The 288,358-nt window shown below is 40.7% G+C and overlaps 4 protein-coding genes, 1 long non-coding RNA gene, 2 other non-coding genes and 1 pseudogene across 9 annotated transcripts; 3 read left to right on the plus strand and 5 right to left on the minus strand.

The window, feature by feature from the left end:
- The first annotated feature begins 3,075 nt into the window (after nt 1-3,075).
- On the plus strand, nt 3,076-145,138 carry SGPP2 (sphingosine-1-phosphate phosphatase 2). 2 transcript variants are annotated; one of them, XM_054477323.2, is made up of 5 exons: nt 3,076-3,648; nt 54,928-55,086; nt 101,806-101,985; nt 104,976-105,065; nt 142,757-145,138. In XM_054477323.2, the coding sequence occupies exons 1-5, from the start codon at nt 3,430-3,432 to the stop codon at nt 143,306-143,308; spliced, it is 1,200 nt and encodes a 399-aa protein (XP_054333298.1). In that variant the 5' UTR covers nt 3,076-3,429; the 3' UTR covers nt 143,309-145,138. The 2 variants fall into 2 exon arrangements, with proteins under 2 accessions (XP_054333298.1, XP_054333300.1); XM_054477325.2 differs by lacking the exons at nt 3,076-3,648; nt 54,928-55,086 and adding an exon at nt 60,383-60,437.
- Nucleotides 31,236-32,136, minus strand: LOC129031256 (homeobox protein NANOGP8-like; annotated as a pseudogene).
- On the minus strand, nt 39,039-40,881 carry LOC134737763 (uncharacterized). The gene is made up of 2 exons (XR_010122979.1): nt 40,412-40,881; nt 39,039-39,353 (listed from the first exon to the last, which is right to left on the minus strand). It is a non-coding gene; the product is annotated as an uncharacterized LOC134737763 (long non-coding RNA).
- Nucleotides 78,411-78,518, plus strand: LOC129032196 (U6 spliceosomal RNA). The gene has a single exon (XR_008501222.1). It is a non-coding gene; the product is annotated as a U6 spliceosomal RNA (small nuclear RNA).
- A 10,904-nt stretch (nt 145,139-156,042) lies between the features above and the next one.
- FARSB (phenylalanyl-tRNA synthetase subunit beta) lies at nt 156,043-239,580 on the minus strand. Of its 2 annotated transcripts, none has more exons than XM_054477328.2 (17): nt 239,224-239,580; nt 231,952-232,007; nt 226,046-226,200; nt 224,069-224,138; nt 222,926-223,041; nt 217,734-217,884; nt 216,547-216,655; nt 214,975-215,045; nt 213,483-213,544; nt 212,202-212,253; nt 208,082-208,143; nt 207,642-207,849; nt 207,019-207,099; nt 202,952-203,044; nt 197,581-197,698; nt 184,512-184,667; nt 156,043-156,380 (listed from the first exon to the last, which is right to left on the minus strand). In XM_054477328.2, exons 1-17 carry the CDS (start codon nt 239,279-239,281, stop codon nt 156,229-156,231), a joined length of 1,770 nt encoding a protein of 589 aa, XP_054333303.1. In that variant the 5' UTR covers nt 239,282-239,580; the 3' UTR covers nt 156,043-156,228. The 2 variants fall into 2 exon arrangements, with proteins under 2 accessions (XP_054333303.1, XP_063504070.1); XM_063648000.1 differs by having other exon boundaries at nt 226,046-226,102; nt 239,224-239,293.
- Nucleotides 226,250-230,672, minus strand: LOC129031202 (putative tripartite motif-containing protein 61). Its single transcript, XM_054477191.2, is given in 3 exon segments — nt 226,250-230,116; nt 230,118-230,535; nt 230,666-230,672. Coding segments are annotated over 3 exon segments (1,041 nt in total). The 3' UTR covers nt 226,250-229,500.
- A 17,825-nt stretch (nt 239,581-257,405) lies between the features above and the next one.
- Nucleotides 257,406-284,749, plus strand: MOGAT1 (monoacylglycerol O-acyltransferase 1; the record flags this gene model as incomplete). The annotated part of the gene is given in 6 exon segments (XM_054478788.1): nt 257,406-257,591; nt 258,331-258,535; nt 263,424-263,598; nt 264,147-264,160; nt 264,163-264,345; nt 284,595-284,749. Coding segments are annotated over 6 exon segments (918 nt in total), but the record flags the coding sequence as incomplete, so codon positions are not given.
- On the minus strand, nt 272,977-273,081 carry LOC129032290 (small nucleolar RNA U13). Its single transcript, XR_008501301.1, has one exon. It is a non-coding gene; the product is annotated as a small nucleolar RNA U13 (small nucleolar RNA).
- Nucleotides 284,750-288,358: the final 3,609 nt, after the last annotated feature.

Raw genomic sequence — 288,358 nt, forward strand, 5'->3', positions numbered from 1 at the left:
ATATATTATATATACATATATATTATATATGTATATATAATATATATACATATATTATATATGTATATATAATATATATTATATATTATATATGTATATATAATATATATTTATATATTATATATGTATATATAATATATATTATATATTATATATGTATATATAATATATATTTATATATTATATATGTATATATAATATATATTTATATATTATATATGTATATATAATATATATATATATTATATATTTATATATAATATATATTTATATATTATATATTTATATATTATATATTTATATATTATATATTATATTATATATTTATATATTATATATTTATATATTATATATTATATTATATATTTATATATTATATATTATATTATATATTTATATATTATATATTATATTATTTATATATAATATATATTATATTATTTATATATAATATATATTATATTATTTATATATAATATATATTATATTATTTATATATAATATATATTATATTATTTATATATAATATATATTATATTATTTATATATAATATATATTATATTATTTATATATTATATATTATATTATTTATAATATAATATATATTATATTATTTATATAATATATATTATATTATATATATTTATATTATATATTAATATATATAATATAATATATTATATTATATTATATATAATATATTATATTATATTATATATAATATATTATAATATATTATATTATATATTATATTATATTATATATAATATATTATATTATAATATAATATATTATATTATATATTTATATATATATTATATTATATATAATATAATATATTTAATATATAATATATAATATATATAATATATAATATATAATATATAATATATATAATATATAATAAATATATCATATATATAATATATACAATATGTATAATATATATATTATATATACAATATGTATAATATATATTATATATAATATTATATATATAATATAATATTATATATATAATATATGTATAATATATATATTATATATATAATATATGTATACAACTGAGCAAAGTACAAATAACTGGATTTCTGCCCTAGCAAAAAAAAAAAAAGGGCAGGGGGGGCGGGATGTGAAATGTATTTCCCATGTATATTTCCCATACCACTAGGTATGACTAGTGTTCAGTGATCAAAGAACTACAGGGTATTTCTCTGGCATCAGGAAAAGAAAATTTTTTGCATGACTGCAAGCTACTATTTACTATCTCTGCACCATTACAGCAGTCTTTCAGCCCTACCACTTCTCAAAGATGTTGATTTTTGTTAGGTTGGTTGGGAAATTCATGTTCAGAATAATCAGACTGGGGCTTAGAAAAAAAAAAGGCTCCGGGGAAATGTACTTTACCACTGCCCAGGAGGCTGAAGATGTCCCACTCAAGATGTTCAGAGCCAAATTCCCTGAGGATTCCTTCCTAGATTGAATGACTCCAGCACAACACACCTTCTTATCATGATCTCACTAGGCCTTATAGAGCTTCTCTCAAGATTATTTTTACAAGAGCCTTATAAGAAAGACAAGAAGTGAGGATTATCATTTCATTACAGGGATAAACTGAGACATACGGTGACTTACATCAGGCGACTTGATGAGCCACTAGAAGCTGGAATCAGTAACTGATCCTCCATGGAGATAAAATGCTCTGTCTACAAATACAATTCTTTGGCAATTAACTTAATGCTACGTGTGCCATGTTTTCCTTTGCCTCTTTTTCCTAACTGGTAGAAAGAAAAACCGAAGCACTAAATTTGGGAGACACATGATGCAAATGCCTTCACAGGAAAACATATTTCTTTAACACATAAGTAGAACAGGTCCCCAACGATCACAGCTCCCGCTTCTAAAACCAAACCACAGGGTTTTGCCTCACACCTGTAAATGACAGCCAGCAGCATTGTGGAGAGATGCTTCCACCTCCTAGGCCGGACATTTCTGTGTGTGATCCCGCCAGACATGACAATAACTCTGCGTGTCTTCTGTAAGAGGAAAATGGTTTCCCTTAAGAGCTTCAGCATTCTCTCAGTCCCCTTGACTTTGTTCTCCAGACAGGACTGAGAAGCAAGAAAAGTAGAAACTAGGGCATGAAGGGGACTACATCATCCTGGAAAGTCACATCCCAAAGACATTCAGACCTAAAAGGACAACTGAATAAATAAGGCATTAACAGGTGTTCATTAATCATTTGTGCAACCAAATTCTTAGTAGGCTTTGCATGGACAATCAGGAAACATGCAGGTTTCTGCGGCAAACGAAAGACGGGATTGAACTGCACTTTTGTTGCAGACCGATCACCTGGGCCTAATTTGATTGTTGCCTCCCAAGGGATCTCTGAGCCCAGGAGGGAACTGTAGGAGGGAGGAGGGAAAACCAAGGCCGGCCTGCAGGATGTTTCCTTTGCTGTCTTCTGCTGAGCGCTCTAAAGCAGGTGCAGGTGCAATGAGATACCTAATCCTGTCCCCAGTCCTCCAGCACTTTGTTCTCTTCTTGTGTAAACTCCCTGAATGGTCTGGTGCGGTCCTCCCAGTGTCATTGCTTAAAGAGAGGCAGAGCGGAAAGAAAAGAAGTAGGAGAGAGCGGTAAGCATCTTTGTTCTCAATGCGGAAAACCCGGAAGGGAGTTTCCTCCCCACTCACCTGAAAGTGTTCCTCAGTTGCCAAATCAGAAGGGCAAGGGCAGCGACGCGGAAGATGACTCAGGGCCCCCTTTGAAACTCCTGGGTACTTGAGCAAGCTCAAGGGTGTTCGGACCTCTAGGGAGACGTTGCATCACGCAGTTTGGAAAGAACTTGGGAATTTTCCCTGGGGGGCTCGCTGTTATTTACTGGGAACTAGTCTTCCAGGAAGGTGGGAGTACGTGGCTGGCTGTGGGGAGCTGGCGTGCGAGGAAATCCGACTTCACCTTGGGCTCAGAGTTGCAAGGACGGTCACCGTGGGATCAGCCTGAGCCCGAAAGGATGGACTAATGGGAGCGGCCGCAGGTGCACGCGCGCTCGGCCGCTCCCATTAGTGTCACGTCTGCCGGGGGGAAAAGGTAGGGTGGGGGGGTTAGGGGCACCGGGAGAAGAGAGGCGCAGTTCGGACATCGGCACTCCTCCGCCCGGTTACAGGCGGTCCTGCCCCCGTGGCCGCCCGGAGCCGCCCAAGCCCTCCCAGACGGAGAGAAAGGAGGACGCGTTGCGCAAGGTGGAGGCAGACACCTGGGCGGGCGCTAGGACCCGGGCGGCGCACCTGTTGGCTGGACCCGGGGCCCCGCCCGCCCGGCCTCCGCCCCGAGTGCGGGACCGGCGGGGGCGAGGCGGGAGTGGCGGTGCCAGCGGAGGGCACCGGCCCGGCGTGGCAGCGGCGGCGGAGCGCGGCCCCGGGCACACCATGGCAGAGCTGCTGCGGAGCCTGCAGGATTCCCAGCTTGTCGCCCGCTTCCAGCGCCGCTGCGGGCTCTTCCCCGCTCCGGATGAAGGCCCCCGGGAGAACGGCGCGGACCCCAGGGAGCGCGCGGCGCGAGTCCCCGGGGTCGAGCATCTCCCCGCAGCCAACGGCAAGGGCGGCGAGGCCCCGGCCAACGGGCTGCGCAGAGCCGCGGCGCCGGAGGTAACCATGGGCAGGTGTTCGCCGGGGACGGGGAGGGGGCGGCTGCGGACGTGCGGGTCCCGGCGACTCCGCCACGCGGGGCCGGCCAGGCCGAGAGGGCGCCGTCCCCGTCAGTGACCCAGCTCCCGCCGCTGCGAGCGGACGGGGAGGCCTGGCCTTCCAGTAACCAGGATGCCACCCTCCAACGCTGCCAGGGGCAACCGGGTCTATTGAGATATCCCCAGACGCTTTCAATGCAGTCCATTTAGAGACTTCCCACTTTCAAAAGTAGTTAAATTCACGTAGATGCCAGCAAATATGTAAGAGTTACGTAATGGAACGGAGGAGCGGGGATGTCCTTGGCACTTCCCTGGGGAGACGTTCTTAGACTCCCCCCACCCCCGTATTCTTGCATTTCCGCCCATCCCCCTTCCCTGATCCGCACAAATGCGGGTGCAGCCGGACTCAGCGCGCTCCTCACCGCGCTGCACCGCCAGCTCTGGGTCCAGAACTTGGGGCTCACACAGCTCCTAGAGAGATTTACAACCTCCCTGCACTACCCCCGGCGATGATGTCTTAACAGTACCTCCCGCTTGCCCTCCCCCAGAGTCTGGGGGTCCCTCCTGCCTGGTGGGTCTTTTATGGACCGACACCAGTGACTTCTAACAGATGCTTCTGGGAGGGAAGCTCGCTACGCTCCCGCTAGGTGTTCAGAGCGTGGTTATACAACCCACTGCGGCTTGGGGGGAACCAGCGTGCGTCGTCGTCGCAGTGCACAGGGACTTCAGGCAGGAGGGACCAGACGGGCTGCACTCGGCTTCTGGGGACGCATGTCTACCGGGAGCACTGGCAGCACCTGCCCTTTCCCTCGGCAAAGTCAAAAGTGTGGCGCAGGAGAACAGAAGTAAACGTATGAATAATTCGAATTCCTTGTACACAGCCACATTTTGTTCTTCCTAGAAGGTTTTGGTGAAAGAAAGGTGGCCTTTATTTAGCGTATACATTTCTAGATGTAGTAACTGAGGAATTACGAAGAACCTGGCTTCTGTGTGGAATGGAATGTTATAGGCATTGGATTACAGAATTTGTTTGGGAGGGTGAGGGTGGTTGTGTGTTCCACTCCAGAGAAATCCCCCTCTGTATTTTTTCCTCTTTATTGTTCCTTCTTTATCCATGTGACATTCTGGTAACCTATAGATGAGTATGAGAACCCCTCTTTTTTCTCTTGCCTTGTCTTAAAAACGGGGCAGAGCAGGGGAGATAATAAATCAGCTGGGCGTGGTGGTGCGGCCTGCAGTTCCAGCTACTCGGGAGGCTAAGGCAGGAGAATAGCTTGAGGCAGAGGTTGCAGTGAGCCAAGATCATGCCACTGCACTCCAGCCAGGGCGACAGAGCAAGACTCTGTCTCAAAAAAAAAAAAAAAAAAAAAAAAAAAAAAAAAAAAAAAGACCAAAACAAACAAACAAAAAAAAGCAGTCCCATGGCTGAAACGTGCGGTGACATATTCAGTGTACACACTGTTTACACCCACAGGTAGACACGTGAGTTGCTTTCTGTTGCTCTCTTCACAGGCTTCTACCCTGTTTCTCTAATTCAGGAAGCTGAAAAAGAGTGAATTGTTCCACCAGTACTTCTCAAACTGTTTTAAACATCACCGCTGGTAACTTAACTTTAAACTCCAGAGTTGGATCCTCTTGACCTTTAAAAGCAAGATAAGCAGATTTCTTACACAGTGTTATCTTCTTACTGCTTGACAATCCTAGGTCTTCAGTGAGTGAAATTGTGGGGCTTTCCCCACACCCACCCAGCCAACACAGGACTTCTGCTCACAGATCATGTAAAAGCAAGAAAGCTGAATGCCCAAGATAAGAAATCATTGTGTTGGTATATAATGGGGGAAATCATAAACTTGAGAGTGCTTGATAAATGAAAGGTTAATTAATGTTTTTACAGGTGGGTTGGTTTCAAATGACTTGGGAAGATTAATCCTTTACATACACACATTGAGTCCCCCTCTCAAAAATGATCTCATATCTGCACTCGGGTAATTTACAGGACTTTAAAGGGGCAGTTGTGAAAAGTGTGCTGCCCTCTCTGCAGGCCTTTGTACAGGCCTTGGCCTGCCTGAGCTGCCTGTCTTTTCTCTAAATATCCTCCCCACTCATCCTTCTATTTCCAAAGGTCAGTTCCTCCATGGGTGCCTTCTCTGACCTTCCAGCCTAGCTCCCCCTGCTATAGTTTTTCTTTGCTTTCTGCGTTTCTTCATTACAGCATTTATCACATTGTTTAAATGTGCCTTTGTGTGGATATCTGATTATTCCCAGCCCCTCCAGAGGATGATAAACTCTAAGAATGCAGGCAACTTGTCTGTTATGGTCCTTATTTTTTTCTCATAGCCTGGCACATAGGAGGAGCTAGTGACTTTTGTGAATACATGCGTGTAGATTGCAGTATAAAATTATAGTTTTAAACTTTTTTTTTTAAGAGACAGGGTCTTGCTGTGTCACCCAAGGTGGAGCGCAGTGGCACATTCATAAGTCACTGCATCTTCCACATCCTGGGCTCCTGCAGTTCTCCTGCCTCAGCCTCCAGTGTAGCTAAGACTATGGATGCATGCCATCATCTGGTTTGTTGTTGTTGTTGTTGTTGTTGTTGTTGTTGTAGAGACAGGGTCTCACTATGTTGCCAAGACTAGTCTTAAACTCTTGACCTCAAGTGATCCTTCTGCCTCACCCTTGCAGAGTGCTGAAATTATAGATGTCAGTCACCGTGACTGGCGATGTTTTGTTTTTCTTTAAAAAAAAAAATGAATCAATGTTGAAAATCAAGTGATTTTTCCGCATAGCCTAGAAGGTAGCACCAGGACATTGATTTAAGACCCTTCAAACAATAGAGAAGTTTTCTTCTTCATTTGAGTGACTTTAGATCTTAATGAATCTAATTTACCTTCCCACCTTTCACATTGTCTAAATTTGTTTTAATTTTGAAACAGGACAAGTGTTTCCTGTTTTCAAGTGACTAAAAGTTTCCTCTACAAGTTCTCATTACACCACAGGCTGCTAGCTTAAAAATTAACTGCATCTTTTACAAACCAGGAGTGGGCTTGGCTTGTACAAGCCTGTCATTGAATAAATTGGACTGGGCCTTAGAAATTGCCCAGTAGTCATGAATTTCACAGAAAGTATGAGTCCTGAAGGGTTAGGAGATTTATTGAGGACTTCCAGGATATCCACACAGTCAGGGGAAGTCAGATCTTTTGACTCCCGAGTCTAAACTTCTTTCCTCTGTGCAGAGTCCAGGGAAAATGCCAGGGCCTCACTGTATCTGATTCACTGAGGTGTGTCCTGTTGGTACCGGCTGGGGCAGGGTGGAGATCATGCGGAAAGAGGTGGTATTGCTTTCAGTTTGCGAGGGTATCTGACTTGCAACAGTAACTGTAGGAAGCCATTTTTGGTTATTGCTTTGGGAGGCACTGCCCTGAGCAAAACGCAGGATCCTAGGACTGGGCCAGGAAGGTAAAGCTGTGATGAGAATTTCATTTATTTGTCCTGGGGTAAAGCCAGCCTCGTATATAATGGTATTTTGATTTCTAACATTTTTGCTTACTCAATACAGTTGTATTTAGTTAGACTCTGCAGTGCCTTCCTCAGCATTACATTAGACTAAGGATCATCTTTTCTAATATCCCTGTGTCCAGTACTTTTTGATAACTGCTCAGACATAGTTCTCACATTGACTTAGGGAGAGGTTCAAAGATAAGTTGTTTCTAGAAATCTTAGACTCCTAGTTTCCCTCTTGAAACATCTGAGGCTCTAAATCGGTTAATCTACGAAACCTTGATTTCACTGGTGTGCTAAAGTACAAACACTACATCCTGGAAACCAGGAGACCGGGATCTAGTTTTACCTTCATGTCATTTTGGACTTCTCTGAACCTCGGTTGTCCCATCTGCAAAATCAGCAGAGTGGGAAAAACAAACAAACAAACAAACAAACATGGTTTTCTTTTCTTTTTTTTTTTTTTTGAGACAGAGTCTCACCCTGTCACCCAGGCTGGAGTACAGTGGCTCTATCTCAGCTCACTGCAACCTCTGCCTCCTGGATTCAAACGATTCTCCTGCCTCAGCCTCCCAAGTAGCTGGGATTACAGGCATGCACTACCATGTCCAGCTGATTTTTGTATTTTTAGTAGAGATCGGGTTTTGCCATGTTGGCCAGGCTGGTCATGAACTCCTGACCTTAGGTGATGTGCCCGCCTTGGCCTCCCAAAGTGCTGGGATTAGAGGCCACCTCCCAAAGTGCTGGGATTACGGGCTGGGATTACCGCACCTGGCCAAGAACCATGGTTTTCTAACCATGGCTGTACAGTATGGTCACTTAGAGAAGCTTTCAAAACAAAACAAACATAAACCAATGTCCAAGATCCAGGTTAGAAGAGGGGTCCAGAGAAGCTGGCCAACAAAGTTGGGAAGCTCTGAGTTCTCTTCTCCTGGGACCCACCACCCTTAGTATATTCAGTAGGAGGGTGGTGATGGCTGCAGGCAGTGGTCATGGCAGCTGTGACATTTTGGCTTCACCATAACTAAACTGGCCAACAGCTCAGACTGCAAGTTTTTATTATCCTTTATTGGATGCTTACGTCTGAAATGACAAAATGAGATAGTTCGAAAGAATACATTCGGTCTTTTTTTCTAGTTACAGATATCATCATTGTTCACAGGAGAAAACTTGGAAACACACGAAGAGAAAGTTAAATTCGTGCCTGTTATATCACCGCCCATTGCTAATCACTTAGTAAATGTTCAGCCCAATTTTTAGTGGCCGCATGTTCCTCCACAGGATGGATATACTGTAATTTAGTCAGCTAGATGCTGTGCCTTTGGGTTGTTTCCAGTTTTTGCATTAAAAATGATAACATCTTTGTACAAGTATCTCTCCACCTGTCTTTGATTATCTTCTAAATAAAATGTCCAGACTTGAAATTGCTGAGTGAAAAAAAATGCATATATTATTGCTCTTAATAGCTACTACCAAATTGCCCCACAGGAAGGGTCTACTAGGGCAAACCACTACAAGGGCAGGTTTTCTCACACACTCACCAATGTTAGGTATTAATACTCTCTTTAATCTTGGAGAAAATAAACCACTTTGGCTTCTATCTCACCTTTGCTTTCTTCATTTCCAATCAACATCTATTGATCACTACCATGTTTCTGGGACAGTCCTCAGACTTAGAGACATAAAGATCAATATAATTTAGTTTCTTCCCTGTGAAAGCCCAAATGAAAGGGTGCAGTGCAAAAAAAAAAAAAAATGCTAGAATAGAATGATGAATGCGATGACAGGGAGACAGTAGCAGGAGTAACTCACCTTCCCAGGGGAGCACATGAAGTCTTGAGTTGGGGCTTAAAGAGTGGGTAGGAATCAAACAGGCAAAAATGGGAGAAGCTCTTTCTTTACCTGGATTCTCATGTGCTGGAACATAAAGACACATGTCATTTTTGGTGAATGATGACAAGTTCAGCTTGGATATCATCAGAGTGTCAGCAGGAAATAGTTGGTCTACTTAAAAAGGGTGATTGAAACCCTTAAAAATAGTTAAAATGGTACATTTTTTGTATATTTTACCTTAATTTTCTTAAAGAACATAGGCTGTATTCCACCTTTAGGGAAGGAAGCATAGCTCTCTATTTCTTTTCTTTTTGTCTTTTTTTTAAAAAATAGAGACAGGGTCTCATTATGTTGTCCAGGCTAGTCTCGAACTTCTGGGCTCAAGCGATCCTCCTGCCTTGGCCTCCCAAAGTGCTGGGATTGCAGGCATCAGCCACCACACCCAGCCTCCCTATTTCTTAAACATGGGCTGCACATAGTGACTTCCTTCCAAAGAGTGCAATATGGAAAGAGAAGGGGGAAAAAAGTAATTTTACAATGTAGAAACTTGACAGACACTCCCTTGGCCAGATGATCAAGGTCAACATCACCAGTGGTAAGTCATGTCGACATCATGTTCTCTTGATGCATATTAAAATTATGTATTCTTGTTACATGTTGAGGGACATTCTGCAAAATACCTGACCAGTACTCTTCAAAACTGTCAAGGTCATCAGAAACAAGGAAATTCTGAGAAGCTGTCACAACTCAAGAGGAGTCTAAGGAGGCATGACTAAATGTAATATAGTATCCTGGATGAGGTCATGGAACAGAAAAAAAAAATTAGGTAAAAAATAAGGAAGCCTGTGTAAAGTATGGACTTCAGTTAATAATAATGTATCAATATTGTAACAAATGTATCATACCAACATAAGATGTTAATCATAGGGGTAACTGGCTACAGAGCATAAGAAAGGCTGGGAGTATATGGGAATTGTGTATTATCTTTTCAATCTTTTTATAAATTTAAAACTTTTCTTTAAAAAAAAAATCTATTTAGGCCAGGCATGGTGGCTCTCTTGAGGCCAGGAGTTGTAATCACAGCATTTCGGGAGGCCAAGGAAGTCGGATCACTTGAGGTCAGGAGTTCAAGACCAGCCTAGCCAACATGGTGAAACCCTGTCTCTACCAAAACATATGAAAATTAGCCAGGTGTGGTGGCACACGTCTGATGTACCAGCTACTTGGGAAGCTGAGGCATGAGAATTGCTTGAACCCGGGAGTTAGAGGTTGCAGTGAGCCAAGATCATGCCACTGCACTCCAGTCTAGGTGGCAGAGGAGACCTTGCCCCCCTGCCGCTCGAAGTCTAATTAAAAATTTTACAAGGTGGGGGTAATTGAAGGACTATTTACAAAGATGTGGGCAGGGTTGGAAGAAAACCAACATAGGAGGATGAAGCATCTTGGAGCAAGCAACTTCAGCCTAAAAAAGCAAGAACAGGGAATAGGGTTCGGGTAACCCCAGACCCACTGAGAGCTTAGATGGCAGAGGGAATCCCCTGACCAGAGCTGAGGCCCTTAGTAAAGAAAGTCAGCCACAGCCAGGCAGGAAGAGGTTGAGGGGTGGGGATCAGATCTCAAGCTCATTCTCCATATGCCCTCTTTCTCATATCCTACCAGTGCCCCCCCTTTAACCAAATTTAGCTCATAGTCAGGGAGCTTGGGAGCTGGCTGAAGCAGTCCATCAAGGTCAGCCTCCCTGGAGAAAGGCAGAGAGTGGACCAGAGAGGAGAAATGGAATCCACCCAGTGCAGGTTGCATGAAGAAATTGGTGTGATAATACAGTTGCAGTTTTGGGCTGCAGCCAGAGTTTTAGGCTGAAGCCTTAATGTGGCTTACTGCAGAATTTGGACTTTATCCTATAGACAAGAAGATAGCAGTCAATTTCATCCCGTGTGCCAAATCAGAATTGGCAACTGAGAGCACTGTGTTAAGAAGGGATCTCAGGGTCTCTCTGTGCAGGATTGATGGGGGTTCCTGTGTGAGTATGGAGGGAGCCCAGTGGTGAAGTCTTTTAAGAAACAGTGATGTTAGATTCAAGCAGCAACAAATGCAGGACTCACATGAAATCAAACCTTAATGTCTGTTTTGGGTTCTTCCTGATACTTCTATTGTCACTCTCACCCACAGGTGCTTTAGGAGGAAAAAGCACAAATGGTTTCTTAAGACAGAGGTTGCCATGTTTTGAATCATAGGATCCCATCATTATGACTACAAGCTGATTGAGCCAGGGCTCAGCCCTGGAGTGAAAGGCAGCCTTCTATAGGCTGGTCAGCATTTTATGACATGGGTTGGCATGGGGACATCATCCAATTAAGATCATGCATGTTGTGTAGTGACTCACAGACTCAATCGAATTGCTCCCTCAGCAAGTCTGAATGCAAGACCCAGACATAAATGTTAGAGTTCTGACAAACCTCAGAGAAAAGAGGGAGGTTGTAAAGAAACAGAAGCCTCAAGACACAGGAAACAATAGGAACTCAGAAGCCAGAAGTGGAGGGGGGAATGAAAAGTCTGTAGAAAAGATAGGCCAGACACGGTGGCTCATGCCTGTAATCCCAGCACTTTGGGAGGCCAAGGCCGGTGGATCACCTGAGGTCGGGAGTTCGAGGCCAGACTGACCAACATGGAGAAACCCTATCTCTACTAAAAATACAAACTTAGCTGGGCAAGGTGGCACATGCCTGTAATCCCAGCTACTCGGGAGGCTGAGGCAGGAGAATCGCTTGAACCCAGGAAGCAGAGGTTGCGGTGAGCCAAAATCATGCCTTTGCACTCCAGCCTGGGCAACAAAAGCGAAACTCTGAAAAAGAAAGAAAGAGAGAAAGAGAGACAGAGAGAGAGAGAAAGAAAGAAAGAGAAAGAAAGGAAGGAAGGAAGGAAGGAAGGAAGGAAGAAAGAGAGAGAGAGAAAGAGAGAGGGAGAGAGGGAAGGGAGAGGAGGGGAAGGAAGGGGAGGAGAGGGGACGGGCAAAGCCAAACAAAGCAGAGAAAAAATTCTGAATGGAAAAAGAAGCTAAGACTTGAGTATGGCAGATTCCACTGAGCATGAGAAGCTAGAAGAACTGTTGTGTTTCAGGATAGAGTGGCTCAGAGAGGACCTTAGGAAAGAAGCTGGCTGTGTGGCTGCTGCAGTTTTCTTAGTTCTTAAGGAATTATATTATAAACCCCTCTCAGTGGAGGGAGCCTGTGGGGATCTCCCAGTGCAACCAGAATGTGCTGATCCCTACTACTTTGAAGGATTTGCACATAATTGCAAGTAGGTGATTATTTCTCTCACTGTAGTTGGGAATGGTGGTTGGTGAGGAAGAACAATGGGGAGAGGAAGTTAGATCCCTCTGCTCACCTGTGTACCCTCAGGGCCTGTAGCAGCCAGGTACTTAATCCTACCTGGTGAATGGAAGCTTGAAGGGTATGCTAAACTCACCTTTGTCTGACTTGGCAGAAATTTGATCACCTGCCCTTTCCTCTCACAACAGAGGTAACTTATCCCTGGACACTTGGTCTGGCTGTGTCTTCTTGTAGCTTGATGATTTTTTTTTTCCCCGTGTTGGCTCCTTCCTTTTATCCAGGAAACTGATAGAGGGTTTTGATTAATGAATAACTTTTTAATTGCTTTGCTTTCTTCTGATGGATGCCATGAAGGGAGGTATTGCTAAAAAGTTAGTTGACGGTGAAACGTCTGACAAGTTTAAAAATGTATTTCAATTACTATGTTTTAGGAAGGCTGTGGACAGTGGGCCTGGTGTGATTTTAACTTTTTTGACTTCTAATTAAGATGTCAAGACATTTGCATTTTTCAAAAAGCACTTTCACTTCCTCTTGTTACAGTTTTCGTTAATGATTAAGTTCTCTGTGGTCCCGATAAGAATTATATCCTGAACAAAGGCATTCTTGCATTTTATCTAGCAGGAGATTTTCTTGTGAGAAAATACTGTCACAGTTTCCAGGCAACGCATCAAGAGTGTTCCTGTCTATATTAGGAATCTATGAAAATACTAAAATTTGGGGCATCCGCAGGTCTTTATTATTCTCCTTGCCTGGTGAGATACATTCCATATACTGAGAAACTGAAGCATTGAAAAATCAAGGCCAGACTGTGACTTGTATTTTTTGATTAATTAATTTTTAATTTTATAATTGACACATAATAATTGTATATGTTTATGGGGCACAGCGCAATATCTCAGTGCGTATGTGTGTGACTCATGTTTTTTGTCCCCTCAATCTTGCTTCAAGCACAACAAAACGTTCCTGAGGCTTGGGCCAGAGCGGATGAAAAGGGAAGGCACCAACCACCTAAGATCTTGAAGGCAAGGCTTGGGAGTCTTGGGAAAGGGGGCAGTGGTTTCCCTCAACCATTTTAAATACTATTCTCTCCTCCCTCAAATGCTTATTGGCAGTGCTATACCTCTATTGTTTAATGAAAAAACAAAACACATGATTCATTGTTACTTTGTTTATTTGGTAAATGCCTTCATAAGAAATGGCCTTTCTGTCATCTCAGGGTATGTTTTGATTTGTCCAAATGGCAAAAATGTTGTTTCCATAAAATTTTATGAAAAACTGCCCATCAAAGCAAAGATTCCTGTGGGTAGGAGAAAGAGGTGTGGTGGTGAATGCACAGGCTCCTGGGCTAATGTGTCGGCAGCTATAAAAGACCAGGCCTTAATTGGTAGAGAAAGTGCTTAGGTGAAAGATAATTAAAGGGTGGTTGTGAAATAGAACATCAAATATTTTGTTTAAAGCTTGACAAATGGAAGGAGCCTCTGTTAGAAGTTGGTTTGTATATTAGGGTTCTCTAGAGGGACAGACCTAACAGAATGGAGATATATATATATATATATATATATATGGAGTTTATTTAGTATTAACTCACACAATCACGAGATCCCACAATAGGCCTTCTGCAGGCTGAGGAGCAAGAAGAGCCAGTCTGAGTTCCAAAACTGAAGAACTTGGAGTCTAATGTTTGAGGGCAGGAAGCATCTGGCACGGGAGAAGATGTAGGCTGTGAGGTTAAGCCAGTCTCTCTTTTTACATTTTTCTGCCTGCTTATATTCTAGCTGAGGTGGCAGCTGATTAGATTGTGCCCACTCAGATTAAGAGTGAGTCTGCCTTTCCCAGCCCACTGACTCAAATGTTAATCTCCTTTGGCAACACCCTCATAGACACACCCAGGATCAATACTTTGTATCCTTCAATCCAATCAAGTTGACACTCAGTATTAACCATCACAAGTCCACCCTTTGTCAACTTGAACCCATGTACATCTCCTGAGATCATATGTAATCTTCATATACAGACAACAATAAGGTTATAATTATGTCTAACGTAATACAACTATCCTTCATACAACAGGAAACTCACCACGCCCCAACGCAAGTACTATTACGTAAAGTTAACATACTTAAATGCTGATGTGAGTCAATAAATCTTATGTCACATGATAAAGGAGAAAGGAAATAAAATGAAGGTATTTTCTTAGTACAAGTGTATACATGCACATACATGTTTTAACAAAAGAATAAGGAAATACTCATGACAATTACAGTCCTGGTTTCTGTAGCTGGTCACGTGGTCGTAGCTGGTATTGATGACTACCTTCTACTACCCATTCCCTTTGCCTTCAGCAAGCACTTCAGCAGGTCGTGGTTTTTTTCCTCGTAGAGTGATCCAAACCTTCATTCCTGAAGGGTCTGGGTCATTTGTAGTCTTGCCTGGATTGGGCTGTTGTAGTTTCCCATTGACCTTAATCACAGGGCATGGTAATACTAAGAGATGCCCTAATGGATCTTCTGTATTCCATGCATCCTCTTCTTAACTCTGTTGTGAAGTATCATCTTGATAGTCTGGGTCAGTCACCCCAGGCAACACTGTAACTCCTTTCTTAGCCTGTTGACTTCAAGGTAGGAGGAGCCCAAAGTGTCCAGATGGCAACCTTAACTTCCAGTTTAATGGGATTGTCGTTGTGCCTCCTGGTGGCAGCGTTCCCCACTCTGGAACTAAGACCTCTAGGCCAGCAGAACATAATGTCCCAGGAAGAGGAAGCAAAAATTTTGCTAGTGAATCCCTAGGGGTGATGGTGAGTTGTGCTACTTCTACTTCTACCCCTTGATTCCTGGACCCTTGAATCTTGACTATGGGAGAAATAGTACCATATATTGGATGCTGATTTAGAGCATACACGGCCTTCTGGAGAACTTTGCCCCAGCCCTGCAAAGTATTGTCACCTAGTTGACATTGTAATTGTGACTTCAAAAGGCCATACCACCATTCTGTCAATCCAGGTGCTTCAAGATGGGGAACATGGTACGACCAATGAATTCCATGAGCATGAGCCCACTGCCATACTTCTTTACCTGTAAAGTGAGTGCCTTGGTCAGAGGCAATGCTGTGTGGGATACTATGATGGTAGATAAGGCATTCCATGAGTCCATGGATGGTAGTCTTGGCAGAACACTGCATGCAGGATAGGCAAACTGATATCCGGAGTAAGTGTCTATTCCAGTGAGGACAAACCTCTGCCCTTTCCGTGACAGAAGAGGTCCAATATAATCAACCTGCCACCAGGTAGCTGGCTGATCACCCCACGGAATGGTGCCATATCGAGGGCTCAGTGTTGGTCTCTGCTGCTGGCAAATTGGGCATTCAGCAGTGGCCGTAGACAGGTCAGCCTTGGTGAGTGGAAGTCCATGTTCCTGGGCCCATGCGTAACCTCCATCCCTGCTACCATGGCCACTTTGTTCATGGGCCCATTGGGTGATGACAGGGGTGGCTGGGGAAAGAGGCTGGGTGGTGTCCACAAAATGGGTCATCCTAGCCACTTGATTATTAAAATCCTCCTTTGCTGAGGCCACCCATTGGTGAGCACTCACATGGGATACAAATGTCTTCACAATTTTTGGCCACTCAGAGAGGTCCATCCACATACCTCTTCCCCAAATGTCTTTGTCACCAATTTTCCAATCCTGCTTCTTTCAGGTCTGTGACCATCCAGCCAAACCATTGGCTACAGCCCATGAGTCAGTATATAATTGCACATCTGGCCACTTCTTCCTTGCAAAGTGCACAACCGGTGCACTTCTTGAAGTTCTCCCCACTGGGAAGATTTCCCTTCACCACTGTCCTTCAGGGATGTCCTAGAAAGGGGCTGTAGTGCTGCAGCTGTCCACTTTCAGGGGGTGCCTGCCTATCATGCAGAACCATCTGTGAACCAGGCCCTAGTCTTCTCTTCCTCTGTCAACTGATCATAGGGAACTCCCCATGTGGCCGTCGGTGCAGGCTGGGGGAGAGAAGGTAAAGTGGCGGGAGTGGAGACTATGGGCATTTGAGCCATTTCCTCATGTAACTTACTTGTGCCTTCAGGACCTGCTCTAGCCCGATCACATATATACCACTTCCATTTGATGATGGAATGCTGCTGTGCACAACCCACTTTATGGCTAGATGGGTCAGAAAGCACCCAGTTCATGACAGGCAGTTCAGGTCTCATGGTGACTTGATAACCCATAGTCAAATCTTCAGTTTCCACCGAAGCCTAGTAACAGGCCAAGAGCTGTCTCTAAAAAGGAGAGTAGTTATCTGCAGAAGATGGTAGGGTCTTGCTCCAAAATCCTGGAGACTCCCACTGTGATTCACCTATGGGGGTCCTACCAAAGTCTCCAAATAGCATCCCTATCTGCCACTGACACCTCAAGCACCATTGGATCTGCTGGGTCATATGGCCCAAGTGGCAGAGCAGCTTTCACAGCAGCCTGGACCTATTGCAGAGCCTTCTTCTGTTCTGGACCCCACTCAAAACTGGCAGCTTTTTAGGTCAGTCGATAAATGGGCTGGAGTAACACACCCAAATGAGGGATATGTTGCCTCCAAAATCCAAATAGGCCCACTAGGCATTGTGCCTCTTTCTTGATTGTAGGAGGGGCCAAATGCAGCAACTTATTCTTCACCTTAGAAGAAACATCTTGACAGGCCCCACACCACTGGACCCCTAGACATTTTACTGAGGTAAAAGTTCCCTGAGTTTTAGTTGGGTTTGTTTCCCATCCTCTGGCATGCAACTGTCTCACCAATAAGTCCAGTGTGTTTGCTAGTTCTTGCTCACTGGATCCAATCAGCATAATGTCATCCATGTAATGGACCAGTGTGATATCTTGCAAAAGTGAAAAGCGATCAAAGTCTCCCCAAATAAGATTATGACACAAAGCTGGAGACTTGATATACCCCTGAGGTAGGAGAGTAAAGGTATGTTGCTGGCTTTGCCAGCTGAAGGCAAGTTGCTTCTGGTGGGCCTTATGGACAGGAATGGAGAAAAAGTCATTTGCCAAGTCAATGGTTGCATACCAGGTACCAGGAGATGTGTTAATTTGCTCAAGCAATGAAACCACGTCTGGTACAGCAACTGCAATTGCAGTCACCACTTGATTAATCTTACGATAACCCACTGTCATTCTCCAAGATCCATCTGTCTTCTGCACAGGCCAAAGGGGAGAGTTAAACGGGAATGTGGTGGGAATCTCCAACCCTGTGTCTTTCGAGTCCTTGATGGTGGCGCTAATCTCCGCAGTTCCTCCGGGGATGCAATATTGGTTTTGATTTACTATTTTTCTAGGTAGATGTAGCTTTAATGGTTTCCATTTGGCCTTTCCCACCATAATAGCCCTTACCCTACCAGTCAGGGAGCCAATGGGAGGGATTCTGCCAGCTGCTACATATGTCTATGCCAATTATGCATTCTGGCACTGGGGAAATAAACACAGGATGAGTACCCATGGTAAGTTGGACCTGAGCTAAAACTCTATTAATTACCTGACCTCCATAAGCCCCTACTTTAACTGGAGGACCACAGTGACATTTTGGGCCCCCTGAAATCAACATCAGCTCAGAGCCAGCATCCAGTAGTCCCTGAAATGTCTGATCATTTCCTTTTCCCCAGTGCACAGTTACCCTGGTGAAAGGCCAGAGGTCTCCTTGGGGAAGGATGGGAGAAAGATTCACTGCATAAATTGTCAGTAATGTAATGGGGCCCTTCCTCAAGGGGACCTGGCCTCCCCTTTATTCAAGGGGTTCTGGGTCTGTAAACTGGCTCAAGTCTGGAAATTGATTAACAGGCCATGATTTTCTACTAAAAATACAAAAATTAGACAAGTGTGGTGGCATGCACCTGTAACCCCAGCTACTTGGGAGGCTGAGGCACGAGAATCACTTGAACCCGGGAGGCAGACGTTGCAGTGAACTGAGATCACACCATTGCACTCCAGCCTGGGCAACAGAGCAAAACTCTATCTCCAAAAAAAAAGGAAACAACCAAAACGTTCCTCAGGAGATAAATTGTTAAATCAACTGCCATGACACATCCATGTCATAGAATACTGCTCAGCAGTAAAAAGGAATGAACAATTGATACACATGACAACTTAGATGTATCTCACGGGCAGTAACAAGCCAATTTCAAAAGATCAAGTTCTGTAGAATTCCATGTATGTAACGTTCTTGAAATGGGAAAATTATAAAGATGATAAACAAATTAGTAGTCGCTAAGTGTAAGAAAGGAAGGATTGCTATAAAGGGGTAGTCTGAGGGAGATCTTTGTGGTGATGGAATGTTTTGTCTTGATTGCACAAGTCTGCACTTGATAAAATGGCTCTACACATGTGCCAAGGTCATATTCCTGGTCTTGCTGTTGGGTATAATTATGTAAGAAGGAAGCATTGGAAGGAAATGGTGAAGGGTATATGGGACAACTCTCTACTACCTTTGCAACTGCCTGTGAATCTATGATTATTTCAAAATAAAGTTAAAAAATCAATACTGCCTTATAAAAACTGGTTCTGCCATTTTTCTCACAACTTTTACTACAGGCATTATTTGTACTTTCTGCACAAGGAAATGTAGAATAGCATTTGGGAGAAGGTGGCTTCTGAGCCTGCCGTGCTGCTGTTTCCAGAGCTTCAGGGCTTGGCTGTCAACCTTCTGCTCACTGACTGCTGCTATGTGCCAAGGAGAGCACAGAGAAGTGTTTGAGTGTCAGAAAAGCACATTTGTCCTTAATTTTATTTTGACAGACTTGTTTTATAGCCTTGTGTTTTGTGTGTTTTTGTTTTTGTTTTTTCTGAGACAGAATCTCACTCTGTTGCCCAGGCTGGAGTGCAGGGTGCAACCTCAGCTCACTACAACCTCCGCCTCCTGGGTTCAAGTGATTCTCCTGCCTTAGCCTCCCGAGTAGCTGGGACTCCAGGCGCCCGCCACCACACCCAGCTAATTTTTGTATTTTTAGGAGAGATAGGGTTTCACCATATTGGTCAGGCTGGTCTCAAACTCCTGACCTTGTGATCTGCCCGCCTCAGCCTCCCAAAGTGCTGGGATTACAGGCATGAGCCACCACACCCGGCTGTTTTTTGTGTTCTAAAATACTGTTTTTTAACATTTTGTTAAGCTACTTTAAACTGGTGTCGCAAGTAGATCAACTTTGCACATTAGGACGACTTCAGTCTCTCTTCCAGTTGTCTTTTTTTCCTCCTCAGTCTACAAACATACTTCAAGTCATTAATCTTTCTTCACCCACCGCAGAACATCAGCTTTCAGCCTAGCAGCGCTGGAATCTGATACTCTCTGCTTCCTTTAACCATGGAACATCTTAAAAGAGCCATCTGAGATCTACACTCCCTTCTACTTTTTCATGCCTGCTGCATGGCTTTAGCTGGTATAGTGTGAACTAAAAGAAAATAAAACCAGGGAAGTGTATTCAGCATAAGAGATCATTTTTGAGGGTTACTTTGTCCATGTGTAATTTCATTGAGAGTAGCTGTCTAATTTTAAATGAAAAGTTTTAAAATAGTTAATTCTCTTCTGATGTACATAACAAGTAGATTCCTCTGTATTTAAGATTCCTCTGTATATAAGAGAATTCCTCTGTATTCTCAATGGTGAGGCCTGGGGCTTTGGCAGGGAGGCTGACTCATGGTTCAGTGGCTTCTTTCCCTGGACTCAAGGTCAACAATAGCCGTTCCTCATGTGGTAGAGTCATTACATTCATTTAATAGTTAGATTTATGTTCTTCTCCCACAAGTAGTTTTCATCATCAGAAAGTATTTGTCAAATATCCAATTGCAAAAGGTTTGTTCAACTGTGTTCTGCAAAGGGAAAAATTTAATCACAATATCCAAAGGATATTATAAAAGTGATTAAAATTCCATATACTTCTAGACATGGAAACACATTCATGATCTATTGTTCAACCAGATAAAGTAGATTAAAAAGTAGAGTTTATAATATGAACTTTAAATGTACCCGTTTTAAAACTGTAAAGCATATATTTTAATATATTTTTTCGAAAGGATCTGGAGTGATGAACCAAATGTTTCCAGAGATTGTTCTTGGGCACAGAGGGTTTAAATGTCATTTTTATTTTCTTACTTGTAATTTTCTGTATACTCTGCATTGTTTACAATATGAAGGTAGGAATTTTATGTTTAGAAAAAATTAAATTATTTTCATTTTATAAAAAGATTCTGAGGACATTTTATACTTTTGAGGAATATTAGTTACTAAGATTATTACCATTGATCCATATTAGAACCTTAAATAAATTATCATTGACATCTTTTGTGATAAAGTGCCAAATATCAACTGTGTTGATTATGATACTTACCTTGAAGAAATATTTATTAAACTATGTGAAGTACTCCAATTGCTTTCTTAAACAAAACAAAATGATACCCCCATGTCTCTACAGGAAGACGCCACATGGAATTACAGTATATCTTTTCCTATTCTGTCCAAGCAACCACATGAAATGCTAAGAACTTAAAATACATAATGTTCTTTTGCACTAATGGGAATTTCTTAAAGCACTGAAAGATTTCAGCCTGAAAAATATATTTTCTTGGGCAAAAATATATTCTTAAAGAACTCAGGAACATCTTCAGAGAAGCAGATGTTGAATGCTATATCTCTTCTTCCCTTTGGTATATTTTTGGCATTTATCTTCTGTTGTTTCTTTAAAAGTTGCTTTTGAATATCTCTTTTATTATTGTAGGTCCTTGTTTTAGCTATTGACTCACTTGCAGGTAACATCTTGGGCATGCTTCGTGTTGGATCTTGGTTTCTCTTCATCTGGTGACAGTGGTTGAAGTAAAGGGATTTTTAAACTAGGATCAAATAACAATACTTAGTACTTATAGCAGACATAAAAATATTATCTGATAGACTTTTTATACTGGTGTGTTTTAAAAGTATCTTTTTATCTTCTCCCTTTTTTGGCTTTGTTGGGTGATGTTTTTCGTAAGTACAGAAAAACATTGAACAATTTAATTGTGTAATTCATCTTCAAGTCTGTGAATATTAGATACCAGTATCATAAAATTTGATTAATTATGCAAATATCCTTGAACATATAAAATACCTAGTCCCCCTAGGTGATTACTAAATGAGTTTCTTTTGGCTAAGAATCTAAAATGCTTTTTAAGAAACCAAAATGTAGTTTCTTTTTGCAACGGGTTTCTGTACTAGTATTTGAACTCTGAAGTATCTAATGGTTTTTGAATCACTCTAATATAATGGTGTAACATTGGAAAGATCTGTCTCAGGGGACCCTTAAATTTACCCTTCCTCAGAGCAGACAGTTTTATAGCCCTTAGTATTAAGATTCAGACCGCAAGCTCAGCAGGAGTCAATAGATCAGTCAGAGTGGAGCCTCGCTGAACAAACCTGAAGTCAGAACGATCGAATATTGAATCATGATATTATAGTAAGGAATGCCTCCGAAGTAATTGTCACATTTGCTTGTAGTGACCTTTATAAAATACCCATGCTTGAAAATGACATTTTTAATGTTTCCTCCTCTAAAAAACTGTCACAATCTTAAAATTGGAAACATTACCAGAATGGCCATTGTCTGGTGAACCAGAAGTGCTGCATCATGGATTGAAACCATTCTCGGCTTTGCCCTGTGAATCATATTTTTTTTAATTTCAGCTTTATTTTACTTACTTTCTAAAATTTAATTTAGATTCATGGAGTACATATGCAGAGTTGTTACATGGGTGTATTGCATGATGCTGAGGTCTGGGTGTCTAACGATCCCATCACCCAAGGTAGTGACCACAGTACCTGATGAGTCATTTTTCAACCCTTGTCCCTCTCCTTCCCTCCCCACTTATGAAATCCCCAGTGTCTATCGTTCCCATCCTTGGGTCTGTGTGTACCCAATGTTTAGCTCCCACATATAAGTGAGAACATGCAGTATTTGGGTTTCTTTAGCTTATTTTACTTCCGAAGAAAAGGATTTATGAGGGGCTACCATAGAGAAGAGGAATAATGACAATTTTCTTTCCTGTTGCTCTTCCCTCTGACATTTCTTCTCTCTGGTATTTTCTTTGCAGGTCTGTGTTGTGCCAAGAGTAGATATTGTTTGTTTTCCACTTGTTTGTTTTTTTTAACCATTGGTTTTGTGCTGTTGACTTAGGTTGTGTGCTACAGGGATCTTGGCTATAGTGAGCCCTTAAGGGCCTCACATGGCCCCTCACAAAGGTCTGTGTGTTCCGTGTCTGTGCTGTATTTTGCAGGGGAGGGAGTGTAATAGGCTAAGATGGTGCTTGGCTTCTTACACATCTAAAACATGTCATGTAACCTCTGCTGTAACCTCTACCACCTTGGTTTCCTTATCTGTGAAATGGGGAGAAAGAATCACATATACCTCCTAGATTTCTGAGATGTAAATAAGATCATCTGTGGAAGTGCTGAAGACATGGTATTTGGTGTCAAGTCAGCCTTCAAAGGTTATTTTTACTATTGTTTCTACCATCCCACCATCACCAGCGCTGCTGTTGCTGCTACTACTACTAATGGCACTTCTATTATTTTAATCCAACAAGGTCTTTTCCAAGAAGAAATTCCTCTCTTGTTGTAGAGCATGGGTGATGGGAGACAAGGGACCTTGGGACCATACAGATGGTGCAGATGTACTTTCTTATGCCACTTCATAAGGGTAGACTCTAGTTTGAGCTAATCGTGTGCTTTAAATTGTTGCATTGCGGCATAGGGAAGCATTCAGCCGTATTGTTTTCCAGGATTTGCATGGTAGTGGTTTGGCAGTCCTTCCTTCTGTTGGTCTGTGGCACCCAATCATTTGCCATAAAAATGCTTATCCAGGTTCTGCTTCTTTTCATCTACACTTACTCAGTTGTGGAAATTTTTAAAGAGTTTCTTATTCTGAAATAACACTATTAATATTCAGCCAGTATCTATCAAGTGGATACAATGTGCCAGACTGTGAACCCTCTGGGGTGAATACGCCTGCTGGTCCCTGCTCTTGAAGAGCTCTCAGTGCATTGGTGGAGACAGGTAAACAGGTGAGCAGGACATATGAGGGAAAAGGACAAATTCTTTCTCAAAGTTCATCTGAATGAGATCTCTTTTTCTCAGAGTCCTTGATTCCCCATAAGAAAACACCAAACCAAGAATTTTGAGTGCCGTTGCCTCCAAGACTCCTGATAGAAATGTTAAGAAGATTTGAAACTTATCAAGGATAGAACTAGGTGCAGCAGAAGGTCTCAGGCTTTAGAAAACAATACATTGCAGCTTTGGGGGAAAAAAAGTCCTTGGAGTTTTTTTATTAGAGTATATGAAGTATGGATTCATGCATAAGACTAAAATATTATGTTAAGAGAATTTTAAGATGGGAAAATAAGTTGTGAGCATGGGTAATAAGATAAAGCTTTGAGTATGCAAGCATCCAGACTCCAATTAGTCCCTGGCCAGATCCCGACCCAGGAGACAATTAACTGTCCAGGGACCAGGAAGAGAGGATCCTTTAGAGGTCCTTGACTCTGAGCAAAGTTATGAGAATAAGGCCACTTCTGTGGAGCCCCCATGGGTAACGATCATCCTGTGTAAGGTGAAGATAGTAACTAATTGCTGCTGCTGCTGGAACCTGGCCTTGCTGAACTTGGTGGACCTCCTTGAACCTCAGAGCAGGGGGTCACAAACCAGGACTTGTTGGACCAAACATTGACCACTGACATACTTTGTTCACACATGGCGTTACTAGTGGAGCCTTTCTAAACTTTCTGCCTTCTGTTCTTTGAGACAATGGGAGCTGTAGCAGCATTGGCTTGCATTGCTCCATAACCATAACAGGTTGCTTTCCAGTTCCAGTTGCTTCCTTGCACCATAGCAACTCCCTCAGTCCCCAGGGCTCCCTTTTGTCCCACACCTGCAGTTGCTTTGCTGACTCACACCACTTGCTTGACCCACGTAGGCATTTGAATTCACTACTCCTGGCCTAGGAAATTCCAGGGAGAAGGAGAATAGCCATGGTTCCTGAGGGAGAAGGACTGTGCTACCCTTGGGACTAGGATGCCCCTGTCTAATGCTCCCTGATGTAGTGGGCAGTCCCCAGAGGAGAGGCTCAGAATCACTTTGGAACGATTAGACCACACAGAGCTGTGGCTCTCGATGGGAGGATGTGTGGAAAAGGCTGATGACCAGCAATTAGGTGTGAAGTCTTTTTATTCTGTGCCTGCTCTGTAGACCCCGAAGCCTTAGATGTCCTCTCCTCTGAAACCTCCCAATGCCAGGCTTAGATGGATCTACTATCTGCCTCATCATCTGGGTACCATCCCAGGAGCTTCCTGCTTAGCCTAGGCTGATGAGAAAGGCTACAGTGGGCTTTGCAGAATGTAAAGAGTTCAGATTGTCAGAAGAATTGGAGAGAACATGCCAGAAGGGCGGAACTACAGAGCAAAGAACCAGAAGTGGGATTAAATGTGCCATGTGGAAGGAACATTTGGGGACTGACAAGAGCAGAGGAATGAGTGGAAATAAAGTCACAGGTCTACTCAATCTGCCCTTGAATGCTAGGTGAACACTCCGGGGGCTTATACCTAGAGAAACCAGTCATTGTTAATTTTAAATCAGGGGGTAGCCTGAAGAGTGTTGATGATGAGGGAGCTGAGTATGGTATAGGTTGAAATAGTGAGAGATAAGAGGTGGAGGAGCCATTGGGAGGTGGAGGAGCCATTGGAAGGTGGTGACATCAGTCACCTTGGATTTCTTGGATGCTGGTAATGGCAGGAGAGTGGAGAGACAGGGATGAGTCAGAGACACCAAACACAAAACAAACAAACAGCCCAAGAAAACCTTTTTTCTTATTGCACAAGCAGTATGTTTTTAATGTAGGAACTATAAATAGTCAAAAGTTTTAAATGGAACAGTCAATCCGAGTACCCAGAACCCTGAGGGTTACTTGTTGTTGCTATCTGGGGGAATAGCTTTCTAGATAATGTTTTCTATGCATGGGTTATATCCATCTTTAATAAAAATATGGTTTTCCAGCTTAATTTTCTAATGTATAAGTCCATCTTTAGCTTTGTTCCACATCAATAAACATTCATGTACAAAACTTTAGTCACTATTTCATTGGCTGTTCATTATTCATCATGATTTATCTCTGCCAGCCAATCAAGATCCTTTCCATTTTTGGCTAATGTAAACAGTGGAATAAATATTTAATGTGGCTATCCTTATTGATTTGATTGAGCTATTTTGAACAGATTGACAGGACTCAAAGATGGTTGCCTTCTTTGTCCTTCATATCCAATGATAACTCAACATTTAGAGCCTGAAGGATTTGGGGCATGATGGTAATGTTACTGAAATAAATGAGAAAACATGGAAAAAAGAAGGATTAAGTTGTAAAGGAAGTCTGTAAACTCAGTAGTAAAGAAATTTTTGCTGCTATAGGTGACAGTAATCCCTGTTAATAGTTGCTTGAAATTTTTATTTTTTTCTCATAGAGCAAGAGGTTAGAGGCTGGTGAATACTGACATTTGTTCAGCTGCTCCACAATATCATCAGACTCAAGCTGCCTCTTTCTTTATGCTCCTCCATGTTTTGCCTGTTGGCTTGTTGCCTCATATGCTAAGATAGCTGCTGTTGCTTCTGACATCAGAACCATGTTCCAGCTAGGAACAAGGTGGAGTAGTGATGGCTGCCTGTATCCTTTTTATAAAGAAAACAAAAGCATATCCAGAAGATCTTGCCCCTGACCCACCCACCTCCCTACTTCTCACTGACAGGACTGACTGTCATGGCCACCCCTAATTGCAAAGGAGGTTGGGAAAGAAGGAAGTTGAATTGCCAGACTGACTTGCACTATTGCCTGAGGTTTGGCCTGAGTTTGAGTTCTGCTAACAAGCCACAAGAAAGTGGGTAGTGTCCGGTAAGCAATTAATAGTGTCTGTGTGTTATGCTTTGAGAAATTGAGTTCCTGGGCATTCATGAGGTTTTGTTGTGGGCAGTAAAGAACCCCTGATATCTGGGCTGAGGATCCATAATAAAAGAGAAAATTAGAGTGATTGTTGCAGAACCATAGAGGGAACAGAGGTTGACTAATCAGACACATAAAAGTTAAATAACAGATTGTTCCATTTGAAGGAGAAAACCCTATGAGAAGTGAGAAGAACTATGCTTTACTACATTTTATATAGATGGTTTCATTTAATTCATGTAATTTTCCTACTGAGAACCTAGTCATTCTACAAATATTTATTGAGTGTTTACTATATGCCAGCCACTGAGCTAGGCACTGGGAATACAGTGGTGAGTAAAACAGGCAAAGCCTCTTCAATGCTGAGCTCACAGGTTAGTGAAGGAGGTAAAAAAAAATAACCAGAGAGGCACATAACAAATAATGTCAGGTAGAAATAAGCACAGCAAGAAAACTTTTAGCTAAACAAGGGGATAGAGAGAGCAAGAGAGGTGTATCTCCAACACCACAAAGCAATTTCTCTTGTCACCATTTTATTGCCAAGGATGCCGAGGCAGGCCAGCCAGAATCCCAAGTGACCAGGTGGTATTTGGCAGAACCTCGCTTATGATCTAGGTTGGACTCTGATGCACATGCTTGGGAATATGTCGTGCAGCTGGGAATTGGGGAAACATTTAGTGTCTGCATCTAAGTGGAAAGCTGGAGTCTCTCATGGGACTCGGTGAAAAGAATTCAAGCTCTGTACCATAAAGCTCTTTGGAGTTTTATCTTTGCTCTATATCAGGAACACTCAATGCATGATTTTTACCATGACTTCTTGGTCTCTGCTAGCCAAGTGTGATTGTTCAAACAAAAGGACTGTACCCCACCATGCCATGAACCATGTGGGACATACCAGCACCTGCTTTGTGTGCAAGCTGGAGGGATGGTTGAAAAGAGCACAGGCTCTGGAGTCCGACTGATTGGGTTTGCACACTTACTCTCCCACTTGTTGGTGCATAAACATGGGCAAGTTAGCCTCTATGGGACTGAGTTTCCCCACCCGAAGAGCTTCTACTGTGTTGTAGAAGAGAGCATGTGAGATAAGGCAGATAATGGGAGCACAGGAAATGCTTAATAAACGCTGTGTTGTTTTTGTTGGTAGCGTTTAGAAACTCTTTGCATTATTTTTTGTTATGCTCACATTGCAGAGCTAGCCTCAGAAAGACATGCTTTTCCATGCAGAAATCTCAAATTCACAAGTTTATAAATTGTGAACAGCCTGGTGACATGATAAGGCACTGTGTTCCCCTGATGGCATATTTCTGAAGCACAGCATGCTCAAAATTTTATCTTCCCATGTTACATGCTTTTGCAGACAGCACAATATGGAACCAGTCAGGCTCCTAATTATGACAGCAGCCCAGAGCCAGAATCCAGTCATCCAGTTGACAAAGGACTTGGTACAGAGAATGGTGACCAGCTGTTCCCCATCTCCAGTGAGCAGCGAGTAAGAGGAAATGGGTTTAAGCTGCATGAAGGATTTGGGTTATTTATGGCAGAATTTCCTCACCGTGAAGGTTGCTCAACGTTAGGACTAGATTACAGAGAGAGGTGTAGAATTCCCTTCTGTGGAGATTCTGAAAACATGTTCTTGTTTGCGAGATGACTACAGATGCTGCCTTCCCACTGCGTTCTGTCTTGTCTCTCTCCCTTTCTACCCATCTGGTCCTTGAAACCAAATGAACCTTCTCTAAGACATTGAGGGTGGGGCTGCTATGTGGAGAAGGAAAAAGGGCTCACAGTTAACTGGTCAGAACATCATCCACTTTTTGACATTTTGATTGCAGGCTTTGGCATTTTGGGTGAGGACGCACAAACACAAATTCACTTAGTTAACCTAGGACTGAAAAGCCCACCTGGGCCAGGTGAAAAACAAAAATGGTCAGATTTACAACTTTGATGAACTTGGAGAACATGTGCCCCATCCTAAGGATGCAGACTTTACTCAGGTCAGCCATTTTTTTTTTTTTTTTTTCTGAGACGGAGTCTCGCTCTGTCACCCAGGCTGGAGTGCAGTGGTGCGATCTCAACTCACTGCAACTTCTGCCTCCCAAGTTCAAGCGATTCTCCTGCCTCAGCCTCCCAAGTAGCTGGGACTATAGGCACCCGCTACCACGCCCGGCTAATTTTTTGTATTTCTAGTAGAGATGGGGTTTCACCATGTTAGCCAATTCTTATCATAAGGACTGTGGGAATGCACACTGCTGCCAAGCTGATTTTCAAGAGCAGTATGAAATCTGGGGAGTTTTAAAATTCTGGCAACTAATTTTCTAAAAGCCAGTTATGTGTGTACCAAGGGGAATGTAGATCTGTGGGTCATAATTCCATGTGCAGGGTGCTTGTTTGTGACTTCTGATCTGTGAGGTCACCTTGGTCCATTGGCCCTGCTAGCAAGTATGGGAATGAGCATCTCTCCAAGTTCAGACACGTGTTTGAGGTGGCAGAATTTGTCTTTTAAAATGGAAAACCTCTATATTTATATTTATGAGCTGAACCTTAAGAAATTGACATTTTTGTGTATCAACAATAATCAAATATTGTCAATTCCATGTGCTTCAATCTCTTAAGTGGAACTTAAGAGAAACTAGAATATGAAATATAGACTGTGTTCTGTCCTGCAGCATCAAACATTTCTGCCTCCTCTGAGACGAAGAAAGCGCTCACTCACTGTTCCAGCACCCCACGTTATTTACTAGCAGACCATGCCTGGCAGATGGAGGTGACATCAGCCATTGCCTGAGTAACATCCATCTTCTCATTTGCACCAAGCAGCTTAAAGAGTCTGCCCTTCCTGGGACTAATGGCTTTAACATTGTTGAAGCTCCTTTTAGCAGCAGCATAGCCATTTGTGGAAATTTTCCAAATAATCATCTTTCTCTTCTTTTATCTTTCCTTCTATCCATTAGTTATAGGCTATCATTTTCTACAGATATCGTTAGTTTCTATAGATATCATTGCAGAACTCAACTGGACATAGCTGAGGATGAAACAATTGTTATCCTCAGGTAGGTGGACAGACTCCACCTCCAAAAGCCGTAAGATGGGTTTCATCCAGGATCCGCAACTTCAGTGATTCAGGTGTGAATTGGATTGCTTACTGATGGTGCATTCTCTTAAACAAAAAAGTGCATTGAGAGAGACACAGCTGGCAGACGACCTAATGGGAACCTGGAGGGGAGGTTCTACCTCGGATGCCACATCTTCCCTGCCACTCCCAGACCAAATCCTGGGGTTTGAAAAGGGGGTTGGTACCAAACCTTTGCCATGTTTGAGAGAAAGACAGGAGTAGAGCCTCACTTTTCTCACTGGCTTTCCCATGCATCCTAGGACTCAAACTCTGATGAAAGCATTTCTTTAGTTCCAAGAGCTCTCTGGATGAAATAGGGTAACGGGTTTCTTTTTATTTTCTTCATCTTTTTTAACTATTTAATGTTTACTTCATATTGATTTATAAACAACAACCTCTTTGTGAATTTCCTTCATAATGTAGAAAATTTATTTTGACCAAATGCATAATGCATTTTTATTGTCTTAACTGGAATTCCAACATTCCCTTCCCCCATTTCTTTGCTTTTAATGAAAAGTAGCAAATGAATAAAAACCATACAAAAAGAGAAAAAAAAACTGCAATCAGAGACTTAACCAAACAAAACTCCCCACTAAAACCAAACTTTCCAGAAACAATTTTCAAAGTTCCTATGAAATCAATCATCTGGAGGGATATTTTGAAGGGAAAAAAGTGCTCTGTAAAATGATTAGCTTAGTTTCTTCATGTGACCTAAAAAAGGGCAGGTAGATGTAATCTACTTCTCACCCCATTGATGGTGAATACTTTGAAAGTCATATTAATCATTTAGAAAGTATGTGACCACACATGAGACACTCCAGCTGCCTCTTTGTCTGGTCTCATAAGTGTGCACAGAATTATTTTGATGTGCCCAAGGCACCTAAACCCTACACGCTCTGTGTGGCTGACTGAGAAACTGCAGAGCAGATGTCTGAAGGGCTGATGTGCTCAGCCCTGGGCTGTGTCGTGAGGCACAGCCATCTCCAGCTAGCCTTGCTTTTATCCGACACTTACTAGACTTTCCCACTGACCACAGGTTCCCCGCAGCTTTGTGCCTCGGTTTGTAGATTGATGGCAATGCAAGGGGACTAAAAGTAAAGGAAGATAAATATCAAACTCTTAATCAAAGGAAGGAAGAAAAGGGAAAAGATTTATAAATTCAAAAATATTTTTTCATGTTTGCTGAGCATGGTAGCAGAGATACATGGAAACTCATGGCCTAGCAGTTGTGTAATGCTGATGGGTGGAGTAATCATCAGTATTATTATCAACAAGAACTTTTATTTACTCAGCACTTTCTGTATGTCAGGCACTGTCTAAATGCTTCTCATGCATCGATGCATTTAATTTTCACAGCTCTGTAAAGTAAGTACAGTTGACTCTTGAGCAACATGGATTTGAACTGTTTGGGATCACTAATAACAGATTTTCTTTTTTTTCACATCAATTTGTACTTTTATTTCTTATTCTTGAGGTTAGATTCTAAACCCTAAAGATATCCAAACTGTATTAGATTTACTTATCTATAGCCAGAGACAGCTTCTATCATGTTGTCCTTAGCAGCCAAGGTTATTAAAATGTCTTTTCTCCAGGAAGATCCAATAGGAAAAAAGAAAGAAACCTCTCTGATTAGGCTTCAACCATACCCCACCCTCCATCAAATTGACTGGATAGGCATAATGGAAACCAGAACATGTGGTTTCCAAAAAAGAAAAATCCTATGAGGGAGGGGAGGAGGGGAGAGGAAGGATTCAGCCAGTGCCTAGAGTCAAATTGAGTAATATCAATTTCACTCTCCTTCACACATCTTCAGGTTGTATGTTCATGGAGTAGTTTAGGAATAAATCCATGGTTTGTGGAGTACTAAAATACCTAGTTGTCTGCTTTATTACATTATGGCTTTCCCCAGCAGTTTCCAAGGCAAACTGGCAGGAGAATTTGGCTGGAACTACATGCAGGACTGCAGAGATTCCTCTCCACAGTTATAGAAGGAACTGTTCCAGGCCTGACTGTTCCAGAACTGGGTGCACCAGGTCTGAGTGTTCCAGGAGTGGTTGCTCCAGGACTGGATGTTCAGGCTGTGGTTGCTCCGGCTTGAATTGCTCCAGGTCTGGTTGCTCCAAATTGGAAGGTTTCCATTCGTGTTCACCAGGCATTCCTGGTGGTAGGAGGAGCAGAGGGGTAGGTAGGTGCTGAGGCCTGAGTCACACCATTGCTATTCTGTGGCCAGTTGTTTTTCTGCCACCTCTTAGATTTCATTCTCTGGTTCCGCAACCAGGTCTTCACCTGTTTGTAGCTAAGGTTCAGGATATTGGAAAGTTCTTGCATCTGTTGAAGGCTGAGGTATTTCTGTCTCTGAAATCTATCATTGAGTACACACAGCTGGGTGGAAGAGAACACAGTTCTGGTCTTCTGTTTCTTGACTGGGACCTTGTCTTCCTTCTTTTGTGGCGCTATTCTCTGCAGCAGTGGGTTGTTTGCCTTTGGGACTGGTGGGAGAATCAGGACTGTCCTGAATACGCAGATCCATGGAGGAAGGAAGAGGAGAGACAGTCTCAGTGTGAGGCATCTCAGCGGGAGACATTTGCAAGGATGGATAGTTTTCTTCAGGCCCACAAATGACAGGTATAGGTGAAGATTCTTTACAACTGGATGCTTTGAAGCAAGGCAGGTTTGGGGACAAGCTGGATCCACACTCATGTTATTACTGGGGAAGAGAAGAAAAAAATTTAAGAGCTGGACTGGAAAAAAGGCTAAGGCAGCATTAAGACTTTTCTGGAAGATCTTAGAGAAATATGACCTGCAGAAGTGAAAGTATCAAGAAGTTGGGATGAAGCGAGTCACCTCCACAACAACAGGAGGCAACCAGCTCAGTCCAGCAAAATGTCAATGACAGATTTTCTTCCACCTCTGCCACCCCTAAGACAGCAAAACCAACCCCTCCTCTTCCTCCTTCTCAGCCTACTCAACATGAAGACAAGGAAAAAAAAAATGTGATGATTTACTTTCACTTAATCAGTATTAAATATATTTTCCTTATGATTTACTTAATAACATTTTCTTTTCTCTAGATTACTTTATTATAAGAATACAGTATATAATGCATAGAACATATAAAATATGTGTTGATTGACTGTTTATGTTATAAGTAAGGCTTCCAGTTAACAGTAGGCTATTAGTAGTAAAGCTTTTAGGGAACCAAAAGTTATATGCAGATTTTTGACTACACAGGGGTCAGCACCCTTAACCCGTGCATTGTTCAAAGGTCAACTGTATTTTATGTTCTATAGTTGAGGAAACTGAGGCACAGCAAGATTAACTCACTTGTCCAGGGCCGCACAGCTAGTGAATAGTAAAGCAAGGATTGAAACCCAGGTTTTTAACAATGGTACTGACCTGCCTCTTTTGATAAGCATGCTAGAGAACATTTGGTTTATTTCCAAAAGTGTAGATGCATTTTGTAATCTTTTTCTTTTGTTAACAAATACCATTTAATTTTCCTCTCTAGCAAGGAGGTCCTTTTGAATCCTTCAAAAATTGAAATATTTTTATTTCATGATTTTTTTTTGCCAATACAAATGAGAAAATTTTCTCTCGAACCTGCCAGCATCTGAAGATAAAGAGAGGAGAACCTGGTGGTTTTTATCTTTCTCAAAAAGATAACGGAAAATATGACTCAGGTGGCTCTTGAGAGATGCTGTTCCCATTGCTGATGTTCAGTGTTTTATATCTGCTGCCTGGATATGACTTTGGAGAAAAGCATGCAAGGTGAAGTGTGCTTACAACTCTCTGCCAAGGTGAAAACCTCAATACTATAATAGGAGAGCTTGGATGAGGAAGGAGTGAGTTCAGAGATAACTTGACTCTATCTTGTGATAAATTCTGAAGTGGTCTGTTATGAAAGTCCCTTTCAGACCAGGGGTCAAAGTAGATTTTCCTTAATGTGAACCACAGTGATTTCACAGATACAGTGTAATGGAGAACCAGAAACACACATAGACTTGTTCCTGGATAGCTGAGCTTCTTAGACTTGACAAGCAGGCTTCTGCTTGACTAGCTGAAAACTCAGGCAAGTGTGAGCCTCATTCCCTTCTCTGAAAATGAGGCAATTGGACCAAACAGTGGAGCTGTTAAAAAAAAAAAAAAAAAAAAAAGCCAATTTGAACCTCACTCCAGGTCTAGTAAATCAGGCTCCTGGAGTAGAGTCCAGGTGTGTGTATTTTTCAAAGCTCCTTGGGTGTCATTAAGAACCCGTAGATGGCTACTTTCTAACCAGAATGTGTGCTAATGGTGTGCTCCACTTTTATTTCTCTGTCTCTTCAGACAACAAGCATTTGTTGAATGCTTACTGCGTGGTGGGCAGAACAACAGCCATTGTGTTGATGCCAGGAATTCTGCAGGAACAAGGTGCTCAGGGTCCTTGCCTTCAAGGAGCTTGAAGTTTAGTTTAGATGAAAAAAACAGGTACAAAAGTAAGAGAATTAGGCTGGGCATGGTGGCATACATCTGTAATCCCAGCTACTTGGGAGGCCGAGGCGGGAGGATTGCTTGACCCCAAGAGTTCAAGACCAGCCTGGACAACATAGTGAGACCCCCACTACTCCAATCTCTTTTTTTAAAAAAAAAGTTTAAGAGAATTTCAGATAAGCTACAAGCTATGAAGAAGATAGAACTGGGTTATGATGTGGAGCCGGGGAGGTGAGGGCTAGAGAAGGCATCTCTGAACGGAGACGTATGGGGGAGATGGAATCTCAGAGATGCGAAGGAGCCAACCAGGAGGAGAGTGTGCTTAGGACAAAGCTCAGGAGGCTGAAATGTGCAAGACATGCTTGAGTAAGAGGCAGTAAGCAAAGGCCAGAGTGGCTGGAACATAAAAAAGGAGCGGCAGGGAGGTAGGAGAGAGGAGCAGAGGTCAGATCTCAGTCCTTGACCATGGCTGTGCATTGGGACTTTATTCTGAGTGTGATTAGGAGCCATTGGAGGATGGAGATTGTTTGTTTTCAGAAATGAAAACCCTTTCGTTTGATTTTCTTGATTTTCATTTGAGTAAGACCATTTGGGCTGCTCTATACGATACCTGACAAGGTGGTTATAAAATTATTACTTGATATTTGACTAATTAGGCTTTATTTTCTTAACTTGGGATATAACTCACATACCATGAGGTTTACTCTTCTAAAATGTAAAACTCGGCTAGGTGCAGTGGTTCATGCCTGTAATTCCAACACTTTGGGAGCCCAGGAGTTTGATGCTTCAGTGAGCTAATGATTGAACCACTGTGCTCCAGCCTGGGCAACAGAGTGAGACCCTGTTTCTACAAAAATTTTTTAAAATTAAAAAATATTCCCCGGGTGTGGTGACATGTGTCTGTAGTCCCAGCAACTTGGGAGGCTAAGGTGGGAGGATCGCTTGAGCCCAGGAGTTTGAGGCTATGGTGAGCCATGACTGTGCCACTACACTCCAGTCTGGGCGATAGAGCAAGACCCTGTCTCTAAAATAAATAAATAAATGTACAACTCAGAGGTTTTTAGTATATTCACAAAGCTATGCAACCATCACTATTATCTGCTTTTAGAATTTAAGAATAAATTGCTTTAATTTGCAAAAAATTTGATGGTATAGGAAATCGTAGTACTGATCCTGGAGTAAATAAAAGAAAGCTTGACTGGGATGATGCAGAAAACACTCAGACTCTCACATTCCACACATCTAATGGAAATTTTGTGTGATGATGGACATGTTCTGTATTGCACTGTCCATACTGGGAGCCACCAGCCTCACGTGGCTGTTGAGCACTTGAAATGCAACTGGTACTATTGAGGAACTGGATCTTTTATTTTGTTAAATTTAAGTAGCCACATATGGATACCGTATTGAATAGCACAGCTCTGTGGCAGCTTACAAATTCACAGTCTTATCTGAGATCATTTTCCCCATCTCTCCTACCTCCCCAGTGTCTAAAATGATTGAAATGTTGAAGCATATTTATTGTATTTATACCTAATCCTCAGTACAAAGAAAAAGCTGGAGAGTTCCCACAAGGAATCTAGATGACAAGAGGCATAAAGGATGGATGGCAGATTCTAAGCATCTTCTGGGGTAGAATAGGATCTGAGTGGGAGCTAACCCGGTTGTCAACACATGGGTGACATCTGTATGCTCATGGAAGGCAAAGGCAAGTGATGACCTCAGCCCCAGCTTCACGACTTACGACGAATAAAAATAATTCCCAAAGCAGAATATTTTAAGAGGGCAATAAAGTAAGGTTATCTCTTCTGCTCCACTTGTGGGTTGCATGTGACAACAGTAACAAAATCACCCTTTCTAGGATTATGTCCCTGAACTATTTGTTAAGAAGTTTCAAAGCGCCATGAAAGACTGTAAACTCTCGTGGTTAAACTCATTAAGCCCTACCCTCCCCAAGTTCCATTTAAGCTGTTTCTGTTATTTAAAAAAAAAGAAAAAAAACTCCAGAGCCTTGCATTTTTGTCTAAAGGATTTGCTTTTCCATCCTTCATAAGCAGAAAAGTAGCCCAGGAGGAGCCTTAAACTTTATTAATATTGTAAAATATTCAGTGGTTTTTTTATTGTTCATTTCCTGTTTTATTATTTTTTTAACTACCATGTTTTGCAAATATGAGGCATACATGAAGGTAAACAAGTTTAAGATGTTTCTTGTCTTAAAACTTCCTATATTATTTTGGAGCCAAAATAAATTCTTGGTATTTATTATGTATGATGTTATAAAAAGATGAGATGGCCTTTAATGTGTAAGGCCTATGCATTAATATTTGCCTATAAAATATGGCATGTTCCAGAGAAGACCAGAAATACTCTCTTTTTACCTGACAGATGTAGAAGGAAAAAAGCAATCAGCGACCTCTAAAATTACAAGCTTTTAAGGTAAACACACAAATGTAGACTGAGATTCCATAGGTCAAAATATTTAAACGTTATTTGTTAAACTAACAAACCGTTAAATATAATGTTTTGGCCTCCTGTCTTCACGTCTGTGTCTTCATGTGACCTGGAAAGTTAGGTTCAAATTTAGAATTCTCGGCCTAGAGATTTACACTAAAAAGTAGCAAAGTAAGGGAGGCAGCCTGTCTACTGTCTAGGACTACAGAAGGGCTCTGTCTGGGTCTATGTTCCCGCATGAACAGCCATCCTCAGCCAGGCCTCCAGTCTAGGGTAGTGCACGTCTATGCCGTCCTCCACCCCAGGGAGGGTAGACCTGGGGCAGAGACATGTGCAGGCCTGGGATGCAGGCTCAGGCATTTGGGTAGGAAATGCTGGGATTGCCAATGAATGATCTAGAGAATTGAGCATCTTCTCTTGCTTCATAGGGAAGGACATGGCTGGAGCAGGGTCAGAGCAGGGGGCCTAAATCAGAAAGTCCAGGATATGAACCCCAGTTACCTGGTTCTAGGAGCCAGTGACCATTGAGTGCCTCTTTGTGTTTTTTGTTTTGTTTTTGTTTTTGTTTGCGACGGGGTCTTGCTGTGTGACTCAGCCCAGAGTGCAATGGAGAGATCATGGCCCACTACAGCCTCGACCTCCCACTTAAGTGATCCTCCTACCTCAGCCTCCCAATTAGCTGGAACTACAGGCAAGTGCCTCCATGACTAGCTATTTATTTTTTTATTTTTTTATTTTTTGTAGAGATGGAGAGTCACTGTGTTGGCCAGGCTGGTCTCAAACTTCTGGGTTCAAGTGATCCTCCTGCCACATCCTCCCAAAGTGTTGGGATTACAGGTGTGAGCCACTGTGCCTGGCCCAGTGCCTCTACTGAAAGAAACTCTGCTCCTTAACATTCCCCTGATAACATTTCACCAAGCCAGGACAGCAGAGCAGTCACTTATTAGAGAGCTAAAATGTCCTATATTGTTTTAGAGCAAAAATAAGTTACTGATATTTATTATGTATGAAGTTATGAAAAGATGAGATGGCCTTTAATGCATCCTTAAGATCTGGCTCTACAGGTGGTCTCTTTTACAGTCAGAAGTTTTCAGTTTGCTATTTCCAAGGTTTCTGAGTGCTTTTAAATTTTTTCAAGTTTTAATGAAATACAGTTCACATGCCATGCAATTTACCTATGTTGTTCTTAGTATATTCGCAATTTAGTATATTCTGACCATCACCACAATCAATTTTAGAATATTTTCATCACCCCAAAAAGAAACCCATGCTCATCAGCAAGCATTCCCGTTTTCCTCACCTCACCCCCAGCCCAGCACAAGCACTAATTGACTTTGTCTCTCTAGTTTGCCTCTTCCTCACTGAGGGCTTTCGTACTTTTAAAGTGGTTTCCCTATACATGTGTACATATTAAGTAGGCCCAGATAGAATAGCAAAATCTCAAAACATCCAGATATTTTGTTTTCTCAATAGATGTAGGTTAGTGCTTCTCAAACTTTAATGTGCAAGAGAATCACTCTGGGAACCTGGTTAAAATTCCCACTGATTCTGGGGGTCTTGGGTAGGGCCTGAAATTCTGAATTTCTCTCAAGGAGTGCTGCTGCTTGTCTAAAAGACACACTTTTTTTTCTTTCTTTCTTTTTTTTTTTTTTTTCAAGACAGGGTCTCACTGTGACTCCTAGGCTGGAGTGCAGTGGCACAATCTTGGCTCACTGCAGCCTCCGCATCCCAGGCTTAAGTGATCCTCCCACCCCAGCCTCCCAAGTAGCTAAGACTACAGGCACATGCCACCACGCCCGGCTACTTTTTATATTTTTTGTAGGGACAACAGGGTTTTACCATGTTGGCCAGGCTGGTCTCAAACTCCTGATCAAACTCAATGATCAAATGATCAAATGATCAAACTCAAATGATCTGCCTGCCTCGGCCTCCCAAAGTGCTGAGATTATAGGCATGAGCCACCACACCCAGCATGGAAGCCACATTTTAAAGAACAAGGAAGGACACAGGATGCTGAAGTCATTATTTTATCTAAAGCAGCCTCCATTTCAGACAATGAACTGGTTTAGTATGGCAGGGCCCCATTATAGCATAGAAAGCATGAGGGGAGTGGTGTGCATGCATGCGTGTGTGTGTGCGTGCATGGGCATGTGTGTGTGTGTCTGAGAGAGAGAGAGAGAGAGACAGAGACGGACAGTGGGCGGAGGCTCCGTGAACATGGACCTTTGTCTACCATTCTGAAATGAGGGCTGTGAGGACTTTGTACATTTCTTTTCTCCCTTCTGGCCTTCAACTCCATGCTCTTCCTGATTCACCATCCTCCTTGTAAAGCTGAGATACTGCAGGTTGTTCAACTTTGGTTCCCTTCTTTATCAAGGCTGCAAAACCATGTTCCCCTGACCATCGCTGATGCACCAGGGTCATTGGTTCTGGTCACACAGCACTTTCTGGAAACTGCATTCTTGTGAAAAGAAATGAGAACCACATTTCCCACACTTTAATATTTTTGACAAGCTCTGTTTCCTTGGGCATAGGAACCACAGTCCCTGTTTACAGAGCAGGAACCTGAAGCGCGTGGCCCTTGGTGACGGGGCTCAGTCAAAACCCAGGGCCTCCGGGTTTGCTCAGGGTGGGCATTGCACAGCCTGTGGCATTCAGTTGCCATCCACAGAAGAAGGACTCACTTTCTCTGGGTTTTATCACATTGTTTTTATTCCTGTGGTTTCTTGCTAAATAACTGTATCATCAGATCCCACATGGCAGCGCCAAGGCCAAACATGGAAACCAAGCTTTATTCATCTTCCAGGATGGGCCACGAGACTCCCTGAGTGCCCAGCTGTTATTTCAGATGTGAGGTGGGAGCACGGGGAGGCTCCGGTGGGGCTGCTGGGCTGCAGATGGCAGAGGCTGGGTTGTGTATAAAACCCCTGAGAACACGACATAAGCAGTTGAGCTTCATGGCAACATGTCTGTGACTTCTTCTTAAGATACATTTGAATCTGAAAAACAGTGCAAAATTACTTAGAAAAGACAAGAATGTGAATCCACTGGTGACCGTTTACAGCAGCACATCTCTGATTATGGCACCTCTTGGCTCCAGCACTTTCAAAGGCTCCCTATTACCCAAGTGCTAAACCCAGCGTCCTCCAGGGCTCTCCTCTCTGGCTTTAGCCTCCACTTCTAGCTCTGCTGCCTACAACTCCCTTTATAAATCCCTCACACCCCGGCTACTCTGTTGTGGACCATGTACTGTTTCAGGAACACGGTGCCTCGCAGCTTCCATGCCTCTCCTCTTGCTGTTCCTTTCTGCCGGAATGTCCCTCTTTCCCTTCTCTGTTAAAATTTGAGTCTTCCTTCCAGGGTGAATTCCTTTCCTCTCCCTTCATGATGCCTTTTTAAAAAATCTCTTTAAATTAATTAAGAGATGGGATCTCACTCTGTTGCCCAGGCTGGAGTGCAGTGGCATGATAATAGCTCACTGCAGCCCTGAACCCCTGGGCTCAAGAACTCCTTCCGCCTTCCAAAGACCTGGGATTATAGTCATGAGCCACCACATTCGGCTGTTTTTTGAATCTTTTTACCGTCTTTCTCTCCTCTGTGTTCTACTCCAACTGGACTTTCTTTTGACATTGTCTTGTGATTTACATTGCTAATAGAAATGCAAATACAATGACCATTTATTGACGCGTGCTGTGTGCCTGATGGGGTAGCATGTGATTTACATAAGTGACTCCATTTCCCCTTCCAAATGCCTTAGTAAAGAAGCTGGTGTTGTACCCACTGCAAGGTGAAGTTATAAGTTCAGACTTCCCCAGAGTTACCTAGCAGGTCTGGCATTGGTCCCAAGGCTGGTGATGACACCCAGACCCTCTTAGGCAGCAGTCCCCAGCCCTTTTGGCATCAGAGACCAGTTTCATGGAAGACAATTTTCCCATGGACTGGGCAGGTGGGGGGATGGTTTTAGGATGATTCAAGCACGTTGCCTTTATTGTGCACTTTATTTCTATTATTATTACATTGTAATATATTAATATAATGAAATAATTATACAACTCACCATAATGTAGAATCAGTGGGAGCCCTGAGCTTGTTTTCCTGCAACTAGATGATCCGATCTAAGGGTGATGGGAGACAGTGACAGATCATCAGGCATTAGATTCTCATAAGAAGTGCACAGCCTAGATCCCTCGCATGTGCAGTTCACAATAGGGTTCGTGCTCCTATGAGAATCTAACGGGGCCACTGATCTGACAGGGGTTGGAGTGCAAGTGGTAATGCTCGCTCACCCTCCACGCATCTCCTGCTGGTTCCTAATGGAACCAGTCCATGGCCCAGGGGTTGGGGACCTGCTCTTAGATTCTGTTCATATTCATTTATGTCAATCACAGCTGGCTGGAGCCAACAAAGGAAGTCTCCAGCTTGTGTACAAACGCCTGTGACTTCCAAATTATAGAGGACTTGGCTTTACCGGTGTGAGATGGGTTAGAGGACTGTCCCTCTGCCTCAGCACAGTGACCGTCATGAGTCATGCCTGTCCCCAGGTCATTCTTTATTTCTTCAGCAGTGTATCTCTGAGCTGTGGTCCTTGAGAGGCCTTAAAGGGTAAGCTTGAAGCTTTTGCAAAACATAGCAGAGAGATCTTGGGTCTTCAGGAAAATAACACAAGCAAACATCGTAAGCCCAAGAAATTCAAGCAGGTGGTGGCGGGGAACATGGTCAACACAGATGCTTATTTGGTCAGGTTAAGGAATGAGCAGGGTAGAGAGAGGTCCATGGGAATGGGGTCTCCATGCACCCCAGCAGAAGTGAGTAGGGAGCTAGAAAGGCTCTTGGGTGACAAGACTCATGTTAGAGCAAAAGTGAGCAGGGAGTAAGCAGGGAGTTAGAAGACCCTTGGGTGACAAGACTCATGCTCATGTCAACACTGGTCAGCTGGTGGGCTTGTTTGCTGTAGGATTCAGCTGTTGGATCTGCTGTGAGAATGGGTGGATGAGGAAGTGAAACGCAGCAAAACTGGATCTAGACAGGTAAAAAGCTAAGCTCAGCCAAAAGAATGGTCCGAAATAATATTTAGGGACCTAGAGAAATGCTCACAATGTAATAATGCTTTAAAATTTAAGATTTTCGATCTTAATCGCAATCACAATTTCGTTAAGATGCATACCACCACCTGCACTCACGATTACGCACAGTAAAGAGACCAGGAGGAATGTTCCAGAGGATTGTCTGAGGGGTGGGACAATGGCAGTTTTCATTTTATTTTTATATAGTTTTTTATATAGTTTTTTATATTTTTATATAGTTTTATATTTGAACTTCCATGATGTTCTCAAGTAAAATGTGTTAATCAGAAAAAAAAAATTGATAATCAGATAATCAGAAAAACAAACAAACAAAAATACTCAGAGCACAAAGCAAGCAGGGTCGGAGGCAGTCTGGGTGGGAAGGACCATTGTTCCCACCCAGCATGGTTTTCTTCTTAATGTTCTTTCATGTGTGTGCACCCAACTTCAAAGCTTTTCCTGAGTTTATTTTTGTGATGAATGGCTTTAAACTTCCTCAGCGACAGCCTCCCATTGGGGAACTACAGTTTGAAAATGTGACAGAAATTGATGGAGCTTCTCAAGAATTTCTGCTCTAGGCAAGACTTTAAGAGGAGCGTGGAGACAACAAGACTCTCTTGGCAAAATGTCCTCCCTCTTCCATTCTGTCCCCACTTAGTCTATTCCATCCCTGACTGATCACAGATATCCACTACCACATATCCACAGTCACCCCAGGAACTGGGAAGGATCAAGAAAGGAAAATCCTTCCCAAGCACTGTCTTTACCATCTTGGATTCCTTTAGAGCTCTGAAAAGCAAAGGGCTGGATTTAAGAAATGGGGAAGAGGCTGAGCACAGTAGCCTATAATCCCAGCATTTTGGGAGGCAGGAGGATTGCTTGAGGCCAGGAGTTCAAGAACATAGTAAGGCCCTGTCTCTACAAAATATTAAAGAAATATAGTTGATCATGGTGCCACAGAAGGGTGTCTTGAGAATTGAGCCCAGTCTGGGCTACAGAGTGAGACCCTGTCTCTATTTAGAAAAAAATGGAAGAAATGGGAGGGGTAGCATGAAGATACCGTTTTGCTTCAGCCTCCTTCTCCACGTACACATGCACCCGCTAACATAACTGTCCTGAAGGAAAATTCCAAGCTAAAAATTTTGTGGCCATTTAGCCCAAATAAACAAAGAGGGAAGTGGGAAAGCCCTTGTATGAAACCACCTTGACTTTGGTGACAAATTTGTCAGACTTCAGTTTTGTTTTTGTATGATTTACCTGTTTGCTTTTAAAATCTTGGTACATAAAAGATTATCACAGAAAAAACTTTATATGTGCCTGAATAACTTTCTTACATTTTTGGCAGTGCCTTTTAATGCTTCAGAAAATGTTTTTTGAAGGGAGGTAGGGATGGGTGAGGACATGCTGCCAAGTTAGAAGAGACTGAATCAACCCTCCCAAGTTCTGAATCCTGTACGTGTGTGTTGGGGTGAGGGGAAATTTCTGGATGAAAATGAGTAAACTGAAGTTTATAACACTCCTTCTCGAACATCATACAGCTCTTCCAAGTATCATTTCGATAAGTTAATATAAATGAATGAGAAACATCTGCCTGCCAAATCCCCCCACACATACAAGGGCTTAACAATTAAATGGAAAAATGTTCGGTTCAATGTGTTTCAGGTTTTAGCGGATCCAAGATGTTTTGAAAAACTGTTAAGTTCTTAAGACGTTTTGATTATTTAAAGGGCAGCTGGCTCTCCCACCCTCTTTAAAAATGGCAGTGGTTATTTCTGTTCTTTGTATCGATGCCAATGTCTCTTATTGTCTGTGGAAGAAATTCTCTAGCAGAAGTTCACATTCCTGGTCTCTGAAATGATGACTGCAAATTTCTGTCCTATCCAGATACAGGCTCGCTTCTAACCCTCTCCTTATGCTATGCCCAGATTTGGTTCCTAAGCAAATGCTGTGTCCTTCAAGTACAGAGGTTTTTTGTTTTTCTGCGTTTTTGAGATAGGGTCTCACTCTGTTGCCCATGCTGGAGTGCAGTGATACGATCATGGCTCACTGGAGCCTCCACCACCCAGGTTCAAATAATTCTCTCACCTCAACCTCCCAAATAGCTGGGACCACAGGTGTGTGCCACCATACCTGGCTAATATTTTTAATTTTTTGTAGAGACAGGTCTCACTATGTTTCCCAGGCTCTTCTCAGACTCCTGGCCTCAAGCGATCCCCCTACCTCAGCCTCCCAAAGAGCTGGGATTACAGGTGTGAGCTACTGCACCCAGCCCAGGCACAGGGTTTTAAGTGATGATGAGACAGTGTTTTTTTTAGTTACAAGACTCTTTTCTAGAGTCAAGAAGAACATTGTTGCCACCATGGGTCACTGTCTCACAATTTCAAGAATTTCTTCATTTGTAGTCCTGGTCCACCTTGAGGAAAAGGAAGAAAAGATATTAGATGTTTTCTAATTATTAGAGGATGAGCTGAAATATGATAGATTATCAAGAGGAAAACAGTTCAAATTGTGTAAAAGACTACAACTGAAATTCCACTGTAAAATGAAAGCCACATTGGGCTCAGTCCCCTTAACCCTCCCTCTTATCCTTGGATGCAGCAGAGGGATCCCGACAAATGCCCACTAAGCGGGTGACAGTGATGAGTGTGCAGTTCCCTCTCAAGCTCTCTGACTCCAAGAAGTCGTCCTTACATTTTATTGACTTTCAGTCTCACCATCCTGAAATTTTAATCACCTGAGTGCTGCTTAGACATCGGCTACATCACCCAACTTGTAATTCTATCTGGACTTGAGGATGAAAGAAGAAGCCCTCGTGCATTTTTGTTCCTTCTGTTTTCTCCTTCAAGGGACACTGTCAATCTTTCTTAGGCTTCCTGAGTAATCATCATTTAATTTTCTTTATAGGTTGGAAAGTCTTGATTCTCTTAAAAAAAAAAATGAGAGTAATTAAAAGTGATGGGCCAGGTTAGTAAATAGATTTGTGAATTCAGGACACCACCAGTCTCCCTCATGGTAGAAATGATGCAATTTCACCCCAGTGGCTTTTCAGTTCAGAACTGGGAATTAATGATATTTTCTCACCAAGTTTAAGAAATCAAAAGACAAAAGAATTAAAGCAGGGCTTCATCCCACTGTTTCAGAGCCAAAATTTGTTCTAGTCTCGCCAGAGTAAATCCAGTTGTGCTCCCATTTAAAACCCTCCCGTGGCTTTCTGCTCCTTCCAGCCTCAGTCTCAAGTCTGGGCTGGGTTTCACGTCTGCTCTTGAGGTCATCTCCTCTCTGTCTCTTTCACACATCTCCCAGCAGGCAGAGCTGCCTCCTGCTCGGGGCCTTTCACTAAGTGTTCTCTCTCTGACCCGCAGACCCTCAAAGAAGCAACGCCTCTCCTTATCCAGGGTTCAGCTCAAATGGCTCCTCTGTGGCAAGCATCCCCAGACACACATTGATCACTTTGTAACCCATTTCCTGCTTTAATTTCATCATAGCACTTATTGCTAAATGAAGTAGTCTTGCTAGCTGGGTGTGGTGGCTCATGCCTGAAATCCCAGCACCTTGGGAGGCCAAAGGAGGAGGACTGCTTGAAGTCAGGAGTTCAAGACCAGCCTGAGCAACATAGTGAGACTGTGTCTCTACTTAAAAATAGTATTTTAAAAATAGTCTTGTTTATTGTCAACCTTACATCACTGAAGCATACACAGTGAATGAATGTTCTATGTAGACATGGCCCCTGTTTGGAAAAACTTTGCTGTTTTCAACTTTTTTTTTTTTTTTAGACAGAGTCTCTCTCTGTCACCCAGGCTGGAGTGCAGTGGCACAATCTCGGCTCACTGTAACCTCCACCTCCCGGATTCAAGCGATTCTCTTGCCTCAATTTATAAAGTTCGGAGGCAAGTGATTTTTTCTAACATCTTTGTATTAGTTATCCATTGCTGCTGTAACAAATTACCACAAACTTAGTGGCTTAAAATGCAAATTTGTAATCTTTGAATGGGTTCTTCCTGCTGCACAAATAAAACCAATTCACTGAGGCAGTCCCAAGTAACAGGGACTACAGGCGCGTGCCACCACACCTGACTAATGTTTTGTGTTTTTAGTAGAGACAGGTTTCACCGTGTTGGCCAGGATGGTCTTGATCTTCTGACCTCATGATCTGCCTGCCTCGGCCTCCCGAAGTGCTGGGATTACAGGTGTGAGCCACAGTGCCCAGCCTTCAATTTTTTTGAAATGTTGGGCATTGCTTAGTTTGTACCTGGTGTGCTAACATGCTAGTTGGCGTCTTCTACTAGCTTGGAGGGAGTGTTTATTTTTCAGTGATTCCATCTCTGTGGTATGTGACGGCATGCTGCCAAAGCCCAGTCTTTCAGAAAGGGGTAGTGGAATCAAAACCTTAAGGGATAGGTTCTATTAGAAGAAGCACCAAATTTCTTAAGATTTGCCTTTCCTTGTCTCTAGGCTACAGATTTGAAATTCTGGCTGAATGTACACTGAGTATAAGAATCAGCTAACAAAGGCTGGGTGCGGTGTATCACCCCTGTAATCCCATCACTTTGGGAGGCCGAGGTGGGAGGATCACTTGAGGTCAGGAGTTTGAGACCAGCCTGGCCAATATGGTGAAACCCTATCTCTACTAAAAATACAAAAACTTATCGAGGCGTGGTGGTGCATGCTTGTAGTTCCGGCTACTGGGGAGGCTAAGGCAGGAGAATCGCTTGAACCTGGGAAGCAGAAGTTGCAGTGAGCTAAGATCACACCATTGCACTCCAGCCTGGGCATCACGGCAAGAATCCGTCTCAAAAAAAAAAAAAAAAAAAAAAAATTCAGCAAACAAGACAATGTAGAGTTCTAGTCCTTAATCTCCCTTCGGGGACACCACTCCAACCTTGGAAGGAATTTTTTGGAGAAGGCCCTGGTCTTCATAAGTGGCTATCAATCCACAGACCATAGACTGATTCCTGTCACCTTCCACAATCCCAAGCACCCAAAGATGTTCAGGCCTACCTTGAGAATGATCTCGGACAAGCATGTGACATGTGACAACTCTCAGAAGCTGATGAGAACGAGTATGCAGGCCTATCTAGGTCAAATGTAGATTATTCCAGATGTAGCTAAAAATGACAATTTCCTAGACAGGTTAGGTTAAAAAAAAAAAAAGTTTAGAATTTCCAGAAACCATTGATCTTAATGAGCTTCTCCCCTTTTAGTTTTTTTTTTTTTTTTTTTTTGAGACGGACTTTCGCTGTCTCCCCCAGGCTGGAGTGCAGTGGTGCGATCTCAGCTCACTGCAAGCTCCGCCTCCCGGGTTCATGCCATTCTCCTGCCTCAGCCTCCGGAGTAGCTGGGACTACAGGTGCCCACCACCACGCCTGGCTAATTTTTTGTATTTTTAGTGGAGACAGGGTTTCACCATGTTAGCCAGGATGGTCTCGATCTCCTGACCTCATGATCCACCCACCTTGGCCTCCCAAAGTGCTGGGATTACAGGCGTGAGCCACCACGCCCAGCCTTAATTTTTATTTTCAGAAAACATAACGACAGTTGTTCCCTGCAAAGGCCTGAGAAACCTGTTTCTAAGCCAGGATTCTGAGAGTAGTGCAAAAGCCCTTCTTAGGGAAACATGGTTTGGGTTTTTTTTGGTATTGTGATGCTCTGAGAAGTTAGGAAAGGCTTTCAAACTTCATTACTCCTTCTTAACTAATTTCGAATTTGTCATTCCAGTATTTATGTAAACCTCTCTCAAATCAAGGCAAGCAGTGCGGTAGCGTATTTCTTTCTGCATCATCAGTCAGTCAGTCATTTGATCAGGCTGCTGTCTCAGGGAGGCATGTCTTACCTGTGCCTTCCCTTTGGTACTTTCTAGGGTTGAGGTGCTTGTCTGGGCTCAGTTCCTGTGTTGCAGGATCCTCCATGGAATCTGCTCACTGTTCCCCTCTGGTTTGTCACCGGCATTTTAATCTATCGCCTGGATCACGTTACTTACTCTCTTAATGCCAGTTGAGATAACCTCTAATACTGAGGATTAAATCTGTGAGCCTTACTTTTGTGTTGAAAGACGCTTCACTGGGGTGTTCTTGATCCTAAAGCTACTCACAGTGAGGTCCATGGGCCGGCAACATGGCAACATCAACATCACCTGTGCTCCTGAGAAGTCTTTCCCCTGCCCCAGGTCAACTACATCAAAATCTGTTCATTAACAAGATGCCCAGGTCATTCGGATGCATATTACAATTGAGAAGTGCTTTCTAGAATCCTCACTGCTACCACTCCCACCATCATCATTGTCGTCAACAGCCATGTCCTACTGAGACATTTCTTTGCCTGCTCTGATCTGAGTACCTTGCACACACCATCAACACGATCTTGTTTCATCCTCCCAGGGTCTCTGTGTGCTATGTATTCTTATTATTCCCATTTGCAGGTGAGGAAGCTGAAGCTCAAGGAGATCAAGTCATTTATGTGAAATTATCCAGGTAGGGAGCATAGGTAGCCTGAGTTCAATCTGAGACACTTTGCCTCCAGCATCCGTTTCCCTCTCCCCTAGGCCTTCCCTCTTCCCTGCTGGCCAGGTCAGCTCACTCCATATTCATTTCATTTGCTTCCTTCTGGTCAGTCTGCAAAACTCCAAAAGCAAAGCCACTGTGGAGGGAAGGCTGCTTCTTGGTGTGTTTTGTAAAAGAGCTTTGAATCTTAACATTATCTTAAAATAAGACTGAGTTGTACCCTGTGTAGATTTTCTCTCTCTCAGCCCCAGAGAACAAGCTTTCTGCTGCTTCCAATTAAACTGGATGGCTTAGAGTTGCAGATTACCATCCCCCCCAGATGTGAACTCCTGGCTCTGTTGAAGTGGTGGAGTATCTTGGACTTGACCTCTGGAAGAAAATGTATATTTAAAGCTCTAATCTGGAAGAAAAAAAAAAACAAAAAAACATAGAGGAAGTAATACGACCTTGCAATGATACTGGTCTACAGTTTATCAAATTCTTTGAAGACCTCAAGGTCAGAATAGCTATAGCCTGTGTACTTGAGACCAAAAGTTAATTACAGGAAGGTGATATCTGGTGTCTGGAAGAGGTTGAGGTCCATGATTTTCAAATTGATTACTGAACTGCTCTGCTCTGAGAGGATGCTCCCTCCAGAGAAGGACTGGGGTGTGGGGCGGTTGTGGCAGGGCAGGGAGCAGCTGGCCTGAGATAGAGGTTTGGTGGACCCTTCTTCATTTTCAGCCAATTAGTACAGTACTTTCAATGAGTACTTTCAATCTTATATCATCTTATATAGTAGGCCCTAGGGTAACATTTTATTTAATGAGCCTTTCCTTCCTTGTAAAAAAAAAAAAAAATGTACATTAAAAAACAACAGAGCTAATCCTTCTCCATCCATTGCATTCTTTGCAGCTGAGGCTGTCGAGGCTCAGAAAGGCAAATTGACTTCCCCAAGGTCACACTTTGTTTTGACTGAAAGCTATTTCTTGTATTCCTCCTTTGAAAGCTCAAAAGCTGGGCTGGCTGCCAAGTCTGTTGGCCATTCGCTCCTCTGCTGTGTGGATCAGCCCTTATTATATCCAGTGGCATTGACGTGGGTATATTTCCTTTGCATTTAGGACTCCTTTGTATGTGTTTGGAAGGCAAAGCGCTGTTCAGGTGTTCATTGGCAGAGTTTAGTCAGTAAGTCATACATTCTCAATGTTCTTTTTCTTCCACCATGCAGTCAATCTGCATGCCTCCTCTTCTTCCCTGGTTTATTTAAACATTGAAGGCAGCCTTGCAAACAACACTTAATACTCCAATATCAGCAAGGTAGAGTAGCTCTTCTGCAACCACAAGGTTAAATGGCTGAAAAATCCCATTTTAGGAAAATGTGCATTTAAAGAACTTACAACCTAAAAGGGAATATGGAGTTGGGAGCCTGAGATAATAAGGAGCCCTAGGAAAACCCTTTTTTTAAAAAAACTTTCAGAAAAATAAACCAATAAATAAGAGCCTCTCATGAGGAATATCAGTTACATTTTGCAGCTACTAATGATGGGTATGTGGGTAATTTTCATTTTATCATTTCTTGTTTGTCAGACACTTCTTCATTTGCTGTGTAACAGATGAGATGCATGCTAAGAAACATTTTATTTCTCATTTTTTTTGATTCGGAGTCTTGCTCTGTTGCCCAGGCTGGAGTGCAGTGGCGTGATCTCTGCTCACTGCAACCTCCGCCCCTCCAGGTTTAAGCAATTCTCTGCCTCAGCCTCCAGAGTAGCTGGGATTACAGACGCGTGCCACCATGCCCGGCTAATTTGTTGTATTTTTAGTACAGACGGGGTTTCACCATCTTGGCCAGGCTAGTCTTGAACTCCTGACCTCGTGGTCCACCTGCCTCGGCCTCCCAAAGTGCTGGGATTACAGGCATGAGCCACCGCGCCTGGCTGAAGCATTTTATTTCTAAGAGTGGCTCTCCTCAAAGCCTGCCATCAAAGCCTGGGCCATCAGCTCTTTTGCTGGCTAGTCAGAAATGTAGAAGTAGAATTCTGGAACTTGGTTTCATTGGCCTCAGCTTTTGCTCCTCTCTTCTCTGCCGTTCTATTTTACCTACCATTTCTAACCACTATTTCTTCCTTTTCTAATTGTTCCCAGTAGGAACAACACACAACTGGAACTGAAATTCCTACTTTCCAAAGATGTATTGAAGTCACACACACTGAGATTTACTACAAAGGAAACTCATCCTTCTTCTAAAAAGACAAATAAGTGTTGTTTTATGTTTTAGTGCAGCATTATTTACAATAGCAAAGACTTGGAACAAACCCAAATGCCCATTAATGATAGACTGGATAAAGAAAATGTGATACATATACACCATGGAATACCATGTAGCCATAAAAAAGAATGAATTCGTGTCCTTTGCAGGGACATGGATGAAGCTGGAAGCCATCATTCTCAGCAAACTAACACAGGAACAGAAAACCAAACACCACATGTTCTCACTCATAAGTGGGAGTTGAACAATGAGAACACATGGACACAGGGAGAGGAACATCACACACCGGGGCCTGTCAGCGGGGTGGGGATAAGGAGAGGGAGAGTATCAGGGCAAATACCTAATGCATGCGGGGCTTAAAACCTAGATGATGGGTTGATGGGTGCAGCAAACCACCATGGCACATGTATACCTATGTAACAAACCTGCACAATCTGCACACATATCCTAGAATTTAAAGTAAAATTAAAAAATAAAATAAAAAAGACAAGTACATGTTGTTTTATTTAGGTACGTCTAAGCCCCCAAGAATTTAAAGGGAAGTATTGGCTCTCAAGCTATTTAATCATGTATACAGAGAAGTTATCTAAGAAATCCTTGGTGTGTCATCTATATATGCTGATATTTTAAACTTCACCTTTGGTTATTCTGTTCCTGAGAAGAGTTGGAGAATAGTTAGCTTTTCCCTCAAAAAGCAAATTCCTGAGAGATTGTAATAACACCTGTCTAAAGATATTAGTTAGTGATATGTAGCACTAAAGCAGTTTGCTGTCACTTTTGGCGGTCTTTTCAATTGTTTACTAGGATTAAGATATTGAACATGGTCTCAGGCCGATCTCTAGAGTAGGGAAATGATGGTTGCTGAATACTTATAATGTCATATAACACTTGGGTATCATGAAATGATACCAGCGAGGGTTTTGTTAGAGTTCGGCAAAATTTATCCCTGTAAAGCTTCGAGGCTGGAAAGATTACCAGGTGTATCTGGTAGCTGGTGGGCAAAAATAACTAACCTTTATGTAAAAAGGAGCTCTTTATAGGGTGTGCCTCAAGGTCAGGCCTATTGGATTGTATATTTGTAAACAGAACCTGCAGAGATTAGTCCTTACCTCAGGCAGTTCATGATTCCACTCTAGAGAGAGGCATTTGTCAGTTACTTGTCTCAGACCCTTGTCCTTGTTTTGCAAATGCAACCATGGTATCTTAGCAGAGAGGTGAAACTATACACTTCCTTATCTAATTCATTTGTGCATTATTGTCATTCCTGTTTAGGATGAATGTATTGCCATTCTCTTTCAATGGAATTCACTTGGAAGTAAAGTTTATCCCTGATGGGAGACCCCTTTTTAGATTACATGTACTTACCCCTGACCAGTAACTGTCTCCTGGTAGTCCTGTGCACTGCTCGGCTTGAGACTGAATTCTTATGCTTATCATGACTCCTTTGGATGAATCTAGATCCATTCCCAGAGAGCAGTGTCAACTTTCCCTCAGGGCTATGTGGGGGAGGTAGAGCTGCTGGAACAAAACTGGGAACCTCTTAGGGAGGTAAAAGAGAGGAATGCATACTTGATAGCCAATAGTGTCGAGTACAGTTATGTTCTTGCAGTTTCCAAGGTCATTTTTTTTATTTCTCAAGTATAAAAGTACTCTCAGCCTTTTTTAAGGCCTTAAATACAACAATGATCCTTTAAAAACTTATTCTCCCAAATTGTGCTCTTCTCCCCTCTCCCATAAGAGTTTCTTGAAGCAGACATCACACCTGGCTCTTCCAAATATGCTTAGCACTTAGCACAGAATGGGCATCATAGGTACAGAATGAATATTTACAGGATAAATACATAAACAAATATAACTTGTTCTCTGAAATCCCCCGGGATTCCAGAACCTCAGACTGTGTAGAGCAGAGCGAAACAAAAATCCAGATCTCCAAGAGTCTTGAGAAAAATCTCCCTGTAACAGTGTTGCATCTTTTTCTCTCCTGTTTTAGTGTTGGCATTTTACGCTGATTTTATTTTTATAAAGTTTGTGACTACCTTAAGTAGCATTAAAATTATCCTTTTTAGTTTCATGTAACAGGGTGACCATGTTTTTGTTTTTTAAGTTGTTAACATCCCGTAATATAAAGGTGTTTACCATATTTTTTACTAGATTGCTGATTTTCTGTTTTAATTCCCTAAGTCTTTCTTTTCTGCCCACTACCAGGATAAGTAGGAAGAAAAGGATGATAAAAAATGAGAATGCATTTTAACAGGTCTTGTGTGTACTTTCTGCTAAGCGTTTCTCACACCATCATTGTGATGGGTTAACTTCATTAGTCCCATTTAAAAGGTGAATTTGTAAGGTTTGGAGGCAAGTGATTTTTCTAACATCTTTGTATTAGTTATCCATTGCTGCTGTAACAAATTACCACAAACTTAGTGGCTTAAAATGCAAATTTGTAATCTCCCAATGGGTTCTTCCTGCTGCACAAATAAAGCCAATTCACCGAGGCAGTTGTATTGCAGTTGAGAAAGAGTATAATTAGTGCAGGGCCTGCTAGCCAAGTGGAAGACGAGAGTTTATTACTCTAATCAGCCTCTGGGTGGGGGTCACAGAGCCAGTGGAATCATGAGTCATGGGTCCAGATGGAGTCAGTTGGTCACCAGAATACAAAAGTCTGGAAAACATCTCAAAAGACAAATCTTAGGTTCTGCAATACTGATATTATACGACAATGATGATGATATAGATGTAGGAGCAATTGGGGAAGTCACACACCTGGTCAGTAAGTGAATTGTAGAAACGTAAGCTGGGGGACAGTAGCTGGTTGTCCTTTATGCCTACATCTTAGCAGAATTCAGGCCTCTCCCAAAATTCTAATCTTGTGGCCTTTCATCAGTCTTACAAAGGTGGTTTTCATCCCCCAACAGGGAGCAGACCAGTTTTCGGGAGGGACTATTACCATCCTTGCTTCAAAGTTAAACTAAACTAAAAGCCAAGGCAGGCAGATTACCTGAAGTCAGGAGTTGGACATAAACCTGGCCAACTTGGCAAAACCCCATCTCTCTAAAAATACAAAAATAAGCCAGGCGTGGTGGTGCACTTCTGTAGTCTCAGTTACTTGGGAGGCTGAGGCAGGAGAATCGCTTGAACCTGGGAGGCAGAGGTTGCAGTGAGCCAAGATAGTGCCATTGCACTCCAGCCTGGGTGACAGAGCGAGACTCTGTCTCAAAAAAACAAACAAACAAAAAATAAAAAATAAACAAAGTTAAACTAAACTAAATTCCTCCCATGGGTAGCCTGGCCTATGCCCAGGAGTGAGTGAATACAGCCAGCCTGTGAGGCTAGAAGCAAGATAGAGTCAGCCAGGCTAGACTTCTTCTCTTTCATAATCTTTGCAAATGCAGTTTCAGATTTATTCTCTTATAGGTCAGAAGTCCAAAGTGGATCTTATTTAGCCAAAATGAAGGTGTCAGCTAGGTGGTATTTCTTCTGGAGGCTGGAGGGAAGAATCTGACTCCTTGCTTTCTTCCAGCTCCTAGAGGCTGCTATCCAGATTCCTTGACTCAGGGCCACTCTCTGCATCATCAAAGCCAGCAGCTTAGCATCTTCAAATCATTCTCTAACTCTGACCATTCTGCCTCCTCCTTCCATTTCTAAAAAAAAATACTTGTGATTAGGTTGAGCCCACCCAGAAAATCCAGAATAATCTCCCCATCTCAAGATTATTAATTTGAGGCTGGGAAGGAGAGGGGATGAAGAGAGGTTGTTTAATGCATACAAATATACAGTTAGAAGAAATAAGTTAGTGTTGGATAGCACAACAGTGTGACTACAGTTAAGAATATGTTATTGTCAGGCTGGGCGCGGTGGCTCACGCCTGTAATCCCAGCACTTTGGGAGGCCGAGGTGGGCAGATCACCTGAGGTCGGGAGTTCGAGACCAGCCTGACCAACATGGAGAAACCCCATCTCTACTGAAAATACAAAATTAGCTGGGTGTGGTGGTGCATGCCTGTAATCCCAGCTACTCGGGAGGCTGAGGCAGAAGAATCACTTGAACCCAGGAGGTGGAGGTTGCAGTGAGCCAAGATCGTGCCATTGCAGTCCAGCCTGGGCAACAAGAGCAAAACTCTGTCTCAAAAAAAAAAAAAAAAAAAAGAATATCAAAATAGGTATAAAATATCTGAAATGTTCCCAGCACTAAGAAATGATAAATGTTTGAGGTGACAGACATCTGAAGTACCCTGACTGATCATTATGTGTTATATGTATGTATAAAAATATTACATGTACCTCATAAATGTGTACAATTATTATGTATCAATACAAATTTTAAAATAGAAAGATCATTAATTGCATATTTCAAACCTCTTTTGCCCTTTAAGGTAATATATTCAATTCTAGGATTTAGGAAATAGAAATCTTTGAGGGAAGCATTACTCTGCCTATTGCAGAGACCCATATAATGTCCTAACAGAATTGACTTTCTCCAGGTTTCTAGCTCTCTGCATATACAAGAAAAAAGTTTTTTGGCTTTTTTTTGTGTGCCTTCTCCTGGTACTTCTGTCTTGGATATTATTTAATTTTACAAAAAATTCACAGCCTCTGTGTTTGTTTGAATAAATTGAGGTTGAAAAGTGTTCAACCACAGTAATGATACCTTAATAACATAATGCGAGAGGAGACAGCATCTTGGCAATTGAGACCTGTGAGTTTTAGACAGAGATGTTTAAAACTTGACATATTGCATGAACTCACAGAGTCTTCTAACTTTTGTCTTTTAGGCTTATGTACAGAAGTACGTCGTGAAGAATTATTTCTACTATTACCTATTCCAATTTTCAGCTGCTTTGGGCCAAGAAGTGTTCTACATCACTTTTCTTCCATTCACTCACTGGAATATTGACCCTTATTTATCCAGAAGGTTGATCATCATATGGGTTGTAAGTATTATTACTACTCATGAACTGATGCTACTTCTAAAACAACTACTTCCTTTGATACTCAAGTACTTTGCAAATATGTTCTTTTTTTTTTTTTTTAACCACTTAGAGTTGAATTTGTTGCCTAATTTACTTTGGAAAAATTAGAAAGCAGTGGACACAACTTGTGTTCCCTGAACAGTAAGGGAATTGTAGAAAGGTAAGCTGGGGGACAGTGACTGGTTGTCCTTTAACGATGCCTACATCTTCGCAGAATTCAGGACTCTCCCAAAATTCTAATCTTGTGGCCTTTCATTAGTCTTACAAAGGTGGTTTTCATCCCCCAACAGGGAGAGGACCAGTTTTAGGGAGGGACTATTATCATCCTTAATTCAAAGTTAAACTAAACTAAAAGCCAAGGTGGGAGGATCACCTGAGGTCAGGTGCCTCCCTGGTTCAAGCAATTCTCCTGCCTCAGCCTCCTGAGTAGCTGGGACTACAGATGTGCACTACCACGCCCGGTTATTTTTGTGTTTTTAGTAGAGATGGGGTTTCGCCATGTTGGCCAGGCTTATCTCTTACTGCTGTGAACACAACTTGTTTTATTTGCAAAAACCAAACCTGTGATTTTGTGTACTTTGAGATATACTTTCCCAAGGGTAGATCAAACTAGGAGAGGGCATAAGTGATGACCAGAGAAGAAAGGACCTTTCTAAGGACCCATAGAGTGGTATGAAATATATCCTCCCAAGAGGCCTATTTTAGTAAAATTTGATCAGAACCTAAAATCAGAAGCTGTTGAGCAATACCTCCAAGCAGTATTAAGTGATTATACACATGGGAGAGGCCAAAACACATAAGGCAAAGCAGCTTCCTTGAGGGAACGTCTAGTGTAGCAGGAGCAGCTGCAAATACACAGAAACCATATGACAATCCCAGGTAGACAGGCAGAGCCTTTTTCTGCTGTTTCACTGGTAACCCTGGCATTTAATTTTGTTCAGGGCCAGATGAGTTCTGATTTTGTGTCTCATTGAAAGAGATGGTAGGCATTTGCAAGGCAGCAAGGCATACTCCAGATATGTAGGTTTGGTATCAAAGAGGCCTGAGCTCAAGTACAGTCCAGGCCCCATCTGTGTGCCCTTGTGCTGAGCCTTACCTTCCTCATTTGTAAAATTGTGTGAATAATGTGCCTCCCCAGAATCATCGTGGGAATATCTAGAGTGTGCACAGAGTTCTAGGCCTGGCATGTGGAGGACTCTGCAGGTTGCTATTTGAGCATGATAACGCATAGTGACTAGTGCATGAAGGCGAAGGAGTCTTGAAGATCAACCAATTCTAAGGTCAAAGGTTATTTAGCTGGTGGAGGGAACTTCCAGACAAGACTGTTTCCCTGACTCAAGTTTCTGCACTAGAAATAGAGGTTCAGAAGCACTTGGTTGGGTACAAAAGAGAATTTCAGCAAGTGACTTTCCTATGGTGAGCTTTATGTTTTCTCATTTGTAGAACAAGTAGAATGGACTTGATCAGGGGTCATAAATTCGAACATTCTCAGGGGCAGGGGACAGAAATAAAGCAGCAATGTCCTGGGTCAGGGTGAGGGGTGGCAAGGGCGGGGTATCCACACAAATCCTTCACCAGGTGGTGACAGAGGGACTAGGGAGCAACTGCCCCTGGCTCCACCTGGGACTCCCCATCCCTGTCTCCCAATAGCCCTCTTTTGAAATCTAGCTTCTGTCTTAAAGTATAATCTAAGAGTCTGCAAAAGCATGGGCATCTTGCAAACCATAAAGAGAACGTTAGTCCAGTTGTCCCTCCCCGTTTCTGAGGCCACTTCTGTGTCCACGGAGCAGGCAGGATGGGGGCAGGAGAGAGAGGATGGGAGTGGTCCTTCTGTTCTTAAGATCTGAAAACCCATGGAAAACCTATGGGCTTGAGTTTCTTTCCCACTGTCATTTATTTTCTAAGATGTGTGTGTGTGCGCGCGTGTGTGCATGTGTAAGGTATAAGTGTGTGTATATATATGTATGTGTGGGTATATAGGTGTGTGTGTATATATGTATATAGGTGTGTATATATGTGTATGTGTGTATATAGATGTGTGTATATCTGTGTGTGTATATGTGTATGTATGTATATATGTGTGTGTGCATAGGTGCATATATATGTTTATGTATATAGGTGTGTATATACATGTATGTGAGTGTATAGGTGTGTATGGGTGTGTATATGTGTGTATATAGGTGTGTGTATATATATGTGCATTTATATAGGTGTGTATATATGTGTATGTGTGTGTATAGGTGTGTATATATGTGTATAGGTGTATATATATGTGTGAATGTATGTATATAGGTGTGTATATATGCGTATGTGTGTGTATATAGGTGTGTATGTATGTTTATATGTGTATATAGGTGTATATATATATGTGTGTATAGTTGTGTGTGTGTTTATAGGTGTGTATATATGTGTGAGTGTATGTATACAGGTGTGTGTATATATGTGTGTGTGTGTTCTAAATCCCAAAACCTTAATAATTGTTGAGTGGGGCAGATGATGAGAAGTACATTACACGGGAATATCTTATAATGTGTTTGATCCACTCATGGCCAATTATCTCCCCCACTGAGGGTGGAAAACTTTCCCTGAGAGCTGGGAAGACCTTTAGACTCTACAGAAGGCTGTGGCTAGGGGACATTCTCATTGCCATTATTGGTGGTTATTTTATGCTTTGGATTCCTCACTTCAAAGCGTCAGAGTGCCTGTTTGAGGCAAAATGACAAGCTTTTGTCATAGAGTGAGGTAAATAAAATCTTGCCCAAGAAAGGAAGAAATAACCTCTGAATCTGCAGTTTGTCCCAAGGTTTGGCCACCTGTTACTTGACTTTTTAAAATCGGTGCATGGCCTGGTTCACCATTCCCCCTGTGCTGAGAGTTCTGTAGTTATTCTGTGTGGTCATTGTAAGGAAGTATGAGAAGCGTAAGGTAGTGTGAGAAGCATAAGGTAGTGTGTGCGTTCCTGCCAGTGCCTAGGGAGAGAGTGGCCTTGGAGGCCATTCCAAGGGGCGAGAGGGAGGGAGGGAAGGGGAGAGGGAGGTGCGGGTGTGCTTGCGTGTGTTTGTGCATCTGCGTGTGTATGCATGCATTTGTGTGTGTGTGTGTGTGTATACGTACGCATGTTGGGATTGGTGTGCTCTCTGATGGGCTACAGAGACAATAATGAGAGATATTTGGTTTGGCTCCAGAGTTGAAGGTAGATGAAAGGAAGGGCAAGTCCCGGAGGTTGGGGCGGAGTTGGGAGCCTGGGGTGGATAAGGGTTAGGTTCTGATACTTGGGCCAGCCAGAGCAATCAGCTTCCTGCTGAGGCAGCCTTTCTTCAGAAAAGGATATCCCTAAATTAGTGGCTGCTTCTTCAAAGGGGTAGGGATTATGTTAATTACATAAGGGACAGAGCTTGAAGTCTTGTAACTGAACATCTTATCTCACCCAAAACTCACTGGAAGGCAGCTTTGTTCAGGACTGCCAAAGCTTGGCACATTTTATATTAATTTGGGAATTGTCACTGGATGAAGCCCCTATATAGGTTTTATTGCTTTTAAAAATCTTTTGTTACATTAAGGGGGACTCACACTGTCTGAAGTAGCTTAGCAGAATTTATGGTTGTATCAAGTGCTCTGTCCTCACAATCATAATTACTCCTCACCTGTATTGTACATCTTTTGTTGCTTTTATAGGCATCTATGTTCATTATCTTATTTGAGCTTCATAACAATGGGCAGTATCATTTTTTAGATTGGAATATTAATATTTCAAATATTGATAAGCCATACCCTGTATTGAGCATTTAGTATATATGCCATTCACTGTCAGAGTGCCTTACGTATTTTACTTCACTTAATCCTACCAGCAATCCTGAGAAACAGTTATTACCAGCCCACTTTACAGATCCTGAAACTGAAATGTAGAAAGGTTAAATAACTTGCCCAAGATCACACTGGATTAAATGGCAAGGTGGATTTGATCCTGCGCCCAGGCCTTGTCTACCAGGGCAAGCTGCCATGGTTGTTTCTTAGAAGAACACAGCTAAGTAGCATAAGGAGAACAATATTTTTTAAAGATGCTAAAACTGGGGCTTCAAGCATTACAATGATTTGCCCAAAGTTTTCTTCTATTGCATATTTGCTTTGGTTTGTGTTCCAGCTGTGCCCTTATGGCATTTATTAACCCTGTGCTCTACTTAACTGTTTCTCATCTACCGTTCTTTTTTTTTTTTTTTTTTTGAGACGGAGTCTCGCTCTGTCACCCAGGCTGGAGTGCAGTGGCGCGATCTCGGCTCACTGCAAGCCCCACCTCCCAGGGTCACACCATTCTCCTGCCTCAGCCTCCCAAGTAGCTGGGACAACAGGCGCCCGCCACCACACCCAGCTAATTTTTTGTATTTTTTAGTAGAGCTGGGGTTTCACCATGTTAGCCAGGATGGTCTCGATCTCCTGACCTCGTGATCCGCCCACCTCAGCCTCCCAAAGTGCTGGGATTACAGGTGTGAGCCACCGCGCCCGGCCTCTTATCTACCCTTCTTAACCCATTTATGCCTAGTGTTCCATTATTGGAACATGAAGCTTGTGGGAGTTATTTATATCCTACTGCTCAAGGTCATCGCCAAGGTCTGATTTTTCACACACAAAAATTTGCAACCTCCAGCACAAATGGGTTAACAAACCTTAACAAACCCCACAGTATGGAATGAGCTTTTGTTAAATTAGCTGAAACACATCAATCAATTCACTACTTCTCTCCTCTGTCCTGTATCAAGGTGTTTAACCTATCTTTGGGCTCAAAAGAATTTTAGACATTGGGCCAAAAAAGGCAGCAAATGGATCTTCTGATTAGAATGCTTATAAAGAGATATTGAGGATGATGTTTCAGAAGGTGAGTCACTACCCCATGGCGTGATTATCTAATCTCTTCACTTTCATTTTGGCATGGTGACAGACCTAACAAAAAAATAAAAGCTTTAAAGTTATATTTCTGTATCTTTAAAAGGTTAGAGGCAACTTCACTGAACTTGGGAGGTATTGAGTTTTGTAACATGAAGCAAAATCTCACTCACTTTTTTGCTAAATTCCTCATTTTGTGAAATAGCAATGCAAACATTGATACTGTAACTGATCCTGGGAGTTTGGAAGCCTCATTTTCTCTGTTTTATTATGATATTTTACACAGATATTTCTTTCCACGGATACTTCATGGCATTCATAATGAGATGTAGAAAAAATGAGATAAACAGATAAAAAGTGAAAGTAAGGAGAGCACAGATACAATAGAAGATGAAAGCCCCGGCTTAAGTGAAATGTGGCATGCTGGTTCAAAGGTGAGCCACAGATTCATATTTGAGCTTTGTCTTGACCAACCAAAATGAAGTTATGCTATCCACTAGGAAATCATAAGCCTGTTTCTAAGAGAGCAAACCTTTTCCTGACTCATGAAATTGATAGTATTGTCAAGGCTAGTGATACATGTTGCTCAATTATTTTCTCAGAAATATCTGGTGTCAGTACCCGCTTATCATCTGTGTGAGAGTACTCATTCTGACTCCTTTTCCTGAACTGTGTTCTCATTTTTAAATCATTGCTAATTTAACCAAAGAAAAATGGTATTTCCATGTGCATATTCATTGCAGCACTATTCACAATAGCAAAGTCATGGAATTAACCTAAATGCCCATCAATAACAGACTGGATAAAGAAAAGTGGTACATATGCAGCCATAAAAGGGAATGAGATCATGTCCTTTGCCAGGACATGGATGGTTTTGGAAACCATTATCCTCAGCAAACTATCATAGGAACAGAAAACCGAACACTGCATGTTCTCACTTATACGTGGGAACTGACTAATGAGAACACACAGACACATGAGGGGGAACAACACACACTGGGAACCTGTTAGGGGTTGGTGGGAGGGAGAGCATCAGGAAGAATAGCTAATGGATACTGGGCTTAATACCTAGGTGATGGGGATCTGTGCAGCAAACCACAATGGCACATGTCTACCTATGCAACAAACCTGCACATCCTGCGCATGTACCCCGACCTTAAAATAAAAATTGAAAAAAAAAAAAGAAATCTCAGTTAACTTCCAGTTCATACATAATTAGTGAAGATGAAAACATTTTTCATACTTTTATTAATCATTTGTATTAACTTGTATGAATTGTCAGTCTGCCTTGTATTTTTCTAAAAGGGGCTTTCATTTTTTATTGATTTCCACCAGTTGTTAACATAGAATGATAGTGAATTTTCTGTGTCTCAGAGGCAGTGTATCTTTATATGTAACATGTTTAGAAGTTCAAGACTTTGAGAAGCGGTATTTAATTCTATGGTATCATCAATAGTGACCTAGGAAAATCCTTTAAAATGGAATTTGAATGCTTTTATACTGAGTGCTCACTTTAGGCACAGACCTCACCATTCCCATTATATCTTACCCTTTATGACCTCCCTGGTCCTTTACAGGCCATTTACTGTGGGACTCCTGTCCTCGGGCACTTAATGTTTCTGGTGTGTAGTTTCCCTGCATAAAAGAGCTTACTGGGGGGTGACCAGCCCTTAGAAAACCTGGTACATGCTGCCTGAACTCCAATAAAGTTAAAATTTGTTTCTGAGTTTCTTCTTGATTTTTTTCCCCATTTGTAAGATTTGTTTTTTCACCTAACATCAAAAGATATATTTCCCACCATTCTAACATAGCATGGTTATTTTTAGGTAAGTGTTATCGTAACTGAACTGTTATTATGGCTTTTCTGATTATGTTGAAGCTCTGGTTGTCCCTGAGAGTTTCCAGACAGGGTTAATCTGTCTTCTAATAATTATTGGCTTTTGATCATCTCCCAGATTGGAAGCAAGGAGTGTCTGTGTGAGAAGAGGGTGGGGCTGCTTCTACTTCACCAGCAGCTTTGAGGTTTGGTTAGAAGTTTCTGGTCCTATAATACCATGAAAGGAGCACCAGGCTGATGTAATATAGGTAGTGTTTCTTAGCTTTCAGAAACAGAGACCCACTCAAGCTAGCTCAGGAAAGTAGGAATTTGCTGTAAAGTGCTGGAAAATCTAAGAACCAGAAGCTCACAGGAACAAATGCTAGTGAACAGTTTGGCTGTCTGCTATAATTCAACTGTGATTTTCCTGATATCTTCTTCTTTATCTCCTTCTGTTGGCTGGTAACTTTCTCAACTGTCTTTTATTTGATTAATTGATTGATTGATTGATTGGAGACGGTCTTGCTCTGCTACCCAGGCTTGAGTATAGTGGCACAATCATAGCTCACTGCAGTTTTGAATTCCTTGGCTAAAGTGATCCTACCACCTCAGCCTCCCAAGTAGCTGGAACTACAGCCATGTAGCACCACACCTGGCTTAGTTGGGGTCTCACTATGTTGGCCAGACTGGTCTCGAACTCTGACCTCAAGCAATCCTTCCACCTTGGCCTCCCAAAGTGCTGAGATTATAGGCATGGGCCACCCCTCAACTGTCTTTCAGTTTAGACAGCCAGGCATAGCCCCTGCTGTAGCCTGGTAGCAAAAATCCATTCATCTCTGGCCAATGCATAGATTGGCTGTACTTGGTCCAAACAGCTGTATTGGGTAAGGATGGACAACTAACCAGGGCCACAGAGCCATGGGCCAGGTTCTGGAACATCAGGAGATCTGGACTGCAATCCTAGCAGTAAAACCTTCTTCAAGGAACTTGGAGATTCTGCCCTGCAGATTTCCTAGCTTCAGAGCGAAAGGACCCAGCTAGAGGGTCCTCGGAGGCTTGTGATGTCATGACTCTTCATTATATGTTTGTTATGTGACACTTAAAAGAGGTTTATGCATGGTATAGAGGAAAGGGAAAAGAAGGAAAGTTGGGTGGGACAACATTAAAAAAAAATAGAATAGAAGATATTTCATCTCTTGTGCAGACTGAATGCTAATATGGCTTTACTTATTTTGTCTTGTGTTTTGAATCGCCTCAGTATGAGACAGTACACTTGAAATGCATATCAAATCCATTGCTAAATAATTGTTAGCTTGTCTGCTGTTTTGTATTCAACATGACTGAAGGAATGCTTTAAAGGAAAGTGCATAATTGCTTGGCAAATATAAATTTCATTTTTTTTGTAGAGCCAAAGTCCTGGTGATAAGGAAGCCTTAAAAGTGGAAGATTCCTCTTAGCAGGTTCTTCTGTTCCTATCCTTCTAAGACAAATTATGTTAAAGAGCTCAAGTTTAAAATGGTAGTTTTTCCATATCTTTCACATTCTGATTATCAGCAGCTAGCTAGCTGATACTTACAGTAAAAACTACACTGAAAATTTACATTTAAATTGGACATACTATTTAGATAGTGTTGAACTGCTATAGAGTTTAGGGTATTATTTTATGCAACAGTCATAAATTGGTTAAGAGGTAAACGTTTTGTGATAATGTGTCAAAACGGACTAGTGTGTTTTGGGATGTGGGCAGGCTGCCATCTGGCTGTCTCATAAGGGAGTCTGTCACCTGGTTAAAGACAAGAGGAAAAAAGGTTGTCCCATCCCTATAATTCACAATCCTTAGACTGGGGTCAGTCTTAGTGCCAAAAGATGACTTTAAATGTGATTATCTCTTAATCCTCTGTTTAAACCAGTACCCCTACACTTCAAAAGATTGCCCTGCTTGTTAAGTTGGTTCTTGCTTGAGATTAATGAGTCTTTAAAAGTATTCAACAATGGCCAGACTGTCACCCTCACTAACTTGAATTGAACGGAATAGAATTAGGCGTCAGAGATTCTGCCTAGTCCCTCTGAAGTGGAATCTGTAATTTAGCCTTAGTTAAATATTAAGTAAATGTCTCTAGGGGGTTTATTATAAAAACTGCATTGGTTTGGTTTTGAAACACAATAAGGAAAAGGTTTGGTTTTAGTGTAGGTTTAAAAAAAAAAAAAAAAAACCTCTTAAAACTGGACTTGTGGTGAACAAATAAGTTTAGATCTCTCTAATTATCAACCATCATTACCAGAAAAATGATTCTCTTTTTTTATGATGATGACTGGAAAACATGCCCACATTCTTCTGTCCCTCTCTCCTTCCTTCCTGCTGCCCTTTCCCCACACCCGCTAAGACTACAATGCTGTTGGTGGAGTAGAATTGTACCTGTCCCAGATAGAGCCCATTGTTCCCCTCGCCCCCGGGACCATTTCTGATGCTTCATTTACTGTATCGATGGGTGATGGCTTTAAGGTTTTGTCAGGTAGAAAATTGTTTGGATCATCAGGATCCTGGAGGCAGGAAAATTTTAAAGATGAAATTGGGTTGGATCTGCTAAAATGATGCAAAAAACTAAATACTTCATACAGAGTTTTATTGTGGAGTTAATCCTTCTTCCCTTCTTTTGGTCTTATGCTAGCTGTTAATGTCTTACCGAGAAAAAACAAATAGTCATTGCCAAGTTACATTTAGGCCCCAAACCAAGGAGCATCCTGATAGGGCAGAGGGTAAGGAACTCAGTTTCTCTCTTGCTGTGGCTAAACCTGATTCCTCCTTTACTGCCTGCAGGCGAATTGGTCCCCATAGAGGCTTCTTTACAAAGGGACTGTTCCAGACTAGATTTTGTTCCAGGTTCTCTCCTACTCATTTGTAAAACAAGAGGAAAGATAATGAACCAATTTGTAGGCCATGGAGGACTTTCAGATAAAATTTTCAAACAAAATCTTAATTTTCTCTCTCTCTTTTTTAAACCAGTCAATCCCATTTGCAAAGCTGCCGTCTTGAATTGTTATGGTTCTCATGGAAGCTGTTCGCTGCCCCTCCGCTACGTGTACAAGTACTTTACATGCAAGAACCCATTTTACAGATAAGTACAGCTGAAGTCCAAACAGATGAAGTGGCTTGCTCAAAGGGACACAACCAGTAAATAGAATAGGTAGTGTTCATCCCTGGCGCTCTCTCTAAACCCCATCCATTCTTTTCCACTGCGCCATGTTGCCTCAGATGGCGAAACTTTACTCTTCTCCCCAGTCCAATTATTCCGAAATGTGCTTTGCCTGTTTGGTTGGAAAGGCTCTGTTTAGCATAACAATCTCATTTGCAAGTGCCTATATCTACAGCAGCCATATGTCACAGATTTTCTGGATATTTTCCTTCCAGTTCTCCGTGCCTTGGTACTGGTGCATCCCCTTCCCACCCCCGCATTTGTCAGACTGAGTGTCCCAGATTTTTCACACGTACTCGAAAGGCCAGAGCATCATAGGGACCTAGCAGGGCGGAGAAAGGCTTTGGTACTTTTGTTTCCTAGCTGGAGGCCTGCAGAGGGCTGCCTGCAGATCCTGTGGGCTTGTCATTCCTGGGCCCATGTTCTACTTCCTTATCCTATTCTGCAAAGCAGCCAAGTGGAAAAGAAGGAGTGAGGGAAAGAGCAGGCCCTTTGTCCCTGTTAGGAGCTAGGGATTTGACCTAAGGGGACTGGGTATTTTTCTTGTCAATTCCTCCCCCTACACGAATTTCCCAGGCTTCTTGCCTCTGCCTGCCTTCATCTTCCCCACACCCCAGGCCTGTCCAGCTCCCGTGTGAGTGACAAGGAGCCTCCAACTCCTCACCAGCTCTCTCGTCGCATTTGAGGATTAGCAAGTGTTCCCCATGCTGGGAAGGGGAAGGAGAGGCTTTCCTTGCTTAAGTGCTCTGTCTGTTCACAGCTAAAGAGGCCACAGTTTATTTTGGCCTCTGGGATTTTCTGAAAGCTTGAGAACTGCAAAACAAATGCAGTCTTTAACTTAACTGCTGTTATTGCTTCTCTTCCCATTCCTATCACCAGCACAGGGAGTGGGGGGGCTTCCCAGGGAGCCCTCTCTAGTTAGAGGGCCCGGCCTCAGGGAACTGGCCTTGACCTCCATTCCTCTCTTGTGGGTTTGGCTTCCACAAGATGCCTCTCAGGCTGTTTTGGTGTAGTGGCCTCGATGGGCTGCACGGTGGCAGGGAGGTGCTGCGTTTGCTATGCGGAAGCTGGGCCTTAGCCAGGCGAGGCTACCTCTGGGAAACTGAGGCTTTCTGAATTTGACTCCGTGGGTGCCAGCCCCTCTCTCTGGACATCTGCCCTCCCCCAGCATTCCTGACCATCTCCTGGTGCCTGAGGCCCTGGCCCCAGTGGTCTCCTTGCTTGTGTACCCTTGTTTTTATTATTATTATCATCATCGTTATTATTATTATTATTATTCCATCCTCCGTGAGGTGAAATGAAGGGTCTTGAATAAATAATTTGCAAAGAGCCACAGTATGGCAGCTTATGAATAAATAACATTATAGAATTTGTAAACATGAGCCACATGTGGCTGTGTGGCCATAGTTTGGCTATTCATTCAATGAGTATGGACTCTTTGCCAGCTTTCAAGATATTCACTCTCTGTGTGGCAAGAGCCATCATTTACAAGTCCTGACTACATGCTAGATGCGGGGCTGTGGCCTTTATAAACATCCTTGAGCGAAGTGTAGGCACTACTATTATGACTCTCATTTTAAGGGGAGGAAACCATGTGAGAAGGCCAGCCAAGCTGACATGGCCAGAGGTGTAGAGCCTGGATTCGCACCAGTAACTATCTGATTCCAGAATCCTGGCTATGAACTTCTGTACTCTGCTCTAACCTTTTTCCTTAATTATGGTATATATTAAGGCTTTTTTTTGTCTGTATTAAACATGTTCCAATAAGTTTCATTTTTCATTTTGCAGATAGTAAACCACATTAATTAAAAATTTTAAATTTTTAAAAATTATTTTTTTTTCTTAAATCCTACTGTTTGATTTAAGAGTAATTCACCTTTTCCTTCCATCTGTCTCTCTGTCCTTTGTTGTGTTTGATCTCAGCATACAGTTTATATCGTGCTTAGGATAAGTGGTTTGACGTAAGATTAGAAATGACTTAAAACTCATGATGAATGTGTGAGAAACGGGATGGACATTGGAGAAGACTCATGAGTCTTTTAACCTAAAAGGAATAATTGAATCAAAGGATGGTTTGTTCCTCTTAAGAATTAGGAGACCTGGTTTATAATCCAAGTGAAAATTGCTCAGCCTCTATTTATTTTACCTAGCCCATGTTTTTCTAGTAAGGTAGAATGAGAAATCCAAAGGGAGGACATAGCCAGGTTGGGATGCGCTTATAACCCGCTGGATGTTACAAGTGTGCAATGAATTGTAGTTCAGCCTTTACTAATAACTAACAAACTGACGTTTCTCTGGGCCTCAGTTCAACCATCTGTGAAATGTGAAGTTGAACAAAATGACCACAGGGCCCCTCTCATTTGGAAAGTTTTATGATGATAAAAATACTGGTGGTGATGCATCTTATAGGATAGTCTTTTTCATCATACGCCATGGCTTCAACCATGCATCTGCTGTATGTTGTGCCAAACCCCTGTTAACCTCAGTAGAGAAGACACCAGGTTCAAGAGGCCAAAGAAGAGACCCGGAGTGAGCAAACGAGACATGGGGTTTTATTAGGGGCTTGCATAGGAGAGACAGTCCAGCGGCAGTGCGCTGGCAACATATCCGTCCTCCTCCTGTCCGGTGGTGGCAGGCTGGACAACATAACCGCGCGGCCCAGTGGCGGTGGGCTGGACAGAAAATCTGCAACCACTTGCAAATAGCATGCAGTTTATATAGCATTTCACTTAACACCCACCTCCCTTCCACCAATAAAGAAGAGCTCCGCTTGGCAACCTTCATTTAACTCAACTCAGGGCCTCAATCCCCTATACAACCCATACTCCACAGGACAGGAGTGGGGCTCAGGTGTTTATCATAGAGAATAAATGAATCTGCACATTGGCCACTCCTGGATTCCCTGGCTCAGAAGATACATTCAGGTGCATCAGCCTTACAGGGTCATTCTAAATGTGTGCCTAAATTATTGCTATCAGGTGCGTTTACCTTGCACCCTGTAAAATCTCTCCTGGGTGACCCCCACACAACTGACTGGGTTGGTTTCTACCAATTTTCCTGTGGTCCCCCATGATAGGGAGAGGACGCAATCATTAATGGTCCTCTGTGAGAGGGGTCCTTAGGGACAGGGGTCCCCTAACCCTGGGCCATGGACTGGTACTGTAGCCTGTTAGGAACCAGGTCACACAGCAGGAGGTGAGTAGCGGGTGAGCGAGCGTTGCTGCCTGAGCTCCATTTCCTGTCAAATCAGCAGTGGCATTAGATTCTCTTAGGAGCACGGACCCTATTGTGAACTGTGCATGCAACGGATCGAGGTTGTGCACTCCTTATGAGACTCTAACTGATTGATGTCTGATGATCTGAGGTGTAACGGTTTTATCCTAAAAGCATCTTTCCCCAGCCCCTATCTGCAGAAAAATTGTCTTCCATAAAACTGATCCCAGTGCTAAATAGGCTGGGAACTGCTGCTTGAGATACTGGTTGAACCTATCCTAAGTTTGAGTCACTAGGAATCATGTGGCCTTACAAATACAAGCCCAAAGGGTATGGAATTCCATGTGAGTTCAGGGCTCCCCTAGTCCAGGCACAAAGGCATGAAGAACATCAAACATGCAAGCCTTACTCTCAGCCTAGGTGTGTGTGTGTGTGTGTGTGTGTGTGTGTGTACAAACATAGACACACATATAAATACATTATATGTATAATATATATTGTGTATATATATTATATACATTATAATATACATATTATATATAATAATACATATATAATATACATATATAATATTATATATAATAATACATATATAATATACATATATAATATAATATAATAATATAATGTATAATATACATAATAATATAATGTATAATATACATTATAATATAATGTATATTAGCATATAGTCAGATTTAATAGAAACAGATGTTAGGTTTTTGTTCCTTTTAAAATTAAATTTCCTCTGGCATTCACAGACACTGAAATCAGAGGGGGAAAAATGTTTTGTTCAATTTGAAAATGCTTTTCAAATACATAGCAATTTGATTCTGGGGGTTGGGGAACGACATTCTGAAGGTTTTCCAAAAAAACTGTAACTTGGAAATTAGCAAGTTGTGAGCAGCAGTAAGCTTGCTTCCTTTTAAATTAATACTGGTGAGACAAACAAAGGCTAAATGAGTAAAATAAGAGAGTTGATTTATTTTATTAGGCCATAATTGAGGATCTAGACAAAGGAGAACATTAAACCTTGTATTTACTACAAATTCTACAAGTAATTTCACACCTGTAACACTACTACCAGCAGGATGAGCCCATCCAAGCCCACCCTCAAGGGTTTCTTAAAAAAATTCTGCAAAGTAAAGAGGTTGAACAATTTTCAATGTTTGTCTACATAACTGGAAAAAATATTTAGCATGAAGGAATAGACACAAGGTGATGGACTAAAAGTCTCCATTTTTTTCTGTAGCCAGCAAGGACTGTATGTTGGCTGTTAATTAGAATGTATTAAGAAAAAAAAAAAGATCAGGGCTCATTGACTTGGGTAAGCATTTTAAACAAGCTAAAGGTTGTTACAGGACTTTGTCTTTTTGGAGGCTGAAATTAGAAATTTAAACCTAAATTTATACCATAGAAAGCTTTTAGAATGTATGTTAGAGACTGAGCTTTTTTAAAAAAAAAAAGTCTTCTAATCTACAAAGAATGGTTGACTATTTGTCCTACAGGGCAATCAAACGGGCGTGTCTTTAACACTGAAAGGATTAAATTATTAAAACTCTGTAGGCCGGGTGTGGTGGCTAACACCTGTAATCTCAGCACTTTGGGAGGCCGAGGCAGGTGGATCACCTGAGGTCAGGAGTTCAAGACCAGCCTGACCAACATGGAGAAACCCCATCTCTACTAAAAATACAAAATTAGCTGGGCATGGCGGCGCATGCCTGTAATCCCAGCTACTCAGGAGGCTGAGGCAGGAGAATCACTTGAACCCGGGAGATGGAGGTTGCAGTGAGCCGAGATCATGCCATTGCACTCCAGCCTGGGCAACAAAAGCAAAACTCTGTCTCAAAAATAATTAATAAAATAAAAAATAAAACTCTGTGAAAGCCTGAGTTGCAGAAAACCAGCTGCCTGTCTTTGTTTAAAACATTTTAGCTACCTAAAAGGATGTGTTTAAGGATGTGCTCATCTATATCTAGCCCTTGTGGATGTTAATTTTGAGTAAGTTTCTATATTCATGAGAAACATATTTTTATAAATTTTTGTGTAGAAGATACAAAACCACCTAGAACCTTTTTAGTATGTCACCTTTAAGATTAAAATATAAAGAGTCATGCATGAGATGGACACTGGTTCAGGAAGTATACCTGGTAAGTGGAACAGGGGTTTTCCGAGTGAGATCATTCTAAAAGCTAAGGGGAACAGGCACTCAAATCAAAACCCAGGCAATGACAAATACTCTTATGGGGTCACTTGGACATTTATCAGCCTTTGCAATCTAAAATTCCAAGATTATGTACATTTATTATTTTGTTTGAGTTCTTTTTGAGACAGGTCTTGCTCTGTTGCCTAGGCTAGAGTGCAGTGGTGCAATCACAGGTCACTGCAAGCTAGACTTCCTAGACTTAAGTGATCCTCCAACCTCAGTCTACCAAGTATCTGGGACCATAGGTACAAGCCAACACACCTGGCTAATTTTTGTTTGTTTGTTTGTTTTGTTTTGTTTTGTTTTGTTTTGTAAAGGCAAGGTCTCACTATGTTACCCAGGCTGGTCTCTAACTCCTGGGCTCAAGAGATACTTTCATCTTGGCCTCTCACAGTCCTGAGATTACAGGGATGAGCCACTGCACCCAGCAGTTATGTGCATTTGAACACTAAAGGTTGATATGAGTGAGAAGGCAGGAATGAGCCTTAGTAATCCTTTTAAAAACATCTCATAAAACAGCTTCTGAATCTTGTATTCTTATAGATTCATCAAGCCTAGGTTTCCACTTGCAGTTTTTTGGTTTGTCTTGTAACCCTGAACATAATTCATTAGTTATCTATAGCAACACTTTCTTCCTAAACTGTATCTGGGTGTGCCACTAAGTCTGTAAAACATGTAAAAGAAGATTTTAATGTGCTTGCCCAGTAAAATGATGTGATTGTACTCCAGTAATAATTGTCTCATGCCAGCTTTTCACCCCTAGGAACCATGAGTCAGTTATTATTTCTAAAAATAATCTTTAAGATGGCATAGCACTTCCAAATGTATCTTTTTTTTTGAGACTGAGTCTTGATCTGTCACCCAGGCTGGAGTGCAGTGCTGTGATCATAGCTCACTGCAGCCTCAAACTCCTGAACTCAAGAAATCCCCCTGCCTCAGCTTCCTGAGCAGCTGGGACTGCAGATAGCTACCACCATTCCTGGCTAAGTTTTTAATTTTTTTGTAGAGACAGGGTCTGTTTTCATACTGCTGTAAAGATAATACCTGAGGCTGGGTATATAAACAATGGAGGTTCAATTGACTCACAGCTCTGCATGGCTGGGGAGGCAAAACTCACAATCATGGAGGAAGGGGAAGCAGGCACATCTTACATGGCAGCAGGCAAGAGAGAGTGAGCAAGAGCAGAGGAAACTGCGTTATAAAACCATCAGATCTCATGAGAACTCACTATCACGAGAACAGCATGCAGGGAAACCTCCCCCATGATCCAATCACCTCCCACCTGGTCCTTCCCTCAACAGGTGCAGATTATGGGGTTACCATTTGAGATGAGAGTTGAGTGGGGACACAGAGCCAAACCATATTATTCTACCCCTGGCCCTTCCCAAATCTCACATCCTCATAGTTCAACACACAATCATGCCTTCCCAACGGTCCCCCAAAGTCTTAACTCATTTCAGTATTCATCAAAAAATCCACAGTCCAAAGTCTCATCTGAGACAAGGCAAGTCTCTTCCACCTACCAACCAGTAAAATCAAAAACAAGTCAGTTCCTTCCAAGATACAATGGGGGTACAGGCATTGGGTAAATACATTCATTCCAAATGGGAGAAATTGGCCTAAACAAAGGGGCTACAGACCCCATGCATGTCTAAAATCCAGCAGGGCAATCATTAAATCTTAAAAGCTTCAAAATGATCTCCTTTGACTCCATGTCTCACATCCGTAAGAGTGCGCTCCCACAGCCTTGGGCAGCTCCTTCATATGCTGGCATTGAGTGCCTGCAGCTTTTTCAGACACATGGTACAAGCTGTCAATGGATCTACCATTCTGGGGCCTGGAGGACAGTAGCCCTCTTCTCCTAGACTCACTAGGCAGTGCCCCAGTGGGGACTCTGTGTGAAGGCTCCAACCCCACATTTCCTTTCCCCACTGCCCTAACAGAGGTTCTCCATGAGGCCTCCACCCCCCAGCAAATTTCTGCCTGGACATCCAGGCAGTCCCATACATCCTCTAAAATCTAGATGGGTGTTCCCAAACCTCAGTTCTTGACTTCTGTGTGCCCACAGGCCCAACACCATGTGGAAGCCACCAAGGCTTGGGGCTTGCACCCTGTGAAGCAATGGCCTGAACTATACCTTGGCCCCTTTTAGCCACAGCTGGAGCTGAATCAGCTGGGACACAGGGCACCAAATCCCAAGGCTGCATAGAGCAGGGAGGCCCTGGGTCCTGCCCACTAAACCGTTTTCTCCTCCTAGGCCTCTGGGCCTGTGATGGGTGGCCCAGATCTCTGACATGCTCTGGAAACATTTTCCCTGTTGTCTTGGCAATTAGAATTTGGCTCCTTGTTACTTATGCAAATTTCTGCAGCCAGCTTGAATTTTTCCCCAGAAAATGGGTTTTCCTTTCCTATGGCATTGTCAGGCTGCAAATTTTCCAAACTTTTATGCTCTTCTTCCCTTTTAAACATAAGTTCCAATTTCAGATAATCTCTCTCATGTTCAAAGTTCCACAGATCTCCTGGGTAGGGGCAAAATGCCAGCAGTCTCTTTGTTTAAAGCATAGCTACAGTGGCCTTTGCTCCAGTTACCAGGATGTTCCTCATCTCCATAGGAACCACCTCAGCCTGAACTTTATTGTCCATATTACTGTCAGCATTCTGGTCAAAACCGTTTAACAACTCTCTAGGAAGTTCCAAATTTTCCTTCATCTGCCTGTTGTCTTCTGAGCCCTCCAAACAGTTCCAACGTTTGCCCATTATCCAGTTCCAAAGTCACTTCCACATTTCCAAGTATCTTTATAGCAGTGCCCCACTACTTTGGTGCCAATTTACTGTATTAGTCGATTTTCACACTGCTACGAAGATACTATCCAAGACTGGGTAATTTATAAACAAAGGAGGTTCAATTGACCCACAGTTCTGCATGGCTGGGAAGGCCCCAGGAAACTCACAATCATGGCGGGAAAGGAAGAGGCACATCTTACAAGGTGGCAGGTGAGAGAAAGGAAGCAAGATCAGGGAAAACTGCCTTGTAAAACTATTGGATCTCATGAGAACTCACTCACTATCACGAGAACAGCATGGGGGAAACTGCCCCCATGATCAAATTACTTCCCACCTGAGCCCTCCTTCCACATATGTGGATTACAGGAATTACCATCCAAGATGAGATTTGAGTGAGGACAAAGGAGCCAAACCATATCACAAGTCTCACTTTGTTGCCAAGTCTGATCTCTCACTCCTAGACTACAGCAGTCCTCCCGCCTTGGCCTCCCAAAGCACTGAGGTTATAGCCATGGAGCCACTGCACTCAGCCTGAATGTATTCTTAACTAAGTCTAACATTAATTTTGTAAAGCATTAATATCTACATTTACATATGATGAAACTGAAGGTGAGACATTGATAACATCAGAGCGCATTCTCAAGCCAGCCCTCTTTTTACTTCATCGTACTGTTAGGCCTAAAATTAATGATCTCTTTGGAGTGTTACATAACATTTATAGGAGGCTATTGGTTTGGCCCAACAGACCAAACCAAAATGGAGTCACTCATGCTAAAGTTCCACATCACCAAATCAAGACTAATCTGTTCATTGAACTTCTGAGAGAGAGAATAGCCATAAAGGCCAGTTTCATTGGGCAAGATAATTAATTTCCCTCTGTTTTAATCCTTATAAAAAAGCAACCTGATGTCAACTAATCAGTCATTTTTCTATTATTCTATTTCCCTATTCCCACCTTTCAAGGAAAGTAACTTCAAAACCACCAAACTGCTTTTTGTTCTCTGTTTTGGCTTTCCTCAGCCCTTCCCTGTCTGTAAAACCAGCCTCCTCTGCTGAACCCATTGGAACACTCCTTCTATTTTATGGAATGAAGTGTTGCCCAATTCTAGAATCGCAAATGAAGCCAATTAAGATTTTCAAAGGATCCCAGCTGCACTGAGCACTGGGAAGAAAAAAGATTTTTTAAAAAAATCCTTAAGCTAAATTTGTTGTAATTTTGTCTTTTGACAGGAGGAAATGAAGAGTTTTGGAAAGGGCCCAAAAGGCTGGACTGTAGGCGGTAGAGATAGAGAGAATGTTCAGGAATGAGCAAATATACTCCTTATGAAATTTCAGAGAAATGGGTAATGAGACTGACTACTCAGAGAAATGCTGGGAGGAGGCAGCAGTGGTCTCCCAGGTCACCTCGCCAGCCCATGGCTGCCCAACTTGCACTTGTGTCTTCACTGAATAGCTGAATAGCTATGTGTTCACTGAATAGCTTCACTGAATAGCTATGTGTTCACATGAGACATGCCGAGGGTGCCAGTTCGGCCCTGCATGTGCAGTTCCATGACTGTCACCAAGTGATTCACAGTCACATATGTATCCAAAATCTTGGCGTGAGACTTTCTCTAAGGGGAGCTAACCAAGAGCATAAATTCACCTCCAAAACAATTGTATAACTAGTCACTGTAAGATATATGGGGCCAATGAGAGCAGGATTTAAACATTTGCCAAAGACTGTATCTCTCTTTTTTCCCCCTTTTCATTTTAAAAGGAAGTTTGTGTTTTTCTCTGTACCAGAAGTCCTGGCCTTGCCTAGCATCAGTCTCTCAGAAAGTTCCTGGAGGCTTTCCTTTAACTTTCCCTTAAAATATAAGAGTTGCTGAGGCAGGAGAATTGACTGAACCCAGGAGGCAGAGGTAGCAGTGAGCCGAGATCGCCCCACTGCATTCCAGCCTGGGTGACAGAGTGAGACTCTGTCTCAAACAAAAAAAACAAAAACAAAAACAAAAAGTTGCTGGTGGTTTGAAAACCTGAAGGAGTTTGCTAATGTCACAGCTTACTTTAAATTATTTGCACGTAGCCAGGCATGGTGGCTCATGCCTGTAATCCCAGCACCTTGGGAGGCTGAGGTGGGAGGATTGCTTGAGGCCAGGAGTTTGAGACCAGCCTGGGCAATAAAGTGAGTCCATATCTCAACAAAACATTAAAAAATTAGTCAGGTGTGGTGGCATGTGCCTGTGGGCCCCGCTACTTGGGAGACTGAGGTGGGAGGATCACCTGAGCTCAGGAGATTGAGGCTGCAGTGAGCCATATTCATGCCACTGTACTCCAGCCTGGAAAACAGAGCAAGGCCATGTCTCAAAAAAAATAAAAATTAAAAAAAAATCTATCTGCCCCGAAGTCCTTTTATATTCAAGTTTTCTCCTGCAAATGAAAAACTGTTAGAGAATATCCTCAAGATTTCTTGGCTTAAAAATGAGAGGAAGAAAAATGGCCTTGTTGAATTTTACTTGAGCTCTCTATGCTGCTAGAAAACAGAAACCATGAAGATAAACCTCCCACTCTTTTTTGTGTTCCAAGAAAGGATTTACTACAAGGAACCCCCCTTCTCCCTGTGGCTTAGATAAGACCCACAGATGCCTCCTTTGTTTATTAGTGACAAGGCCAGACACAGACTCTCCAAATTCCCATTCTTTGGCTCATAAATGATTAGCTGAACTCTGTCCCCCCCAGTCGGTCCTTACAAAATACCTGCCACCTTGACTTGATCGAACTTTAATTAAGTTTCTCTCCATCTGTAGACCCCTGAACTTTGACCCACTCTTACCACACAGAATAGGCTGACGTCAGGGTACACATGGTTTTAGTATCCTGACCCACCTTCACCTTCCATTTCACTTCCCCACATCCAGTTCTCCTGAGCCTTGTTCGTTCTTCCCTAAGTAATAGAAATGCCCGTTCCTCCTTTACATTCGAGACACTTGCAGACCTCTTGGTCTCCGTGTCACATAGTGCCCCCACTCCCTTCATGAAAGAATCCTTTCGAATGACATCTCTCCTTACCTAAATCCAGATTTGCTTTTTATTTGACAAGGATAATAAATAAATAAAGCACAGAGTTCCACCCTACAGTACTTGTGCCTGCCTGTGGAGATGTCTCTTAACACAGGGCAACATGAAACACAGATGTAAAATAGTTCCCGTCCATGAAGTCTTCACTTCTCAGATTGAGACGCTTTCCAAAGTAGTAAGCAGAGTCTTATTCTCCAGGGAGCCAGGGTTGTTGCATTTATTCATTTAATAAAGATTTACCTCGTACGGACCCTGGTAATTTTGTATTCTGAACATTTCTGGAAACATTCCCTCCGTTCAGGCCTGCATCATCTTTATTTTGCACTATCGCAGTAGATGTTCTCATCAGTCTCCCTTGAGCTATTCTTGTACCTTCAAATCCATCCTCCCCACAGCATTTAGTGATCTATCTCAAATGCAGATGTGAACTTTTAAAAACATGTAATGTCTAAGCACCTTAAAATTACCTACAAGGCCTCTCACAGTCAGACTTCTGCCTCAATCTCCACCTCTAGCCCTTTCCCCTGTCTGTTCTTATCTCTGGTGAGACCCCCCACCATCCCCTACATATCCAGTAGGTACATATTCTACTTTGTGCTCCTTTTCTGGTGTTCCTCTGCCTTTCATGCTCTCACCATTCCTGCCTGCTACCCGCTTTACTCCTGCTAAGTCTCAGTGCAGTCATCATCTCTAGAAAAGCCACTCTGCCTCCTGTATCTGCATTCCCTCCCAGTTGGTTTCTTATTGCTTCTTGAACCTGGCATCTGGCAGCAATTCAATAAATAAGTATTGGGTAACATAAATAAAGGCTATTTCTACAAAGGTGATTTAAGAGATGTCCCCTACAGAAGCACCCATGTAAGGAGGTCATTGCAGTTCAGGATGATAAAGATATATGGAGAACATCTATAAAGTACTACAGTAGCATCCTAGAGGTCTTTTTAAAATGGAATTGTTTCCATCTTAATGGAATGGCTCCCCATTAGCCCTGATGGAAAGTCGGGAAACAAATTTGGCCAAGGTTATCTCAAGGTGTTTGCAGGATGAAAATAGAAATTCTACACATTCCTGAACTGCTCAGGAGTCTTTAAACCAGAAACCAACTTTTATTTGCTTTTTGAAAAGAGTGTCAGATCTCTTTCTTCTTTTTTTTTTTTTTTTTTAGACGGAGTCTTGCTCTGTCTCCCAGGCTGGAGTGCAATGGTGCAATCTCGGCTCACTGCAACCTCCGCCTCCCGGGTTCAGGTGATTCTCCTGCCTCAGCCTCCGGAGTAGCTGGGACCACACCCAGCTAATTTTTGTATTTTTAGTAGAGATAGGGTTTCACCATGTTGGCCAGGCTGGTCCCAAACTCCTGACTTCAAGTGATCCACCTGCCTTGGCCTCCCAAAGCACTGGGATTACAGGCACGAGCCACCGCACCTAGCAGATCTCTTTCTTAACCTTGTAATTGGTGAGCAACAACCTTTAAATGTATTTAGTCATTTATTCATTCATTTAACAAACACTTGGCAAGGGCCTACTATGTGCTAAGTGGTACAGATTAAGCAGTGTACAAGACAGACTCCATCCTGCTCTGGGGTTCACATGTAGGCAAAACAGACAATAACAAGTAATCAATACAGGAATTAAATATTGTACAACTACTGTTTAGGATGTGATCAGGAAAGAGCAGAAACCTACTTTAGAGAAGGTGGTTGGAGAGGGGCACTTTGTACCAGTTTCCCTTAACTTAAGTCTTGACAGATGAGGAGCCAGCCTCATGAGGCCCCTGGGGGAGAGAGTCCCAGGCCAAGAAAATCTCAAAGCAGGAGAAAACTTATCCTGTGGAGGAGTAAGAGAAGCCAATATGACTCAGCAGTGGTAGAAATGACTTTCTTCTAGAAGCTTCCAGGAGACCACAGGCTCCTGGGTTACTTCACACAGGACCCCTTCTCGGTCTCCTTTTGCGATTGCAGAGAGTGTAGCCCCTTTGGGAGACCTGAGTTCAGTGTTGCCTCAACCATCAACTCACCCTGAGATCATGGATTGTTACTTCACTGATTGAGACTTGGGTTCTCTCATATGTAATAAGCAGAGGTTGGATGAGGTGCCCTCAACTCTGTATACTATGATGCTATTAACATTAATTACTATGATCACTTCAGCAGCACATATACTAAAAGTTGGAATGATACAGAGAAGATTAGCAGGGCCCCTCAGCAAGGATGACATGTCAATTCATGGAGCATTCCATTTTTTTAATGGCAGCCAATATATCTGGGACATTTGAAGAAGCCAACATGGTCTCCCGGCCCAAAGAAAACATTAATTACTAAAGGATCACTGAATCTCAACAGGCGTCACTCATTCATTCATTCATTCATTTTTAAAAATGTTGTATTCTGAACATTTAAAGAAATGAATGAATGAATTTTTTTTTCAAAAAAATAATTTTGAGCACTTAAACTGCCAGATACTGTTCCAGACTCTGGGCCACACAAAGGCAGAGCATCCACTCAGGGTGAAGATGAGGCTGATAAAATAAAAATATATAATCTAAATGCAGGCAGGGTATAAAGTTGTGTGAAGAAAAACAGAAATAGGATATGAGGAGAGAGTGACGAGAGGCGTGCCGTGTTGAGTGAGGTGGTCAGAGAAGGCCTTTCAGAGGCAGTGTTTGTGTACAGGACCAACTTTACTTATAATTTACTTATAACTCCTATTTAAATTGTTTATGGAGAGTTTAGAATGTTTGAAATGTACCATCATCCTTTCTGGTTGATTTCTGTGTTCATATGGAAAACAGTATTTCTCAGAAGTCTAAATTCTCCAGCAAGCAAGCCTTCTGAGAAGATAGCTAAATTTTAAAAAGTACAAAGCCATCTTTGAATTGGTCTTTTCATCTTTAAAACAAAACGTGTGCTCTAATTCAAATCTGGTAAGACATTTCATCAAATACGGATTCTGTAAAGACTTCCATTGTCAGCATTGCTGAACCTCAGCCTTACAGTGGAAAGTGGACATTGCACAGAGTAGGGATGTGCCTGTTTGCCCCGAAGGCAGATTCTGACAGGCTCCAGCCAAGACTTTCTTCATTAAAAAGGGTCATGGGGAGGTTATGTGAAGGTTTGAGAGGTGTTGATGGTGTGAGCAACCGCCCCTCCTAATGGAGCAGAGTTAATCACTCACTGGCCAACTGGAAAATCAATGGCTCCCTGCTTTCTCTCCTACACTTTGCCTGTGCTCGGCCAGCCTGCTCCCCTGCTCCCTGCAGTGAACTGGCGTCAGGCAGAGGACTCCAGGATTCTTCTCCCCTCCTACTCAAAGACTGGCTCTTCAGAAGGAGAGTCATCTAACCCCAGGGCACGAGAGCGTGTTCTTTCTTACCTGGGAGAAACCTTATAATGAAGCCTTATTGCCAAAGAGGAGGAGGAAGCAGAAAAAAGGATGTGTTGGGGGAAACACAAGTTGGGGCATTGGGGGAAACTCAAGTTGGGGCATTGGGGGAAAGACAGTCTTTCTGAGGAAAGACATCATTGCAACCAAAATGAAAAGGAAACAATGTCCATAGATGATGGGCTGGGAGCTTTTCCAATTCAGTGTCATGTGAGTTTTTAGAACCTTTTCACTAAGGAGATGGTGAGTTGCCTGTTTGTGGTTGAGCTCTAAATGTAAATGTCTTCATGTTTACCCTAAATGAGGCCTTCCGTGGAACTGACTAGACCAGAGGTCCCCAGGCAGAAGGGCCCAAAGAGTCAGGTTGCCAGTGTTCTGGACTGCAACTTACAACGTTAAGTTCTCACCTTGGGCCTGATTAGAAGTACAGCTGAACCCTTTGGTTGGCAGAAAGGTGTTACCAGCAGGAAGAATTATGTATTAAGGTCAAAAAAATTGTTCTTTCAGTGAGTCTGGCTGAGTGATGTTCATCCAAGAGGTATGACAGCCACCACCTGTGCTTCCAGGCTCGGATACTCTGTCACATAAGGAAGAAGGTTGAGAAATTTCCTAGGAGAGAGGTTAAATCTTAAAGTTGGAGCCAGTATTATGATATAGTGAGATGTGAGACTGTGGTTCTCAGTGGTAGTGACGGTGCACCACTGGGATGGAGGGGTGAGTGGGGGCTGGAAGCATGGAGGGAAGCAGTTCAGTCATGATGGTCTTGATTCTGACTTCCAGCTGGATGTCTCATTTTCAGTTTTGAAGCAGAAGAAGCAATAACCAGAAAAAAGGGAGGGAACAATGAGGAGTAAGTGGGGGTGTTGTTACAAACACAGCCAGTTTGAGGGTGTTTAAGAAGATAGTGCACTCGTTCTCTAGACTTTAGACTTAGTTTGCCACATATTGTTGGAAGCCACCCTGCTGATGGTCACCGTGTTGGCATTTGTTTGGAAAGAGTATGAAATTGGCTTTTCCAGTGTGGATAGCAATAGCCTGTGATATCAAACTGAGAATGAAAACATATGTTGTGTGAAAAAATGGAAGAGTCCATTTAGCTGTTCCCCCAGATTAGCAGATACACATCCAGGGCGCCCTCACTGAAAACTGGCATCGTCTGCTTTAAGTGAATTTTCTTCCCTGCATCCTGTGATTATGGCTCCCTTAACTTTGTTAGCCTTCATATTGAGTTTTTATGCTCATGCATTTCCTCAGCTCTCCATTTCCTTCCAAGCATCTTAACTGGTAATTCAGTTTGCTCATGGACTGCTTCGTAGCAAAGCATCTCACCATGAAATGGTGCTTCCCCCTACGTGTGTGCAGTTGTTCTAGCGTGAGGAAATAGAACCAGCAATATCAGCCTTTGGAGACAAAGAACTCAGACCTGAGGGTTTGGAGACAATCATCTGGTGTTCTTACCACCATTTGGTTCAACATTAATTTACCTGCCACTGTAAGAAAAGTGGGGAGATTTGGTCTTTTTTAAAGAGAACCAAATTCAGACAAACAGAAAGTCTGTGACCCGTGGGCTTTCTCAACCAAGGACCCTTAGAACAAGTGCACAAGTGCGTTAGGGCTTGAGCAGGAGTCACTTGAGCCTGCCTCATAAATCCAAGTTTCCTTCCTGCAGTCCAGCTAACTTCACGGGAGAGGAGGTCAGTGACTGTCATTCTGAACTTGGACAGATGAGGTTGCTGCTGCCTGGCTTCTTGGAGTCTTTAATCTCTCCAGAAATAAATCTTTCTTACTTTTTTTGAGTGATCACCACTTAGATCTTTTCTGAATTCTATTAAGAACAAAAACCTGTGACAGACCCACTGAGGTGACTTCTAGCTCTAACAGCTCACTGCATAGGGAGGTTCTCAAACCTCAAAAGCCATCTTTTTACAGGAGCTTAACATGAAATGACCCAACTCTGACCAAATGTGTAAGGAGAGTGGGCAGTTGCCTGAAAAATTAGGTGTTCGATGTTCATGATGTTGAGCCTAAAATCAGACTCTTGGTCAGCAAAATGGCAGACCTGACCTCACCTCATCAGGAGACTTCCTCATAAACAGACACTGCCATAGAAGGACAGGTGAGTGAGGTGCATTCACATTTTCTCTTGTCTCAGGGTAAGTCAAGAATAGATACTCTCTGAGGCTAGATCTCTACCCCAAGATATACTGAGCCTGAATCTCCCTTTAATATCTATGCTTTTTTCAACTAAACTTTTTCCCCACAAATTGTGAGACATATTAGAAAAATCCGAATAGTCTACAGAGTTGTTTTTGTTTTGTTAAGGGTTTGGGTTTTTTATGATGGTGGCGGTTGGAGGAGGCAGGTAAAAACATTTGTTTTTATGATTATCATTTTTAAGACAAATGCTTTCTCAATCTTTATGGTGAAACACAAGTTTACCTGGGTACCACTAGAATGACCAGAGCTTTAAGAAAAGTCTGGACAGATGTTCCTTGTGCCACCCTCACAAATTTTCCCATTTGTCAGGCACACTCATAGAATACAAGTGATTGAACTGGTTTTGTAAAATATGTGTGAAATAAGGAAATTGGCCTAGGTGAATTGGGAAATTTGCCCAATTAAACTTTTTTAAACCACCAGGAATCAGGATATATATATTACAATGTCTTGAGAAATTTACAGAAGTTTATAATTTAGATTTAACCTAACCATATCCCCTTCTTGTTACATCTGTGGAGAGAAAAATAAGAGTGACTTTCTGGAGTAATTTGAAGATAGCCACGATCCTTTGAAGGTAAAAACTATTGCTGTCCTTGAATTATTGCCAGGCATACTCCATACAAATTGAGTATCCCTTATTCAAAATGTTTGGGACCAGAAGTGTTTTGGTTTTCAAATTTTTTTGGATTTCAGATTTTTTCAGATTTCAGGATATTTGCATTTAGCATTCCTAATCTGAAAATCTAAAATGTGAAGAACTCCCATGAGTATTTCCTTTAAGTGTCATGTCAGCACTCAAAAGATGTTGGAGTTTGGATTACAGATTAGGGATGCTCAACCTATATTTCTTTATAATATGCACTGTAGATAGGCTGCTGTTCACAATGTTGATTTCTAACATCTAAATGGCTCCTGAGCAGGTACACATATAAGTGATGGTTTAGATAAAGGCAGCAGCTGCTTATTATCAATACACCATGCTGAAAAGCTCTAGCTTGCTGTTGCTAAAGCCAACAGTGCTGGGGGAAATGGCAGCTCATCCTGGAGGCTAACATCAGGAATGGTCTGTATTGGAAATGGCACCATTCCTGAGGGAACATTTACACTGTGTACGAAGTTCTACCCTTTAACACTGCTTCAATTAGAGAGTTGCAATGCCTTTTAAAAATATGAATAGGAAGAAACAAGAACTTGAAGTATTCTAGGTCTTCGTTTTAAGCTGGTTGTTAAGTAATATATAACTGGTTTATTTCTAATTGAAGAAAAGTTACCCATTCTAAGGACATCACCTAGACTATCCTTTTACTCTAATCACCTGCTGTGGAACATTCAGCTTTGGGAGGCCTAAGGAAATACTGAAACTGTATGTTCCTGATAAAAAGATCTCTGTTTAGATTATGTAGCCCATTCAGGGAAAACAACCAAATAATAGAACCAAAAAGGGTAAAAACCAAGAGCATTGTTGCTAAGGACGAGGGATGATCAGAAAGTCCTTCGGTTGTAGCTAAAACTATATATTAAAATGATGATGAATTTAAATTTTATTAAATATGTTATGAAATATTTCAAACATATTAAGGCTAAAATAAAGGGAAGAGAGCATGGTGAATTCTTGTTTTAAACTGTTAAGAGCATAGATTTATTTGTATAGGTTCACTTTCTTTCAGTATTCAAATCCACCTTCAAGGGACATGTGAGACCCACTTGTAGGGCTGTTCCCATGGCGAAATGACAAAGGTCTCAAGTACCTGGTAATAATTGCTTTGAATCAATGTATAAATTACAGGCCATCATGCTTTTTTTTCCGTATAGTGTGTGGGATTATATGCCAGTGATTATAATGTCTATTTCATGTGTCTCCATGTGTTTTCTTACCTGCACCCATATTGTACACAGTGGAAATTTTATTGATGGCACACACCAATGGTACTCAACAAGGGAAGACTCTCAGGTCCTTCCTTCTTCATGGGTCTTGGATGGGACTTGTATAGAGAGAAAGGAATGTTCTCAATGTGTTGGGGTAGAATTGGGGCAAGGATTCCTCAGTGACTGAGGGCCTCACTCTCCCTCTCATATTTTGGCTGGGATGAGTGCTCCAGGACTCTTACACCTTAGAGGTCACACAGACCATAAGCTAGATCCCCCCAGTCAGTTGCTATGGCCAGATTTCTGGTCATACCAAAAAAACAGCTTGATTAAGTGATCATTGAGAGCAATACCCTCCCCAGATCAAAAGTGGGATAGTGGTTGTCACAAAGGCAACCAACTGGTCCTGAATGTAGCCCGGGCTGCTCTTCCAGGGGCCCTCGATGCTTGCTTCATTGCCTCCTTGATGTCATTATATTTGGCACCTTTCTCCAGATGGCAAATCTCATTCTCAACACGCTTTCCACACCAGGGGTGGGGACTTGGAAAGCCAAATCAGTGAACTCTCCATTCAACTCAGGGATTGTCTTACACACAGTTTTGGCAGGGCCAGGGATTGAGAGATAGTGACCACTGACATAACACTACAGCTTGCTGGAGGAGTAATCATGATCTGTGGGGAGCAGTGATGGCGTGGACTGTGGTCTGAGATTCCTCCACGTTACCACAGTCATCATTGATGACTTCTGCCAGGAGAGTCAAACACTTGGTATGCAGGTGACATTGCTGACAATTTCGAAGGAGTTGTCATCTTCACAGTTCTCTCCCATTCTGAGCACAGCAGCATTGATGCAGGTGGTAGGAATAATAACCCTTTGCTTCCACCTTTCAAGTGATTGCTAGCCTTGTCTAAGATGGTAAAGAGTGCGGTGGGCTCTATGATGTATTCAACATCATGTCACCCCATTTGATGTTGGGGGGATCTTGAACTTGGAAAATGAAGGTAGGATTTCAATTGACTGCACTTACTGTTCTCAGCCTTGATGATGCCATTGAACTTGCCATGGGTAGAATCATTTCTGGACACATAGTCCCTATTATTGAGGTCAAGGAAGGAGTCACTGATGGCCACAGTATCCACTTTGGAAGCAGCCTGGTAACTAGGCACCCAATATAGACAAGCCCATTTAATCCAGCTGTTACAGTCATGACAAGGTGAGGAGGCTGGCACTGCAAAAAAGGTGAGGCTTCTATTTAGTGGAGAGGAACTGAGAGAGCTGCATGGGTTTTAAATACGAAAATGAAAGTAATACATTTTAGGTCAAGTCCAGGAAGCAAGCAAGGTTGGATAGCAAGGCTTACAAGTTGTTCAAAGCCATTTGGTTCCTGAATTTCAGATAGCAAGTAACATGAGTTTTGATAGCAAAGAATTTATACAAAAGTTTATCTAAATATATTCAGCTTCAGATTCCAGAAAGCAAAAATTTGGATAGTGAGAGATATTCATATTTACTGCTTGCTTACAGGCACCCACACATGCATGCATTCTCCCAGTCATTCATTTAGGACCTCGGCTTATTGCAAGAGCTGGGAGATTAAACAACCATCATCTAAACTAGAGATAATTGTATGAAGGTGAGTGGATATATGTAACTGCATAATTATAAAAGAACAACTATGATTCCCAAAGTGCCCAGTATGTGAGATGAGCTTGTTTTGGTTTAATTTAAATATGTACATCTTGGATGGAATATACAGTTGATCTTTAAACAACATGGGTTAAATCAAGTGGGTCCACTTATACATGAATTTTATAAAAATAAATATATTGAAAACTTTTCTGTAAATTTGCAACAATGTGGAAAAACAGATGAAAGGTGTACCCTAGGAATATTGGAAAAGTTAAGAAAAAGGTATGTCATGAATGCATAAAACATATGTCAATACTACGTATGTTATCATTTACTACCATAAAATATACATGAATCTATTATGAAAAGTTAAAATAAAAATTAGTCTGGGCCTGGTGGCTCACACCTGTAAATCCCAGCACTTTGGGAGGCTGAGGAGGGTAGATTGCTTGAGCTCAGAAGTTCAAGACCAGCCTAGGAAACGTGGCAAAACCCCATCTCTACAAAAAAATACAAAAATTATCTGGGTTTGACAGCAGGTACCTGTAGTCCCAGCTACTTGGGGGGCTGAGGAAGGAGAATCATCTGAGCCCTGGAGGTCGAGGCTACAGTGAACTGTGATTGCACCACTGCACTCTAGCCTGGGCTGCTGAGTGAAACTCTGTCTCAAAAAAAAAAAAAAAAAAAAGTAGTTAAAATTTACCAAAACTTATGCACATGAACACATCAAACTATATATGACACCAGTCACAGTTTAGGGAAATTAAACACATGTAAAGATGCGGTATTAAATTATAATGGCATAAATTAATTGTACTGCATACTGCACCTACTGTAATAATTTCATAGCTACCTCTTGTTGTTATTGTGGTGAGCACAAGTGTTCTGATTATCCACTTAAAACACTGCATAACGCTAATCATCTCCATGTGAACAGTTGTCTCTCCAGGAAATTATATCACAGTAAAAAGTGATCTCTTAAAGTTCTGATGTATTTTTCATCATGTTTAGTGCAACACTGTAAACTTTGAATAACACCATGGGACCCATTCAAAGTGCCACTAGTGATGCTGGAAGTGCTGCCAAGAAGCAGAAAAAAGCTATGCAATTACAAGAAAAGCTATGAAATTACTTGATATGTACCGTAGGTTGAAGTCTGCCACTGTGATTGCCGCCATTTCATACAGATGATTCATCTTGTAAACAGATGATGTGTTGATAAATACAACACAGTATTGGAAATGGTATTTTCTCTTTTTTATGATTTCTTAATAACTTTTTTGGTTTAGCTTACTTTATTGCAAGAATACAGTATATAATACATATAACAAACAAAATATGTGTTCATCAGTTGTTTATGTTATTGGTAAGGCTTCCGGTCAACAGAATGCTATTAGTAGTTAAGTTTTGGAGAAGTCAAAAGTTATGCATGGATTTCAACTGCACAGGGCACTGGTACTCGCAACCATCAAGTTGCACAAAGGTCAATTGTATATTACAAAACATAACTAACGATCAGATCATTATCTCACAAGTGTTTCACTAAAAGGAAGTAAGCCAATTTAAAGACCAGTGTTAAGGAAATAATAACATGGCTTAGAACTTAAAGTACAATAAAATATATATATATATATATATATATATATATGAAAAAAAGAAATAATAACATGGGTGGACCATGAGTGTGGCAGAATCTGGAAGGTGGTTTGTGACTGTGTTTGAAAAACACTTGGGCAGATTGATCTGGGAGCACAGAGAAAACCTCCAACCCCAGCTTGGTAGGAGACCCACAGAAAGTGTCCCAGTGTAGGTCCACTCCTATTCCACTTAAACTATTCTGACTCCATCTTGAAAATTTTAAAGAACGAGTCATTAATAAAGAGGAATGATAAGGCTTGGTGATTTAGTGAAGGTGATTGGTATAGAATTCAGCTGTTAGCGCAAATGGCTTGGTTTGATTTTCCTGAGTTTGTTAGGGTTCATAACCTATGAAAAAGTCCTGGTGCAGGTTTTACTGTTTTGGATGCAAGTAAAAGAAGAAAGAGTCTTTGGTTAGTAACCAATCGGCCAAAACTGAAGAGGGACTTCTCTCCAGATTGCATATTCTGAGACTATCTTTAAGATTTGTGGTATCACATTTAGAGACAGGAATCATTCATGGTTTTAATCAGATGAGAAAGTTGGACCTGGCATATGACTAACATGTATTGCATTGTTGCCATCAGGGGTTTGTAAAGATAAAGGTTTTGATCTTTTAATATTATTGCTTAGTCTTTTCATGGTCAGTAGGACTGACAATTAAAATTTATAGCAATGTGAGGGAGGAATCTAGTAGAAAAGAATTTTCTTAGCAATGCTTCTGTTGCTATCAGAAGTAAATTTTTGTTATTTGTTTTTGCATGAAAAATTGAAACATCACACAAGGTCTGTTTGCAAAGCATGACTCCTGCCCACTCCAGATCTCAGTTCTAATCCCCTTGTGAATCTACCATGCAGTTTCCCATGTACCTACATGCATTGGTATGTAAATACCTTTTCAAAATACAAATGGAAGGAAAATATACTCTTCAGCCTCTTGCTTTCTCATTTAACAGTATATCTCAAAAAATTTTTTAACAGTTACATAATTTATTTAACCAGTGTCCTGTCATGAACATTTAGAGTTGCTCTCAGATTTTGGCTGTTGGTTGATTGACTGTTCATTTGTTTGAAGGAGGGTGAGCTTATGCATGATTTTCATGTTTGAGTGTGCTCTACATTTCCTAGGACTGAAGACACCCGCTCCCTCAGTGGGAGTCATTTGGATGTGATGTCCATCTAATGGCAAGTAAAGGACACTGATCCTAGCTTTCTGGACTATTCATTGGTGGGATGGTAGGGATAAGCAATTTTCTCATCAGATGTGATATCTTAATCTCTCAGCCTCAAGGACACTCAGCGTCCTCTATTGAGCTCCAGACGGATCTAAAGAATTAAGATAATAGAATTTGGGTTTTTAAAGCATAGATATCTATTCTCATATATTATACATATGCCCTCAATTAACTTAGATTCGGTAGTGAGTTTATGAGATGCTAGACGGCAAGGTGTGGTGAAACAATGATAAAATTTGGAATCAGAAAACCAAATTCAAGCCCGGCTTCTCTACACTGGCATTATTGTTGACAAGATACTCACCTTGCCTATGCATCAGTTTCCTCATCTGCAAAATAAGGATGATGTGGACATTGAAATAGATAATGTCTGTGAAAGTATACACTAAAAACAATCATTGCACAAACGTCAGTTATTATTTAACCCAACTCCTTTCTTATAATGAAAGGGAGGCTCAAGAGGTGGAAAGTGGCTTTCCTAGGCATATACATACATCTGTGATTTAACAATCTTTGTACCTTTAGTGTTTGTCTTCAAAAATTTCAAAAGCAGAGCTGAGCTTTAAAAAGAGGGAACACTGGAAAGAATGAGAAAATGTTGTAACTTAATTTTTCTCATCTACTATTTGTGCTTTAGTTATTTCATCTCTATTTTTACAAAACTTGAAATATATAAATGTCAGTTTTCTGATTATCTTCTATGATTTATGGTGCTTGCTTTGTTTTGGTGGTTTAGACGTGAGTAGCACTGTACTAGTTTGAAATTAGAATTGCTTCTCCCAGCGTTACACACACACACATCACACCCAGCAAAAAAAGCAAAAAAGCTCTGAATTTAAAAAATAAAAATAATGCCACAAGTATGAGTGGCTATTCACCAGTTGGAAATAGCTTTTCACACTGGATGGTAAACAGTAGCCTTTAGAGCGTTTCCAAATAACCATCACCAAGAATTGCTTTTAATTCACTCCCAGATGCTAAATAGGAGACCACAGAGCACTTTGTATTCCAAGGAGAAAAAAAAAAAGACTGAACATTGAATAAACAAAAACACAATCTAGTGCAGTCAATCTCTTTTTTGTAAGACTGTTGATTTGAGAAGCTTCCATGATGACCCAACATAAAGAAGGGGTGAATGTTTGGGGTGATGGGTGTCCCAGTTGTCCTGGTTTGATCATTACACATTGTATGCATGTGTCAGAATATCACATGTCCCCCCAAAATATGTATAACTATTATGTATTAACAAAAAAAATCAGTATAATTATGACATATAATATAATGATATACTAATTTTGATAAGAGCAATATTTTAGACATTAATAAATATAATGTAGCTTTTAAAGGAAGCCTCCAAAGCTAAAAATTGTTCTGAAAATGAATCCTGTATACTTATGGTTTTGAGTAGTGGATTTTCAGCAGCTCTCTGGTATGTACTCACTTCATTGCCCTGTGGATGGGCAGAATTGAACAGGATTTTTGAAGAAAAGACTATTAATAGTTCTAACAGTTTGCTTCTTCTATTCTGAAATCAATATGTGAAGGCATTGCAATAACATTTTGGAACAAGAGACTTCAAGAACACATAGAAAAGGTATACCAGGACTTATCTTGATGTCTCATTTCTCTTTCTTTTTAAAATTGAGATATAATCCACATATTATAACAGTCAACCTTTTAAAGTATACAATTCAGCATATTCACAGAGTTGTGTAACCATCACCACTATCTAACTTCAGAACATTTTTACCCCCTGAAAAAGAACCCCAATATCCATTAGCACACACTACCATAGGCAATGGGGCTAATTTACTTTCTATCTCTATGGATTTGCCTCTTCTGAACATTTCATGTAAATGGAATCATACAACGTGTGTCCTTCATGTTTGACTTCTTTCACTCAGCATTACTATGTTCACCAGTACTTTCTTTCTTTTTATGGCCAAATAATATTCCATTGTAAATATATAGCACAGTTTGTTTATCTGCCTATCAGTCAATGGACATTTGGGTTGTTTAAACTTTTTGGAAACTGAGAAGAATGAGGCTAACAAATGCTAACAACATTTACATACAAGTTCCAGTGAGGATACGTGCTTTCCATTCTCTTAGGGATACACCTAGGAGTGGAATGGATGAGTGTCTGGTGTCTGTTTATCCAAGTCATCTTACTGGAAAGCTGAGAAAAAAAGGGAATAAGATGCATTTGGATAAATTAAGAAACAGGATAGGTATGTACTGGTAGAGAGGGGTGTGCTCTTTGGGTTACAGCTCATTGTTCTCTTGCCTCCAACCGTCAATGACATAACCAGTTCCTGACTTTTTGGAAACAAACCCTTAGATAGACTGTAAACCCCATCGGTTTGCAGTGTTTCTACCCCATGAGACATGAGGAATAATCATACACTCCTGTTAGTTAACAGTGCACCACTTGGGCTATTTCTCCATGGTGGAGGGGGCTATGAGTGTAGCCAAGGGAAGGAAAAAAGATATTGGGATTTTTCAATTTTTTTTATATGGTGGGTGTAATTTGAAAGAGCCTCTTGGTGCTCTGTTCATCCTGCAGAGGACTTAGGTTTTATTATGATCGCATGGAGCCTCCACTCTTTTGAGATGAGGGTATTTTGCGGGGATGAAGACAAACGGGCAGCTCTGTAGTGTACACAAAAATGTAAACGTAGTGTAAAACAGTTCATCGTGTCCTGTTTTCCTTCAGGGAATGGAAGATGTTAACAGAGAGAAAAGTTTGAAGGCAGACATTTAGAAGAAGCTAGGAGGAGAAGCATCTTATATTAATGTGGGCCAAAAATGAAAATGTGGCTTGGTTTTTTAAAATCCTATGGCTGGTTTACTAGCAATAATGTTATTTCAAAATATTTTGTTTTCAAAACTATTTAGGTGTTATTTATGCTAGTGTAAAGAATAAAGTCTGGCTAATTGGAAATGTGTTAGACATGGTACACACTGTCATTTTTTATTGTAATTACCAGAAAGGGCCACTACACTAAGAGAAAAAGTGCCGTTTTCTCTGCCATCCCCATATCAGCCCAGCCATCCAGAACAGAGCCCATGCTGGAAGCTTTCCAACACTGTAAGGACAAGTTTCATATTGACCACATCGGTTCCCTGGAAAACATTTTGTCTACCTGGGATGAATGGTAGACTATCCAGAGAACCAGATTTTCTTTCTACCTATATATTACATTTATCCTGCATTCGGAGCAGAAGAAGAAAATAGGCTAATTCCCCTTCGTGAAAACCTACGGGACTTCCATGCCATCCCTCAATACCATGTGGGGGCCCCCAGCCAGTTTGCTAAGGTGTTAATGGTCTGTAATTACTTCCCGTGTTGCCTCCTTATGGGTTTTTGCTTTCATGCACAGGCCTTTGGGGCCTCAGCCCAAAGAAGTATGATGGATGATGGAACTTAATTGGGTCCTTTTAGGAAAGTGGCCCCTTCAACAATACAGAGAAAAGCCTCCACTTAAGGCAAGCCACACATTGAGTTAATCATTATACTCTTTAACTAATAATTAAAGGAAGAAATAGTTCTCAGCTGCCACAGTAATTTTTATTCTTTTGAGACAAGGTCTTGCTCTGTCGCCCAGGCTGGAGTGCATCATGGCTCACTGCAGTCTTGACCTCCCCGGCTCAGGTGATCCTCCCACCACAGCCTCCTGAGTAGCTGGGACTACAGGTGTTCTCCACCACACCCGGAAAATTTTTGTATTTTTTTGTAGAGACAGGGTTTCACCATGTTGCCCAGGCTGGTCTCAAACTCCTGGGTCAAGTGATTCACCTTCCTTGGCCTCCCAAAGTGCTGGGATTACAGGTGTGAGCCACCATGCCTGGCCCGCCACAGTGACTTTTTAAAATAAACTTTTATTTTATTTGTTTATTTATTTATTTATTTATTTTGAGACGGAGTCCTGCTCTGTCGCCCAGGCTGGAGTGCAGTGGCGTGATCTTGGCTCACTGCAAGCTCCACCTCCCGGGTTCATGCCATTCTGCCTCAGCATCCCGAGTAGCTGGGGACTACAGGCGCCCGCCACCATGCCCAGCTAATTTTTTGTATTTTTAGTAGAGATGGGGTTTCACCTTGTTAGCCAGGATGGTCTCGATCTCCTGACCTCGTGATCCACCCGCCTCGGCCTCCCAAAATGCTGGGATTACAGGCGTGAGCCACCATGCCTGGCCTAAACTTTTATTTTTTTTAGAGAAGTTTTAGGTTCACAGCAAAGTTGAGTGGAAAGTATAGAGTTCTCATATACCTTTTCCCCACGCCACATACACACAACCTCCCCCACTACCAAAATTCCCCGCCACAGTGATACATTTGTTACAATCCATGGCCCTACATTGACATATCATTATTTCTCAAAGTCTATAGTGTACATTAGGGTTCATTCTTGGTGCCGTATGTTTATGGGTTTTGACAAATGTAGAATGACATGTGTCTACCCTTATAGTATCATACAGAATAGTTTCACTGTCTAAAATTTCTCTGTGCTCTGCCTGTTCACCCCTCCCTGTCCTCAGTCCCTGGAAGCCACTGATCTTTTTTACTGTCTTTGTGGTTTTGCCTTTTCTAGAATGTCATATAGTTGGAATCATACAGTATGTGCCCTTTGCAGACAGGCTTCTTTCACTTAGTGATATGCATTTAGGCCCCTCCATATCTTGTCATGGCTTGATGGCTCATGTTTTAGTGCTGAGTAATATTCCATTGTCTGGATGAACCACAGTTTATTTATTCATTTACCTACTGAAGGACATCTTGGTTGCTTCCAAGTTTTGACAATTAAAAATAAAGCTGCTATAAGCCTCCCTCCACAGGTTTTTTGTGGAGGTAAGTTTTCAGTTCACTTGGATGAACACCAAAGAGTGTGACATCTGAGTCATATGGTAAGAGTATGTTTAGGGTTATAAGAAACTGCCAAACCATCTTCCAAAGTGGCTGTACCATTTTGCATTCCTATAAGCAATCAATGAGAGTTCCTGTTGTTCCACATCCTTGTCAGCATTTGGTATTATCAGTGTTTTGGACTTAGCCATTCTAATAGGTGTGTAGTTGTATTTCATTGTTGTTTTAAGTTGGAATTCCCTAATGTCATGTGATGTTGAACATTTATAGTAATGTTTTTAAATCTTAGACAAAACTATTCAATTCTGCCAGACCCAGTACCTCTTTTTTCTTAAAGCATGATGATCCCATTTTATTGGACAAATAACATGCAAAGGAGCTAAGCAGACTTTTTGCTAATGTTTCATTTTTCATGCTGTGCGGGAACAATGATCTTGTCTATCTTATTCTCAGTGGTATTCCCCCAAACCAGCACAGTACCTGGTCCATATGATTCACTCACTAAATATTTACTGTAGTTGGTTAAGTAGTGGCCTGCAAAAAGATATCCCCACATTCGAATGCCTAGAATCTGTGAACATTGCTGTTCTGGGAAAAATGGTCCTTGTAGATGTAATTAAGTTTAGGATGTTGAGATGGAAAGATCATCCTGGATTATCTGGATAGACCAATCCAATGACAAGTACCATTATAAGAAAAAAGCAGAGGGAGAGATGAGACAGGCAGAAGAAGAGATAGAAGAGAAGGAAGCAATGTGACCGCAGAGGTGGAGATTAGAGTGATGTGGCCGCAGGTCAAAGAGTACCTACAGCTACCAGAAACTGGAAGAGGAAAAGAAAGGACCCTCCCCTAAAACTTCCAGAATGAGTGTGGCCCAGTGGACCCCTTGATTTCAGACTTCTGGCCTCTAAGCCCTACGTATCCACTAGTCAATTTTCCATCTCTATGTAGTTGCTTATTCTGGACATTTTATATAAATGGAATCATACAATGTGTGATCTTTTGTGTCTGGCTCACTAAATTTAGCATAGTAGCACCTCCTGTTATATTCTAAATATATTGTAATATTCCTTTTACTTTCTTAAAATTCATAGATAATATGACCTACTTATACATACAATTTTTTAAATAATGTGCTTTATAATAAAAATAACTTTTAAAATAAGTATATGTTGTAACATGTCTACACTAGGCTATTTATTTCATAGGATAGTATGATCCTTGAACCTGCTTTACTATTTATGAAGCAGTATCACCATGAATGTGCCAATGATGGTAGCTGGGACACAGATATGCAGTGTTGAAGTCTCAAATACAATAATCAGCATTCCCCTTGATGATAACCTGATTTCTCCAAATTATGAACAATTCTTTTTTATAATGTTTAATTTTAAAATAAAATAGAGATGGAGTCTCACTATGTAGCCCAGGCTGGTCTCAAATTCCTGTCCTCAAGTGATCCTCCTGCCTCGGCCTCCCACAGTGCTGGGATTACAGGCATGAGCCACTCACTGTACCTGGCTAGTTCTTGATAAAGTTCCAAATAAACCAAAGTTCCATTTTCTCTCAGTCTACACAGTAGTTATGGCCTTGGAAACTTCAGTGTATGTTCACAACCTGCAAGAAAATATTTGGTGTTTACTTGTAAAAGAGAGGTAGGCTCTCAACTCAGAGGATTACAGATGGGTTTTTCACCTACATGGATGTCTGGCAGAACACTCAAGAGTCATGTTAGACACAAAAACCAGTTTTCATAGAGTGGCACTGTCCTGTGCATTGAAAGGCATGTTGCATGCCTGGCCTCCTCCCTCTAAATGCCAACAGTGACTGCAATCACTGCACTGACCAGAATGTCCCCCAGGAGAGCATCCATCCCTGCTGAGGACCAGGGGCTGAGCCCTTCCCAACTTCAAAACCACTTCCACGTGCCTGATCACCTCTGAGTCCATATTCCATCAATTTCTTTTTTCTCTCTTCCATATGTAATTTCTCCCTATTTGTTATTCTCCATACATTCATCAACCCATTCAGCATTCTTTCATCAAAAAAAAAACAAAAAACACATTCTTCAAATCTCTCTTCTGCCCTACTGCTGACTTACATCATACTGCATCTCTCACCTGGATTTTGCAATATTATCTTAACTGATGTCCTTCCTTCAAGTCCTGATATCCTCATCCCCACTCTACCCTTGGTATCAAAGGGTGCCGTCAGACATGCAGATCAGGTCAGGCCGGGCCTCTGCCCAGGATCTCGCAGTAGGCTAAAGATCCATTCTACAACATGGTGCCTCATCACCAGGTTCTCCCCAAACATCTGCTTCTCACATTTCAGAAAAATGTTGAACCACTTTTTTTTTCTTTTTTTGGGATGGAGTCTCAGCTCTGTTGCCCAGGCTGGAGTGCAGTGGCATGATCTTGGCTCATTGCAACCTCCACCTCCTGGGTTCAAGCAATCCTGCTGCCTCAGCCTCCTGAGTAGCTGGGACTACAGGTGCCTGCCACAACACCCAGCTAATTTTTGTATTTTTAGTAGAGACGGGGTTTCACCATATTGGTCAGGCTGGTCTCGAACTACTGACCTCAGATGATCCACCTGCCTTGGCCTCCCAAAGTGCTGGGATTACAGGCATGAGCCACCACACCCAGCCTGAACCACTTTTTAAGACATGATTGGCATACAGTAAACTGCACATATTTAACAGCTTTATCAAGGTATAATTCATGTACTACACAATTCACCCATTTAAAGCACATAATTCAATAATTTTTAGTGTAGCCACAGGGTTCACACATGTTTAAAATATTATAAGTTGAGGGTTGAGCGTGATGACTCATGCCTATAATCCCAGCACTTTGGGAGGCCAAGGCAAGCGGATCACCTGAGGTTGGGAGTTCAAGGCCAGCCTGGCCAGCCTGGCCAACATGGTGAAACTCCATCTCTATTAAAAATACAGAAAGTATCCGGGTGTGGTGACACACGACTGTAGTCCTAGCTATTTGGGAGGCTAAGGCACAAGAATCACTTGAACCTGGGAGGTGGAGGTTGCAGTGAGCCAAGATTGTGCCACTGCACTCTAGCCCAGGCAACAGAGCAAGACTGTCTCCAAAAAATAAAAACATATACAAGTTGACACACTTCAAGAAAGGTACCTATCCCTGAAATCATCACCACAATCAAGATGATATTTATCACCCCCTAAAGTTTTCTTATGCCTATTTGTAATTTCTTTTCCCCTCCCTAGCAACCACTTACTTGCTTTCTGTCATTATAAAGTAGTTTACATTTCCAAGAATTTTACGTAAACAAATCATGTAGTATGTACTGTTTACTTTGTCATTTGTCTTGGTCTGGCTTCTTCATTCAGCATAATTATTTTGAGATTCATCCATGTTGTAAGCACATGTCAATAGTTTATTCATTTTTGTTGCTGAGTAGTATTCAGTTGTATGATTATACCAGAATTTGTGTACTTACCTGTTAATGGTAATTGGGTTGTTTCCAGTTTGGGGCTATTATAAAAAAAGCTGTTATGAACATTCATATATGAGTATTTGGTCATATTGCTTTTGTTTCTCCTGGGCAAATACTTAAGAGTGGGATGGCTGGATCATATGATAAGTATATATTAAGAAACTTATCATATAAGTATACAGGTAGACTTTTTAAGAAACTACCAAACTATTTTCCAAAGTGGTGGTACCATTTTTGTTTCCTCCAGAGGCATGTGAGAGGTTCACGTGCTCCATGTCCTCACCAACACTTGATGTGTCAGTCCTGTGAATTTTGGGGAACACATTTAGACCATAGCAGTAGGTCCCCAATAAATATTTGTTTAATAAAAATATAAATGCTGACTATTATAGTAATTTATATCGGTCACTTTCTACGTGCCAGGTACTATACTAAGTGTTTTGCATACATTTTCTCATTTAATTCTCCTAACAAATCTAGGAGATAAGCACTATTTTATTTTCATTTAGGAAAGGAGAAACTTAGCCCTTCTAGTGGATGTGTAGTGGTGTGCCTCACAGTTTAAACTCTAGTGGTCCTAACCTCCTAGGAGCTCCCACTACCTATTATCCAGCATCACTTCCCCAAGCCTTTGCTCTGGCTGTTCTTGCAACCTGGATGCTTCTTTACCCATCCCTTAGTTAAACCGTCTTTTGATACAGACAGGAGACAGGGAAATACTGGGTAGAAGAGGGTGGTCCCCTGGCAAAGGCCCCACCCTCCAGCCTGGAAACCCACTGCCCTAAATAGGAACAGGCATTCCTGTTTTCTCACCCCCCTATCCTGTACCCATATAAACCCCAAATCCCAGACTCCACAGGCAGACAAACAGAAGAGCAGAAGAGCAGCAGAATGGCACAGCAGAGAAGGAGAGAAGAGGAAGAACGTCTGAACATCTAGAGGAGTTCCGCTGAGGACAGTCGGAGAGGAGATCGGCTGCTGGATAACCAAACTCCAGGGGAAGATCATTTTCCCACTGCATCCGCCTTCCAACTCCCCATCCATTCCACTGAGAGCCACCTCCACCACTCAATAAAACCCCTGTATTCACCATCCTTCAAGGCCATGTGACCTGATCCTTCCTGGACGCTGGACAAGAACCCGGGTACCAAGATGGCACTGAGCTGGTTAACACTTAAGCTGTCTGTGATGGCAGAGCTGAAAGAGCACTGTAGCATGCCCACTGGGGCTTTGAGAGTTGCAGACACACATCCCTAGACTCCTAACATGGGGCCAGAGCCCCAAAAGCACTTGACCGGGCTCCCTGCACCCTGCCTGTCTGTGTGCTTCCCCTCCTGTAAGGGGTTTGAGCAGCAGCTGCAGCAAAACAGACGAGCCACACCCCTGTCGCACATCCTGTGAGGGGGGTCAGGGAACTCTCCTATTTCACTTTAACCAGCCCCAGGTTCTCTGGCCATCCAGGTTGAACCAGAGTTTTCTGTATATATACACATACTCATAGAATTCTGTGGATTGTTTTTCAAAGCCTTTTCACATTATCCTCTGAAATCTTCTTATTGTGTTACTGTTTTCCCTACTCAAGGATGGGGACCTAATACAAGGCTTGGCTCATCATAGCATCATTGTCACATTTGGCAATGCCAGAAACAGGATACAACCTTCTGAGAGTGATACTTTTCCTCTGCCACTTGAAAAATGTAGCTCTAACTATTTTCTCCTGTTTAAAGAGAGCTGTGATCACAGTCATTGTTATTTGAAAATTATTAATGAGACATAATATGCAGCTGTAGTATTTTTAAATAAAATGAATAATTTTCCTAATTCCACAAAACATTCTTCAAACATAGAAGGTGAAATATAAATGAAGACAAAGGAACTCATGAACCTCAAAGAAATTTAACTTTATCTGAAGGAGAGTCACCCAATCATTATTTTTATGATTTTAAGGTTTCCTGTTTCTGAGGATTTTAAGTATTTTTTTACCCTTATCCTCTATGTTAGAGTGTGAGGATTTTAAGTATTTTTGAGGGAACTGGGATTAGTAGTTATGCCTATGATATTTTGTTTATGTTGGTGGGTGAGGAAGAAGTAGGACTGAGAAGTACATTTCAAGCAGCTTCTGAGAAATTCCCGGTAGTCGGTAATACCTGCCAGTTTTTCAACTCCCCAGATAATGGTGAGTTAGATGTGGTTTTTACAGGTTCACAGGAGGGAGGCAGAAACATAAAAAGAATGAGCTGATTTCCAGGAGAGTAGTTCCTGGTGGTTAAGTGGATGGTAAAGAAGTTAAGTTTCAAAGTCCGATTCGAAATTGCAGCTATGGAATTCAGAGTAATTGTCGCTGAGGCTTTATAGCCTGTGGATTTGGCCTGTTGTGCACAGGGAGTGGTTCTTGGTTTTTAGCCCAGAGCAAAGTGGCAGTGAAGCACAAACACATACGCAACACCTTCTCAGGGGGTTACTGGGTTTGCTGGAATTATGCACAGAATTAACCGGCAACTCGAGTTAAAAGAAAGCACAAGAATGTGGGAACTCCTACAGCAATCCAGCTGACTAACCAAAATTATTTTGAAATAGTTCTTCATAGCAGGTTTTGTTTCAAGCAAGGTAATGCCATCCATCACGAGCTAAATAAAACCCTGGTAAGGTCAACACAGTCCTGGTAAGATACGTTTTATGATTAAAGCCCACGACAAAGTGATTTGTACAAGAGGACTATATAGCGCGGTGCTTCTTAAATTTCCCTGTGCACATGAATCACTTGGCAATCTTGTGAAAATAGAGATTCTAATTTAGTAGGTCTAAGGAGAATCCTGAGATGACTACATGTTAAAGCAGCTCCTGGGTGAGGCTGGTACAGCCAGTTCTCAGACAATGCTTTAAGTTGCAAAGGCAGGTACTTAAGTAAATACGTTTTTCTTGCATATTAGATTATGAAGTTGTCCTGTAAATTTCTTTGGCAAAGTAAATTAGTCTATTGTTAATAATCCTATTCACTCCTTCACAAAGTAAACAAATCTGTTGTTAATAATCCTATTCACTTTCAGAGGGTATGGACATCCAATTCTTTTTTTAAAAAATCAACTTTCGTTTTAGATATGGGGGATATATGCGCAGGTTTGTCACAGGGGTGTAGTGCACCCAGGTAGTGAGCACAATAAACAATAGTTTTGCAACCTACTCCCTCCCCCTCTAGTGGTCCACAGTGTCTGTTGTTCCCATGTTTATGTCCTTGTGCGCTCAGTGTTTAGCTCATAGTTATAAGTGAGAACATGTGGTATTTGGTTTTCTGTTCCTGAATTAATTTGCTTAGTATTTTGACCTCCAGCTCCATCCATGTTGTTGCAAGGACATGATTTTGTTCTTTTTGATGGCTGTGTAGTATTCCATAGTGTACATGTACCACATTTTCTTTATCCAGTCCACTACTGATGGGTACCTAGGTGGATTCCATGTCTTTGCTATTGCGAATACTGCTGCAATGAAGAGATGAGCATATGTGTCTTTTTGGTATAATGATCTATTTTCCTTTGGGTATATACTCAGTAATGGGATTACTGGGTCTAACAGTAGCTCTGATTTTAAGTTCTTTGAGAAATCTCCAAACTTCTTTCCACAGTGACTGAACTAATTTACATTCCCACCAGCAGTGTATAAGCATTTCCTTTTCCCCACAGCCTCACCAGCATCTTTTGTTTTTTGGCTTTTTAATAATAGCAATTCTGACTGGTGTGAGGTGATATCTCATCGTGGTTTTTGACTTGTATTTCTCTGATGATTTGTGATGCTGAGCATTTTTTAATATCTTTTTTCAGTAGATATGAACACTGGTATGTCTTCTTTTGAGAACATGTTCATGTACATCAAATTCTGATTTCTATCTTCTGCTTTGAAAAAAAGGAGGGAGAATATTTCTTCGTTAATGACCTCATGGAAAAATCATTTTAAAAAACTCCATGTTAGGCCAGGCGTGGCAGCTCATGTCTGTAATCCCAGCACTTTGGGAGGCCGAGGCTGGCAGATCTCCTGAGGTCAGGAGTTCAAGACCAGCTTGACCAACGTGGTGAAACCCTGTCTCTACAAAAATCAGCCAGGCGTGGTGGCAGATGTCTGTAATCCCAGCTAGTCAGGAGTCTGACGCAAGAGAGTTGCTTGAACCCGGGAGGCGGAGGTTGCAGTGTGCCTGCCGGGTGCAATGTGTATTCCATATCGAGCCCTTTTTTTGAGACAGGGTCTTGCTCTGTTGCCCAGGCTGCAGTGCAGTGGCTCTAATCTGGACTTTGCTCACTGCAGCCTTGACTTCCTGGGCTCAAGCAATCCTCCCACCTCAGCCTCTCAAGTAGCTGGTACCACAGGCGTACACCATCACACCTGACAAATTTTTAAATTTTTTGTAGAGACAGTGTCTCACCATCTTGCCCAGGCTTGCCTTGAATTCCTGAGCTCAAGCCGTCCTCCCTCCTTGGCCTCCCAAAGTGTTGGGATTATAGGCATTAGCCATTGCACCCAACCTGAGTCTTTATTTAAAGACTGAAAATACCCATGCCATTTATTTGACTGATGCTCCTGATTACTAAAGAAGTTACAGTAAATCCCGTATGTTGCCTTCATACAACAGTGGCATTCAAAAAGTGTCTTACTAGCTGTTCGAGTAAGAACAGTCACTTTTGTGGTTAAAATTTGAAAACAAGTGCTGCCTGGTGTGAGTATTAGGTTATCTTTAGTGCAGGACCATCGTCGTTTGGAGGTAGCATCATGTGGTAGTTTCAGCACAGACTTTGAAGTCAGACTTTCTAGATTCTAATCCCAGTTCTGCCGCTTGCTGACTGTGTGCCTGTGGATGAGTGTGCAGTGGTTTTCTCATCTGTAAAACTGGTCTGCATTCTCCAGGTGTTACTAGATTGAGTAAAAATCTGCAAAGCTCCTAGAACAGTGCCCAGCACATATATAAGCTACGTAAGTGTTTGTTAAATATAAGATTAAAATAAATAATATATGCATTAATGTCATATCTTAGTTGCTCAGTGGTCCTATGGAATCCAGAAAGCCTGTTGTCTTTTTACCAACTAAAATATCCTACAAGACTTTGCCAACAAGTAGCTGGTCAGAGAGAAAGGAACCTTCAATCAACAACCTGAGAACCCCAAAATATATCCATGACACTTGGAAATGCATTCATTTTCCTTATTTGATTAGACTTACCTCGGTCCTTTGGTTTTGCAGTTGGTGATGTATATTGGCCAAGTGGCCAAGGATATCTTGAAGTGGCCCCGTCCCTCTTCCCCTCCAGTTGTGAAACTGGAAAAGAGACTGATTGCTGAATATGGAATGCCGTCCACCCACGCCATGGCGGCCACCGCCATTGCCTTCACCCTCCTTATCTCTACTATGGACAGATACCAGGTAAGGTGGCCTGGTTCTTCTTCCTACCCACCTACTGAGGCAGCAAATAGAGGCTGCACTTCTGAATTTTCTCTTAAAGCTGCTTTGAGGGACCTTAAGGTTTATGAAATAAAGATTAAGAGAAACTGAAACCTATTAAGCAGATGACAATTGCATCATAAATAAAGTGACTATGTAATTTAGCATTTAAATCAGGTTATGCCTGAGTGTGAACATCAGCACCATATTAATAATGACACCAGGACAACTAGCATAATATGGGCCGTCCCAGGAGACCAGCATGTATTATCACCCTGGGCTGCCTGACGAGACAGTGCTTGAATTAGTGCTCTCATCCTCTGTTTGCAAGTGAAGTTTATGTCCTAGTAAATGATTCTCCAGGGCTGAGATGATTCCACCAAATCCCTCTGCCAGACTCTCCAGGGCTTGGGGCAGCAAAGAGTCTGTGCCTCAAATTAGCCTCTAAGGATGTCTCTGCCCTGGTTAAGGCTCAGCCACTAGAAATGATGGCTCAAAGTTTTCTAGAACAGTTTAAATGGCAGGGGATTCATAAATGTTGAAAATAGAAGAATTTTACTTAATATCTGCTTACATGCCAATTATAGTAAGACTTAAACAGTTATATTATTATAGCAATGGAAGTTATTTTTCTCCTATTTGAGACCTATGGATCTAATCTTATGTTTAATTTTATAAGTGTTATCTAAAACCATTGGAAGTTTTATTGTTTGTTTGATTTTAAGACAGGGTCTCTGTTGCTGGGGCTGGAGTGCGGTGGCGCCATCACCGCCCACTGCAGTCTTGACCTTCTGGGCTCAAGCGATCCTCCCATCTCGTCTTCCCAAGTAGCTGAGACCACAGCTATGCACCACTACACCCAGCTAATTTTAAAAAATTTTTTTCTAGTGAAGGGGTCTCGCTATGTTGCCCAGGCTGGTCTTGAACTCCTGGCCTCAAGCAATCTGCCTGCCTGGGCCTCCCAAAGCACTGGGATTACAGGCATGAGCCACTGCCCCCAGCCCCACTGGAAGTTTTAGATTCCATTAAATCTAGCAGTCTTGTAGATAAATGGCAGTATTGTTTTGCCCTGTCCCTTTACCCCAGAAGCCCAGGGATGTTCCATATTCCAGGTTATGCAGAAGCAGGAAGTCAAGCCTCATGTAGCTGGAAAGATCAGGACTAGTGTGGGGTCCCAGCTCTACCACTGTAGCCTTCTACCTGGTCAGCTGGGTTTAGACCTCTCTTACATAAGAAAGGGACAGTTAGAAGGAATATATTTGACTAGATATCATCTTTTGTCATAAGTTACTTAAATGTCATGCCAGGGCCAAACAATGTCTGAGCTCCCGGCACTGTCTGAATTAACTTAGTGCAGACTGCTGAGCCATGTTGTACCCAATGTCACCTACCCTAGAAGGGTGTAGTGGGCCAAGCCCCAGCTCCCGTTGGGTTGATCTTGGTGCCCAGAGAAGTCTGTGAACTTGCTAATGTTACTTATGAGAAAAGCAGCAAGTGGAGGCTCGCAGCAGGAAAACCACCACCATCACCACGGACACATCCATTGCAGAGCCACCCAGTCCTCTTTAAAAAATTCTCATCAACTTACATGATGTAGCAGTTTTCATAAGGTTGGAGTCATGTTGTGAATTTCTTTCCTATTTGATTTTTAATGGTGAATGTATTTAGCTAGCTGAGTTGTTTGCTCATAAACAGCTCTAAATATTGGTTTATTTATATATTTTATATTTATTGGTTTATTTATATACATATTTATTTATATATATTATATATTGGTTTATGTGTGTTGAGTACCCAAAAACTATTGAAATAAAATTTTAAAAATGTGTGTTGAGGCTACTGCCCACACTCTAATTTCCAAATGTATTAACTCATTAATTCTTAACACTTTTAAATTAAAATCTGAGACTTAGTTAATGATAAACCTTAAGAACAGACGTGACAACCAGGTGTTATGGTACTCATGTGTTACATGGGGAAGAACACACTGGGCTTGGACTCAGAAGGCATGGCCTCCAGTTCTGACTCTCACTTACCAGCTGTGTGACCTCAGGCAGATCATTTCACCTCTCTGAACCCCAGGCTCCTGTTGTGAGGGTCAAATGGGAGCATTGAGGGGAAAATGCCTTTGTGATAAAGTTCATTAATAATGTCATTTATTATCATGGTTAAGGGCTTCCTCATTTGTAAAATGGGGCTAATAACAGAGCCTACTTCATAGGGCTATGTGAAGACTAAAGGAGATAGTATAAAGTGCTTTGCCTAATACAGACAGTGCCCTGTTGTCTTTGATCTTCTTACTACAGTATACCACAGACACAAGTGCTTGAAGCAGGTGGATTATATGCCTATGTCTAGCTTATAAGCAGAGTATCTGTGTGTTCCTTATATGATTCAGCATTAGCCAGATTCCTCTAGCCGCTAGTATTACTCAGCAGCAAATGTTGAGAGTCAGTAGAATCTGCACAAGTGCTTTTGACATCTGGACGCAAATATGCCGATTCTGACTTTAGGCCCATTGTCCCTCCTTCTACAGAGGAGGAGAAGTTGCTTGTTGGGATTTTCAGATTATAGCCCTGGCTATCTATCTACCTTGCTTCTTGGTCAAATTGTTTGTTTCTTATCATTCTAATTTAAGAATAGGTAGAAATCAAAGTTATTCATTTTACTAAAACTGCCAGCACTGTAGTTGTGGTCATGAGTCTTAAAGCCAAGTCCTACTACGTCTCACGTGCATGCTTATATGCTGTGAAACTTCCTCCCAGAGCTGTATACGTAGGTGTCTTCCCCTTCTCTTTCTTCTGTCTCCCTGCTTAAAAAAATGTTTTAAGATAATCAGATTGCTGGTCTGGGGAATGCAAGATTTGGACTAGCAATTCTTGCATTAATGAATCCTATTCCCACCTATGACATCAAATCATATATGTCTGAGTGTGATCTAATTCCCTTGTTTTTTCTCCTCCCCCCAACAGTATCCATTTGTATTGGGACTGGTGATGGCCGTGGTGTTTTCCACCTTGGTGTGTCTCAGCAGGCTCTACACTGGGATGCATACGGTCCTGGTAAGGCTTTGCGGTCAGGTCTTGTGGCGATTGTTTGAATGGTATTGTGGTCACTGTGTCAATATGTTTCTCATACTACTTATTTATAAAATTATTCGCATATGTAATTATATTTCTCATCATGCCAGTGCATTAAGTAATTATTATGTTCGGGTGCATGTATGATAATAGTAATGAAACATTAAGGTAATATCAATGAGGCTGAGCTATGCTGAACCCTCAAGATTTTGAAAATGGGCTAGAACAGCATTGGAGACTCCGGTCATTTATATTCACATCAGTTTACTGACGATGCAGCAAGCAGTTCAGGAAAAGCCCCCAGGCTCACAGGCACAAGTGAGTAGATGCAGTTCCCCACTTAGGTCCTCACAGAGAGGGGCCTGAAATCAGGGGTCTCCAGTGCCCTTGCAAGGTAAGCATCCCACCAGGTCAGAGGAGCCCAGAATCATGGCTTTGCTTCCTTCCATACTGTTTTAGGCTGGAGGCAGTGGTGGGAACACAGAGTCCCATCTGCATCTAAAGGTCCATCCACCCTGTTACCATATTAGAAATATTTTCCAGGGCTGCCATGATTGGCACAGTTAAAATTCCTCGAGAATTCAATTTCCCAGTGTGTCCACGGCTGCCTTGAAGTTCCAGAGCATAAGGCTGGCCATGGTCGACCACAGGGGCGCTATTTATCATCGTAATAGGTACAAGAAAGATTTCTTTAAAAAGAAATGGGCCCTTGCTCATTGTGTGTTTATCTCAATTCTGAAGCTCAAAAGTTAAGTTAGCAAAAAACCTGGGAGGGAAAGGCCTACACCCCACATGGGACTTCTTGCTTCTCTCTCTGGTCCCTTGTGTGAGTTTTTTATGGGAAACGTGGGAGACGGGGGGCAGAAGGGCAGAAGCCGCAGAGTGAACAGACTGGGGAGACCATTTGTCAAAATGAACAGAGGCTGAAGTAACTCAGAGAAGGGGGATTACAGCTTCCCAAGGGTCTATCAGAGAGCAACATTACACTTTCCTCTTAAGATGCAAAGGAAGATGCTGATAGCAACTGACTCAAGGACAGCCTCAGAAGAGGCAGGCAAGTCTCCAAGTTTAAGGAGTGCTAAAAATCTCAGGAATCAAGATAAATAATTTGAATGGAGTTTTTTAAAAAATCAAAATTCATGCCCCCAAACCCCATGATGAGCTAAATAGTCAAATTTTAAGTGAAGACAAGATCTGACCCTGTATTTGCATGTGTGCCTCAGCTGCTTCACCTCAGCCTGGCCCTGACCTGGGTGCTGCCTGGGTGAGGGTGGGCCTCAGATCTTGGAAATAAGAAAGGAGCAATGAAGGGCCAGTCCTGTAATTTTACCTCCCAAGGCACATCCTTGCTGTCCCCATCCCACATCACACCACACTGGTGGCTTCTGAGATGGAGGGAAGGAAGGGAGGAGGGCGTTCTCAATTTGCTACACTGCTGCTTCATGTTACAAAGAGGTTCTCTCCAAATATGTTCATAGACTTCAATATGGAATGAAGAACTCTTGGGTTCTCTGGCATCTCTTTTTATCTGGGGCTACTGTTTAATTTCTGTAGGCTTTAATAAAAAATGATCTTGGTAATGATAGACTGGATAAAGAAAATGTGGTACATATACATCATGGAATACTATGCAATCATGAAAAGGAATGAGATCATGTCCTTTGACATGGATGAAGCTGGAAGCCATCATCCTCAGCAAACTAACACGGGAACAGAAAACTTAACACTGCATGTTCTCACTCATAAATGAGAGTTGAACAATGAAAACATATGGACACAGGGAGGGGAACAACACACGCCAGGGCCTGTTGGGAGGTGGGGGGTGAGGAGAGGGAACTTAGAGGATGGTCAATAGGTGCAGCAAACCACCATGCCACACGTATACCTGTGTAACAAACCTGCACGTTCTGCACATGGATCTCGGAACTTCAAGTAAAATTTAAAAAAGAATGATCTTGAGAACTCGGGTTAAAGTTAAAATGAAAGTAAGCACGAGCATGTGGAGCTACAGAGATGAGTAAAGAGTACACAAAACCCACCTCAATAGAAACACAGCTACAGCTTTTTCTTTTTAAAGTGAGTTGTGGGGACAGTAAGCAGATATTTAGGGGAAGATAGATTAGGCCTCTCATCCAGATGCAAGGAATGGGTACCGCCCCCCTTTTGGGAGCATTGGTCCCAGAAGAAGCTGGAGCAAGAGGCCACAGCAACCATTGTCCCCAACCCCATCTGTTTTTTCAGGACCCAGGGCTTCTTTCATGCTCATAATTTTATTTCATAAAGATCTTAGACCCTGACTCAGGCTCAGGCCCAGGTACCAGTCAGGCTACAGGACCAGAGAATGGCCTAGGGTGCAATGATGAGTAATTTCTAGTAGAAGGGAACAGTTGGTTTTAATAGTAGGATAAGGTAGAATTATAGATTAGTTGTCTTTATTCAGCAGCAACTTAATCAGCTCCTACAGGCCCCTGGCTTGGAACGAGATCTGGGAGCTCTTGTGGTAAAGAAACCTACCCCACCCCTCAGGTGTCCAAGTCTACTGAAGGAGACAGATGTCTACACTGCTGATTACCTGACGTGATGATATAGTTAGGATGGAATAGCTGGATTGAGCCAACTATGATAGCGTGCCCCTTACCTGGGCCCCTCACAATCTCTAGGGAATGTCTTTTATAATGGCTCTCAACCATAGCTGCATATTCAAACCCCATGGGAAGCTTCTAAAAACATCTCTCTGAAGATATTTGAAACCCCATGTTCAGAGAAGCCTTATTCACAATAGCCTAAAGGTGAGCCCAAGTGCTCACTGACAGATGAATGGATAAACATAGTGTGACATCCAGGCCTAACTCAGAGTCATAGCAGGTTCAGTTCCAAACCATCACCATCAAGTGAATATCACAATCAAGCAAGTCACACAATTTTTTTTTTGTTTGTTTCTCAGTGCATATAAAAATGGTTACACTATTCTGTTGTCTACTAAGTGTGCAATTGCATTATGTCTAAAAAAAAGCATATAATATTTTAATTTAGAAATAATTTATTGCTAAAAAATGCTAACAATTATCTGGGCCTTCTGTCAGTCATAATGTTTTTGCTGGTGGAGGGTCTGGCTTAGTGTTGATGGCTGCTGACTGATTAGGGTGGTGATTGCTGAAGGGTGGAGTGGCTGTGGCAAGTTTTGTTTTTGTTTTTGTTTTTGTTTTTGTTTCTGTTTTTGAGACATCTCAGTCTGTCACCCGGGCTGGAGTGCAGTGGTGAGATTTTGGCTCACTGCAATGTCTGCCTTCCAGATTCAAGCAATTCTTATACCTCGGCCTCCCGAGTAGCTGGGACTACAGGCATGCACCACCACATCTGGCTAATTTTTGTATTTTTAGTAGAGACAGTGTCTCACTATGTTTCCCCAGGCTTGTCTCAAATTCTTGGGCTCAAGCAATCATACCACCTCAGCCTCCCAAAGTGCTGGGATTACAGGCATCAGCCACCGTGCCCTGTTTCTTAAAATAGACAACAATGAAGTTTGCCACATCAATTGACTCTTCCTTTTAAGAAAGATTTCTTTGTAGAATGCCAATGCTGTTTTTTTCCTTATTTTTCTCCCCTTTACATATGCCAAACCATGTGATGATATTTGATAGCCTTTTACCTGGAGTAGGACTTTCAAAATTAGAGTCAATCCTCTCAAACCCTGCAATTGCTTTATCCACTATGTTTATGTAATATTCTGTCCTTTCTTGTCATTTTAACAATGTTCACAGCATCTTCACCTGGAGTAGATTCCATCTGAAAAGATTACTTTCTTTGTTTATCCATAAAAAGCAACTCTTCATCCATTCAAGTTTTATCCTGAGATTGCAGCAATTCAGTCACATCTTCAGGCTCCACATCTAATTCTAGTTCTCTTGCTATTTTATTTATTCTTTTAATTTTTTGAGCCAGGCTGGAGTGCAATGGCGTGATCTCTACTCACTGCAACCTCCGCCTCCTGGGTTCAAGCCATTGTCCTGCCTCAGCCTCCCAAGTAGCTGGGACTACAGGCATGTGCTGCCACACCCAGCTAATTTTTGTATTTTTAGTAGAGGCGGGGTTTCACCATGTTGGCCAGGCTAGTCTTGAACTCCTGACATGAAGTGATCCGTCTACCTTGGTCTCCCAAAGTGCTTGGATTACAGGCACGAGCCACTGCGCCCGGCCTCTTGCTATTTTAATCATATCTGCAGTTACTTCCTCCACTGAAGTCGTAACCCCCTCAAAGTTATCCATAAGGGCTGGAATCAGTATCTCCCAAACTCCTGTTAATGTTGATAGCTTGACCTCCTCCCATGAACATGAATCACAAATGTTCTTAATGGCATCTAGAATGGTGAATCCTTTCCAGAAGGTTTTCAATTTACTTTGTCCAGATCTATCAGAGGAATCACTATCTATGGTAGCTATAGCCTTATAAAATGTGTTTCTTAAAAAGTAAGACTTGAAAGTAGCAATGACTTCTTGATCCCTGGGCTGTGGAATGGATGTTGTGTTTAGCAGGTATGAAAACAACATAAATCTTTTACATCTTGTACATCTCCATCTTAGGTGACCAGGTGTATTGTCCATTAGCAATAATATTTTGAAAGGAATATTTTGCTCTGAGCAGTAGGTCAAAACAATGGGCTTAAAATATTCAGTAAATTATGCTGCAAACAGATGTGCTGTCACCCAGACTTTGTTATTTCATTTCTAGAGCACAGGCAGAGTAGATTTAGCATAATTCTTAAGGGCCCTAGAATTTTCAGAATGGTAAATGGCCATTGGTTTCACCTTAAAGTCACCAGCTGCATTAGCCCCTAACGAGAGCATTAGCCTGTCCTTTGAAGTGTTGAAGCCAGCATTGACTTCTCTCTAGCTGTGAAAGTCCTAGATGGCATCTTCTTCCAATATAAGGCTGTTTTATCTACATTGAAAAGTTGTTGTGTAACGTAGCCACCTTCATCAATGACCTTAGCAAGATTTTCTGGATAACTAGCTAGAGCTTCTCTATCAGAACTTGCTGCTTCACCTTGCATATTTATATTTTGAACATGGCTTCTTTCCTTAAACCTCATGAACCAAATTCTGCTAGTGTCAGACTTTTTTTCTGCAGCTTCCTCACCTCTCAATCATCATAGAGCTAAAGAGAGTTAGGGTTTTGCTCTGGATTAGACTTTGGCTTAAGGGAATGTTGTGACTGGTTTGATCTTCTAACCAGGCCACTCAAACTTTCTCTATAATAAGGCTGTTTAATTTTCTTATCATTCATGTATTCATTGGAGTAGCACTTTTAATTGCCTTCAAGAACTTTTCCATTCCATTCTCAATATGGCTGTTTGGCACAAAAGGCTTAGCTTTTGGCCTATCTCAGTTTTTGAAATGCCTTCCTCACTAAGCTTAATCATTTCTAGCTTTTGATTTAAAGAGATGACAGCCAGGTGCAGTGGCTCACCTGGAATCCCAGTGCTTTGAGAGTCTGAGGAGAGAGGTTTGCTTGAGCCCAGGAGTTGGAGGCTGTAGTGAGCTATGCTTGTACAACTGCACTCCAGCCTGGGTGACAGAATTAGAGCCAGCCTCCAAAACAAATAAATAATAAATAAAATGAGAGACATGTGACTCTTCTTTCACTTGAACACTGAGAGGCTATTAGGGTTATTAATGGGCCTAATTTCATATTGTTTTGTCTCAGAGCATAGGGAGGCGAGAAGAAGGCAAGAGAACACAGAGACATAAAATGAGCTCAGACTGTTGGGAAAGTGGCACTGATAGACTTGCTGGATACAGTATTGCCACAAAACTTCAATTTGTAAAAAACACAGTATCTGCAAAGTGCAATCAAGGGAAGCAGAGTAAAATGAGGTGTGCCTGTCCATATACGATGGAGTATTAGCCTTAAAAGGGTGGGGAATTCTGACACCTGCTACAACATGGATGAGCCTTGAAGACATTATGTTAAGTGAGATAAGCCAGTCAGAAAAGGAAATCTTATATGATTCCACTTACATCAGGTACCTAGAGTAATCAAATTCATAGAGACCAAAATTAGAATGGTGGTTGCCAGCGGCTGTTGGGGAGACAGGGAGGAATGAGGAGTTCTTATTTATTGTGTATAGAGTTTCAGTTTTGTAAGATGAAAGACATTTTGGAATTGGATAATGATGGTGGTTACACAACAACATAAATCCTGTTAATACCACTGGATAGTTTAAAATGGTTAAGGTGGTGAATTTTATGTTATGTGTGTGTGTATACATATTAATAGATATATGGAGGTGGGTCCTGAGCTTTGGTATTTTTTTAAGCTCCCCGGTTGATTTTAATGTGCAACCGGGGTTGAAAGTCATTGATTGGACTAATGATCTGTCTTTCATGCTAGATATGGGCATGCCCCTGAACAAAACTGGGTTGGAAGGTGGAGACAGATACTCTGTAGGCACCCAGCATCCACATGAACCACTCTGATCGCACACAGCTTTGATGCTCAGGGTGTGTGAGTACGTCATTCAGGTGGCTGCCTACTTGATAGAAATGGCTCTCTCTAGGCTGGGCGTGGTGGCTCATGCCTGTAATCTCAGCACTTTGGGAGGCTGAGGCAGGTGGATCACCTGAGGTCAGGAGTTCGAGACCAGCCTGACCAACATGGAGAAACCCCCATCTCTACTAAAAATACAAAAAATTAGCCAGGCGTGGTGGCACACGCCTGTAATCCCAGCTACTTTGGAGGTTGAGGCAGGAGAATCACTTGAACCCGGGAGGCAGAGTTTGCAGTGAGCCGAGATCGCGCCATTGCACTCCAGCCTGGGCAACAAGAGTGAAACTCCATCTCAAAAAAAAAAAAAAAAGAAAGAAAGAAAAAAGATGGCTCTCTCTGCATAAGCAGGAGAGCAATTCAGGGAGAGAAATAATTTGCTTATCCCACCTCTTAGGAAGTCACTCCTTGTCAGATGTGGTTTGGTGCCCTTGTCAAGGCTTTGCTGACAGGCTCCAGCTAGTCTCCTGGGCAGGCCCAACTGAAGCATGGGGAGGCATTAAACCCTGCACGGCTGTGTCATCATCCTCACCAAACCAGATCTGGCCCCACCCCAGGAAGGGCGTCCCTGTCTACCAAGACACACAAGCAAGAAACATGGGCAACACCCCAGCTCCTCCCTTCCCACACCTCCATCAGTCAGGTAGTCACCAAGCTGAATCCGTTCTGGCTCTTAAATGTGTCTCACAGCTGCTCTTACACCACTGCTTGGAAATTATTTCCAAATCTGATTATGCTATTCCATGCATGGAGGAGAAGTTTCTCTATCTCTTGCTGGACGTGAATGATGACACAGCCCCATTTGTGAGCAGCAGCCATTTGGGAATGTTTGGGGAATTGGCCTTTGAGAGAAATCAGTACTGTCCATGCCAAAGTATGGAAATAAAACACGGGGGCCCCGATGACATCACTGAGTGATTGTACCACCCCGGGGCCACCCTACCTCTGGGCTCACCATTCAAGGTAAAACAGAGTTCCTTATTGCTGAAGCCAGTTTTTACTGAGGTGTTACATTTTCCTATGGTGAAAGGCTTTCTATGTGAAGTGATAGTTTATGAAAACAGTTTTTTGGTGTATAATTCACGTTCTCTTAGTTTGAAGAATAAACCAATTGCATCCAGCTGAAGGAAAAGAGAGAAAAAGGGAAAGGAGGGAAGATAGAATGTCTTGGAAGGACTGGAGTAGCTCATGGAGCTCAGGAAGCTGTCAAAAAAAAACAAGCCTCAGGAGGGATCAGAAGAGGGGTGGCTCTGAGGAGTGTCATCACCTTCCCTTTGGAGTGCCACCATTCATATATCCCAGCTCCCGACAACCCTTTCCTCAGATCAAAACATATGGAGGTGAGACTTCGGTTGGACCCAGCACTACCCATGGACCAGTAAGCCTTGGCAGGGGGACAGGTTGCAGAGCAGAAATGCAACCTGGGAGCCACCCCTGTAGGATGTGAAGGCAGTGTCCTGAGAACAGGGACTGGAGAGAGCCCAGTAAGTTCACCACAATTGAGTATGCCCAAAATCAAGTGGTTACCAGATACATTAGTCAGGACTCCTTGAATGAAAATAACAGACACCAACTCAAACTAGTTTAAGCTTACAGGGAAGTGTATTGATGTTTATAACCATAGTATAAGGAGGTCAGAGGTGCAGCTGGCATTGGGAGAGTGGGACCCCAGGCCTTGACCTTCATCAGAAGCTTCCCTCACCAATCTTCCCCAGGCTTATCTCTGCATGGTGGATTCATACTCTCAGGCTGCCATCCTCCCTGAGATTGGAGTTCTGGGCTTCATTTTTTTTTTTCTGTTTCACTCCTTAAAAGACTTCAGGGAGGAGAGTTTCAGGGAAGATCTCACATTGGCTGCACCTGGATAACAAGTCCGTGGCTGCATCAAATGCTATCCCAGGGGTGCTGAGAACTGTGATGGAACCAGCTAGGTCTGGAGCCAACCTGTGCGAGCAGTGACTCTGGCAGCAAAGGTTAGGGTTGGGATTGGCATACAGGAGGCTCAGTTCTCTAAAATAAAGCGCCTCCTGGCATCAGAAGCAGGACAGACAAAGCCCATGATATGCTCTCTGCATCTATAGCATGGCATTTTTTCTACTCTTGCGAAGGCTCAAAATGTGGAGCTAATATTGTGTTTGTGGAGGAAGGAGGGCTAGAGCAAACCAAGAAGGCTGATCATACTATATTTATGATGCCCTGACTATTCAACTTACACAAAACGGATTTTAAGCCCTTTGACTAATAAAACAACCATTCCAAATATATTAACAGTAAAACTAGCCAAAATGTTTGTTGTTAGTGAATGTGTGAAATATGAACACACAGTGAATATTTGTTCCATTATTTTGCACCTGACCTAACTGAAATGCTGCTTTATTTTATTGTCCCTAAATTGTTTGATCTCTGGATAATTACACAGATACTGTTTTATTTGCTTATTCATTTATTTTTTTTTCCTGCCAAGTTTTGCTTTAGTTTTGGTTGGAGTCAGAGAATGTTGCAAAGGTTTCTCAAATACTAAATTATCTGCAGACCATACGAAACTGTGTTCTGGCTTTGGACTACAGCATTTTTGTTGTATTTTTTCATGTTGTTTAAAAAAAAGTTACTTCAAACTGCCTTACTTAACATGGGAAAAAAAAGTCGATGGCAATATAAATTACACCCTACCAAGCCTTACTTTCTGTTACACCCTGTTGGATGAGTTACTGAGATAAAATGGGAATTTAGTTATGTTTCTGAGCATCAGTCACTATGTCATTATGTCCATTGTTTTCTCTTTACCCTAGAGAGACATATTTTACCCTTTTGTAAAAATAGGGAATTATTTCTAGTTTCAAAAGTAAGAAATACTCATGGTAAAACATTCACTCCCTCTTGGTTTTAATTTTTTTAAAAGACAAAATAAATCATTATTATTTAACCACCAAAGGAGAAGTTCAGATACCCATTGTTGGGATTAGGCCTTAGCATACTTTCCAGCAAGAACTTTCATATGTATTACTAACAACAAACACAGGCAAATTAATTTTTGTATCTTCTTTCCCAACACTGTTCAAAAAGCCACAGTGGGGGCGCAGTGGCTCAAGCCTTTGGGCACAGTGGCCCAGCACTTTGGGAGGCAAAGGCGGGCAGATCACCTGAGGTCAGGAGTTCAAGACCAGCCTGGCCAACATGGTGAAACCCCATCTCTACTAAAAATACAAAAATTAACCAGGCATGATGGCAGGTGCCTATAATCCCAGCTACTCGAAGTTGAGGCAGGAGAATTGCTTGAACCTGGGAGGCGGAGGTTACAGTGAGCCAAGATCATGCCATTGTACTCCAGCCTGGGTGACAGAGCGAGACTCCGTCTCAAAAAAAAAAGCCACAGTGGGGGCACCATTTTCATCTCTTTTTACAAGTGTGGGATGAATCCGCTGCTGGAAGGGCTGGAAGTCTAGGATGGGAGCTGGATGAGCCTTGAGTGCAGACCACAGGAGACAGACAAAGATAGAAGTTGGTCAGGCACCAGAGTGATGCAGAGGTCAGAGGCTCCTGCATGGCAGAGAGCCACAGTCGAAAGGGCTGGAGCAGGCACTGGGTCTGTCTGCCTCAGACCAGAAGCCCCTCGCATCCTTTCTGCCGCAGTAGAGAAACCAGTTGGCCCCTGACATTCTGCAGCCTGGCACCTCGGAGGCTGCTTCAGCATGGTGTGTGGTCAGACCTGGAGGAGCCTACAATTAACTGCCTGACTGGGAGGGGAAGTGGGGACCTCCCTGAGGCTAATGGGCAGGCAGTTGAATGGGCTAGGACTCTGGCTTCGGAGGTGGTCCATTGGGAAGTGGCTGGTTTCTCAAAAGACTCAGAAGTGCCAATTAAATTCCAGCATGCTGAGCAGGGAGCTCGATAAAGGCTTAAAGTCTGGGTGGTACTGAGAATGCATCCACTTTTCCCAAATAAATAAAAAGCAGCCACATTTAGGGGCAGCACGGATTTGAGATCTAACACTACTGCGTGTTGTATTTGTGTTTCTAGATGAGTTCCAGTTTCTATTTAAGACTAAGGGGTTGATGAAATCTTCCATAGGAGCCAGGCTCCGTTTGCTTCTTTATTAGGTGCTTGCCTTTTGGATTATATAGTGCGTTACAGGTAGTTTCATTGAAGGGTGAAGTTTTTCTATAGCTTATAATTGTATGCCTCTCTTAATGCAAAAAGCACTGTCTTCAAAATTTGTGAAGTCAACTTTTGTAAAACGAATCTGACCTTCCCATTTATTTGCATCACTTTTTAATTAAAATGATATGAATAGGTAATATACTCTATTTTAGCCAAAAGGCCAAGTAAGGATGTTTACATCATTGTTTTAAAAAATTGTTTCAGCTGGGCACAGTGGCGCATGCCTGTAATCCCAGCACTTTGGGAGGCCAAGACAGGTGGATCACCTGAGGTTAGGAGTTCGAGACCAGCCTGACCAACGTGGTAAAACCCTGTCTCTACTAAAAATACAAAAATTAGCCAGACTGGGTAGCAGGCGCCTGTAGTCCTAGCTACTCGGGAGGATGAGGCATGAGAATCGCTTGAACCCAGGAGGCAGAGGTTGCAGTGAGCTGAGATCGTGCCACTGCACTCCTGCCTGGGGGATAGAGCAAGACTCTGTCTCCAAAAAAAATAAAAAAATAAAATAAAATAGAATAAAAAATTGTTTCTTTGGCCCCTTGGGAAAATAGAAATGCAAATTTCTGCCAGCAAGATCATTGTTATGATGTTTAGGAAAATATTGACATGTGCTTGCACTTTATTTTTATTTGTAAGCCTCTAAGTTATTGTTAGTCTGTCCCAATAGTGGAATAAAAAGAAAGAGAAATGAAATGATTTATTATAATTACTTAGCTAACCACTGAAACCTGAGAATAAAGCCTTATTTCTAAATCAAATCATAAGAAAAAATGTCAACCTAGTTCAATAAAGAATTCACCTTCTTCAAAAGGCAAATGAACTCCTTAGAAAAGAAGAATCCTAAGTATTTAATGACAGCACAGCAGTTCAAAGCCATGAAGAGGCGGAAACAAATCCAATGTGTCAGCGGCAAACTGTGTGCCTTGGCCAGGAAGCCTCCTGTGTTCTTCATGCTGTTTCCAAAACCATTTGGAAAAAATTAGGAGATATGAGTGAATAGTTATATCAATGTAAAATAGAAAAAGCCCTTTCTAGGCATAATATTAAATGAATAATCCACAAAAGAAAAAGAAAAGATTAGAAGAGTTGACTACATACATTTTTAAAGAAATCGCTGCCTATAAAAAAATTGAAAGTCATCTTGAGAACCATAAATGTAATAGGTGATAGACAAAGGGTTAATACAATGAATCAATGAGCAAGAGCCCAGCATTCCAGTGGACAAGAACAGATAATTCCTAAAAGAAGAAATAAAAATGTCCAATAAATATAAGGAAACAATTCCACATGTATGTACAGAGATATGAAGGAATAAAATAAATACAAATAAAAATGAGATACCATTTTTACATTATTGCCTGTGAGATTGGTTTTAAAAAAAAAATAACAGTCAAGGTTGATGAGGGGCTGTGAGTAAAGGAACATTCTCATTAAGGGACATTTAAATGCAATATGTATCAAAAGTAGTAAAATGTGTGATGCATACCTCTTGACCCAGGAATGTTTTCTGAGAACTTGTCCTAAAGAATAATGGAACAAATACATACAGACACTTAAATGAAGTTGCAGTGTTATTTAAAATAGTACAACATTGGAAATGATCTAATGTACAACAGTAAGGATTTATCCAATTAAATGAATGATATTATCAAGTTATGGGATGATATTCAGCTATCTACTATTATGTAATTTTTATTGATGTAGCAGCTTTATTCCTAATCTCTAATACCTGGAAACAACCTGATGTCCTTCAACTGGTAAAAGGATAAACAAACTATGGTACATCCATTCAATGGTTACTACTCAGCAGTAATAAAGACTGAACTGTTGCATGCAACATGTTGATGGTTCCCCTATGAATTATTCTAAATGGAAGAAGCCAACTCAAACGGCTAAATACTGTTTAATTTCTGTGACCTCTGGGAAAGGCAAAGCCATAGTGATGGAGAGACCAGTGGTTGCCAGGAATTGGGGTGGTAGGAGGGCTTGGTCCTTCTTCCTACATTAAGGAGTTTTGGGGGGAATTATGCAACTGATTGCTGTGGTTTTGACCTGACTCTGAGCATTTGTTGAAACTCATTGAATTGTAAACAAAAAAGAGTAACTTTTAGTGTATATAAATTTAAAAATTAAATTGTACTCTTGCGTATGAGAGAAAGGGAGAGGAAGAGAGAGAGAGAGAGATCTCTTGTACAGAAATAAAAAATAAACTCTAAGGAGACTCTAATTTAAAAATTTTGTTACATAGAAATCTGTTATATCATTGAGTGAAAAAAAGCAAGGTGATCCTCTCTGTTGCATTTCATACAGTGTTCTATAAAACAGCAGTCCCGGGAGATTCTCTGATGAGGAAAAAAGGGATTCCTGAAGCAGTTTGTGCCAAGTCCTCTGCCCTTCCTCAATGCAATTGTGTATAAAGCTTCCTGGTTTTAATTTATAAAGAAAAGAGGCTTAATTGCCTCACAGTTCTGCAGGAAGCATAGTGGCTTCTGCTTCTGGGGAGGCCTCAGGAAACTTACAGTCATAGTGGAAGGGGAAGGGAAAGCAGACACATCTTACATGGCCAGAGCAGGAGCAAGAAAGAGAGTGGGGAGGTGCCACACACTTTTAAATGACCAGATCTCATGAGAACTCTTATCACTAGAACAGCACAAAGGGGATGGTGCTAAACCATTCATGAAGGATCCACCCCCATGATCCAGTCACCTCCCACCAGGTCCCACCCTCCAGTATTGGGGATTACAATTCAACATGAGATTTGGACAGAAACACAGATCCAAATCATATCATTCTGCCCTTGGCCCCTCCCAAATCTCATGTCCTTCTCACATTTCAAAATATAATCATGACTGTCCAACAGTCCCCCAAAGTCTTAACTTATTCCAGCATTAACTCACAAGTTCAGAGTCCCAAGTCCCATCTAAGACAAGGCAAGTCCCTTCCATCTAGGAGCCTGTAAAATCAAAAACAAGTTAGTTACTTCCAAGAAACAATGGGATTGGGTAAATACTTCCATTCAAAAAGGGAGAAATTGACCAGAAGAAAGGGGCCGCAGGCTGGCCCCATGTGAGTCCAAAACCCATCAGGGCAGCCATTAAATCTTGAAGCTCCAAAATAATTATAAAGGTTCTTAAATATTTTCAAATCAAAGAAACTGGTTTAGCATTGTTAAATGCTGTATATTAGAGGAGAAAATAGAATCTATTCTAGGTATTTAAGCAAAATGGAATTTTATACAGGGAATGTGGTGCTTACAAAGTGTTGGAGGAGTTTGGGGAGCACAGAGATCATTGCTATGCTCAGTGTCTGGCACCACTACCAGATCTCTGTCTTCCACCCCCCACTTCTCAGTGCTCACCAATCAGATGGCCAGACACTAGGCTGAACTCAGCCACTGTAGCTGCCTTGGTTGCCTCTAGAAAACTGAGAGCAGTGACTAGACACTAGAATCCTTAGTTCTGCTGTTGGAGCTCACGTTTCTGAGGCTTTGCCAGATCACAGAAATAGCATGAGGAAGATGGCTTCTACCTCCGTGCCACCTTCTAGATTCTGCAAGAAGGCATCAAACTTGTAGAACCTAATTTCCAAGGGAGCCATTTTTATCTTTCCAACATCTTCAGTTCAGCTGGGAGGTAGGAATGGATACCTAACAGAGTGCCAGTTGATCACATCCATTATACTTTAGGACCCCTTTTTCCGGTGTCATCTAGTTTCTTCTCAGCTTACTATGGGAAACCATGCTTAGGATAATTTCCTAGGAGTGGGCTTCCTAGGAAAAATGACAATTTACCAACAGAAAAGACAAGAATGTGAATTTCCTGATGTTTGTTTATTTTAATGTTAAACACAAATATTTCTAGTTCAGTAGATAAAATGACATTTAAGAGATTTTCATTCCAAAGTCTCTTCAGTCATATAGGTTGAGTACACCTTATCTGAAATGCTTGAAACTAAGAGTGTTTTGGATTTGGGGTTTTTTCAGATTTTTGAATATTTGAAAGTACCAACTGACATATCTTGGGGATGGAACCCAAGCCTAAACATGAAATTCATTTATGTTTCATATACACCTTATACACATAACCTAAAGGTAATTTTATGCAGTATTTTTAATCACATATGCCACTCATCACATGAGGTCAGGTGTAGAATTTTTTCATGTGATGTCATGTCAGTATTCAAAAAGTGTTGGATTTTGGGCATTTCAAATTTTGAATTTTCAGATTTGGGATGCTGAACCTGTACTGCATAAATGTCAGTTTATTAACAATCAGAGCAAACTATTGCATAAGCATATGGTTGGTTGTATTCATGTCTGTTCATCACAGTAGGTTGTGAGTCCTTTGAAGGTAAGAATCTTACTCTATTCACCTTTGTATACATTCTCCCCCAGCACACAGTTCCCAGCAGAACAGTGTGCTGGGAGCAGTGCACAGTAAATGTCAAGTGGATTGCAATGGATATTATCTGTCATCTGTCGATAAATCTATTTTTTCTCCCTTATTTATCTGCACTTTATTGAGTCAGATTTGACAAGATTCATCCATTAGTCTGAACATTGCATTTAACATGGGAGCCCAGGCCAGATCATACATTTATTATTTTTTCAACATAATTTTGTTTAGCTTATAAACTTTTTTTTTTTTTGAGACAGAGTCTTGCTCTGTCGCCCAGGCTGGAGTGCAGTGGCATGATCTCGGCTCACTGCAGCCTCCACCTCCCAGGTTCAAGCAATTCTCTGCCTCAGCCTCCCAAGTAGCTGGGACTACAGGCATCCACCACCATGCCCGGCTAATTTTTTGTATTTTTAGTAGAGATGATGTTTCACTATGTTGACCAGGCTGGTCTTGAACTCCTGACCTTGTGATCCACCCACCTCAGCCTCCCAAAGTGCTGGGATTACAGGCGTGAGCCACCACATCCGGCCAGCTTATAAACTTTGACTTGTAAAAGCTGTAATAGAGTGTCTTGGAACAGCAAATACCATCCGAGCATGGATGCCCACTTTCATGTTTCTAAAACTCTAAGAGTTAACTGTGGCAAGTGCTGAGTTGTGTAAGAAACGACCATGGAGCAGTGTGTCAGCAGCATGAGGCTTTGGGGCTGTTTGAGGCACCAGTTCTTAGGACAGAGGGAAGACTGCTGGCAAGAGTATCTCAAGACATGCTGTTTTATGCTTTGCACACTTCATTTAATAAATGGAAGGACAGTATAGACAGGGAAGGAGAAGAAAGTTCTACAGTTCCTAATGGAATTGAGAATTTCATAGAGGCCTGGTACCTAGTTCTTTATCTGGATATAGGTGTGTAAGTAGTGCCTAGAGATTAAGAAGAGACTTTTAGAGGCTTACTTGTATAGGACAAGAAATGTGCGTCCCCACTTTTTTGGTTCAAAATAAGAAAAATATTTTATTTATTTATTTATTTTTGAGATGGAGTCTCACTCTGTCACCCAGGCTGGAGTGCAGTGGCGCTATCTCAGCTCACTGCAACATCTGCCTCCTGGGTGCAAGTGATTCTCGTGCCTCAGCCTCCCGAGTAGCTAGGATTACAGGCATGCGCCACCACGCCCAGCTAATTTTTGTATTTTTAGTAGAGACAGTTGACCAGGCTGGTCTTGAACTCCTGACCTCAAGTGATCCACCCACCTCAGCTTCCCAAAGTGCTGGGATTACAGGCGTGAGCCACTGTGCCTGGGCAAGAAAAACAATTTAAAACTTTATAAATTTTTATTAACCTGTGGTGTGCATAGAGAAAAGTAAACAAATTGTAAATGTGCAGCTCGGTTAATTTCCAATAAAGTAAACACGCACCTAAGTAACCACCACCCATGCTAGGAAATACAGCATTATCAGTACCTCAGAAGTTCTCTTATACCCTCTACTGTGCATCTCCCCAAAGGTACCCGCTCCCCAAATCTCTGACACCATAGATTAGTTGGACTTCATATAAATGTAATCATACAGATGCTTTGTTCTGTATCGGGTTTCTTTTACTCCCTGTTCTATTTGTGAAATTCACCATGTTGCTGTATGTAGCTGTCATTCATTAATTTTTGTTGTTGTGTAGCATCTAACTCATGACCATATACCACACTTTATCCCTTCTGCTATTGATGCATATTTGGACTGGTTCCATTTTGAGGCTACTGTATTGATGCTACCCCAAACTTTCTTTTATGTGTCTTTTAGAGCAAATATGTACATTTTCCTCTCGAGTATGAATGTAGAAGTAAAATTACTGGGTCCTGAGGCATGCATATGTTCAGCTTTAGTATGTTCCATTGTGTTTTCCAAAGAATTATAACAATTTCATTCTCACCAGTAGTGTCTAAGATTTCCAGTTCTCCACATCCTTATTTGCACTTGTGAATATCACTCTTATTTTCGCCATTCTTGTATCTCATGTGGTTTCAGTTTCTCCTAATAATGACATTTAGCTTCATTTTGTATGTTCATTGGCCATTTAGATACCCTCCTTTGTGGGGTGACGATTTGTCTTTTACCTGTTTTTTTATTGGATTGCTTATCTTTCACTTACTGATTTATTGGTGAGTTGTTGGTCAGATACATATATTCCAAACTTCTTGTTCTTTTTCTTTCTTTTTTTCTTGAGATAAGGTCTCACTCTGTCATGCAGGCTCACTGCAGCCTTGACCTCCCAGCTTGAAGCAATCTTCCCACCTCAGGGTCCTGAGTAGCTGGGACCGCAGTCGTGTGCCACCGTGCCCGGCTAATTTGTATTATTACTCATAGAGGTGAGGTATCGCTATGTCACCTAAGCTGGAGCTTTTCCTACTCCATAGCTTGCTTTTTCAGCCTATTGGCATCTTGTGGTGAACAGAAGTTCTTCATTTTAATGTAGTCCAGTTCATCAATATTTACCTTATGGTTACAACTTTTGTGTCCTGTGTAAGATATTTTTTGACTACTAAAAGGTCATAAAGATATTCTGTTGTTATATTTGTGAGGTTTTATTATTTTTCTTATTTAGATCTATAATCTACATTGAATTGATCTGTGATTCCTTTTTGTTCTACATGAATACCCAATTTACTCAGCACCATTTATTGAAACGGTTACCAGTTATCCCTTAACAGAAACATCGACTTTGTCATAAGTCAAGTGACTTTATACATACAGTTGTTCCCTGCTATCCTCAGGGTATGCATTCCAAGACCCTCAAAGGATGTCTGAAACTGCAGGTAGTACCAAACCCTATATATACTATGTTTATTCCTATACATATGCACCTATGATAAAGCTTAATTTATAAGTTAGGGACAGTAAGAGATTAACAACAACAATCAATAATAACATAGAACAATCATAACCATATGCTGTAATAAAAGTTACGTGAATGTGGTCTCTCTCTCAAAATAGCTTATTGTACTGTATTCACCTGTTTTTGGACTACAGTTGATCATGGGTAACTGAAACCACAGAAGACAAAATCATGGACTGTACTCAGTACTCTTCCCATTAGTCTATTTGTCTATCCTCATGCCAGTGCCACTGTCATTATTTACTGCAGTTTTGTTATAAGTATTGATATCAGGTAGTGACAGTCCCCCAACTTTGTTCTTCAAAATTATCTTCACTGTTCTTGTATTCTCATATAAATTTTTGAATCAGCTTTTCATTTTCTCCAATGCTGGACTTTTTCTTGGGATTAAATTGAATCTATAGATTAATTTGAGAGATCTGGTATCTTTTGTAATATTGACTATTCCAATACATGGGCATGGCACATTCCTCTATTTGGGTCTTAGTTTATCTTATTAATGTTGTTGTTTTCTGTATAGAGGTCTTGCCTATCATATATTAGATGTATCTCTAAGCATTTGATCTGCTAAGTGCCATTCTAAGTGCTTTACATATATTAACTACCTCATAGGGTAGTTAGCAGAAAACTAAGGAGGCACTATTATCCCATTTTTACAGATGAGACATAGAGAAGTTAAGTAACCTGACCAAGGTCATGTAGCTGTTAAAAGGCTGAACTGAGATTTTAAGTTAAGCAGGCCGACTTCAGAATGCATGCTTTGAACTACTATTCTGTACTATGCCTCCAACATGTTCATGAATGCATTTAATTGCAAACAATGAAAATATATTTAATATCCATCAATCAGATCTTGTTAAATAAAGTCATAGAGTGGAATATTATACAGGCCTTAAAATATAGTTTTCCCTTGGTATAGGTGGGAGACTGGTTCCACAACTCTCCATGGTTATGAAAATCCACAGATGTTCAATTCCCTTATATAAAATGTCATAGTATTTGCATCTAATCAATGCCTATCCTCCTATACATTTTAAATCATCTCTAGATTATTTACAGGTTCTAATATGTAGATTCTGTGTAAATAGTTATTATGCTTTATCATTTAGGGAATCATGACAAGAAAAAAAGTCTGTACGTGTTCAGTGCAGATACAACCATCCATTTTTTCTTTCAAATATTTTTGATCCAAGATTGGTTGAATCCAGATGCAGAACCCATGGATATAGAGGGCCGACTAATAGAGCTCTGTTATTTTGGAAAGGTGCCTGTTAGGTATTATTAATCTTTTTTAAAAAGCAAGTTACAGAACAGCTTGTACAGTGTGGTGCCAGTGTTATAAAACTGTGAGCGTGTATGGGGCGTTAGTTATGGACAAGGGGCTCTGAAATGCATTTTTAATAGTGGGCCTGACTTGTTATTATAAAATAATAAAACTATTTTTATTTAATGGACAGAGAGTATTCTTATTCTCCTCCTATCTAAGTATGTTTCTCGGTAAGTAATAGCTAATGAAAAATAAAAGCACATAATAGCTATTGAATGACTGAACAAGTAATTTTTTGAGCTCTATCATTATTTACATGAGGATTTCCTGGAAGAGAGGAAAGACTTTAGACTTTTTGTGATGAAAAATAGCTCTACTTTTTCCACTGGTACTTGCATTTATTATGATCTCTTTCTTTGCTCTGTGTCTTTTTTTGTTTTTAAAAAATAGAACAACACTTAATGTAAACTTTGGCAATCAAAAAAGTACACGGGTTTCAAAGAGCTTATGTCTTTTTTTTTTTTTTTTTGAGACAGGGTTTCACTCTGTTGCCAAGGCTGGAGTGCAGTGGCACAATCTTGGCTCACTGCAACCTCTTCCTCCCAGGTTCAAGTGATTCTCCTGCCTCAGCCTCCCGAGTAGCTGGGATTACAGACATGTGCCACCACGCCCAGCTAATTTTTGTATTTTTAGTAGAGACAGGGTTTCACCATGTTGGCCAGGATGGTCTCGAGCTCCTGACCTCAAGTGACCGGCCCACCTCGGCCTCCCAAAGTGCTGGGATTACAGGCGTGAGCCACCACATCTGGCCTTCAAAGAGCTTGTCTTTTGTCTGTTTTTGTTTAGGAATCAATTTTAAAACTCTCAAACTATTGATTTGCAAGATTTCTCTTAACCATTGCAACTCTACCTCCCAAATACAATTGAAAAAGGGAACCGTGTTCTCAAAAGAATTAATACCTATCCTTCCCTTCTCTGTGGTGGCTGTTTCAAAATGAGAAATTCCACCTTAAAGAGTTTAGAATTGAGCCGGGCCAAGTAGCCTGTCTAGAGAAATAGCAGATTCCAGCCCATCACAAAAGGGCAAATGGATTGTTTATCCATCACAGCCATAAAACTGCCTGAGAACTGGTCTGTTACCAAAATATATCCTGTTGGTGAATTGATGCACGCTGTTTGGATACAGCGGAGATGTAGAAGAGCAAAGAAGCTGGCTTGCAGCTATGCTCTGAAAATTAGCTGAAGGTCTGGAACTTCATTTTAATCTCAAAACACTGCTGAGGTCTGTGTTTACATATGCCTGTGGGAATGGTCCTTAAAACATGCTCACTTGGGAAAGGAAATAAACATGTCATGTATCATATGTTTAAATTCACACAGGGTTTCCAGTAAATGCTATGATCTATTTGATTTTTTTAAAGCCCTGACACCTGCGTAAAATTGATTCATGTGCATAGGCCTATGGCATAGTTGGATTTCCACACCATAATCCTGAGCGTTCACCACATTTCTGAAAGTAAAAGGTCACCCAAGCACCACAGTCTTGTACCTCATTACATCTTGGATGTCACTTCCCCATTGTAATAACATTAAATGGCTTAACCTTCTGCTCACTTGAAACATACTTAATAACAAGGACGTCACAATCTCTGTAAGTGAGATTGTCCAGCCTCATCAAAAAGAGAACATGGCCATATTTGACTTCACTGGAACAATCTGCAAAAAACAACTAACATTTTAAAAATCTCCAGTAATCTCTAGTTCCTAGTATGTAGAAGGGATGTAAAGTATTTCCCCAGGGAGTTTTGCTTTTGCACAGGAGCCAGGACTCAACAGCTCAAGCAACATTTCCCAAGGTCAGTGACAAAGATGACTCCAGGTCTACAAAGAATTTCCAGATTTTTCTCTTGTGCCTATTTGCACTTATGTATTACTATATTGGAATATCACTCTAGGACTTTCAAAGACTACAATAGCACTAATATAATTCAGATGTTTTTATTCTTTTACACATGTTGCAAAAAAAAAAAAAAAAAAAGAACATGCCAGAAGCTCTGATGTGCCCCCTTTAGCATGAAGAGCTCACATTGGCCTCTGTGATTTAGTGAGGTGAATCCTCTGACCAGGAACCTCAGTGTCACCTGGGAGTTTATCAGAAATGCAGACTCTCAGGCCCCTCCCAGACCTGCTGAATTAGAACGTGCATTTTAACGAACTTCCTGGGAGATCTGAATGCAATATACAGTTTGAAAAGCACTGAAACAGTGTAGATGCACATCCCAGCAAATATGGTGACAATGCCAATTAAATTTCAACCTGCCTGGGCCTGCTTAACAATTATATTGCGTCCAACATAATTCTTTTCTGTTCTCTTATTGCTTAGTGGCCCCTCTGCCCACCCAGATTTGAGCAAAATCGCTTGAATGTTTGACAGTGTCTTTGTGTCTTCTAGCAGATTGCCCTTCCCTAGGCTTGTCATTCTCGCAAGCTGCTTAGCAGTTGTCAAAGATGATGTTATAACCTGCCTGGAAGCTTGTTTGATCTAATGTCACAATCCTATTGACCTGCCAAATCCTGTGATTCATTATAATTAGAACGGTTCATATTTATGTGAATTATGGGTGGGGAAATTTTGTCTGTTTCGTGAAGACCTCTGTTTGGACTTGTTAGATTCTGTGAAATCAAGACAAGCAAGTGATTATATCCTAAATCATGCTTGATAAGAAATAAAGTTTAGAAATATATAGTATACGCAAATACTTTTCCAATTAATATTGATATTATACAAAGTATGCAAATTATACTATTATACTATTGTATTATCACATCAAGAAACATAATACCTGCCTTACTTACCTTTTAGCAAACCAGCACCATTTAAAGAGAACCTACAAAGGAAAGCGAAATTAAAATTATAATTGTTTTTACATGCAATATCCATATTCAGTCATCTAACATAATTTTCCCTATAAATATTTAGTCATATAAATAAACACTGAAATAATTATCTACTTGCTAGGGTATAATTTTTAAATGGTAAAATCATAACTCCCTTCCAAATATAAAATGAATATGTGTCAAAGATTTTATTAAATTCATTAATTAATGAAAGTACCAGTAAGATTTAATGAAGGAACTAGTAAATATGTATAGACAATCTAATAAAGAAATATTACATTGAGATTTCTGGGTTATATACAAAACTAGTTATGTGTCCTACAGGGTTACTACTGTCCTACAGGGCAACAAACTGTAACCTTTGTAGGTTTCATTTCCACCAAATCGAAATTATTTGCATTTCAACCAGACAAAAATCTACCAGCCAACCTGTCATTTCACTAAGTCTGAGATCGTTAATCAATAGTAAACAATAAGTTGAACAAGGTACTTTCCCTTTTATAATCCTGGGGTGGCCTTTGCCCCCATATGACATAGAAATCAGGTTTTACCTTCTGTCTCTGTTTTGTATAATTTTTCTTAACACACTTATAGAAAACCATCTTCTGTTAAAAATGTCAATTTCAACTGCAGGTTTAAATCTGCTCACTTTCCAAGTGGACGTTTATTCTAAAATTACAGAAGGTGCAAATTGACATACTTTTTTCTACCTCAAGTAGTTACTCCTGAGCCTCAGTCAGTTTTCAGTCTTTTTCAAAGCCTTCTCTTTCCACACCTAGTGATTTTTAGTTCTAGAGTTGTAACAATGCTGGGATATCTAAGGTGGCTCAGAGGACGGTTATGACATGGAAAAGACATGCTTTCGGTGACAGAGTGCCCACTCAAAGACCCATTCGTATCAGGCGATTCTACTGCTTTTGCTCATACCATGTGACAGGTAAATCAGCTTCCTGCTTTTGACTGATCCCTATGGACACTGATGTGCTTTCAATAGGAAATTAATATTTTTGAACTTATGCATTCACTTTTCTCCCCTATACATATGCTAATTACATGTAGGTTTCTCTCTGTAATCATTTATATTCATATTCATGAATAATGTTGCCTCCTCCTTGTGATTTGGCTGCTATTGAATCTCATCTGCATTATTCTCAGAAATTGAATTCACTTTGAGCTAATATAGAAAAGAATAAATATTCTGAGTCTGTTAACTAGGAAACATGGACCGATCTATGACTAAAAGTTATTTTCTAGAATAACTGCAGTGTTTTGGTTTGTTTCAGTTTTCTTTAATTTCAGTGTCTGCTTGCATTCAAAGCATTCGCAGCATCTGCAAAGAAGTGGGTCTTGGCTTTTACTCTGCTCCTGGCTTCAGCTTACTCTGTGAAGGCAGCCAAGGGCAGAGACGGCCCTTCACATTCTCAGCAGGGGACCTGGCAGAGGGGAAGATGCCAGAATCATAGAGTTCTCGGCATAAATAGTTTCAAGATCTGAATGCATTCTTTCCTAACAATTGACTGAATGGGTTTGTTCTCTCCCTTTCTTTCTCACTAGCTAACCTTGTGTTGTGTTGGTCTGTTCAATAGCATTCTTCAGGGAAGATGTCTGGAGATAGAATGGAAATTTGTCGCAGTAAACTGCATATGGGAATGTGATGTAGGGTCAGAATTAGTAAATGCTGGGAGTTTTCAGGTTTAGGGTCTGCTGTTGAGATACCCAGAGATGTTTACCAAAAAAAGGAGTGTTTCTGTTTGGCTAAGAATGAAAACACTCTATTTTATGTGTTTATATAAGCATTTACTTTTAAAATTTGTTCTGATGCTTGGGGTAGCTCTATTAGCATTCTTTTCTACACACTGGAGCTTGTCTGCCTCTATTATTGTTTCCTGTAATGAGACATAATAAAGCTCAAGCTTTTACCTAAATATCAAGTTTTATAACTGAAAATGAGACTAGGTTAAAAAATCAAAGGGATTTAGAACTTTCTGCATTTTAACGTTGGAAAATGTTAGTTTTGTGTAATGATTCTTTTTTTTTTCCAAATAATTTAAAAGGCTACATATCAACCTTTGATGGCAAACTGAATTAAAGGTTGACTGTATTTCAAACAATGCAATCCATAGGGTAAGGCTGGAAACACATCTTGTATGCTTTCTTTTTTTTTTTTTTTTTTTTTTTTTTGAGACACAGTCTCACTCTGTCACCCAGGCTGGAATACAGTGGCGCAATCTCAGCTCATTGCAACCTCCACCTGCCGGGCTCAAGCGATTCTCCTGCCTCAGCCTCCTCAGTACCTGGGACTACAGGCACATGCCACCATGTCCGGTTAATTTTTTTGTATTTTTTAGTAGAGACAGGGTTTCACCACATTGGCCAGGCTGGTCCTGAACTCCTGACCTCGTGATGCACCTGCCTCGGCCTCCCAAAGTGCTGGGATTACAGGAGTGAGCCACCGCACCCAGCCTGTATGCCTTTATTTTAAAAGATACTTGGATCATGGAGGAATGGTACATTGATTATTATATAGATTCTTAGGGATATTTCTTTTTTTGGCATGATATGAAAATTATAAACAATCATTTCTAGTTTAGTCTGTTTTGAAACACTCTGATTTTCACATTCTGATTTTTTTCCTCCTTGATTTCATTTTATTATAATAAAAATAACAGGTATTGACTCTAGAAAATTTGGAAGATCCTGGAGTATAGAGAAGATAATAGGCATCTGTAATGTCACAACACAGAGAATAAATTACTCTTAACATTTTTATTTCCTTCTGACATTTTATCCATGCTTACAAGTATATATTTATATAAAATTAGGATCATCCTTTCTGTAAAGCTTGTATTCTGTTTAAAACATCTCACTTATGGTTACCTTGAAACCATAGAAAATGAGGTTGCAGAAATTTGTCTTTTCAAATGGAAAATGTTCCTGCTATATTATTAAATAAGAAGGCAGCATGGTTTTTATCTCATTTTTGGTGTAAGCAGCATATGCTTGATTTATTGTTCTAGATTCTTTCTTATTATGATGTATGTTCCATACTTTATACATTTTTGCTTGTTTCTGATGTTTCTGTAATGGAGCATGTGTTACTTTTTGGACTTAAATGGCATGAGCTGAAATAACCCAACAAGAACCCAACAGGAATCATACCTGTATGTAAACTTCATGAGCAGCCTTATTATCGTCTCCGGTTATTTTCTTAGAATCAATTCCTAGGAGTGGAATCACTGGGTCTAGGTGTTTGAATATGCTGTATATTTTGTATACTTTGTAGTCTAGTTATATCTCTCTATGGGAAGGAGTTTTACATTTGTTCCTTGCAAAGTAAAGAATACTTATTCTCACCATTTTTGCTCTCGTGTCTTTCCCTTATGCCTTTTGCACCATTCTCTTTACCTGTCTTCCACATATTTCATATGTTCCCTATCAACCATCTGCACTCTTTCCTCTCTTCTCCCCATCCCTCAAATCCACCCATTCAGGACAGTTATCCCCATTTTTTGCCCTCTGTTACATGGTCATCTGCCCTACAGCTTGCCCTTGCTGTCCTGTAGAACCATGAACCGTTTTCCCTCTGCCCTCACATACTGTGCAAGCACTGTGCAGCTCCAAAGAAGTAACCTCCTAACTTTGAATATGCAAAAAAGTAAAAAAATAAAAACCACAGATCCAGTTCAGAGACAGATATTTTGTGAGCTTTCATAGTTTCTGTGAATTTAGTAGCTTAAAAAAAAAACTAACATAAAAAGTTGTTTTCAAATTTTCAAGTATTTACAGTCTTTAATTTTAGAAACTGTTTGGAATAATTTTATTATAAGAAATTTAGAGACTTATATTAAAAAGCTCATTAGCTAGAGTCCAAGTATTTTCCTTACAAAAATACCTACATGTCTTTATTACAATATTACCTTTATGGCTGAAAAATCTCACCGACAGCCATATTGACTAAAATTACTTTTGCCTCAAATGCTGGGGCTATGAACCAAAATAGTCTAGTCTCCTGATGCATTGAAGATGAACAGAATTCATTTATAAAAATTATTCCAACCAGATGTCTGAGAATTTGGTTACACATCAGCAATTACAAAGGAAGACAGAGGAAAGGAAGACAAATTTTTATTTATATATTGAAACAATGGGTACTAAGTATTATAGATAACTGGGATAAGGGAAAGGCATTCCATTCTTATGCCTTTGGATCCTCATAGTTTACCTCCCACTTTTGAGTGAGAACATAAAATGTTAACATAAAATGTTTGGTTTTCCATTCCTGAGTTACTTTACTTAGAATACTAGTCTCCAATCTCATCCAGGTTGCCGTGAGTGCCATTAATTCATTTCTTTTTACGGCTGAGTAGTATTCCATTTTATATATGCCACAGTTTCTTTATCCACTAGTTGACTGATGGGCATTTGGGTTGGTTCCACATTTTTGCAATTGTGAATTGTGCTGCTATACTGCTATAGACATGAGTGTGCAAATATCTTTTTCGTATAATGACTTCTTTTCCTCTGGGTAGATACCCAGTAGTGGGATTGCTGGATCAAATGGTAGTTCTACTTTTAGTTCTTTAAGGAATCTCCACACTGTTTTCCATAGTGGTTGTACTAGTTTACATTCCCACCAGCAGTGTAGAAGTGTTTCCTGTTCACCGCATCCAAGCCAACATGTATTATTTTTTAATTTTTTGATTATGGCCATTGTTGCAGGAGTAAGGTGGTATTGCATTATGGTTTTGAATGACACAAAGGACTCTGGGGACTTGGGGAAAGGATGAGAAGGGGGCGAGAGATAAAAGACTACAAATTGGGTGCAGTGTCTACTGCTCGGATGATAGGTACACCAAAATCTCACAAATCATCACTGAAGAATTACTCAAGCTGGGCGTGGTGACTCATGCCTGTAATCCCAGCACTTTGGGAGGCCGAGGTGGGCGGATCACCTAGGTTGGGAGTTTGAGACCAGCCTTACCAACATGGAGAAACCCTGTCTCTACTAAAAATACAAAATTAGCTGGGCATGGTGGCACATGCCTGTAATCCCAGCTACTCAGGAGGCTGAGGCGGGAGAATCACTTGAATCCGGGAGGCGGAGGTTGTGGTGAGCTAAGATCACACCATTACACTCCAGCCTGAGCAACAAGAGTGAAACTCCATCTCAAACAAACAAACAAAAAAAGAATTTACTCATGTAACCAACCACCACCTGTTCCCCAATAACCTATGGAAATAAAACATTAAAAAAGGACACAAAAGGAGAAATGCATTCCAGTGTCCCAATTCCTGTAACTCAATGTCTGCTACGTGTTAGGCACTAGGCTAGGAGCTTTTGGAATAATGCAAAGACCCTGACCTTGCTGATCAGACCCTATAATCAACTTAGAAGAAAGGCAGGCAACACACAACAATAGCAAAAGGCAATGCAAGGAAGGGATTTTGGAGTCACATTCAGCAAGTGCCTTCACATTCAGTTCAGGGAGAAAGCGAGAGAAAGGTTGGTTCCAACTGTGTTAATACATGAAGATATTTTGGAAAGGAAGTATCTTTTAAATTCAGCCTTAGAAGCACCAATAAGATCTTGATGGAAGCGATTAAAGTGTGGTGTACGTAAAACAAATGCAAAACTTTGACCCTAAAATTGTATTAGGCATATCTGGGAAAAGCAAACAGACCTATGTGAGTGAGGCAGAAAGTTCAAATGGGAAAGTGAGAGAAAACCTGGAAGATAGGTTAATGAAACCCATGTCATAGAAGACTTTGTAAATCTCTACGCTAGTATTTCTGAGTTTTCTTTTTTATTTATTTATTTATTTATTATTATACTTTAGGTTTTAGGGTACATGTGCGCAATGTGCAGGTGAGTTACATATGTATACATGTGCCATGCTGGTGCGCTGCACCCACCAACTCGTCATCTAGCATTAGGTATATCTCCCAATGCTATCCCTCCCCCCTCCCCCCACCCCACAACAGTCCCCAGATTGTGATGTTCCCCTTCCTGTGTCCATGTGTTCTCATTGTTCAGTTCCCACCTATGAGTGAGAATATGCGGTGTTTGGTTTTTTGTTCTTGCGATAGTTTACTGAGAATGATGATTTCCAATTTCATCCATGTCCCTACAAAGGACATGAACTCATCATTTCTTATGGCTGCATAGTATTCCATGGTGTATATGTGCCACATTTTCTTAATCCAGTCTATCATTGATTGACATTTGGGTTGGTTCCAAGTCTTTGCTATTGTGAATAATGCTGCAATAAACATACGTGTCCATGTGTCTTTATAGCAGCATGATTTATAATCCTTTGGGTATATACCCAGTAATGGGATGGCTGGGTCAAATGGTATTTCTAGTTCTAGATCCCTGAGGAATTGCCACACTGACTTCCACAATGGTTGAACTAGTTTACAGTCCCACCAACAGTGTAAAAGTGTTCCTATTTCTCCACATCCTCTCCAGCACCTGTTGTTTCCTGACTTTTTAATGATTGCCATTCTAACTGGTGTGAGATGGTATCTCATTGTGGTTTTGATTTGCATTTCTCTGATGGCCAGTGATGGTGAGCATTTTTTCATGTGTTTTTTGGCTGCATAAATGTCTTCTTTTGAGAAGTGTCTGTTCATGTCCTTCGCCCACTTTTTGATGGGGTTGTTTGTTTTTTTCTTGTAAATTTGTTGGAGTTCATTGTAGATTCTGGATATTAGCCCTTTGTCAGATGAGTAGGTTGTGAAATTTTCTCCCATTTTATAGGTTGCCTGTTCACTCTGATGGTAGTTTCCTTTGCTGTGAAGAAGCTCTTTAGTTTAATTAGATCCCATTGGTCTATTTTGGCTTTTGTTGCCATTGCTTTTGGTGTTTTAGACATGAAGTCCTTGCCCATGCCTATGTCCTGAATGGTAATGCCTTGGTTTTCTTCTAGGGTTTTTATGGTTTTAGGTCTAACATTTAAGTCTTTAATCCACCTTGAATTGACTTTTGTATAAGGTGTAAGGAAGGGATCCAGTTTCAGCTTTCTATATATGGCTAGCCAGTTTTCCCAGCACCATTTATTAAATAGGGAATCCTTTCCCCATTGCTTGTTTTTCTCAGGTTTGTCAAAGATCAGATAGTCGTAGATATGCGGCGTTATTTCTGAGGGCTCTGTTCTGTTCCATTGATGTATATCTCTGTTTTGGTACCAGTACCATGCTGTTTTGGTTACTGTAGCCTTGTAGTATAGTTTGAAGTCAGGTAGCGTGATGCCTCCAGCTTTGTTCTTTTGGCTCAGGATTGACTTGGCGATGCAGGCTCTTTTTTGGTTCCACATGAACTTTAAAGTAGTTTTTTCCAATTCTGTGAAGAAAGTCATTGGTAGCTTGATGGGGATGGCATTGAATCTGTAAATTACCTTGGGCAGTATGGCCATTTTCACGATATTGATTCTTCCCACCCATGAGCATGGAACGTTCTTCCATTTGTTTGTATCCTCTTTTATTTCATTGAGCAGTGGTTTGTAGTTCTCCTTGAAGAGGTCCTTCACATCCCTTGTAAGTTGGATTCCTAGGTATTTTATTCTCTTTGAAGCAATTGTGAATGGGAGTTCACTCATGATTTGGCTCTCTGTTTATCTGTTATTGGTGTATAAGAATGCTTGTGATTTTTGTACATCGATTTTGTATCCTGAGACTTTGCTGAAGTTGCTTATCAGCTTAAGGAGATTTTGGGCTGAGACAATGGGGTTTTCTAGATATACAATCATGTCGTCTGCAAACAGGGACAATTTGACTTCCTCTTTTCCTAATTGAATACCCTTTATTTCCTTCTCCTGCCTAATTGCCCTGGCCAGAACTTCCAACACTATGTTGAATAGGAGTGGTGAGAGAGGGCATCCCTGTCTTGTGCCAGTTTTCAAAGGGAATGCTTCCAGTTTTTGCCCATTCAGTATGATATTGGCTGTGGGTTTGTCATAGATAGCTCTTATTATTTTGAGATACGTCCCATGAATACCTAATTTATTGAGAGTTTTTAGCATGAAGGGTTGTTGAATTTTGTCAAAGGCCTTTTCTGCATCTATTGAGATAATCATGTGGTTTTTGTCTTTGGTTCTGTTTATATGCTGGATTACATTTATTGATTTGCGTATATTGAACCAGCCTTGCATCCCAGGGATGAAGCCCACGTGATCATGGTGGATAAGCTTTTTGATGTGCTGCTTGATTCGGTTTGCCAGTATTTTATTGAGGATTTTTGCATCAATGTTCATCAGGGATATTGGTCTAAAATTCTCTTTTTTTGTTGTGTCTCTGCCCGGCTTTGGTATCAGGATGATGCTGGCCTCATAAAATGAGTTAGGGAGGATTCCCTCTTTTTCTATTGATTGGAATAGTTTCAGAAGGAATGGTACCAGTTCCTCCTTGTACCTCTGGTAGAATTCAGCTGTGAATCCGTCTGGTAAAATACTTTACAGACAAGCAAATGCTGAGAGATTTTGTCACCACCAGGCCTGCCATAAAAGAGCTCCTGAAGGAAGCGCTAAACATGGAAAGGAACAACTGGTACTAGCCGCTGCAAAATCATGCCAAAATGTAAAGACCATCGAGACTAGGAAGAGACTGCATCAACTAACAAGCAAAGTAACCAGCTAACATCATAATGACAGGATCAGATTCACATATAACAATATTAACTTTAAATGTAAATGGACTAAATGCTCCAAATAAAAGACACAGACTGGCAAATTGGATAAAGACTCAAGACCCATCAGTGTGCTGTATTCAGGAAACCCATCTCACGTGCAGAGACACACATAGGCTCAAAATAAAAGGATGGAGGAAGATCTACCAAGCAAATGGACAACAAAAAAAGGCAGGGGTTGCAATCCTAGTCTCTGATAAAACAGACTTTAAACCAACAAAGATCAAAAGAGACAAAGAAGGCCATTACATAATGGTAAAGGGATTAATTCAACAAGAAGAGCTAACTATCCTAAATATATATGCACCCAATACAGGAGCACCCAGATTCATAAAGCAAGTCCTGAGTGACCTACAAAGAGACTTAGACTCCCACACATTAATAATGGGAGACTTTAACACCCCACTGTCAACATTAGACAGATCAATGGGACAGTAAGTCAACAAGGATACCCAGGAATTGAACTCAGCTCTGCAACAAGCAGACGTAATAGACATCTATAGAACTCTCCACCCCAAATCAACAGAAGATACATTTTTTTCAGCACCACACCACACCTATTCCAAAATTGACCACATACTTGGAAGTAAAGCTCTCCTCAACAAATGTAAAAGAGCAGAAATTATAACAAACTATCTCTCAGATCACAGTGCAATCAAGCTAGAACTCAGGATTAAGAATCTCACTCAAAACCGCTCACCTACATGGAAACTGAACAACCTGCTCCTGAATGACTACTGGGTACATAACGAAATGAAGGCAGAAATAAAGATGTTCTTTGAAACCAATGAGAACCAAGACATAACATACCAGAATCTCTGGGATGCATTCAAAGCAGTGTGTAGAGGGAAATTTATAGCACTAAATGCCCACAAGAGAAAGCAGGAAAGATCCAAAATTGACACCCTAACATCACAATTAAAAGAACTAGAAAAGCAAGAGCAAACACATTCAAAAGCTAGCAGAAGGCAAGAAATAACTAAAATCAGAGCAGAACTGAAGGAAATAGAGACACAAAAAACACTTCAAAAAATCAATGAATCCAGGAGCTGGTTTTTTGAAAGGATCAACAAAATTGATAGACCGCTAGCAAGACTAATAAAGAAAAAAAGAGAGAAGAATCAAATAGATGCAATAAAAAATGATAAAGGGGATATCACCACTGATCCCACAGGAATACAAACTACCATCAGAGAATACTACAAACACCTCTACGCAAATAAACTAGAAAATCTAGCAGAAATGGATAAATTCCTCGACACATACACTCTCCCAAGACTAAACCAGGAAGAAGTTGAATCTCTGAATAGACCGATAACAGGATCTGAAATTGTGGCAATAATCAATAGCTTATTTCCGAGTTTTCTATTTAGACTCATGACATCAGAATTACCTTGTGGTGTTAAAATGTAGACTCCTGGGCCGCACTTCTGATCAGAGTCAGAGGGCAGTACCCTGAATCTGCATTTTAACCATCTTCCTAGAAGATTCCAATGCACACTAAAATTTGAGAACGTTTGTCATTCAAATAACCATCAGGGCAGTGTGGCCTAGAGGTATGAGGAAGAAAGGATTCGTCCTTTTGGACGTCCCTCTGCCAGGGAAGTCTCAAAGCAGCATTCTTTAGCTCTGCGCATTATACATTTAGGTAAAATGACTGTTTTTATCTTCCAGGCTTCGTTAGGGCTCAGACTTGAGTCCAGTGGAGCTGCCTGGGAGACGATCTGAGTGGCAGAATCTTCTGTCCCCCACGAGAGAGGAGAGGCTTGTTTGCAGTGTGAAGCTCATTGCACCTGGCTCGCCTCCTTCCCTCAGAATTCTTAGGCCTTTAAAAACACACAAACAAAATGCCCTCAGAGCTTCGGGGGTGAGATTTTATCACACCGTCCTGTGTAGAGGACACAGTGAGGGTCCTGAGATCCCACTCATATGGAAGTTGAAAGGCAGATACTGTTTGGAAGAGGAGAGACTAGACTAAATTTTATCTTACTTTTTAAAAAGAGGTACTATATTCACATGATACAAAATTCAAAAGGTACACGCGGCATCCTGTGAAAAGTCTCCTTCCTGATTGTACCCAGCCATCCAAGTAGCACCTCTGTGTATTCTAGTGAAAGAGTATCTCTGGATCTGCCCAGCTTTTAAAAATGGAAATGGTAATATACTGTATGCACTGTTCTGCACCTTGCTTTTTAAAATTTATTGTCAGAGCTTCCTCGTTCTTTTTGCAGCGGCATAGTATTCCACTGCGTGGCTATATCGTAGTTAAATTTAACTAGTCCTCTATAGGTGGAACTTGGGTTATTTCCAGTGTGATGCTATTACAAACAATACTACAACAGATAGCTTGTAAATATCTCCTTTTAAACGTGAGCAGTTATATCTCTAAGGTCAAGTCCCAGAATGAGATTGTTGGGCTGCAGGATAAATAAATGTGTAATTTTTAAAGCTATTGACAGGCTCCTCCCCATAAATGTTATACCATTTTGCATTCATATGATTAATGAAAAAGAGTCCCAGTTCACCCTTACAGTTTCATAAACAGAACGTTAAACCTTCGCATCTCTGTCAGCAGGGACAAGCGAGGAGTTGATTCTCTGCACGGTTTGTGTGGGAAGGTGGAGGAGGGAGCAGCTATACTGGGAACCTCGCCAGGGGTCCAGAGCCTGCTTTGCAGACAGCGGCAGGCATTCAGTGGCAACAAAAGAGCCCACCAGCTTTTTAGTTTTTGTTTATGTGTCTGAAATATATTTTGAAATTTTAATTTAAAAATTAACAGTAAAATTGACTTCATGTTTGCATAAAGTTCCATGAATGTTAATACATGTATTGATCTGAGTGACCCCCACCGTGATAAAGAACAGTTGCATCATCCTCAAACCTCCCTCCTCCCATCCCTTTGGAGTCACAACCTCCCCCCACCCTGAAACCCCTAGGCAACTGGTAATCAACTCTCCATCACTATGGTTTTATCTTTTCAAGAATGTTATCTAAAGAGAACCATACAGTATGTATCCCTTGGAGCTTGACTTCTTCCGTTCAGCATAATTTCCTGGAGGTTTCATCCAAGCTGTTGCATGCATCAGTAGTGTGTTGCTTTTTACTGCTGACAAGTGTCACAGTTTATTTACCCATTCACCCATTCAGGGGCATTGGGGTTGTTTCCAGTTTGGGCTGATTATTAATAAAACTGCTATAAGCATACATGTACCATTATTTGTGCGAACATAAGTTTTACTTTCTCCCTAGTATAATTTTCATACCTTATTATGAGTAAGCTTAGGGATATTTTTATACATTTAAGAGACATTTATATTTCCTTTTCTGTTAGCTGCTCATTTCTTTTATCCATTTTTCTTTTTGGTGGTTGTTGATTTTTATTTTAGAAAGATTGGTTTAAGGGAGTTCATAGGACATCCAGATGGAAATGTTTAGCATTCAATCAAAAAATGCAGGCCTCAATTTTGAGAGAGAGGCTCAAAGATGTGGATTTGAGAGGCACACTGATAGGGAATGGAGAGTTGAAGCCAGGGAGCGATGTAAACTCGAGAGAAACACACAAGGCTCGAAGACAGAATCTGTGCAAATGCCCATGTTTAGGATGCGGAAAGAGGAGGACGTAAAGGAAGAAACCAAGAAAGAGACTTCTTAGAAGTCACAGAAGAACCAGGCTATTTCAGGGTAACATTAATAAAAGCTGAATTTTAAAGGTCTGATAAGTAAAGGGTTTAAATCCCAGAGCACAACGTCAAGAGAAAGAGAGAACATCTTTCTCCAAGAATTCCAAATAACAGGCCTGCAGTTCATTCTGATTGTTGTAGCAAGGTCACATGATCACCCCTGCACTATTCACTATGAAAGGAATTCAGTGCGTTGATTGGCCTACCTAGGTCATGTGCTTCAACTCCATAATTTCCCAGAACCTCATGGATCCCCAAGGGGAAATATGGGACTGTTGGAAGACTTAGATGCTGAAGAAACAGCCAATGAATGTCCAGTGAGTGGCCTTTGAGAGTGGCGTATCATCTGAGCGTAGGAGCTTACAAGCAGCTGCACATTAAGTTGAGAGCCTGGAGGCAACATGTGTAGAAAACCCAAAGAGTTTGGCTCAATTCTGGTAACCAAGAAGCCTATACGAAGGATTTTTTTCCCCAAAATTAAGGCAATATCGGTGCATATTCATACACCCAAGAAAAGAAACCACAGGGAGGGAAGCTGCAGAGATGGTGAAGCCTGAGGGGACAGTGGAGGGGAACTGAAGTGCGTACTGGTGAAGCCCTGGAGCCAGGTGCAGGTGGTGAGGACACTCAACTCTTCCTCTGAAAGGCAGTCTCCCCCCACCCCCGCCCCATCCACTCTAACTCCCCCCCATCCACTCTCACTTCCCCCACACCCTCACTCCTCCCGACCACCCTCACTCCTACCCCCATCATTCCTCGCCTATCACCCTCACTCCTCCCCATCCACCCTCACTCCTCCCCATCCGCCCACACTCCTCCCCATCCGCCCACACTCCTCCCGACCACCCTCACTCCTCCCCATCCGCCCTCACCCCTCCCCCATCCACCCTCACTCCTCCCCCATCCACCCTCACTCCTCCCCATCCACCCTCACTCCTCCCCCATCCACTCTCACTCCTCCCCCATCCACCTTCACTCCTCACCCATCCGCCCTCACTCCTCCCCATCCACCCTCACTCCTCACCCATCCACTCTCACTCCTCCCCATCCACCCTCACTCCTCCCCCATCCGCCCTCACTCCTCCCCCATCTGCCCTCACTCCTCCCCCATCCGCCCTCACTCCTCCCCCATCCGCCCTCACTCCTCCCCCCTCACTCCTCCCCCATCCACTCTCACTCCTCCCCCATCCACCCTCACTCCTCCCCATCCACCCTCACTCCTCCCCCATCCACCCTCACTCCTCCCCCATCCACCCTCACTCCTCACCCATCCACTCTCACTCCTCTCCCATCTGCCCTCACTCCTCCCCCATCCGCCCTCACTCCTCCCCCATCCACCTTCACTCCTCCCCCCTCACTCCTTCCCCATTCACCCTCACTCCTCCCCCATCCACTCTCACTCCTCCCCCATCCACCCTCACTCCTCCCCATCCACCCTCACTCCTTCCCCATCCACCGTCACTCCTCCCCATGCACCCTCACTCCTCCCCCATCCACCCTCACTCCTCCCCCATCCACCCTCACTCCTCCCCCATCCACCTTCACTCCGCCCCCATCCACCCCCACTCCTCCCCCATCCACCTTCACTCCTCCCCCCTCACTCCTCCCCCATCCACCCTCACTCCTTCCCCATCCACCCTCACTCCTCCCCCATCCACCCTCACTCCTCCCCCATCCATACTCACTCCTTCCCCATCCACCCTTAGTCCTCCCCATCCACCCTCACTCCTCCCTCATCCACCCTCACTCCTTCCCCATCCACCCTGACTTCTCCCCGCCCCCATCCACCCTCCCCACTGCAGTCAGTCAATCTTTTTAAAGTGAAAACCCAGTCATGTTGCTACCCAGTGAGAGCTACTTCGGGGCCTCAGGCTGCTCCCAGGACGTAGTACTCATGGCGTGGGTTGGACTTTAGGGCCCTGTGTAAAGTAGCTCCTGCCTGTGTTCACGCTCTCTCTCCAGCCCCTAGGGACCATCAAGATCCCTCACTGGCCTCTTTCCCTCTGAAATAATGGTAACTACCTATCTCTTTACCAGACCGTGAGGTCCAGGACAGGTGGGGATGGTGTGTGTTTGGTTCACCTGGATCCTCTAGCACTGTGTTTGGCAAACAGTAGGCACTCATACATGGCCACTGTATGAAGGATGGATGGATGCCCACTAATCTGTGAAACTTGCTGTTGCCTTAGTGATTATTTCTAAGATCTAATTCTCACCCATTGTTTATTCAAATCAGATGTCATTGTATTAGACACTAAGCAAGAGAAATAAATAATGAAGTTATTAGAAAATCAAGACCAAGTCTTAGAATTCTATTATACATATAGGAAAAAAAGAATATATGGAAACATGCAAACTTAGGGAAAGTGTTTAACTCTAGGTATTGAAACTAAGAATCAATTAATTATATTGTGCAAAGAGAAGACTAAGGAAAGAGGGAAATGTAGGACATCAAGGAGTTAAAGATATTTTAAGCAGGGAAGGAAGGGAGGAGGCGATGGAAGAAAGCAAGCCACTGTTCTAAAGAATGGGATTAATTAAATAAAGCATGGTACAACTGCTCAATGAAATTGTATACACACTGTTTGAAATCCTGTCTCTGAAGGCGGGGCAGTGGTATCAAGGCTGATGCAGAAGAACTTTGGTGCTACCACATCCAAATGTCTCCTCAAACCACCCCAAAGGAACATGTCCTCTACATAACAATGATGTGCTTGCTGTGTACATTTGGCTTCCCCAGAAGTGAGCTTCCTCCTTTAGCCAGCCTGCAGCCCAACCCCAGGTGGATGAAAGGATGGTGACACCTCTGTGAAGACAGTGACAGTATTTGTGATATAAGTGTCGAAATACTAGATTTATATAAGTTTGAAGGACAATGAGATTACAGTTATTCATTAAGAAAACAAATACATAATTTATTCCAAAAGGTAAAAAAGGTGAAAGAAGATATGTAACATGAGTAGTATGGTTGTTGGGAGCATTTTTTCCTATTTTCACTTCAAATTTTTAGAACTTTACACTTCTTTGAACATGTACTGTAAAATAAAACAATGCAAAAATTGTGTTTTAAATACCAAATTAACCATACTTGATTCAAATTATACCTGTATTCAAGGAAATACTCATTGGTTCACACTGTTCTTTTCTCTCCTTCCCAAAGGATGTGCTGGGTGGCGTCCTGATCACCGCACTCCTCATCGTCCTCACCTACCCTGCCTGGACCTTCATTGACTGCCTGGACTCGGCCAGCCCCCTCTTCCCCGTGTGTGTCATAGTTGTGCCATTCTTCCTGTGTTACAATTACCCTGTTTCTGATTACTACAGCCCAACTCGGGCGGACACCACCACCATTCTGGCTGCCGGGGCTGGAGTGACCATAGGATTCTGGATCAACCATTTCTTCCAGCTTGTATCCAAGCCCGCTGAATCTCTCCCTGTTATTCAGAACATCCCACCGCTCACCACCTACATGTTAGTTTTGGGTCTGACCAAATTTGCAGTGGGAATTGTGTTGATCCTCTTGGTTCGTCAGCTTGTACAAAATCTCTCGCTGCAAGTATTATACTCATGGTTCAAGGTGGTCACCAGGAACAAGGAGGCCAGGCGGAGACTGGAGATTGAAGTGCCTTACAAGTTTGTTACCTACACATCTGTTGGCATCTGCGCTACAACCTTTGTGCCGATGCTTCACAGGTTTCTGGGATTACCCTGAGTCTCAAACAGTTGGAAACTAGCCCACTGGACATGAGAGCCAAGACATAGGAAAGTTATTGGTAGGCAAATCTTGACAACTTATTTTTCTTTAACAACAACAACAAAAAAGTCATACGGCTGTCTTGCTACTACCAGATAAATGATGCTGCTGTGTGAAAGGAAAAATTGTCTCATAGCGGTCATTAGTCTGTAATGGTTATGCTACAGTTGAACCCAAGCTAAAAACCATAATCCAGATCTTTAAAGGCACACCCCCACCCCGGCCCCTGCTCCTCTTTCTGTTGCATGGACTTTGGACCTAGTCATGGGCTGGCAGGAATTGTGGCCTGGCTTAGGAATGGCTATGAGCCCCACTGGGTTCTGGAGAGCCAATAGAGATGGGGTGATCTGGGAGGCTGGAGGTAGAGCCTTTCTTTTCCGTTACAACCTTGCCTAGCACGGAGTCTTATTTCTAAAACGGGAACTTTGGTCTAGGAGAAGGGGTGGCACCATACAAAACTGCATTCCTTGGACAGGGTGACTTCCTTATCGTTTATTTGGTGTTTCTTTTGTTTTGTTTTGTTTGAGACAGGATCTTGCTCTGTTTCCCAGGCTGTAGTACAGTGGCACAATCTCAGCTCACTGCAAACTCTGCCTCCCAGGCTCAAGCGATCCTCCTGCCTCAGCCAACTGAGTAGCTGGGACTGTAAGCATAGACCACCATGCCCAGCTAATTTTTGTAGAGACAGGGTTTTGCCATGTTGCCCAGGCATGTCTCAAACACCTGGGCTTAAGTGATCCACCCACCTCAGCCTCCCAAAGTGCTGGGATTATAGGCATGAGCCACTGTGCCCGGCCTCCTCCTTGTTATGATCAAATTAGACTGTGCCTGGTTGGGTGGTAAGATCACTCTGAAAGAAAGCTCACTGTGAAGAGATGAAAGGTGGAGGCAGAGCTCTGAGGTCATGGGGAAAAGCCTGCTTTCCTTATAAGTCCTGGTGTTCATGTTGAAATAAGGATCTGCTCTCCTTGTTTCCATGCATTTTGCAGGATTCCAGGTACCATTACCACATTCTTCTGACCCATGAAACAAACTGGCTGCTCGCACGTCACCAAACAGGTCGGGGGGTTAGCCTTCAGCACAGGTGGATACATCTGGGATTCACTGAGATTCCTGCCCTCTCCTGCTTCCTACTGGTTTGGGACAGGCCCTCTGCCCATCATCAGCAGTTTTTTGCTTTCATACAAACCTGGAAGGCACTGGCATCTGCCTAGGAAAGTGGATCCGTGAAGAACAGATGAACTCAATCCTTTCTGGAGCCTGACAAAGAAGGGATAGGCTTCCTTGACATTGCCTGGTCCTGACAAGGCCTCCCTGACATTACTCCTCCAATTTCACAGTTACCGTCTGTAAATCTATTTTCTCATCTACTGAATAGAATCAGGCGCCCTTTTTGTCTTCCCACCTCTTATCTCTTGGCAATTTTAAGGGTAATTAATGCAAGAACAACTTTATTGTCTCTTGGGAAAACAAGCCAACCAAATACAAAACCCATTAAGCCTACTAGGGTGAGTCCTCTTAACATGGGAAAGCGATGATTATGCAAACACCAGAGTTCCCTCCTCTTCAGTTCCTAAGAATAAAGAACAGGTATCAAGAACTTTCTTTAAAGTTAGTGTAACTATAGTTAACAAAGTATCCATTGAGGTGTAGTGCCTGTAGGACTGAGCCAGTGCTTTATCAACCCAACACATCATCACCATGTGCATACTCTGGAAAAAAAAAATAGCTTCCTTAAAAGTTACAGAGGCTCTTAACGTGTTAAAACCGAAAAATCACATTTTTCTTGATTTCAAGTATGTTCTACGGCCTTACTGTTGGGATGATATTTAGTATGTAACTTAGCGTTCCAATTTCTCAAGAATTTTTAGGCCGGGTGCAGTGGCTCACGCCTGTAATCCCAGCACTTTGGGAGGCCAAGGCGGGCAGATCACGAGGTCAGGAGATCGAGACCATCCTGGCTAACATGGTACCCCGTCTCTACTGAAAATACAAAAAAATTAGCCGGACGTGGTGGCGGGTGCCTGTAGTCCCAGCTACTCCCGGTGGGCGGAGCTTGCAGTGAGCCGAGATTGCGCCACTGCACTCCAGCCTGGGCGACAGAGCGAGACTCTGTCTCAAAAAAAAAGAATTTTTAGGAAAACATCCTGTTTTTACTTAAAATTCTTCTCATATTTATTATAGTTAGAAGGCAAAGATCAAGACGACCTGCCATTTGACTGCTTTTACATCAAACTCTGCCCAGTATTTGCAGCACAACTCAGGGGAAGGGCCTTAGCTTGCAGGTACTCCTAGCCTTCATCTGCCCCTGCAGAGCAGTGGCTGTCAGCTGGATGCGGCACTTTTCTGTATTTTCATCCACACAGCTGCCCAGCCAGAGTTCGCAACACTGGATATTTACACCAAATAATTGTGGTTGACTTGTCTGAAGCCAGCTGACAGAAGGATCAGCTTTTCCCACTTGTATTTTTTAAAAAGAGGGATTGTGATCATTGTCACAGAATGGGTGCTGGCATCTCATATATATGATATTTATATATCATTATATATATATATATATATCATATACATAATTTTTACTGCTGTCTCTAGTTTTAAGTCCCAACAATAGGAAGGCCGATCAGCTATATTGATATATTTAAGGCTGTACTTAACTAATTTGGGTTGAGGATGAATATATCAGCCACAGCACATTAAAGAATGAGCCAAGGATTTGTCATGGTTGGTCACTTTTTAAAGTATTTGATTACTGCAACTGGACAATGAAAAGTGTATATTGGTGACACCAACCTTAGTTTTTGAGCACTCCTGCTCTGTGGTAAGAATCAGACAAAAATTCATCAGGGGAAAAAAAGGCATTACCTGATTCACACCCTTGTCTTGCTAGCCCTCTTCCATTCATTTCTCACACAGCACTTTGCTCTGTTAAACCCTCTCTCAGTCTCACACCATTGCATGCCCCTTCAAAGGGTATGGTTCAGGCTCCTCTCAAGACATTTGGAGTTTCTCTCTGGGGAAAGAGCGCCCCCTACTGGTTTGGCTTCAGTCTAGGTCCACCGTCCCTCTCGATCTGGCATCTTGGAGATTAATTTAAAAGGCAAGCTCACCACAATGTAAGCCTATGGTCTGGCCAACCTTGCTTTTGGGAACTGTGACACCAAAGCCCCCAGGATTATCTGCCTCTCCGGGAGCCAGATAGAATGACATGCCTTTTTCCTAATTGTCCACATTCCACCCCCAGCCCACTGCCACTGTGGGCCAAGCCATCCATCTTGCATCTAAAACAGCTCTCATTTCATGCCAGTTTTGCTCAAACCTGCACCTTCACAAGATATTCAGAAGATGAAAACGTAGAAGACACCCCTGAATTAAAAACACTTCCATAGCAGTGGCTGGAATTACTCCAAAACATGCCCCGTGATCTCACTGTAACATGGGATTTTCTCACCCAAATAGGCAACTCATGCTTCCTGAGTGTAATCAAAGCATGTGGTGTTTCGGGGCCATATGCGCCAGGTTTCTATTTTAGAAACCTTCAGCTGTCTTGCTTATGTACCATATGTACATTTATTCTTTTTAAAAATCACTTTTATTTGATTTTGACTTATTAAATGCTTTAAAAGCCAGTGTTCTGTTTCCTTGCATTTTTTTCGTAACATAGACCTTTTTCTCTGAATTCATTGGACCTGAGTTGAAAAGGGGATAAAAATAAGAGGCAGGCTACATAATTCTCTGTTCTTGTCATAATCCAATCATGCGCAAATGTTGGAGAGCCTTGGACGACCCACAGGTGTGGTAACAGGAAAGAAGTGGCATGTTGGCATCCTTAAATCCCCTCCTCTACTCCATCATACTAAAGAACCTCCTTTTACTTTATATGGAGTTAAATGTCACTATGTTTTGAAAGGTAAATGTTGTAAGTTTTGCTAGTTAAGGTAAGTAAAAGGTTTTTAGAGATGCGTTCTCTATCTGCTGAACCAAATAAACATAACCATAATTCAAATTCACAGCGTATCACTGCAATGATATGCTCTGCCTTTAAGCATCCCAAATTTGCTATTTGAGATGGTACATACAGTTGACACTGCCCCTTATTTGCAAGGGCAGACATAGGACTCTATTTGTACCTTGAGCAGGACGTCTGAGATGTAAAGCTCCAACCTATCCTGTGCAGTTTTCACAGGACAGAGAAGACACAGGGGCAGAGAATTACAATTCAGGAGCCAAATGGTTAAGGCTGTAGGGAAGAGAAAACAACGACATGGGAACTGGGAGGAGGGGTAGACTACATGAGCGAGGTTTAGAGAACATATGGGGTTTGCACAGGGAATGTGACGGGAAGTAGGTAGGAGATGGTACTCCATGGCTAGAGAACAGCTTGTCTGAGGCACTTCCCAAACACCTCCAGCTCTTACAAGAAAAAAATCAAACAATGTTGGTGATCGTAAGAATAACAGTGGTGGTGGTGGTGGTGGTGAAATAAAGGATGAGCCTAGGGCTGTGACATTGCAAAATCAAACCACATGAACGAGAAGTATGAGAAGGCCCTCCCAGAGGGGGTGACGTCCAGAGGTAACTTCACAGACTCCTTTCATCACTCCTCATTGAAATACAGTTGCCCCTTGAACAACTTGGAGCTCAGGGGTGTCAACCTCCTATGTAGTAAAAATGCATATAACTTATGACTCCCCTAAAACTTAACTACTAATAGTCTGCTGTCAATGGGAAGCCTTTCTGATAGCACAATAAGTAGATTACCACATATGTTATAGGCATTATATATTGTATTCTTACAATAAACTAGAGAAAAGAAAATGTTAAGAAAATCGTAAGGAAAATACATTTACCCTTCATTAAGTGGAACAGGATCATCACAAAAGTCTTCATCCTCATCATCTTCTGTTGAGGAGGCTGAGGAGGAGGAAGAGAGGGAAGAGGAGGGGTTGTTCTGTGTCAGGGGTGGCAGAGGCAGGAGAAAATCCACATACCACTGAATGTGTACAGTTCAAACCCATCTTGTTCAAGGGTTAACTGTACTCACCAGTCAGCCCGAGCACCTTCCCCGTCTGCCATCTCTGCACGCACAGCATCATTCCCATTCTTCTTCTTCCTCTCTTGGTGGACATGACCAACAGCTGGTACCTCCTTCTGTGTCCTTCACGCCCACTCCCTTCCTCCGTCTTCTCTTTGCTCAGTTCCCTCAACTAGTCACGTGAAACTTCATTTTCAAAATATTTTACCATGATCCTGGCTCTTCAGGGAACTTCAAAATGCTTCAAAATGCTCCAAGTCTTTCTTTAATGATCGTGAATGAAGCCCTCATCCTCTAGTAAGAAGCTACCCAAGAGCCAAGTGGAACAGCAATATACACATATCTCATTTGAGACAAGAGATGTTTTCCTCGAAGCTGCTTGTGTTTTGATTTTTTTTAACTTGAATTTTAACTGCACGTATGGGTTTGCCGTTAGAATTCAAGTTAAAACTCGGATTCTTCATTTCTGTGAACATAAGGCTTTAATGGGTGACTCTGTGCACACCATGCATCTGTTGTTTTCTTAAAATGAGACACACCTGTAGTCCAGACTTGGCTATTTACAGAATGCACATTAAGAAGAATCAGAGTTAAATGTAGGCCATGAAGAGAATGTTAAATTCTTAAAACTGTAGCCACATGAGACAGGGAGCTATACAAAGCCAAAAATAATTCTTTTTCCACGCCTGTCTATATGACATGCAAAAAAACCAACAAAAGTAAGGATGTAGCTAGGAGTTCCGCTGTAATGCTTCTTTAACACACACACTCAACACATCTGCTGGCCTTGCTCTTTCTATGGCAAGCCAGATTCTGCCCAATGCAGGTGTTCAAATGTCAATGCCTCTTTAATATACACAAAGATGGCCTCAGATCACTGGGGGTGAGCCAGGGTGACAATTGGGTGCTGCCTTAATGCCCGTGCCTGCAAGAGTCTTGTAATCTACCTGTATCCATGAGCGCACATAGGAGTGAAGCCTCTTGGACTTCCAGTCTGCAATGTCTCTGTCACATGGAAACCTGATGGGTGCCACTGTGAGCAGGGCCAATTTTGCACAGTGCACACTAAACACAGATCATTTTAGCCTTCCTAACTGGCCACCAATAAAAAGACGCTGAAGCATCCTGAAGATCAAAGAGAGATTTCCACCATGCCTCAATACAAACCCCAGTCCGGGTCTCTGCGTGACAGGTGTTGTGCCTAGTGTTTTGCACAAGTCATCTCACCTACATGATTTGCTTAAGGGGCACCTCTCTGTTTGGCTGTCTTGTCTCATCTGCCCCAATGTCACCCAAGTGCTCCTTGTTTAAATGTTCTGCCCAAGACTCACAGCCAAAAAAAAAAAATCTCCAATTAATCCCACCTATCTCCACTGGGGCTTTTTCTCTGACCTTTCCAGCATGAAATGTGACTGTTTATTATGTGTGTCACAACTGGTTTCTTGTCAGCCCTAAGTAGTTGGTTATTGTAGGGACAGGCATATTTTATTCCTGACAAAAAGCTGTGCCATGTGGAAAGCAGAACATTTCTTTTGCTATCAGGCTTGATATCAACCAGGCACACTTTCTTCACATCTTCACCTTCCCACCTAGAAGGCCAGATTTACTTCATGTCTGCAAGTCCTCTGATTCCAGCGGTGTATGCGGCAGCTCTCTCTCATAGCCTTGCCAGCACTCCTAACGTGATGGATTCTTCCAAATGTTTTTTCTTTTCTTTTTTTTTTTTTTTTTTTTTTTGAGACAGGGTCTCACCGTGTCACCCAGGCTGGAGTACTGTGTGGTGCAATCCTGGCTCACATGGCAACTACAGGCGCACACCACCATGCCTAGCTAATTTTTGTATGTATGTATGTATGTATATATATATATATATATTTTTTTTTTTTTTTAAAGATGGGTTTTGCCATGTTGCCCAGGCTCGTTACTAACTCCTGGGCTTTGGTGATCCGCCTACCTCAGCCTCCCAAAGTGCTGGGATAACAGGCATGAGCCACCACGCCCAGGCTTCAAATGTTTTCTCCTGGAGATTCATGCCTCTTTCCTGCCTTTCTTCAACAGAAACAAGGAAGGCCAAACCTTACAGATGAAGAATGAAAAGTTTGAGTGTGAACCTTGAGTATATTCTTAGCACACTCCATTAGTCACTTCAGAAGAAAAAAAACCCACAGGGTTTGGTCAGACATCATTCAATTAGACCCTTTGCTGGAGATACTTATTCAACCCACAGTCTAGCTACAATATTCACTCATCCTTTCTGCCTACTAGAAAGCCAAAGCAGAGAATACCTGAACACAAAGCAGACATCGTGGAGACTCAAACCGCTTTGCTTCTGCGTTGCCCTTCTTGCTGCCTGGCCCATTTGTCAACCACAGTCATTTGGCAGTTCTTCTTTTATCCAAGCAGGTTGTATTCCCTACATGGACTCTGGTCAGGGCAAAACATTAGGCACAGCACCTGTCAAGCAGAGGCCCGGGCTGGGGTTTGTATTGAGGTATGGTGGAAATCTCGCTTTGATCTTCAGGATACTTCAGTGTCTTTTTATTACTGGCTAATGAGGAAGGCTAAAATGATCTGTGTTTAGTGTGCACTGTGTGTAATTGGCCCCCCTCACAGTGGCACCAATCAGGTTTCCATGTGACAGAGACGCTGCAGACTGGAAGCCTAGGAGGCTTCACTCCTATCTGCGCTCATGGATACAGGTAGATTAGAGAACTGCTGCAGACTGTCCCAGAGGTGTACTGCTGCCTTGAATTTTATCGTGCATGCCACTCTCTACTTTTGGAATGCAAGTTTTCAATAATGTGGTTTAGTTTGCTGGGACTGTCCCAACAAAAGACTACAGGCTGGGTGGCTTCAAGAAAAGAATTTTATTTCTCACAGTTCTGGAGGCTAGAAGTCAAAGATCAAGGTGCCAGCAAAATAGGTTTCATTCTGATCCCTCTTCTAGCTTGCTGGTGGCCACCATGTTGCTGTGTGGTCACATCACCTCTTCTGTATGTGTGCGCCAGGTAGGCAGAGAAACAGAGCAAGCTCTCTGGTGTCTCTTCTTATCAGGCCACTGAGCCTCTCATGAGGGCCCCCCTCTCATGACCTCATCTAGCTCTAATCACCTGCCAAAGGCCTCATCTCCAAAGACCATCACACTGGAGGTCAGAGGGTCAACATGACTTTGTGGGGATACATTCAGTCCATAATAATATACATAAAGTTATTCAAGGCCCTAATAACATAATAAGCCAGAACTTGGATATCAGATGGGTCAAAGGCTTTCATTGCTTAGGAGGCATATTCTGCTTAAGGCAATGGTGTCCCTTGAAGACTATCTGTCTGCTTTTGGATAAAATGGACAGAAGGGCCAAAGTCAATACTCAAGTATTAGGGTTAAGTGATGTTATACAAAACACCAAGCACAAACAGATTAAGATTGAGAAGCAAGATTGTGAGTAATGTTCTCTCTTACCAAGCTGATGAGCCCATCATTGCTGAGAGCAGGGGCAGTGGTTAGGCTGGCTGGTTTGTAGTAGATTACTCCTATTTAAAATGTGGGAATAGTCATTCAACATGTTTTAAATTCAAAACACATCCTTTGACCTAGCAACTCCTACATCTAAGATGTAAGGTACTGGAATAATAGGTAGTTCAAGTACAAACGTCACATCAAAGAAATATCTAATGAACTCTATGCATCTCTGAATGTGTCTGTCAAATGTGAATATTTATACAGTCTTGCACCCATTAGGACTGGTTTTCCTTGGGGCCCTAAGCCAGTGCTATTTAGCAGGATGGGGGGTCCATTGGAGCAGTGTTTATAATTGCAAACAATTGGAAACAACTGAATGTCCACCAACAGGGGAATAATTGAACAATTATGGACATCTGTACAATAGAATATTAACCTCACTTAAAAGAATGAGATAGGTCTATAGGCACTGACCTGAAAAAATGGGACATATTAAGTGAAATGTCATGAGATATATGTAAAATAAAAAACAAAACTTGTCGCAAACCAGTAAGTAGAGCATGACCCCCAAAAAATGTGAGCAGGTGTGTGTGGCTGACTGTACAAATCAAGGAAAATGTCCAAACTAAGGAAACAATACAGGCTAAATTGTTAACAGCGGTTAGTTACTTCAGGGAATCAGGAGGAAGAAAGGTAGATTAGCTCAGTAAGGCCATAGTTTGCACAGTTTTTTTAAAGTATTGGACTTAAACAATTTTTAACTTTTTGTTTTCCATTATTTTTATATTTTTAAAAAGTGTAGAAAGTCCCATTATTTACTTTCACATAAATAAGTAAATAATGCAAATCAGTAAGTGGTCTGTGGACTCCAAGTCACTCTTACATCGTGTCTCAAACTCATTTGTTGGCTATGTGACTTCTGACTAAGTTATTGATCTCTCTGAAACTCAACTGTTTTCACCCTACGAATCAGGGAGAATTCCTACTCTCATACCGTTATTAAACCAAAAAAATTAAAATGTGAAAAAAGATCAATTCAAAAATAATTTAAAAACAGAAGAGCAGGCTGGGCGCCTATAATCCCAGCACTTTGGGAGGCAGAGGTGGACAGATCGCCTGAGGTCAGAAGTTTGAGACCAGCCTAGCCAACGTGGTGAAACCCCGTCTCTACTAAAAATACAAAAATTATCCAGGTATGGTGGCACACACCTGTAGTCCCAGCTACTCGGGAAGCTGAGGCAGGAGAATTGCTTGAACCCAGGAGATGGAGGTTGCAGTGAGCCAAGATTGCGCCATTGCACTCCAGCCTGGGTGACAGAGCGAGACTCCGTCTAAAAAAACAAAAAACAAACAAAACTAGAAGAGCACTGCAGGACTGTGAGGCTGTAGTGGTAGAATTTAAGTTTCCTCTAAGCTAGAACAAAAATCAATTCCATTTAATTTTCACTTTAATACTAGAGCTCCCAGTTTTTACTAAGAAGGTGTGCATCTTCTGTAATAAAGGCTTTTGGCAGTACTCACAGACTGCCCTGGCTCCAGTTCAAATGCTTCACCAGGGACAAGTGTAAGATGATCTGGCTGCAAAGCCTCGACTCATGAGCTGGATTCGTTTCTTCCAATGCAGCCAACACTGTTTTTCTTCCTACCATTCCCTGCTTCCGAGGGCAGAAACATCTACATGATGCATGGAGTTGATCTTCCCCCTTTCATGCTGGGATATACAATTAGGCATTAGTGGGTTTTTCATTACAAGTAATTTTGGCCACCCCCAAAACTATCCAGGTGGGTAGCTGCTGACAGAACAAATGGTTCCACCTACTTCAACAAGGGCTATCATATGATGATCCATAAGCCATGATTTTAACTAGAGCGAACCTGAAACTAAGGGAGAATGTATCATTAATAGCTGTGGACCAGTGAGCCATCTTGAGCAGAACTGCCAATTCTACAGTTCAGGCTATTTCTCTAGGCATTTATCAACTGGTGTTATATAGTTAAAATCAGTAAAATACTACATGTTACATTACATTCTTTTTCTCCCAGCTTTACGAAGGTATAACCTACACCTGAAGTACACCTACCACCTCAATTAAGATAAAATTTCCATCATCCGAAAAAGTTTTCTCTTAACCCACTGCAGTCAGTTCTCTTTCCTGAGCTCCTGCCAACCAACCTGCTTTTGACTTTTTTAGACTCTCATGTAAATAGAATTAGAGTCTTTTGAGTCCTCTTGCTTTCATTTAGCATACTGTTTTGAAATTCATTCATATTGTTTTGAGGATCAGTAGTTCATTCCTTCTTATTGCAGAGAAGTATTTCATAGTATGGATATACCGCAATTTGTAACTACTATAAGTAACACTGAACACTTGCATAAAAATCTTTGGCCATATGGGTAAACCTAGGAATAGAATGGCTAGATGGTAGGTGTATGTTTCAAGAGACTGCCAAGCTATTTTCTAAAGTCACAATGTAACATTTTACACTGTGACTCACCAGCAGTGCATGAAAGTTCCACTTGCTCCAGTCTCAGCAATATTCGATTTAGGAGTCTTAAATTTTAGCCATTTTAATGGGTATGCAGTTTATCATTGTGGATTTTAGTTGCATTTCCCTGATGACTAACGATGTTGAGGATCTTTTCAAGTGCTCATTCATATATCATCTTTTGGGAAATGTTTGTTCAACTCTTGCACATTTTTAAAAAACAGTTGTTTTATTTTTAGTATTGTTTTATTTTATTATTAAGTTTTAAGAAATCTTTATGCATGCTGGATACAAGTCCTTTTGGCACACATTATTTTTAGAGGGCATATTTCATTTGTAAAATGTTGTAAGGATCTGCTTACAACAGAGCTGTGAAGGGTCAGCTGGAAGTGTGTGTGTTCACAAATCTTACAGAGTTAGACACTGCTGCCCCAATTCAAGGTTGTAATATGGTCGGGTTTTCTCCTAGTAGTAGACTCAGCAAAAGATCCATAAACATAATTCTTATTTCACTATCTTTGTTAGCTACTTCTTTTTTTTTGTTTGTTTGTTTTTTTTTGTTTTTTTTTTTTTTTGTAGACAGAATCTCACTCTGTCACCCAGGCTGGAGGGCAGTGGCACAATCTGCCCTCCTGCAACGTCCACCTCCTGGTTCAAGAGATTTTCCTGACTCAGCCTCCCAGGTAGCTGGGACTGCAGGCCCACACCACCATGCCTGGCTAATTTTTATATTTTTAGTAGAGATGGCATTTCATCATGTTGGTCAGGCTGATCTCGAACTATTGGCCTCAAGTGATCTGCCCACCTCAGCCTCCCAAAGTGCTAGGATTACAGGCATGAGCCACAGCGCACCCGGCCTTTGTTAGCTATTTCTACTGGGACTTTAAAGTATTATATTTTATCATATTTCTTATTACTTCAATATTACCTGGGAACTTCTCTCAAACATTAGACCCAGCTTTTTTCCAGAGATGGTACCTACTGGAGAATTCTAGATTGAAGTAAGAAAGGAAATTAGGATATAAAACAAGGAGGATTGGCTGAAGCTTAGCTTCAGAAAAAGAGAGGTCTAATATCTCCCTGCAAGAGAGAAACTAGTAGCTCAATTAAGTATTTAAAACCATGATTTTATAACTGACTGATTACAGTAACATGTATGGCCTATGGCAAAAATAAGCTTCTCATTGTTTCCTAATGTTCATACTGCATTGATATCAATACTTGTCCATTTTAACTCTTACATCAGAACAGATCTTTGTTGCATGTACTCTATCTTAGAGTATCACAGATAGAGTAAAAAATACCTATGCACCCTCACATATTTTGAATCCTTGTATTACAGATTTTTCTTTCACTTTAAACTGACCTCAGAAGCTATAATTGTTGGACCATAATTGATTCTTAAATGTTTTCTAAAAATATTGTTATTTTAGTGTTTCTCAATGATGAATACATGTCAAATGTAGAAAATCAAAGCTAAACCCCTCAGTTTTCTCAAACTCATGCAACATGAACTCTCATCAATTATCTTGTTTTATCAATAAAGAAAGAAATGGGATCTTGTTATGCAGGAGTAATCTGTTCCAATGTGATGTTCTGATGTCTGAGGAGCACGTCTGCCTTTCAGAACAGATCCTGCACTCTGCTAGTGCATTTCTCCGGCACTCCACGGGGCTTTTACCCAACAATGCAGCTTCACACACAGACACCACATTCGTATATGGCACAAGCTGGCCTAATGCAGGGAAAGGGTGGTCTCTACCCACACAGCCAGACAGTGCTTTCTACTTTATTAAACATTAAAGCCCAAATAGATGTTCCCTGTGGAGGAGGACTTAAGGACACTAGGGGAGGAGAAAGGGACACCTGGGAAGAGAATCACACCACAGAGACCAATCTTCACAAAAAGGGTCCAATATTGATTTCTAGGGAGGAGCAGGGCATGGTCAGCTCAAATTTGGTGATAACGTCAGGATGAAGGACCCCAAGCTTCCCGACGCTTTGACCCCTGGCAAAGATCTCTGCACATCGCCCGGGGAAGAAAGCAGGCCCTGAAAAAGAGAAAGTGAGAGAAAAATCAATGTTTCTTCTGGCAAAACGTCAATAGACGTTTAACACTAAAAGCTCACTAGTCTACTTTAAAAATAACTATTCTTCTTTAAACCACTGGCTATGAAAAGAGAATGCTTCCTCATACTTTCTAGTATTTAAAAGAAGGATTTGCTATCAAGAAACTCTTGCAAGGAAAAAATCCAGGGCAAATATGAAAATAAGGGTCCTGTATTTTTGGTAACAGGGGCCCGAGCAGGAAGGATGAAATCATAGAGGCTGCTGAAGGTCCACAGTCAGAAGTCCCAGGGGAACTCTGCCTGCACTTGGAACCGGTCCTAAAAAGGACAAAAGGAAAAAAATGAAACATAAAACTGATGAACTTGCATGGGAAGAACCTGTTTTCAAACAGGTTTTTCCACAGCAACGCTCACTGGATTAAGACACTGACACTGAATTCATTTGCTCTGTACAACTCTTCCTCACTCTTTCTCACCTCATTACATAAAGAAACTGGAGCCGCAGTGTCATAGGCCGGCTACCGAGGGAACCACACCTCTGATGACAGTCCATGCTACCAGAAGGCAACCCACATTCCCATCTGAAAAGAGCTTTCTAAGCAGTTCTGGAGCATCTACTGTAAAACCACAGCAAAGGCCAGCCTAACACAAGTCTGGGTTGATACCTCATTTACTTCAAGACAGGCAGAAAGTCCTCTTTATCTGGGTGCCAATGCACTGATACAGCTTACCAAGGCAGTAACAGTTCTTGAGATTTACAGAGCTAAAAATGAACATATAGGCCCACTCCATATTCATGAAATTACCAGTGCCACAGTAATTTATCAATGTTCTGTACTCTCCTGAAGTTTACAAATATGCTGACTCATTGCTCTCACCACCAACTTGAAAAGGGATCAGGCCTGCAGCTCCTGACCGATTCAACAGAAACATTTACTGGCATAAACTAAAAATACCCATGCAGAGCTGGGCCACAGCGTCCAGCCTGCCACTTCAGAGTGAGTGCATTATTGATGAAAGAGTAAACTGCTGAGTCTCTACTAATGGTTCCAAGGTCAGCATGCTTAAGAAATACAGAATCAGGTTGGAGGGGAGGGGAACCCGCTACTGTCAAGTTAGTACCACAGAGACAAAGGACAATTACATATATTTCTTGACCAGCAGAGAAGGATCTTTGTTTATATTTCTGGGGAAAGAGCTGGAAAACATTCTAAATTGTCATTCTTAAGTAAACCCAAAGCAACAGAGGTGAAATATTAAGGTGGCCTCTTTTTCACATTGCTCCAAACTAAACAATTCTGCCTCACTATCTTTTAAAGCAAGAATTTCAGTGACTGCATTTAACTATCTGGCTCTGTGCACTAATCCACACTTAGGGTGAGGATAGGGAGGGAAACCAAATAAAACAATGCAGAAACCAAACCCAACTAATATTATAGAGCCTTAGTTTCATGTGAATATTACTAAATCTGATAAAGATGGTACATTTTAATTCTATCAAAATAAATATCTAACTTAAGAGACAAAACTCTCCTCCCCTCGACTCCCCAAAGGAGAAAAAAATCTTCAAATGACATGTAAGTAAAGATTATATAAAGTGTTGATGGTAAGCAATATAATCAAGAACTGCAGAACTGGAAGGACTGCTGGGAATTATTTATCCCAGCACCCCGGCACCCCTATACAGAGCTAGACTTGAATACAACCACACTACCTGAAAAAAGACACCAGGTTGCTGTGGTTTTTATGAACTTTTATCTTATTAATAGATTCAAGGGGTACGTGTTCAAGTTTGTTACCTGGGTATATTGTGTGATGCTGATGTTTGACACCAGTCTATTTTTAAGGGACACTCAGAAAGGCAATGTTCAGGATCTTCCCTGATAACTTTACTGTGTTTAAGAATCCTCATTGTACCAAAATCCATCCTTTCATCTATCTTCAATTCCAATTTGATTGGTTTCATTTTTACTGAAGCATAAAACCAAACTATTTTAGAATCTAAGCCAGATGTGCTAGTTCTAACAATGTTAGCAAAATAAAGCCTAAGAGATAACAGCTTAGAATTTTTACTTCATAAAACAACTTTTCGAATCAGCACTTTTTTTAGCAAAATTCAGTTATATTCTTCTTCAGTTGCCAGCTCTACCTCTCTCCAGAAGTTTGGATCAAACTTTGCTTTAGCTCATTAATCAGTCAGGTACTTGATCAGACAAAAATATTTGTGTCACTAAGTATAATTTTCCCTCTTTCCAAAGAAAAGCAAAAAAGAACTAAAATTCACATTATGCTTTATTTAAAACATATCCAAGTATATGAGTATTCTACATAACATAAATATCAAAAGCTCTCACCTGTCACCTGGGCACATAGACCCATCCAGGCCACTGCAGCATCTCAAACTGCTCTGGGGTCAGAAGGCCTTCACAGCAGTCCAATGGAGCTGATAGCACATACAGGAGCCTGCTACCTCTTGTCCAATACTAATCGTCCTCCCCTACCAACTCACTCGTAAAAAGGAAGCCTGCTGCCCTATCATCCAATACAAATTATCCTTCCCTACCAATCCACATGTAAAAATGAAGCCCAGTCATAAGATTCCCGTATAAACTCGACTTTGCTGAAACTGCACACTTGTGAAACTGACCTTGTGAAAAATGAAAAAATGGCAAGTTAAAATTGTCATCACAGTTTAAACACTTCTTGTGATTTTCTTATCGACTCCTTTTTTCAGCAAGGTTAAGGTTCTGTCCTCCTCACACACAAATTAAGTGGTACGCACATAAAAGCTCCTTCAAGTTGTCTATTGGTACAACAGAGAGAACCTAAAAAATGTGCCACTTGACAGATATTACATGTAAACTAGAAATACTGAAGGAAAATATAACGTTACTAAAACAGAAGTATTTCTTAGTGCTTTTGAAAACCTTTAAGGTTCAAACCAAACTTTGCAGGCAGAAGTGAAATGCTTCAAAGGACAGAAGAGAGCATAACTACTTCACTAAGAAAACAAGGGAGATATAGCCGACTTGGGCAACAATTAGGCCCTAGAGTTAAAAGATGAGAGCATCTCTCTCCACTGTTGGCAGAAAGGGGGTAGTTGAGCACAATAACTCCGGTAGATTAATGTGATCATAGTGCTCTAGCTAGGACTAATGCATCTTAAAGCAGAGTATTTCCAGAAGCAAAAACAGTCACATCTAAATGGAACAAAATATGAGTCTAGGCTTGCGAAAAATCAGACCTGGGTGGTAGCCAAAGGCTAACCTTACAGCATCAACAAACAAAAACATATTTTTAGAGAAAGAGCAGCATGCTGTGTCTAGAAACATAAAGTTGCCATTTCAAAGAAAATGACATCGCTTTGTGAAATGGGAATTCTAAAATTCAAATTCTATAAAGTACATTAGTTTTCTCTTACTGATGTTTCAAGATGCGCAGTATTACAATTTTCAATCTGAGCCCAAAATGCTCCCCAGCAAAAAGCCTCCCAGCCCACTTTTCTACCTACTTCCTTACGCTGGTTAAACTCTCAGCTTTGCTGCTATCTATCACAGTAAACGGCTTCCAACATAAAACATATGTGGGGGAAATAGTGTTCTCTGTTGAAATACATGTGAAAGTCTGGACAAAAGAAACATCAGGTAAGCACAAAAAAGAATTCAATTTCCAAAACTTAGTGGGGTGTCAGTAAGTCCCTTAATTAACGCCTTTGTAGCATCTCCTAGAGGTCTGTAATTGTCTCCGTGCTCAAACGGCAGGACCACTCTGAGGAGCTTGGGGGTAATTCCTGGGCCTGCAATCCAGCACAGCACCCAGTCTTTAGCACATTTTCTGGCTAATTGACCATCAAAGAGTTTGTAAGCTCCCTCTCTTGCTCATTGCTAAACACTTTTCACAGTTTCTTTTTGCCTCATCTTTTTTTTTTCTTTTTAAGAGAAATATTATAGGCCCAAAGTTTGGATAAGCTTTACACATAGAGTCATTCCTATAATTTTAGGGAACATTGGAAGTAGAAGCTTAAGGGGGTAGCTGAGCAGACCCCCTAATCTGAAAACATTAGAAGGTGTTATCAAGCACCTTCTTAATCAGGGTCTTAATTCCTGATCTTAATCCCCCTGCTACTGGCTATATTCAACTCATTCATTTGGTATTTTATTTGGCCCATCTATAAAAAGTCATCTACCCGTACAGTTTTATTTTTCCTTTTCTTTTTTTACATTACTAATACATGATGTGAGGCTCGAACCCACATATTGTACTGCTTGCAATCTGGTACTTAACCACCCAAAATTTCTGCAATAAAGAAATAAGAACAAAATATAAAGTGGGGGGGCAGGGAACACTGGAAAAGGAATGTCCATATGTCACATATGTCATAGCAAACAACAGAAACTATCATAATGAGTTTTAACTATACATAAGTCTCCAACTTCAGGAATGAACTAAAAAAATACAAAATTATATAGATATTGTAAGCCACTGGGCCAACTGAATGTACTGTAAATATGTTCTAGGTGACTAATTATGTACTATGGAGTGAAGGGAGGAATAATCATTTCACAGGCTGATTCAGGGGCTGGCATCTACCCAAGCCCTTCTCCTCCCAGAAAAGGGGAAAAAAACATCTCCAGTGTTCCATTCTGGGGTGAAATTGACAGGGTGGGTGACAAGGCAAAGTGTGGAATGAGACTGGAACCATAATTTCCTACAGAGGAGGAACTTCCTCCTGGTTTCCCACTAGTTTTCTAAGAATGCAGTAACAGGAATTGTAGGACTCTGCTGCCAGCCCATCAACATCACCTTCCTTTTCTAAACAATGTTGATTTAAAGGAAGAGACAGCATACAGAGGCTATAAAACGAAACACACACTTATCCCACGTGAGCACGGTGTCATTCTTAAAGGTGGCTGTTCTTGAAGTTTTAGAACCAGCAGTTTTTTGAGCGCACCGATGGACTACAACAAGGGGAGAGAACTCAAGGGGGAAAACGGTACAATGTAGGTAAGACATTAGAGCTTATAAAAGGAAAGAAAAAGGTTTAGGAATATGAGGAGGAAAAAACATCACTATTGAGATAAAAGCACAAAAACATTTTTTCAGATCCTAGTACACTCAGTTGGGAGAAAATGTCTCTGCAAAGACCATTTAATTTGTAAGTGGAGACTGAATGATTTCCAACTGGTAATATAAAACACCTATTTTCCCCTGATGTATACAATTCTTCACCTTGCATTTGAAGTGCAATATTTATGGTACCTAAAGTCTGTAAAGAAAGGGGACCTAATCCCTTGAGTTTAATGGCCATCTTTCATCCCTTTCTGAAGATCAAAAGAAAGAAAAGCCCCTCACACAACTTTACAGTGCTAATCCCAACACACCTGCAGACACCATTAACTCTTAAAGTGAAGGCAACTGGATGTGAGGGAACTGGTACCTACTTAACCCCACAGCATGGAACTCAGAGAGCCCATGACGCAGCAACATTCCATCAACACAGGGTAGGGCATACTATTACAAATCCGGACAGGATCCTGTAGGACCTTACGCTTCAAAAGAAATCAGCAAAACCCACACTACCTAGTCCTCTAAGTGATGGAGAAATGTCTTCAATAAACAACCATCTTTTAACAATTACCACAATCTCCTTGTGACTAAATATTTAGAATCGTAACTCCAAAATTTCCCAGTCTTAATTTGTGTAGAGAAATTTATCATTTATCATTTATTCCTGTGGTTTTTACTTTTTAACATTTCTTATGAAATGTTTAGTTAATTAGGGCAAATACGAAATGATTAAATAGAAAATGCTTGGGAAACGTTGAGATCTATTTTAAAGTCTAATCTTAACTATGTGACTCTCATGCACACATGCACACTCATATTTTAAAACCTAAAGGAGGTCAGGAATGTTGGAAGAGCTTCAAGATGACCCAGCTAATTGTAACTTTAAATCACTCTCCAACTGTGTAAAACCAAAGGATTTTTACCTCTAGGTTAAAAAGTACCCTCACTGTCAGTCTGTTTTGAAAACTTCTGTTCTTAAATAATGCCATCATTCTATATTTGTCTGACACCCATATCATTTTCCCCCAAAATTTTCACATTTCTTCAATATGTATAGAATATATTTAGAATAACAACTTCAAAAATAAAAGAAATCACTCTGCCTTCTTGGGCCAACAAATGGTTCTTTACCCAGTCTTTCACCTGACAAAAATCTTTAAGGGGATGATTTCTCAAACCAAAAGGAATAATTTATTACTTCCTCCATAAGTACAGTGAAATAATTAAAAAGAGACTGTGGTAAGGCTAATTAAGGAAAGAATGGAAATGTCGACTGTATGAGATTGTATCCAAATTTCACAGTTAGTTAACTTATTCAATTGAGACCTTTAGCTAACTTAGTGCAAACGTAACTTTAAACATGTAATTTTGATAGCTGTTTTAGTTTCAGAGTAAGATTTCAGGTGACAAGTAGGGCATGTAAAAGAAAAAGGAGGCCGGGCACGGTGGCTCACGCCTGTAATCCCAGCACTTTGGGAGGCCAAGGCTGGAAGATCACGAGGTCAGGAGATCGAGACCATCCTGGCCAACATGGTGAAACCCTGTCTCTACTAAAAATACAAAAAAATTAGCTGGGGCCGGGCGCGGTAGCTCATGCGTGTAATCCCAGCACTTTGGGAGGCCAAGGCAGGCGGATCATGAGGTCAGGAGATCGAGACCATCCTGGCTAACACGGTGAAACCCCATCTCTACCAAAAAATAGAAAAAAAATTAGCCGGGCGTGATGGTGGGCGCCCGTAGTCCCAGCTACTCGGGAGGCTGAGACAAGAGAATCGCTTGAACTCGGGAGGGGGAGGTTGCAGTAAACTGAGATCTCACCACTGCACTCCAGCCTGGGTGACAGAGTGAGACTCCATCTCAAAAACAAAGAAAAGAAAAATGAAAGAATAATGAAATTGCAAAAACATGGCACCTCGCCTTCTATTCACTCATTCCCAGTGCAGCCCTGGCCAAGCCCTTTGTGGGACAGACAAGTTACAGATGGGAAAAAGTGAAGCACAAGGAGATCAGGAGGCTTGCCCTAGGCAAGCAATAGTAGAGGCTGGAGAGTAAGCAAAAGGTGAAGAAGGGGCGTGGAATCGGCTCCTCTGTGTGTGGCCCATAGGCACATAAGGCCTTACTAAAGCAGAATGTTTTTAAGCTTTTGGTCAAGCTGTCCATTTCATGTTTACAAACTTCTTCTGGTTTACAATTAAATAAACAAACAAAACTTAAGAGAAAATAAGAAAGACTGACAGTTCATCATCTTCCACCTTAAGACATACCCAAGTAGGGTCTGTAATATTAATACAGCACAATACTGACAAAACCTAGAGCCTTCCATGGAAAACAGAACTATTTATTTTTTAAATCCCATATAACACAGGTACTTGTATGAATAAATTTCAGATTCTTGAAACAAAGTTGGAATTATTTCAGCAGATAAGTACCACAGGGACACCATCTAAAAAGGCAAAGAAAAAGAGCTGAAATATTAGAACCTGTGGCAGAAATTCCTTCTGAATTTAAACTGCAGAATCTTAAAACCGGAAATGACCTTGGAAGCAATCCTGTCCATTTCCTTCACTTAATATATGAAAAAAATAGATACTAGACTAGACAGGTTAAGAAAACAGGTAAGAGCAGAATTGAGATCAGAACTCAGGTTTTCCTGAAACCCACTCTGTAGCTCATCCAATGTTGCTTTTCTCAAGACAGATAGACCTAAGATCTACTCCAAGTTTACTCTGAAGAGATTTACACATTCCAAAATGCTTTCACAAATTCTTGCAACTGCCTCCCCTGACAACTCTAGGGTGTTGATGGGACAGATATCGTCATTGCCATTTTACAGATGAAGAAACTGGTGTGAAGGAATTAAGTCTTTAATCACATGGATTAGTGACAGAATGACTTGCCGCAACACGCAGTGTTATACGGACTCTATCACAGTTGATTAGCATGCATCCTAGGGTTTTACAAACAACACATTCATTACACACAAGTAAATATTATATACATGAATATTATACATAATAAATATTATATATAATGAATTAATGTCTATTCCATCTTGGGACTGCTTTTTCAAGTGAGTTTATATTCACGTGTCTAAAGACATTTTAATCACATTCCATTATATTTATATGCCATAGCTTGTCAACTTATTCTTTAAGTATTTCATCCTGAAGTTGTTTCCTATTATTCATTAGTATAAATAAGGCTTCTACAAGCATAGAGTCTTTCTTGGATTACTTCCCTTTTCTAAAAGTAGTATTAAAGGTGAGGCATAGTGGTGCACACCTGCAATCCTAGTGCTTTGGGAGGCTGAGGCAGGAAGGTGGCTTGAGACCAGGTGTTCAAAACTAGCCTAGGCAACATAGTGAGACACCATCTCAAAAAAAAAAAAAAAAAAAGTACTACATAGGTAAAAAGAAAATGAATCATTGTATAGCTCCTTATATAGCAAAATGTTAAACAATGCACTTCTAGTAGTGGTACTAGCAACAAACCACAAATAGAAGATTATATTGATCTCATCTTGTACAACACCAATAAAAAACTTTCTCCTGCATAACACAACTACTGCCTTTAAAAAAAAAAATTCCACTGGCAGGAAAAAAAAAAGTCCCAAATCAACCTAGGAAAATAATTCCAAGAGGAAACCTTTTTTCAGAGAATGCAATTCACAAACTAAGGGACTTTAGGGATTATGAGAGTGACTAGAAACCTTTATCTTCTGAAAGGTGAGTGACAAAATATAGTGACTCAGAAGGGGGAAAATGAGGGTTCTGGTTCTTGGAAGGGGAGAAGTAGAGGAAAGTACAACTATGACACAAAAAACCCTTCAAGACAGGAAGGGCCAGGGGGTCTTGAGACATTTTACTTGGCCTCGTAAGACCCTCAGCAAGAAGATCACATTCCTGACCCACAGCCCACATGAGCCAACAGGTGCTCAGATGTGTTTCCAGGGTTGCCCAAGTCACCCAAATGAATGACAGTATTCATTTCTCAAAGAGCCCAAGGTTAGGCCACAGCTATTCAACCCCAGTGTAAAACAAAATAATTGGTCAAAGTCAAAACCACAACTGAGACCTCAGTAAAGTTAACAGGCCTCCTATCATTTTTATGAAGGTATTGGGAATACTTTAAATGAATGTCAATCTGTTGGATTTCTGCAATGATGTAATATATATATAGAAGAGTAATTTAAGCTAAAAAGCAGAAAGGAGTCTCTCAAAAAAGGAATAATATGGGGAGAGAAGAAATGTGCTGACAGATGAATGAAACTCTGGAGAAGACAGATCTCTAATGGATGTTCTGTTATGTTTCTGCATCCCCACTGCCCCAAAAGTCCACAGTAAAAGAAACATTTCCAATTTTTAAACAAAGCAGATTATGGATTAACATATTTTTAAAAATCAGAGCAAGCATTTAGTTATTAAAGGTTTCTAGAATCTTGCTTGTTAGAAAGAAATACAGGGAATGTCAAAAAAGTGGTTTTTCAACAATTTTTGAATTTCCTAGATAAACCATAATAGATACGCTATTAGCTTCTGAGCAGTTGGAGTCAAAAGACAGTTGACAAACTGAAAAAATAGCATATGTATATCATGAAGGGTTGACAGCCACACTACATAGGAGGTTCCTAAAACTAGAGAAGATTGACAAACCTAAAGAAATAAGTAAAAAGACAGGTGGATCACAGAAAAGGAAATAAAAACGTCCTTGTAAACATGTAAATATGTTACACTTGCTCACGGCAAGGGAAATTCAATTAAAACTACAGTGAGACACCATTTCCCATCTGAAAGACTGGCAAAGACAAGAAGTCTGGTGACCACGGCTGTGGAGAAATAAGTCCTCTCAAGTGTTGCTGCCGCGTTTGTACAACGTTGGAACTAGAAATCCTATGGAGGGGTGTTTGGCAGTGTCTGGTGAAAATATGAATTTATTTACTTTGTCCCAGTGATCCCACACTTCCAGGAATCTGTCCCAGAGATACAGTGGCATTACCAAATAACATATGCACAAGACTATTCGCTGTAACACAATCTGTAATAGCAAAAGATTGGAAACAACTCAATGTTAATCCACAGGAAATTAGTTGATTACACTGTGGAACTCCATAAAATGAAGTACCCCAGAGAAGTCAAAAGGAAGGAGGAAGATCTCTATATGCTGCTACAGAATCATCTCCAATGTAGGCTGTCAGGTAAAATGAAGAAAGGTACAGAACAGTGTGTAAAGTATCAGCCCCTCAGCTGAAAAAGTGGAAGAGAATAGGAACACACACACGCAGGTGTGTGCGCACATACATCAGAAGGATAAACTGAAAACTAATAAAAATCATAACCTATAGAGGCAGGGAGAGAACGGTGTGGAAGCCAGAGTTCTCTCTACGTCCCTTATTTATAGCCTATATTCTAAGTACAAAAAGTAATAAGGATAAATTTTAAACTGCTTTCAATAATCATATTGTTGATAATAGTATCAGTATTTTTATTTTGAAACTATGATAGACAAATAGATAAGTGGAATGAGCAAACAAGTAATAATGTAAATTCGGGCGCAGTGGCTCACACCTGTAACCCCAGCACTTTGGGAGGCCAAGGAAGGCAGATCACTTGAGATCAGGAGTCAAGACCAGCCTGGCCAACATGATGAAACCCACCTCTACTAAAAATACAAAAAATTAGTCGGGTGTGGTGGCAGGCACCTGTAATCTCAGCTACTCGGGAGGCTGAGGCAGGAGAATTGCTTGAACTCAGGAGGCAGAGGTTGCAGTGAGCCGAGATCACGCCACTGCACTCCAGCCTGGGGGACACAGCAAGACTATGTCTCCAAAAGAAAAAAAAAAAAAAAAAAGAGCAATAATGTAAATTCACTAGGAACCAAGATTCTCAATAAAGAAAAAGAACTAAACTAACACAGGAACAGAAAACCAAGCACTGCATGTTCTCACTCATAAGTGGGAGTTGAACAACAAGAACACATGGACACAGGGAGGGGAACATGTTAAAAGCAAACTGAAGCCAGCTTCAAGGGATTCCTGCTGGCCAAACTGGGGACAATTTGAGCATCAAAATAAATGACTGTAATGGATCTAAATACACTGAATAAAATCAGCAAAAATGAGTCCATACTGACATAACTAAGTATATAGGAAAACTGATTAGAAACAGTATATTTACATAATTTCAAAGCTCTTCCCCCACAAGATATTTCTTAATTATAATGGAGAAAAGAATAACTTTACAGTAAAGACGACTGGTAGCTTCAACCTTAATTAAGTGATTACAGTGAACATATCAGTTATGGGATAAATGAAAATTGTATGCCACTTCATAGCATGCATTGGGAAGTTAGCATTACTTCTCTACCATTCCTCCAAAGATGCCTAACAGGAATTTAATTAGTGAAGAAACATCAGACAAACCAAAATTGAGGAACATGCTACAAAATAACTGGCCTGTAATCTTCAAGTGTCAAGGTCACGAAAGTGAAGAAAAGACTATTCTAGAAATCACCAGAAGGAGACTAATGAGACATGATGGCTGAAGAAAACAAGTGACTCTTTGCTATTGATATGGTTTGGCTGTGTCCCTACCCAAATCTCATCTTGAAATGTAGTTCCCATAATCCCCATGGGAGGGTCTGGGTGGGAGGTAATTGAGACATGGAGGCAGTTATCCCCATGCTGTTCTTGTGATAGTAAGGGAGTTCTCACAAGATCTGATGGTTTTTTAAAAGGCATTTCCCCCTTTACTCACTCTCACCCCCTTTACTCACTCTCTTGCTGCCCTGTGATGAAGTGCCTTCTACCATGATTTTAAGTTTCTTGAGGCCTTCCCAGCCATGCAGAACTGTGAGTCAATTAAACCTCTTTTCTTTATAAATTACTCAGTCTTGGGTATTTCTTCATAGCAGCATGAGAACGGACTAATACAGCTATAAGGGACAATTGATAAAACTTGCATAGGGCGTAAGGGTTAAATGGTGGTTAACATAAACATCAACGTTCATCTGATTTTGATGATTATTATTACGGTTATAGAGAATGACATCCTTGTTTATAGGAAATATACACCAAAGTATTCAGGGGTAATGTGATATCAGATTAGCTCTCAAACAGTTCAGAAAAAAAATTTTTGCATACCACTTGCATTTTTAAAATAAATTTTGACTATTTCAAAATAAAAAATTAACAAAATGGGGACTTCAGTTATAGAAGTTGCTTAAAGGGAGCTTCCATCCAATTCCCCCCGAAAAAGTTTTAAAAATTATTGCCCTGAATTTGGGGTCCAAGATAGCCGAATAGGAACAGCTCCAGTCTACAGCTCCCAGCGTGAGTGACGCAGAAGACAGGTGACTTCTGCATTTCCAACTGAGGTACCAGGTTCATCTCACTGGAACTTGTTGGAAAGTAGGTGCAGCCCACGGAGTGTGAGCCAAAGCAGGGCGGGGCATCTCCTCACCCAGTAAGCAAGCGCAAGGGGTCGGAGAATTCCCTTTCCTAGCCAAGGGAAGCCGTGACAGACAGTACCTGGAAAATCAGGCGACTCCCACCCTAGTACTGCCCTTTTCCAACGGTCTTAGCAAACAGCATGCCAGGAGATTATATCCCATGCCTGGCTCGGAGGGTCCCACGCCCACGGAGCCTTGCTCATTGCTAGCACAGCAGTCTGAGATCGAACTGCAAGGCTGCAGCGAGGCTCGGGGAGAGGCGTCCACCATTGCTGAGGCTTGAGTAGGTAAACAAAGCAGCCCGGAAGCTCGAACTGGGTGGAGCCCACCTCAGCTCAACAAGGCCTGCCTGCCTCTGTTGACTCCACCTCTGGGGACAGGGCATAGCTGAACAAAAGGCAGCAGAAACTTCTGCAGACTTAAACGTCCCTGTCTGACAGCTTTGAAGAGAGTAGTGGTTCTCCCAGCACAGAGTTTGAGATCTGAGAACCGACAGACTGCCTCCTCAAGTGGGTCCCTGACCCCCGAGTAACCTAACTAGGAGATACCTCCCAGTAGGGGCCGACTGACACCTCATACAGCCAGGTGGCCCTCTGAGACAAAGCTTCCAGAGGAAGGATCAGGCAGCAACATTTGCCATTCTACCATATTTGCTGTTCTGCAGCCTCCGCTGGTGATACCCAGGCAAACAGGGTCTGGAGTAGACCTCCAGCAAACTCCAACAGCCCTGCAGCTAAGGGTCCTGACTGTTAGAAGGAAAACTAACAAACAGAAAGGAATAGCATCAACATCAACAAAAAGGACATCCACACCAAAACCCCATCTGTAGGTCACCATCACCAAAGATCAAAATTAGATAAAACCACAAAGATGGGGAGAAACCGAGCAGAAAAGCTGAAAATACTAAAAATCAGAGCACCTCTTCTCCTCCAAAGAACTGCAGCTCTTCGCCAGCAACGGGACAAAGCTGGACGGAGAATGACTTTGACACGTTGACAGAAGTAGGCTGCAGAAGATCAGTAATAACAAACTTCTCTGAGCTAAAGGAGGATGTTCGAACACATCACAAAGAAGCTAAAAACCTTGAAAAAAGATTAGAATGGCTAACTAGAATAAACAGCATAGAGAAGACCTTAAATGACCTGATGGAGCTGAAAACCATGGCACGAGAACTACGTGACGCATGTACGAGCTTCAGTAGCTGATTGGATCAAGTGGAAGAAAGGGTATCGGTGATTGAAGATCAAATGAATGAAATGAAGCCAGAAGAGAAGTTTAGAGAAAAAAGAGTAAAAAGAAATGAACAAAGCCTCCAAGAAATATGGGACTATGTGAAAAGACCAAACCTACGTTTGATTGGTGTATCTGAAAGTGATGGGGAGAATGGAACCAAGTTGGAAAACACTCTACAGGATATTATCCAGGAGAACTCCCACAACCTAGCAAGGCAGGCCAACATTCAATTCAGGAAATACAGAGAACGCCATAAAGATACTGCTTGAGAAGAGCAACTCCAAGACATATAATTGTCAGATTCACCAAGGTTGAAATGAAGGAAAAAAATGTTAAGGGCAGCCAGAGAGAAAGGTCCAGTTACTCACAAAGGGAAGCCCATCAGACTAACAGTGGATCTCTCAGGAGAAACTCTACAAACCAGAAGAGAGTGGGGGCCATTTTCAACATGCTTAAAGAAAAGAATTTTCAATCCAGAATTTCATATCCAGCCAAACTAAGCTCCATAAGTGAAGGAGAAATAAAATCCTTTACAGACAAGCAAATGCTGAGAGATTTTGTCACCACCAGGCCTCCGTTACAAGAGCTCCTGAAGGAAGCACTAAACATGGAAAGGAACAACCGGTACCAGCCACTGCAAAAACATGCCAAATTGTAAAGACCATCGATACTAGGAATAAACTGCATCAATTAATGAGCAAAATAACCAGCTAACATCATAATGACAGGACCAAATTCACACATAACAATATTAACCTTAAATGTAAATGGGCTAAATGCCCCAATTAAAAGACACAGACTGGCAAAGTGGATAGAATCAAGACCCATCAGTGTGCTGTATTCAGGAGACTCATCTCACGTGCAGAGACACACATAGGCTCAAAATAAAGGGATGGAGGAAGATCTACCAAGCAAATGGAAAACAGAAAAAGGCAGGGGTTGCAATCCTAGTCTCTGATAAAACAGACTTTAAACCAAAAGATCAAAAGAGACAAGGCCATTATATAATGGTAAAGGGATCAATTCAACAAGAAGAGCTAACTATACTAAATATATATGCACCCAATACAGGAGCACCCAGATTCATAAAGCAAGTCCTTAGAGACCTACAAAGAGACTTAGACTCCCACACAATAATAATGGGAGACTTTAACAGCCCACTGTCAACATTATACAGATCAATGACACAGAAAGTTAACAAGGATATCCAGGACTTGAACTCAGCTCTGCACCAAGAGGATCTAATAGACATCTACAGAACTCTCCACCCCAAATCAACAGAATATACATTCTTCTCAGCACCACATTGCACTTATTCCAAAATTGACCACATAGTTGGAAGTAAAGCACTCCTCAGCAAATGTAAAAGAACAGAAATTATAACAAACTGTCTCACAGACCACAGTGCAATCAAATTAGAACTCAGGATTAAGAAACTCACTCAAAACCACACAACTACATGGAAACTGAACAACCTGCTCCTGAATGACTACTGGGTACCTAACGAAATGAAGTCAGTAATAAAGATGTTCTTTGAAACCAATGAGAACAAAGACACACATACCAGAATCTCTGGGACACATTTAAAGCAGTGTGTAGAGGGAAATTCATAGCACTGAATGCCCTCAAGAGAAAGCAGGAAAGATCTAAAATCAACATCCTAACATCACAATTAAAAGAACTAGAGAAGCAAGAGCAAACACATTCAAAAGCTAGCAGAAGGCAAGAAATAACTAAGATCAGAGCAGAACTGAAGGAGATAGAGACACAAAAAATCAGTGAATCCAGGAGCTGGTTTTTTGAAAAGATCAACAAAATTGATAGACCACTAGCAAGACTAATAAAGAAGAAAAGAGAGAAGAATCAAATAGACGCACTAAAAAAATGATAAAGGGAATATCAGCACCAATCCCACAGAAATACAAACTACCATCAGAGAATACTATAAACACCTCTATGCAAATAAACTAGAAAATCTAGACGAAATGGATAAATTCCTTGACACATACACCCTCCCAAGACTAAACCAGGAAGAAATTGAATCCCTGCATAGATCAATAACAGGCTCTGAAATTGAGGCAATAATTAAGAGCCTACCAACCAAAAAAAATCCAGGACCAGATGGATTCACAGTCAAATTCTATCAGAGGTACAAAGAGGAGCTGGTACCACTCCTGCTGAAACTATTCCAATCAATAGAAAAAGAGGGAATCCTCCCTAACTCATTTTATGAGGCCAGCATCATCCTGATACCAAAGCCTGGCAGAGACACAACAAAAAAAGAGAATTTTAGACCAATATCCCTGATGAACATCGATGCAAAAATCCTCAATAAAACACTGGCAAACCAAATCCAGCAGCATATCAAAAAGCTTATCCACCACGATCAAGTTGGCTTCATCCCTGGGATGCAAGGCTGGTTGAACATACGCAAATCAATAAACATAATCCAGCATATAAACAGAACCAAAGACAAAAACCACATGATTATCTCAATAGATGCAGAAAAGGCCTTTGACAAAATTTAACAACCCTTCATGCTAAAAACTCTCAATAAACTAGGTATTGATGGGACGTATCTCAAAATAATAAGAGCTGTTTATGACAAACCCACAGCCAATATCATACTGAATAGGCAAAAACTGGAAGCATTCCCTTTGAAAACTGGCACAAGACAGGGATGCCCTCTCTCACCTCTCCCATTCAACACAGTGTTGGAAGTTCTGGCCAGGGCAATCAGGCAGGAGAAAGAAATAAAGGGTATTCAATTAGGAAAACTGAAGTCAAATTGTCCCTGTTTGCAGATGACATGATTGTGTATTTAGAAAACCCCATCGTCTCAGCCCAAAATCTCCTTAAGCTGATAAGCAACTTCAGCAAAGTCTCAGGATACAAAATCTACGTGCAAAAAATCACAAGCATTCCTATACACCAATAACAGACAAACGGACAGCCAGATCATGAGTGAACTCCCATTCACAATTGCTACAAAGAGAATAAAATACCTAGGAATCCAACTTACAAGGGACGTGAAGAACCTCTTCAAGGAGAACTACAAACCACTGCTCAATGAAATAAAAGCGGATACAAACAAATGGAAGAACATTCCATGCTCATGGGTAGGAGGAATCAATATCGTGAAAATGGCCATACTGCCCAAGGTAATTTATAGATTCAATGCCATCCCCATCAAGCTACCAATGACTTTCTTCACAGAATTGGAAAAAACTACTTTAAAGTTCATGTGGAACCAAAAAAGAGCCCACATCGCCAAGTCAATCCTAAGCCAAAAGAACAAAGCTGGAGGCATCACGCTACCTGACTTCAAACTATACTACAAGGCTACAGTAACCAAAACAGCATGGTACTGGTACCAAAACAGAGATATAGACCAATGGAACAGAACAGAGCCCTCAGAAATAATACCACACATCTACAACCATCTGATGTTTGACAAACTGACAAAAACAAAAAATGGGGAAAGGATTCCCTATTTAACAAATGACACTGGGAAAACTGGCTAGCCACATGTAGAAAGCTGAAACTGGATCCCTTCCTTACACCTTACACAAAAATTAATTCAAGATGGATTAAAGACTTAAATGTTAGACCTAAAACCATAAAAACCCTAGAAGAAAACCTAGGCAATACCATTCAGGGCATAGGCATGGGCAAGGACTTCATCACTAAAACATCAAAAGCAATGGCAACAAAAGCCAAAATAGACAAATGGGATCTAATTAAACTAAAGAGCTTCTGCACAGCAAAAGAAACCACCATCAGAGTGAACAGGCATCCTACAAAATGGGAGAAAATTTTTGCAATCTACCCATCTGACAAAGGGCTAATATTCACAATCTACAAAGAACTTAAATTTACAAGAAAAAATGAAACAACCCCATCAAAAAGTAGGCGAAGGATATGAACAGGTACTTCTCAAAAGAAGACATTTATGCAGCCAACAGACACATGAAAAAATGCTCATCATCACTGGCCATCAGAGAAATGCAAATCAATACCACAATGAGATACCATCTCACACCAGTTAGAATGGCATTCATTAAAAAGTCAGGAAACAACAGGTGCTGGAGAGGATGTGGAGAAATAGGAATACTTTTACACTGTTGGTGGGACTGTAAACTAGTTCAACCATTGCGGAAGTCAGTGTGGAAATTCCTCAGGGATCTAGAACTAGAAATACCATTTGACCCAGCCATCCCATTACTGGGTATATACCCAAAGGACTATAAATCATGCTGCTATAAAGACACATGCCTACATATGTTTATTGTGGCAGTATTCACAATAGCAAAGACTTGGAACCAACCCAAATGTCCATCAATGATAGACTGGATTAAGAAAATGTGGCACATATACACCATGGAATACTATGCAGCCATAAAAAAGGATGAGTTCATGTCCTTTGTAGGGACATGGATGAAGCTAGAAACCATCATTCTCAGCAAACTATTGCAAGGATAAAAAACCAAACACCACATGTTCTTACTCATAGGTGGGAAGTGAACAATGAGAACACCTGGACACAGGAAGGGGAACATCACACGGGGGCCTGTCATGGGGTGGGGGGAGGGGGGAGGGAAAGCATTAGGAGAAATACCTAATGTAAATGACAAGTTAATGGGTGCAGCACACCAACATGGCACATGCATACATATGTAACAAACCTGCACGTTGTGCACATGTACCCTAGAACTTAAAAGTATAATAATAATAATAATAAAAAAGATATCCCACCTCCCACCGTTTTAGGCCAAAAAAAAAAAGACAATTGGGAAAGGGGGACATTGACTGGATACTTGATGATATTCAGAAATTATTGTTAATTTTGTGTGATGATGTTGCAGTTATGCTTTAAAAAAGGAGTTCCTGTATTGTAGAGATGCATCTTGTTGTATTTACAACTGGGAATAATGCAATGTCTTAGATTTGCTTCAAAATAATTTAGTAGTGTGGAAAGTGGGTGAGGGTACCAAAGAAACAAAACTGACTCTGTACTGATCATTGTTGAAATTAGACAATGGGGACATCGGGACTCATGCTAGTCTCTTTATTTTTATGTATGTTTTTAATTTTTTATAATAACAAAGTTTAAAAAAAATTATTGCCCTAGTCCTACACCTTGATAGAAAAGGAAATAACTAAATGTGAACACATCAATGGAGATGGGACTTTTGGAACATAGATAAACTCAATAAACTCATTTGCTTGGACATTGGACATATCTACATAAAAAATAAAAGAATCAGCTGGGTGTGGTAGTGTGTGCCTATAGTCCTGGCTACCTGGGGAGGCTGAAATGGGAGGATCGCTTTTACCCAGGAGTTTGAAGCTACAGCGAGCTATGATCATCAAGCCAGGGTGCTGCAGCCTTGGTAACAGTGAGACCCTGTCTCTTAAAAAAAAAAAAAAAAAAGAAAGAAAGAAAAAGAAAGAAATATGAGCTGAACTATCAATGTTCTGGCAGACATTCCTTTTTAAGTCAGTGTTAATGAAAAATAATTACTCTTAATTTTCCAGTATCCAGAAATGTCAAAAACCTTCAAGTACCTAGTGTTCCTGTGCAACCGGAACTAGAGAACACCCAAAGCCTGAAATTTAATTGATTTATGAATAGCTAGACAGATATCAATCACTTTTCACACTCACAATGTACCACCTCTATGTGATATGATGAGTTGGTATTGCTACAATCTTAGTACTCATAATCACAGCACACAAAAGAAAAGCAAGTGAAAGTAAGGTAGAAAGAGAGGAATAAAAATGCCTCTCATCTTTGCTATAGCATTCATAAACTTCCTCATTTTCTATAAGGGTAGGCTTCAAACTTTTTTTAAGACAGGTAACCCTTTGTTCAAATCTTACTTGGAAGCATATATACAATTTTTTTTTAAGTGGTTTATCGGTGGGAGCCAAGAAGACATTTTAAAAGCCAATCCTCTAAAACATATTTCCTGGGAGTGGCCAATGCCTTCATTAGCTGTAAAAATGCAAATTCAAACTGGAAATAAATGCCAGTGGTTACCAATAATAACCTTAAAGGCAATAAGATAAAGTGTGTCCAGGAAAACACTTTACATGTAGATACAAGAATGAGCCATCTAAATGTGTTCAAAATAAAGGGTTATAGTGAGGACAGGGAATGAATGACAATGAACAATTTCACTAAGAATTTTAAAATAACTTAGAAGTTAGCTTGAAACTTGATTCAGTTTAGAGCTGGATGGCATCTTAATACTGCCAAGGGGTTCTGGCAAGTAGGAATTAAAATATGATTTGTAAGTGAGGATTAGTTTCAACTTTAAGAAAGAAACTCCCAAGTGGCAATGGTTTAAACAGATGGAAGTTTTATTTCTCTCTCTTGTTAAAGCCATAGTAAGTGCTCCAGGGGAAAAGGCCTTTATTTTTTGTGGTCCTGTGCTCAGGAGATCACTCCACATTTACCATCCCTACCTAGGGATTTATTCAATGTGTTTTCCTTCTTTCCAGCCACCCATCCATCCATTCTCTTAATCCTTCTGGAGTAGAGCTGGACTGGCCACTTAGAGCGTTGATAGTTTATCAGAATCCATCATGTTCTAGGAATTCCCAGGACAGTGACTCTTAACCAATAAGCTGAAGCACACAAATGTGCCAAAACCAAGTGCTGCCCCATTTTGGCCAATGTATAAAACTGCTGATACCTGAGGAAAGTAAAACTGTCTCATATGTATAAGATAAAAATTGAGTAATCAGAATCATGCTAAAAATCCTTTGAACTTTCAGGACCCAGGCCCTTGAAAGATCACAAGCTAAAAATGAATTTCTTTTATAATTCTTTGTATTTGGGCCACAACATCGTTTTCTATAGAATAGTGGAGGCCAAGATCTAGTATGGATGCAGAAGAGAAGAGAGGACCATGAGGTAAATGAAAATATCTTCCTCTTTTTTTGCCCAGTATATACAACTGGATGTAAATACAGTAGTCTCCATTTATATGCAGTTTCACTTTCCGTGGTTAACTGAGGTCTGAAAATATTAAGTGGGAAATTCCGGAAATAAATCATTCCTAAGTTTTAACTTGTGCACTGTTCTGAGTAGCGTGATGAAAAACTGAGTAGAGTTGTCCCTCTCTGACTTCCCCAGGACATGAATCTTCCTTTCGTCCGGCGTGTCCACACTGTATATGCTACCTGCCCGTTAGTCACTTAGTAGCTGTCTTGGTTAACAGACTAAAAACATATCATATATATAGCGTTCAATACTATTTGCAGTTTCAAGCATCCATCAGGGGTCTTGGAATGTATACCCTGCAGATAAGAGGAGACTACTATAATTCCAAAGTATTCATTATGTTATAGCACGCATTTTCCACAGGGGTGGAACTGGTTCTTAGAGGAAAAGGGGCGGGGCGGGGGGGTACCAAAAAAATATTCCATATTAAAATGGTTTGCGTTGCTCCAAAGCTGAGCCCTACTTGACAAAAACCTTACTCCTCAGTATTTCATTCCTCTCATTGGGTTTTCTTGGGTATCCCACAAGCAACATTAATATGGAAGATACAGTAAATGTGTGCAAGAACACTGCTATAAAACTATGGCAACAGATGGCTGCGATTGAAAGACTCTATCCATTACTAGATCTCCAAGTCACATTCAATGGGATGCCATTTGACTGCCTTGTGGCTGATCTTTAGAGCTTTTGTGTGTAGCTTAGGCTCTGAGAATTAAACAAAAATAGTTTATATTTTACTATTTAATTCAAAAGGTTATTTAACACATCATTAGTTATGGTAAGTACTCAAAAGAGTGGGCGTGGTGGCTCACACCTGAGGCCAAGTCAGGAAGATCACTTGAGGCCAGGAGTTCAAGATCTGCCTAAGCAACACAGAGAAACTGTCTTTAAAGAAAACAAAAGAAAACAACAATTAGCCAGGCATGGTGGCACGTGCCTGTAGTCCCGGCTACACTGATGGCTGAGGTGTCAAGTGGTGATGGCGCCACTGCACTCCAGTCTGGGTGACAGAGTGAGACCCCGTCTCAACAACAACAAAAAGTACTCAAAAGAAAAAAATGCTGACAATATCCGACTATCAACTAGATAAAAGTTAAAAGTTAAATTCACTAAAAATTACTTTAGCTGGGCATGGTGGCTCACACCTATAATCTCAACACTTTGGGAGGCCGAGGCGGGTGGATTGTTTGATACCGGGAGCTTGAGACCAGCCTGGGTGACATGGCAAAAACCCGCCTCTACAAAAAACAAAACAAAACAAAAAAGTGAGCTGAGCATGGTGGCATGCCCTGTAGTCCCAACTACTTAGGTAGCTGAAGTGGGAGGATTACAGTGAGCCGTGATCATGCCACTACACTCTAGCCTGGGCAACAGAGCAAGACCCTGTCTCAAAAAATAACAACTGTTTTACTTTTGCTAAAATAAGTTTTGAATGATTTTTACAATTTTTTATTACTATTACCATATATGTGTATAAATTGCCGATTGGCAAATATAATTTGATACACTACAGTTTATGTAAGTAAATAAATAACATTAAAAGTTACCCAGCAGATATAGTGAAATGTTAATCATTTTTAAATTTAACTTAAAAATTTTGCTTAGTTATTGATAACCCTGCATCAAAATTTTTAAAAGTAAGCTTTACACTTACTATTTTTATGTATACAGCACAGCGATACATACAGTACATAATAATACATATATACAGTATATATATAGTGTATCTGTGGTATTAAAATTTCATGAAGGAACAACTAAGGAAAAAGAAAATATCTAAAAAAGGCCCTTAGTGGAGAGATTAATTTTAAAAAGGTTAAGAAACACTGTTACTACAATATCTATCAGAGGGAATACCAAGCTGACCAAGCCATTCATCTTGGGACTTTATTCCAATTTGCTACAAGTACTAAAGTATCAGGAAAGCATCAAAACACCTACCCCTCAAAAAGAGTTAAGTGAACATGAGTGGAGAGAACTTTGCCTTGTGCATACAAGAGAGTGAGGCAAGAGGAGTAAAAACAAGACAGGGCTAAGTGACTCATGTGATGATTGCTGAAGCTTCTATAAAAACAGTGCCTGTGTTATACCACTATTCCAACTGTGTGGGAATCACTGCTTATTTGTTTAATATTGCTTTGTCTTTTAATTCCTTCAAAGAAGCTAAGAAAAATGATAGTATTTGAAAGCTTGCCTCAAACACAAAAAAGCAGACATCCAGAGGAATAAAAACTGTTTCCATACAGACTAACCAAAGGTCAGAAGCTTAAAAACTTCCAATTTTTTTCAGTCTGTTGTCTTCACAATTTCTTTGTTGATGGTAACTAAATGTGGGCATGCTAGATAGATCTCCCTTTATTATAGTCCAGAACGTTTTGTATAAATCAAACCATAAATTGAACACTTTTACTTCAACAAGTTGTTCAATAGATATTTTTCTCATATATTTCCAAGCTCATGTTACACTAAAAACCAGTGTGACGACCAGGGAAACATCACAATTTCACCCATATTTTTTAGCATCTGAAATCTTTCACAGGTGTCCTGAAAGGGGAAAAAGGTCATGAACTCCAGGTCATTAGGTATTACTGTAGCAGAAGGTACTACCCACTGTGTATACATATGGTACAGGATTAAATGTGCATATTACTTACAAGGTTATTTTTCATTTCACAAAATGTATTCTGAGCAGCATGAAAACTAGAATTGTCAAAACTAAAGTTCTAAACCTTCTGTCTCTCCAACAGGGATCTTGTCACAAGTTAAATTCAAGTTTTCTGTAGAACTGTAAATAATCAAAACTGAAATAGGTAACAAGCTAAAGGGGAAAAAAATCACAGGCTCAAGTCAATGCAGCCAATCACACACAAAGCCCATACATTCTACAAGAAATAATTTTTGCCACTGATTTGCCCGGCAACCACATAACTATTCTAAACACAAAAATGTGGAGAATTTTCCTTGCCCAGAAGTGGTTTTTGAAAAGGATAAATGCATCTTAACATACATAATTAAGTTTGCAACAAACCACAAAAAATGAAGGGGAAGAAGCCTGAAAAAAAGAAAAAGCATATATATATATATGCCATAATAATCTGATCCAAAGCCACTAAAATATTTGGAGTTGAACCCTTTTGAAACTCTTAAAATGCTCTGCAGTCTGCTAAAAAGTTAAAGGTTCTTCTTTTTTTCCCACTCAACATTGACCTTATTCTGTCATCAACTTGACATTCTATCTCACTTTATGGTGTTAACTACAAGGATGCTCAGCAAATAAGAAATATTTAAGACCAGGGGACCATGGCTTTTCACTCTGGCTACAACTACAGGCTTTCTGGGTGCTTTTGCAGATACTCCACATGCTGCAGAGGACTGCCCCCTGCATAACAAGCAAGGTTACGCTCCAATGTCAACAAAACTCCTTATGTTAATGCGAAGATCAGTCAGATGAATTTCCAGATTTCTTACAACGCACAGAGCCAAGTTTCTCAAAGGTGAATCGAGTTTTGTTCCATTCATCCCTACCACCAAACAAAGCAGCACAAAAGAAAGCTTAGTAGCATACATTAGAAGGACAGGAAGAAATAGGTATAAGTGCCGATGTAACTGACATATGCAGGAATCTCTGGAGAACAGACTTAGCTCAATTATAACTGCAAAGCCACTAGGGATTTTTAATTATTAAAAAGTCAGCCATATGCCAGAGTAATATAAGACAACTCAGTAATCAAGGATGGCAGGGAACTGTAGTTCTTAATCTGCTTCTACTCTACTTTTTAATACTCTGAAGACCTTTTCTTAGTTGAAAAAGCTGTATGTAAAATAACAATAAATTGGAGGAAATGATGCAGCTAAACATGCCCCAGTAACAAAATTCCTGTGTTTACTGATTTGCTTAGGAGTCTGAAAAACAATGTTGTTCCTTAGTTGTGGTATGTATGTGTGTATGTGTGTGTGTGTTTTATATACACACACAAACACATACATATATATTAGATGAAAAACTTAATACCAACTTTATTACTGACTTATTTTGACAAGCCACTTCTTTATACCTTGGTTTCTTCAACCATAAACAAAAAAGGATGATCATACTTGCCATTAGATAATCAAAATAGAAATCCCTATAGAAATGAGGAACCATTATTTGTAATAATACCAATTCTCTCTGGCTTGATGGTTCTTGCAGAAAGCACCCTGAGAAAAAAGCACTCAGAGCTAGGTGTGTGCCCAGGACTCCAAGAGACTAATGTGGCCAATGATGGTGATAGGGGGTGACAGTAAATCTCCTCCTGCCCTTTTCCAAAGAAAGTCCGTTAGATATACTGAAATACATACTGATTCAGGCTGCCCATGTGTAAAAAGCTTTTCATGTTCATAAATCTTGGACATTTCATACCTGAAAAAACTTCAAAAGATTACAGTGTTCTACTATGACAGCCAATGCAGATTCAAAAGGAACCACAAGTCTGAGTCTGTAAATATTCATGCTAAATCAAAAACCAAAATAACAACCTGGCCTAACAAAATTGAACATAAAGATCTACAACCACATCAGAACTAGTGACAGTTTAGGAATGTGTATTTCCTAATTAAAAAAAAAAAAATTCTAAACAAAAACAGCAGACATCTACATGTTAGGAAACTAGACACTAAGTATTATATTCTGTATGGGTGCTAAATTATATGGAATTCAAATTATAATATCATAAGTTTAGAATTAGAAAAACCTGACTTTTAAAAAGAAGATCAACACAAATTAGCTGTATCACAAAAGGTTCCAAGTGGCACTATCACAAAATTTTCCAACTTCTATCTTCCTAAGGTTTCTTTTTTTTTTTTTTTTTTGGTTGAGACAGAGTCTCGCTCTGTCGCCCAGGCTAGATGGAGTGCAGTGGCGTGATCTCGGCTCACTGCAAGCTCCGCCTCCTGGGTTCACACCATTCTCCTCCCTCAGCCTCCTGAGCAGCTGGAACTACAGACGCCCACCACAACGCCCGGCTAATTTTTTGTATTTTTAGAAGAGACGGGGTTTCCCCGTGTTAGCCAGGATGGTCTCGATCTCCTGACCTCGTGATCTGCCCGCCTCGGCCTCCCAAAGTGCTGGGATTACAGGCGTGAGCCACCGCGCCCGGCCTCCTAAGGTTTCTTAAATCAGTCTTTTCCTTGGATCCTATGAGCACAATCCAGGCCAATTCCTCATTATCACTCCTCTACAATGTGCTAAAATCCCTTCCCATCATTCTCTTCACCTCTGCTCTCCATCCCACCCAACCTACATATTGCTGCTAAATTAATCCCTTTAAAGTACAGATCTAATATCACCTACCTGCTTTAAAAGAAGCTTTAATACTTTTCTCCTAACTAGCTGCAGCCTTTCCCTAGCATTCAAGACTCCAAATATAGTTTCAAGCTCCTTCCTCACCCTGTAGCCAAACCATACTACACTGTCTGCTGTGTTTCCAAACACACAGCCTGTTTCCCATCGTTAGTTTGCCTTGCTTCCCCTGTCTCCACCTATTCTTCCAAAGGCCCATCTCACTTTGCAGAAACTCCTTATTGTTTTTCTGGATGCCCTAAAGAAGGTACACTTTCTTCCTCTTCGGAAACATCAAGACAATCATTTTAACACCTTGGTTTGAGGGTCGGTATGTGGTGGTCTTTTCCCTGGCTGGTTGCTTGACAGCAGCGCCTGTGTCCTACTTATCATTGTCTTTTCTGAAGTCTGCCTTATAACTAGGAACTCACACTCTTCTGATAAATAAATATCTAAGGAACCGATTGAAGCAGGAGAAGTCACAATATTAAGATACCAGTTTACAGAAATATTATCCATCTAAAGGTTACACAAAGCGTCACATCCACCATAAGCTATGCTCTCATTTACCATTTCAGCTCTTTGCAACCTTTCAAGTATGAAAGAAACTGGACCTCACATTCAGGACGCAATCTGCATCAAATTTTTATCTAGCTAAACTGTTTAAGAAATAAGATTTCTGAGAAGATTGTGCATGGAAGGAAAAGAAATGCTTCACATCAGCTTACAGGTTGCCATAAGCCTGGATGACCTGGTCTTAAAGCAAAATTCTAGGATGGTAAACTGGTGAATGAGTACATACAGGCACTAAAAAGGCAGACAACACTGGCAAGGATACTGGGAGGCAGAAGCCGTGGGGTCAACATGCATGACCCGGCTCCGGCTTCTTTAACTTGCCTAACCCCAGTTCCCTCACTCATAAAACCAGGCTCGTGGGCTGGATGAACTCCAAAATCCAGTTCTAACATCTAGAACTCCACAAGCATAACACATGTCTGCATTTTATTATTTCTCATGGAAAGTGGGTAAAAAACAACTTCCTGCTTATTTAATCTCTCATTTATTTAAAAAAAAAAAAAAAAGAACCACACACATCTTCAATTTAAAAAAACCCATAGATTTCAGGGTTATTTTCAAAGGAGTCTCAAAATGAAAACAAAAACAAAAATTAAACAACCACCAACAAAAACAATCCTTGAGGACTAATAAAATAAATAAAAGAAAAAAACAAAAATATTACCCCACCAAATCTCACTACTAACTGTTAAGTAACACTTTAAAAGTAAATGTTCTGTTAGAAATTTAAGATGCCAAATAGACTTATAAAGCACAGTGAGGTAAACAGTAGGAATAAGTGGTAAAATATTTCTCTCAAGTTGTTTCTGGACCTTTCATCTAACAAAATAAATTTAGATTGAAGCTGCAGAAATATGAAAAGCAAAAATTTCAGCGTTCCTTGGATAATGAGAAACTATTAATAGAATATTAGGAGCACATATATACCATTTAGTTAGCCTAACTTAAACTCTCCAACAAAGATTTTACTGTACTTGGGATTTTATACACGAGGATTCCCACCCTTGCTCTGCAAACTTTATGACTTGATTAACATGTGTGAAATCTTTCAGAATAACTTCTGAGGTTTTTGGGGTTTTTTTTCTTTTTTCTTTTGCCTTAAAGCCATCAGACAGGCAGCTTTTGAGTGCAAACCATCACTTTAGGTCTTATCAGCTTCCAGTTAAAACTTCTGGGTTCACCATGTGCTGATGGCTTAAAGGTGCCAGTAACTAGGGGTTACCATAGCTCAGTTGGAACAAAAGTATACTGTGCAGCACTTATGAGAGTTCTGAAAAGTGTTTTCTTAAAACGCTGGAGGGAAAGGGGATATTTTCTGAATAATATTGGCAATTAATTGAAATAAAACTTTATCTCCCTTTCTTTCTAAAATCCCAAATCAAAACTACCAACTTCATCAAAAACAAGGTGTAGCCTCTTCCTGACACTGTCACGAACTCTGGATTCGGCTCATCTGTCTTACCTTCTGATGCTTTGATCACATATCCCCCCTTGTCTTCACCAGGAAGCACATCGAGCAACTGCATAATTCTGTCCAGCAGCCCATGAATGATCTCAAACCCAGGATTCTTGTTGTAATAAACCGCACAGAGATGCCTGTAGTTTTTTGCACCTACATCTAGAAAAATAGAGGAACTGGTCACAAGGCTGTATTAATCATTGCTTAAGAAACTGATTTACCCCAATACAAACTTAGAAAAAGTCAACAAAAAAGAAAACCAAATATTAAACATTCAGAGAAGGATTCAACCTCAGAAATGCAAAATAAGATAAAATAGTCTTTTTTCAGCTTATCAAATTCCCTAAGGTATTTTATTTGGGGGAAAGAGTGAAAAACCCTCAATGCTGACCAGGGAAAATAAGGCTTCACTGAGGTATAAGTTGGTAAAATTCTTTGTAAACAATTTACCAATATATCACAGCCTTAAAGCTTCATACTCTCTTATTCATAATATTAATACTACCCAAAGGAAATAATCCTAAATTCAAAAAGGCTTTATGTAGAAAGACATTTACTACAACATTATTTCCAATAGTAAAATTATAAACAATCTATATTAGGGATGGCTACATAAAGTACAGTGCGATCACTCATCAGGATACTAAGCGGCTATTAGAAAGCATCTTTATGATGGTTTATCATAACATAGCAACAGCAAATACTTATCATAGTAAATGGAAATTAAAAAGAGACCACAAGGTTCAAAAAGAGGCAAAACTAAATTACATTGTTTAAAGAACAAACATAGATTGGAAAACTATGAAGCAAGTAAGGTAATGACTATGACCAAAGTTAGGCTAACAATTACCCTAGGTTAAAAGGAAGAATCTGTGATGGGGAGGGGTCATATAAGAAGCTTAGGATACTGGCAATGTTCCATTCTTAATGTGGCTGATGGTTACACTGGTGTGTGTAATATTTTAAAAACTACTTATGTTGAATACATTCTTCACAAAGCATAAAAAAGCAGAATACTAAAGTTTATGAAGCTATGCTACCACATGAGTGAATCTTGAGGACATTATGCTAAATTAAGTAAGCCACTCACAGTAGGACAAATACTGCATGATTCCACTTATATGAAGTATCTAAGTCATGAAACTCGGAGAAACAGAAAGTAAAAAGGTAGCTGCCAGGGGTTGGAGGGAAAGGGAATGGGGAATTGATATTGAATGAGTATAAAAGTTTAGCCATGCAAGATGAAAAGTTCTAGAGACCCGCAACAACGTGCATATAGTTAACACTACTGTAACTGTACACCTCTAAAAGTTTACTAAGAGGGTAGCTCTCATATGTTTTTTACCACAATAATAATAATAATTTTTAAAAGTATATGAAGAATAGGGCCAGGCAAAACAGCTCATGCCTGTAATCCTAGCACTTTGGAAGGCCAGAGCAAGAGTTTGAGACCAACCTGGGCAACACAGCAATACTCCATCTCTACAAAAATAATAATAATAATAAAAAGATGAAAAACAGAATCACAACTACATAAATATAGCCCATAAGCCAAAAAACCCCATGAACAGAGAAAAAGACTGAAAAGAAATATATCTAAATGTTAATAGAGGTTATGTTTGGGCAAGGATAATTTTTTCCAACTTTTGTTTCCCAATTTTTCCATGATTAGTATATATTATTCTACTTTGAAAACTAAAACAAACTTACAAACTCAATATTTCATTTTATCTCACTTTATTTTTTGAGATAGGGTCTCGCTCTGTTGCCTATCCTGGCGCAACCACAAATAATATAAAAGTGCACTGCAGCCTCAACTTCCTGGGCTCAAGCAATCCTCCCACCTTAGCCTCCAGGGTAGCTGGGACCATAGGCACACGCCACCACACTCAGCTAATTTTTTAATTTTTTGCAGAGACAAAGTCTCACTCTGTTGCCCAGGCTGGTCTCAAACTCTGGGCTCAAGTGATCCTCCTGCCTCAGCCTCCAAAAGTGCTGGAATTAAGGTGTGAGCCACTGTGCCCAGTTAAAGTCAATATTTTAAAAAAGAATTCCAACAGTCCAAATGAACACTGATAACAAACTGGTATATCCATACAGTAGGATACTGCTCAGCAACAAAAAGGAACAAACTGTAGATAGACTTGACAACCTGGATGACTCTCAAAGGCATTATGCTGAAAGAAAGAAGGCTCTCAAAAGGCTACAGACAGTATGAGTCCATTTATACAACATTCTGGAAAAGGCCAAACTTATGGGAACAGAGAACAGATAGTAGTTGTCTGGGGTTAGGTATGGGAAAAAAATGTGACTAAAATAAGGCGTTTTTAGGGCGATGGAACTTTTTGATCTTGTAGTGCCAGTTACAATCATCTAAACCTGTAACAAAACTCATTTTTAAAAAGAAGTACCTAAGTATAGAGAGGAAGACTGAAAGTCAGCAGTCATCATTTAACTTTATAACACTTGTGGCCCTTCAATACATTCTGGAGACCGCTGCTCTAACACAAACATAGAACAAATGCTGGCCTCATTTTGCTTTTCAAATTAAAAAGAGAAAGAACAAACTAATATCTGAGGGAATAAACTGAAAATAGAAAGCTGCTTCATGTTAGCATACATTGAGCAAAACTTCTTCCACGGATTTACTCCCATAGGTAAAAGCTACTAGCAATGGTTGACATAAAATACAGAATGCCTTTTATCTTCTAGATATCCAAGTAAAACATGAATATTTTAAGACACTGTACTCTAATATTAAAATAATATAAAAGTAAGCACATAAATGGAGTAAAAGGAAAACTAACATTAACTGTTAATCTGTGGTGTCGATTATCTGGCACATGCTAGGTATTAACTATCTGTCAATTTCTCTATAATCTTATTTAATTCTCAAGACAACCATGCAAGGTAAGTATTATTATTCCTATAAAACAGATGGAGAAACAAAGCTCAGAACGACTAAGTAACTTGCCCAAAGTCAAACTAATTGGCTGGAGCTAATACAATTAATTATATTGCTAATAAGTTACAAAACCAGGATTTGACCAGAATTGACTCACTCTAAAACCCACGCTCTTTCCACTATAGGGTACACCCAAAAAGATTTAAATGAAAACAAACAATATAAGGGCAAACTTATATATGGCTATATATCCACTTAATATGGTCAAAGATGTGCATTTTTGAGGCCAGGCGTGGTGGCTCACACCTGTAATCCCAGCACTTTGGGAGGCCAAGGCGGGCGGATCACGAGGTCAGGAGATCGAGACCATCCTGGCTAACACGGTGAAACTCCGTCTCTACTAAAAATACAAAAAAAATTGGCCAGGCGTGGTGGCAGGCGCCTGTAGTCCCAGCTACTCAGGAGGCTAAGGCAGGAGAATGGCGTGAACCCAGGAGGCAGAGCTTGCAGTGAGCCAAGATTGTGCCACTGCACTCCAGCCTGGGCAACAGAGCGAGACTCCGTCTTAAAAAAAAAAAAAAAAGATGTGCATTGTTGAAATGTTTTTTATATGATAAACAGATGTTTTAATTTTCAAAAGTTTTTGTCATACTTAAGAATTCCATTTAAGCAACTGAAATAAATTATTTTTAAGAGTCAGTGAAGTTTCCAGCCATGAACAGTATTGTTACTTATGGAAAGTATATTCTGAGTTGAACTTCGGACTGAACAGATACAAAGAAATAACTGCCCTTGCCATTTAACATTTCTCAGTACACACTATATTCAAGGTGCTCTATTCTAGATATTCTTTGATGATAGAGGTCAAAGCCAGTACAAGACATCTACAACCTAAACCCTCAGTAATTCTTCTTTGTTTCTTTGAGACAGGGTCTCACTCCAGTAGCCCAGGCTGGCGTGCAGCAGCATGATCTTGGCTCATTGCAGCCTTGACTTCCCAGGCTCAGGCGAACCTCCCAACTCAGCCTCCTAAGTAGCTGGGAGTACAAGCACACATCACCATGCCCACTGATTTTTTTTTTTTTTTTTTTTTTTTTTTTTTTTTGTATTTTCAGTAGAGACAGGGTTTTACCATGTTGCCCAGGCTGGTCTTGAACTCCTGGGCTCAGGCAATCTGCCTGCCTCAGCCTCCCAAAGTGCTAAGACTATAGGCATGAGCCACCATGCCAGACCTCAATAATTATTTTCTGAGTAAATGCCTACAGCCTAAAAAGAAGATAAGCACACACAAATAGCTATTAAGCAGGGCCAGGAGCAGACAGTGGAACATATCTATGCCAGCTGAGGTAAGCGAGGAGCATACCACTGTCACCTCCATCATTTCCATTTTTAAAGATAAAGAAATTTGATATCTAAAAGCTATAAGTCGACATTAAAATCAGACAGGCACAAAACCTCACTAAACCAACCATATTCGTAAACTAAAATGAAGAGCCTGATTCCACTGTAGGAATACAAACTTACTCTCTCTCTCTCTCTCTCTGTGTGTCTCCCTTTCTTTCATTCTCTCCCTCTGAAGGGAAAAAAATGAAATGAAACAGAACTAAATTATCCCTTTCATACTACTGACTTGCTTCTGGGTATTTTTGCCATGTGGTACCCATTTGTTGGTGTGGATGTCACATGCTCCCACTTTAACACACAGGCATGTATTGAAACAACTTTGGAGTTCCATTTTTGCTGTGAGAGAAGAGCCCAACAGTAATACTACCATTAAGAGAGAGCTTAGCAACATAAACTGGAATCTTTATTTTGGTAATCTTTGCCAAATTCCAAGTATTTTTTTCCTGATTTCTAAATTATGTAAAACTTTTATATTTCTGATACGAGCAGCAATATCTGGATTAAAAATTTAGAATTTTAAAAAACAAATTAAGTAAGCTTGTGATGAGAATAATAAAATCACAATTAAAAAATATACAATTTAGGCCAGGCACAGTGGCTCAGGCCTGTAATCCCAGTACTTTAGAAGGCCGAGGCAGAAGGATCACTTGAGCCCAGGAGTTTCAGACCAGCCTGGGCAACAAAGTGAGACTCTATCTCTACAAATAAATTATTTTAAAAAATGTAAAGATTAGCCAGGCACAGTGGTGGTGTCATGTGCCTGTAGTCCCAGCTCCTTGGGAGGCTGAAGTGGGAGGACCCTTGAGCACAGGAGTTCGAGATTGCAGTGAGCTATGATCATGCCTGAGTGAGAGTGAGACCCTGCCTCAAAACAAAAACAAAAACAAAAGAGAACTTAAAAAATTTATACTCTATTTCATTCAAGAAAGGTTTCAGGATGTTTATAGCATACACATACAATAATGAACTATATATTTTTAGATTTAATTTTGCAATATTTTTAAGAAAAGTCTGATTTCTAGGGCTTTGTATTAAGCCCACCATAATAATTAGATTAACCTCATTATTTAGGCGCCCCCTCCCAACTCCACACTGATTGGCTGGCTTTTTACATTTCCCAAGGGTTATTGCTCTCTCTGGACTTACTTCCTCATATCTTGCTAAGATACTCCCTCTACTGTAGCTGAACTGAATCAAAGGAGAAAATAACCACAAACTCATTTCCACCCATTCCTCCTTGAAATTGCTGGGTATAGTAACATTCCCATTTCCTAGTATGTTGCACTAAGAGACCATACTACATCATAGAAAGTCCACTGACTACACACCACAAAATAAGAACTATTTAAAACTCATGCCAAAGCTGGGGTTTGTTGGAAATGCCTCAGTTCTTTATAACTCAGTTAACAGACTGCTTGTGTCATGCCATCAAACAATTCTGCTTTTAAATGGGCCTGGCAAGTATGTCAGCCTAAATTATCTATGTATTTCACAGACTTCAAAGTACTGCCTGGAGAGGGCTGATCTAAGCTGCGCAAAGGAGGGGCGGCTAGCTACAATTCTATAAGATGAAAGAACACACCAAATGATTTTTTAACAGAAAAGAAAAAGGAATGGTACATGATGTCCTCTAGTAAATGACTATTACATATAACTCAAATTTTTCAAATAGGCTCCTGTTCGGTATAGATCCTTTTCCACCAAAGTACCAATGATTAAAAACTAAGATGTTTGGTTATGTTATCATACATGGCACAGACTGGAAAAGAGCAGAGTCTTCCAGAGAAACTTTCCACTCCTATTCTCACAGTCACCTAAAAGCCCAAAGAAAGATGCTAGGAGAAAGCCTACTGGGAGACCAAAACAGCTTCTAGAATAATCAGAGGCTGATGTGGAGCTTGAGGTTAATAGTCTGGCCAAATTCAGAGAATAAAACCAAGCAACTTGATTTTTAAGTCTATTCCATCCAACAAATTTATTTCACATTGGAACCCACAAGACTATAATTTATATTGCAAATTTTATACATCTCCTGAAGAATTTCAGTGCAGGCCTAAATGATTCAGAAATGCAACAAGAATCTTGTGAAGACATAATGCCTCCAGAAATCGTATCGAATGTGGGTAAACAGGAACCTTTATACACTCTTGGTAGGATGCTAAGTTTGTAAAAAAATCCTTTTATGAAGAGAATTCAACAAATTATCACACATTTAGATGTTTACACCTATGGAATGATCAACTCTAGTTCTAAAAATACCTATTTGTATAAAGGTACAAGGACATTTCTTGCAACAGACATAGTTTGGCAAAAGTTTGGTAAAAATCTAAATATTCATAACAATCTTAGCAAATAAATTATAGTACATTGATATGATGGAAGATTATCCAGCCATTAAAAAGAAATGAAATTGATAGAATGTGCTCAGAGGAGAAACGAGGTGCAGAACAAGACAGGTAAAGTATATCCCATTTGTATAAACACTAAAAAGTATTTATCCATTATCTATGGCTGTAAATAAAAGCATAACATATGCTTGTATAAGCACAGAAAAGGGCCGGCAACTAATTCTAAGAGTAGGACTAAGGAGAAGTTGGATATTTTAAAAATAATAATAATAAAAGATTAGAATTGCTTTTAAATTAAAAATACATATTCATGAAAGGTCTTAAAAACATCACAAATATATTTTCAATTTTTAAAAAAACACAATAAAGCTTAAGAACAATTTTCCTTAAAATGCCCTCCTGTATCATAGCACCAAAGTACAGACTTTCCTTTTTAAAATAGTGCTGAAAAGCCAAGAAACAAATATGAAGAAAAATCTATGACCTTCTCAACACATGAAGGAAAAAGTACATCCTTGTGGGTTGGCTTTTATTTAGTTAATGTAAACCTGGAATGGATTTTTTACCTATCAAAAAAAAAACACAATATTCAATGCATGACAGGACACATTATACTCATGTTAGCAGATCTTAACTATGTGGAACCAAATGTACTAAAATAACTTTCTATATTAAAAATGATGTATTTACACAGTTAAGATGCCATCACATATGCAAATGTGTTACTTCAAAAATTGTTAATGTCAATGCTCCTTACACCCATATTTTTTGAATTATTAATTGGAAATTCTACATGCCAAAAATATGAAATGGTGAAATTAAATTAATCCAGACTGATGACATAAGCTCTCTTCGGAAAACCACATTCCACATGTGGACGCTAGATAATCCTCCATTATTTGAGGGCTCCAGAATTACTGGATAATTTCTCAGAACTGAAGTATTTCACAAGCCCACAATGAAAATGCTTTCAATGAGTTATTTTTAAGCATAGAGTTACACAAAAACCTTTAAAGATCTGACCGCTATATTTTCATAACTTCTAAGACAGATACACAAACACCAACATACATATATGATACAAACCAACAGCAAATTGAAAGAACAAACCAGATCATAAAAGAACAGTGAATTAGGTTTGTTCTGTGATGGCCTTGGTGGTCAAGGGAGGAGAAAGGAACAAGAATCTTAAACATATATTGTGACTAAAGTTTAAAAAAAAAATTCTGTATTTCTACATCCGAACTAAGCAAGGTAAGAAGTAGATCATTCTCTCATTTAGAAAAGTTTCAGGGAAAATGTGAAATTTTAAAAACTATTTTGTCAGTGATTTGAGGGATAGAGGAAATGTAGCTTGCACCAGGACTACAGCAATGCTTTAGAGACAGTTAAGAATGCTCTGAGCAAAAAGTGAAGGCTTAGCATGCTTCATGAAGAAAGTGACACTAACTGGAGCCCTATGAATGGTCAAGAGGCTTTAACCTATCCTATTCCATCTACTATGTTTATTAAAATCCAACATTTTGTAAATGTAGTAGTTATAAACAAAATGCATGGCAATTTGATTTTCAGGGTTCTCCACAGATATATGTCAAATTGACAATTGGATGATTGTATCTTACTAAATCTAAATCACCCTCTTACATTACAAAACCAAACCAGTCTTTCTTTGGCTCTTGTTCCTTTTACACTTAAACTCACTCAACCCAGTGATATGTTTTCTCTTGCCATTTCAGAAAGATTCTATGTATATACATTGGCAGCTTCAGTGACCATAAAGGAATAAACTGCAATTGCAGAAGTCAATCTGTGTTTAAGAAAAAGCCTGAATATTGGATTTTGCAAAATACAGTTGCTTTTCTGGGCATAAGGATTAGGAATTCACAATTAGGTCCTTTGTTCCCCAGAAGTCATTTTTCTTTTAAACTATTTTGTTTATAGTTTAGCTGTTCCTGACATTTAACAGAAAAAATTAAAATGTTAAGGATTGAAACCAATCACCAACCAATAGCTCACACAGCAGCCTGATATGGCAGCTTCAGTGCTGCGTCTGCTGACTTCCTTGTTATCAACTGAAAAATTTACCCCACAGCAGAGTCTGCATTCAAAAGCATATGCCACTCTGCCCAACAAAATGCATAAATCAGCTGAGTCCCTTGAGTCATGACTGATTTTTTAAAATGTTGCAGCAACTGCATATCTACAGTCTCAATAAATGCAGTGGTTGGCTCAGCCTCAAAGAACCTGAATGTGTCTGATTTAGAGTGGAAGTCTTAATGCTCAAAAAGTGTGCCTGACGCAGTCTCTAAACTGGCAGCCTGACGGCCTCATACAACACGGATGGTCAGTCAAAAAAGACTACATTAGAATAAGAAACTGTCCAACGAGGTCAAGCATGAAAATAGGGCTAGCAGTCTTTCATCTACTCTTATAGGAATACTGGTCACATAAAATGTGTGGGAGGCATATCAAAATCCAGCATGGATTCTATTTTCATTTTGGAAGACATGCTTGCCCCACCCCAGATTGACACAAGGCTGGGAATGTTGGGTTTTTCCTTAATATTAGAAAACAAGTTAATGGCAACTGTTGCTCCCTTCTGAGCTACCAAGGGGCAACTGGTACATTCTCTCTGAGCACTATCTGTAAGAATCTGCTCACAGGTTTGTCTCCCTTAAGACTGGCAACTCTGTCTCTGATATTCTAAAGCAGTCTCTAGCAACGAAAAAGAACTTAAAGATCTTTTCCACCAATGTGCTGTGCTGAATGACACTGCCTTGCTCATTCTTGCCACTCTATCTCTACTTTTTGAACCAGTAGTTTAGGTACTGCTCCCACCAATGAAAATCTGAGGAATTTTCACATCAACTGGAAAACTATGGTTTAGACTTTTTTCTTCAAAAAAGTTTCATTATTTAGAAGGAAATTGCTAATGTGAATCCAACAGACAAAAATGGTTACTGGTTTGAGAAACAGTAAAAACATGTTAATTCACTCAAAAAAAGTAGGTGACGAATTACTCAAAAAACAACATGCCTGTTTCCATAAATAAATTCCCACATTCGTCTGTTTTGGTTTTCTTATTCTAAAAATAAAAAATAAAAAAAAAAATAAATAAATAATAAAAAAAAGCATAACAAAACCAATTAAGTCAAAAGTTAGGATAAGAATTGGCCCCGAGTGCCTCAGCAAGGTGACATTAGCCCTTTAATGGACAGCTAAGGCTTTCAAGTCATTCTAGTAAAAAATTCCCATAAACCAGGATGCTAAATTATCTGAGCTTAGGAATTGTAATACCTTAACAACAAGAGCAAACACCAACAGTTCTTATTACATGGCTAGAACTTTTCGAACTGTAATTTCATTTAATCCTTATAACTTATCAATGAAATAAGTGCTATCATTATTCCCACTGTACAGATGAGAAAGTTGAGCCACAGAGAGAATAAACAAATTGTCCGAATTTAAGCAGCTGGTAAAGGCAGAACCATGACTCAAAGCCAAGCACTCTGGCTGCAGAGTCTCTCTATGGAACTGCGGTGCTTTGCTGCCCCCCCTGTTGTCCTCTATGTACAGCAGATGACAAGTAGGGAATCCACATGTACATATTTAGAATACTCAATCAGAAAAGCTCCTTTTGTTATGAAATAAAATCCAGGCCTACCTAAACAGAAAACATACTCCAAATAAACTAAAGCAAATCTATGTTTTCAAAATGGTAGACTTACCAAGCACATTTACCTCCCTTCATTTCTCAAATCCCATTGATGATGGAAAACTTTTTTAAAAAAGAATAAAGCAGAATGATACAAGACAACAGGCAAAAGTAATACCAGAAATGAATCAATGGAGAAAATAGAGCAGTGTAATGACAACAAAGACAGATATAAAAGAGGTTTCCTACAGAAATAGGAACTATCCTTCCCAACGAAACAAAGTACTGCAGAAACGCAAATCTAAAAGATACATGAACTGAGTTTCTGGGATAATCACCTAAGTAATTTGTTCTTTCTTTCTTTCCTTTCTTTCTTTCTTCTTTTTTTTGGGGGGGGGGGCGGTGGGGAGACAGGGTCTTACTCTGTTGCCCAGGCTGGAGTGTAGCTACTGTAAACATAGCTTACTGTAGACTCAACCTTCTGGGCTCAAAAGATTCTCCCACCTTGGCCTCCCAAAGTGCTGGGATTACAGGCATGAGCCAACACGCCTGGCCACCCAGGTGATTTGTTAGAAGATGGCCTATAGCACTAGCACTTAAGAACAGCTCTCTCAATAGGAAGTCTTCCTAAGCATAAGCCTTCGGGCCAGAAAGAGAAGCAGAGTACAGTCTACACCTGGGCCTTTCCAACAAACACAAATTAAAACAAAAATAGCAAAGGCACCACTACCCAGGACTAAAATACTGTCAAGTGCCCCAACCCTACAACAGCCCCAACTTCCTCATCTGCACCCTCTGCCTGGTTGTGAGCATGCCCAGCCCCACAGAACCGTGCATGGCCCTCAGGGAGCCCTAGCAATTAGGGAAGAGGCCTACTGCTGAAACAGTATTACAAAACTTTTGAGGAAACCTAGTGTAATTAACCTAACCCTGATTTATAAATGTAACCATATATTTATAAACATGAACAGATCATCAAGGATCAAAACAATACAAAACTCAAAGAAATAAGATGAATGGAAACAACTCAAGGCTAACAGAAAAATTTGACAATGGAATTATATCAAATTCTCAGTTATCTCTACCAATGGAGGATTTAAGGCACAAGAACACTCAAAACTATTTGCAGCTGGCACTAAACATGTTTTCTGATTTCTATTATAGTAAACTTACCACCTAAAGAAAATTCTACATAGTGATATTAAACACGAACTTCCATTCTCTAAGGATGTGTGACTGAGATCTCTACTATGGCTCCAGCTCCGAGTTCAATATTTTATGCAGCCCTGGGCAAATTACCACTTTCTGTCTTAATTTTCTAATCCATTAAATGGGACAATATTGGGGAACAGATGGAATCCACCATTGGCTGGAGAGTTTGCCATGGACAGTACTAGCTCTGGTCATACCTCTATAATTCCTAAGATAGGTCGATTTACAGTCAATAGTTGTGACTGCTTTGGAAAGTTAAGAATGATATGTTTATCCTCTTCAGGAGAAATTGAGAATAAGGTCTCTGCTTTTGTCAACTGATTCAAAAGAACACACTCTGAATTCTGCAGAGTCTAGAGTAAGCATCGCTGCATAAACACTGCTAGGAATTGATCTGTTAAATCCAGAAACCAAGGAAACACAGCAATTGAGTCACTTAAAGTATTGCTCACCAAGGGACCAATGCACATACAGCTTCGAACAGTCAGATTTGTATCAGAGACTGGAGATGTGGAGTTTGAACAAAACTGAATTCCTTGGCAATCAAGTGGAGGTACTTACTAAATATACACTCATTAAATAACCACCAACCACCACATTCCAAGTGTTGGACCAAGCAACCCACTGTACTAACAAGTCCAGGGCTTAGTCAAAAGTAACAAAAACTGGTAAAACACATTCACAGTCACTGGTACAATGGTAACGGTGGACAGTCACTGCTAAGCTAGAATGACATGATATCAAGTATGTTAAGACAATATGCACATAAATCATGCCACATAAGAAAATGTTCCACAGTGCTTGTCAAGTTGAGGTTTTAACAGTAATCTTCTTAATTATTAAATTCTTTGTTGAAAAATGCTTTCCATTAAAAGAAATGAGAGACATAACAACCAAATAGCTGGACCTTAAATTCTGATTCAAATAAATTAATCATAAAAATTAAATTTATAAAACAAACAAAACTGAAGTGGTAGCGCTTATCTTTTAGAAATACATACTAAAGTAGTTGGGCGCCGATGGCTCACGCCTGTAATCCCAGCACTTTGGGAGGCCGAGGCGGTTGGATCACCTGAGGTCAGAAGTTCGAGACCAGCCTGGCCAACATGGTGAAACACCATCTCTACTAAAAACACAAAAATTAGCCGGGTGTGGTGGCACACGCCTTTAATCCCTGCTACTTAGGAGGCTGAGGCACAAGAATCCCTTGAACCCAGGAGGCAGAGGTTGCAGTGAGCTGATATCAGGCCACTGCACTCCAACCTGGGTGAAGAGTGAAACTCTGTCTCCAAAAGAAAAAAAAAATACATACTAAAGTGTTTGCCGATGAAATGATACAATGTCTATGATTCATATTAAAATAATATGGGAAGTTGGTAGTGGTATAGATGAAAGAAGCCTGTCCATGTGTTGGTAACTGTTGAAGATGGGTGCTGGGTACATAGGGGCTAATTATACTATTTTTTCTGCTTTTATGTATAGTTAAGGTTTTCATAATGAAAAAATGTTTTAAATACACAAATCAAATCAAAGGTGACTTATTCTTACCTGTATTAGAATCTTTTATTACAATGTCAGAGATTTCAAACAGTTTCAGTGGAAGGGGCATCTTACGATTTGCTGCTATGGTCTTCAGGAGGCCAGGAAGAAGGGTAGTGCGTGCCACCTACAGGAAAAGACATGAAATTGCACTGACCAAATAGGACCCAAACAAACACACTTGGTTAAAGACAAAGACTATGGCAGAAAGACTATGGCTTCATAGGAAGACACTTCTGGAAAATGCATTGCCCTAAAATAGCCAAGTCACTTTCAATTTTCAATTCCAGGACACTGAAATTGAAATGAAAAGAATTGAAAACATTCTGGCTTCCAAATTTACAAAATGAAAAATCATAAATTTGATTAAAAAATAACTGAGAAACAAATACAACCTCAATATGTTTGCTCATATGTAAGGCTTGGTTATTTTATTCATTATCATTCATTATTTCATTTTTTCTTTTTTTAGAGACACAGTCTCACTCTTTTGCACAGGATGGAGTGCAATGGGCACAATCACAGCTCACTGCAGCCTCAAATGCCTCAAATGGCTCTAGTGATCTCCTGCCTCAGCCTCCCAAGTAGCTGGAAATACAGGTACATACCACTGCACCCAGCTAATTGATTTTCATTTTAAAAACTGAAGTCTGCTTTCAAGATTTCAAATGCATGTATGCAAGTTTTCATATCCTGCTTCATTTCACAAAGTAATTTAAATAGACTACAAGAAATACAAATGTTTAAATAGATTAAATATAGGTCAGGCACAGTGGCTCATGCCTGTAATCCCAAAGCTTTGGGGGGCCAAGGTAGGACGAACACTTGAGGCTATTAGTTCAAGACCAGCACGGGCAACATAGCAAAACACCACCTCCACAAATTTAAAGATTAGCTAGGTATGGATACATGCCTTTAGTTTCAGCTACTCCGGAGGCTGAGGTGGAGAATTGCCTGAGCTCAGGAGTTCAAGGTTACAATAAGCTATAATCATACCACTGCTCTCCAGCCTAGGCAACAGAGAACCTGCCTCTAACAAATAAATAAATAAAACCATAAATAAATTAAATATGAATTAATCAGAATTAGGACCAGGAAAAATGTAAATGCAATTAAAATACCACAATGAGGAAAACAGAATACAAATATGTAGGTGCTAAAAAATATATATAGCTACTGTGGGTAGGCTGTAACTACAGTTCTAAACTTTTTATTAACTAAAGCAAACGTGATAGTATGTACAGTCATTTCATTCTTCCTATTCCTAAGAAATGCATACCCTGGTACATTTAAAAAAAAAGCAAAAATTTCCTGCTTTGTCTGTAAAATAAATTTCTCCCTGTAAGCTATACGGAATATATCAGCTTCCAACACATGTTACCAGAAGGGTTTTATAAGCAGTGGTGTAACATTATTGTGAGAGTCTGGGCTCTGCAGTCAGACCCCAAGCACTGTTATCTTTTCCCCAGACTACTGCATAACATTCTTAAGCTGGCTTCTGCGCTTCCACTCCTGCCACCTTGTGGCCTATTCTCCATACGAAGTGGTCCTTTAAGACAGAAATCAGATCATGCAACTCCCCTGGTCAAAAATCTCCAAGAGGTTTCCATTAAATTTTGAATAAAATCCATGGCCTACCTGGGACCCTATGTGATGTGCCCTGACTCCCTCTCTACCCTCAACCCCTGCTGCTCCCGCAGGCTTACTGCACTCCAGTCACACTGGAGGCCACACTGGTCAGCAAGAAGATTTCCATCCTGGGGCCTCCATGCTTACTCTGCTCATACATTCTTCCTCTAGGTTCACATGTGGCTTCCTTCCTTCCTTCAAGTGTCTGCTCAAATGTTCTCTCCTACAGATGTTTGCCCTGAACACCCAAGCTAAAACACAGACACTCTTAGATCCTGCACAAGTAACCAAAAGACCCTAAATGGAATTGTTAGATTGTGTTTTGAATGAAAAAGAGAACGTCTTTCCCATCACACTCACTATACCAACAAGCTGCTACTCGCCTTCAACTTGGTGCTTCTTAAATATTATTCATTTTCCCCATTGGAGGGCAAGTGCCCAAACCATTCACAAAAACGAAACTACAATGTTAAAAGTTAAAAGGAAATTTAACTTATTGAAATATAATAAACAAACTACTGTTATAGAAAATTTTTCTTAATTTTATCAGTGTATTTTATAGATATGCCTTATTTGCATATTTAAAAACCTACAGAAATACAAAAAATTAAACCTGAATCTGATCAAGCTTCTATATCCAACCACCAATTTACTGGAAATTTAGGGGGCCATTGGAACATATTCAGCAAAATCCTAAACGTAATTCTATAGGACAAATGACTCAGTTTCCTCAATAAACTGAAAGGAAAAGAAAGACGGAAGGATGAGAGGTGCAACTTGTAGATTAACAGAGACATGAAAAGCATATAAATCAATGTCAATGTATGAACCGCATTTGAATCCCAACTCAAACTGTTAAAAAAAAAAATTGATGGGAGGCCGAGATGGGCGGATCACGAGGTCAGGAGATTGAGACCATCCTGGCCAACACGGTGAAACCCCATCTCTACTAAAAATACAAAAATTAGCTGGGCATGGCGGCACACACCTGTAGTCCCAGCTACTCAGGAGGCTGAGGCAGGAGAATTGCTTGAACCCAGAAGGCGGAAGTTGCAGTGAGCCAAGATTGCACCACTGCACTCCAGCCTGGCAACAGAGTGAGACTCCACCTCAGAAAAAAAAAAAAAAAATTGACAATTGGGAAAACTAAAACAATGACTGGATATGTGAGGTGATTAAAGAATATTATTGTTAATTTGGAAGGGGTGTGGTAATATTCTGTAAGTTTGTTTATTGTCACTATAATAAAATTTTACATATTTTAGCCAAGTTACATTTTTATCTTGCCCATTCTCTAACATATTTACTATCAGAAAAGAGCCCAAAGTTAAGAATTATGCAAGAGAAAGAATGGATTTAGACAAGAAACTGAGTTATAGGCCCATGAAGAACTTTACATTTAACTTAACCATAAATATAAACCTCTTAGCCAAATTAGTGATGGTAGGACTCACCTGCTGGTAAAGCAAGGTAAAATATAGAATCTGTTAGGTCAAAAGACAGGCACTCTCTTTGATCTTTAAGGTACTTCATGCAGAAAGATTGATTCTTAAGTGTGCTAAGCCACAGCTATTTATAGTGACATTTAATGCATTTCTGATTATTTTCCTTCCACTTATATAAAATAGATAAGACAGGATGTAAATCCTGAAGAACATAACAGTTACCACATCTTAAGAAATCTATCAAGCTTCACTAGGGGAATACAAGGAGGTGGGGGGCAAGGGCTGAAAAACTACCTATTGGGTACTATGCTCACTACTGGGTGACAGGTTCAATCACACTCCAAACCTCAACATCATGCAATATACCTTTGTAACAGACCTACACATGTACTAACTGAATCTAAAATAAAAGTTGACAAAAGGCCAAGCGAGGTGGCTCACACTTGTCATCCCAGCACTCTGGGAGGCCGTGGTGGGTGGATCACTTGAGGCCAGGAGTTCGAGACCAGCCTGGCCAACATGGTAAAACCCCATCTCTATTAAAGTACAAAAATTAGCAAGGTATGGTAGCACATGCCTGTAATCCCAGCTACTCGGGAGGCTGGGGCACAAGAATCACTTGAACCCAGGAGGCAGAGGTTGCAGTGAGCCAAGATCAGGACACTGCACTTCAGCCTGGGTAAGAGAGGGAAGCTCTGTCTCAAAAAATAAATAAAAATAAAATGAAGTTTTTTTAAAAAGTAATCAAGCTAGATAAGTAAAACTGGGAGAAAAAGGTGCATTTAGAATAAACAAAAATCCATTAAGATTTACTGAAAAATCATTCTATGCAAATGAATTTGAATACCTCTTATTAAAAAGAACACCATGGGCAAACTTTAAAAGCAATCGGAAACTAGACCTCAGAAAATAAAATATAACAATTCATTACTACAATCCTTCCAAAATTAGTATAAGGATTCTTCAAAGTTCTGACCCTAAGTATAGATAAAGAATTCATATACTTGATATATATTACCAATTAGTTCTTTAATTAGTCTAGCTCTAATCTACAACATTAGTAGGTGGTTCTATAGATAAACTTTAGAATTTTTAAATTTAGTTTTAAACACTTTTAGAACTTTTAGAATTCTTTTTAGAACTAACCCAGTCCCTTATTTTTGTAGACGTAAAAACCAAAATCCAAAGAAACGATTTCAAATCAGAATTCAGATATTATTTATAATAGCATTAACCTTCTTTAAAATATAACCTTCCAGTTCCAAGATTCCCCTTGATTCTAGAAGATATGATTTTCTCTAAAATCTAGGTTAAAAAACATACAGACTTGCATATGCAAGAGAAATAGAACAAGAGCTTATTAGTATAAAAGAGAACTATTTAAAGTTATTAATAAGCAAAGATGTTATAATCTTAAAATGCCCTCCCTTTATAGTTAATATCCTAATCTATAACACAAATCACTTAATACTCAATATTAAAGTAGTATCATTCTCATTTAAATATTCCTAATCTCTAAATGAAACTGCCAATAAACTTAGACAATTACAATAAAAGACATAAGCAGCACAGTCAAGAACTGATATAATGGGCAATTTCAAAGTGAATGACTTACGAAGGAACTGGGACCAGGTTTTGATTCATTTATTACAAATGAACGGAAAAGAGATGAAATCTGGCTAGGTGCAGGGGCTCATGTCTGTAATCCCAGCACTTTGGGAGGCTGAGGTCACTTTGCGGGTCACTTGAGGTCAGGAGTTCAGGACCAGCCTCGCCAACATGGTGAAACCCCGTCTCTACTAAAAATACAAAAATTAGCCAAGCATCGTGGCACGCACCTGTAATCCCAACTACTTGGGAGGCTGAGGCAGGAGAATCACTTGAACCCGGAAGGCAGAGGTTGCAGTGAGCCAAGATCGTGCCACTGCACTCCAGTCTGAGCAACAGAGCAAGACTCTGTCCCAAAAAATAAAAATTAAAAAAAAAAAAAAAAAACAGATGAAATCTGAAAATAGTATTTAAAAATCAATTATGAAATGGAAGGTTCAGACAAGACAGATTGGGCCAGATAATACAAAGCAAGTAAGAACCCAGTATGAAGTTAATCAAGAAAATATTATTTTTAAAAGTGTTAAGAATTTTTGGCAGCAAAGCATGTAATAACCAACTATAAACTTACCCAAGAAGATATTATTAAAAAGCTCTAAGATTTCACCATCTCAGGTATAATAACTGAAGAGACTTTTCCTAACTCATGTACTACCTCTCGGTTTTTACATGAATTCTCACCTACTTAAAATTCTTACCTGAAATTCAGCTGTTTTAGGATTACTTATGTGGACTGCCTTTGTTGCAGAGATATCCACACCAAGTTTATCAGCAATATCTTCTTGGGAGCACTGTGAAGTACATACAAAACAGATTAATATGGAAAAGCAATTAAGTTTAAAATAAAACGTAATGCTGTAAGTCAACTTCTAAGAGCAATTTATATTCTCTACACATATCAGCAAGTTAAGAATAGGCCTGGTGTGAGCTGAAGTAAATGTAATAATAATAATAATAATAATAAACAAACAAAAAAGAATAAGCTAACAATAAATACACATCAATCTCAGGCCCACAGCAGACGGAATTTAACATTAATACTTCTTTCACAATGAGTCCTAGCCATCATACAGAGCTAAAGTAAATTTTTCACATGGAGATGGTATAAACTGTACTCGGGCCCTTCCTAAGCTAGTTTCCCATTTACCTTTCCAATCTAATCTCCCATGATGCCCTAGCCATTCCCTAAACCTTATGTTTCCCTACCTTACCTGAAATGCCCTCCCAGCCCCACTTGCTACCATTCCCTAAGGCTGACTTAAATGACCTCTCTTCCATAATATTCCTAATGACTCTAGTCAGAAACTTTCTCTCCCTCCTTGGTATTTCATGACTTTCCATTTTGACTACCATTGTAACCCTTGCTAAATCAATCCATAATGACTTGTGGCAGAACAGTAGGACTGACAACAGAATTCAAGTGACTGGAACTCTGCCCAGTGTTCTTTTACTGTATCACTTAACTTCTGTGCACATGCCTGAAACTCATAACAAATAAACTGCCGAGTACCCACCAATCGAAGAGAAAGATGCTTGCCACCCTCAGAAACCAGCATTGTAGGCAGAAGTTATGAAATTAAAAACTCACTGACGATTAGATACATCAAGTCTAATAATAAATGATATAATGAGATAATGCAAGTATGGTGCCTGGCACAGAGTAAGCACTCAAAAAATGTCAACAATGATGATAACTGACAAATCATTACCAAGGATAAATTATTATCATGTATATTAATGCTAGCTTTTTGAAAAAGCATTAAAACGTAACACAAAAACTGACGTACCATCAGATTATTGTACTATTGTCCAATGGTAGGCAATATTGTTCATTATGCTGTTCTACAACTAGTTTTCAAAGGCTAGTTGGCCGGTATTTCACTTATTAAAACAAAATGATACACATCAGCTGAAATGGTAAAAAGAATTCATTTCATGTCAATGTCAGTTCTAGTGATTCTTGCCATGCTTTCTTGAGAAAGATCCTGAAGCCACATCCAGGCATAGCAGAAAACAGCTCCCCGATCTGCTACAGCTGCTGAGGTGGAGAATGGTGGCACGCACACTGGAGATAAGCGTTTTCCCCACAGCATAAAGAAGTTTTACAGCAAGACTTAGGTATAATGTGATTGATTAATTAGGAAATGCAACTGACATGAAGCAATCTATTCTCAAATGAAACTAGTCTTCTCTGTGTAAAAGAAAAACACTCCACAGACACATAGCAATGCAGCTGTGTATCTGAGTGACCTTGTATTTTATCATGGCAATGGATAATAAGGAATAGTGACAAGAGGCAATTTAAATTAAGCTACCCTGAAGTGGCAGTAGTTAGTACACAGTAAGAAACTTTTTTTTTGTTTGAGACAGAGTCTCACCCTGTCGCCCACATTGGAGTTCAGTGGTGCAATCTCGGCTTGCTGTAACCTCCACCTCCCAGGTTCAAGCGATTCTCCTGTCTCAGCCTCCCGAGTAGCTGGGATTACAGGCGTGCACCACCACACCCGACTAATTTTTGTATTTTTAGTAGAGACGGGGTTTTGCCATGTTGGCCAGACTGGCCTCGAACTTGTAGCCTCAAGTGATCTGCCCGCCTCGGCCTCCCAAAGTGCTGGGATTACAGGCATGAGCCACCATGCCTGCCAGGAACTTTTTTTAATGTTAATATTTATGTGTTTATTTTAATGTGTTAGAAAAATACAACAAATAAATGAACCTTATCGTTTTTACAGATATTATTCCTATAACAAGGCTGAAGTACATAAGCCAACTTAAAAGTGAGCCAATTTAAAAGAAAATATTACAACTACTATGCAGATATAGCAAAAATCAATATGATGAAATGTGAATTATTTATACTTGGAAAGTCAGGGACTAGGTTTCAGAAAAAAAAATGGCTGTTACTCTTGTGCAAAACTGGATTTAACAACATAGACCATCTTTGCTCAGCGATGCTTAGGCTTGCCTATAAACATCTTTATAAACATCTTTAATGTTGAAATTCCTACAGGAAAATTTAGTACAAATCTGAAACCCTCTAGGAGCTCACTCCTTTCTCTTCCCCCCAGTGATAAACAATGAATGTATTAAAGTGACTTTGGACAGCTGAACAGACTGTTTCTAACATCCCTCGTGTGACAGTTCAGTCACAGGCCTTGGATGCAGACAGGCATGGGCGGGAATCCCAGATCCACAGTCATGGTGTAGGACAAGTTACTTAAATTAACTGCTGTGAAAGACAGGAACGCCTACTTCACAGGAGTATACTGAGAAGAAATGGAATCATGTACACAAAGCCCTTGGCATAGGGTAAACATTCCCTGCAGAGCAGCCACTAGTCAAGACTCAGCCTCTGTGCTCCTTCGAAGACACATGAGGCTCCAAGGTCACACAATCAAACTGGCAATGGATATTGTAATAAGTATAAAGCATAAGTATAAAAAGGATAAAGTAATAAGTAACTTTTCTCAAACTGGCACCACTGATATAAAAGGGCAGGGAAAAATGCACACCCAAGTTTTAACAGCAGTTGTTTCTGGGGAGGAAAAGAGGATTCGAAGTGGGGAAGAGAACTGTTATGGTTTAATCTACATGGTTAAAGTATGAGTCCTTTAAAATAAGATGTATTCCTATGACACTCATATGTTTTAAAAAATAAAAATATATTTTTCAGTTATTTTTGGTACTTCATTTTATATGAAATCCTGGACGCTCACAGCTACAAATGTGTGTATATATATGTACACAGATGAATGACATGGCATTACAGACCTAGTGTACACGGTATGAGACCATGGAAAAGCACTGTTCTAGGAGGCCAAAGGTCAGGACCCTGCTCATGATATAATGAGATCATGCAGGTATGGTGGCCTGGAACACAGCAGTTCTCCTGCTGTCCGTGTAAAATGTGCTACGTACTTATCCTCTCTCAGCCTCAGGCTTCCTCATTGGTGCAGTGCCTGACATATAATAAATGCTCAACAAATGTTGAATGAATGACTCCTGAATCAGAAAAATCAAAATATTAAACAAACTAGAAGTAGAGCCCCTTAAATACTCTAAAAGATTGAGAATTTCAGGGCTAGGGCTAAGTTGCAGGGGAGAAAAAGAAGTAGCTTCCTTTCACCTCATAGATTAAACATACTTGAATGCTCAAGAACTACATTGCAGGCACCGCAGAAATGCTCAGGAAGAGGGAAAAACGGAACTACAAATTGCATACACATTTTATTCTCTCAAATGATCAATCTGGTGGGGGAGGGAAATTTCCTTCTGTTTTTGTAATAAAAGTCATTTCCTGATTTAGGCCTTTTATGTCAGCTTTTCAACTCAAAGCAAATGTTTGTGAACGTGTTCAAAGACAAAGAAATTAATTTAATGTGGAACAGTCCACAAGCCTTTACCCAGGACGGCATCTAGTGGGCACAGCCATAACCAAATTAAGACCAAATATTCTAACTTAATAAATTTGGTTATGAAATACATTGTGAACTCTCAACACTCACATGAAACTATAAAATACTTTGTCATCTGTCATTTAAGGTATTTTTTTCTAGGCCTTCATTTTCTTTTGTGGCTGTAAAAACAAAAGCTTCAAAATTACTTTACCAGGAATTATATAATCTCAAGTAACAAATTTGTTCTTCCAGAATCTGGAAGTTCTAACCGTCTAGATTTTATAAATTCTTATAAAGCGTCATAGAATAAATAATTCAGAGAGTCTAAGTAAACAATCATCTGGGCAGAAAAAGCATGTAAGACGTACCAGGGCAAAGGTAAGTGCTTCAGTGAAGCCAGCGGCTGCCATGTCATGTCTGAGAAGTTCAGTGAGCTTATTAAGAGGAAACTGAAAAAAAAAAAGGATCCACTTGATTTCACCTCAATTATTTCTTGTTTTTTAAAAGGGAGATTTATACAGAACATGTCATTAAAACTTTTTTTAATAAAAATGTTTAAAAGATTAAAAACCTTTTCACCCTTACTAACGTACTGCTAATGCCACTATTTCCCTACCAATATTACCTCCTCCCTCCCCACCGCTCTGCCACCCTCTGCTCCTACACAGATGTACAAACCACCCCCACTTCCATCTCTCCCACACACAGCTTCTGCCTTCAGGCCCAAGTTGAGAAAATGAATCTCTGAGAGATTCAACAAGGGCTCCAAACTTGAAACCTGTCTTTCTTCAAAGAACTAGTCATCACAGGTTTTCAACTTACTCTAATCATTTGGGCATCTGTTTTGTATCCTCTCCATAGCAAATGCCTCTCATTGCAGAGCATGTCCAAATACTGCTTGATTCCTACGTTCTGTTTTCTCGAAGCCTTCCTGGCATTAAATAATCAGTTTCTAACAATAAGGAGTGTTTATTTAAGGATGCAATCTTACTTGATTAGCTATGGTGTAAGTTTTCGGGAGAGTCATCTGAATGTTGTTATATCCATAAGCAATAGCTGCATCTTCTACAATATCACATGCATGGATAATGTCAGCTCTGGTTGGAGGGATTTCAATCTCAATCTGATTCCCATCACCTATGACTTCTGATTTTAAATACATCCTGGTCAGAAGTTTGGCAAGATTTTCTGGAGTTTCTCTGAAAAAGGAATGAACAAACCATAAACTTCATTGGATTTTTTTTTAATGTTTACATTGTGCTTCAACATATGCTACTAGCTGAAGCAGTAATCTTTCTTTTTGAGTTCTATCAGAAACCAGATATCTTAACTGATGTTTTATCATTCCTTAACTGACTCTGAAGGATCGCAAAAAAAAATTAGTCATACGTGTACTTTGTTGTTGAATTAAGTGAAGTTTTCAGAGCATACCTGATTCCAACTTTTTTGTTAATTAGGTCAGCTCTCACCATCTCCTTTCGGTAAGCTAATTCCTTAAAGAGAAAGAGTTTAAAAAGTAAATCATTTCCCATCAGATACAGCTTTAGACTCTTTTCCATTAAATTAGTCATTATTGCAGTTCTATTACGTTCCCAAGAAATTGTCATTAGAGCCACACATTGAGAATAAACTTGATGTTTCAAAAACAGTATTATGAGGAATAAATTTGCTACATTAGATTCATATATGAACATTCTACTTGCTAGACAGTTTGCACTGCCTGGAAATAATATAAAATGCCAAACATTTTTCCCTTTCAGATAGTCAATCCCCATTCCCCACAGTAAAACACTGTTGTGCTACATCATTCCAAAGACGTTTATAAATCCTGCTAAAGATTTTCAGTCTCGTCCTATGCAAGCAGATGGGTATGACCAAGAAAGAATAATTCCAATGTCACAAAGTCCATCATACTAAGTCTAAGAGCATGATGAAGATATTCCTTTCTTGCCATTTCCAGGTGGAGAAATGAGTCTCCTTCAAACAGTACATAACTCCACTGTATTAGTGAGGTGAGAACACACACACATAAAACCCAGGCTTTTCAACACCTTTGGAAATGTCCTTATGAATATTTCTTATCACTCATTCACTCTCAAAAGTATAACATGCCACTAGCAAAAAGGCCATAGATTTTAAAACCTGTTTTGATTCAAGTAAGGGCAATGGTCCGGAACCTTGCTACTCAAAATGCAGTCCTCAGAGCAGAAGCACCAGCATCACCTGAGTGCTCGTGAGAAAGGCTGACTGCAGGTCTTGATAGCTAGTGGCAGGGACACCAGAGCTACTGAAGCCCAATCTGCATGTTTTCAAGATCCCCAGGTGATGAGAATGCACTGCAGGGTTTGGGAGGCACAAGGTGAAGATTGCAAAGTAATAATAACTTTTCTCAATAGTTACTATGACCTAAATAGTTATTATGAGCTGAACAGTACGAGATGCATTTTAAAGATAATCTTACTTAATCCTCACAACAGATGCTACTAGTATTCTCATTTGACAGGTAAGGAATTTGAATTTTAGCTGAATAACTAGTTCCAGGTCAGAATAGTAAACTGCCAAGTCCAAGTGCTGCTATATGCCCAGTGCTTAGAAAATGATTATCAGATAATAAGCATTTGGTATATGTATTTAATAAGTGAATGCATGCATACAAGAAGTAACAAATGGCTGGGCGTGGTGGCTCACGCCTGTAATCCCAACACTTTGGGAGGCTGAGGTGGGTGGATCACATGAGGTCAGGAGTTCGAGACCAGCCTGACCAATGTAGCGAAACCCCATCTCTACTAAAAATACAAAAAAGTTGGCTGGGCGTGGTGGCACAAGCCTGTAATCCCAGCTACTCGGGAGGCTGAGGCAGGAGAATCGCTTGAACCCAGGAGGTGGAGGTTGCAGTGAGCTGACGCCACTGCACTCCAGCCTGGGTAACAGAGCGAGGCTCCATCTCAAAAAAAAAAAAGAAGTAACTAATGAACAAATTAATGAATTAATAAATTAAGACAACCTAATTCCAAAGTACACACCATTAACCATTAGTCTGACTACTGATAACTTATCTCCTCTAGTTCTCTTATTTTAAAACTTTATTCTTTTCTATGAAATAACAAAACACAAGAAAAAAAATTTTTAGGGTTTGAGAAAATATGCTATTTCATGTGAGAAAGAATCAGTTTTCCCCAGAGGATCCTTCCCTAAGAAAAGCTGTTCTAACTTAAGTTTAGGAGGAAATAAATGAATAAATGCCAAAACACTCATGCAGTACTCCTTTTGAGAAAGCCCACCATTTCAAATTTACAAAAGATCTCTATATTACAAATAAATGATTTTAAGGGATTATCCATATGAGGAGAAGAGTGAACCAAATATCAAAATATATTTCTCCTTTTCTTCCCAAAAATATATAATCACTTTTATTAACACTTGACAAATCATCATATTGAAAAGAGGCTGGACGCGGTGGCTCACACCTATAATCCCAGCACTTTGGGAGGCCGAGGCCGGCGGATCACAAGGTCAGGAGATCAAGACCATCTTCTCTAACATGGTGAAACCCCATCTCTACTAAAAATACAAAAAAAATTAGCCGGGCGTGGTGACGGGCGCCTGTAGTCCCAGCTATTCAGGAGGCTAAGGCAGGAGAATGGCGTGAACCCAGGAGGCAGAGCTTGCAGTGAGCTGAGATTGCGCCACTGCACTCCAGCCTTGGCGACAGAGGGAGACTCCATCTCAAAAAAAAAAAAAAGAAGAAGAAGAAAAAGAAACTTTTCTCTGGCATTATTTTAAAACCATCTAAAAAGCTATCTCCAGCTAATCCCAATTGCTACTGTCATAAACTGCAAAAATGGCCACAAATTTCTCCCCTCTCTGTATCCATGGCCTTGCAATGTGACACTGCCAATCTTCCAATCAGGAGATGACATCTATTTCTCCACCCGTCAAATCTAGCCAAACGACTAGCTTTGGCCAACAGAATAATGTTTGAAAAATGCGTGGGCACTGGGCATGCTCTCTTGCTGCTAGGAACCCTGCAACCAACCCCAAGTCAAAAAGCCCAAGCTAGCCTGCTATATGATGAGGGACACGTGAGTTGTTGATCCCACTGCCAAGAAGCAGACATGAGTGAGGCCATCTCAGATCATCCAGTTGCTAGCCAACCAGTCAACTGACTACATATGGGTAAGCCCAGCAGAGATTAGCCAAACTTGCTCAGACCAGGAAAACCACCCTATTGACCAAAAGAAACATGAGATAAATAAATGGTTGTTGTTTTAAGCCACTAAGTCTTGGGGGTATTTTGTTAAATAACAAAAGCTAACTGACAATAGATACTTAAATCCAAATCAACTTTTAAAAACTAATATTGTCTGTATAATTTCAGTTATGCTTCATACAGTTATATGTTTCTTTTGAAGCATAATTAATACTCTAGAATAAAATATGATGCTAAATGTTAATGTCTTCCGGAATGGGGAGGTTTTGATCTTAGCAAGTTTCATCTACTGTAAAAGCTATTTAAATAGTAGAAACTATTTCAGGCTGTGATTTACTTCATAAATGACAAGGGAATAGTGAAAGATTCAAAGGGGAAGAAAAAGCTCATCAAAGAATGCTCTCACTGAATGAGAACCACGAAGTGACTGTGATACTGTTATGTTTTAGAACAGTCATCTTTATGTCAAGTCCCTTGGGTGGGGGGGACAAAACCCCCCAAGAATAATACTGGTTTAGATTTTTTACCAAGATCTTATGTCTTGACAATAACTGTGTGTTTACTACTAAATTAGTCTTAATAATACATTTGAAATTATTTATTAGTTACAGTGATGGCCTTCAGCAACTGTTAATTCAAGTGTGAACAGACTAATTACGTTTGGAGGGCTGAGTAATCTTAAAAGGAGTGAGACTATAAATTACTTATTTAATAGGTTCTATTGTTCTACAGCACTGTAGGATGCTATAATGTAATTAACAACAATTTATTGTATATTTTCAAATATAGAGGAGCAGACTATGAATGTTCCCAACACAACAAAATAATAAATGTCTGATATGATGGATACGCCAACTACCATGATTTGATCATTACATATTATATACATGTATTGAAACATCACACTGTACCCCATAAATATGTACAATTATTATGTGCCAATTAAAGAATAAAAACATTTTTTAAAAAACTACTCAGTTAACTAGTTAATAGGAGAATAAATCATAGGAATTATGACCACACAATGTTGTTGTATAATGTTGTGTGTTTACAGCTGCAGTCAAACTGTCTGAATTTAGATCCTAGCTCTACTACTTAAAAATAATAAGCAAGGTATTTAACATCTCAAGGTCTCAGGGACTCCATCTGGAAAAAGCTTAATAAGAGCACCTACCCTCACAGGATTACGTTGAGGACTAAATCCATGTAATGCACATAGTATAGCGCCTGGCACACGGGTGGGTAGGTAGGGGACGGATAGACAGACAGAACATGAGTGCTCTATAGCCATTATTATTAGCATTGTTGTCATAATCATGAAGTCATTTCCTAAGCACTTACTGGAAAGGTATGTGATTTTCCATTAGGAAAAACCACTTCAGCAGCTTCGACCCTGAAAACAAAAGCCAGAAATAAAATACTTAAGAAAAAAATGTGCCATAAATTACAGACATGTGTATGGTTATCAAATCTTTCATTTGGGCTACAACTACAGCCTCAACACATTCCATCTATCGCATTCCAACACTGTTTGGATTGATCCTGCTATAAACAATAATACTCTACTGTTTCATCTCCTAGGGCTCTGATGTCCTTTTCAGGCACCACCTACTTGAAAGGTTTATTTTCCAGTACTGCAAAGCATGCATCCTACAGGGACTCCTTGCCAATATTGACACACACATTCTAGGCTTTACCAGGGCAGTGTGTTACATAATAAAACTGACAGAATCACTGAAATGAAAATCAATTTAAAAAAAAACTGATGCTGCCCATATAATTTCAATCACACTTTCTACAGTTATATATTTATTTTCAATTATATTAATATTCTAGAATAAACTATGATGCTAGTACTAAGGACCATATAGATTTGTTAAATAGTTTTTTAAACTAAAAATATGCTTTGGAAAAAATACAGTAATCTTACCGATATGGGATACATGCTTTGCTCTTATATATGCTTCTCTACCTCTGTTTAGCTGTTCTTTTGCTGTTCTTCCATCTATATATTCTCAAATCCAATGATCCCCAAACACAGCTTAAATTTCATTGCCTCCATGAAGCCTTCTCAGATTGTATTAGCTGGCAGTAACTTGCCCTTACGAACATCCGGAATATCACCAAAACTTTTTAAAGTACTTAATGCTTATGACTTTATCCAATATTTATGCGTATGGCTTATCTCCCTGAACAGATTATATGTTCTAGTTATAGGAACCACATTTTTAATCTTTATATTTATTTGTTTATTCATTCATTTTTTTAAAGACAGTGTCTCGTTCTGTGACCCAGTCTCAAGTGCGGTGGCACAAACATAGCTCACAGCAGCCTCGACCTCCCAGACTCAAGGAATCCTCCTGCCTCAGTCTCCCCAATAGCTAGGACTACAGGCGCAGGCCACCAAACCCAAGTAATTTTTTAATTTTTTGTAGATATGGCGTCTTCTTGTGTTGCCCAGGCTGGTCTTGAACTCCTGAGCTCAAGCAATCCTCCCGCCTCAGCCTCCCAAAGTGCTGGGATTATAGGTGTGAGCCACCGCACCTGGCCTATCTTTACATTTAGCACAAAGCCTTGCCTTCAGAACAATGGGCCATCAACAAAGGTGCTGGATGAACTTACGTAAATTGATTCTCACAATATTCACTGAACATGGTGACAATAATATCAAGAACTATTTTTGCCTGCAAAGAAAAGAAAAACAAATATAGTAATCTATAAATATATTCTCTTCACTCAGATGGAAATGAATTAATATTCAATATAATTGTGTCCTCAAACCTTTACATAGACATTTTAAGAAAGGAAGTGGAATAAAAACATGAGTAGGCCTAGCCTTATCTTCAGGTGTTCTGCATTTACGCAGTTCTCTGACAGTTATAATCCATGACTGAGACAAATCGTTTCGTTCCCCCACCCCCAACCTCAGGTTCACTGGGCTTCAACAGAGACAAATGGTTAATTACTGGAATAAATCTTAACAATCTCCTAAGTCTCTGAAGCCAGACTGCTTGAATCCTGGCTCAAGCACTTACTAACAGTATGACACTAGGCAAGCCACTTCTCTTACCTGTTAAGGAGATAATGAAAATTCCTATCTTGTCTGGTTCTTACAAAGATTAAATACATTGGCATGTAGTAAAGAACATATAGATTTGTTAAATAATTTTTCTATTTCAAAAAAAATTCTTAGAAAAAAAATACCGTGACTTTATTGGAATATATGCTTTACTCTTATATATGTATTTCACTCCTATATATACAGGCTTCAGGAAAGACATTCAAGGTCTGTAAATGCACGAATTAAATTTTTTTAAAAATTAATATTAAAAGCTGTACTACCCTGACAATATTTCTGAAGGCAAGGAGTACCTAAAAGTTATAAAGGAAATACCTTACAGTGGTCTCTAATCCTATAAGATGTACATGAATACCATTTATTTGCCCTATTTCTATACTCCAGCCTTCTCCTGCCATTGGAGGTTACCTTTTTTAAATTGTTTAACTGCCACCTCATTTAACATATGTAAAGAAGTCATATGTCATAGAAAAAGCTTTCATAGCAACCCATTCCAATAGATGAACTGACTAAAAGTGGGTGAAGAATTATAGTCTAGATAATTTTGTGTGCATAAACCATCTATCAATTTACTAAATAAAGCTTCTTCATCGCCAGTTCTTTTTTTCTTTTTTAAGATTTTAACAAAAAATCAAATTTTTTACCAAATTTACCAAATTACTCTGCATATAAATTAAGTCAACTAGATAAACAATTTATATGGATTTTGCTACAGTACTCATTCCATTTTGTGTTTTATAGTTATGTAGATGACTAACTCTCCCCCTAGGAGTTCTTTGAAGTGAAGAAACATGTAACTCATTATTAAATTCTTGGCACTGGAAAGACATTCGGTGCTCACTAAATATTTGTCGAATTAATGAAAGCACCATAACCAAAGTGTAAAATATCTCTATCTTTTTAATTGTCTAAATTTCTAAAATATGTTCCCACCTACAAAATGCACATATTTGAAATTTTAGCCATTTAGTCTTGGTCCGGAAATAAAATCTATCCCATCTGATCATACAAAAATTGAGTAAAAGTTTTACTTACCTTAGTAAAGTCAGTTCCTGTGCATTCAATAAAAATATTTCTAGTATTTACTGTTATTCTGGAATGATCCCCTGCAATGAACACAAAACAATAACATCAAAATAACTAGTTTCAGAAATATAAGTGTACTATTAAGCTCAACAAAACAGAAAATACGTTTTAAATGTAAAACATTAAAAACTAACACTTTGGCCAGGGGTGGTGGCTCACACCTGTAATCCCAGCACTTTGGGAGGCTGAAGTGGGCGGATCACCTGAGGTCAGGAGTTCAAGACCAGCCTAACCAACATGGAGAAACCCCTTCTCTACTAAAAATACAAAATTAGCCAGGCGTGGTGGCGCATGCCTGTAATCTCAGCTACTTGGGAGGCTGAGGCAGGAGAATCGCTTGAACCCGGGAGGTGGAGGTTGCGGTGAGCCGAGATGGTGCAATGGCACAACATGGTGCAATGGCACGACATGGTGCAATGGCACGAGAGTGTGCCATTGCACTACAGCCTGGGCAACAAAAGCAAATCTCTGTCTCAAAAAAAAAAAAAAAAAAAAAAAAAAAAAACCTAACATCTTAAGAGCAAAGGGATAAACAACTTATATTTAAAGCTCCTACTGCAAGTTGAAGAATAAAAATAAAATAATTAACAGGCCTTTACTGAATGCATACAATGTGTCAGGTGCTATGCCAAGCACTTAACATAGGTTGTCTCCTTTAATCTTTACCACAATCCCATGATGTAATTGCTGGCAAGAAACTAAGTTCAGAGAGATTAAACTATTTGACCATGATCACGAGCAGCAAGGCTAGGATTTGGGTCTAGATCTGGTTAACTCTGGGGCCCATGTTCTTAACCACTGTAACTACTAGGGTCCAAGATCTTGAGAAGAAGCTTCTCCTTCTCATAGCAAATCAGCTAAGCCTCCTTCTTACCTCCGGAAAGACAAACATCTATGTCTCAGACATCATTAAGTTTTGTAAATACATTCAAACTGCCTCATAAAAATAGCCTTCAGAAAGGAATTAAGAGGGCAAAATTTAAATTAAAAGTTTTTGTTTAACTATATAACTAGGCAAGGCCAGGCACGGCAGCTCACATCTATAATCCCAGGGCTTTGGGAGGCCAAGGTGGGAGAATCGCTTGAGCCCGGAGTTTAAGGTTGCAGTGAGCCATGGCTGCACCACTGTACTCCAGCCTGGGTGACAGAGCAAGAGCCTGTCTCAAAAACAAAAAAAAAAAAAAAAAAGAAAAAAAACTACAGACATGACAGAGTTTGACTTTGAGTTTAACCAAACTATCAAAGGTTATTTATCAACAACCTTTGAAGAAATATAAAAGAACCCAAAACCTAGCATCAGGAATTATTTATAAATGTATGAACATAAGTTACATAAGAATCACCAATAAAATGTTGTTGAATAAATGAATGAAAAGAATGATTAGAATCTACAAAAGACCTGAGATACTCAGATTATGAGTTATTTGAATTTGATTCAGCCAAGTCTATTGAGAATTCTACAGAAATGCTGAAGATTAAAAGGAAACAGCAAAGATCTGTGATGCTTATAAAATAACTCACCATTGATGATGGGAGGCATTGAAAGGACGACACCATTGCTATCATAGATAACTGGATACAGGGGTTTGTTTTCAATGATATGTAAATAATGTTTCAGGTGATTGTCAGTCTGAAAACAAATTAAGTCAAATAAAATTAGTTTTTTTTTTAAATTTCCATCACTATGGTTCACACACTGACCTAATATTAAAAAAGAAGAGAACGCCAGGTGTGGTGGCTCATGCCTGTAATCCCAGCACTTTGGTAGGCCAAGGCCGGTGGATCACCTGAGGTTGGGAGTTCGAGACCAGCCTGACCAACATGGAGAAACCCCATCTCTACTAAAAATACAAAATTAGCCAGGCGTGGTGGCACATGCCTGTAATCCCAGCTACTCAGGAGGCTGAGGCAGGAGGATCACTTGAACCCGGGAGGCAGAGGTTGCGGTGAGCTGAGATTGCACCATTGCACTCCAGCCTGGGCAACAAGAGCGAAACTGTCGCAAAAAAAAAAAAGAAAAGGAGGGGAAAAGTCAGAAAAACATTAAAACAGACCCAAATTAAAGAAAGCTCTAAATTTATAAGATTTTCTAATATAAATTAATATTCCAATATTCAATGAACACAATTGAGTCATTTCTCAAGAGTGAAAACAGATTTGCACTGGTATGCCTGAATCATTTCAAAGGAAACATAAACCATGACAAAACTATTTAGATAAATACGAAGAAGTCACTTGCAAATCAGGGCAAGGATGACCCTGCTTTTTCTAAATGACACCTATTTTTTCCTACTTGTTAAATACAATCCAAAGTGACTACTGAATTCATTTTCACTGCTGGACTTTTAAATAATGGGAGATAGACAGCTTGTAACAGTATTTCCCACAAAAAACACTAGCTAAGTTTTACTGTTCTTTATACTTGCATGAGTTTCAATTGAAGATTACAATGTGGTATGGTCTACTTCAGTGGTTCTCAATCCTAGCAGTACACTGAAATCATATCAGAGGTTAAAAATTTAATAATAAATAAAATAAAACTATGTTCAAGTCCCACTCTAGATCAGATGAATCATTGTCTCTAGGTTGGAGCCCAGACACTGCTATTTTTTAAAAGTATTGATTACATTTCCCTAGTTGCAAGGCTTGAGTTTGATGGAATTTCATGATTTTTGCAAAGCTGCTGCATAATCAAAAAGAGTATTTACCTTGTATATGTTCATCAGTTCACAGGCTGTATACTCCTTGGTCTTATTTAGAGGCTTGAATTTGATATCTGAAGGACGCTTTGCAGTATAAGTAAATGGGCCTGACAAAGTGTCCAAATCATGGGTACCAATGGCAACCAGTGCTCTTTTCCTAATTGTTGAGAGGTTGAGGGAGAATGAGGGAGGAAAGGAAAGGAGGAGAATGAGACAGATTTGAATATTCTAAAGCCAAAATTCTAAAGATAACATAAATATAGACTACATATTTTTTTAAATTATTTCAGATATTTCCCTGAAACAGCATATTGCTACTACATGGCATCATTAGTGGCATATAATGAACAAATTCTCACAACCATTAAGAGTACTGAGAAATCACAAAACTACCTGAAATACATGATTTCAGGAGCTGAAGAAAATTCCTTGCCATTATGTTTTCCCAAATATTGTTTCTAGGATATCTTCAAAGTTAGCATTTCCTTTACCTCTTTTAACCTATTTCTTCTTGATATACTCAAGTAAACATGTTTTAATAAATTAGAATGAACTACCGAATTGTGGGCTTTTTGGCTTTCCTATGTTTTCCTAAATTTTATCACAGAGCTGCATTACTTTAGTCATGGAAAAAATTTAATTTTAATTTTAATTTTAACAGCTCTGAATTACAGTTCAAGTTTACTTTAATGTATAAGGAAAGTTCAAAAGGTATTCATTTCACTTGTTCTACTGTTTATCCACAAAGGATTTAAGGTAATTTTAGGAAATTACAGCAAGCTACAAAATAGGAGAGAAAGAAATAGAAGTAGGGATGTAAAACCGAGCCAGGAAACGTTAATTCTGAATTAGAATCTAAAGGCCTAAGTCTTACCAGGAAAGGACACAAGTTTGGCTTTCTAACAGTCAATCTGAAAAGAGGAACTTGGTCAAAATTTGTGTTCTTAACATTCTTTAGTTTAAAATGTATGTGCACTAAATTAGTTTAAAATGCTTAATATTAAATTTTGGTCAACTTCTGGGACTGCAGGACTGGTGAACTACAACTTTAATAAATAGGGTTAAAAGGAATTGCTAACAGGCAATAAGGGAGTGTTACTTTACTCAATTAGTCATATGCTTACAGAAGATAATAAACCCAGAACTATCATAGGATAAAATATACACGGTTCGATAAATGTAGGTAAATTAATAATTGACAAATGCACAGGTAAGAAAGTCTGTCTTCTTAGATATTAATATTGGTCCCTTAATCCTAAAACAGTACCTCAAAACATCGCCAAAATTTCAACTTCAAATCAGCAACAAAAAAACATAACTCCAGATGAATCAAAGACCTAAGCATTTTGAAAAGCAAAAGACAAACATACAGGCACACATACAAAAGACACCACAAAAATTATTCAAAGAAAATATAGAGGCCAGGTGAGGTGGCTCACGCCTGAAATCTCAACACTTTAGGAGGCCAAGGCAGGAAGACTGCTTGAGCCCAAGAGTTCAAGACCAGCCTGGGCAACATGGTGACACCCCATCTCCACAAAAAATGTAAAAATTAGCTGGCTGTGGTGCCACACACTTGTGGTCTCAGCTACTTGGGAGGCTGAGGTAGGAGGATCACTTGAGCCAGGAAGGTCAAGGCTATAGTGAGCTGTGACTGCACCACTGTAGTCCAGCCTGGGCAACAGGGTGAGGCTCTGTCTCAAAAAAAACAAAAAAGATAAGAAAATATAGAAGAATATGCTTAGGCCGGGCGCGGTGGCTCACGCCTGTAATCCCAGCACTTTGGGAGGCCGAGGCAGGCGGATCACAAGGTCAGCAGATCAAGACCATCCTGGCTAACATGGTGAAACCCCGTCTCTACTAAAAATACAAAAAATTAGCCGGATGTGGTTGGCGGGCGCCTGTAGTCCCAGCTACTCGGGAGGCTGAGGCATGAGAATGGCATGAACCCAGGAGGCAGAGCTTGGTGCACTCCAGCTTGGGCGAGAGTGCGAGACTCCGCCTCAAAAACAAAAAAAAAGAATATGCTTAAAACTGTAGAGTCAACTTCCAGGACACCACTTCTTAAGTAGGTCATAAAATCTAGAAGTCATACAGGAAGACTGATAACTATATCCAAATTAAAAACCTTACATGTCCAAAAGAAACTAAAAGTCAAAAAACACAAAAAAAGGTTTACAACATATATAGAGTAAAAAGATTAACATTCCAAATACAGTAAGATATGAAGAAACTAAAAATATTCAGAAATCAAGATTTTATCTAACATAATGGTAAAAATTTCAAAGTCTTGCTATAAAAGAGCAGCAACTGAAAGCTGAAAGAACTGAGCAGAAAACTGAACCACTGCTGAGTCTGAATCTAGCTAAGTATTCAGGTCTTTGCCTGAAAGAACAAAAACCACTCTTCAGAGAAACATAGCAAAGTCAAGACTCTTCCCTAACATGATATTCTATATGCATCAAAAGGCAATGGACATGAGAAGAAATATGGAAGACATGACTCTTACTCCAGACAAAACCAGTCCATAGAAACCAACGCTAAGATGCCCCAGATTCTGATACTGCCACATAGATTTTAAAGCTGCTACTAAAAAATGTTAAAGAATTATGGAAGAACATACACATAATAAATAGACGAGGAAATACCTGCAGAAAAGAAGGAACTATTTTTTTTAAAGGCAGTGGATTGCAGAGATGAAAAGTAAAATAACTGAAGTAAAAGACTCACTAGGCACTTCAAGCCAAGACAGAATAACACACTAGATTTACTCTTGCCTGAAACAACCAAAGAGCAAAATATATGGAGCAATAGTTTTTATGGCACCTAACAGCAGGCAATGAAGGGCAGCAATCCCTGAGACACAGGAAACAAGTGAGGTGAGCCCTGACTATAGGGCAGGAAAGGGGGCCCAGTGGAGCCCAGGAGACTCCCTGAGAGCAAGAGACATAACTGAGAGTTTGGGGAGGCCAAAATGGGCAGAGTCCCAGAGAAAACCAGAGAGCTACACAGAGAGAGAACTCTGAAGATATGCAGAGGGTCCCGCTGGAATACTGGTGAGCTCAGTATTGATCAGAACATGCAGCTGAGAAAACTACCCAAGGCCAGGAAAGAATTACTCAAGGGAATTAGAGGAAACAGTGCTCCATGCTCACACAGACTAAAACTTCACTGCCCATGTAGCAATGGATATAGTAGGCAAAGGGTCTTGCCTCAGCAGTAGGGACTAATTAGCCTAAAAAAGAGGCTTAATCAATAAAAATAGAGGAAAAAATAAGAGAAGAATCAATGAAACCAAAAGTTCATTCTTTGAAAGATCAATAAAATGAGTGGTTCATGCCTGTAACCCCAGCACTTTAGGAGGCTGAAACAGGAGGATCACTTAAAGCCTATAAGGCCAGCCTGGACAACTAAGCAAGACCCCCGTCTCTACAAAAAAATTAAAAAATTAGCCAGGTGTGGTGGCTCATGCTTGTAGTCCCAGCTACTTAGGAGGCTGAGGCAGGAGGATCACGAGCACAGAAGTTCTGAAGTTACAATGAGATGATCATGCCACTGGACTCCAGCCTGGACAACAGAGAAAAACCCTGTCTCAAAACAAACAAACAAGCAAAAAGATCAATAAAACTGATAAACCTCTAGCCACACTGATCAAAGGAAAAAAAAGGGAGAAGACAGAGGAATGAAAGAGGTGACATCACTACAGATACCACAGATATTAAAAGGATAATAAAGAAACATTATGAACAACTTTGTCAATAAATTTAATAACTTAGACAATATTGATATATTCCTTGAAATACATAAACTTCCAAAGCTCATTAAAGAGGTTAATTAGGATTTACTGACAGAAAAGAACTCTGGCACACCAAAGTAGTAGGATGTGTTCAATTCTTCCCCTTAGAAAAAGCTCATGATTTCCAGAAATACCAAATAAAACAGAGCTTAAAGTTAAATTAAGTAAGAAAATGTCTGTTTAGATTAAAATAGCTTCTTAAAATAAACAGATAATAGAGCCAGAGCAGATAGTGTGGCTCAACCACTTAAGTTATACCTATACTTGTCGGAAATCTTGTATTTTGTTCTTAATTTTGAAATTATATTTAAATTGTTATTGTTTTGCTTAATAACGACACATTGGCAAGCTGACATAGAAACTCTTTTATATACAAGGACTGGGAATAATCGTTATTTGGAATCTGAAAAAAAATGTTGCTAGTACCACATGCACAAAGATGTTTTTCACCATAGCAGAAAATGTCTACGGTTCTCCCTCCATCCTGTCCCTAGCCCATCCCATACATGTAAACCCCTCCTAGGCTCTACAGTTCACTAAACTACAATTATTAGCAAATAGCTGCAGCAGATCTCACACAAAAAGATAAATAAATAAAAATTCTTTTTCTATTTTTATTTGAGACATATATAACTATCAATCATACCTTTGGATCAACATGCAGTAACTTATGCTGATCCACTTCAGAACCAACACAAATAAGCTTAATATGTAGCTAAAGTCTGAGGTTTCTCATCATCAGTAAGTATACAGTTTCCATTAGGATTTTGAAATACTTAACTTTGTTCAAGGATTCCCATTGTTACCTTCACTGACCTTTAAGAGTTCAGAAATCATACACGTGTGAAGATTATTGCCCTAAAGGGAGCTGTGCAGGAAATTATGCATAGTAATGTAAAGACTGAATAAGTAAAATTTAGTCATTTAAACTCAACTTCTGTCAATTTATAATTACTCTCACTCAAAAAGTGAGAATAAGCCAAAATGTTATTTCCATTTTAAAAATGATATATCATACTTCATTACCATGGTGTATACTTAGTAGTATAATCCACGACTGATCTGAACCAAAACAACAACAACAAAAAGCAGGCAAGTCTCTAGGACTAGATAATTCTTCTCTATACAGTATTCAAAATATACCTCCTGTTTCTCCATGCATATGGCATTTACAAGCAGTAAAAGGTATCTGGTAAAGCAAAGTGAAAGTCTCATATTCTGTCACATACTATTCATGTAGAAATGCTTTGTAAAAAATCTGCGGAGGAAGAAAGGAAGGAGAGAGAGACAGAAAGAGGGCAGACGTGGCAAGAGAGAAGAGGGAGAGGGATCAGGATGGAAAGGAGATAGGAAGACAGAGGGAAAGGGGAAGCCAAGGAAGAAAGAAAATGCAACCACAAACCTGCAAATATTCTGATGTAATTTCTCCTGAAGTTCAATGAAGCTGTCATATCGATCTTTAGTAAACTTTATATTACGGAGAACTGCTGCTACCGCAAAAGGACGTATCTTAGCTGTCTGAAATTCATAATATCATTAGAGATAGCAAACGGTAAGGCTTTTCTTTGTAATATCTTGTAATAGGAAGGCAGCTGCACTCTTGCCACTGGCATACCTTTTCATTCAAACAAGTATATATTAATTTATTCAGTCAACAAGTAATAAAGTGGTAAACAAGAGACAGTCACTACCTTCACAGAACTTATATTTCAGTAAGATTTCTGAACATCTATTAAATAATTGAGAAAAAGTTTGCTCATAATTCATATATTTACCAAACAACCCCCCGAAAAGTTTAAAATCTTTTAAAATTTCATTCATGTTCCACAATTTTAAACAATTATATCTCAAATATGTTTTAAACATGCATTGGATATTATTATCCAAAATTATTTATGGAAAGCAAAGGCTTTGTTCTTTTTCATTCCTAGGTTAAAAAAAAATGTTTTTTTTAAGGGCTAGGGGCTAAGTATGTACTCATTTTAGCAAATGATCAAAGAAAATCACATTTTTTAGAAGGGTAAGCTTTGGACCAGGCACAGAGGCTCACAGCTGTAATCCCAGCAGTTTAGGAGGCTGTAGGCGAAGGATCCTTTGAGCTCAGGAATTTGAGACCAGCCTGGGCAACATGGTGAAACCCCATTTCTAAAAAATACAAAAAATTAGCCGGGGGTGGTGGTGTGTGCCTGTACTCCCAAATACTCAAGAGGCTGCAGGGGAAGGATACTTTGAGCTCAGGAATTTGAGACCAGCCTGGGTAACATAGTGAAACCCCATTTCTAAAAAATACAAAAAATTAGCCGGGTGTGGTGGCGTGTGCCTGTACTCCCAAATACTCAGGAGGCTGAGGTGGGAGGATTACTTGAGCCTGGGAAGCAGAGGTTGCAGTGAGCCAAGACTGCACCACTGCACTCCCGCGTGGGCAAAAGAGCCAGACCCTGTCTCAAAAAAAAAGAGTAAGCTTTGTTTCTTTTTCCTCCCCACTTTATACAGACATGTACAAAAGAAAATTTTTAAAAGAAAAATAAGAATTTATCCTTATTACCTCTTCTGTGATAATCAATTTCTGGATTTTTCCATCAGGCATTACCCGTTTATACACTGGAGCCTTTATCCTAAAATAATATTTAAATGAATTTACTCATAATTAATCAATACATTATATAAAATAGTTACATTCTATGCTGTATATAGGAAGTATACAAAATGAATTAGAGCAATGTGTTGAGTTATAGCAAGTCAAATTTTGGCTGAACACAGAAAAAAAAAAAAAAACTAACAAACTTTTAACATTTAAAGTTGTCCAAAAATGACATAAGATGCTTCATAGTAATGTATTTCCTATCACCAGCATCTCAACAGAGGCTACAAACCGTTAACTGAGCAATTGTTTAAGGAGCATTTCAACATCAGCTGAGGGACTAGATTAGATAACCTTTAAGATATGATAGTTATTCTAACCATGAGATTCTGAGCTTCTAGGAAAAAACAGAGCTTATGGAAAATACAGATTCCCTGGTTCCATCTGGCCCTACCGAATAAAATAAGTCAAGACAAAGATTTGGTAAATGGTGCATTTTGAAGGCATCTCTAGGGAACTCTTATCATAGGGAGAAGTTGGGAACTACTGTTTTAAGGCAGTGCTTCTCAAATTTCAATGTGCTTACAATCAACTGGGGAGTTTGTTAAACCACAGATTCTGATTAATAGGTGTTGGGTGGCGACTAAGACTGCATTTCTAGTAAGTTCTCAGGTGATTCAGATGCTGCTGGTCCATGGACTCACTTTAAGTAGAAAACATTTTAAGTTGCTTTCCTAATTCTGTCTGATCATAAAAATCACAAGGTGACTGGTAAAAATACAGATTCTCATTGAGCAGGTTTGGGAAACGAACTCTTAGGAGTTATCCTTGATCCTAAAATAAAAGCATCTGATTGTCCTGCAGGAAACCAACTGGGTCAACTCTAAAATTTTAACCATCCTTAACCTAATCGCTAATTATCGTCATTTCACCAATACCCATCACTCACCTAAACCCTCACAATTTCAGAATCTAGCCCATCAGTTAGAACTCTTATTCTTTTGCAGCTGACCAGATAACGTAGAAGTAATCAAAAACAAAAACAATTAATTTTTAATAGCTGTTTATTTTTTTCACTCTATATATTCGTTACCCTCTATCTTTCTTTTTTTTTTTTTTGAAACAGAGTCTCCCTCTGCTGCCCAGGCTGGAGTGCAGTGGTGCTAATCTCGACTCACTGCAACCTCCACCTCCCGGGTTCAAACGATTCTGTGCCTCAGCCTCCTGAGTAGCTGGGATTACAGATGCACGCCACTATGCCTGGCTAATTTTCGTATTTTCCGTAGAGACGGGGTTTCACCATGTTGGCCAGGCTGGTCTTGAACTCCTGACCTCAAGTGATCCACCAGCCTCGGCCTCCCGAAGTGCTGGGATTACGGGCATGAGCCACCATGTCCAGCCTCTCTGTCTTTATTAAATGAAAAGCTGGATGGGGTCTTATAAATATTCTTCATTATAGATTAGGAAATTGAAACTAGAGAGGCCAACTAACTTGCTCAAGATCACAGAGCCGTCATAAGATCTTTGGTTTTCCAGTTAGGAGGCTTCACTCCTGAGCTTCCTTAGAACTCATAAGGGTATTGTTAGCTCTCCATTTCCTCTCAACTTTTAACACAACCAGTGAACTACTTATTCCAATTAGATCACGGAGGGACATCACACGCACCTGCTAAATAATTTTTTAAGACGCCATAAAAGCATTAACCACCAATTTTAAAATATGCTCTCAAAGATGAATGGCTAGGACTCAAATTTTCATGGAAATTTTCAAATGGCTACAATCTACATGAATCTAATTCCTTAAATCAATCCTCTATTGAGAGCTAAAGCTGTATTCCTCTACAAGCTTTTTCCTAGAAATTTAAACATGGCTGCTGATAATGACAAGGAAAGAAAAGAAAACCCAACTTAGCAAAGTCTTTAAGGAACATATTTCCTTACCTTTCTTTGAAGACCTGAAGTCCTCGAACCAATCCTTCCAGACACAGGAGATCATATCTATTGGCAGGGACATCAATTTTGTAAAGAACAACATCAGAGGCTCCTGCTGCCTTTACATTACCTTGTTCTTTACTTATTATTTCCTTCTCAGATGTCTAAAACAAGCCAAAAAGTAATCATAAAATTAAATAATTTAAACTCTCTTTAAAAAGTAAAAGTTGTCAGCCCTATAAGGCAGTAACTACATTATACATATTTTCTACAACAAGAACATGGGATTATTATATCCACAACAAAAACAACATGAAAATATTAAGTGTTATAATCATAGCAGACAGAAAAATACTTCAGCTTTAACTGAGTTCAGATATCTGGCAACCTCAATCACCCCAGAAATGCACAAATCCATCTAAACAAGGGTCAGCAAGCAATACCCCCCTGGCCAAATCATACCTGATACTTGTTTTTGTAAATACAGATTTATTGGAACACAGACAGACACATTCATTTACATATTATCTACTGCTACTTACACATTGCAATAGCTGAGTTGTAACAGAGACTATAGAGCCTAAAAAGCCTAAAATATTTACTATCTGGCCCTTTACAGAAAAAGTTTTCCCATCTCAAGCTAAAAGAAAATTAAAACATCACCAAGAACATAAAGTAACAACAACAAAAGTGTCAAAGGGGTAAAAGAAAGATGATTCACTAAATAAAAGAAACACAACTTATTATAGGATGACTCTAAAACCTAAATCCTGTGGGCACCCAAGGCCGCATGAGAATGAGAGGGGTAGTGTAAAAAAAAAAACAGTCAGAGACCATTAGACACCGGTAAAAATTAGAAGGGATAATAGGTGCAATGGGAAGCAAACTAGTGATAGCAAAGGGATAGTGCAGCAGAATGAAGGCAACCAAGAAGGAGATGACAGAAGAAACACCACTAGAATCACGTTTAGTGCAGTGGCAAAGAGTTTAGAATATCTCAAGCACCACACTACAGCAGAGTAACAGATTTTCTTAAACATAACCACTGCAGAGAAGTTACACTCTATTCCTTATGTTTACTACAGCAGGGAACTGTAAATATATTTAAGAAATTTTCACTTGAAATGATTAAAAGTTGTTTTCCAACTGTTAATGTTACCCTTTAATTATGTGGAAAGTCCACTTAACCAGAATTCCTACTATTTCCACCAACAACAACCTGCTAAAATAACTGATGGATTTCTATCGAAATATGTAATTATTTTTGTTTTACATGATGCCCTCCCACTGCCACAATATAAGTAGTTCAAATTTTTGCCCAAATTAAGAATTATATCCACATTTGCACAATATGCAGAGGAATTCACTTCTGGCCACTGAGTATTATGTGCCAACATCCCACCCAAGAAACCACAGGAGACTATGCAATGCTGGGGCTGTACAAGGTGGTGCTGGCCTCCAAAAAACATCTACCTTGGGCATCTCAAACTTAGGAGGCAAATTTTTAAAATTAGGGAAAATGAAAAATGAAAAACAAGAGAATGAAGAGGAGGAGGAAGGAGTAAAAAGGGGGAAAAGAAAAGAAGGGGAATGGGGAGAGGCAAAAAAAGAAGAGGAAGAATTCGAGTTTAAATAATGTTCAATCAAAGGGGTTAATAAAATTACTGTTTCAATAGTGAAGAAAGCCGAGTCACCTCCCAGGAGATGGGAGATCTCAGGAGGGACCTATATACAGAGAACATAATATAACCGGAGAAATGAAGGCATCTGCATTCATTTTTCAGCAGCACCCCCTTATCCACAGGGGATATGTTTTAAGCTCCCCAGTGGATGCCTGAAACCTTGGATAGGACTAAACGTTACATATACCATGTTTCTTCCTATACATACATACCTATGAAAATGTTTAATTTATAAATTAGGCACAGTAAGAGATTAACAACTAATAATAAAATAGAACAATTAAAATAATATACTATAATAAGAGTTATGTGAATGTAGTCTCTGTCTCAGAATTTCTTATTGTACTATACTCACCTATTTTCAAACCACAGTTTGCTGCAGGTAACCAAAACTGTGGAAGCAAAAAACTGTGGATAAGGAGGAACTACTGTAAAAAAAAATCTAATTCCTTTGCAAAAAAAAAAAAAAGACACAGAAGCTTACACCTTTCAGTTTCAGCATCTCAACTCATACAATGACCATATGTAAAGACTGAATTTTTCAGTGCTGACAAAAATCTTACAGAAATTAAAAATCACATAAATTTCAGAGTCAAAAAAGAAAACCATAAAGATCATATCATCCAAACTCCTTATTTCACAAATGAAAAGGAAGCCCAGAGAGACTTGTCTGGACTATAGAGTTCAGACAGGCAAAGTAATTGTCCATAGTTACACAGTTAGTAAATGTTAGAACTAGAACTCAAATTATCTAACATCCAGTCCAACACTCTTAGATATCACATAACTTCAAACATAATTCTGAGGTGTAGTGAAATTACGAATAGCAACTTATAAACTACAGAAATCTCAGCCAATTTCTCAAGTATACAAATAGATTAGTACAAAGATGATCTTTCTGTAACATTAGTAAGGCAGCAGGAAAAATAAGGTAAGACAATGTACAATTTTTTAGCCTGAACATTTTTTAACTTTACACCTAAGGTAGTGTTATAAAAGCACTGAATAGGTGAAGATAGAAGGCTTAGGAAAAAAATAATACTAACTACCAGAAAATTATCTTTTAAACTATAGTATGTCTTTTTTTTTTTTTTTTGAGAAAAAAAATTATTGGGCTTTTATTGGCAATTACAAAAGTAATAGATTTTCTTACATAATACATTTCTTCAGTAATATATTTTTCAAGTATTTTACCGTAGAATTTCTAAAGTACTTTGTCATTGACCCCATAATTTATTATAAAGTAGGTCCCATAATCACATTTTTTGGGAGTTGCTGAAATTGAGATAAAAAAATACTGTTTTTTTATGAGAAAAACTGGACAAAATACAGAATGGCCAAAACTAGATTCACTGGCTCAGTTATGTCTACTAGGTGAAAGAAAATAAAATGAGTCTTCTAATAGTTCATTCAGAATCTGTTACTGCAGAAATTTTAAGAGGTTTTGAGTCAGTTCCAGTATAAAAATAAGGCCAAAGTGCTCCTGTAAAATCATCATTAAAAGTACAGAGAAGAGAGCTATCATTCAAATTATAAAAGGAAACTTCATTTCACAGTCTAAAAAATGCCAATCTTACTAGGTGTTACTTTTGGCAGCAGAATAATTTCCTTATGGCCCAATACCATATAATTATTCCGACTAGATTACCAAATTCCCCATAATCCATCCTGTACTAAAATTGGTAGACTCTTCCTCCTTCTGGAAGGAGAGTCATTACAGACACCAAGAATCCATTCAGGCTTGTCTTTAACTTCTGCTTCCCAGTACTGCCTGCCACAATTTTATCCCTTAGAACCCAGAACAGCTGGGAGCAGATAAAATCTTCTTGGGTTATGAGGTAAGTTTTGTGTTGTATTTCCATATCGCACAGTTTTTCTATCTTCTGAGACTATAAGTTTACGATGTGCTGTTTCAGGATCTAGAATTACATCTACTTGAAATCGCTTGATAATTTTGTTTTGGCCACAATATTGTGGAGGCAGATGGTAACCATATTCTTTTAATTTGAATAAAAAAGGTTTAGGGAATTTTAAATTCTTATATCTGTGATAGATATCCTTAACATTAGCCAGTAATTCCAGCTCTGACGTCACATATATGCTGTCTATCTTCTTTAGTAGATATTTTAATGAGGAGGTATAATCTGAAAATGTTGTTAGGCTTTCATTTAGTTGTGCTAAAATATCCATCTCTTCATCTTGTAATTGCCCAAAAACTGTCTCTTGCTCATTTTGCAGAAATAACCTAAGTTGCTCAAATTTAGACTTGACTTCTTCTGCCGTATGTTTTACCTTTTTCTTCAGTTCCAGTGATTTTCTGGTTTGTATAGTTATGACTTTTTCAATTAGTTCCACTCTCTCCTTCCATGGTGCATTGTATTGCTCCAGTTTTTTCCTGACAGGAGGCAGCCTTCTTTGTGGGCCAAACACAGTGATGCTGGTGATCAGTGGAGAAACTGCACCTTGGACATAAAAGCTCTAGGTCTTTCTGACAGAAGAAAGTCAAAACCTGATTATGCTTCTTACACACATGCTTCTCTTCCTGCCTCTTCCTCTTGCTTCTTAGCTGGAGTTGCTTAGTAATTTCAGTCAAACTACCCAGCTGGGGATTGCTGATAAATTTCCTTTCTGGACAGCACAAGTGGCAAAAGGGGCAGGGGAAACTATCATCTAGATCCTTCCAGGACATAATGATGCAGGAGAGACAGAAGTTATGCCCGCAGCTGATGGTCACTGTGTCTTTCAAGTAGTCCAGACAGATGGGACAGCTAGCCTCTGCTCGGAGGTCAGCCAGGGCTGTCACAAATTCCACTGAGCCTGGAACAAAGATGGTAGGTAAGGTAATTCTTTTATTTTAGCAAGGCCTAGCTCTCTAGAGCTCCAGACCCAGTACGCGTGGATATCCTCCCCAGACCTTGAAATCTGACCAGCTTTCAGTTTTACTGACTTGGCATGTTGATGGCAGCTTCTAGAAACTTGTTAAGCCCTCAGCTCCTTAGCTTCAGACTTCACAGCCTGCAGCCTATTGCATATTAGAACTTATTAGCTGGGCTGCTGCTCTTCCCACTAAATGAAATAAAGTCAAGTTTTCTTCAAGAAAGCAGCCTCAGGTCCAAGATAAGGACTCCTTCCTGTAATCCCAGCTACTCAGGAGGGTGAGGCAAGAGAATCGCCTGAACCTGAGAGGAGGAGGTTGTGGTGAGCCAAGATCGCGCCATCGCACTCCAGCCTGGGCAACAGAATGAAACTATATAAAGCACATTGGGCCAGGCATGGTGGCTCACACCTGTCATCTCAGCACTTTGGGAGGCCAAAGCAGTGGATCACTTGAGGTCAGCAGTTCGAGAACCAGCCTGGCCAACATGGTAAAACCTCGTCTCTCCTTGCATTATAATCACCTGGAGGTCTTGGTAAAAGATTGCTTGGGCCACATCCCCAGTTTCTGATTCAGTAGGGCTGGTTTCTTCCTAAGTTCCCAGATGATGCTGCTGGCCTGCGGACTGTGCTTTGTGAACTTATGCTGGAGCAGACGGATCAGTAACCCCGGCCAGAGGATGCTCAGGACCCACCGAGCCCCCACAAGGAAGGACTCAGACCCCCAACCCTACCAAATTAAAGTATGTCTTTAATAGATAATCATTATTAACAATAATAAAATGTATAGCCCAGACTTGATTTTTTTAAATATTGTAATCATTATACAATCAAAAGTCAAAGAAAATGCTTCCTCATTTTTATAAGCAAGTCCTTAAAAAATATGAGTTCATTTTACAAGACCAATGAATATAGTAATGCATTAGTACTGGTTGAAGAGGCACGGAGGAAGGTGATGGGGGCAGAGGAGCTGAAGGAGGAGGCGCTGGAAGTGAAGGAGGCAGGGCAACTCTGGTTGAAGCAACATTTCTACTGCTTCTTGGTCCCTTTCTGTGATTAATTTGCCAAAGGAGGGAGCTTACTTTCATACTGGGGTTATCTAACACATTCTATCCATTTCCACAGCATGAGCCTGATAACAAGGTGATTGTAGATGGAATAAGGCATGAACTCCTCTTGAGATTTTAGTCAAGGCAACAGACAGATCTAGAGCTTAGCCCTCTGAACACAGAAATCATGGCCCACAAATGTTATCATCTTAGTCTAACTATAAGGTAACAAAGATGAAATACAGTACACCCCTGAAAAATAAGCTTATGCACACAATCTTTGAAAAATAGACAAATATCCAATACATACAATTTCATCAAGCTCCAGACCAAATTCAAAACATAGTTCATCAAATTCTTCGTCAGCTAGGAAAATAAAAAAGGAGGTGGTTAATTTTACTCTGTTCAGTGTAAGTGAAAACTACATACAAACAGCATTTTCTTATTACTAATTGCCTTACACCAATCATACTACTAAATATCACGCATCACATATTATCATTTAAAAACAAACAGGCCAGGCATCGTGGCTCATGCCTGTAATCCCAGCACTTTGGGAGGCCAATGTGAGTGGATCACCTGAGGTCAGGAGTTTGAAACCAGCCTGGCCAACATGGTGAAACCCTGTCTCTACTAAAAATACAAAATTAGCCAGGCATGGTGGCGCATGCCTGTAATCCCAGCTACTTGGGAGGCTGAGGCAGAAGAATTGCTTGAACCTGGAAGGCAGAGGTTGCAGTGAGCCAAGATCATGCCATTGCACTCCAGCCTGGGCAATAACAGCGAGACTCCATCTCAAAAAATTAAAGGAAAAAAAAAAAAGCTGGGCCAAAAAAATTTAAGATAAAAAAAAGAAAAAACTATTAAAGGCTTGATTAATCTACACTAACATCAACTGTAGTTTAGGTTACCTGCACTGGGAAGTTTGCATGTACATAGAAGAAAAACACCTGTTAAGTAGAGATCAGATATAAAGTAGGCTCCAAATCACAGATCTCACACAACAGAATGTCACATAAGTCCTATCAGGTAAAATGGTCTGAGGCGGCCTGACACTTTTGGCTTTGAAGCCAAGTCAATCAGAGTTTGAATTCTATCCCACTTATTAGATCTGAGAGTTTGGCACCTTATGTAAACCTTCTTGGTATCTTGTGTCAACATTATAGCTGCCTCATCTATAAAATGGTATTTCACAGCCATTATGGCATGGTACTATTGGAAAGATTTAAATGATAATGCATAAAATGGACCTGGCATAGTACCCTGAGACATAGTGAGTCTACAATAATTAATAGTTTATTACCAATTAATAAAATAAGTTCTCTTCCTTATTTTAATATTATATCCTACCGTTTAGCTTTTCAGGGTTCTCACATTACCAAAAATTGAACACAAAACATCATTAGCAATATATTCTAGTGAAAACTGGTCTTAAGATTCCTGATTCAGACACTAAATTTCAATTTAACATCTATGTACTGAGTACCCACCTTATACCAGGCACTGTACTAGGTACCAGGGTTACAAAGATAAATAAAACACAATTCCTGCCTTAACTACCTCCTCATCTAGTAAAGAAGCCAGATGTGTAAATAAATATGACTGTGTTAAGTACAAGGTACACGGCTGGCACAAAAGAAGTAATCAGTTTCTCTTATGGTCAGCTAAACCTTCACAGAAAGGATGAGTTCATTAGGCAGAGATTGTGGGGAGTGAAACAGCATGGCAAATTTGGAAACTCTTAAGTAGTTCAACATGGATGAAACATAAAGTTCATATCAGAAGATATGACGGAACAAGGAGAAAGGGTCAACTAATGATTTGCCCTCTTTCTTACAGGCAGGCAATGGAGAATTATACTGAAGGGATTCTTCAGCTGGGCAAAAACATGATTAGATCTGCATTCTAAAAACTGCTCGCAGAGTAGAGGGTGGATTGGAGCAGGGAGTCTACTGCAATAGTACAGATGTGATATAGTGAAGACCTCATTTAAAGCAGCACCAGCAAGAATGAGGAAGAAGTGACTAATATGAAAAACGTTAAAGAGGTGGAATGTATAAGGCTCGATGGCCGAATGATGGGAGGTAGGAATAGGGAGTGTGTAGAAGGAGTCTAGGATGACTCCCCGATCTCTGGTTTGGGGGAAAAAGTGGGTGGGGGTATCATTAACTAGGGCAGGTAGTAATAGGTACCCAGCCTCCAAGATCGCCTGTTCCATGATCCCTGCCTCCTTGTATTCATGCTCCTGTGTGAACTGAGGTCTGCAGCAATCACCTGAGTGAGTTTGGAAGCAGATTCTCCAGCCCAGCCAAGCCTTGAAATAACAGCAAACCCAGCTGACAGCTAGACTGCAACATGGTGAGACCCAAAGCCAGAACCACCTTCCTAAGCTACTCCCCGATTCCTGTCTCTCAGAAATTTTGTAAAATAATAAAGGCTTGTTTTACACTCCTAAGTACTGGGGTAATTTGTTACATAGCAACAGACTACTAATACTTTGGAATAATTTGTTATATAGCAATAGATTACTAATACAGACTTTTAGTCCCTGGAAGTGGGGTACTGCTGTAACAAAAATGAAAAACATGGGAATGGCTTTGGAACCAAGCAGTGGGCTTTGAGGCCTATAAATTAAAACCTAAAGAAAGAAGCCTCATAGTCTTTGGTAAGGATGCAGGTGAGGACATGGAGGAAAGTGAGGTAATGTTATCAGAAAGCAGAAGAAGAGGAATCCTGGTTAAGTAGAGGCAGAAGGCTTAGCAACACCATTCCTTGCAGTTATGTGGACTGTAAAAAATCAATGGGGTGATACAACTAAGAAGATTTCCAACCAGTGTTCACAGTGCCACCTGGGTTTTTCTTGTGCTTATGTGAAAAAAAGAGATAAGCTAAAGGAAAGGCTGTTAAACAAAAATGAGCCAAGATGTTGGGAATTTTAAAAATTCTCATCTTCTCCAGATGTGAAACAATGCTAAAATTAAGAAATAACTTCTGAGCAAAGACCAAATCCAAGGCCCTGCCAGGAAAACATGGTCCAAAGATAAAATCAAGGGTATGACCATAAAATCTTAAGACCCAGAAAGATCAAAGGCACTAATCATTCCAACAAAGGGTGCTATAAAAAATTATAAAGAATGAGCGTCATAAATCCAATTAATCACACAATAGAGCTTAATTAAGAGCACTGTTATCAGCAGAAACTCAATATATTTCAGAGATGTGTAGGTGGTGTGACTTTTGACTAATAAAATGGAAGCCAGTAACATGCACCAAAGACCCTCAAAGTTTTTAGAAGAAATACATATGCAGAAGCATTGCCAGCTAGCATTGAAAGGGATAGAAATAGGATAAAATGAAGTCTTTGAACTCTCAAAATTCTATTAGCAGTAAGTAGACTGAGAAAACCAACCAGCTGTAAAGCACATGCTTTCTAGGGATCACTCAGAGGGGTGGAAACCAAGAGCCTAGAGAGCAGGGCAGACAGCCATGGAGAATCATTCCAGGCCTTCAGACCTAATCAAGAACATCCAACATTTGCCACTTGATTCCAGAGTTGCCATGGACCAATGACTCCTTTGTGTCTCCCATTTCCGCCCCTTTGAAGAGGAAGGGCTACAGGAATTATCCTATGCCCATCCCACCGCTGTATGTTAGGTATATGTGGGGCAGATAAATGGTCTCTCGAGTCTCTCAGGCCAACAGTGTACTAAAGAAGCTATACTGAAGGAACTACACCCAAGGAGCCACATCCACATCTGGTCCTGATTTAGATGATGAGATTCTAGATTCTGAGCTGCTGCTGTAATGGGATGACACTTCTGAGGGCCTTGGGAGGGGGTGAGTATATTTTGCATATGGGAGGAACCCGAATCAGTGGAGGTTAGAGGGGGAACGGTGGTAGTCAGCCTCCAAGATGGCCTCCAATAATACCGGCCTCCTGGTATTCACACCGTTGTACTGTTCCCTTCCACATTGTGCTAGGATTGGTCTGTGATCAAGAGAATATAAGAAGGGCTAGTATATCACTTCTGAGCTGTTACTGAAAACAGGCGTCTATCCTCAGCACTCTCTCTTACTTACCTACTCTCTCGGACCTCTCCACCTGGGGCAAACAAGCTAACATGTTCTAAGTAGTCCTATGGACAGGATAAGGTGGGAGGAACTAAAGTCTATGGCCAAAAATCAGCAAGGAACTGAGGTTTGCCAACAACCACTTGAACGAACCTGAAAGCAGTTTCTCCAGACCCAGTTAGGCCTTGAGATGACTACGGATCTGGCAAACACCTTGACTGCAACCTGGTAACAGATCCAGACCAAAAACCATCCAGCTGAGCCAGTCCCCAATTCCTGACCCTCAGAAACTATATAACAAATGATAGCTGCTTTAAGATGCTAAACTTTGGGATAATTTAGTATGCAGTAATAGATAACTAAGTGGTACAGAACTATTAAAATATGCTGAATCCTAATTATCATATGTTTTATTCCTTTCAGCTGTATTTCATGGGTTTCTATACAAAGAAAAATCAACAATAAAATCGTGATTAGTAATTTCCTCTAACGAAATGACACATCAAGTAACCATACCTTAGGGGTGTATATGATATACACAGAAGGCTCTGCCACTACTGCCAACTATTACACCATGCCAGAACAGGACTATAATTGAAAAGCAGTGATAATAAATCAGTTAACAAGAAAAGGAGTGGCAAGAGGAAACCATCTGCACAGAAAGTCCATTGAAAAGGTAGACTAAGGAGACAAAACTGCTCCAAAGGAGTCAGAAGAGCAAAATAACCAAAATGGCAAACAGCTTGAAAGAGAAATATCCTTGCTAAGCAAAGAAGTGGTAAAAAGGAAGGTGGGGACTGGTAGAAACAATGGAATTTCAAATAGAAAGCAACCCTTGGAGGGACTAAAGAGAGAAAATGTGGATTTTAAAAGTGTGAATGAGACATTATCTGAAAACAAGAAAAAAAGAGGAAGACTGGGGGGAAAAAAAAAAGGTAAGAAACAAGATGTATCCATACTACTTGGAAACCACGTTTGCTGAACATGCTTTCTCAATTCTAACCTCAACCCAGTTAGCAGTTTCAAGAAAGAATACAATAAAGGTAAACTAATGAGGAGAATCATTTCTGACCTCTCGAAAGTACATCCCAATAAATAACATCAATGCTTCTGACTGAATTTTTTTTTTTTTTTTTTTTTTTTTTTTTTGAGACAGGGTCTCACTTTGTGGCCGGGACTGGAGTGCAGTGGCTTGATCACCGCTCACTACAGCCTTGACCCTCCTTGGTTCAAGTGATCCTTCGGCCACAGCCTCCCGAGTAGCTGGGACTACAGGTATACACCACCACACCCAGCTACTTTTTGTAGAGACAGGGTTTTGCCGTGTTGCCCAGTCTGGTCTCCAACTCCTGAGCTCAAGCAATCTGCCCACCTCGTCCTCCCAAAGTGCTGTGATTACATGCATCAGCCATGTACCTGGCCCTTAAAAGATTCAGTAGCTAACAAACACATATTTGTGAAAAAAATCAGTCTTAATTGATCACTGACAATATGAAAAAAAAAGGGAAGCAGAGGAAATATGTTAAAACATCAGATGATAGTAAATAGGTTATAAATCTCACCATTTTTAAAAATCTGGATTATTTCTTACCTCCCTAGAAATGGGGACTGGAATGGGAACTGATTATAGATGTTTTGAACAAATATTTGCCACCTACCATCTTAGGCAATTCAGGTATACAGACTGAGCATTCCCAATCCAAAAATCTGAAATCTGACATCCTCCAAAACCCAAAACCTTAAAGTGCAGACATGATGTCACAAGTGGAAAATTCCACACCTGACTCCATGTGACTTGTCAAAAACACAGTCAAAACCTTGTTTCATGCAAAAAAAATTATTTAAAGTATTCCACAAAATTAACTTCAGGCTATGCATATAAGGTATATATGAAATATAAATCAGTTTAGACTTGGTCCCACCCCCAAAATATCTCATCATGTATATGCAAATATCCCAAAATCCAAAATCCAAGACACTTCTGGTCTCAAGCATTTTGGATAAGGAATTATTAACCTGTACCACATCCCATTAGCGAGAATATGGTTTAGAAGGGCAGGTAAGAAATATAAATAAGCTCATTATAAAATAAAGCGATTAGGTGATTACAGCCAAGTACAAAGGGTAAGAGTAATACAATAAAATACCCTTGTATTTCCTTTACTTTCAGGGACTTACAGCAGAACTTATGAAGAATATTACATTGAGAATAGGTACTATCTAAAAGTACACACTTAGGAAAGATTTTTAAAAGCCAGCTTTATTCTCACTGTAACAGTAATATCTTATTCCGGGAAGCGGTGGCTGTCATTAAACCAATTAGGCCTTTGTTAACACACTGAGCCCTAAAAACAAAAAAACAGCTCTCACGAACCATTTGGTCCAGCCTTTATACAAGCTAAAAATTATGGGGTGGGGGCTGGGCGCGGTGGCTCACGTCTGTAATCCCAGCACTTTGTGAGGCCGCGGCAGGCGGATCACGAGGTCAGGAGTTCAAGACCAGCCTGGCCAAGATGGTGAAACCCGGTCTCTTTAAAAATACAAAAAAATTACTCGGGCACGATGGCGGGCGCCTGTAATCCCAGCTACTCGGGAGGCTGAGGCAGAGAATTGCTTGAACCAGGAGACGGAGGTTGCAGTCAGCCGAGATCGCGCCGCTGCACTACAGCCTGGGCGACAGACCGAGACTCCGTCTCAAAAAAAAAAAAAAAAAAAAAAAATAGGGTGGGGCAGCTGCTACAGCTGTGAGGTAACTGATAACTGCATTTAATATCTCCCTCCTTTTTTTCAATGGTTGTGTTTTTAGAACTGAATAAAAGATGAAATGTAGAATGAAGTCTACGCCCATTGAATACTCCTCATTCAGGTCTCAGATCAAATGTTACCACCCTATCTAAAGTTGTGTTCCTGGCACAACACCTTTTCTCTCCTTGATGGCATTTAACATTATCCGAAATCATTTTATTAACGTGCTGGTTAATTGTCTGTCTCCATCAGACAGAACGTGGACCTGACGTGTCATGTGCATAGCTCTAGTCCCAAGCTCTTAGAACAGTGCCTGACACATAACAGGCGCTCAGGAAACATTAATAAAACGAAAACAGGTGGAATGCCGTTCTCCACCCCGCTGCACAAATCTCTCCTCCTACCCCCTTATAAACTGAGTTCCCACAGCGCTGCTATTGCAATGAACTGGCTACGCTCGGGGTTTCCTTCCTGTTCTATCCCCTGGCTTGGATGTCGGTGCCAGACACGCTGTAGGCACTCGATGGCAGATCGCTGAACGAATGACACGGCAAGCCGGGCACGAGCAGTGGCACCGCTGCGATGCCGGTTCCGAAGCTACCACAGCCCAGCCGGATCGCCACCATCATCGGCCTTCCCGTGTAAACCACGGCCTCCCGGGGCCAAAACCTTCAGGAAGGCATGAATGTCGCCACAATGCCCTTTTGGAGGGAGGCCCAGCCTCCGAGAAGAGGCGTAGGGCCCAATGTATAGGGCCGGCACTCACTGTAGGTGCGGCCCAGGGCTTGGAAGAGCAGATCACGCTTCACGCTGACAGTCGGCATGGCGGGTAGAACTCACTGCGCCTGCGCAGCGAGCTGACCCGGGCTTCCCTACCGAAGCACGTAGGACCCGCCTCTTCTTGTGCGTGTTGTCTTGAATATCGCCATTCGGCTGCCAACAGTTCCTGTCCTTTTTTTAACCTAAGGACACTCATCTTGCCATTACCTCGCTGACTAAATGTATCTTTTTGGGACTAATCGCTTAAAAGCCTGGAAGAGAGATATAATTTGATAGAACTTGCTAGGATTTGTCAGGCATTGTAATGTACTGACCCGCAAGTCCCGGATGCTTCCAGCGCGCTAAGGGCCGGGGACGCCCACCAGGTGGGCGGGGCGAGAGTGGGGCGCGTCAGGGAGGGGGCGGGGCCTCCACGTGGGAAATCTTGCCTGGAGGTGGTGGAAATGCGAGTGGAGAGGGTTTAAGGCTTCCTGCAGAGAAAGGTGTGCAAATCCTGGCGGCGGGAGAGGGGCTGTTAACAGACCTCAGTTTTTACTTCATTCTTTAATCTCTCCTCTACTCATATAAGTGATATACCTGTGCTTTGTTTGAACTTTACGGCAGCCCTATAAGGGAGGCATTGTAAGAGACCTCTTTTTAGTCTATTTGCTCAGTGCTCTCTGCTGTCAGTGGGCTGTGCTCAGCCCTCTGCCAGCATTAAATTTCCTCCTTAAAAAAACCCTGAATGTAATAGGCTGAATAACGGCCCCCAATAATATCAGACCCTAATCCCTGCAACCTCTAAATGAACTTTATATGGAAACAGCGTCTTTGCAGATTAAGTTAAGGATTCTGAGATGAAGATTATCCTGGATTCGAAAGACGAGCACTAAATGGAATCACAGTATCCTCATAAAATCATAAAAGGGAGGTCGAAAGAGACGATTTAGCCACGGTGGCAGAGATTGGAGTATGGCAGCCACAACCCAAGAATGCCAGCAGCCACCAGAAACAAAGAGACAAGCACACACTGGGGGTGAGGGGGTGGAGGAGCGGGGAGCATCAAGAATAGCTGATAGATGCTGGGCTTAATACTTATGTGATGAGATGATCTGGGCAGCAAACCACCATGGCATACGTTTACCTATGTAACAAACCTTCACATCCTGCACATGTACCCCTGAAATAAACAGAGACAAGGACAGATTCACGCCCAGCCCATGGGGCAGCCCTATAATGCATGCTGATTTGGGCCCAGTGAAACTGATTTTGGGTTTCTGGCCTCCAGAACTGTGAGAGCATAGATTTTTGGTTTAAGTCAGCAAGTTTATGGTAATTTGTTTCAGCAGCCAAGGGAAACTAATACCATTAGATAGGTACCATTATCCCTGTTTTACAAGTAATGAAACTAAGGCACAAACTGGCAGTTCCAGGGGGAGCCTTGCCCTAATCCTTTCTACTGTACAGTGAGTGAGGGCTTCTTCCAAAGTCCTTCACATGAGGGGACAAAAGCTGAGCCAAATGTAAGCCACCCTAACTATTAATCAAGCAGTTTTTCTCTATACAGTATTAGCTCCCCTCCATGAGAAGGCAGTCCCTTCCCAGTGACCAACATAACAGATTGGCAACACCCCATAAATGGCAAACATCCCCAATGCAAAATACAGTTTTCCACCTAAAATTGGTGCTTTGTGCTCAGTTAATAAGCAAAGGACTAGTGCCAGGCAGTAGTGCTCACACTTGTAATACCAACACTTTGGGAGGCTGAAGTGGGCAGATCACTTGAGGTCAAGAGTTCGAAACCAGCCTGGCCAACATGATAAAACCCCATCTCTACTAAAATTACAAAAATTAGCTGGGTGTGGTGGCAGGCACTTGTAATCCCAGCTACTGGGGAGGCTGAGGACTGAGAATCACTTTAACCCAGGAGGCAGAGGTTGCAGTGAGCCAAGATCATGCCACTGCACTCCAGCCTGGGTGACAGAGCAAGACTCTGTCTCAAAAATAATAGCAACAACAACAAAATAATAATAATACACAACCAAAGGACTTCCTGCTGACCTGCTCTGCCTTGGGCACTCCAAAGCGTTCTATGGCCTCTGAACCTCAGTTTCCTCATCTATAAAATAGGGATAATAATATACACCTTAGAGAATTATTGTGTCTCATACCTGTAATTCCAGCACTTTGGGAGGCCGAGATGGGAGGATTACTTGAGCTCAGGATTTCAAAACCACCCTGGGCAACAGAGTTGGACCCCATCTCTAAACAAAAAGAAAAATTAGCCAGGCACGGTGACACACCTATGATCCCATCTACGCGGATCACTTGAGCCCAGGAGGTTGAGGCTGTGGTGACCTGTGATCGCGCCACAGCACTCCAGCCTGGGTGACAAAGTGAGACCTTGTCTTAAAAACTAAAACAGAATTATTGTAAGAATTTGAAAATAATACTCATAAATAACTAGTATAGTTCTTATCATGTCAGAGGTCCTGGAAATAGGGCGTCATTATTTTTTTTAATCCTCCTAGTTAGTTTTCTGCTAGTCTGAGACCACCAGGGGGCATTTTCTTCCCATCTCTCACATCCCCCAACTGACCTATCCTACTTTTTATCATTGCACACATTACAGGTACTCTGTCCCTTCTCTGTGAGAAGCTAAACTGTTAGAAGATTCTAATGGAAAAGAGGAAACTAGGCCACTAGGGCTCATCACAAATGGCATTAGCTAACTGAAAGGAAAGGTACATGGAAAATGATGAGATCGTATATCACAAAATGTAGGTACATGCTTCTTTCATCTAACTTTGGGGCCAGACTGAAAGCAGGAATGAGGTGGCAGCATTTCCTAGGAATGAAAGACGAGCTGGACAAAAGGCATGGAAAAACTCTCAGCTCAGCAGAAATTAAGGAGATGCAAATTAAAATTATAAGGACATACATGTTTATACCTACAAGACTGGTAGAAATCTTAAAGTCTGAAAAAAATCAGATCTTGGCAAGAATTTGGGAGTATAAATTGATATAACCTCTTTGGAAAATATGGCCTTACCTAGAAAAATGGGGCATGTCTATATCCTACTACCCAGCAATTGCACTGCTAGGAATATTCCCCAAAGAAACTCTTACCCATGTGCACCAGAAGACTCAAATAAAAATTTTCATGGTTACATTGTTCGTTATAACAGAAAGCTAGAAACAATCCAATGTTTGTCAATACTAGAATAGGTAGACAGTTATGATAAATTTATACAGTGAAACACCATACAGTTATGTAAACAAATGAACTACACCTGCATGTATCAACTTGGATAAATCTTACATTGTAATTTTGAGGGAAAAATGTAAATCAAAGAAGAATATGTATCCTTGATGCCATCACTATAAACACTAAAAACCAGGCTAACCTAAAGAGTATATTGTTAGGCATACATAAATAGAATGATAAGCCTGTAATAAAAAGCAGAGGATGACAAACACAAAATAAGAGACCAGTTAGTTCTGAGTGAGATGGAAGGGCTGCAGCCTGGAGTATTGGAATACCTGTATTACTCAGAGTCCTCCAGATAAATAAATAGGAATAGGTAGACAGATATTTATTATAAAGTGTTGTCTCACATCATTATGGAAACTGAGAAGTCCCACAATCTACCATCTGCAAACTGGAGACCCATGAAAATGAGAAGTAGTTTGAAGCCCTGAGAGCTGAAGAGGTGGTGGTGCAGATGCTGTCTCAAGTCCTGAAAACCAGGAGAACTGAGAGCAGGGAAAGATCTATGGCCCAGCTCAAGTGGTCAGACAGAGAGTGAATTCAGCCTTCCTCCCCCTTTTTATTCTCTTCAGGCCCACCATGGATTGGATGATACCTACCCGCATTGGGGAGGGCCGTTTGCTTTACTCAGTTTATCCATTCAAATGCTAATCTTGGCTGGGTGTGGTGGCTCACGCCTGTAATCCTAGCACTTTGGGAGGCTGAGGCAGGCAGATCACTTGAGGTCAGAAGTTTGAGACCAACCTGGCTAACATAGCAAAACCCCGTCTCTATTAAAAATACAAAAATTAGCTGGGTATGGTGGTGCACACCTGTAGTCCCAGCTACTTGGGAGGCTGAGATAGAGGAATCGCTTGAACCCAGGAGGCGGAGGTTGCAGTGAGCCGAGGTTGCACCACTGCACTCCAGCCTGGCCAACAGAGCAAGACTCCATCTCAAAAAAATAAAAACAAATGCTAATCTCTTCCAGGAACACCCTCACACACCCAGAAATAATGTTTAACCAGCTACCTGGGTAACCATTAGCCCAGTCAAGTTGGTACATAAAATTAACCAACACAGTACCCAAGGGGTTTCAAAAATATTGGTAATGTTCTGTTTTATCTGGTATACCTTTGTGGATGTATTTTAAGAAAGAAAAGATGAAGGTGGGAAACAACAGATGAATGTGGCACTCTATTTCAGGGGTGGGGAGACGAATGCTGGGTGGCAGATGGCTGAGCAGAAACACAATAGGAATACTTGACACTTGATTTCACTTTAAGGTGTTCTTTTTCCTCCATAAAGGGCTTTTTTTTTTTCCTTTTGAGATGGAGTTTCACTCGTAGCCCAGGCTGGAGTACAATGGCCCATCTTGGCTCACTGCAACCTCCGCCTCCTGGGTTCAAGCAATTCTCCTGCCTCAGCCTCCTGAGTAGCTGGGATTACAGGTGCCCGCCACCACGCCCAGCTAATTTTTGTATTTTTAGTCGAGATGGGGTTTTACCATGTTGGCCAGGCTGGTCTCAAACTCTTGACCTCAGGTGAATCACCTGTCTTGGCCTCCCAAAGTGCTAGGATTACAAGTGTGAGCCACCGCACCCGGCCTAGATAAAGGGCTTTTTAAAAACTTTAGGCTAATTTATTATTCTTTTCCTTTATAGGTTATGGGGTTTAGGTTATGTTTTAAAAGGTCTTTCTTAATCCCAAGATTTTTTTTTTTAAGTATGTTTCTCAGAGTACTTGAATGGGTTTTTATTTTTCTTTTGCATTTAAATCTCAGATCTTTCTGAAATTTGTTTTGGTTTTGGAGTGAGTGAATGAACGAGCTTTATGTTTGTTTTTAAACAATTCAGTTAATACATTCTTTATTAAATAAGCTTCTTTTTACTCATGGATTTGAAATACGTTCTTTATTAAATTTCCATATATATATCTATATATTTAGGTTTATTCCTGAACTATGTGTTCCATTGCCTGTACGAAGCTTTTTCAATTACTATAGTACTATAATACATTTTAATAGTTGGAAAAGTTAGTAAGTTAGTGTACCTTCAATGCCTTCTTTTTCAAAACTTTCATGGCTTTTATCTCATGTTAATTTTTCTAGATGAACTTTAAGATTTCTTCAAGTTTTGGAAAACATTCTTTTATCATTTATTAGGAATCAAACATAATTTATGGATTAATTTAGGAATCTTTCCATCCAAGAACCACAGGCTCCATCTAAGTTCTTAAGTGTGCCAGGCAGTGGCCCACCTTAGGCCTTCTGCTTGAATGTTCTTGCCCATAGATTCCCATAGAGCTAGATCTCTTGGCTCCTTGAAGTCTTCCCAGAAAAGCCTATCCCTGACTATACTATTAGTTATGGTTATTAGATATATACGTTTCTCTCTGCTAAAACATGAGCCTGTAAAGGCAGAGATTTTTGTGTTTTGTTCACTAACACATGCCAAGAACCTCAAACAGTGCCTGGCAGAGGGCAGACCATCAATAAATATTTGAAGTTTTAATGTTAGGAATGCTTGCTATATTACCTTTTCTTTTTACAAATATATACTTCAGTACTAAAAAAATGAGCAAAGGAAGTGAGCACCAATTAAATACAAACAAAAAAACAAAAAGAGAAGAGAATGTAAATTAAAACAACAATACAAGTTATGGATATTTTCTCCAGGGAGACCCGCAGACATTAAAGAAACAAATCATACCAACCCTGTATTGGCAAAAATTTAGGAAGTTGGCACTTTAACTCCTGTTGGGAATATAAGTGCAGTTTGACAATATAAATCAACATATTGAAGATTTTTTCTCTTTGATCCTAAAACTCCACTCCTATAATTATTCTAAGGAAATAATGAAACAAGTCTTTGTAATGTAGAAAATTTTGAAACAACCTAAAAATTCAATAAGATGAGCTTGATTAAATAGAGTAGGATACCTTTATGCAGTAAAATACTATGCAAACATTAAAAATGATGTTAGCTATCTACTTTTTTTTTTTTTTTTTTTTTTTTTAGATGGAGTCTCCCTTTGTCACCCAGGCTGAATTGCAGTGGTGTGATCTTGGCTCACTGCAACCTCTGCCTCCCAGGCTCAAGCAATTCTCCTGCCTCAGCCTCCCGAATAGCTGGGACTACAGGCACACGCCACCACGCCCAGCTAATTTTTGTATTTTTAGTAGAGACAGGGTTTCATCATGTTGGCCAGGATGGTCTCCATCTCTTGACCTCGTGATCTGCCCACCTCGGCCTCCCCAAGTGCCGGGGTTACAGGTGTGAGCCACCACACCCAGCCCAGCCGTCTACATTTTTTAACATGGTAAAAAGTTCACAACAAGTGAACTTTATGATATGAAAGTACAGTTACTAAACAATATACTTTATTTTTATTTATTTAATTTTATTTCATTTTAGAGACAGGGTCTTACTCTTTCACCCAAGCTGAAGTGCAGTGGCATGATCATAGCTCACCGCAGCCTTGATCTCCTGGGCTCCAGTGATTCTGCCACCTCAGCCTCCCAAATAGCTGGGACCACAGGCACACACCACCACACCTGGCAAATTTTTTAACTTTTTTGTAGAGACAGGGTCTCATTATGTTGCCCAGGCTGAACAATATACTTTAAATGACCAATTTTTTGTTTTAAAAATGCATGTATAGCTGGGCACAGTGGTTCATGCTTATAATCCTAGCACTTTGGGAGGCTGAGGTGGGCGGATCACTTGAGGTCAGGAGTTCGAAACCAACCTGGCCAACATGGTGAAAACCCATCTCTAGTAAAAATATTTAAAAAATTAGCCAGGCATGGTGGTGGGCATCTGTAATCGTAGCTCCTCAGGAGGCTGAGGCACAAGAATCACATGAACCTGGGACGTGGAGGTTGCAGTAAGCTGAGATCACGCCATTGCACTCCAGCCTGGGCAATAAGAGTGAGGCTCCCTCTCAAAAAAAAGAAAAAAAAAATGCATGTATGTATGAGTGTGAACAAAAATAAAATGGCTACCATGATATACAACAAATTGTTAACAGTCACTATTCTTGGATTGGTGAGATTTTTAAAAATTGTATCTTATATTTTACAGAATTGTAACTAGCAAGTATTATTTTATTATGAGAAAATAAAACCAAGGCTATCATAAAACACAATCATGCTCACTCCTTTTCCCTGACTAATCAGACATTGGTAGATTGTCCAGCTCTCTCATTATCACCTGGAATTAGAGCCTGCACCCATGGATTGTTTTTGCCTATAAAATGTGTAATAAGCTCAGAGAAAATTTCTGAAATGATTGTGTCACTTTCCTGTAATGCTTGTGGGTTGGCCAGTAACTGTGAAAGCTATGCTGTCAGGTCTGAAGTTCTTCTCACACAGGTCCTAAATTGCAGTACGGGGTCAGATGACATTTTACACTAGAGCCACTGATAGCTTAAAGGGGCATGCTGATACTGTGTAGTGCTTTCCTCTCCAAGAGCAGTCTCCGCTTGCAGCCTCAGTTTCTTCATTCACAAAATGGAGATAGTATTCCATCTGATGGTTGTGAGGATAAAGTATGTGGAGACAATTTGAAACCTGCAAAATGCTATTTGATTAGTAGATATTTATACTGAAAGTAATTACCCAGTATATTACCTTCAGTATAAATTACCCAAGAGATCTGAGACTATGACCTCTTTCTGGTGTGAAGTTTAGTAAAACTTGAGCTGCTCTCTCCCAGAGGGTGAAACAGGGCTTTCAATACAGGTAATGGATGATACAGTTTACTGTAACTGGCCTTGCTTCTAGTTGCTGTGTATCCAAAACTGGTTCTGTTCTATCCATAATCTTATATGCTTTTCCTATAAATTTCGTGGGGGCACTCCAATCTCTCTGTAGATCACTCTGAAACTTTTAGAACATAACCAAAGTCCATACATTTTTTTGGGTTTCTATTGCTAGATCCATCTAGAATCAAGAAGTTCTGCAAGACCTCACAAGAATCAGTTTGATCGGCACTAAGGAATTTGTCAAAACGATGGTCATTTTAAATTGGATTTTTTTTTTTTTTTTTTTTTTTTTTTTGGAGAACGTAGTCTCGCTCTGTCGCCCAGGCTGGAGTGCAGTGGCGTGATCTCGGCTCACTGCAAGCTCCGCCTCCCATTCTCCTGCCTCAGCCTCCCGAGTAGCTGGGACTACAGGCGCCTGCCACCACACCCAGGTAATGTTTTTTGTATTTTTAGTAGAGACGGGGTTTCACCATGTTAGCCAGGATGGTCTCGATCTCCTGGCCTCGTGATCACCTCAGCCTCCCAAAGTGTTGGGATTACAGGCGTCAGCCACTGCACCCGGCCTAAATTGGATTTTTAAAATAAACTCATTACACATTTTATAGTATTGACAATTCCTTCGTTCCTGATATTCTCCTTCCTTAGTTTTCCTGACTCCAGGCTCCTGATTAGCTCCTTGGATTTTTCTACTGTCACTATGCGATAGGCAAAAACAATACAACATAGTATTGACTTCTATCAGTCACAGATTTAAATCACTGAGACCTTGGACCAATGACAGAATACTGATGAGCCTCAGTTCCTCATCTGTAATGTGAAGATAGTAACAATACCTACCTTGTAGGTATACCATGTGATGGTTGTGAGAATTTTAAGAGAAATAGTTCGTGTAGGGTTTGACCTATCATGAACACTGAATAAATATTAACTCTCTCGCGGCCTCCTCTACCTCCTACACTGCACTTTCCCTTCCTTCTATGTGGGGTGCTATCCAGAGTTACATGTTTAGAAATCTTCTCCCGGAGTGAGGTCTGCAGCCTCCACTACCACCTAAACACAGACAGCTCCCTTCCTATCTTCAGCCTTTATCTCTCTTCTGTACATATTTCTTTTTTTGTTTTTTTTTTGTTTTTTTTTTGTTTGAGATGGAGTATCGCTCTGTCGCCCGGGCTGGAGTGCAGTGGCGCCATCTTGGCTCACTACAACCTCCGCCTCCCAGGTTCACGCCATTCTCCTGCCTCAGCCTCCCGAGTAGCTGGGACTACAGGTGCCCGCCACCACGCCCGGCTAATTTTTTTGTGTTTTTAGTAGAGATGGGGTTTCACCGTGTTAGCCAGGATGGTCTCAATCTTCTGACCTCGTGATCCACCTGCCTCAGCCTCCCAAAGTTCTGGGATTACAGGCGTGAGCCACTGTGCCCGGCCTCTTCTGTACATATTTCTTACCAGCTTCTGAACATCTGCACTGGCTGTCCAATATGCTGGCATCTCATACTCAACATGTCAAAAACTGAAGTTTCCCCTAAGATTCATTTTTTCCCATGTCTTCCTTTCCTTTTCAATGTCACCACCATCCACTGAGTTATCCAAATCGGAAATATTGAAGTCAACTTAACTCCTCCTCACTCATTTCTCCGTTCTGATTGGTTTTGATTGCAGAAGCTTGGCATCATCTGCCCAGAATATTCTTTCTCTGCCACAAGGGCAAATTTGACAGCCACCGTGTTACAGCAATGGGACCCTGTATCTCATTTGAATGAATTGATACAGAAGTTGACACCTGATGCCAGCTGGATTTTGGACTTGGGACCATAGGGAACTTAAGTCCATTTGATTTAATAGTGGAAGCTGTAATATACAAGTGTGGGGCCATTAGTGGCCATGTTTCCCACCCCATGAAGAAAATTAATCTCCAGCAAGGTAAAATGACTCTCACAGCAAGAGAGAAGACAGAGGAGAGAGAGGGCCTAGACACATCAAAGTGACTTGTTGTTCTTGAGACCCACGTGTCTCTTTCTTCCTCCTGAAACTTGACTGTTCAACAACAAATTAAGTTCAGAATTATTAAAGTTTAGAGTGTGAGCATTGGAAAGTTATAGCTGAGACTCAAGAGGTGAGATGTAGATGACCTATAATGTGGAGTCCAAAACCATATTAAAGAATTTGGACTTTATCTTGACAGCAATTGTGAAGAAATTCAAAGATTTTAAACGATGTTTGAAAAGTAATGGAAAAGATCACATTGGGCACATTGTGGAAAGGGGATAAGGAGTAGTGGTTTGGAGGGTAAAACTCCCGGCAAGAAGATCAGTTAGGAGGTTGCAATAATGCAGGGGAGAAATGATAGCAGTCAGGACTGGGGAGGTGGCATGTGTTGAAGCAAAACAAAACATCCACTGGATTGGACTATCTTCATCCATTCAGGCTACTATAGCAACATATCATATACTGGGTGGCTTATAAACAACCACAATTTATTTCTCACAGTTCTAGAGGCTGGGAAGTTCAAGATCAGGGTGCTGGCATGGTCGGGTTCTGGTGAGGGCCCTCTTTTGAGCTGCAACAGCTGACTTTTTGCTGGGTCCTCCTATGGCAGAAGGAGCAAAAGAGCTCCCTTCAACATCTTTTATAAGGGCACTAAGTCCATTCATGAGGGAGGAGCTGTCATGATATAATCACTCCCCAAAGGCCACATCTCTTAATACCATTACCTTGGTGCTTAGGATTTCACCTAATGTGAATTTTGGGGGACTTGGGGAAAAAACAAACATTCAGACCATAGCCTGGATGTTCTTGGAAACTGGAACTAAGTAATGGAAACTGCTTTGTCATGTCCCCAAGGGCACTGCTGTTGGAGTTGCTGACTGCCTCTTTTATAAGATTGCCTTGGGTTCAGGACAGTTGCAGTAAACCTTCCTAATCCCTTTCTTCTTGTTCCTACCTTGAGTGGGTTGCTGGACCTCCAATTACTGTCCCAGAGCAAATGCAAATGAAGGTGTAGGTGAGGGTCATGGGAAGAGAAAGGACATTTAATAAATACTAGTCATTATCATAATTTCTAACAGTAATCAGTCATAGCGTTATAACAATTTAAAAGAGCAATTAGGGGCAGGGCTCGGTGGCTTATGCCTGTAATCTTAGCACTTTGGGAGGCTGAGGCAGGTGGATTGCCTGAGCTCAGAAGTTTCAGACCAGCCTGGGCAACAACATGGCGAAACCCCATCTCTACTAAAAATACAAAAAATTAGCCAGGCATGGTGGTGCGCACCTGTAGTCCCAGCTTCTCTGGGAGGCTGAGGCACTTGAATCGCTTGAACCCGGTAGGCAGAGGTTGCAGTGAACCAAGATCACCCCACTGCACTCCAGCCTGGGCAGCAGAGCAAGACTCTGTCTCAAAAAACAGACAAACACACAAAAGGAGCAATTAGGGAAGCACATATTTTGTACAGAAAACATCACATATTAACATAAATTAACTAATAGACAACACTTGAACTTCTATGAATGGAGTTTTCGAAGGATAATGTGAAAGGAAGGAAGGCAGGAATGGTACATGGGGTCTGAGACCTTACGTGTACTTGTAGCAATAAGAAAATATAGAGGAAAGGAAACCTTGGACTGTAACCGTGGGGCTACAAAGCCTCACCTTCTCAGGCAAGGTTCCTGCAACTTTCCCCAGAGCAAACATACCTGAGCCTTGTCAGATTGATCAAATAGTTAATTGAGAAGACAATAAGAATGCAGAGGGACCACAGCAAGTTTCTTAAACTTTGTTCAAAAGAGCCTTGAAAATAGAACTTCTTAAAGGACATTCCATTGAAACTACCATAGTGATGGCCTTCTATTTTACTTTAACCAGAGCTGGACGCTCTCAGTGGTGTGTGTTATGTGCGTGTGTGTATGTGTGCGCATGTGAGAGAGAGAGAGAGAATACTTACTTTTATGATTAATGCATCTTATGAAAATCAGAACCATGACCTTTGCCTTAAACTATCCCCTCTAAGGACTCTGTCTAGACAGAATACTAACAGAACACTGTTTCCTTTTTAACCTAACAATGGGAACATTTTTACTTAAGTTACAGTAAAACGTCATGTTATAGAAAGACATTGTCACCTTTCTACTAGTAGAAGTTAGTTATAGTAAAGTGCACAGGAAGAAATAAGTAGAACAAGGAAATGATTTCTTGTTTCTCAATTCCAAGAGTAGCCTTTCATAATTGTTGAGACAGTCTGGCCTGTGACCTTCTTATTTCTTCATCAGAGTTGAGAAGTAGAAAGAGGAACCATACCCATCAGTGGAATCCCAGATCTTCAAAGGAACCACTGTGTTGATTCCTTCCCCAGGACTTGCCACAGCTGTGGTGCTTGATACATTTTCATTGAATTATTGTAAATATATATATGTATTATTCACTCATATTTAGCCAATTCCAGACCCATAGGAACAAAGCTGATGCTTCTGCCAAATGTATTTTTCTTTAATCATTTGCTAAAATATTCGTTGACTGAATGGATAACTACACCTCAACCCAAATGACAGGTTCAGTCATCAGCACTCTTCTACTTACCCTTCAATGACTTGTTCCTCTGTTGTGACAACACTCCCTTTCTTCCTTATATTATCTGAGAAGCAGCCTAGTATAGCAGTTAGGCTCTGGAATCTTAGGCTCATTTAGAATTGTTTTGAATAGCTTGATGAATTAAAACTTGCCTACTGTGTCAATCCAGTGATCACTTAACTCTAGTAAATTGGCACACAATATGTAAACAAGTAAATACATGTTGAATGTCAAAAGGATGAGTAAATAATTTAATTGTTGATTAAAATGGTGATGGACTGTTGCATTGACTGAGTGCTGGTGAGTCCATGCTTTGTTTCAGTTGGCTATGATGGCTGTGACAGGATATGACAATCCTTATCTATCAGCTTAGTGCTCTGGGAAAGTCACAAACACATTACTAAGCAAGCAAACTCCAAGTGATCAGGATCAGGAGTTCTGGGTGTTTTGCTCTTTTTTACCGATAGATTCGAAACCCAATTAATCAAACAGTCCTACCATTTATATGTCCCATGCATATCTCAAGTCTATCTCTGTTTTCCCAAGCTTCCACATCCTCTACAATCATCCTACAATAGCCTTCTTAGGGGATATGCCTACTTCCACCCTTGCTACCTCCAATCTGTTCTAAATAGGTGCCCATTATTCTGTATCAGCCTATGTGTTTCCTTCAGGGCACTGTCACACGTTTGGTTGTCTACGTAGGTAGGTATTTTCTGTTTCTCCCACTAGACTGTGAGCTGCAGCAGGACAAGGACCTTTGTTATTCACCATTGTAGCTCATCTCCTTTCCCTACCCAGTGCCTAATACATAGAAAGCTTTCCACAAATAGTCAATGAGTAAATGTGCGTAAATTCTCAAAGGCACAGAGACCTCATCTTAATTCACGTTTGTGTCATCAGTACCAAGGATAATGCCCAATGCAATGCAGGCACTCCATAAATGTTTGTTCTATGTTTGGTTCAGTTGATGAAGGGATGACTCGCCTCTCCAGGTTTTATAGAAATTTGAATCTTCTCTATTCTGCCATTTACCAGCTGTGTGACTTTAAGCCCTGATTTCCTTAGCCGCAAAGTTGAAGTGAATGCTTACTTTGTAGGGTTTTTGAGATTACGCCTGTCAGGGCTCTGCAGAGTGCCTGACATAGTGTGTGTTCATAGTGTCCCCACCTAGCACTGGGCAAAGATTCAAGGAAGAAATCTAAAAGGAAAGAAGAAAGTGACTCCTTAAGTAGGAGGAAAAAGAAACCCAAACAAATTTTGCATACAAAAAATCACAAACTCCTCCAAGTGGCCCTGGTATTTGTTTTAATCCAACTCCCTTTGTATTAAAATGTTGAAGGAGAAAAGGGCATAGGATGGGGGAGAAGGGAGGGCCAACTCTGTTGTTTTGTCCTGTTCCAAGTCCTCTCCAGCAGTGACTTGACAGCTACTCATGATTTTGAGTTTTTCAACTATGTGGTAATTAATACTTATAAATAAAGTGCAGTGGTTGCTCCCAAGGACTAGGCACTATTTAGAATCCAGCCATCCATTTAGCACATCATAATTGAAACCCTTCAGTGTCTTGTACTACTCTTGGTGTTCAAACTTGAACCCTAACACAGTCTGCAAGGGTCTGGATCTTGCCCACCATTTTTGCCTGATGTCACCCCAATATCACCCTTGTCCCCCAAGCTCTCACTCTTTGAGCTCTTCTTGGAGTTCAGCCACAGGACCTTTGCATATGTGCTTCCTTTTGCCTGGATGACTCCTGGGTTAACTAGATTTGGCTACAGCTCAAGTAAGGGCACTTCTTCAGACACTTCCCTGACCATGCAGCAGTCTTGGTTTTGGAATCTTCTAGTCATTCACAGTAGGGTCTTACTTGTAATTATACACCAAATTGTGTAGTTGTTTTGCTTATGTCTGTTTCCCCCTGTACTCTGAGAACAAGACAATGAATAGCTTGTGTCAGGCCTCTGAGCCAAAGCTCAGCCATTATAACCTCTGTGACCTTCACGTACACATCCAGGTGGCCTGCAGGAGCCAAGAAGCCTGGAGCAGCCAAAAAAAAATGCAAAGAAGTAAAACAGCCAGTTCCTGCCTTAATGGATTAACCAACATTACAACATTTTACCATTGTGACTTGTCCCTGCCCTACCTTAGCTCATCAATCGACTTTGTGACATTCTTCTTCTGGACAATGAGTCTTATGATCTCCCCACCCTGTACCTTGTGACCCCTTCCTCTGCTAACAATAGATAACCACCTTTTACTGTAATTTTCCATTACCTAGACAACTCCTATAAAGCAACCCCTTCCCCATCTCCCTTCGCTGACTCTCTTTTCGGACTCAGCCCACTTGCACCCAAGTGAATAAACAGCCTTGTTGCTCACACAAAGCCTGTTAGTGGTCTCTTCACACCCACGCGCTTGACAGCTTGGCTATCCCAGCGCCTGGATGGTGCTCAGCACGTGGCAAGTGCTCAATAAATGTGGGTTGAATGAATGAATGGATGAAAGGTTCCCAGAGCTCCTGTAGGGAACTGAGGACCCAAGAGTGAGGAAGCTAGGTCCCCTTCCCCCTCCCCGGGGAAATTGGAGGTGGCAGGGGGACACAGATCAATAAGCTAAGAAACAAGTCTCGCTCTTCTCTCCAGCTGGTGTGCGATTCCTCCAACTAACCCTTCCCCAATCACAGAGGGTTCGAATGAAGGGGTGGGATGCTGAAGGCAAGCGCTGGGTGATCCATCAGCTGAACAATGGTCAGATCCTGGTGGAGATCCCAGGTCCTCAGCCAGGCGGCAGGAGCCCGCGCTGCCCGACTTGGGCTGGCTGCCAGTTGACCCCTCTCCCAGTCCCTCGTGTCCCACGCGGCGCGCTCTCGCCGGCGCCCGGGCGCGCCAGCCAATGCGCCCGGGCCGCTGCAGCTGCTCCAGGGCCAGGGCGCCGGGCCAGCTCCGGCGGCCGGCGCGTGTGATTGGCTGCCCCCAGCCTCAGCCCAACGCGCCCTCCCACCCAGGGCGCAGTTGAGTCCCCGCTCGCTGCCTAGCCTCTGCCTCCTCCTCTCCGCCCAGCCAGTGCCCAGCGGCTGTATTTTTAGTAGAGACGGGGTTTCTCCATGTTGGCCAGGCTGGTCTCAAATTCCTGACCTCAGGTATCCATCCACCTCAGCCTCCCAAAGTGCTGGCATTACAGGCATGAGCCACTGCGCCCGGCTGTGTTTTCTTCTTTTGATGTAAAACATGTAATGAGCATTAAAGAGATATGCAGCATGTATTCAGGTAGCTGGGGTTCGGTTAGTGGAATATTGAATTAGTAGCTTGGGGACAGTATTTTTGGATCTGTTCCTGACTCACTCTATGATTAAAATTAGGTCAGTTTGCTTTTGGTGTCAGTTTTTCCATCTTTGTAGAAAGGAAAACAGAACCTCCCACTTGCCTGCTTCTTTATGCTTTTGAACCTGCTTATGCACCTGTAATAAGTTAGTCTACAGTGTTATTACCATTAGCTGGAGGATAGTGTGGCTTTGTGAAAAAATACATGGGTTTAAGGATTAGGCAGATCCAGCTGCAAATCCTTTGGACGCTCAAATTCCCTGAGCCTCAGTTTCTACAACTGTAAAATGGGGCAGTAACGTGTACCTTGGGGGTTGCAGGGAGGAATAAATGAGATGCCCCATATACAGTGAAGGAGAATGGTTCTCCACTCAATAACTGTTCTTTCCCTGCCCTATTTCACTGTAGCTTATCTGATCAAACTTTGAGTACAAAAGAATGAGGCCCACGTGTTTTCTGTCATTTTTTTGCACATCTTACCAAAATAAACAGAAAACTAACCAATAGTGGCAAATCATCAGTACTCACAGCTGGATAGAAGAAAGCAGAGGAAGCAAAATGGAATGATCCTGGTAGGAATGAGGGCAGAGGGCACTCTTTACAGCGTGCTTTCGACTCATGGAAGCTTTTCTGGTGGGTCCAGAAGGTAACAGGATACCCCACAGAGGTCTGGAGGACACATGCTGCCTTAACCTTTCATCCAGTCTTTTAACCTTTAACCAGCTCTGGAGAGAGCAGCAAGTCAGTTTCCTGACTGGGTTCAATGATATATCTGAGAAATTTATTGATTTATATGTATCAAGAAATATAAATAGTCCAGGCGCAGTGGCTCACGCCTGTAATCCCAACACTTTGGGAGGCTGAGGTGGGTGGATCACTTGAGGTCAGGAGTTTGAGACCAGCCTGGCCAACATGGCAAAACCCTGTCTCTACTAAAAAATACAAAAATTAGCTGGGTGTGGTGGTGCGTGCCTGTAATCCTCGCTACCCGGAAGGCTGAGGCAGGAGAATCGCTTGAACCAGGAGGCGGAGGCTGCAGTGAGCCAAGATTGCACCCATGCACCTTAGTGTGGGCAACAGAGCGAGACTCCATCTCAAAAAAAAAAAAAAAGAAAGAAAAAATATAAATAAATGTTTTGTGTTTGGTAAAACATATATGTCAGTATATATTTCAATAATAGATTAAACACTGTTTCTCAGATACTTTGGTGGATCATTTGGGGACAGGGTTGTCTTTAACAAAGTTGATTGGCAGTAGATAAGAGTTTGGGGGTGGAAAGGAACCCTAGATTGGAGACTGCAGAGTGTTATAGAAGAGAAAGCAGCAACGGCATTCCTTAAAGTCATAGTAGCTGACATGTAGTGAAGATTTGCTATGTGCCAGATTTATGTCTTCATGTACATTCTCTTTTTCTTGTTAGCATGTTTCTCTTTTCATAATTTTTTAATTGTAGTATATAACATAGACATTTAAAAAATGTATAGCTGAGCTTCATGTGTTACTTGAAGGTAACCATTCTTGTCACTACCACCCAAGTCAAGTTTTGACAGTTTTTGCCCCGTGTATTTTGAAGCTATGTTATTAGGTGCATAAACAATTAGGATTGCTCTCTCATTATCAAATGTTGCAAGAAGTGATGCATGCTAAGATCTGAAGAGTCCCACCTTTGCTGTTTCTGTCTCTGACAGTAGAGTTCTTGAAAATAAAGTTTGTTGCTAGAATGTGCCCTCTTTGTAGGCACATGAATAATGGCTGCTCGGTCAAAGTAGGAAGAAGAATTTCCTGTAGTAGGAAATTCTCTACATCCCTCCTGTCAATGATGATTCTTCCATATGTTCACATAGGGGAGGCAATGTAAAGCTATGACTAAGTAGTTAGACCTTAAAATCAGACAGATCAACCACTTATATGCTGTGTGGCTTGGGCAACTCACTTAACCCCTCTATAAGCTTCCATTTTCTCTTTTTTAAAAAGAACATTATGGCTCAGTGTTTCCTCTCCCCATTCCTTCCACCTCCCCTTTCAAAATTAAAGAGTACTGTGGCTACTTTATTGGTATGTGGCTATACGAGGATTAAATAAAAATACCTTGGCAGGGTCCATAACACAATGCTTGGCATATAATAAACACCCAATAAATGTTAAATAATACTGTGTCATCACTGTCTTGTTATATTACCTTACCTGAACTGAGGCTCAGTTTAACGTATCTTATATGTATTAATCCCCCTGCCATGGGCCACTGCAGTGAGCAGATACTAACAGACTGATTCCATGACACTTTTTCTTTTCTTACAGGGCCGATGTCCATTGGAATCACTGTGATGCTGATCATACACAACTATTGGTTCCTTTACATCCCTTATTTGACATGGCTTCACTTTGACTGGCATACCCCAGAGGGAGGAGGCAGGAGATCCAGCTGGATCAAAAATTGGACTCTTTAGAAACACTTTAAGGACTATTTTCCAATTCATGTGAGTACAGTTGTTTTATAAAGTATTATTTTGAGTTAGGAGAAGAGTGGAAATTTGTTTTCATCACATATGTCTCAAGCTTCTTTTTCAGAGGGGATGTCTTAGTCTGTTTTGTGCTGCTATAACAGAATACCAAAGACTAGGTAATTTATAAAGAAAACAAATTTTTTTCTCACAGTTGTGGAGGCTGGGAAGGCCAATACCAAAGATGCTGGCATCTGGCAAGAGCCTTCCTGCTGCATCAGCCCATAGCGCAAGGTGGAAGGGCAGGAGAGGGCAAGAAAGAGCAAGAGGGGGTTGAATTCATTCTTTTTTAAGGAACTCACTCCCAAGATAACAAACCCACTTCTGTGATAATGGCGTTAATCCATTCACTCTGCTTTCATTCCTAATTACCTCTCATTAGGCCCCACCTCCCAACACTGTTGCTTTGGGGATTAAGTTTTTAAACACTTACTTTTGAGGGACACATTCAAACCATAGCAGGGAGAAAGGCTGCAATTTGGTTCCAATTACTAAATGAACTGTAAGCTGACTTGACAAAATCTAGAAGGCTATATATAAAGGGATCTGGGCTCAGAAGATAGTTTAGAAATTTGGAAACAGCTCCAACCCAGGGAACAAAAATGAGTCACGTTCTCCATTTTCTCATGACATAAAAACTAGTCCTTTTGTTTCTCATTGGAAAATAATAAGGGAACTGTCTTTTTTTTTAAATCTCAATATGAATGTGCTGTAGCTCATCAAAACTCAAGATTTGGATCCAAGTCACAATTATATATTTGGGTTTCACCCCTATGGAATAATGGCGGTTGGAGCCTTTGGGAATTTTTCTATAAATTATTCCGACCTCAAGGACCTGTTTCCTGGCTTTACGTCATACCTTCACGTGCTGCCACTTTGGTTCTGGTGTCCTGTCTTCTGAGAATATGTGATGAGTACTGGTAAATGATGGCAGATCACTGTTTCCACAGTGCTTTGGGGTAGCAGGAGCACACAGAACATTCCCTCCCAGGCCCATGTGTGTTTATGGTCTCTTAGAGTAAAACCTGTTTTATCCTCATCTGGCACTTCCTATGGTGTCTGGGTGTTTCCTGCCCTCCCCCACTGGACTGTAAGTGTCAGAAACACAAACTGTCTTCTTTTCTGTTCCATCCCAAGTATCCAGCATGGTGACTGGAACATGGAAATGTTCAATGAATATTAACACAATGATCAAATAAAGTAATGAATGCAGTTTGTGTATTCAGATGTAGAAAAAGAAATCATGGATCAAGAAAGTGACAAGTCACACTCTTGGAGAGGCACCATGCATGCTGTTACGAATACTAGAATTGGAAAATGTCTTTCATTTTGTCTTGAAGTAACAGCAGTGATAAAACTAAACATATTCAACTTGCTGTCTTCCTAGATTAAAAATAACTTGGCTCAGAAATAAGAGTCCAGGCCGGGTGCAGTGGCTCACGCCTGTAATCCCAGCACTTTAGGAGACTGAGGCGGGCCGATCTCTTGAGCCCAGGAGGTTGAGACCAGCCTGGGCCACATGGCAAAACCCTGTCTCTACAAAAAATGCAAAAATTAGCTGGGCATGGTGGCACACATCTGTAGTCCCAACTACTCAGGAGGCTGAGGTGGAAGGATCACCTGAGCTTGGGAGGTCAAGGCTGCAGTGACTGGAGATGGTGCCCCTGCACTCCAGCCTGGGTGACAGAGTGAGACCCAATCACAGTTAAAAAAATAAATAAAAAGAGACGAGGGCAGTGGCTCACACCTGTGATCTCAGCACTTTGGGAGGCCGAGGTGGGCTGGATCACTTGAGGTCAGGAGTTCGAGACCAGCCTTGCCAACAGAGTGAAACCTCGTCTCTACTAATAATGCAAAAATTAGGACATGGTAGTGGGCGCCTGTAATCCCAGCTACTCAGGAGGCTGAGGTGGGGGAACTGCTTGAACCCAAGAGGTGGAGGTTGCAGTGAGCCAACATTTTGCCACTGCACTCCAGCCCGGGCGACAGAGCGAGACTCCATCTCAAAAAAGAAAGAAAGAAAAAAAAGAATTGTTCATGGTCTTCTAGATTTTTATTACGTCTTATTAATTTCTCCAGTCACTATTGTCCTCACATACCTGGTAGGATATCACTAAGCACCCAAGTACCAGAATTCACCTCTGAGTTTTCAGGTTCTGTTTCTGTTTTCAAAGTCCAGCTCGGTCCAGAGGGCACACTAGAGGGCGCACTAAACCCTCCAAGCTACCAGAAGATCCGGCATCTGGCCTGCAGAGGGTGCACTATCCCCCTCTTAACCACCAAAGTTGGGGTGGGGGGGAATTACTTCTCTTCCTTGTTTTCTATACATTATGTTAGAGTTTTATAAAAGGAAGATAATTACAGAGAAAATTGTTTAAATTTCACAAAAGCACAGAAACATATTTAAAATGTACTGTTTGCTTATTCAAAGCATTGCCGCAGGTGAGTTTGAGTCGTATAGTTAAGAGCAGGTTTGGCAAATTCATGGCACAAGAGATGTAGGTACCCCCTTCTCCATAGCCTTATCAGACACATATACTCCATCTTAGAGTCTTTCTCCGTATAGTGCCCCTACAGCCACTGCAGTTTGCTAGAGTTGGCTTTGGAGAGGAAACCTGTTTGCAATCCCTGGTTTCTTTTTCTTTCTTTCTTTCTTTTTTTTTTTTTTTTGAGACGGAGTTTCACTCTTGTTGCCCAGGTTGGAGTGCAATGGCGTGATCTTGGCTCATTGCGACCTCTGCCTCCCTGGTTCAAGTGATTCTCCTGCCTCAGCCTCCCGAGCAACTGGGATTACAGGCATGCACCACCACGCCTGGCTAATTTTTTGTATTTTTAGTAGAAACGGGGTTTCACCATGTTAGCCAGGCTGGTCAAGAACTCCTAACCTCAGGTGATCCGCCCACCTCAGCCTCCCAAAGCGCTGGGATTACAGGCATGCGCCACTGTGCCCAGCAATCACTGGTTTCTGACATCATGAATTGTTTTCTGACATCATGAATTGTTTTCTGTGGTACAACCTTCAGTACCTTAAAAGGTAAATAGAAATATTCAAACTTTCAGCCAGTGGAGGTTTGGACTATCCTTGTCTCTAAGTCTAAAGAGTTATCTATACTTCCCAGAACCAGCTTCCTAGGACAGCCCTTGGTCCAAGGCTGCCCCTCTCCACTGTGCCTGCCCACGTGGCTGCCTCTCTGGGTGTGAAAGAGTGACAGACATAGGCACCAGACCTCACGTAGTAAGGAACCATAGGGCTTCAGAGGGCCTTTGTTGACAGCAGTCTGTTTTGATCTTACCCAATAGGATTCTGCATCTGTAAGTCCTTTTAAATCCCACCTCCAACCCATTCCTCTTGTCCCATTTTGGGTGTATCTATACTTACCAGGTGTCAGCCACAGCCAACTGTGTTTCAGGTTCATACTTCTTTCTGTTTACCCCTTAAGGCTGGACAGGTAACAGAATCAGATCACAACAGCCTTATATACCATACAGAGGACTTTAGATTTTATCTTGTAGATAAGCCATGGGGAACTTGGAGGGATTTTGAGCAAAGGAGGGATCTGATGGATTTGGTGTGATAGAAAGATAATTCAGGCAGCAGCCTGGAACGTGGTTACAGGCAGGTAGGCCTGGAGACTGATGATGGAAGCGGCCTGTTGAGTGATGAAGGGAGAGGTGATAAGGGCTAAGCTAACAGTGGCAATGGCACTGGAGATACAGAAGAGGAGATTAATATCAAAAATATCTGATACAGTCTCTAAGACTCAGTGATTGATTCATCCTCATGAAGGCAGTAACTGTATTTTGTCATTATTATCAATACTTAGCCCAGTACCTGGCCAGGAGCAGGTGCTCAATAAATGCTTTTAAATGGATGAATGATCAGCCAGTGTGGTGGCTAAGAAAGGAGAAGGTGGCTACATATGGAAGAAGCTGTGTTTTGACCATTCACCTTGATAAGTAATGTTGGAAGAGGGACAACTTTAAGGGAGAATTTAATGCATTTGATTTGGAGACGTGTAGTTTGAGGTGTCTTAGAGCTGTCAATGTAGAGATGTCAATTGGGCATTTGGAGATATGGGCCTGGAACCTCAGGAGGAAGATCTCCTGACAGATGGATTTGGGAGAACTCAGCATACATAAATGGTAGTTGAATCCATGGGTGTAAATGAGGTTAGAGGACAAGAGAGATAAGGAAGGACCCCTAAGAAATAGCAGCATTGAAGGATGGCCTGAAGACAAGGAGCCTGAGGGAAAACGGAGAAGTGGCCAGAGGCAAGCTAGGAGAGCCAGGGGTGTGGAAACCCGAGAGGCCCTCTTCCTGGTGGAAGAGATGCACCCAACTCTCACTCAGGTTCACACAGAGCAGAATGGCATGTCTTGACCTCAATGAAGGTTCAAACCCATCTAGGCAGGCTCAGGCTCTCTACCTCTATCCCAGCATCCTCTGCCTCTTAAGAGGTCAGTTGGTCATTCAGAATCCTGTCATAATTCCTCCCATAATAGAAACCCAGAGTAAAATTAGCATACCATTTTCTTCAAGAGATGAGATATGCTATGTCTTTATAAAACCTGTCTAACACATTCTGTTATGACTAAATAAAAATGGATAAAACCTAGAATGGAAAGAAACATAAGACATTAAAAAGTGATTATTTCTGAAATGTAGTTAAAGATTGGTTTGTATTTTTCTCTTTATTCTTTCCTATATTTTCCTCCAAGAGTATGTAGAACATGTGAAATCTGAAAAGGAATCTTTTAAGTTATTTTTACATGGGAAAGCCTGAAATACAGACCAAACAATTATCTAACTGTTTTAAATAAACAATTTACCAAAGTCAGACTATACTTATTGGAAACATGTAGAGATCTGGCACGTGATCTAGGTTGTCAAATGTCTTGATTTTTTTTTTTTTTAACCATTTTGTATTAGTTTGTTTTCACATTGCTGATAAAGACATATCCAAGACTGGGAAGAAAAAGAGGTTTGAAAGACTTACAGTTCTACATGGCTGGGGAGGCCTCATAATCATGGTGGAAGGCAGGGAGGAGCAAGTCACGTCTTACATGGATGACAGCAGGCAAAGAGAGAGCTTGTGCAGGGAAACTCCTCTTTATGAAACAATGAGATCTCATGGGACTTATTCACTATCACGAAAACAGCATGAGAAAGACCTGCCCCCACGAGTCAGTTACCTCTAACTTGGTCCCTTCCACGACATGAAGGAATTGTGGGAGTTGCAATTCAAGATGAGATTTAGGTGGGGACACAGTCAAACAATATCACATTTATATTATAAATCCAGGTTTTGGAAATAATGATCCATATAGAATATCTGAAAACAGGCCATTGTATGTTCAGAAAATCTACTGCAGCCTCTTGGAGAATATACTTTTTGGTTCTGTGTAAAAATTCGCCAGGATAAATATCAAGGCCACCACATACAGCTGTGCAGGTTGTACACTGAACAACTCCAGGGGCAGGGGATCCTTTTATTAGAATGCAATATAAATGGTGTCTTCTAGAGTTCAGCAGTGCACAACCTACCTAAACAAACAAGTGGTAGACCTAGTAATGACTGAATGACATTTTAAAGACCTAGCCCATTACCTGCCAAAATGTTAACTTATTAATAGAATACATTACTGAAGATTTGGCTATGAAAAATTACAGACTTACAAAGTGCTCCAAAGGTAAGCAGTGTAGGAAATTTTGTTAAATGTTTACTATTGTCATGGAATATTATGATAAAACATTGTAATTTTTTTAAAAAAGGATAACTAGTTACACTTTTTGTTTTATTCACTAAGGGCTAGTTTCAGTTTCCAAGAAAAGTGTGTCCTACGTGGTAAGCAAGGAGGGAGGTGGAAACATCTCTGTCATTGTCCCTGGGGGTGCAAAAGAATCACTGGATGCTCATCCTGGAAAGTTCACTCTGTTCATCCGCCAGCGGAAAGGATTTGTTAAAATTGCTTTGACCCATGGGTAAGTGGCTTTTTGTAGAAAGTAGGGGGTCAGAAAAGTTAAGACATTATTAAACAAACCACGAAGAAGTAAGGTGATTTTCCAGCCCTTAAAGACCTCCTCCAAATCGATCTGACAGTAAAAGCAGGTGTGGATGTTCTTGGGGAATGGAATATGACCTTTTTACTACAGTAGCTCAATGCCATGACATTCAGCAATTAAACTTAACTCTAAAAGCAAAACAACGAGAACAACAACAAACACCAACATTCTATACAGTGTAATTTTCCAGCCAAATCAACAGTGGCCAAAGCTATAGATAAAAGAGAAGTTTCCTGGAACCCTAATTTTCTATATAATAAAATCCTGTCAATGGCTAGCCTGCTGAAATTCCTCCCTAAAGAATGTCAAGTTTAAGACAGTCTCAATGAATGTGAAGTTAGCAATATAGGAAGGCTTGGGCACATTTAAAAATTTTTTCAGAATTTGTTGCAAGAGTCAGCTAAACAGAATAAATTATTTGAATCCTTTTCATTGAAAATTCTTACCCGTCCCCTTTGTTATTGCAGCGCCTCTCTGGTCCCAGTGTTTCTTTTGGTGAAAATGAACTGTTTAAACAAATTGACAACCCCGAAGGATCATGGATTGGAACTGTTCAGAATAAACTACAGAAGATCATGGGGTTTCCTTTGCCCCTGTTTCATGCCAGGGGAGTTTTTCAGTACAATTTTGGCCTAATGCCCTATAGGAAAGCCATCCACACTGTTGGTATGTACATAAAATGACTACAGCTATTAGCTTACTTTAAGCAATGTTTCTTGTTATTGATTGAGGTGCTAATGCAAGGGAAGTGGCTTTGAGTAAGAACTTCCTGAAACAATAATCCTGTAGATGTTATTTGATTTTTGTTTCTGGTATTCCTTTTATTAATGAAACGACTACATTTTCCACTAGAATAGGAATTGATTACTTTCAAGAATACTGCTTTCCATCTGAGGTACCGTGTTCATCTCACTAGGGAGTGCCAGACAGTGGGCACAGGTCAGTGGGTGAGTGCACCGTGCGCCAGCCGAAGCAGGGGCGAGGCATTGCCTCACTCGGGAAGCGCAAGGGGTCAGGGAGTTCCCTTTCCAGGGGTGCCACTCCCACCCCAATACTGTGCTTTTCCGACGGGCTTAGGAAACGGTGCCCCAGGAGAGTATAGCCCGCACCTGGCTCAGAGGGTCCTACGCCCACGGAATCTCGCTGATTGCTAGCACAGCAGTCTGAGATCAAACAGCAAGTCGGCAGCAAGGCTGGGGGAGGGGCGCCCACCATTGCCCGGGCTCGCTTAGGTAAACAAAGCAGCCTGGAAGCTTGAACTGGGTGGAGCCCACCACAGCTCAAGGAGGCCTGCGTGCCTCTGTAGGCTCCACCTCTGGGGGCAGGGCACAGACAAACAAAAAGACAGCAGTAACCTCTGCAGACTTAAATGTCCCTGTCTGACAGCTTTGAGGAGAGCAGTGGTTCTCCCAGCACGCAACTGGAGATCTGAGAACTGGCAGACTGCCTCCTCAAGTGGGTCCCTGACCCCTGACCCCCGAGCAGCCTAACTGGGAGGCACCCCCCAGCAGGGGCAGACTGACACCTCACACGGCCGGCCAGGTACTCCAACAGACCTGCAGCTGAGGGTCCTGTCTGTTAGAAGGAAAACTAACAGAAAGGACATCCACACCAAAAACCCATCTGTACATCACCATCATCAAAGACCAAAAGTAGATAAAACCACAAAGATGGGGAAAAAACAGAGCAGAAAAACTGGAAACTCTAAAAAGCAGAGTACCTCTCCTCCTCCAAAGGAATGCAGTTCCTCACCAGCAATGGAACAAAGCTGGACGGAGAATGACTTTGACGAGCTGAGAGAAGAAGGCTTCAGATGATCAAATTACTCCGAGCTACGGGAGGATATTCAAACCAAAGGCAAAGAAGTTGAAAACTTTGAAAAAAATTTAGAAGAATGTATAACTAGAATAACCAATACAGAGAAGTGCTTAAAGGAGCTGATGGAGCTGAAAACCAAGGCTCGAGAACTACGTGAAGAATGCAGAAGCCTCAGGAGCCGATGCGATCAAATGGAAGAAAGGGTATCAGCCCTGGAAGATGAAATGAATGAAATGAAGGGAGAAGGGAAGTTTAGAGAAAAAAGAATAAAAAGAAATGAGCAAAGCCTCCAAGAAATGTGGGACTATGTGAAAAGACCAAATCTACGTCTGATTGGTGTACCTGAAAGTGACGGGGAGAATGGAACCAAGTTGGAAAACACTCTGCAGCATATTATCCAGGAGAACTTCCCCAATCTAGCAAGGCAGGCCAACATTCAGATTCAGGAAATACAGAGAACGCCACAAAGATACTCCTCGAGAAGAGCAACTCCAAGACACATAATTGTCAGATTCACCAAAGTTGAAATGAAGGAAAAAATGTTAAGGGCAGCCAGAGAGAAGGGTCGGGTTACCATCAAAGGGAAGCCCATCAGACTAACAGCGGATCTCTCGGCAGAAACCCTACAAGCCAGAAGAGAGTGGGGGCCAATATTCAACATTCTTAAAGAAAATAATTTTCAAACCAGAATTTCATATCCTGCCAAACTAAGCTTCATAAGTGAAGGAGAAATAAAATACTTTACAGACAAGCAAATGCTGAGAGATTTTGTCACCACCAAGTCTGCCCTAAAAGAGCTCCTGAAGGAAGCGCTAAACATGGAAAGGCGCAACCGGTACCAGCCACTGCAAAATCATACCGAAATGTAAAGACCATCGAGACTAGGAAGAGACTGCATCAACTAACGAGCAAAATAACCAGCTAACATCATAATGACAGGATCAGATTCACACATAACAATATTAACTTTAAATGTAAATGGACTAAATGCTCCAATTAAAAGACACAGACTGGCAAATTGGATAAAGACTCAAGACCCATCAGTGTGCTGTATTCAGGAAACCCATCTCACGTGCAGAGACACACATAGGCTCAAAATAAAAGGATGGAGGAAGATCTACCAAGCAAATGGAAAACAAAAAAAGGCAGGGGTTGCAATCCTAGTCTCTGATAAAACAGACTTTAAACCAACAAAGATCAAAAGAGACAAAGAAGGCCATTACATAATGGTAAAGGGATTAATTCAACAAGAAGAGCTAACTATCCTAAATATATATGCACCCAATACAGGAGCACCCAGATTCATAAAGCAAGTCCTGAGTGACCTACAAAGAGACTTAGACTCCCAGACATTAATAATGGGAGACTTTAACACCCCACTGTCAACATTAGACAGATCAACGAGACAGAAAGTCAACAAGGATACCCAGGAATTGAACTCAGCTCTGCACCAAGCGGACCTAATAGAAATCTACAGAACTCTCCACCCCAAATCAACAGAATATACATTTTTTTCAGCACCACACCACACCTATTCCAAAATTGACCATATACTTGGAAGTAAAGCTCTCCTCAATAAATGTAAAAGAACAGAAATTATAACAAACTATCTCTCAGATCACAGTGCAATCAAGCTAGAACTCAGGATTAAGAATCTCACTCAAAACCGCTCAACTACGTGGAAACTGAACAACCTGCTCCTGAATGACTACTGGGTACATAACGAAATGAAGGCAGAAATAAAGATGTTCTTTGAAACCAACGAGAACCAAGACACAACATACCAGAATCTCTGGGGTACCTTCAAAGCAGTGTGTAGAGGGAAATTTATAGCACTAAATGCCCACAAGAGAAAGCAGGAAAGATCCAAAATTGACACCCTAACATCACAATTAAAAGAACTAGAAAAGCAAGAGCAAACACATTCAAAAGCTAGCAGAAGGCAAGAAATAACTAAAATCAGAGCAGAACTGAAGGAAATAGAGACACAAAAAACCCTTCAAAAAATAAATGAATCCAGGAGCTGGTTTTTTGAAAGGATCAACAAAATTGATAGACCGCTAGCAAGATTAATAAAGAAAAAGAGAGAGAAGAATCAAATAGATGCAATAAAAAATGATAAAGGGGATATCACCACTGATCCCACAGAAATACAAGCTACCATCAGAGAATATTACAAACACCTCTACGCAAATAAACTAGAAAATCTAGAAGAAATGGATAAATTCCTCAACACATAAACCCTCCCAAGACTAAACCAGGAAGAAGTTGAATCTCTGAATAGACCAATAACAGGAGCTGAAATTGTGGCAATAATCAATAGCTTACCAACCAAAAAAAGTCCAGGACCAGATGGGTTCACAGCCGAATTCTATCAGAGGTACAAGGAGGAGCTGGTACCATTCCTTCTGAAACTATTCCAATCAATAGAAAAAGAGGGAATCCTCCCTAACTCATTTTATGAGGCCAGCATCATCCTGATACCAAAGCCTGGCAGAGACACAACAAAAAAAGAGAATTTTAGACCAATATCCTTGATGAACATTGATGCAAAAATCCTCAATAAAATACTGGCAAACAGAATCCAGCAGCACATCAAAAAGCTTATCCACCATGATCAAGTGGGCTTCATCCCTGGGATGCAAGGCTGGTTCAATATACGCAAATCAATAAATGTAATCCAGCATATAAACAGAACCAAAGACAAAAACCACATGATTATCTCAATAGATGCAGAAAAGGCCTTTGACAAAATTCAACAACCCTTCATGCTAAAAACTCTCAATAAATTAGGTATTGATGGGACATATCTCAAAATAATAAGAGCTATTTATGACAAACCCACAGCCAATATCATACTGAATGGGCAAAAACTGGAAGCATTCCCTTTGAAAACTGGCACAAGACAGGGATGCCCTCTCTCACCACTCCTATTCAACATAGTGTTGGAAGTTCTGGCCAGGGCAATTAGGCAAGAGAAGGAAATCAAGGGTATTCAATTAGGAAAAGAGGAAGTCAAATTGTCCCTGTTTGCAGATGACATGATTGTATATCTAGAAAACCCCATTGTCTCAGCCCAAAATCTCCTTAAGCTGATAAGCAACTTCAGCAAAGTCTCAGGATACAAAATCAATGTACAAAAATCACAAGCATTCTTATACATCAATAACAGACAAACAGAGAGCCAAATCATGAGTGAACTCCCATTCACAATTGCTTCAAAGAGAATAAAATACCTAGGAATCCAACTTACAAGGGATGTGAAGGACCTCTTCAAGGAGAACTACAAACCACTGCTCAAGGAAATAAAAGAGGATACAAACAAATGGAAGAACATTCCATGCTCATGGGTAGGAAGAATCAATATCATGAAAATGGCCATACTGCCCAAGGTAATTTATAGATTCAATGCCATCCCCATCAAGTTACCAATGACTTTCTTCACAGAATTGGAAAAAACTACTTTAAAGTTCATATGGAACCAAAAAAGAGCCCGCATTGCCAAGTCAATCCTAAGCCAAAAGAACAAAGCTGGAGGCATCACGCTACCTGACTTCAAACTATACTACAAGGCTACAGTAACCAAAACAGCATGGTACTGGTACCAAAATAGAGATATAGATCAATGGAACAGAACAGAGCCGTCAGAAATAATGCCACATATCTACAACTATCTGATCTTTGACAAACCTGACAAAAACAAGAAATGGGGAAAGGATTCCCTATTTAATAAATGGTGCTGGGAAAACTGGCTAGCCATATGCAGAAAGCTGAAACTGGATCCCTTCCTTACACCTTATACAAAAATCAATTCAAGATGGATTAAAGACTTAAATGTTAGACCTAAAACCATAAAAACCCTAGAAGAAAACCTAGGCATTACCATTCAGGACATAGGCATGGGCAAGGACTTCATGTCGAAAACACCAAAAGCAATGGCAACAAAAGCCAAAATTGACAAATGGGATCTAATTAAACTAAAGAGCTTCTGCACAGCAAAGGAAACTACCATTAGAGTGAACAGGCAACCTACAAAATGGGAGAAAATTTTCACAACCTACTCATCTGACAAAGGGCTAATATCCAGAATCTATAATGAACTCCAACAAATTTACAAGAAAAAAACAAACAACCCCATCAAAAAGTGGGTGAAGGATATGAACAGACACTTCTCAAAAGAAGACATTTATGCAGCCAAAAAACACATGAAAAAATGCTCACCATCACTGGCCATCAGAGAAATGCAAATCAAAACCACAATGAGATACCATCTCACACCAGTTAGAATGGCAATCATTAAAAAGTCAGGAAACAACAGGTGCTGGAGAGGATGTGGAGAAATAGGAACACTTTTACACTGTTGGTGGGACTGTAAACTAGTTCAACCATTGTGGAAGTCAGTGTGGCAATTCCTCAGGGATCTAGAACTAGAAATTCCATTTGATCCAGCCATCCCATTACTGGGTATATACCCAAAGGACTATAAGTCATGCTGCTATAAAGACACATGCACACGTATGTTTATTGCAGCATTATTCACAATAGCAAAGACTTGGAACCAACCCAAATGTCCAACAATGATAGACTGGATTAAGAAAATGTGGCACATATACACCATGGAATACTATGCAGCCATAAAAAATGATGAGTTCATGTCCTTTGTAGGGACATGGATGAAATTGGAAATCATCATTCTCAGTAAACTATCGCAAGAACAAAAAACCAAACACCGCATATTCTCACTGATAGGTGGGAATTGAACAATGAAAACACATGGACACAGGAAGGGGAACATCACACTTCGGGGACTGTTGTGGGGTGGGGGAAGGGGGGAGGGATAGCATTGGGAGATATACCTAACGCTAGATGACGAGTTGGTGGGTGCAGTGCACCAGCATGGCACATGTATACATATGTAATTTACCTGCACGTTGCACACATGTACCATAGAGCCTAAAGTATAATAATAATAATAATAATAATAAAAAGAAAAAAAAAGAATACTGCTATTGCACAAGTAAAATCCAATTTTCAAAATAAAGTTTCTAATACTTTATAATGAATCTATTTCTCTGTGCCAGCCGATTATAACATAGCAATTCTTTGATGACAAGTTATATCAGAGTTTATAGATAGATTTCTGTATGATAAGTGTCATACATTTCTGTATGTATACATTTCTGTATCATACATTTCTGTATCATACATTCTGTATGATGTGTCATACATTTCTGAATCATACATTTCTGTATGATAAGTGTCCTCATTATGTTCAGTTCACATAGGCATCAGTTTCTATAGCAAAAGGTTCTTTTTTTGCAGCTAGCTATTTTATATATATTCTGCTATTCTGCTATAGACTTATTTTTTTTGTTTCAGTAGGTTTTTGGGGAACAGGTGGTGTTTAGTTACATGAATATATTCTTTAGTTGTGATTTCTGAGATTTTGATGCACCCATCACCGGAGCAGTGTATACTCTACCCAATATGTAGTCTTTTATCCCTCACCCCTCTTCCACTCTTTCCCCCAAGTCCCCAAAGTCCATTGCATCATTCTTAATGCCTTTGTGTCCTCATAGCTTAGCTCCCACTTATGAGTGAGAACATACGATGTTTGGTTTTCCATTCCTGAGTTACTTCACTTAGAATAATGGTTTCCAATTCCATCCAGGTTGCTGAAAATGCCATTATTTCATTACTTCTTATGGCTAAGTAGTAGTCCATGATGTTTATATATATATATATCACAATTTCCTTATCCACTCAATGATGGGCATTTGGGCTGGTTCCATATTTTTTCAATTGCAAAATGTGCTGCTATAAACATGTGTGTGCAAGTATATTTTTCGTATAATGACTTCTTTTCCTCCGGGTAGATACCCAGTAGTGGGATTGCTAGATTAAATGGTAGTTCTACTTTTAGTTCTTTAAGGAATGTCTACGGTTTTCCCTAGTGGTTGTACTAGTTCACATTCCTACCAGCAGTGTGAAAGTGTTCCTTTTCACTGCATCCACACCAACATCTATTATTTTTTGAATTTTTGACTATAGCCATTCTTGCAGGAGTAAGGTGGTATCGCATTATGATTTTGATTTACATTTCCCTGATCATTAGTGATGTTGATCATTTTTTCATATGTTTGTTGACCATTTGTATATCTTCTTTTCAGAATTGTCTATTCATGTCCTTAGCCCACTTTTTGATGAGATTGTTTGTTTTGTTCTTGCTGATTTATTTGCATTCCTTGTAGATTCTGACTGCTAGTTAGACTCATCTGATTTTAAAAAGCTGCATGTTTGGGAGAATCCAGTTGAGGGAGGAGGGTGAAGACCATGTTGATAAAAACACTGAGGGGTTGACCAAGTGTGGTGGCACACACCTGTATTCCTAGCACTTTGGGAGGCTGAGACAGGAGGAATGCCTGAGCACAGGAGTTCCAGACCAGACTGGCAACAAAGCTGGACCTCATCTCTACTAAAAATTTTAAAAATTAGTAGGGCACCATGGCATGTGTTTGTAATCCCAGTGCTTTGGGAGGCTGCGGAAGGAGGAGCACTTGAGCCTAGGAGTTGGAGGTTGGAGTGAGCTATGATTGCGCCATGACACTATAGCCTGGGTGACAGAGCAAGACCCTATCTCAGAAAAACAAAAACAAAAAACCCAGGAGCAAAGTATTTAGCTCCTCAGATTGGAAGAGGATTGGAGAGCTAAAATGAGAACATACTGAGCCCGGCACTAATAGCAGAATTACTAAAACTATAAACTTATTATGAAGCTGGAAGTAATATGTTCACCATGGATAGCCCATTAAGTAAAATTCAAATATAGTCAAATATTGTTTTAGGTCTGTTTCGCTAGGCTAGGATTTTACTACCATCAGTTTATAAGTGCTTTCCATTTAATGTGCAATCACATGACATTTTTTTTTCACAGTAATTACGTTTATTATTATTAAATCTTAAGTATCTGAAAGGTATAAATGTGGGTCAAATGGAAGAAAATAGGAACTGAAATCAAACTATTGCAGATGCACATGAAGAATGACTTTTTTTCTGGTTTTCAATCTCTCTGAAGGGAATATTGAGGAGAGTAATTCTGATATGAAACTGAGTTGGGGATATATTTGTTTCCTAGGAGAAATTCCTGTGGAAGGGAGACAATTATCAGAATCTTTTTTTTTTTTTTTTTTTTTTTGAGATGGAGTTTCGCTCTTGTCACCCAGGCTGGAGTGCAATGGCATGATCTGCAACCTCCGCCTCCCGGGTTCAAGCGATTCTCCTGCCTCAGCCTCCCAAGTAGCTGGGATTACATGCATGCGCCACCACACTCAGCTAATTTTTTGTATTTTGAGTTTCACTATGTTGGCCAGGCTGGTCTTGAACTCCCGACCTCAGGTGATCCACCCGCCTCAGCCTCCCAAAGTGCTGGGATTACAGGCGTGAGCCACCGCCTGTAAAGAATCTTTTTTTTGTCCTTCAGGTCAGATGGGTAATGTGCCGATGTTGTGACAAGGTTCAGAGGGTGGCACATCTCACATGTGCCCGTGATCACCCAATCCTCATGCTCGTGAACTATAGAAGGGCCGAATTATCAGACTCTTAATGGACACAGGAACATATGTTTATAAGACATTGAGATTCGTATGACAAGAGACATCCCTGTAGGGAAGCAGGCCATAGACATAGCAGATGGGGTTTTTAGTGAGAGATTGGAAAATGAATAGCATGAACTGAAACAAAATAAGGATTGCTTGTGCATTTGGTGGTACAATCTGGGGAGTGATGGCTAACTTCTCATGGACTAGTTGACCGTCAGGACAAAAGATGTTACTTCCATGTATTTCCTCTACTTCAAAAAGTTTCTCAATCCCCCAAGTGTAAGGGTGACATCGAAACAGGGAGGTGACATAGATGCTGAGAAGAAAGAAAGCTAAATGTTATCTCTAAGCCAAGAAGGTAGATAACATTATGGATTTCTGAGGCTGGTTGGTGGCATATAAACAGGACTTCTTGTGACTGGTAAATATGTGTATGGACCCTATCTCGGAAATGCTGGTGACCCTGAACAGGAAACATGAGATCCCATCTTGTACTAGTCAGAGAGATAGTCTTTCCTGCTTATGTTCCATTTCCCAGTGTCTCAAGTAGCCCTTGCATTGGCCTCACTTTCCTACTCTGTTGTTGGTAGTTGCAGCTGGAGAGTCAATCACTTTCACCTAATGGTTCAGGGAGGCTAATGGAGGGTCTCTGGCTTCACCATTGCCACCCTCCTGTCACACACATACCACCTCAACTCTCAGCGGTTCTTGGAGAAAGCCTTTCCATTGAGGATGGTCACACAGCCTCTGCTTCATAGGGTAGTGCCATCTATTATAATATCAAAGAGTTCAGAAGAGTAAGGAGTTCCATCCTTCCACAGCAAGGCCTTGCCATTGCCCAGGTGGAAAAGCCCTGTCCAATAAGAGTAGAAAAACTCAGAGTAGCTTTGAGACACGGCAAACTCTAGCATTTCTTTTGTGTTTATCTTTGGATGGTAGAGTTCTTAGCAATGCAGATATATTTACATTTTTGCCAACTTTCGCTGTCTTTTTTTTTTGAGACGGAGTCTCACTCTGTCACCAGGCTGGAGTGCAGTGGCACGACCTCTGCTCACTGCAACCTCTGCCTCCCAGGTTCAAGCAATTCTCCTGCCTCAGGCTCCCAAGTAGCCGGGACTACAGGCAGGCGCCACCACGCCCAGCTAATTTTTGTATTTTTAGTACAGGCGGGGTTTCATCATGTTGGCCAGAATTGTCTCAATCTCTTGACCTCGTCATCTGCCTGCCTCAGCCTCCCAAAGTACTGGGATTACAGGCATGAGCCACCACTCCCGGCCAACTTTTGCTATCTTTATAGAACTGGTAGCATTTGTCCCCATACACCTTCTATTTTTCTGGACATAGGTTGCACCTGTGTACTCCAGCTTTGTTGCAGAGCTCATGACAGAGTTTTTCAGCCACATGCTTCAGACTTTCTGCAAGCTTCATGTTCTGGGCTTGAGGAGATTTTACCTGTTGGGAGATACTTCTTTTTTTTTTTTTTGAGACGGAGTCTCCCTATGTCACCCAGGCTGGAGTGCAGTGGCATAATCTCTGCTCACTGCAAGCTCCGCCTCCTGGGTTCAGCCATTCTCTTGCCTCAGCCTCTTGAGTAGCTGGGACTACAGGCGCCCGCCACCACGCCTGGCTACTTTTTTTTGTATTTTTAGTAGAGACGGAGTTTCACTGTGTTAGCCAGGATGGTCTCTATCTCCTGACCTTGTGATCTGCCCGTCTCAGCCTCCCAAAGTGCTGGGATTACAGGCGTGAGCCACCGCGCCTGGCTTCTGTTGGGAGATATTTCTTAATATTTCTTCCTTTTACGAGGTGGTGTCTTGCTGAGTATTCGAGAGCTGGTGTTAACTGAAAAATTGGAGCAGAAATGGATTTCACATGACATTATTCTTAAATGCTGTATTTAATACAATAGAATGTTAACAGACTTGATCACTTAGGGTAATGGGAATATTGAGATAAATTTAAGTTTGCAATGGTATTGTTCAAGACAAGCTGGTTACCTTTTTGGCATAATATTCATTAACCATTTTTGATCTTTTACGTGCAAAGTACTATTGATAGCTTTGGGGATGATATAAAGGAAATTGTAAGGCATGATATTAGGAACTAAAAGTTTAATGAAATGTAACCATATGCTCACATGAAATAAGCTGTTGATGCTGAAAGCAAGTGTAGTCTGTTGACTTAAATGATTGCACTTGTCACCTGGTTAAGTTAAGCTTTTTTATTTTTTAAATGGTTTGCCATTTGATATCGCCTAGTTATACCTCTACTGACAAATAATCATCAGTCAAGGGTTGAATAGAATTACTGAATCTGAATTAGTTGTCAAGACTGGAAAACTGCAACTGTATTAACTTGTTTTCACTCATACTTGTCCAATGTGCTTCTCTTAAACATTCAGAAAGGGGGAAATTGCTTCAGTCCCTCCCTCTACTTACTCTGCAAACAGTTACAATGATTAGTAGTCTGTATCATCCTCAATATCCCGTTGTTGTTTCAAACATTTAAAAACTCAAGCTAAGAATATGTTTTGTATATGTTTCATAAAGACTCAGCTGCTATGATCTTAAGGTATAAGAATGGGAGTCAGTAATGTAGAGCATCTCGATTTGTGTGAACCAGACCCTCAAGACTGTATTTAAAGACTTTTATTTACTTGCAAAAACACAAGTGGAGGATAGAAGATTTACAATTCCATAAAAAAGTAAAGCCATGTGTCAATCAAATGCCACAGAGAATAAAACACAATATAAGGCTGAAACAGTGATGTAAATGACTGTGTTCATTTCTATTTTAAATCATGCACTTGAAATGCAGTGTGGCTTCATTGCTGACTCCCTGATGTGAGTTCTTCCTGTCCTACCCCAGGAAGGATTCAGGCAACATCTCAGAGCAGCAAGTTATTTTGTGGTCCCTCTACTCCCTCTCCTACTTTATTAACTTAAGTAAGCGCTACCTTACATCATAAGATAAACATCAACTCACTCAGTATTAGTTGGATTCATCCTAAATCATCACCTTAGCTAAATCCTCTCACAGGTGTCCAGAGAAGCCTGGATTCTCCATGCTTTAATAGTTCCCCACGGCTGGCCGCAGTGGCTCATGCCTGTAATCCCAGTTAGTTGGGAGGAAGAGGCATGAGAATCACTTGAACCTGGGAGGTGGAGGTTGAAGTGAGCAGAGATCGTGACACTGCACTCCAGCCTGGGTGACAGAGTGAGACTGTCTCGAAAGAAAGAGAGAAAAAGAGAGAGAGAGAGGAGGAGGAGAGAGACAGAGAGAGAGATAGAAGGAATTAAAGAAGGAAAGAAAGGAAAGGAAGAGAGGAAGGAAGGAAGGAAAGAGAAAGAGAGAGAGAGAGAAAGAAAGAAAGAGAAAGAGAGAGAGGAGAGAAAGGAAGGAAGGAAGGAAAAAGAAAAGGAAGGAAGGCAGGAAGGAAAGAGAAAGAAGAAAGAGAGAGAGAGAGACAAAAAGAGGGGCGGGCATGGGAGGGGAGGGGAAAGGAGGGGGTTCTTTCCATCCACAGGCCTGCCCTGATGGCTTGTGGCTGATGCTCCAGCACTGGCCACATAGAGATTGATCTTGGCATTAAGAGGCATTTATTATGTAGCAGCTGGATGTACAGAAGGAAGTGGTGTGGGTTTGAGGTCTGACTCTGAGCGACTTTGAATGTTTCATTTATCTTCTCTGAACCTCAGAGTTTACAACTATGAAAGAAGAGACCGTTATAATTATTCTGTCTTCTCACAGGGATATTATGGGGATTAAACGTCATGATACATGGGAAGGCAGTCTAGACTCCAGGTGCTAGGCAAATGCAGGTTGGTAAATGGAGTAAATGCCTCCTGCCTAGCTTGTTGAGAGCTTTCGAATATGTTTCTAGTTCCCTGTGTAAGTAACTTGCCAAAATGTTAATCTGAATCAAATCATGAGGAAATAATCAGACAAATCCAGATTGTGGGACGTTGTACAGAACAACTGGCCTGGACTCTTTAAAAATATCAGTGTCATAAGAGACAAGAGGGAGGGGGTCCTCAGAGACATACAACACAACAGCTGTTGTAGATTGACGGGAAAACAACTATGAACGATATTGAGGTGACTGATAAAGTTTGAATTTGGATTAAGTACAAAATAATATTGTGAAGAGGTTACATTTCTTGAGTATAATAATGGTGTTGTTATATAGGACATTGTTCTTGTTTTTAAGTAATACTGCAGAAATATTTAGTGATGATTCACATGATTGAATCATTGATGTCCACAACTTACTTTCAAATGGCCCCACAAAAATAGAAATAATAATGCACATGTATATACACACATATGTGTGCACATGTGCACAAAATGCTAGAAATTGCTGCGTCTAGATAGGGGTAGGCAAGTGCTTATTGTATTCCTTCTGAAGGTTTGACTTTTTTTTCAATAAAAAAGATAGGTAGGGGAATGCATTTTATTTAAATAAAGCTAGTTTGAAACCACATGAGGACAAAAGTAATCCACTGTGTTTCAAGTCACTTTTATATTCTGATGGGAAAAAAGCAGACTGAATCTGGGAGGTGGAGGTTGCAGTCACTCCAGCCACTGCACTCCAGCCTGGGCAACAGAGCAAGACTTTGTCTCAAAAAAAAAAACAACAACAACAAAAAATGACTAAGTAAGGGATTTCATAAATTATTTTTAAAAAAAGGGAAACTTAATTTTTCATTGTAAAATTAAAGAGATTAAAGGAAATAATGTTAAGGGCACTAACATAGTGTTGTAGGGGAGGCAAACCTTTACCTCTAGCCTCTTAGGGTCACTGGCTGGGCCTGAGAATGAAGTTGACATGAACCAGCAGGAGAAAAGCATGCAGATTTTTGCAAGTATGTGGGAACCCCCACAAGAAAGTGAAGACCCAGAGAAGTGGCAAGGGCTGAGTTTATGTACGAGGTTGAACAAAGAAAGGCAATTGTGGAAAAATAGCTAAAGTAAATGGGGAGACTAAAGGAAGATAAGAGTTACTTTAATAAGGTCTGAACAGATTTCTCTTGGCCTGTCTCCACATCTCTGATGATAACGTTCCTTCCTTCCTACTATAGGGAGGGCATCTTTTACAGAGGAATTTTGTTTCCTGCTTTCAGGAAGAAAAGGGGAGGTTAGAGTGCCCTTCTTGTACCTGAGGGGTTTTTTTGTTTGTTTGTTTTGTTTTTTGTTTGTTTGTTTTTAGTGCCTTTAGCTCAAAATAATCTCTGTGCCAAAGTGGCATATTTTAGGGTGGCATATTCTTCTGCCTTTCAGTACCCAGGACAACATATCAAGTGCTCAATGAACGTTCATGAGTGAGTGTGTCTGTGTGTGGACCTATACATACTCACATGCACACATGCTGACATTGGGCATCTTTTGAGACTCCACCATAAGCCACAGGTGAGCCCTGCTTTGCGTTCCGGCTTCATCTGACACCCAGGTTCCTGCTCCTTTTAACCCTTGTTGGCCACATAGCCCCTGCCTGTTTTTTCTCTAATATACAGCTATGTAGTATCTTGGAGAGCAATTCCTGCATGAGACTATTAGAACAATCAACTCTACAGAATCTTTACAATTACAGAATAATAAAACAAAGATTTTTTTTTTTTTTTTTGCTATGAAAAATCCACTGGTTGCCTCTATGAGAAAAAATAATGCCCACTTCTAAATGCTTTTCCAGCTGTGTATACCACAGGCCCACAAACCTCCCTCATTTTAGGTACAGCATAGCACTGTAGAAACTGGAGCAAGATTGCTGTGTAAGGCAATACATGCATAACCAATGTTGAATTGTTGGATGGAATTGGAAAATGGAGCAGTTGAGCATACCAGCTATAAAAAGCAGTGAAACATAAACAAAAGCTATGATTCCTGACTCTGTCACAAGTAGGCGTTGGCAGCTTTTTTTTCCAGGGCAAGGAATTCTATTTCTAAGAGCAGCCTGATGCAGCTGAGTTTTTTCCCCCTTTGTTTTGTAAAAAGGGAGTTTTGCAGAAGTTTCAACTAACTTAGTCTTATGTTGAAAATGTTTTTTCTTCTCCTTAGTACTAAAAAGATCTTTCTGTGGAGAGAGAAAATTCTGGTCTTCTAGGGCTCCAGGGACCCTTTTAAGTGTATCCCGGCCGGGCGCGGTGGCTCACGCTTGTAATCCCAGCACTTTGGGAGGCCGAGGCGGGCGGATCACGCGGTCAGGAAATGGGGACCACGGTGAAACCCCGTCTCTACTAAAATTACAAAAAATTAGCCGGGCGTGGTGGTGGGCGCCTGTAGTCCCAGCTACTCGGAGAGGCTGAGGCAGGAGAATGGCGTGAACCCGGGAGGCGGAGCTTGCAGTGAACCGAGATCGCGCCACTGTACTCCAGCCTGGGCGACAGAGTGAGACTCCGTCTCCAAAAAAAAAAAAAGAGTATCCCAATTTGCAATAACTCAGTATGGAACAATTCCAAGTAGATCTTTTTATTTGACCCTCACAACACTGGAGTTGGGTATGGCAGGGATGTTTTGTATACTGCTTTTACAGATGAGGACCTTGAGCTCTCATGATAAGTAAGAGTAAAATGTGATGAAAGCTTGTAATTCATCAGGTCTTTGATGCAGGCTGAGACCCCAAGTAATTGAGTGTTGGGCCTAAGGGATTAGGGGTAGGTTATGATAGTGTTACAGGAGAGGGGTCCGGATTCATACCCCAGGAGAAGGCTCTTGGATCTCACACAAGAAAGAATTCAGGGCAAGTCCATAAAGTGAAAGCAAGTTTATTAGGAAAGTAAAGGAATAAAAGAATGGCCACTCCGTAGACAGAGCATGGTTATTTTTTTGGTTATTTCTTGATTATATGCGAAACAAAGGGTGGATTACTTATGCTTCCCCTTTTTAGACCATAGAGGGTAACTTGCTGACGCTGCCATGGCATTTGTAAACTGCCGTGGTACTAATGAGAGTGTAGCAATGAGGATGATCAGAGGTCGCACGTTGCCATCTTGGTTTTGGTGGGTTTTGGCTGACTTCTTTACTGCAACCTGTTTTATCACAAGGTCTTTGTGAACTCTACCTTGTGCCAGCCTCCTATCTCATCCTATGACTTAGGATGCCTTAACCACCTGGGAATGCAGCCCAATAGGTCTCAGCCTTATTTTACCCAGCCCCTATTCAAGATGGAGTTGCACTGGTTCCAGTGCCTCTGAAAATAGGGCTAGGATTTGAAGCAAGCTAGGGGCCCTCAGAGCCAAGGCCCTAATCAGCTATTCTCTCCATCTGTCCTCCCTTTTGCAGAAGGTGAAGTGACCGTCTTAGAGCCAAGAGGGTACATGGATACCTCAGTGTCCTCATCTCTCTGTCTTTTGGCTGGAGCCCGTTCCCTGAAGTTTTATATTTCTGACACCGTCATTCGGGTTTGTGGTGTTTTTCCATGGGCTGGCTAATTAATTAGCCTTCTTGTGCCCATTGTTCTCATTTGTAAAATAGGGACAATAATGGCTGTCTTGCTAGGTTTTTCCGGGGATTTGACTTAATAACATCTAGTAGACTCTCGATAAATAATAGCTTTTTTTCCAATATAGGCACAAGTTAGCTTCAGGGCAGCTATATTGGAACTGAACTCACAATAGCAGGTTGTTTTCCACTGCTATTAGGCTGGTAGCTTTCAACCTCATTTCCCTGAGATGGGCTTTTTTGAATTATTTAGTAAAGGTATGATTATGATCTGTGTTCTGTTACTTCTGGCTTCATCCCTAAAATGCAATTGAGAAAGATTTCTTACTCTCTAATCCGGTTTGGGGTTAGTTTAAGAAGCAGGGGCAGGAATGCTGGGTTTAAGTCGTATTAATTTCCTGGGCTTTTTTGAGTGTAGTTTAGGAACTTTCAGCTCCTCACTTTTCCTACAACTAAGGCAAAGACAAGAAGATTATGTCTATCTCACAGTTTAAAGGGATAAGTCTTATGATTATAAATTCACTCTAGGCCGGGTGTGGTGACTCATGCCTATAATCCCAGCACTTTGGGAGGCCGAGGCAGGTGGATAACCCAAGGTCAGGAGTTTGAGACCAGCCTGACCAACATGGCGAAACCCTGTCTCTACTAAAAACACAAAAATTAGCCTGGCATGGTGGTGCGTGCCTGTAATTCCAACTACTTGGGAGGCTGAGGCAGGAGAATCGCTCAAACCTGGGGGACGGAGGTTGCAGTGAGCTGAGATCGTGCCACTTCACTCCAACCTGGGAGAAAGAGCAAAACTCTGTCTGAAAAAAAAAGGAATTCATTCCATATGAGCATGCTTAAGCTCTCTGGAAGAACCATCTGAAATGTAGTAAAACAATTAATGAGAAAAGCACAGGATTGAAATTAGCTGTAGGATAGCTCAGAGGAAAGAAGACTCACTAATTCAGAATGTAGAAGTACTAGCTAAAGTAAGCAGAGAAGAACACACTTCATCTTCTTAGACCACTGAGTCTTTTTATTGGTCCCTTACCCCCACCCTGAATAGTCACATTGACCTCTCTCACTGGAATAATTTCACTAAGAAAACAGAAGCTATTTTAATGAAGCCACAAATTTGCTAGTAGATTTACATGTAGATTTCTCAATATCTTCTTCAAACAACAGTAAAGCTCAGTGCTGGAAGAGTGCTTCAAGATCTTGGAATTCTACTCTTTTATCCTATGCATGTGAAAATTAAGGCCACAGAGGCTGGCTGTGGTGGCTCACGCCGACCTAGCATTTTGAGAGGCTGAGGCTAGTAGATCACTTGAAGCCAGAAGTTTGAAGCCAGCAAGGCCAACATCATGAACCCTGTCTCTACTAAAAATACAAAAAAGTTGGCTGGGTGTGGTGGCACATGCCTGTAATCTCAGCTACTTGGGAGGCTGAAGCACGAGAATTGCTTGAATCCAGGAGGCGGAGGCTGCAGTGAGCTGAGATCGCACCATTACAGTGTAGCATGGTTGACAGAGCGAGACTCCGTTTCAGAAAGAAAGAAAGACAGAAAGAAAGACAAGGAAGGAAGGAAGGAGAAAGAAAGAAAGAAAGAAAGAAAGAAAGAAAGAAAGAAAGAAAGAAAGAAAGAAAGAAAGAAAGAAAGAAAGAAAGAGAAAAAAAGAAAAGAAAAGAAAAAAGAAAAGAGAAGAGAAGAAAAGAAAAAAAGAGAAAGAGGGAGGGAAGGGAGGGAAGGAAGGGAAGGAAGAGAAGGGGAAAGGGCGAGGGAAAGGGAAAGGAAATTAAGGCCAGAGAGAAAGTCACCTGCTCAGGGCACTTACTGGTGAGCTGGGACTAGACCCAGCCCAGCCTTGTGCTTTTTGTGCAACTCCCGCTCCCAGTTCTACCTCATCACTACATTAGCCTCAGCTAGTCCATATTTCCAACCACAATTGACAGTGAGATGGTTGTTTCCAGTTCTTTGTGTTGAGTTAAACAGGACTTATGTCTACTATGTATAAATGTGACATCCAAGCTATCAGAGAAAACCACATGAGCTTTTCAAGGCTATATCTGGTTAAATTCTTAGCAATTTGAGAATATTAATGTTGCAGTAAGGATGTGTGTGTGTGTGTGTGTGTCCTCTGTGCCCCCTCAGCTCCCATACTGATGTCATTTATCACTTTCTTCCTTTTCTGTGACTTAACATTTGTTCATATTTTGCTTAGCTAACCACCCACTCTTACTGACATGAATCAGAACCTCGTATGTGACATGAGGTGACTCAGGATAGGACAAAGGTCGCTCTACTGTGGGTCCCGTTCATTACCTAGAGCCCACCTGACCTCATGCCCAAGCTAATGAGGTCAGAGGCAGCAGTTTGCTGCCTCATTGAACTTCCTGTACATTTTGTTGTTGTTTGTTTGTTTGCTTGTTTGTTTGTTTTGAGACGGAGTCTTGCTCTGTCCCCCAGGCTGAAGTGCAATGGCGCAATCCGGTCTTACTGCAACCTCTGCCTCCTGGGTTCTAGAGGTTCTCCTGCCTCAGCCTCCCGGGTAGCTGGGATTACAGGTGCCCGCCACCACGTCCGGCTAATTTTTGTATTTTTAGTAGAGACGGTGTTTCGCCATGTTGGTCAGGCTAGTGTCGAACTCCTGACCTCAGGTGATCCAGCCGCCTCAGCCTCCCAAAGTGTTGGGATTACAGGCGTGAGACACTGCACGCGGCCATCCTATGCGTTTTCAACTCTTGGCATCAGTAGCAGCATCCGACCAGCAGGTGGCGCAGCGAGTGCAAGAGCCAAAGCCATGGGAATTTTTGTATTTTCTAAAAATCAGAGACAAGTGAGATGTTATATAAACACCTTTTAAAATATGTATAGAGGTTGCCAGATTTGTTTTTAATTAATGTATTTGGGAAAACACAAATGCATTCTCATTTGTAGAAAATTTGTATAATACAGTTAGAGTGAAATTTCCCCATCCCTACTTCCTTACCAAAAAGGAACTTTTATGTTTCTCTCTCTTTTCGGACTTTTTTCCATGCACTAAAAACGTATAATACTTTTAGGAATATAAACATTTGTTTCAAAAATGGATCATACTGTATTATTTTACAAATTATTTTTCCACTTAATACATTTTAGACATCTGTGTGTATTTGTGTATGTGTACACATATTTATATTATTTCATTGTTTAAAAATTTCTGCCTAGGATTCTATTGAATGACTATTACATGGTTTATTTAACAGTTTTTCTATTGAGACGTTAGTTGTTTTTCAGTTACCCACTATTACAAACAATGGAATCCACGTCATTTATGTGTATTTCTCTAATATAGATACTTAGCTGTGAAGATACGTATTTTTTAATTGTTTAGAAAGACACTCAAAAGAGGCAGACTGGGCCTGGCCAGTGGCTCACGCTTGTAATTCCAGCTTGAGGTCAGGAGTTCAAGAACAGCCTGGCCAACATGGCAAAACCTCGTCTCTACTGAAAATACAAAAAAAAATTAGCCGGGCATGGTGGTGGGAGCCTGTAATCCCAGCTACTCAGTGGGAGGTTAAGGCAAGAGAATTGCTTGAACTCGGGAGGCGGAGTTTGCAGTGAGCCGAGACTGTGCCACTGCACTCCAGCCTGGGTGAAAGAGTAAGACTCTGTCTCAAAAAAAAAAAAAGTCAGACCAGAGGACTGCCACGTGACGTGAGGATTCACAGTCAGTAATAATCAGGGCACTGTGGTCTGGCTGTCAACTGTTCCAGAGGGAGGAAGCTGGTGACGTGGACACACAGCTATGTCCACTCACCCCCCAGCTGCAGTCAGCACAGTAGCTCATTTGACTCAAAGTCGAAACCACCAGCGTCCCGACAATCCAGTGTCTGCTGAGGAGGAAAGTTCTTTATTTGTTATCAGATGGAGTGGTGTGACCACTGCAGGCAGCCAGTGAAATGAAACAAGGATTGGAGTGAGCAGGCTGGAGGGATTCTGATTGGCAGTTGTGTTCACAGCTGTGCATTAGGGGCGGCGGTCTGTGGTGGAGTGGTTTTAGTTCCTCACGTATGATGTATTCCCTGTTTTTGCAGTTGGCCGTCCGATCCCTGTTCGTCAGACTCTGCACCCGACCCAGGAGCAGATTGAGGAGTTACATCAGACCTATATGGAGGAAGTTAGGAAATTGTTTGAGGAACACAAAGGAAAGTATGGCATTCCAGAGCATGAGACTCTTGTTTTAAAATGACTTGACTATAAAAAAAAAAATTAAAAAATAAAAATAAATGACTTGACTGTAATAAGGCATAAAGAAGGACAAGAGACCATCCTATTGTAAGAATAAATATTTTAAAGACTTTTTTTTTCTTTTGCCTGTGGCATCAAATTTGCAACAGAGAAGTATTATTTATGGTGATGAATGTTGGTGTATCTGTGGTAAATAAAAACACAGTAGATGACTGTAGGATAAGCTTGGAGATGACTATAACACATCTAATAGTTTTCCTTGCCTATGAAGGCAATATCATTTTACAGGTTATGAACAAGTTTAGAATTATTCATGTGCTCTGAAAAACAAAAGAAAGCTTCAAAAAATAATTACACCCAGCTGGGCACAGTGGCTCACACCTATAATCCCAGCATTTTGGGAGGCCAAGGCAGGTACATCACTTGAGGTCAGGAGTTTGAGACCAGCCTGGCCAACATGGTGAAACCCCGTCTCTACTAAAAATACAAAAATTAGCTGGGCGTTGTGGTGGGCACCTGTAATCCCAGCTACTAGGGAGGCTGAGGAAGGAGAATCGTTTGAACCTGGGAGGTGGAGGTTGCGATGAGCCGAGATCGCGCCATTGCACTCCAGCCTGGGAGACAGAGTGAGACTCTGTCTCAAAAAAAAAAATAATAATGATGATAATTAGACTCTCTTACTAAACATCACAATAACTTAAGGTGGTGTTTTCACGAAGTGTGACAACTGTTGTTCAGCACAGCCAGCCCATTTGGGAGACACTGTGTAAAATAGTTTGCCATAACAGCTAGAGGAAATATTTTTTTCTGCTTGAACAGGACATTTGTTAGTGAAAAAAGATACTTTTAATACTTAGATAGTTTTAGCCTTTGGTTATATCAACAACAAATTTTTAAACAATAGTGCAGGATTTTTTGCCATTTTCAAAATGGGATGAATCTGTCATACGAAAACTCATGTGGACAGGAGAATGGCTCCTCATTTCTATTCATGCTTAGAATCATGTTCCTTTGCTGTAGAGAAGGAAATCTATTTGGAAGACAGGCTTTTGCACATGATTCAGGAGTAGAAATTCTGGAAATTCCATATCAGGAAATTCCAAAAAGTTTTCATGCTAAGAGAAATGGTTTTAATTTGCTTCCTGAATGGCCTTTTCGTTATAAAATAATCTCTAAAAGAAAGTGCCGGCTGGGCGTGGTGGCTCACGCCTGTAATCCCAGCACTTTGGGAGGCCGAGGTGGGTGGATCACCTGAGGTCAGGAGTTCAAGACCAGCCTGACCAACATGGTGAAACCCCGTCTCTACTAAAAATACAAAAATTAGCCAGGTGTGGTGGCAGGTGCCTGTAGTCCCAGCTACTCGGGAGGCCGAGACAGGAGAATTGCTTAAACCTGGGAGGCGGAGGTTGCGGTGCGCGGAGATTGCACCACTGCACTCCAGCCTGTGCGACAGGGTGAGAATCCATCTAAGAAAGAAAAGAAAAGAAAAGAAAAGAAAAGAAAGAAAGAAAGAAGGAAGGAAGGAAGGAAGGAGAGAGAAGGAAGGAAGGAAAGAGAGAGAGAGAAAAAGAAAGAAAGGAAGGAAGGAAGGAAGGAAGGAAGGAAGGAAGGGAAAGAAAGAGAAGAAAGAAAAGAAAAGAAAGAAAGAAAGAGAAAAAAAAAGAAAAGAAAGAAAGGAGTCCTCCCTGGTGAGATACGTCCAGTTCACAGTTCGCTGGGCTTAGGACTCTTCTGTGAACCAGCATGAGCAGGGACCTTGTCCTTCCTGTTTACTGACATCCCCTCAGTGCCCATCCTGTTTACTGACATCCCCTCAGTGCCCAGGTGAGCTTATGGCGCTTAGTAGGCACAAAATAAGTACTTGTTTGATGAATGCATTTATAGCTGAACATGCAAACAAACTTTTCCATTAAGCAGAGAATTTTTAAGGCTGTACCATAGGATGAGACCTGTTTTAAGGTAAGACCCACTTGCAGAAGGAGAATATTTGCTGTATCTGATTTCTCTGAACCGGTAATCAACAATACCGTAAGCCGATTCACAGGGAGCAAGTCAGAAAGAGGTTAAAGAGGTTTCTGATAATTAGTCACTAAGTGTTAAGTAACTAGTCATTCGACAAGAAGAATGTCTCGTTTCCAACCCATGTCCACTGCTAGATGTTTGTTTTTGTGCTTCCTCTTCTCTAGGTGTTCGTAGACAACTTCAGGGAGCTGCCTCCCAACTTATTGGTAATATGTCTTCAGGCTTCCAATTTTTAAATATTCAGCTCTGGGCTAGAGGCTGGATTGGGGTTTAGTCACAGCAAAATACAGTCATGCTGGGTAATGTCACCTACAAAAGGTCTGAAACTTCTCAATCGTTCTACATGAAGTTTTTTGGGCCAGAATCCCTTTGACTTCACCCTAGTTGAGCAATCCAGGGGTCCACTGACCTGTGGGCTTGAAATTAGTTCAATTTTGGTCAAAGCAGGACCTTTAACTTATTTTTTAAAACCCATGAGTTTTATCCCCTTGGAGAAGTTTATTAAAAGCCCATGCCACGTCATCTTTTGCAATTTCACAGAGGTATGCATTTTAATCTCACACCTAGTAGTGAGGAGGCCAAGCTGACCACCCAACATCCGCTGGGTTATCTAGCAGGCAGTTAAAGCCCATGCTTGTAAATCAGAGGCATTAAAAAGTGAAAAAAGTTTGCTCGCATGAAATTATCTAGAATTTAGCCATTGAAAAGTCTAGACATAAGCAACTTTAATTTTGGCATACATAAAATGTTATTTTTCAGTATACATGGCAGAGGCTATGTAGGATGGGGTTATCTCTTCACATATTACAATCTCCAGAGGTCTTAATTTGGCCATGCCAGAAGTCTTTTTATGTATTCAAAGTATACCTGTAAGTTTCATATAGTCCTGTAGATCGCTAATGAATTTTTTCATATGAATTTTTGCTACCAGACAAATGTTGGCCATATTCACTAGTATGGCTTGATGGAGGTATCTTCCATTGTAAAGGTTCCCATCAACTAGGTAATTGCACATAAATTTTAAACAGCAGCCAGGTGCGGTGGCTTATGCCTACAATCCTGGCACTTTGGGAGGCTGAGGTGGGTGGATCACCTGAGGTCAGGAGTTTGAGGCCAGCCTGGCAGGGTTTCAACATGGTGAAACCCCGTCTCTACTGAAAATACAAAAATTAGCCAGGCATGGTGGTGCATGCCTGTAATCCCAGCTACTCAGGAGGCTGAGGCAGGAGAATCGCTTGAACCCAGGAGGCAGAGGTTGCAGTGAGGCGAGATTGCACCACTGCACTCCAGCCTGGGTGACAAGAGTGAAACTCCATGTCAAAAAAAAAAATCTTTTTTTTTTAAACAGCAAAGCAAAACAATGACAACAGAAATAACCCTAGAACACTGTAAGAGAAACATTTCCTTGGGAAAATGCGCATGTATGCTGTTTGATTTGGACATTTTTCCCTGTGTTTCCATTGCACCCTGGGTGCAGCCTGAGTCATTGCTTTTGTCTTGCAGCTAGAAGTATATGAAATTGTTGATGACCAGCTAAGTCTATTGTGCTTACGAAGAAGGTTGCAGCTTCAGTGCTTATGAAGGCCAG

The sequence above is a fragment of the Pongo pygmaeus genome, chromosome 11 (assembly GCF_028885625.2).
Source record: "Pongo pygmaeus isolate AG05252 chromosome 11, NHGRI_mPonPyg2-v2.0_pri, whole genome shotgun sequence".
Classification (NCBI taxonomy): Eukaryota; Metazoa; Chordata; class Mammalia; order Primates; family Hominidae; genus Pongo; species Pongo pygmaeus.

Excerpts from the sequence above, each read along its gene's own strand:
- SGPP2 (XM_054477323.2), top strand. The coding sequence starts at position 3,430 with ATGGCAGAGCTGCTGCGGAGCCTGCAGGATTCCCAGCTTGTCGCCCGC. Across the intron at positions 3,649-54,927 it reads GCAGAGCCGCGGCGCCGGAG|GCTTATGTACAGAAGTACGT; the intron begins GTAACCATGGGC and ends TTTGTCTTTTAG. Across the intron at positions 105,066-142,756 it reads CTGGGATGCATACGGTCCTG|GATGTGCTGGGTGGCGTCCT; the intron begins GTAAGGCTTTGC and ends TCCTTCCCAAAG.
- FARSB (XM_054477328.2), bottom strand. The coding sequence starts at position 239,281 with ATGCCGACTGTCAGCGTGAAGCGTGATCTGCTCTTCCAAGCCCTGGGC. Across the intron at positions 216,656-217,733 it reads AACTGATGAACATATACAAG|ACTGACAATCACCTGAAACA; the intron begins GTAAATACTCTT and ends ATTTGTTTTCAG. Across the intron at positions 197,699-202,951 it reads CTAAAACAGCTGAATTTCAG|GTGGCACGCACTACCCTTCT; the intron begins GTAAGAATTTTA and ends CTTTTCCTGTAG.